This window comes from Oryctolagus cuniculus, chromosome 14 (assembly GCF_964237555.1).
Source record: "Oryctolagus cuniculus chromosome 14, mOryCun1.1, whole genome shotgun sequence".
Lineage (NCBI taxonomy): Eukaryota > Metazoa > Chordata > Mammalia > Lagomorpha > Leporidae > Oryctolagus > Oryctolagus cuniculus.
The window spans coordinates 62099380-62387737 of NC_091445.1; the positions used below are offsets into that span (position 1 = coordinate 62099380).

The window sequence follows — 288358 nt, forward strand, 5'->3', positions numbered from 1 at the left end:
CCTGCGAGGGACGGAGGTGCTCCACTGAAGAATAGGTGCCTCTTAGTTATTCCTTGCTCTGTCCACATTTTGATCCCCAAAGAACTTACCTACCACATAATCCTAGCAGATTAATCTTGACAGATTTTTTAAATGGGACAGCATTGTGTGTTTCCTGGTAGTTTCCATTCTGGGAGACCAGCATTAATAAGATTCTCTGTTCCCACTTTAAGTGAAACACAGTCTACAGAGGTTAGTCCATAATTTATGGATCTTTCATTTGCGTAGTGTTTCTATAAAGGAAGGAAAACTTTTAGAGCCCCAACGGTCTTACCTATAAAGCAGGGTAGAACTATGTGTTGAGTAAACCCAGGTTGCCCCCTGGGGCATTATTGCCATAACTTTGCAAAAGGAGAAAATGGGGCTTAAAAGAAGTAATTCCCAATTATTTCCCCCAGACTAAAACTTGTAATTCAGATGAACTCTGAACTGAGACTCTTTGCATCTCATTTTCTCGTTAGGTTTTATTACACCACCAAAACTTTGAGTAGTGAATGGCTTCCTGTCTCAAGCAGCACCAGACTTCCATAATGTCTGATGAACCAAAATAATGACATGCTTTTTAACCAAGCTTTAGAGATTTGAAAAAAGAAAAAGTGCACCGAGTCTTCTCATGCCTCTGCTAACCAAGAGTGTGGCTTTCCAACCCTTTTTCTTGTCTCTGGACAAACAACAACAGAATAGGCCACAGGACTTGAAATTCCACTTTAAGTCATTGGATCCCCCCCCCCCTCCTTGAAATAGAAGTAATTTCAACCAGAAATGTGAATAAATTAGTCCTAAGTCCATGGCTCAGGTAGGACCTGGTATAGCGAATGAATGTTTTTAAAAGTAGTCTCTGTTGAAAAATGAGATCTGCTCTGTACACCTAGGCCAGAGGCACCAATGTAAAAGCAATTAGTTATTTTTTTTTTTTAACCCAGAAGGTTGAAAAGCATCTTATCCCACGCCCCTATATTATGCCTTTGGTTTGTTAATAGTTACTATGCACTGGGTACAGGACAGGTTCTTGGACCCAGAGAAATTGCAATTTAGTTGAGAAGCCAAAACTTAACATAGTATTAAAAAAGAGGGATGGTATAGTATAAGCCCAGTGTGATTAAGTGTTAAATAATGTGAGACAGATGCCGAGTGACCTAGGGGATCACGGGAAAGGAAAGATGGATCGCCAAAGACTTGCACTGTCCAGTGTCTATTTTCAACAAACACTTAAAATGATGCCAGATTAAGAAGTGGTTATAATGGCTGCTAATTTTTAAAGCATTTACATGATTCATCATTGCTTTCCAATCAGTAGCTATTCAAAATTACATACATGGAATAGTTGAAGCTGGTGAGACATTTCCTTATAACCTATCTGGATTTGCTAATGAGGGGAAAAGAACACACTTCAGGGTTAGGTAACAGGCATCAGAATTGGGCAGATTCTGCATGAGGAGTATGCAGTTTGGAGAACAAGACTACAGAACTGATTTGGGGTATGAGTTTTGGTTTCTAATGGACTTTTGTTTCTGATAAAAAGTTTTACGTTGTAGGGATGGGTTAGACTTTTAATTTTTTTTTTACAATCTAGATTTCTTTCTGAAACAGACTAAAGTTACATTCTCAAGGCAATGATAATTTTTAATTGCTAAAAATCATGGGATGGGAGAGGGGAACTAGGGGATTTTTAGCATCCTTTAAAATTGAGGCATCTGATAGTAACCTGGCCTTTGAAATTATGAGACTTCAAATATGCATTTGCACTCTCGGTCTTAAAATACACTTTTTTAGTTTGTAGTTTGGCAAAGTTCCTGGTCTCTTTGCGTCTCTTACCTTTTCAGTCTTTGCAAGGCATGCAGTTGGAGCTAACCTAGACTTGTTAGAATAGAGTTTAAACTGCTAAAAGAGAGGCAGGTCTTGTGCTTTGAGTAACTTTAGGCGAGTTTAGAGAACTGCACTGGGCATTTTTTCCCTTCTGTATCTGATCACATTCGGAGTCTTCCCAAGAAATGCCAGTTATTCTAACCCAATTCAAAATCGAAGAACGTACTTTGCTAACAGTGGTACAACCAGGCGAAAGAGCACACTCGTGTTCCCTTCAAGGCAGGAAACCTGCAATAAAGTGAAGTGATTAAATGTAGCCGTAGAAAAGCCTTTGAAATGTTCTAATCAAGACTTCCAGCTTTCCCGAGTGTGTTTGCACTTTATTTTGCAATTCTTCCCGGTCCCGATTTTGCATTTCTAATGAAAGTGAGCTGACAAAGCGTAAAAGCAGTCTAAGGGGTCAAACAAAGCCAGCAAGCCTGCCTCTGCTGTGCCAAGATTCATCAATATTCCAGAAACCTCGGGGTTCCCCCTCCTTCCTCTGTGCTGTTTTCATTTCTCCACTCCCCCTTTCCCGGGCACAGGCTCCTCCCCTTTTCTTAAGTTGCCTGATAGTAACTTGCAGTTCCAGAGCACATGCCTGTTGTCAGGGCTAGCCTGCGCGGCTCCCTGTGCTCTGGGGCTCCCTTGTACCTGCTGGGGTTGTCACCTTGCCATTGCCTGGGGTGTCTCCCACCCGTCGCTAAGTCAGAAAAGGTAAGTGGAGCGTCCTGTTTCCGTGCGGAGCTTGATTTTTCTCCTTGCATATCCCTGCCAGTGTTTCCCAAGCGGGGGAGTAGCAGGAGTAAAAGCTAGCCATTTTGGTAAAGTCCGGGTTAGTAATTTAAACGTAGTGAGCGTGTGGTGTCTGTTTATACCGGGTCCTCTCGTAATTTGGCGTGGAGTCATTCGGAGTAGATTGCGGTGAGCGATCTAGAAAAGAACCCAGGCTGAGCCCGCCTGCTGGAAAGTGGCTGGGAAGGGAATCGGAGCTATCGGGAAAAATCTGGTCTCCCCCTTCACTTCTGCACTTCTCTCTAAGCTTTTAATCTGGTGTGAAGTCTTAAACAAGTTGTAGGTCTTATTATCACTGACCCCCAACCTGCAATTTTATTTAAATGTCAAGCTATTAAGACGTCTTTTTCTTCCACCCTTGGATTTGCCAAAAGCTTGCGAGGAGTCCCTTGGTTTCCAATTACCTCCCCCACAGCCGCACACGCTGGCTGCCTGCGTTGCCAGATAGGGCCACATGCGCGCTTGGTTTCCACCCCGACTAATCATGGCAAAGACTACGGATTGAGAACACTTGTAAAGCAGCAGAAAGAATCCCTTGAATTTTCAGAACAGCTGATCTCCACCCAGGGAAGGTTTACTTAATTGTATTTGAATAACCTAAGATGCATTGAAGTAACCAAAAACCACAGGCTGTAATGTTTGGAATGAAAATTGGATTCATCTCCTCTTCTGTTCTAGAAATCCCAAGTTTAAAGATACTTAGAAGTCAATGATCGTTCCTCAGGAGACTCCACTATGTTTGCCACAAGAGACAGATACTACTTTGTACTTACACTTGTAAAAAAAAAAAAGTGAAAATGAATTAGAATGACATGTAATTTACAGATGTGCCTAGAGCACCTTCTTTCATGGAAAAGTTACCCTATAAAATGGCCAAATGTATTTCCCTTGTCCTATGGGCACTTGTGCCTTTTTGTGACTATATTTACTAGCTGGCTTTATCACTTTTTTTTTCTTAATGAAGAAAACAGCCAGTTACTTAACTACATATAACAAAGACTCAACCGACACATATCAATATCTTAATCCTGTCTGTTGACCCGGTTATGCTTTCAACCATGTGTACAATTTAAGTTATCAAGCAATTCTCGGGTACTTCCTGTGCATTCAAGTGCCGCCTTCATGCACAGCACTTGGCTGGGTTCTGGGCGGGAGTGTGGTGTTGGGTGCTCCGAGGAATCATTTTGTAGCCTCAAGGGAGGGAGGACACTTCTTCTCAAAGTGAACACACATCTCTGCTCCTATTTTCTGAGCTGAAGCTTGGCACTGCAGCTCTCCAGTCCTTAATTCCTACCGCGATTATGCAGTCTGCCAAGAGCTTCCCCTGGGGTGCAGGACAGCACTGACTGACCCGTGGAGGCTATAACGCTCATCTCTTTCTCTCACTTTTCTCATTCTAGTTGCGGTCTAGCCCACCAAAAAGGAGGCTGGGCTTTCCGGGAGTGATTGCCAGACACTGAAGTGCAGAGAAGTCGCTCCTAGAAAAGTAAACTATGACGAAAGGCAATGGTGAAGAGCCCCGGGTCGGGGGCAGGATGGAGAGGTTCCAGCAAGGCGTCCGCAAACGCACCCTTCTGGCCAAGAAGAAAGTTCAGAACATCACAAAGGAGGACGTAAAGAGTTACCTGTTTCGGAATGCTTTTGTGCTGCTCACCGTCACTGCTGTCATTGTGGGTGAGTCATTGAGTAGAACATCTGGGACATCTGGCTGCCGGGAACATTATCAGATGGACTGATTGTAGGTATTCAGAATGATAGCCCAGGCTTTCCTCTAAATGTGAAGGTTCCTTTTCACGAGAAAATAACAGTTTGTTGGCATGTTTGGAGCAATGTATGGTAAACACACGAGAATCTGAAAGAAGTAGTATTAAACACTATGTAAATCAGTTGATTGTGAGGAGAAAGGTCATAAGTCAAGTTTTCCATTTTGGGTAAAGCTGAAAGTGATAATTTAATCGTTAGGCATGAGCAGTTAAAGAATCAAACATAAACCAACATGCTCTAGATTTGGCCAAAACAGGATTATTGTAAAATGTCATTTTCATTTTATACGATTAGTACACCTCAAGTGAGATAGGTGTACCTGATAGAAATTCTATTCTAATGGTGAGGACAGGAAGCTGCGTAACAACACTTGGACAGAAGGCCAAATTTCTTACGTGATTGCACTCTCGCCCAGCAATGGGGAAAGATAAATTGGGGAAAATGTTAACACAGATCTCTCATTTGTTGCCTCGCAGAGCCTGCCGTAACAAGCTATACTCTTTTTGAAACATTTCAGTTTCTTATCAACAGCGTGGTTATACTAATAAAACGTCATTTGGTTAATTGGTATCTGAATTATAGTTTATCACTTATGGGTGGCATGGATGCTACCAAAAAGCCACTTATTTGGAATTCTTTGACCAAACCAATCTAGAAATCCTTAGATTGGCAAGCATATAAGCCAATGGTATATTGTAAAAATGCTCTTACTTAATTCTATATCAATTAACCACCAAAAAAGTCAAGTACAGTTTTAATCTGTTCCTCAGTTCTCCAGCATCTCCACTAACTGTATAGTTAATTTTCTTAATTTTTATTAAATCATCATGTAGCATATAAATATAACTTTGTCCAAGAACACAGGATTCTTAAATTGTAGATAAATAGAAACATAGGAGAGTATAGATTGACACAAGACATCAGATGTATTCCATCTGAATATCTTTGGCTCCTATAGTAATTGGTATTTCAGTGGATTTTAGAGATGCTCAAAGGCAATCTGTCCTGATTGACCCAGAGAGGTAAAGACTCTGTGTAGGTCCCCAGGTTTGAAGATCTTTCTGGGAGGCGGACTTCAGTACCATGTAATTTTCCTGCAAGTCAACACAGACTGCAGTATGCTCAGCTCCTTTTTTATTCAGAATCAGACGTTGTCAAGCCAAGGAAAAGTAATAAAAGCAAGCATCTATATAGGACTACTCTGCTATTTTCTGGGTGACTTGCTCATTGAATCCTCAAATAACCCCATAAAATGAGTGGGGAGGTGTGATTACTATGATCTCTCGTTTCGTTGATGAAACTGATGGAACGATCAAAGGCATTTCCATAGTCAAAAACTAGTAATTCTAGAGCAGGAAGTCAAACTGTGTCTGGGGCCGGAGGCTAGTTTATTAACCACTAGGCCATCCTGTCTCTGCACTGCTGACTAGTTGGAATCTTGTGAGAGATGCCAAGGAGAGAGATGATGTCAGGTGTTGGTAGAAGCCAATTAGCTAGTAGTACTGTCATCTTACCACATGATTTAGCCAGTTACACTTAGCAAAAAGCTTATAATTCTACAAATTAAGCCACGTCTCCTTCATTCATTTGACAAATATCCATTTATTTATAATCCTTATGTATATAGTCAGAAAGTTCAGTAATATCAGTGTGTGTTTGGAAAAGATGTAGGAATACCTGTTCAAAGTGATGTTTTAAACACCAGAAGCATTCTGTTTCTTCTTTTAAAAGATGAATTAATTTGCAAAGCCAAGTGACAGGGAGAGACGGATCTTCCACCTGCTGGTTCAGTCCCCAAATGACTGCAAATGTCAGGGATAGGCAGGCTGAAGACAGGACCCCAGAACCCTATGAGGGTCTCCCACATGGGTGCCAGGGGACCCAAGTATTTGGGCCATCCTCTGCTGCTCTCCCAGGTGCATTAGCAGGGAGCTGTATTGGATGACTCAAACTGACATTCCAATATGGGATGCCAGTGTCACAAGTTGGAAGCATAACCTGCTGTGCCATGATGCTGGTCCCCAGAAGAGTTCTGTTTCTAAGATAGAAATGTTTCCATTGGCCGGCGCTGCGGCTCAATAGGCTAAATCCTCCACCTGCGACACTGGCACCCCCGGGTTCTAGTCCCGGTCAGGGCGCCAGATTCTGTCCCGGTTGCCCCTCTTCCAGGCCAGCTCTCTGCTGTGGCCAGGGAGTGCAGTGGAGGATGGCCCAAGTGCTTGGGCCCTGCACCCCATGGGAGACCGGGAGAAGCACCTGGCTCCTGCCTTCAGATCAGCGTGGTGCGCCAGCCGCAGGGCGCTGGCCGCAGTGGCCATTGGAGGGTGAACCAACGGCAAAGGAAGACCTTTCTCTCTGTCTCTCTCTCTCACTGTCCACTCTGCCTGTCCAAAAAAAAAGAAAAGAAAGAAAGAAATGTTTCCATTAAAGAATAGAGGAATTGAAAAGACATAAAAAAAGTTGGAAGCCAGATTGATGGAGAAGAAAATTCCTAATTGATTGGTACAAAGAAATCTCATCTCTAATTAATGGAAGATAATGCCAGGATTAAGAATCCATTTTCTCTAGGAGTTCTGGGATCACTTCCTAGCCCAGTGAGTCCTTCCTTAGGATTTTTTTTAAAGATTTATTTACTTATTTGAAAGGCAGAGATAGAGATACACGGTGTGGAGGCATGGAGCAGAAAGACAGATCTTCCATCAGCCAGCTCACTCCCCAAATGGCCGCAACTAACTCCCTTCCTCAAAATTTGAGAATTGCAATAAGAGTTGGCTGAGCTGAGGTCGATGAGTTGGCTGAGCTGAGGTCGATAAGTTGGCTGTATGCCCTTGCAGTTAGCTTTACTAATGGAAACTGAAGAGGCAGAAGCAACTAGAAAGAACTGACAAAGAAATGCAGGAAGAGAACTCAGTGACAGACCACTGAGTCTACACCAAAGACTTGGGGTAGCAAATAGACAACTTAGCGGCCAACAGACTGAGGAGAGAAGGAAGAGGCCTTCAGTTATGTGTTGGTGCACCTTCCAGTGAGGGCCCAGCGAAAACAAGGGCTTCATTTAGAATGTTGCTGGCTTCCACGTCTATGTCAACCCTAGATGAAATAAAAGGAAAAGAATATATCTGGACACCAGCTCTTTAATTTGCTACACCATTGGAAAAAATGGGCAAAATAGGTGCCAGTGCTGTGGTGTAGCAGGTTAAGCCACTATCTGTAATGCCAGCATCCCATATGGGTGCTGGTTCAAGGCCTGGCTGCTCCACTTCCAGTCCATCTCCCTGCTAATGTGTCTGGGAAAGGAGCAGAAAATGGTTCAAGTACTTGGGCCCCTTTACCCACATAGGAGACCCAGAAGAAACTCTGGGCTCCTGGTTTTGGCCTGCCCCAGCCCTCGCCATTGTGGCCATTTGGGTAGCAAACCAGCAGAGGGAAAATTCATTCTCTCTCTTGCTCTCTCTCTCTGTCTTTCCCTCTCTTTCAAATGAATTAAAAAAAAAAAAAATACCCTGGGCAAAACACTAACAGAGAAGAAAGAAAGAGTTATTTTTCCAAAGATGAATTTTGAAGAGCTAACTATTACTTGGCTTCCAAATTCTTAGATTTGATTGTTTTTAGTAAACACCAGGAAAATCCATATTAGGATAAGTGTTTTTATTAAGTATGTTCTAACTTTGAAATGAAATGAATGTGCATTTAACGTGTAGAAGTAGAAACTAGGAAGTATGGTGGAGGAGGGTAGAGATATATGAATCCACATCTTTAAAAAGTGTGTAGCAAATGCATATTGTGGAAAAAGACATAGGTTTCAAATTTTTGTACCAAAATATACTTTGAATTCCATTTTCCATGAATATTTGAAGCACCCTTGTATATTCAGAATCAAAAGAGTTATCTCTTTCACTACTAATCTACAAACATCAGCATAGAGCCACTTGTGCAATTGGATGTCATTTTAAACAATGTTGAAGTCTGGTTGTGCCATTGCTATAACAAGCCCGTGACTGGAGCAGGTTAACCACCTGAGGGAAAGCAGTGCCATGCTTCAGGCCTCTTTAAGAGGGTTCTTTCCAACGGGATAGATCTGTGTCTTCCAGGACATCTGTCTAACAGCAACGACCATGAAACCACTGAGGAGAGTGATTATTGTCTTTCTCCAGAAAACCCTTTCTCATTTCAGGATGTGGTAGCTGTATTGGGGTGACCTTGGACATCTTGCTAAAGCAAAGGGGCAGTCCTTTGCCATGGTCTAGTCGCAGAATAGCACAATTAAAAGGAACTCTCAGGCCAAAGAATTATGAAGAAGTGAATCATAAGACCAGCTGCAGGGGACGGGAGCCTGTAAATAGGATGAGACGATCGATGGCGTTGCACCTGAGGCGTGCCACCGGCTCGCATCTTTCTCTGATACTGTGCTTGCCACGTGCACGCTCGGGCAGAGTTTGCATTTGAGTTGGCCTTTATGTCGGTTTGAGGGAAAGTGATGACTTCTCAGGAAAGAGAACACGCCTATGTTTTTCTGAAACGTTTTCCCGCATTCTCTAATACTTTGTCAGGGCACTTAAATTGCATTAAAATGCAGCACAACTCCAGAACAATATCTGAGGAATTGGTTGTTGTGGTTGCTCCTTGAAATAGAAACTGGGTTTCTGGGGAATGCAGTAAAAGGAATATCATTTCTTTCTGAATACATTATTGTATAGTTTGGACTTTCTTTGTGTCTTTCATATTGCCTACTATTTAGCTATGCTCTAAATGCATAAGTTATGCACTTTTTAAAAACATTCAATGCTATTCACAAATTTAACAAATACTGAATGTCGTGTATCTGACCACCACCCGTTAAGCAATAGGGATTTCCTGCTCTCAGGTAGGTTAGTGGGAGAGATGGGTGACAAATCAGATGACAAAGGAATATCCAAGATTCAGAGGCAGTGATAGAGAAGTTTGCAGTTAACTCTAAGCATTTACAATGAGATCATAGAGGGCTGGTGCCATGGCTCACTTGGTTAATCCTTCACCTGCAGAGCCGGCATCCCACGTGGGTGCTGGTTCTAGTCCCAGGTGCTCCTCTTCCAGTCCAGCTCTCTGCTGTGACCCGGGAAGGCAGTGGAGGATGGCCCAAGTGCCTGGGCCCCTGTGGGAGACCAGGAAGAAGCACCTGGCTCCTAGCTTTGGATCTGTGCAGTGCCAGCCTTAGCAGCCATTTGGGAAGTGAACCAACGGAAGGAAGACCTTTGTCTCTCTCTCTCACTGTCTAACTCTACCTGTCAAATAAAAAAAGAGATCATAGGATGCTGTTCTATATAATACCAGTGTAGGACATCTTTCTGCGTTGGTATTTTGGAAGTTTCACTTTCTCATTCACAGCTGCTTACCGGGGCCTAGATACGCCATTTGGGGTAAAAAGAGGGTACGGCTTTCATTGAAGGTCAGACCTGCACTTGCCCGCCAGCTGGGACTATCCAGTTGCCATGTGATCCTAAAGAAGGCATTGAAGTCCTCTGAGCCTCAGTCTCCTGTCTTGACACCTATAATGTATATTGGTAACTGTATCCACTAATGCTCTTTGTGCCAAGCAATGTTGTGTTCAAGTATACTAATGCTATTTCATCTTCTCAACAGTTCAGGGAGGGAGGCAGTTTTATTACTTTCACTTTCAGATGAGGAAACTAAACATAAGATACTAATCCCACAGCTGGGATGTGTGTGTGTGTGTGTATAATTATTTAACACTCTCGTCTCCCACACTGCTCTGGGTGCTGGTCCTTGCTCTCAGAAATGGTCCATTCTCATTGTATCATAGCTATTAGCTAACAGTCTTCACTGAACAGATACTCAACAAATCACTAGAGAAGATCACTCTTGAGGGTTGGTGATTCAGTGGGGTAGGGCGGACTGCAGGCTGCTGGCCTATTTTCTCTTTTTTTTTTAAGGTTTGTTTATTTTGAAAGAGCAAGAGAGAACTTCCATCCATTGGTTCATTTCCCAAATTGCCACAGCAACCAGGGCTGGACCAGGCTGAAGCAAGGAGCCAGGAACTCCATCCAAGCCTCTGAGTAGGAAGGGCCCAAACACTTGGGCCAGTTTCCGCCTGTCTTCCTGGGTGCATTGGCAGGAAGCTGGATTGGAAGCAGAGTAGCCAAGACTTGAGCTGGTGCTGTAATATGGGATGACTGCATAGTGGGTGGGGAATTAACCTGCTGCACCACTGGTTTCTGACATGGGTGACCAAGGGGTGGATAGTGGCACCCGTAAAGGTAGAGGGTGCCTGTAGAGAATGAGCTCAGTCCAGGAGCTGTTGAATTGGAGAGGTGGGGTGCAGTGAACGAGGCTCATTGTACCTGGGGAACCGGGAGGTATTCATTCTTGTGTCTCCAGGTTGAAGGAGGAGGATGCTGTCTTTGGATAAGTGAATCCCGATCTGTGAATCGGGTTATCCTACTGGATTAGCTACTCTGAAAGCAAGTCTATTCTCAGAACAATGTTAATGCTCACGCCTGTTCATGCTGACAGCAGTCCTCTTTGTTTCAGAAATGCTATAGAGGTATTCAGCGCCTCAGACACAGTCTCTACCTGGTCAGTTAAGCCAGGAAAGGTTAACTGGTGTGTCTTACTATCAGCTGCTGGGCTGAACCAGTTGGTAGTAGGGCCACTGTAGGCACAGATGGAGTTAGTGCTGGAGGACAGTCCTGGGACCTATCCTGGCATTGTCTCAGCTTTCTGAAGCCCCTTATGTATGGGACACACCCAACCAGATCCAACCACAAGAACCCAAAGAATAAAGGACAGATCTCCAGGATCTGATTTATGGACTCTTTAACACTTTTTGGAAGTGAGAGGGAGGGGAGTTTGAGGCGGCTGGGGTAAAGGGAGGGCCCCCAAGCCATGCTCTCCCATGGTGTCACCAGAGCTCTGTATTCTGTTGCTCAGCAGAGACTCCCAGGCAGAGAACTGGGCGGGAGGGAAGCTGTGCATTTGCTATGCCTTGCTCTGGAGAACGACACAGGGATATGGGATAAAGGTGAGGGCTTTGATAGCCTCGAATTCATCTTCTCACCCAGGAAGCAGAAATGCAGAAAGATTACCAGAGCTGGCAATGGCAAGTACCCAACACGTAGGCCCACGTCACACATGGATCCCAGCCCTCCCCTCCATCTTCTCAGAAGCATGCCAGTGGTGAGCTGTAGTGGAGAACAGAGCCCTGCTTTGAGTTGGAGAGTTTGGGACCTGTTTTTTACATGTGCAAAATAGAATGGGTATAAATACTCTCAAGACTTCTATCCCTGGTGAACCCTTTACTCAGTAAGGGTTAATCTTATGAGTATAAAGTAAACAAAGTAGATCATTGTAAATATTAAGAGGAAGGAGGAGGATGGGTGGGAGCGTGGTGGACAGGAGGGAGGGTAGGGTGTGAAGTATCACTGTTCCTAGATCTGTATATATGAAATACATGAAATTCGTTTACCTTAAAACTTTTTTTTAACTAAAAAACTTATATCCAAAAGTAGGTATTGTGGTACAAGAGGTTAAGCCACCACTTGGGATGCCCACTCCTATGTCAGAGTGCTGGGTTCAAGTCCTGCCTCCACTTTAGATCTAACTTCCCGCTAATGTGCCTGGGAGGCAGCAGATGAGGGCTCAAGTTCTTGGTCCCCATCCACTCATATGGGAGACCCAGATGGTGCTTCTGGCTTCAGCCTGGCCTCACCCCAGCTGCTGCCGGTATTTGGGGAATGAACGTGTCCAAGCCACGCAGCCTTCAATGATTTCCTTACATGCTTGGCAAGTAAAGTATTTATATAAACTAAGTCCTTCATCTTTCACTTACATGGCATGGCATTGGGCTGGAATATGCTCCAACTGGATGATGCAGATCGACCAGAAAACAAGGCCTGGGGATCTGGAGAGAATGATGGTCAGGAGTGGAGAAGACAATCAGTTGGAGTGTGGCTTGTATTTCCTTGTCTACAGAAAAGGGCCAAGCCAGTTGTTGGAAGAGAGTTAATAGTTGTAAAGGACTTTGAAAGGCAGAAATGAAAGCCTCAGAGTAAGTGATACCATCATTATTTGTCCCTTTCCTATCTGGCCAGAACCAGAAAGCGGTCCCCAGGCGGCTGTTCTCACAATACAGACTGCTCAATGGAGGGAGTGCCCGAGAGGAGAAGCCAGTTTCGGGAAAATAAGGAGTATTTTCACATAAGTACAAATAAGCACTATTGTAATACACTCAATGGTGCAGGTTTTGTGCGTTCCACCTGGGACCAGTCTGAGGGGTCACCACTTCTTTGGTTTCTCCTTTGCTCCCCTGTCCTGTGTCTGCTGCTCATTTACTGCCGCCCCAGCAGAGTGGGCACAGGTGCAATGAAGCCTGCAGGGACCTTGGGAGAAATGCTTGTTTACGAGAGCGTTGGTTAAGCCGGGGGTAGGAGGCTTGAAGTTGTGCTAAGATTATCACTGGCTTTTATTTTGCTTTGCTTTTCTTCTTGTTAATTAAGATAGCAATAAAACTGAGCAGACAGCTTCAAATTTCTTTCTGTAGCTAATCAAATAAGCAAGATAATTATCTGCAATAACAATCCCTCCCATTTTTGCAATGTTACAGTTTACGGAGTGCTTTCCCGTTGCACTCTCTGTAGCAACGTAAATCCAGGGTCAGTCCACCACCCTGATTCTCTTCTGGAATGCGGCTGAGAAAGCTTTGTGAGTCCAAATGTCCTGGTTATAGGCTCGCCTCTGCCATCAACTAACTTGCTTTATGATTTAAGGGAAACCTCTGAACCTCTTATTTCCTTGTCTATAAAGTTTGGACTAATGTCTGCTTCCAACTCCAAAATTCTATAATTTGCCGCCTTCTGCAGTCTCAGAATATGTTACCTATGATACCCAAGTCTTTGCTTTATAATCTCTGACACTGTATCATTGTGAGAACCAGATTTTTCTGACTAATAACTCCCAAGTCTTTGCAGCTGATCTCTCCATTCTAACAAGCCTTCCCTCCCCTTGTCTACCCAAGGGTTGTCAAGTCGCCAGCTCTGGGTCTGATGACCAATGTTTCCTAACCAGTGTTTGAGGACCCACATGGACTGTGTTTCCGCAGAAGCCACTTCTGCCCATCTTTCATAGATCAGAGAAGGAAAACACGTTCTGCTCCAGAGTGAACAAGACTGGGAAGAGCCTACGCTGTTTAGAGCTACCTGAACAGAGTTCATGCACCTTCTTTTCCAAGATGTACATTTTAGGTGTTAGAGTCCTTGATGTTTTGGGGACATTGAGATCCTGTTTATCAGGTGTTTGGTCTGGCAAACAAATGCTCTTTCTCATTATTGTGAGGTGGGAAACACAGAACACTTTGGGACACCAAGTTTAGCCATTGAACTCGTGGGTATGATAATGAGTTTTATGTATGCTTCAGTGTTGTGAAAATCACCTAGAGTATATTCCCTAAGCCAAGAATACTCACATCATTGTGCCCAAAGAGAGATGCCTAAGGAGCTTGGCATTTGGCCTTGTGGTTAAGATGCCCACTTCAGTGAACCTGGGTTAGATTCTTGGCTCCAACTTCCTGTTAATGCAGTCTTGGGGAGGTAGCAGGTGATGGCTCCATTAACTGGCCTTCTGCCACCTACATGGAAGACCTAGATTGAATTCCCAGCTCCCAGGTTTGGCTCCAGCCAAGTCCTGGCTGTTGTGGGTATTTGAGAAATGCACTAGCAGATAGGAGCTTTCTCTGTGTGTCTTTCTCTGCCTCTCAGATAATTTTTATTTTAAAAAGAGAGATACTTACGAGGCTTGGAAACCAAGAAGGGAAAGAAAAGTCCCAAAAGGCTCAGAGAAAGCAACATGGGTCCTGAAAGAGAGAAGGGCGGGCACTCCCTTTTATCCTTGTGCCAAAGATTTGAAGGCCAATTTAGGAGCAATGAGTTGAAAGGCACCATCGGGGTTTGAATTTCAAGGCTGAATTCCAGCCTCCACAGAGGGCAACTCCATTCTTCTGGTCCCAAAGAGACTTCTCCAGTTTTCCAACAATAGTTCCAGGCCACACACTGCTACTTCTTCCCAGAGAGATGACAACAGACTGTTAGCCAGAGACTCTTCATTCAGAACTTTGTAACGCGAGGGTCATTCATTCCAAATCAGAGTGCAGATGGACAGTGACTACCCTTCCCACCCTGAGAAGGTGGCCCCTGATTTTAGAAACATTGGTTTGCTTGAAGTTCCACCTTTAAAGCAAGACAACCACAGGGGCTTGGCTTGAAACGTGCTGACATCTTTGTTGATGCATGGGGAGATAAAGGCGTCAGGGAGGAATTGAGTCTCTTAAGGGACTGCCTATGACCAAAGTCGTCTTTCTGGTTCTTTGTGTGCCCTTAGATATCCTTTAAGGCAAATGAAGTGGTATTGATAGCAAAGCTGAGATTCAGTAAGCTTCCCAGGGCTTTGTTCTGGTATTGTAGTGCTTTGCCCAGGATGGTGGGTGAGCGAAGAGAAGGCACTTTTGCCAAGTGGCTTACAGTGTGGGTTTTGGGTTTTGGTATACTTGGAATTCCAAGGCCTCATTGGTTGGAGCAGTTCAGAAGCCTATAATAATGGAATTTAGAGTTTTTCAGATTCACTTCCTTATCTGCAAAAACCAGGAGCCCTGTGATCAGAAAGGGATCCAGTCTCTGTAAATCCAGGCACAGCAAGCCAGTTTCCTGTCCAAATGGAAGTACACTTGCTGTTGAAGCAAACTAAAGCAGGATTGAGAAGCCAACCCAGACCTGAAATGACTTTTCAGGAAGATCCAGGCATCTGGCAGACATGGTACCTAATAGAATTCAGTCAGATTTAAAAAAAAGAACCTCATGGATCTTCTTCTGATTGTTTTATTTATGCAATAAATAATTCGCATAGTTCAAAATTAAAAAGTTCGGAAGAAGCAAAAGGAAAGTATCCCACCTGTCTTTGTCCCCCAGATGTCAGTTTACCTCGCCATCCTTGTCTTAAGTGACTTTATATATTTATTTTTACACTCATAAATTAATCTTTCTGTCTTTTTCTTACACAAATAGCACAATGCATAGTCTGCTTCCCACGCTGCTTTCTTCCTTCTGTTACAATATGCCTTTTAAGCATATAAAGGAGTTTCTCAGTCTCTTGTGGCTGCATTATATAAGGCTACCATGATTTATTTAATTTAAGGAATTGCCAATTGATAGACACTGAGGCTATTTCCAATTTTTAAATATTATTTCAGAAACAGTATAATGAATAATCTTGTATAAAGTTACCTCACCCAGGTAACGCATACAACCCTAGTTGTAACATTTGAGGTTGGACTTGGGTCTGTATCTGCACTCTACTTGGTTACCAGTCACCAGGGCCATTCAGGGCTCCGCTGGTGGAGCAAGCCAGGAGTAGGTATTTCCCACCTCCAGCAGCAGGAAATACCAGTGGACAAAAGGGTGAAGCAGGCCAGAGCCCAAATCTCTGAAGGCTGTTGGAGCAGGGAGTGGGGGAGAGTTGGGAGAGTACCTGCAAACCCGATAGCTTCTCACCAGAAAATGCCCGGAAGTTTGGGCTGAAAGAAAAGACCAGGGGCTGGCAGGACTCTGGAGCAGGTAAATTCACCGTTATGCCCTTTCCCTCTTCGAAAACTAACCTAAAGGAACACGTTGTCCACTAGCTTTGCCAGACGGCTGTGATACAAACCCATGACTTCTCCAAATTGGGCCAGACCTGAAATAGAAACCTTCATTCTATCCCTTTATGATTATTTATTGCACACCTTCCATAAAAGTGCTAATGAACAAAATTGATAGTTTCTCACTCATTGAATGCTTTCTTGTACATTTTTAAGGAGTCTAAACTTTATTGGAAGAAACGATGAACGTAGGAAGCAGCTAAGATGTATAATGCTTTTGGTTTGCTTGGTTTTTTAAATTTATTTTCATTTTATTTGAAAGGTAGAGACACAGGAGTGAGACCTCAGTCCTACATCTGCTGGTTTACTTCCCAAGTGCCCACAACAGCCAGAGGTGGGCCAGGCTGAAGCCAGAAGCCTGCACTCTGGTTCTCCTAGATGGGTGACAGGGACCTAAGGACCTGAGTCCTCATTTGCTGCTCCCCAGAGTTTGCATTACAGGAGGAGGCAGGGCTTGAAACAGGCACACGGGCACTCCAGTATGGGATGCTGACATCCCAAGTATAACCACTGCAACAAATGCCCAGCCCTACCTGGTTCTCTTAAACTCGGCACATTTTACTGAGACTTAAAATTCAAGATGATTTTATATGCTGCCTATTCTGATCTCTCCCATCTTGCCTCTGACAAAGACAAAAGAGGCCGGAAGAGATGACATGATTTCAAGATAAGGGAATAGGCAGAAACCCCATTCTGCTATGGAACTGACTAAAATATAACCTTGGCCAGTTGGCTGATTCTTTCTAAACTGTAATTTTTTAAGATTTATTTTATTTATTTGAAGGGCAGAGTTAGAGGGAGCGAGAGAGGTGTCTTCCATCTGCTTGTTCAGCCCGCAAATGGGCACAACAGTCAAAACCAGGAGCCAGTAGCTTCATCCAGGTCTCCCATGTGGTTACAAGTCCTTAGGTCATCTTCTGGTCCTTCCCCAGGCAGCCAGGACAAAAAATAGTGCCCATATGGGAATCTCCTAGACTGTAATCTCTTGATTAATGAGAACGTGATATTAAATCCTATGGGTTTGATGTGAAAAATCATTTACATAAAGAATATTTTAGCCTAATTTACTGACAGATTCGGGACCAGAGCCCTCGTCTCTCTCATGATCTTTATATACCATCACGCTTACACTCTCACTCAAAAAAACCTACCTGGTGAGAATTGGGGATCAGGAGCTATCTTTCTTTTTGTGAATCTAGAAACGCATTACATGAAAAATGGTGCAGTCAAGATCCAGTTGCCCAGATCATGAGAGAGAAGTCATAAAATGAGTAAGAGGAGATGTCCCCTGGGGTAGGCGCCTGAGTTAACAGAGTAGACTGGGGAATGAGACTAACTGGGAAGCACAGAGTGAAGAGGCATCTGCATTCAGGATGTGTGTTCAACACCAGCTGGGGCCAGGCTCTAGTAGATACTGGCTGTCTAACAGGGAATGAGTTGTGCTGTTTGTTCCATATATCTAGTACCTACTGCGCGCCAGGAACTGTTTCAGGGCAGATACATCACTGAACAAAATTGCTTTAAAAAAATCCTGATCATGTAGAGTGTATGTTTTTGTAAAAGGAGACAATAAACAAGTATAATACAGTGGAAAATTGTGTTTTGGAAGGTGATAAGAGCTGTTGAAACAAAGCTGGCTAAGGCAGAAGAAAGTTCAGGGTAGGCCTTATTAAGAAGGTGATCTGGATTAGCTTCCTGCCAATGTGTTTAGGAAGGCACAGCAGGATGGCCCAAGTACTTTGATCCCTGTACCCATGTGTGAGACCCAGAAAAAGCTCCTGGCTCCTTGCTTCAGTCTGGTCCGGCCCCGGCTGTTGTGGCCATTTGGGGAGTGAACCAGCGGATAGATGATCTCTAACTCTGCCTTTCAAATAAAAATCTTAAAAAATATATAGAAAAAACAGTTGAAGCACAGGAGACAAAGCACTTATCCAGGGTCACAAGAAGACTTAAACAGGGCCAGGACTAGAATTGCGCATCATTCATTCACCAAATACCTATAGAGCATCTTCACTGTGAGTGTATTTACACCACACCAGAAGCAGCTTTGCATGTGCAATAGACTCCTGACTTCCACATGTATCTCATTTGTCAAGTTGAGTGCAGCTTGGGATTGCTTCTAACCAGTAGTCTGGCAAAGTTGATGGGACGGCGCTCCTGTGAGGATGTTACCTTGTACCTCTCTGATTGTTGTTTCTTAGAGGCGAATTAGTATGATTTTTCTTGGTTTGTTTCCCTACATAAATGAAAAGATCCTCATTGGGAAACAGTAGCATTTTGTTACATAAAACCAACGGTGTGCTATCAACAACCCTTTTTAGAGCTATTATTTTCCTTGTGCTGGCTCTCGTACAAGTGGTCTGCTGGCTGGAGCTCTTGAGACCCAGCTCTTTCTGGGTAGGAGTTGGAATGGCCTCTGGCTGCTTTGACTACAGATGCTCGTTGGCTCACCTTGGTGGGTACTTGGTGGTTTCCTTATGTTTGGCTTCACAGTGTGAGGCTGTCCTCTTGAGATATGCCTCTGTTACGTGTAGATTTTCTTCCAGCATCTGCACTCCTGTGGAATACTGCCTCATTTTTAGAGGATCCTGGATGGTGAGTGATAATTCTAGGAGGCTTTGATCTACCAACATGGTTATAACAGATTTTGTAGATAAAGAGGAATGACAGCTAAATTTTACTATTTCAAATTCCAACATTTGCAAATGTTAAGTTGGATGACTTGGTCTAAATTTTACTTCAAATTATGCCACATACTTTCGCTTTTGACTATTTTCTGGCATCTTAATGTTTTCATTAATTTTTATCAGGTTAAATATGAACCAAATACCTAAAATAGGTCTTTAGCTTTTAACTTGTGTTTTTGGCCTTACAAAGCAAGCCAGAGATATATTCTTTCTGAGGCTCTGTGTACAGTACACTGTGTCTTGGTTTAGAAAGCGAGATGATATTTAATCTTCCAAAGAAGTGTTTGTTGGAGTCCCCAGGGGAACCAACCCCTGCGTGACTCCCTTCTTGAGCCCTTTTCACACTGGAAGAGAGCAAGTATTTAAACAAAAACGCATCTTTGTTCAAAGCATTCGACCAGCAGTTAATTTTGATCACCTGGAGACATCTTAACAGAAATGTCCCTAGATGCTGAAACTTGGCTAAAACACTAAAGCAGGAATGCTGTAAGATTATGGACTGAGAGAGAACCATCTGAATATCACTCATGACATTCACCTGTCACCAAGATGCCAACTCTGGTAAAATAATAAATCCTGCTGGGAGGGTTTTCTGATTTTTAGTGTTTTGCAGAGCTCTCAATATTAGATGATCAGCAGATCTTTGGCACTGAAGATCTCGGGGCCAGAAAGCTTTTGATGAGCTCTGGGGCCGTCAGTCAGTGTACTTCCAATAAGTGCCCGCTCGTAGGTGGGAAGGGCAGAGAGGGCTCGCGGAAGTCTGAGAATGTATTTTGGGGAAGGCTGTTTCCAGGCTGGGCTAGAATGCCATCAGCAACCTGAACTGCTTACCCAAAAAGCAGTTTTTGCATTAGAGCTTTTGCCCTCGATTCGATGCTGGTAGCTGGCTGACCCCATCGCTGACCTCACCTCCAACACTGCTGGTCAGAGCAGAAAGCTGAAGAAAAATGTTTTTTGTTGATTCATTCAGCACATGGGTTGGAAAAAGCTAGATTTTGACCTCATTAAGCAAAACCAACAAAACCTTTCCCCAGCTTAAGTTCTAGATTTCGTTAACCTAACTCAAAACAAAATGAAAAGGTAGACAAAATAGTGTGTGCTGCCCGAGGCTCCATGAATTCATAGTGTTTTGACAACCAAGAGGCTGTGAGCTCAGGGGAGGGGGTGAGAAGTCTGGACTCTGCTGCGCAGCCCGGGTGTTAGGTCCACCTCAGCCACTCACCATGGCCCAGGGCAAGCAGCTGGCTCCTTTCAAAGCCTCCTGGGGCCCCCCTCCGCGCCGGCTCTACGGTTTCGGAAATTTACTTACCCACAGAATGACTCTAATTCTTCATCTATGAGGTGTGGATAACTACAGCCCAAGTAGATCTGAGGACTTGTCAACTACCATGCACTCCATGGCTGTATTGAGAACCCTGAACCATGTGCTCATTCAATGCTCTTCCCACATCTGTCACTGGTGATTTTCAATGATTAAACTGTGCAGCAGAGGGAAAATACAGGCTATTTAAAATAAACTGTGTACGTTTAGTTAAATCATTCCATAAATGTGGAATTGGTGTAGCCATTTTAAACAGTGACCTAATGATAATATTTTGACTTCAACAAGTAAGAAGACCTGTGAAGGGTTCCAAGATGTTCTGGGTGCCTCCAAGGCTTCTCTAAGAGCTCCAAGGTTATTACACAAGGATATGTACAAGGTAGGAGTTAGTGATGCTGAAGACGCGGGACCTAAGCTCATGTGAGAACCTTCCTTGGACCCAGGCTACAAGGATGTGTTTGTGTTTGAGACATTAAAAGTATGATAGAAAGATCACTGGGTTTTGTTCATAATTGCCCACATCAGCCACTAATTATCTCTGACACAATATTGGCAGGTACAGTGGTTAGTCGCTGCTTAAGATACCTGCATTCCATTTCAGAGTGCCAGGTTTGAGGCGTGGCTACTCTGCTTCTGATCCAGCTTCCTGCCAATGCACTTGGGAGGCAGAAGATGATGTCTCACGTACTATAGTTTCTGTCACCCATGTGGGAGACCTGGATAGAGTTTCTGGATTCTGGTTTAGGCCTGACCCAGCTCTGGCTATTCTGGGCATTTGGGGAATGAACCAGAGGATAGAATCTCTCTCTCTCATATTTTACCTTTCAAGTAGATAAAAATAAGTAAACATTTAAAAAGAGAAGAAATCACTGCCTCTTAAGACTGCCTCGCTTGACCACCCAGCTGTTAACAACAGTTGGGTTAGATAACTAGGGGATTCCAATTCAATCCCATCAAGGTGGCATGTGCCAATGCCATCTCACTATTCCAAGTGATCAATTTCAGTTCACAATTGATCATAATGAAAGGACTAAGAGTCAAAGGGAGCACATAAACAAGTCTAGTACCTGCTAACACTAACCGATAGAATAAATAAAGGGGAGAGTGATCCAACATGGGAAGTGAGATACTCAGCAGACTCATAGAATGGCAGATGTCCTAAATAGCACTCTGGCCTCAGAATCAGCCCTAAAGGCACTTGGATCTGGCTGAAAAGCCCATGAGAGTATTTCAGGCATGGAAAGCCAAGACACTCTGGCAAAAAGATCTCTGTGAGTGAGATCCCAGTGGAAAGAACAGGTCTTCAAAGAGGGAGGTGCCTTTCTCTGAAGGGAGGAGAGAACCTCCACTTTGACTATGACCGTGTCTAAACAAGATAAGAGTCGGAGAACTCAAGGGGCTTCCATAGCCTTGGAAACTCATGACTGGAGCATAGGGAGATTACTGATGCCATAAACAGGAGTGTCAATTTGTAAAGTCAACAACAGGAGTCACTGTGCACTTACTCCTCATGTAGGATCTCTGTCCTTAATGTGCTGTACACTGAGGCTTAATGCTATAACGAGTACTCAAACAGTATATTTCACTTTGTGTTTCTATGGGGGTGCAAACGATTGAAATCTTTACTTAATGTACACTAAACTGATCTTCTGTAAAAAAAAAGAAAGAAATTATCAATTCCCAACTTGACTCTCACTGGGATTAAACATGACAATAGGTCTGATCTGATTTCATCATCATTTAAAAAAAATCATCTATTATTTTTCACTTTATGTTTCTGTGTGGGAGCAAACTGTTGAAATCCTTACTTAAGGTATACTAAGCTGATCTTCTGTATATTAAGATAATTGAAAATGAATCTTGATGTGAATGGAAGGGGAGAGGGAGTGGGAAAGGGGAGGGTTGTGGGTGGGAGGGATGGTATGGGGGGGGAAGCCATTGTAACCCATGAGTCGTACTTTGGAAATTTATATTCATTAAATAAAAGATAAAAATAAAAATAAAAAAAAATAAAAAAAAACAGTTGGGTTAGATAACTATTTGGCGGTTGGAGCATTTACAGACTATTTTTCACACATTGCCCAGAATCCATTTACTAAGTTGGCTTACTTTCCCCTCTTAACTGAAATGAAAATTGTTCACAATAAGTAAATGCAGATTTAATGGACAAGAGGAGAGAAGGCAGTAGACACCCAAGAAGAAAGAGTTAGTGTAGCTGTACAGAGGAGTAGAATCAGCGTTGGCACAAGCAGACTTTGGGAGATGAGAGACCAAGTGCATTAGGTAATTTCTTCCTTTATCCACACTAGTTTATCTCTTGTTCTAGGACCTATGTCATTAGTAGAAAAGCCAATTCTATCAGTCATTTGTAAGTCATATAGTAAATAGATATTTTGGACTAACCAGCATTCTACATACTCTCAGTGTTGTTTGCAAGTAAATGCATTTTTAAATGTCTATTTTCATTTATTTGAATGGCAGAGAAAGATCTACCATCTACAGGTTCATTCCCTAAATGCCTACAACAGCTGGGGCTAGCCCAGTCCAAAGCCAGCAACTCAATCCTGGTCTCCTACATGGATGACAGAAACTCAAGTACGTCTGCTGCCTCCCATTGTGCACATTAGCAGGGAGCTGAATTGGAAGCAGAGACGAACTTGAAGTCAGGTACTCTAAAAATGCGGTGGCTTAACCTGCTGCACCACAATGCCTGCCCCAGTAAACACATCACATTCTTAATAACAAACAGCCAATTGAGAATAAACTTGTAAAAGCAACACTAGTTTTAAATTGCTATTTGGGAATACCTAACAACTTGATATGTTCAGGTTCCAGATAGCGAAAATGAACTTCCTGTGTTTACTGTGCACATTTTTGTAGTAAATTTAATAATGGGAAATGTTTAAATGTATCTAAGTAAAATCCAAAAACACGTACTTTCAGTAAAATTGCATTTGATTGGAAGTAAAGTACATTATTTATCAAACATTTAACTTGTTATCAATTCCTGTGTTATGGATGCTGCTGTGTTGAATCACTCATGTTGAAAATCAGTATTAAATATAAGCCTTATCCAAAGTAAGGAAAATTCAAGGTTGGGTATTTTTAGAGAAAGCAAGCAAAGACTCAAGAAAAAGGAATTAGGCCTGCGCCGTGGCTCACTAGGCTAATCCTCCGCCTTGCGGCGCTGGCACACTGGGTTCTAGTCCCGGTCGGGGCACTGGATTCTGTCCTGGTTGCCCCTCTTCCAGGCCAGCTCTCTGCTATGGCCCGGGAGTGCAGTGGAGGATGGCCCAAGTGCTTGGGCCCTGCACCCCATGGGAGACGAGAAGCACCTGGCTCCTGCCATCAGATCAGCGCGGTGCGCCGGCCAAGGCATTAGAGAGTGAACCAACGGCAAAGGAAGACCTTTCTCTCTGTCTTTCTCTCTCTCACTGTCCACTCTGCCTGTCAAAAAAAAAAAAAAAAAAAAAAGTCAGTGAGCAGTAGCTATTTGCTATGTATTTAAGTGGTAAAGCCATTATGGGCAAAATTTTTGCCTCCCATTCTTTCTTTTCCAGATCTACTTTTCTCTCTTGAGCATATTACTTCTACCTTGAGGGGAAAAAAATCAGTATTTCCCTGAAGGCTCTGAGGTCTTGACCAGTTGGACTTTCTAGTTAGAGACTCAGATTCACTTTAGAGTGTCACAGTATGCAGGTACTTCCAAAACATTATGGATAAAATGGAATTAATAAAAATAAAATAAATATAAATTTAAAAGTTAAGGTTTTTTGGTGCAGAAAAATGGAAATCCATGCATGGTTTTTCATAATACTCATTATCCATGAACTTCTTGAAGACCCCACATTTATAGTCCCAAAACACAAAAACCCTTCATGGATTTCTGAGACCCAAGAATTGAAATTTAAGCTGTAGTGGCAATGAAATTAGCTTTGTGTCCTATTTCATAAAAGGAAAAAGCCCATTTCATAAGAAGTTATTTCAATTTCTACAAAGGGTGGCTTGTTTTCTCTGGAAAAATATGTCTACCTTCTGTACTTCCCTCCTCCATCTCTAGCTCTAGTTACCTGAGTACTGGGCATTTTCTCTGTACCTTCCATGGGATATTTTTTTTTTCTTTTCATGAAATCACATTTTAGAAATAATAGGGCAAACTTTTGAAAATATTGACACAATCGGAATAAGTAAACTTGGAACTAGGAAAATTTAGAGGAGAGGGAATCCAGTCAATAACCTTTTTTAATATCAGGTGCCAAGCACAATTAGATTGACATATAAAATTATTCTGAATATATATTTCAAAGTTTCAGGAACAGAGGGAAAATTAAGGAGAAAATTGTTTTCTCTTTCCTCTATTTCCCCCAGGTTTTCAGGGGAAGCTTTTGGGAGAAAAATCTCTGCTCATTTTGGAGTCTTCTCTTGCCAGCAACTAACAAGTCTGTACAATATGTTGCCAAGGCAATGTCAAGACCGTGTAGACGGGGTGAGAAAATGTGGTGTGCAGACAGGGAGATGATGAAAATGGATTAACAATGTGAACAAGAGGGTTTTTTTTTTTCTAATTGGAATGAGACTAACATCACGCTAGCCTTTATAATGGTATGCTAGCAGTTCTAACATCAGCTGTTATGAGGGAATTTATTATAATAAGGCCTTCCTCCCTCCCACATCACCTTGTTCATGAGTGATTTGTTTAATTTTGTCCAGTTCTTGGCAACTCTGTGTACTGAGCCATATCAAAATGAGTATCCCTACATTCAAGTTGCACGAAGAAGTTTTTCATTTGCTCCAACCAGAAACGTTTTTCTATGAGTTTGAATTGGAACTGTGGACTCAGCCAGGTCTTTCCAGATAATGACTGCAGAGATAAATGCACCCCTTGAGCCCAAAGCTATACAAATATTTGCTGCTTGAATAAATTTGCTCTTGTCAGACATGAACAGCCACCAGCTAAACACTTATTTATCTAAGACTGTTGCTTCGATTTCTAAAAAAAAAAAAAAAAAACTGAATTTATCTTCCTTCCTTCTTCTCACACCTTCAGGTACAATCCTTGGATTTACCCTCCGACCGTACAAAATGAGCTATCGGGAGGTGAAGTACTTCTCCTTTCCCGGGGAGCTTCTGATGCGGATGTTGCAGATGCTGGTCTTGCCGCTTATCATCTCCAGTCTTGTCACAGGTACCCCATGCGGTTGTTTGGACAGTGTGCTTATTGCAAAAGATTGCTTAGAAAAGTTGAATGCTTTACTTTTTCTGCTGGATGCATGCTCTGTTCTAGACAAAAAAAATTAATGTCCCTTGAAAATGACGGAAAGGAGGCTTTAGTAATGCATGAATGATTATAACGCTCGTGTTTTACCAATCACAAGAGGAAATGGATTTAAACAGCCATATAATCTGGTCTGCCTCACCATGAAAGAGGTGCCCCGCTAAACACCACACAACCAGCCTTCTCTGACCACAGCGATATAGTTGACAATAGCGTACAACAGGTCTGTTTTCTCACCCTCTTATCCCACCCAGATAACATCTGGTTGGACAGCCTATTAGCTATTGATGCAAGAATGCTTGTTCTCAGAGCCACCAGGACTTGAGCGGGAGCCTTCCTGGAAGCCTCATCAAGAGGTAATGCCCACAACACACTCACCAACTCTGCTGCCACCAACACTGAGCTTTTCCGGGTGCACCCGCATGATTCCGTTTCCTTCTCCAGTTGCCCCCCAACCCTGTTGCCTCTTATGCTGGTGGGAGAAGGGGGAGGGGCGGGGGATTTTCCAATCTGGATATTTTGTCAATCGACACTTAGATGTTTAACAAGCAGAAGCTTGGCAGGTCAGGATTCTACTTTCTATGTCAGTAAGATGTCCATTTATCCCTGCATGGCAAAAAAAAAAAAAAAAAAAAAAAAGTGATTTGCATTTGCATATGTGATTGGTGAACACCAATGGAGCCAAGAAGTTGCAGAAAAATGTTCCCATACTTTCCTTTCTGCCTACTCTTCTGTTTTCCCACAGCACATCTCTGACTTGGAGAAGGACTTTCCATAGACAGTGCCCCAGAAGGATGGTTTCTGGGTTTGTAGCTAAAGCCCAGAACTCAGGTACTACTGACCCTGCTCCCTTCTGTGTTGGCTCACCCACATCCGCTGCGGCAGACCATTCTGCCTCCAAGTGAGCTGGCTCTGAGCATCTCTCTGTCTTCCAGGGAGTTCTCAAGGATCTTGATAATCTTTCAAAATCTCTGTGGAATGAGAATTTCATAGTACAACTTAGAAGTCATGGGGTAACGTTCTGGCTACTACTTGCCTCGGAGGGCTGGCCGTTACTTGGATAAGAACTGTGTCAGCTTTTTCCTCAGTGCCTTGTAGATTCCTGCTGGCTCTCACTTGTCCAGGGCCTGAAACAAGTGGTTGCATGTACGTGTGCTCCCTTTGGAGAACGAACTGCCCATAAAACACTCACGTGGACCTGTTGATTTGGATTACTTGTTTGTGCATCTAGGCTGTTCTATTGCTGACTAGGAGTAGGCACAGTAGCCACAGTTCTTACTACAGAAGTTGTATTAAATACTGACATGAGGGTACATTCTCATTTTCTTATTCATTTTTCTGGGAAACCAGGTCTTTGCAGGAAGCACTTCTAGGATAAAACTGATATCCACCATTTATTTGGGGTAAGGCATTTCAAATAAAAACCTACTATCTTCCTGAATACAGTCAGAGAGGTCCTGGACCCATGTACATGGTCTCTTCACAAGTAGAACTAATGTTTAGAGGATTTACTTCCTTGTACTTGTGCTGAACCTAATATGTTATTCTTTAGAAGAGGAAAGAAAAAGTGTTACTTCCCCTTAATAGAGTACCAGTGGACAGCTAGTTCCTTGAAGTAGAATTTCTTCATGTTTTTAATACTTAATCATCAACTTTATTGAAGGAATAAGAGCTTTGGTTGGAAACTTTGCAGAAAAAATGACTATGATACAATCTCCTTACATAGTTAAAAAGGGATTTTGGAGCAAACCTTAGAGAAATGCTCAGCATTCCTAATATTGTTAAAACAAAAGGAATTATAAGCTTCAGACAATCAATATAAAATGAACTATTAAAATGCAACTTAATTGCAAGTTGGAGTGCTGCCAGGTGGGACCATTAAGAAATCTCAGCTCTTGTCCAGGACTATGTTAAGACAAGGAGCCCGAGGGGCATAGTTTAGTCTGCCAAGAATCTTTTTAAGGTGTTAGCCTCTACAGTGTAATTTCCAAGCTACATAGTAATTTAGATACTTAGGATCAGTTAGAGTGAATGATTGATTCAAGAAGAATTTCCTTCCTGGTTTTCAATACAGTGATCTTAAACCAAAGGGCAGGGGATGCAACCCAGGGGGAATGGGGGGTGGGGGGGGCTTCTGAAAATTACCCTGGAGGATTCCCAGGTGTGTTGGGCCATGTCATTGGACAATATGTTGCTTAGGTGGGGAAGAAACTCGGACTCCCTTATTTTAGAAGAGAAAAGCAATTTCAGATGTGTCCAGTGGTCAAGCACATGATGTGTGAATATTCATAAAGCTGTCCTTCCTGGTAATTTTTGTCTTTCTACTTTGATGGAGTCATGGCTACAGAGAACTATTTCTTTTCAACAAGAGAAGTAACGGGGACAAGTGGGATGATAAATGGAGATTAATCCTCGACTGCAAAATAATGGGGGAAGAGGGAAGGCAAGGAGACAACTGGGGCCCGGAGAGTGTGAGGTTCTTCAGCTCCAGCCAGTTGTTGCCGTGTGTCAACAGGGCCAGGTCTTCCTGTTTGCCAAGAGAATCCAGGAATCCGAATTTTTCAAAGAACCTTTAGATTTTTAAATGTTGATCCAATTCACAAAATACCACAAGCCAAGCCAAGCGCGTCTGCAGGTCTGATCCTCTCCTTGAGCCACCAATATCAGAATTCGGGTTTTAATGTCAATGCTAGCAATAATAAGCAATGCACTGCTAAACTCATGCACCCAGCCTGCTCTCACTGGATTTCAGTTGTTGCTTAACTCAACCATAGGCTGTCCCATGCCAAAGCTAATAACATAATAGTGTCGTGTTTATTACTAGCTAATAACATAATGGTGTCATGTTTATTACTAGCTAAAAAATAGCTATTGGAACGCCTCTCCTCTCCATCTTCTGGGTTATAACTACATTGTCCAGTAGCTGCCCTGATCTTTTCAGCACCTGACTGGGACACCAGACTAAGAATTCAGAGGTCATGCTTACATGGAAAGCATTCCCAGTGGGACAATGCTCCCAAGACTCAGTACTCCAATGTTCAAAATCCCCAGGCTCTGTGTAGATAGAAATTGAAATGCACTATATAATTCGCATTTCGTAGTCCAGGCACTTTGTCTTGAAAGATTCTAGGAAATATTCTATATATTTAATTGTACTAAAGGTACATTTTATACTTGAAATATGTGTGTTTGTGAGTTGTCAATCTAATGTCCCCATAAGCCACAGTCTCCTTCTCCTGAATCTGAAATTCCAATCTTTTCAAACATCTTTGATGTGTACTAACATTCCAGAAACTGCCTGAGAGAAGCTGGGAGAAAGCCCACTGGCTAGATTTTTTACTCAGGTACCTACTTTTTTGAACAAGAAGAATATGTCTGTGCCAACATACCACACAATAAAATAGAGTTGGCAACGATTTCTATTGACTTGGTCAAGAGAGGCCGCCAAAGTAGATATTTCATGCCAGAAGTATGAGTTGGTTTGGCTGGCTCACCCTGACTAAAATCACTGGTAATAATTAAGTGCCATATCTAGTTGTGCTGTGTGGGCATACCTACCAGCTCCTCCCTGCACATCTTCTTGGCCACCTAGAACTTTCTTCTATTCTCATTCTAAGTGTGCATTCCCTCAATCCCTCACCTGGAAAGACATGTCTGGTGTCACCCCCGTTCTCTGGAGGTGGGGAGCTTCTGACAGACAACTGTGGAGTTGGGCAAATCGCAAGTGGAAGAGGTGAGTCTGGGGTAGCAACAGCAGCGGCAAAAGCTGCAGCAGTGTTTGGGGCCCCTGGTCCAGCTCACGGAGGGAGGATTAGGAAATGAATGAAGTTTATCTTTCACATTCACTCAACTTAGTCATAGCTATTTATTGAGCTCTTTCAATGTCAGACACTGAACCCTAGACACTGGGAATACTTAAATGCAAAGCTACAGCCCCCCCTCCCCCCAGGAAGTTGTATGGGGACTACAGAGGAGAGAAATTCCCCACATCCCTCACCTTGTACAATATTTGGAAGTAAAGTCCCTTCCAGTTCCAACTAAAAGGGAAATAAGCCTGATTCTCTGCTGTCCCAACAAGAAAGAGAATTTCATGTTTAAGAACATTTTATCACAAATCTGATTTTTGGAGAGCCAGGACTGTTTATTCCAAAGAATTTTCTAACTTGGGTCCCATCCGTATTTTCATCTATGTAAAATTTTCTTTAAATCACTTTTCTTTCAATGCCTCAAGTCATTACTAAAAATGGAAATCTGCTTGTCTTGTGAAGAAAATAAACTTGTGCCGGAAATTTGAAATTGATACAATTGCCTAATAAAGGCTGAAAGCCTGAGACCAACACCCTACCCCTCACTTTCATGTTTTTTTTTTTTTTTTTTTTAAAGAGGGAAAATTAGCCAATATTAACACGGCTTTAAATGTATGTTTTCAAAATGAGACTTTGTCTTCCTTTAATCCAAAGAATTGAAAGAGAATTGAAGAGTGACACATGCTTTCATATGGTAACGTGGGGGAGCTCCGTAGGAGTTAGGAATAAATGAAGCTGGAAGAAGTTTTTTTGTAATTTCTGTGTAGCACTGCAGTAGAACTTCACCCCCTTACATGTCAATCCAGTATGCCCACTTTCCCATGATGCACCTGTGTCTCTCCTGGGACCAGGACAGAGGAGACACTATTATGGCCACGTGGGAGCTAAGCTCCATGTGGAGGTGCCACGAGCTTCCCACAGAGCCTTACACACACTAAACTCCACCATGTTTGTATATTCAAGTAGAGCATGACCCTGTATCTCATAAAAGGGGCTGACACACATGGGAACAGCCTTCCCTTTTGCTTTCTGGCTTCTGGACCTCGCTTATGAGCCCGTTCCTGGCTTCCTCCCATGGTCTCTCCTCATGGCCAACTCTCTCATGATGAGAATCCCTCTGTTTGGGGGTGCCCACACTCATGTGTGAATGGATATTCACTCCCTTTTAAGTAAATCCTACTCTCTATGCACTGTATTTATGCCTCCTCTTTGAATTCTTGGCTTTGTGAAGGCTAGAACTAGGAATCTAAATCAAGATCCATATGCCCGTAACAATGGAAGTAGTTTCATAGCACCAGAACCCTTGGACTTAGGTCGCCGTGGGAACCCATCCCTGTAGTGTCCCTTCCAAGTGATCCACCAGCTTCCTCCTGAACGTCACCAAGGACAGGAGATCCTTAGAACCCACCTGTCCTTGAAAAACTCTACCAAGTTTCTCTTCTACCCAAAATAATTTGAAAACAGAAATGGTTGTCTTACCTGATAACAAAAGTAAAAGCAGTAAATGTTACATCTCAAAATATGTCCTCTTTGGCATCTGAAAAATGACAGTTGCAAAAACAGCAAACTAAGTTTGTGTTGTAGTTGCATTTCCCACAAGAGAACAACAACAACAACAAAAAGACAATTCTTGGGCATGTGAAGAGTTGGTTACGGTCTTCCAGAAATGAGAACCAAATTCACTTAAGAGAAATTTAATATTTTAAGTTATTCATTGTCATGGCTCTGGGTCATAGCTGAGGCTTGTCTGAATACTCTGGGCACTTCAGGGTAAGAAAAGAGTTGTGGATTTCTCCTCTTCCTACTCCCTCACCGCACTGCATTGAAATTAGAAAGTATTTTGGGAGAGGAGGAGTTTGAACTTGCTTGAACTTCATTCTCAGCAAAAGGGAGGTGATAAGACTATCTGTATCATGGTGTGGTTGTGAGGATTTCTGCATGGCACAGAGTAGGTGCTCAGTTCGTGGTGGCTTTTGGGTGCAAGAGCAGCAGCAGGAGGCGCTGTCCTCTGGCAGTTTGCATTGTGCCAATGGAAGTTTTAGAGTAAGAAGATGGACTAGGGAAGGCTCCAGCTTCCGCAAGTCTCGTTTGTCTGTGATCCCTGCAGTGACTGCTTCTCTATGAAAGTCAATTGAAGAAACACTGAAGTTAATAGGAGCCGAGGAGGGTTCCTCCCTCACCACTGGAGGAGATTAGTTTCTGCCCTGCAGCATGGGATTCGATTACCGCATCACAGCTGCATAGTTCTAAATATTATCGTTGGTTATACAACTGCCCCGTCTTCCCTGAGGAACTCGGCCCCAGGTGTGGCACCCTGGAGTCCACAGGGCGGTGAATTCCACACGCCACTCACATGCTGTGAGCGGATACTTTGTGGCCGGCCATGACTTGAGGCCAACTGAACCTGTCTCGGCACTCAAACAGCCTCAGAACAAAGCAGCCATGAAGAAGCTCTGGCGCAGACCCTCTGCAGCCAATGGGCTGCTCACAGACAGGTGGGGAGGGGGCCTGAGCTGTGTGCCTTTCTGCACAGGGGGCTGGAGGGTATAGTGGGAGGAACCACTCGGTGGGGGGTGGGGGGCAGCTAAAGCTGTCACCTGGCTTTTTAGCATTATGTAGAAAGGAAATCAAAGAAATCGATTGCCACTTTGTTTTTCATGGATTTAGGTTTTGGTGAGATATGGGCAAAGTCACGTAAGCATAGCCATCCTGGAAAACGTCTTCCATTAACGACAACTTGTTGAGGTTGTGATGTGTCAGCTACATTTCAGGGATCTGAGGATAGCAAAATGGGGAAGACAAGGTTCTTGGCATGGGCACTTGGATGCCTGTATCCTGTATCCGAGTCCCTGGGTTTCAGTCCTGGCTCCTCTGCTGCCCATCCAGCTTCCTGCTAATGCACACCCTGGGAAGCAGCAGGAGACACCTCAAGAACTTGGTCTTTCCACGCATGTGGCCCTGTCCCACTGTTGCTCGTATCTGGGGGAGTGAACCAGGAGATGGAATCTCTTGCTAACTCTCTCAATCTCTCTCTCATATATGTGCTCTCTCTGTCACTCTGCCTTTCAAATAAGTGCAAATAAAATTCTAAAAAGATGAGGACCCTACTTGGGAAATACCCATGATTGCAATATCCAGGGTAATGGGATCACAGGTGGTAGGAGCCTCGTGGGGCACAAATTAGGCAAGGCACTATGGGACTGGTTCTTTCCCCTGCCTCTCCAGCATCCATGCTCTCCTGCCGGGAAGGCACCCACTAAGCCTGGAAGTAGAGGCCTTCTTCCTTCTGTACTGCCTTATTTTCCTCACATCTGAGTCTCACCATTAAATGCAATAAGAGCCGGAGATGAGGCCCTGTGAGTTTCCCAGCAAAGGTAACCCTAAGGAACATGGCTTCATGGATAGGAAGGCAGGAGAAAGGTGCTTGGTAGGAGTTCAACCACAGAAGCCATTCCTTTCAGAGGGTGGCCTGGGAGACTCCAGCCTGTCCAGGCTGTCACCATCTTGGACCCTAACAGGAATCTTCCCCACCAGCACCCCAGGAGGGGGCCATGAATTCCCGCCTGAACCTTGTGTTCTTGGCGTCTCCTGCCGAGCTGGGCGTCTACCTCCTAGAGGGTCCCCTTTGGTCCTCCCTGTGCCCTGTGGAGCCACGGAGGACGGCAGTTTTTCAGCTGGTATCAGGAGTGCACCTGGTAGTCTCGGGCACCTGAGCACAGCTAGGTTTCCGGGTTCCTCCCGTCCTGCGCCCCTCAGCCTTCCTCACCCTGGCTGCCTCCGCATGCCCCACTGTCTTCCTAAAACTGGTCCTGGTGCTCCGGGTATCCCGTAGCTGGGGAGGGAGGGACGGTGGCCTTTTGACATAGGCTGAGGTTGTGTCGGGCTATTTTACCAGCAGCAACAAACCATTGGCTTAGAGGAGTGAAGCTTGTGGTCAATGAAATTCCGCAGAATTCGGTGTTTGGGGAAAGATTTTTGTGGTGGAAATGGAACAGTTCTTCAGTGGAAAGATCGGAGGCCCCAGCGTGGGAGGCTACTTTGCAGAGGCCTTAGGCTGGGGCAGTTGGAGACTCTTAGCTGTTCACTTCAGCAGCCTCCAGCTAGCAGGTGGTGGTGGTGGTTGTGTTGCTTTATTGTTATTTAGCGGAGGGACAGAATGAGAAAGACAGAGAGCTCCCATCCACTGGTTCACTCCCCAAATGCCTACAATGGCCAGGGCTGGGAAGGACTAAAGCCAGGAGCTGGCAATGCAAACCAGGTCTCCTGTATGGGTGGCAGGGACCCAATTGTTTGAGTCATGATCACTGCCTCCCAGGATCTGCAATGGCAGGAAGCTGGAGTGAGGACAGAAGTGGGTGTCAAACCAGGTACTCCAGTGTGAGATGTGGCTGTCTTACTGCTAAGCCAACCTCCCACTCCCAGCCCACCGTTTTCATCAGTTCTTGCTTAGAGGATTTTTTTTTAAGTTAAAATGGAAAAATTATAGGTTTCTTTAACTTCTAAGGAAAATACGATTTTTTTCCTTCTTAAAGGATCAATTTGATAATGACCTTGGGTCTCTGGGAGGTGCTGGGAACCAGTGCCTTTCTTTGATAGGATGATGGTTTCTGGGAGGGCGAGTTGCCAATTCTGTCCTGGCCATTTGCACTTGAGGACTGGGGGTGCTGGTAGGGTAGGGGTGGGCCTTTCTGAAGAGAGGCACCACCTTCTGCACTTCTCACGTCTAGAGCTCAGGTTCTATGAAGACATGCCAGGGATCCTCAGAAAATCCATAGAAAATGCACATTAAAAAAAATCAATGCATGAATTGCAAATTTTTTGCACCAAAATTTACATTTTAATTCTATTTTAAACTTTTTGAAGTGTCATCATATTATGCCACTCAGATTAATTTCGCTACGTGGAGGTACTGCCCAGAATTCAACCCCTTTTCCTTCCAAGAGTTCTGAAATTACTTGGGAATGGGAGTTAACATTTCTTTATAGTTCTGCAGCTGATTCTGCTGTCCACCTCGGGGGAAAGCTGCCACTTTACAGTTTTTCTAGAGTTGGTCTTTGTTTTCTGGTGCCACGGTCCTTACTTAGATACCCCCTCTTCCAGGGAACCTTCCCTGGCTGTCCGATGGTCCCTACCAATACGTGCTGTCAGAGGGGTGTGTTCATTGTCTTCTCGTCACAGTCACGGCACCACAGTGTGAATTGCTCAGAGTCCCAGGACTGGGCAGAACTAGGTTGAGGTCAGGAGCTAGAAACTAAGTTCTGGTCTCCATGTGCATGACAGGAACACGATTATTGAGCCATCATTGCTGCCTCCCAGGGTCCTCATTAGCATGGAGCTGGGCTCAAGAGCTAGAGCCAGACATTGAACCCAGGTACTCTGATGGACATGGGAGTCTTAACCAATGTCTTAACTGCTAGACTCAAATGGTTATTTTTAGTTATAAAAGCAGTACAGAGCGTGTTTGAAATGACACATAAACATTGCCGTGCATATAATGAAGAGTGAAATGCTGCCTTGCAGAGGGGACTGCAGTAACCTGTTAAGGAAGTAGTACATGGTAACGGGTGGAGTGTTTGGGCCAGACTGAGTTCAAACCCAGCTTGACCGCTTCCATGGTCAATGACCTTGGATAAACTACCTTAATCTCTCTCTGCTTCAGTCTTCTCATCTACAAAATGTGGATAATGGGAAAGCCTACCTCACTGGATGGTTGTGAATATGCAAATTAATACCTATAGATCATTAAGAACTTTGCCTGATATTCAATAACAACTAAAAAATGTTAATCTTTCACATCCTTTTTAAAAGCTTACACACAAATATGTCATTTTGTCAACAAAGAGTCATATCTATTCCACAGTATACTTTATTTGATCAAAAGTGTCTCACAAATATTCTCCTGTATTAGTATATGCAGATATGCCTCATCACTGGTTAGATATCTGTAATAGTTTGCTACTTCAAATAAATCTGCAGGTAACATATCTTCATGTTCTGTTTCTGACTGATCAGTTACTAAAGGTAGTCATTAGAGCACCAGGTGCATGCATTTAAAATCCAGAGAGATGCAGCTAAATTACCTTCCAAAAAGGCTACATTTTCTCATACTCCCCAAAAATGCTTTTCTCCTACTCTCAAAAATGCAGGATATTGCCCATTGTAGATTACATATGGTTTCATTTAAAGTTATTTTTGTTACTCAAGTGGTGCATTAATGCTTCCTATTTGTATGTGTATATGGAAGTATATAGACCAAAATGTGACAGCGATGTGTGTACACACACACGCACATACACGTTCACACCACAGAGACAACCGCGCAGTCTATGGACTCTGGTTTGAATGGACTTCGGAACTGCTTACGCTGGAATTGTCTGCTGACCTGCATTCCATTATAAAAGACTTCTACTTCTCTGTGTCCCATAAAGCCAAAGAAAAAGATGCAGGAGTTTTTGTGAGCGAGAGACAAAAAGAGCTAGAGATGGAGTTAGAGACCAAGACAGAGAGGTGGTCCCGCAGTCAGTTTCCGTGGCAGTGTCATGGGCAGTATCCTGTCTCCCGTGTGTTCAGTGTTGAGTGGTCATTTCATGATAGGTAGAAAGCAAGCTTTGAGGTTGTAATATTCTCTGTTGTTGGACTGATTTGCCTGATTGAAACATCTAATGTTGACTGGGTGGAGTCTGGGTTCCCAAGTCTATGTTTCTGCAAATACTTTGACCAGGCAAGATGAACTGCTTCTAGCTTCTTGGTGAAGAAGATCCTGCGACAATCTCAAGTGCCCCGTCTGCAAGCCAGTGCACTCCCCCATCCTTACGCTTGTTCACGAACCCATCAACATAGACAGCACCAGCGAGCACTGTTCTCAAAGGGACTTCCTCACATGGGGACGTGGGTTTCACCATCTTTGTGTTTCTTTTCCTTGAGTTTCCATCTGGGTTTCTTCAAAGGGAAGAAACTTCCCCTAAGTTAACCAAGGGAGTTTCCTCTAGTAGGGCATTGGATTAAAGGCGGCCGGTACCAAGCTCTGTGATCCTTTGGGGGCAAGTAAACAAGTCAGAAGGAGGCGTTGGCTGGTCTTTTAGGAAGCCGGGGCAGGCATTTGGCGTAGTGATTAAGACCTTGCTTGAGTCTTACTAATCTCATCCCACATTGGAGTGCTGGAGTTTGTCTCAGCTCTGCTTCTGTGTTTAACTTCTGCTACTGCACACCCTGGGAAGGCAGCAGGTGATGGCTCACAAAGTTGGGTCCCTGCCACCCATGTGGGAGACCAGATTGAGATCTGAGTTCCTGGCTTTAGTCTGGCCCAGTCCCTGTTATGGCATTTGGATAGTGAACCAGCAGGTGGGAGATCTTTGTCCCTGTGTCTCTCAGTCGGTCTCTGTCTGCCTTTCAAGTGGATAAATAGAATTTTTTAAGAAGTGAGAAGAGCAAGATGATTGTAAGCTTTGTAGGTTCAGCCTGTTAAAATGACCTCCATGTTACCAGGATTTGTCAGTACCGTGGGAGAGGGGAAAGATATGTAAGCACACAATTTTATTTCAACTGCAATACCCCTGGAACTCCTCCCAACTACATCCCTTTCTCACCTGTACCCCTTCCTACCACTGGATTATTTTGAAGCAAATATCAGATAGTTCATTATATTTCTAAAAACAAAGGTAACATAAGAGAAGTATAATAATTTAAGATGATGTAAACATATCTCATGGTTTTTTGAATGCCCCGTCACACACACATACACATATACCAAGAGCTGCCAGTCACTTGAAATAGTTGCTAACCAAGCTCTTGACTTGCTCCTCACTTACTGTACAAGTTTTTGCACCAGTGCTTTGTGTTAATCACCAAAATCCTCCTGCAGCCAGACCATGATACAGCGTTAGCAGGAGACGATGTGATAACATATTTATGCTATGAAATTTGGGGACACACTTTTTTTTACTATAGCACGATGTGTGTCTATGTGCACACCTAACTTTATATGTTTGCTCTTTTTTCCCCAAAGTCCTTCCTACTCCAAAAAGTACAGTAATCTGATTGTGATTTTTTTATTCTTATACAATTTTTAATTATTTATTCGAAAGAGTTAGAGAAGCAGAAGGGGGGGGGGGGTCTTTCATCCGCTGGTTCACTACACAAGTGGCCACAATAGCCAGAGCTGCGCCAATCTGAAGCCAGGAGCCAGGAGCTTCTTCCAGGTCTCCCACACGGGTGCAGGGGCCCAAGGACTTGGGCCATCTTCTACTGCTTTCGCAGACCATCGCAGGAAGCTGGATTGGAAGCGGAGCATCCGGGACTTGAACTGGCACCCATATGCTATGCCATAGTGCCAGCCCCAGTTTGACTGTGTTTCTAATGTTGGTAACCCTTTCTTTTTTTTTTTTTTTTTTTTTTTTTTGACAGGCAGAGTGGACAGTGAGAGAGAGACAGAGAGAGAAAGGTCTTCCTTTGCCGTTGGTTCACCCTCCAATGGCCGCCGCTGCAGCCGGCGCACCGCGCTGATCCAATGGCAGGAGCCAGGAGCCAGGTGCTTTTCCTGGTCTCCCATGGGGTGCAGGGCCCAAGCACCTGGGCCATCCTCCACTGCACTCCCTGGCCATAGCAGAGAGCTGGCCTGGAAGAGGGGCAACCAGGACAGAATCCAGCGCCCCGACCGGGACTAGAACCCGGTGTGCCGGCGCCGCAAGGTGGAGGATTAGCCTATCGAGCCACGGCGCCGGCCGGTAACCCTTTCTTAATTTGAAAAATTTCCATGATTTGTTTCTGTATTTCAATGTTTCTGAACTAGATTAGCTGTAATTGAGCTACAATTTGAATGTAGTGTTCTCTAAGGTGTTTGTGCTAGGAGCTGATGTTAATTTTAAAGCTAACTTTCTGAAATTATATCAATTTTCCAAATTATAATGATTTATAGAAATAATCCTTATGCTGATATTATTTAACTACATGCTAGGTATTTAAGGGAAATGGAAATATTAATAACTACTGGAATCTTACCATTTTCTTTTTCACGTTGGAATAGAATTTGGTAGTCTTGTCTTGACACCTCATCTTTAACAACATACCTGAAAGCATTCCTTTAGCATAGACTCCAAGGATAATTTTAGAGCCAGATAACAATGCAGTAGTTCTCAAAATTCATAACACTTATGGATACAAAAACTTTTGCCTCTCAAATTCTGTAATGTGAAATAAGAACACATTTACTCTGAGAAAATATGGCTCTTGTGCCGTATAAAAGTAAAACTATAGGCATGTTTCCCTAAGCAGTATGGACTATTGGATCTAAGCATGACTGACCATTTCACATATCATTTAGGTATAATACTTCATAGCTTTCAAGCCCTTTTTCCATTAGCATTCAGACAAGTAGAAAGTAAGGGTAAAAAAAAATGTGAAGTTTTCAAATGGAGAGAATTCAAGCTATTAACTTTAATCTATTATTTTTTTTCTCTGAATTTGGCACACAATGTCATTATTTGATTTTAGAGAACATTTTGGGTTTAGCGTATGGAATGCAGATGTCCTATGGGAATCTGATTTGAAGTCACTGTATAAAATGCCATTAAATAGACATCTGAACTTTAGCATAACAACCCCCACATGAGGTCAAGGGCCTGAAAAATGCTGCATACACCATGCAAGCATTTTTTTCTTATGTGAAAGATGCATTTGTAGCAATGAATAGGCTTTCTACTGCTAGAAACAAACTTGTTATCAAGCTCTGCCTTCCACACCACCAACCTCCCCTTGTTCCTTAAAAAGATAGGAACTGGGGATGAGTGTTAGCCTAGCACTGGGGAGATGCTGGCTAGGACACTGAGTCCACATCGGAGTTCCTGAGCTTGATACCTGCTCCAGCTCCTAACTCCAGTTTCCTGCCAGTGCAAACTGTGGGAGGCAACAGGTAATGGCTCAAGTAATTGGGTTCCTAGGGGATCTAGGTTGGATTCCTGGATCCCAGGTTCAGTCCTGGCTATTGCAAGCGTTGAAGGAGGAGGCGTGAACCAGCAGATGGGAGAGTCCTCTCCTTCCTCTCTTCCCTCTTCTTCCTCCCCTCCTCTCTCTCTCCCTCTCCATCTTTCAAATAAAATAACTAAAATGGTAAAACATTTTACAATAGAGAGATTCTTTTATTTGTATATATTCCCTAAAATTATTTCTTGATAGACCTAGATTTATCTAGGTCTATCTTATTCTTTAACAGACTTACCGAGATATACTCAAAATTCATGTACATAAAATTTACCTTCTTAAAGTATACAATTTAATAACTTTCAGTAAACTTAAGTATACACCCATCATGATTTTAGAAGAATTTCTATTTTTTTTAAGATTTATTTATTTATTTGAGAGGCAGAGTTACAGACAGAAAGAAGGAGAGAGATTTTCCATCCACTGGTTCACTCTCCAGATGGCCACAATGGCCAGAGCTGAGCCAATCCCAGCACTTTGTCATAGGCGTGGGAGGAACTCTTGTTTTTGTTTGCAGATATTTATGTTTTAGCTAAAACTTAGAAGTCATGAGATACATAATCTGGGCATTATAATTGTGCATTTTACATTTCAAAAATGGTGAACCTTATACATCAAGACTATCAGCCGGCGCTGCGGCTCACTTGGCTAATTCTCCGCCTGTGGCGCCGGCACACTGGGTTTTAGTCCCCATCAGGGCGCCGGATTCTGTCCCGGTTGCCCCTCTTCCAGGCCAGCTCTCTGCTGTGGCCCGGGAGTGCAGTGTCCTTGGGCCCTGCACCCACATGGGAGACCAGGAGGAAGCACCTGGCTCCTGGCTTCGGATCAGCACAGCGTGCTGGCCATAGCGGCCATTTGTGGGGTAAACCAATGGAAGGAGGACCTTTCTCTCTGTCTCTGTCTCTCTCTCACTGTCTAACTCTTCCTGTCAAAATAAATAAATAAATAAAAAAGACTTTATCTACACTAATTGTTGGAAATCCTTTAAAGTGTAGATAGTAAAGTTATCAATTATAATTTTGTTCTATTAAAATATGTTAATTACTTCAGTTAGAATGACTAAAATTTAAAAATTAGGTAGATAACACAACAGTTTGATTATACTTAACACTATTGAACTATACACTTAAAAATGGTTAAAGTAGCAAGTTTTGTTATTTTTTTTAAAACCTCAGATTTTTTTAAAGGTAGGTGTAATACGTTCCATCAATTCTTTTGAACATAGCATTCCAAATGGTATTTGCTTATCAGTGAAGCCTTTGAAGGTTATAATTTCTAGGCAGAGTTTTAAAGTGCAGTATATACTCTGTGACTCAAATTGCTTTCTCCCTGTCCTGGATTCTCTTAAAGGGATGAGTCATACAGCTATTTGAACTGTCCAGTATCTTGGGGCAGTTATCAGATATCTCTCTAAGTGGAGACATTCCTCAACCACCCCTGCGGTTGTGCCAAGGAGGTGGCTGGGCTGGGGTGAGGTGGGGGTGGGGAGAAATTCAGACTGCAGGAAGAAGACCTCTGAATCACACACTGGGCTCCCTCCAAGGAATGTGGATACAAAGACTGGAGTGCTGAGACAGATCTCACTGGAGTGAGATGGATTTTACCAGTTGTTTCCATCTCCCAAGTATAGCTCAATTCACAGAATGGCTTTTTTTTTTTCCTCCAAAGAAACCTTTTATTTAAGGAGTACAAACTTTATACAATTCATAAGTACAACTTTAGGAATTTAGTGATTCTTCTCACCGTACCCACCCTCCCAACCACACTCTCACCCCTCTTCCTCCTCCCTCTCCTATTCCCAGTCTTATTTTATACTAAGATCTATTTTCAATTAACTTTATTTCACAGAAGATTAAGTCTATAGTAAGTAAAGAGTTCAACAATTTGTATCTAAAAAAATTCTTTATCAGTCAAGACAAGGGTTGTTCAAAGTCATTGCATCTTGAAGTTAATTTCACTTTGAGAAACTTAATTAACTTTAAAGAAGCATCCAAGAATACATCTTTTGTGAGCACTTAGACATAAATGTAGCTTATGAGACATAAGAATTTCCTCTGCTTAGTACATTAAAATAAAGTTAAGTCTTTGAGGACAAGTTTTATCATTAATTAAAGAAGCACCTAAGAAAACAAGCAGTGGAGTTGGGCACTGACATAACTAGAACTTATGAGACATAGGAACATTCTCCACTTAATACACTAAAATGAAATCTTTTGGAACAAGTTTTACTGTTAAATCTCATAATACAACTCTCTGAGGGCAGAGATCCTGAGTGGGAAGTTAGTGCAGTGACTCCTGTTGTTAATTTAACAATTAACACTCTTATGTATGACATCAGTGATCACCCGAGGCTCTTGACACGAGCTGCCTAGGCTTTGGAAGTCTTTTGAATTCACAAACCCCTTCAATATTTAGACAAGGCCATAAGCAAAGTGGAAGTTCTCTCCTCCCTTCAAAGAAAAGTACATCCTTCTTTAATGACCACTTCTTTCCACTGGAGTCTTACCCTGGGTTCTTCAAGTAGGACATTTTTTGCCACAGTTTCTTGGCTTTCCACGCCTAAAATGTTCTTGTGGGCCTTTCAGCCAGACCAGAATGCCTTAAGGGCTGATTCTGAGGTCAGAGTGCTACTTAAAGCAATTGTCACAGAATGGCCTTTTGCTGAAAGTTATCTTTAAGTCTTTTACCATAGTTTTGTATGTATTCACTGTAATGCTTTTACCAATGCATTATAATTGCAATTCAGTTCTTTTCAGTTCACAAACAAAGTCAATGCCTGCTTTCCAAAAGTGTCTGCAATTGGAGGCTGGCGCAGTGGCTCACTTGGTTAATCCTCCACCTGCGGTGCTGGCATCCCATATGAGCACCAGTTCTAGTCCCAGTTGCTCCTCTTCCAGTCCAGCTCTCTGCTGTGGCCTGGGAAGGCAGTGGAGGATGGCCCAAGTGCTTGGGCCCCTGTGCCCACATGAGAGACCAGGAGGAAGCACCTGGCTCCTGGCTTCAGATCGGCACAGCACCGGCCATAGCGGCCATTTGGGGAGTGAACCAACAGAAGGAAGACTTTTCTTTCTGTGTCTGTCTGTCTGTCTGTCTCTCTCTGTCTCTCAGTGTCTATAACTCTACCTGTCAAATTAAGAAAAAAAAAATCTTTCCAAAGGTGTCTGCAATTGAATGACTGTAAGAAAGCCCCTACAATCATGTTTTTTAGTGTTCTTTAGGATACTTCCTCCACTTCTGAACACATGTGAAACCCCTCCAACCTCAATCTTGAACCTTGCATATTTGAGGAATGAGTTCCCCTGTCTTGGCCCTTCAGTAGGAAAAGGGAAAAGTGAAGTTTGTTGGAAAGGTTAACCTGACAGCTCTCAGTCATTCTGAGGTTTCTTTCAGCTTCCATCACATGTCATGAATTCCTGGCAGGAGCTACAGACCTTTTTCTTTTATTTAATGAGCTAGTTTTTCATGGCATCTATTGTTACTAATTTTTATTCCTGAATATACCTACAACCCAAGCATGTTCCTGTGTGGATTATTGACATTGTCTTTCTGATTTGTAAGGAATGCACAAGGGTACTGCAAAATGTTTGTGGAAAAATAGAATTTAAAAATTTAATGCAAAAATGTTAAAATCCATTCATGGTTTTTTTTTCATGATTTTTCATAAACTTTTTGAAAGCCCTTTGTATGCACAAAACATTTTTGCACCAAAGTAAGCTGAACCTTTTATTCCATTTCCACAGCCTTTTTGAAGTACCCTTATATATGCTGATTAAAATTCATTCTTTTGTGTTCATTAAAGAACCCCCCCTCCCAAAAAAAAAAAAAAAAACACCCTCTGGTGTAAACTAAATTTCAGCCACGTAATGCTTTGTGGAGAAAAGTATGTAGTAAAGGGAAAACTAGAGGTGACTGAATCTTTCAAAGTTGATGTCAAGAGAGGCAGCATTATCTTCCTTCAAAACCTCAGAGCAACTGCTGGAGACAGGCTGGATTATTGGTCAGTCTAAGGATATGCTGGAATTTCAAAGAATGCTGATAGAGGATTGAGTGGACTCTCCTGAATAACAAGGACTGGCTTTTTTCACTAGCAGTTGGTGGTTGGTTTCCTCTGTTTATTTTTTTGCTTTTTCAGATTATCTCTTCTGTGTTGAAATCCACACAAGGGGCATAAAATTAAAAACCCTCAAAATAATAAACAAAATATCCTAACTTTTTGGAAATCTAAATGCTCAGTACTGTCTGGCTGCTGTGGTTGGACAAAAACACACTCTAGTCTGTGTGTGCCCTTTGTTCTCCAGCCCTGGGATTTGCTTTTGGTGGCTCGGGACCAGGGTTTCTCTCCAAGTGCAAGCTGCATGAAGGCAGACAGCCTGGCTCTGTTTTGATTAAGTTTTGCCGTTAGTGCTTCTATGTGAGCCACCCAAGGGTTTACAGCTGCTCTGGGAGAGTTTGTTCATGTTGATAAAGATGATTTCCACCTCCCCCCGTAGAAAGATAGATTTTCCCCAAGAAAAACATTTTGTGGTATCATATTTGTGGTCTCTCTAAGGAGAAAATTTCACCAAGTGGTTCCTAAATCTTGGAAAACTTGGTTTCCATAGTATGCACAAATAACATTCAAAAGGATCCTTCTGAGAAAAAGATCCTTTGAAATGTTGCAGGTCCGAGCCATCCCTGTCTCGGTGGAGGACACACAGTGCAATGTGAGGGAAGCAGAGCTGTCGGCATGGATTTACAAGTACGCTGCGTTCGCCCATGTGAGTGGTGCTGCTGGGGTATAAAGGCCAGGGATAGAACTGCCCCCTTAGCTGTTCCTCCTGAAATCACCTCTATTCCAAACGCTGATAGCACTAGCCAAGAGGCGTCTCTTCCAGTAAAATAAAGCCCCATAAGACAATACATTGTAAAGTAGATGTTTTCAGTTGTTTTTCTTTGATTACATTGTTAGAAATGTGTTGGTCTTTTGTAGTTTCAAATAAGAATCTGCTTAGATCATTTTCCTCTTAAAATATTCTTCAAGCACTGTGAGTACTCAACCAGCACTCACTGCTGACCAGTCTCTATTTTCAGCCACAAGCCAGTCATAATGCAAAGAATACTTGAATGAAATCATTTAATTGTTTGCAGTGCAAAAAAAAAAAAAAAAAAAAAAAAAAAGGGCAAAATTAGCCTCCATGAGTTTCCCTGGAGCAAAGCATCCTCAATCCTTCCAAATAAATATTTTCATTTCTGACATTCAATCAAGATACACTCAATTTCAAATATATTTTTGTTAGGGAGAATATTTCCTTTGGCATTCAGAATGATTCCAGACATTGCTCAGATGGAGGAGGAAGAGGACCCAAATGTGTAAAACCAAATTGAGTCAGTTTTGCTTTGGCACATTATATAATGCTAACATTTTCCCTTTCAGTGTACTCACACTGAAGAGCAAGTATGAAAATTAAGATAGAATCAGTGATTCTTCCGTGGATGAATATTTTTGTCAGCATCAAAAAAAGACAAATTTTGCTGAAAGGCATTCCCTTAGCAAACCATCCAGGCTCCAAGGATACACTTTATTTCATGTTTACAACTGAAATCAGTTTTTGAGATGAAGCAGCAGTTACTGTAATTATTAGAGTAAAAGGGAGCAGTTTATTTTGTCACAGTTTGTTCAGTAACTTGTTGGGTTTTCTCATTCTCATTGGTTTTTCTTTGAAAAGCAGACAGAGATCTTTGATCCACTGGTTTATTCCCCAACTACCTCCAACGACTAAGACTAGGCAAGTCTGAACCTAGGAGCCAAGAACTCCATCCCAGTCTCCCACATGCTGTCAGGGGCCCAAGCACTTGAGCCAGCATCTACTGTCTCCCAGGCATGTTAGCAGGAAGCTAGGTCAGAAGTGAAGGCGGACTTAAACCAGGCAGTCTGATATGGGATCCAGGTATCCCAAGGGGCACCTTAACCCAGTGTACCATAACACCCACCCTGGTTTTCATTTCTTGCTTTATTTGGATGATTGGGGCGTTTTGGAGTTCTGTTATTTTAATCACCATTATTTTCTATAAAATGAGAGAATACGAGTTAATGTAGATTTCTCTGCCTATCTCTGTGATCACTTAGATTTTTCTTTTAATTAAGGCTTTAATTAGTAAGCTTACCATTTGATTTGTACTTGTCACTCTTTTGAGGACCAAACACATTGATAGACATACATTTTCTTCAAATACCTTTCCGTTTTTAAGTTTTAATGAATGAGTGCACTGCCTTTGTGTTGAGGGAATGAAAACAGGTCCTGTGTTCCATTACTTTAGCTAAAGGCAGAACCATGCCACTCGGAGCAACAAACTAAAATTTCAAAACTTAAACTTTTGTACTAATATAACTTAAATTGTTCTTCTGTGAATTCAAATCTGCAAAATCAGCCATTTTTGCCCACAGAATTAGACTTTCGTGCAAACTCCAAATGCATCTTGTTATGCATATTGTCTTCTCAGAATATCTTGAATTTGGCATTTACAACCTTTGGTTGCCCCAGAAGGTATTTATGGATTGAATGGGTTTTGTTCGTAGTCACAGTGTTCTTGTAACCTTTCTGGCCTACTTGTGACACTGAGCCACTGATATCAACCCCCTACGTGTGTAGATGGTCCAAATCACAGTAAAAAGTGCAGCTTCATCAAGAGAGAGACTTTTGAAAAGGACTTTTTGAAGGCAAGAAGCTTTCAGAATCTGGTTGACAGAGATAGCATTTCTCACCATTTTTCCCTTTAGCCACAGGCATTGTGTACAGAGTCAGTGAGGGAAAATATAGGACTTCAATCTTTCATGATTTTAACCATGTTAATGACCCATGATTCCAGGGTTACTAAGATTCCGATGGAGGCAAAAAATAAGGACACAAAACCCACCAAAGACACACTTCTATGCTACATACAATGATCATTGCTGATTGTATAATAGTTATTTTATTCTTAACATTTAACAGTGAAAGTCACAAATTTAGCCTAGCTGAATTATCTGATTGGATCACTGGTAAGCATTCTCTGAGAATTTCATTATCTCTATCACAAAACAAAAAGAAACAAAGCCAGACAATTGGTGTAAATTCCTACTTTTAAGCTTCCCCAGTGAAAATACAATACTATCTTCTGTTGGTTGACAAGGCAGATTGAAAAGTGACATAAAGAGCAGGGCTGTACCCTTTCTGTAGCTTGTTATTAGTTAAAAAGAAAGATATTTCTTTCTCTTTCAGGAACTTAATTCTAACAGATTTGTTCTAAAACAATGTCTATGTAGAAAGGACAAGGTATAGCTCTCTTTCAGAAAATATCCTAAAATAAAATCCAGATCTATGGTTCTTCAAATTTTTCCAATCTCAATATACTTGAACCATTAAATAAAAAGAAAGAAAAAAACCCTTCTCAGTCATGAACAGTACTTAATGTAATCTCTTGTTTTAATTTTTACTGTTCATGGGGAGAGAGCAGGGGGAACTATCTAAACTTGTAGTTTGTAGTTTTTAAGGGACTCCAAAGATTATTCTGATACTCATTTCCCATTCCCCAGTCCTTGTGAGTTGTGCCTTCTAAACTAATGAATCAGAAAATGCTCCATCAAGTATTGTTTGAGTGCCTTTAAACTTTTATTCAAGGTTTTTAGAACATTGATTTCACTTTTCTTTTAAACTTTTATTTGGTAAATATAAATTTCCAAAGTACAGTTTATGGATTACAATGGCTTCCCCCCTCTCATAACTTCCCTTCCACCCGCACCCCTCCCATCTCCTGCTCCCTCTTCCATTCCATTCACATCAAAATTCATTTTCAATTATCTTTTTTGTTTGTTTGTTTTGTTTTTGACAGGCAGAGTGGACAGTGAGAGAGAGAGACAGAGAGAAAGGTCTCCCTTTGCCATTGGTTCACCCTCCAATGGCCGCCGTGGCCGGCGCGCTGCGGCCGGCGCACCGTGCTGATCCAAAGGCAGGAGCCAGGTGCTTCTCCTGGTCTCCCATGGGGTGCAGGGCCCAAGCACTTGGGCCATCCTCCACTGCACTCCCGGGTCACAGCAGAGAGCTGGCCTGGAAGAGAGGCAACCGGGACAGAATCCGGCGCCCCCACCAGGACTAGAACCCAGTGTGCCAGCACCGCTAGGCGGAGGATTAGCCTATTGAGCCGTGGTGCCGGCCCAATTATCTTTATATACAGAAGATCAATTTAGTATATATTAAGTAAAGATTTCATCAGTTTGCACCCACACAGAACATAAAGTGTAAAATACTGTTTGAGTACTAATTATAGCATTAATTCACAGAGATCCCACGTGAGGAGTAAGTACACAGTGACTCCTGTTGTTGACAACAGTATTTCAGGCATGAAAAGCCAAGACACTCTGTTTAAAAAAAAAAAAAAATGACCTAAATGAAAGATGTCCGCGAGTGAGATCCCAGTGGAAAGAACAGGTCATCAAAGAAGGAGGTACCTTTCTCTGAAGGGAGGAGAGAACTTCCACTTTGACTATGACCTTGTCTAAATAAGATCGAAGTGGGCGAACTCAAAAGTCTTCCATAGCCTTGGCAAGTCATGACTAGAGCCTAGGGAAATTACTGACGCCAAAAACAAGAGTGTCAAATTGATTTCACTTTTAGGAAGACATTTCTGGGAAAATAGGGAAGTTGAGTTAGTGAATGTTGGTCTGCCCTTCCACCTCTTAATACAGAGGCAGGTGGGGGAACTGGATTAAATGTTGAGTGAATATGTCCAGTGCTATTTCCTTGACCTCTAACTCTGGGACAAGAGCAAAAGCCTTCCCTCCTGAACAGAGGGTAGGGACTTCCTGTAGTCTTAGAGAAAGACTTGTTTCTGTTGGAGTCATTTATCTGCCTCTTAGGATTCTTTTCCCCAAACATAACATCATGCCCATTATCACTTATTTTAAAATTAATAATAATCCCTTAATAATATCATCCAGTCCATTTTCAGAAATTCCCATTTGTTTTCTTTTTCTTTATACAGTTTATTAGTTTGAATCAATCCACATTCATACATTAAATTTGTTTCACCAAGTCTTTTAATTTGTAGTCTGCCTTTTTTGCCCTCATTTTTCTAACACTTTCCTTTTTGTCAGTTTTTGTTCCCCATTTTATTTGAAAGGCATAGAGACAGATGGAGAGAGATCGCTGTCTGCTGGTTCACTCCTCAAATGCCCTCAAGAGCTGGAGCTTGGGCAGGCCAAAGCCAGGAGTCTGGAACTCAATCTGGGTCTCACCATGAGTGGCAAGGATCCATATTCTTGAGCCATCACCACTGTCTACCAAGGTGTGCGTTAGCAGGAAGCTGGAGTCAGAAGCAAAGTAGTTAGGATGCAAACCACGCTCTCCAATAAGAGTTGTGGCTATCCCAAGTGGTGATTCAGCCTCTGTGCCAAATGTACGCCCCCTCATGAGATTTCTTGACATCTTCCTCTGTTCCCCAGACCATTGTTTTTCAGTTGTGAGACTGACAGATTCAAGAAGTAGAATTCTATAGTTGAAAGGCCCCTTGAAGAGCCTCAGTAACTATGTAGGAGCCACTGTAAGTTAACTGGCCAAAGAATATTGAGTTAGGTAGGACCATCCTTTTACAATGCAATTGCTACTTCCTTATATCTACAATGAGAAAGAGAAAAAGAGGTAATTATCAGTTGTATATATAACTAAAATTGTCTGTAAAATAAACTTGTAGACAAAGGCTTCATAATTCTAAGCCCATCTCCCTGCCAAAAAGGACCCATTGGTCCCTTTCAAGTTACTAAGAGTTAACAGAGCTGGTTCATTATAATGAAGATAGTGGGGGCATGTCGAATAAATATTCTTGGTTAAATAATGGAAATGAATTCAGCTATTTTAGATTTAGAAAAAGTACAAAAACTATTAGAAAGGATTGGTTGGCCAGTTGATTGGATGATTTTTTTTAATCAAAGTAAATGTTAAACTAGGGGCTTGGCCAGTGCCACGGCTCACTTGGTTAATCCTCCACCTTGCGGCGCCGGCACCCCGGGTTCTGGTCCCGGTTGGGGTGCCAGATTCTGTCCCAGTTGCTCCTCTTCCAGTCCAGCTCTCTGCTATGGCCTGGGAGTACAGTGGAGGATGGCCCAGGTGCTTCGGTCCTGCACCTGCATGGGAGACCAGGAGGAAGTACCTGGCTCCTGGCTTCAGATCTGTGTGGCGTGCTGGCCACAGTGGCCATTTTGGAGGTGAACCAACGGAAGGGAGACCTTTCTCTCTGTCTCTTTCTCTCTCACTGTCTAACTCTACCTGTCAAAAATAAAAGAAAAAAGAAACCAGGGGCTAAACCAGAAATTCAGTCCTCCACTTAGACTGCTCCCCCACCCCACAGGTGTGCTGATTCTTCCCCCTTAACCCCCTTTACTTCTTTTTAAGATTTATTTTTTATTTATTTGAAAGCCAGAGTTAGGAGGAGAGGAAGAAAGAAGGATCTTCCGTCCACTGATTCACTCCCCAAATAGCCACCTACAGGCTGAACACCTGAGCCTGCTTTGCAAAGCTCCTGTGTGTGTCCTGGTTTATTTCCCACTCCTGCCCCAGTGCCTGCCTGGACTGTTTTTCCCAGCCTCTCCAGAACCCCTCCTTACCCTCAGTCTTGTATGTCACCTCCTCTAGGAAACCTTCCCAATGTAGTGTACTTACGTTGTCCTAACGTCAAACTCCATCTTCTCTAGCCAACCACAAATGTGTCTGTGAAATAGGGACCATTTTGGTCAGTGCTCCATTACAGGGGCTGGCAACAACCATAATTTTTTGAGATTCCAGAGAGTCTTAAGTTATTTTATAAAGTGTTATAAAGTCACCAGTTGCATTTTAAAGAGTTTTGGAAATTTAAACTGTATAACACTTTTCCATAGAGCTTATTGTTTTTATTGATATTTCTTTTTAACTTGAGAGACAGCAGTCTTACCCACTGGTTCACTCCCTGGATACCCACAACAGCCAGGGCTGGACTTGGCCTGGACCAGGGCCAAATACAAGGAGCCAGAAACACAATCTAAGTCTCATGTGGGTGGCAGGAACCCAGATACCTGAACCATTTCCTCCAAGGGTCTGCGTTAGCCGCAAACTGGAGTCAGGACCTAGAGTTGGGAATTGAACCCAGGCACTCTGATATGGGATTCAAGTATTTAATCACTAGGCCATACACTGCATCTCAGGAAAATTCTTACAGGAGGGAGGAAGGAAGCAAGTTCCAAGATCCTGAAACGATTATACTGATGCCTTGGGCCATATCAGACCAGAAAAATCAACATTTAGACTCTTAGAGAAATATTGCACCCCGCTGCCAGTTTATGTGGTTCGAATTTTTAAAAAATAAACAAAGAAAACTTTGCCATGCTTTTCCTGGAAAGATTGACTGATTCAATCTTTCAGTGAGTATTTGGTGGAATGCCTCCTAAAGCCATGGCATGCAATTCTGCCCAAGGACATTGTGTGTATGTGTGTGTCTGTGTACACACACACACACACACACACACACGCCTGCCACTGAGAGCAGTAAGCATTGCATGGGAGTTTTCTGATTGCCAGCTAGTTAGCTTCCCTGACAGGCATTTCCGGATGTGAGGAAAGATTTATTTTGGCAGCATTAGCTTCAACTGGTGTGGGCGCGCACACGCATACACATACACACCAACGCACTCCGGGCACTCCCCCTCAGTACTCAGGATCACCTGTCTTCAAAGTTTGGAAGTTGGGTTTGAGCTCTAGCAGAATAGCTGGCTGTTGGTAAATTCAGAGGGAGAAAGGGCATCTTCCCTCCCCTGGAGCTGAGTCCAATAGCTTAAAAATAGAACAATGTGTGTTTGGCGTGTTCTTTTCATCCTCTGCCTCAATAACAGGTGTATAGTTACAGACACAAAGAGCTAGATTCATTTCTTCTACAGACCTCTAGAGAATTCCCAGAGTTACTCACGGAGCAAGAACCAGGCCAAAAATATTTAGTAAAAAGAAAGTAACCCAATATAGCTGTGTATTACTAATACCGCTGTTATCACGTGGCTTCCTATTCTCCCATGGTGACTCTAGGGGACAAATGCACAGTGGAAAAAAAATTTCTCCAAGAACAATTCTTAGGAACCTTGCATACCTTTTCCAGAAAACAAGTTAAAATGAATGCCTCTAAAAGATGAATTTGAAAAATTGGCCTGGCTCCTACAAGCCACAAGCTTTGAAATGGTTTGGAGGCCAGCACTGGAAATTGAAACCCTGGGAAGCCCAGGTACAGCTTTGCAAAACCCAGGTGAGAAGTCAGACGGACTTGCCAGTTTGTTTTTTAATGCATTTCCCAGGCGGGACCTCCTACGTTGTGCCATGGCCTTTTAAAGGACTTGACCTCACATTTGTTTGGTGATTGAATTCCTCCCCCCATTTTGCCGCACGTTGGTGATGGGTGATGCTGTTACCTAGTCAGTATGTTTGGCGCATCGACTGGCGGTGTGGAAGCAGACTCCCTCGCGGACACACTTCTCAGCAGCTGCTTCCAATCCTTTCACATTCCCTCCTTGAGGAAATGGTTCGTACGGATCTGAACAGATGCTAGGTGCTGGGCAGCGCTGTGAGAAACGCTGCTTCTCAAAATGTGGGCTGCTTGCTGGCTGGTAATTAGAACTCGCTCAGCCTTCAGACCTTCCGTGGGTTCCCATGCTCATGTAAGCACTTGACCTTGCTTCCCCACTAACCCCTTCACGAGTTCTCCTAACCTCTTTATTGGTTCTGACACCACCACCACTAAATCCTTGGCTCTCAGGGTTGCATCTGGTAAACATGCACGGGCAGATCTGATTTGGCACTGGAGCTGCTCCTCCTTTTGAGATGAGCTTTTCCAGTTGTCCCGACGCGGGTGCCAGAACTGCAGCTTACAGGTTGTTACAGTTGTCCCCGCCCACTTCCCCAGGGCCCCCCCCACTCCTCATCCACACAAACATCCCGCGCACTGTTCTCAGGGAATGCTGGGTTCCCTGGGGCTTGTGAGCTCTCAGTGCAAGCGCTAAGGTGTGTCTCCGTGGTTCCTGGGTCTGACATATGGTAGGTCCTCAGTGTATATATCTCAGATGAGCCAAGGGTGGCTAGCGAAGAATTAGGAAAATGTCACTGTTTTCTTCTTAATCAGATTTAATGTCAGAAGGCCCAAAATCCACTTCTGAGGAGGTGCTGGTGCCCTCCAGGGGCCATGGGGGAGCAGACCAGGAGGTGCCCGGACATACAGAAAATGCACTATGCATGCGATGAGCCAGTGGGAGTGTTCTTATGCTTCAACATGAGGGGTCATTTGTGTAGCCTGCATCCAGAGTCCCCTGTTCATGGATATCCCATTCACCTAGTCCTTTACAAATATTTCTCCCTGCATGAAACATTTTCCATTTCTATGCATTTGGAAGTTATTCCCTAAGCATTCCCATGGCGTCGAACATATGCTGTGGCCTCCTAAGACTTCCCAGAAGCCCAGGCTGCACCACCGCCTTTATTTACCCTGTCAAACCTTGTACAGCTCTGCCTCTTCTCTTGACTTGCAGCAAACAGTCCTGACAGCGTCCGCCATGTGTTTTCATGCTTCATTCCTTTCTGTGTCCTCCTCGAATTTGTGCTGTGGGTCACGCGCAGCAGTATCGTCTGGCTGAGGTTGTTAATTCATTCCTGATTGCGCTCCTCGGGTTAGCTGTGCAAGGTGCTGCTAAAGCAGGATGTCACAGAGCTCTGGAATCTGGACACCGGACAGAGACACTGCGCAGAGACAAAACGTTTACATCTGAAAAGCTGAACAGGGGCCTGCTGAGTGGTACATGGATCTGTGGCACTTGCTCACTCACCACGGTAATTTCTGTTTGAGTCTTAAGAACATCAGCTTTGGAACTCCAGGGCTACATTCTAAGCCAGTTGCAGCCCTGACTAGCTGTAGGAGACATCTCTTTGGCATTCAGGGCTCATTTATGGAGTGGAAATAATAGCAATGGTGATTAAAATATCTGTTGTACGTGCCTCCTGCGGACCAGAGAGCAGATCATGGCTGGGAGCGTGTTTGACCTGAACACGTCCGTGGTCACTGGACTGAGTAGTGATTGCTACCAGTCAGATACCACCCCAGTCCCTTAAACATGGACTTCAAAGGTCCTCAGGGCTTCCCCGCTGGAGAGGATCAGGTGTGAGGCCCTTCGTGGCACTTACATCTAGGGTCTGCTCAGAGAGGATCGTTTCCTCAGTCTTGGCCTGGCTCATCCGATGGCATTCGCATTGGCCCCACTTGGCTCTGTCGCTGAAACCATAGCCAGTTTCAGAGATTGTGTTGCGTGTTCCCTCACCCCCTTTCAGCTCACTTGCTGCCCTCCTTATCCCCCTCACTGCAGCTCCTACGTGTTTCTGAATGAGAAAGCTACCCTGCGGGACCTCAAGTAAACAGGTGAAATCGCTGTATTTCCTAGGGTGGGATGAACAGCCCATGTCGGGTGTATGGCCCAGCAGGTAAGACACCTGCATCCTATGTTGGAGTACCGAGGCTCTAGTCCTCATTGCCTCCGGATTCCAGCTTTCTGCTAAAATGTGCCTCATGGGACAGGTGGTGATGGCTCAAGTAGTTGGGTCCCTGCCACCCACATAGGAGACCTGGATTGAATTCCCAGCTCCTGGCTTTGGACTGCTCCAGCCCCAGCTGACGCAGGCATGTGGAGAGTGAACTATAGATGGAAGTGCACGCTCGCTCTCCTCTTCTGCTTCTCCCTTTCCTTCTCATACATACATTCATACATACGTACATACTTTTTAAGAAGAAGAAAATCCCACTGGACCAAGAATGCTTGTGACCCTCCCAGATGGGGAAAACTTCATTTGCCTTAAACGTAACTGGTTTCAGGTTGGAAGCTAAGGCAAAGCTTTAAACCACAGACCATGAAGCTTTCATTGTATCCCAGCCTCGCCACTCACTCACAGTCTCTTTTGTACATCACTGAGTCTCTTGGCTTCCTCGCTTTTGCTCACCAAACCTGAATGGCTTCAGTCATGACTTAACCTCAGTTTTAGGCATTTAATTTTGGCTTTTTGATGACAGCCTTGGTTTCCAGGGGTTTGCAGGTTCCCTGTGGGATTACGTTCTCTGCAATTGAGTTGCACTAAGCTGAGTGTCCTTTAGAGGCAATGGTGCAGAGTTTGCTTTGTGACCGAGCCTGGCGCAGGGTTGCTCCTCGGAAGCTGGCTGAGCAACGTGTGATTTCCAGCGGAAGTGCAACTCCTGCAGAGCGTTAGTGTGGCAGTTCCAACCGTGCGCGTCCTCTTCCTCAAAGTGAGAAAATGATGAGCTTGACCGCATCTTCATTCTCTGATTGGTCTAGAGCCTCTTCATTTTACCTGCCATAGTTTCTAGCAGCTATTGAGTATAAAAGACATGCTGGTTATTAAACACACATACTTGTTATTCCTTTTCCAAGGTCACTATTGTCATCCACACTGGGCAGATGAGGAAACTAGATCTCAGACAAGTTATCAAACTTCCCAAGGTCTCTCTACTAGCACGTGACTGAGCCTGGATTTGAACTCAAACCTCTATGTCACCAAAGTCCCCTGTGTAGTATCAAGCAATCTCTAATGTCCTGTTTCCTCCAAAGTTGTGTTGGATCAGCTTATAATGATAAATTACATTTGCTGACTTAATTTTTCTGCCTATAAAAGTTTTTTTTTTAATTTGTTATTTATTTATCTGGCAGAGAGAGAAAAATCTTCCATATGCTGGTTCACTCCTCAAATGCCTGCAAGTTGGGCCAGGCTGAAACTAGGAGCCTAGAACTCAATCCAGGTCTTTCACATGGATTACAGGGGTATACGTATTTGAGCCATCACCTGCTGTGTCCCAGCGCATGCACTGACAGGAAACTAGATTGGAACCAGAGCCAGAATTTGAACCCAGGCATGTCAATGTGAAATATTGGCATCCCAAGTAGCATCTTAACCACCATGCCAAATGTCTGCCCCAACAATGTCTTTGACATGAAAATATTTAGCTCACTATGATATTGTCAAATTTCTAATATCAGACACTTTTAAAGATTTTATTTGAGAGGTAGAGTTACAGACAGAGAGTGGTCTTCCATCCACTGGCTCACTCCCTAGATGGCCACAACGGCTGGAGCTGAGCTGATCGAAAGCCAGGAGCTGCTTCTGGGTCTCCCACATGGATGCAGGGGCCCAAGCACTTGGGCCATCTTCCTCTGCTTTGCCAGACCATAGCAGAGAGCTGGGTTGGAAGAAGAGCAGCCAGGACATGAAGCAGCACCCCTATGGAATTCCAGCACCACAGGCGGAGGCTTAGTCCTTACATAGTGCCGACCCCAGACACAATTTTTTTTTTTTTTAAATAAAGCCTATTAATTTTTTTAAAGATTTATTTATTTTTTGAAAGGTGGACTTAGATCTTCCATCTGCTGGTTCACTCCCCAAATGGCTGTAATAGGTGGAGCTGGGCTGATTGTAAGCCAGGAGCCAGGAACTTCTTTCAGGTCTCCCACGCGGATGCAGGGGCCCAAGGACTTGGGCATCTTCCACTGCTTTCCCAGGCCACAGCAGAGAGCTGGGTCAGAAGTAGAACAGCTGGGCCTCGAACCAATGCTCATATGGGATGCAAGCACTGCAGGTGACAGCTTTACCCACTATGCCACAGTGCCAGCCCCAGACACTTAACTTTTAACATTATGTATGGTTGAACAATTATTTGATGAGAATATGACTTACCTATGTTGTAAAAAAATACCTTTTTTTTCTTAAAGATTTATTTTGAAAATGAAAGTTAGAGAGAGGGAGAGACAGAGAGTTCTTCCACTCTTTCACTCCCCAGATGGCTGCAACATTGAGCACTGGGCCAGGTCAAAGCCAGGAGCTCCGTCCTGGTCTCTTATGTGAGTGGCAGGGGTCCAAACACTTGGCTTTTCCCAACCATTAGCAGGAAGCTGGGACGTGAACCAGTGCCCATAGGAGATGCCAGCATTGCAGGCAGCAGCTTTACTTCCTACTATTCCACAATGCCAACACCACAAATAAAAAAAATACTTGAGAGTAGGAACTACTGTTTGTACATTTGCATCCTATTCCTAGTTACGGTAATGAGATCCTGTTACAGTAGATGCTACATAAATAACTCGGTCATCTGTGGGTTGAGTACAGTTTAAATATTCTCACCTGCTGAGTTTGCAGGCTCTGTGGTTCACTGTTCATATAACAAAGATATAGTGAATCTCTACAGCATTAGCCACTGGGCATATACTGATAAATATAGACCATTGTGTATTTCTATAATTGAAGGGCTATGACATACAAAATCACAAGCTGATATGTAATAGTAAGAGGAGTAAAAGCAAAGATGAGTTAAATGCATATGCTTTTAAATAATGGATTTTTAATAATGTAGCATATACAGAATTTTTTGATGATGAATTATCCAATGAAACTTTCTGAAGCTTAAAATAATCACAATGCTAGTCCCTCCCCATGTGAATAATTTAATGTTTATAGCAATCCTGATGCCTCTCCCTCTCTGCCAAATGAAATAACGTCCCTACTTCATAAGACAGCTTACACCTTTAAGATTGATATGTTACTCATTCTTTTAGGGAATGAGGCTTATTTCCTAAAATTACAGAGTTGGGTCTACAGAATTTTCACAAAATATGTTGTAATAGCTCCATCTACTAAAAGAAATCTCTCTATTTTTTAAAAATACTCCCTTTTCATAATAGTTATCTGGCTTCAGATACGCTTTGTTTTGGTTATCCTGAAAATTTTGGAGTCTTTCCTAATACCTGTAGCAGCAAAACAGGGCTGGAATAAGACAGTTAAGGGGGAGTTGAAATTGGCTGAACATTTAAACCTAAAGAATGGCTAAAGGGGCCAGCATTGTGACGCAGTGGGTTAAGCTGGCGCCTGCAACACCAACATCCCATATGTGTGCTGGTTCAAGTCCTGGCTTTTCTACTTCTGGCCCATCTCCCTGCTAATGCACCTGGGAAAGCAGCAGAAGATGGCCCAAGTGCTTGGGCCCCTGCTACCCACGTGGGAGATTCGGATGCAGTTCCAGGCTCCTGGCTTTGGCCTGGCTGAGCCCCAGCTGTTGCAAACATTTGGGGAATGAATCAGCAGATAGAAGATTTCACTCTCTTTGTCTCTCCCTCTCTCTGTAATTCTGACTTTTAAATAAATTCTTAAGTAAAAGAAGAGTGTCTAAGGTCCGTTTCAACCTGAAGAGGTACCCCGTGAAGTACCCTAGTACACTTTTCAGAAGGCCCTGGCGTGTTCCATATTTTATCAGTGACTCAGATGTGGAAGACACCTACATTGTGTTTTCAGATGACATAAGCCCCAAAAGAATGGCTCCTGCTACATATGCCTGTGACCATGAATCAGAATGACTTCAATGGGCTGCAATGCTGGGTGGAAGCCAACAAGATGAAGCTGAGCAGGGGATAAATGTACATTTCTGCTTTTAGATTCAAAAGGCGGTTGTGCAATTACAGGATGGGAGCAACTGAGCTTGGCAGCGGTTCATGTGACTAAAAGCTTAATATGAACCAACAGTAGGAAGTAGTGGTGAAAAAAGAACGAAAATAGCCGCGAGCTTCCTCGGTGGAAATATTAATAGTTCTCTGTTCCCCACACTGGACACAGTGCATTGGGAATTATTTGTTTAGTTCTGAGCACATTCAGAAGGGACCTTGACAAAGTAGAGTAGCTACTGAGAGTGTTGGAGCCAATCCAAGGTACATTTATTGGTCTCCTGTTGTGTTAACTGGTGCAGGCAATAAAGACACGAAGAGTCATCGCCAGTCTCTAGCCTCAAGGAGTTGAAATTTTTAATGGCAAGCCTGACAGGTACGCACATGACTGTAAAACAAAGCTGACTTCGATGCCAAGAGGCACAAAGAAAATGCTGTGGGAATTCAGGGGCTGGCTTCGCCGTCAGTTTTCCACAGGAAATGAGGACGAAGGAAACCTTAAAAGCAAAGATGCAAAGATAGGAGAACTCCAGGCACAGCTAGGGAATACTGAGTGGTCTGCGCTGCCTGGGAGAATCTGGGCTGCCTGAGTGGGAAACAAAGCTGAGAAAAGCTTTGGGTCAGAGTACGAGACAGCGGGAGCCCTTGCAAACAGTGGTACCTGAGGCTCAGTTGGAGAAGCAGCACGCACTTATTCCGGAGAAAAGAGCAAAATCTCCCTGATCAATGTAGACCAGCCTTGCTCTGGGTTCCTCCAGAAAGCAGGAATTTTTCACAAGGGCGAAGGGTGACAGGAACCAGATTTCAGGTTTATTTCTAAGCACAGGCTTATGAAAATCAAAGAGCCACTCTGGAGGATGGTGAGCACCACCACTGTGGTGGAACTCGGAAAGTTGGATGACTGGCGCTCTGCACAGTTACATGAAGGAGAACGCTGCAGCTTCTACACCAGGTGGCCTGGGCTTTCTAGGAATGGCCCAAGGCCTTTGCAATGTAGAACTATCTGTGGGTGAGTTTTCTTTCTTCTTTGATGTAGGCTTAGCCATTAGCACAGCATCTTCTGAGTTAAACCAGCAGGTTATGACTCTCCATGTCCATGGGAGAGGCCACACTGACTCCAGGGCAGGGTCCCTGTGCTGTGACAGCCACCATTCATCACCGCCAGTTACTGTGCAATATACGAATCAGTGTGCTATATGGCATCTTTTTAAATATGAATCTAAACAGATTCTTGTTACAGTTCCCCATTAAATGAACCCAATGCAATAATTCATACAAGTCTGATGCAAAGACCAGTGAATTTTACAAAGAATCTCCAGGCCAGTGGTATAGTGATCAAGTAGTGAGTTCTGGAGTCTAGAAAGAACTAAGTTCAGCTGCCAGCAATGCCACTTGCTAGTTGTGTGGTGGTGAGCAAGCCGTTTAACCTCTCTGTTTCCTAATCTGTAAATGGAGACTGATCACTGCTAGTCCCCAGCTTGGAGGGTTGTCTGGGAGATAAAGCACTTAGCACAGTGCTGGGCAGCACAGGCTCGCTTTTCACCGAGTTCTCACCTTCTAAGGGGCCCTTCATAGGATCCCTTCAGGATGAAAAATATTTTTAAAGCATAAAAACAAAAACATCATAGTCATTGTGTGTCAGATACTGTTCTAAGGCACCACACAGGTTGATTTATTTGGTTCTCGGAACAACCCTATTAACCAAGGTGCTGAAAAGTTACAAGTAAGTAGGGGAGCCTGCCTTCAAAGCAAACACTCTCTAGAGTTTGCTGCGATTACAACTATTTCTTTCCAAGACATGTCAACAGATTTCCCTGTTTTCTTCCCAATTCTGTTCCTAAGCACTCTGCAAGGTAATTTTATGTGCCTTATTTATCTAGGGCAGTTTCATAGTAATATTTTTGAGTCTTATTGTAATAAGTACCTCTGGGGTCTCATTACTATGTCTTTGATCAATATTTCAAGAATGTCCTGGGAGGGTGTTTGGTCCATTAGATAGGATGTCCTTATCTTGGGATGCCCAGATCAGAGTGCCCAGGTTCAAGTCCCAGCTCCTCTCTTTCCAATCTAGCTTCCTGCTAATCTATACCCTGAGAGGCAGCAGATAATGACCCAAACAGTTGGGTCCCTGCCCCCCATGTGGGAGACCTGGATTAGGTTCTCTGCTCTTGGCTTCAGGAACCATTGCAGGTTTTTAGGGGATGAACCAGTGAGTGGGGGACACTGTCTCTGCCTCTCACAAGAAAAGAAAATGCGGTTTTTGTTTTTTTTTTTAAAGATGTCCTTAGGAGACGTTGAATGAATGCATGAGTAAGTGAGACATTTAATTGTAGAAGTAATTAATAGTCACTTTCAGAAAAAGCAACATAGTCTTAGTATAATTCAACTACCTTACCAACTTATTCCATTATTTGTGATGGGGCATTTAGAGCCTTTTGAATTATACATTTGAGATCAGTGTTTTGCACTCTACTTCCCTTTACCTTGAGTCTGGTTTTTTTTTTTTTTTTTTTTTTTTAGATTTATTTATTTATTTGAAAGAGTTACACAGAGAGAGGAGAGGCAGAGAGAGAGGGGTCTTCCATCTGCTGGTTCACTCCCCAGATGGCTGCAATGGTTGGAGCTGTGCCAATCCGGAGTCAGGAGCTTCTTCCGGGTCTCCCACGTGGGTGCAGGGGCCCAAGGATTTGGGCCGTCTTCTACTGCTATCCCAGGCCATAGCAGAGAGCTGGATCGGAAGTGGAGCAACCGTGACTAGAACCGGCGCTCATATAGGATGCCGGCGCTTCAGGCCAGGGTGTTAACCTGCTGTGCCACAGCCCCAGCCCCTACCTTAAGTCTTCTCTCTCTCAGGCACACATACACTCTTTACACACACACACATGCATACATGTATATGTATATCACTCTTTGTAAACTATTTAGTGACCATATTTTGCTAGAGTGAACCCATCCACTAGTTGTATTTACTCCAAACAGTGAAGACTACATCATCACCCACCCTATACCTAAATTCTAGGGGAAACATTTTGCCAACCCTTTCCACGCAACATCAGTCTCAACTCAACCATATGTCACTGCCACATCCTTTCTTTGTACATCCTCCTGGATCTCTGTTCAGGATAAGTGAAGTTGAATGTAAGGGACTATCCTAAGTACTTAAAAAATGAAGCTGAGAAGCAAACTATGCACATAGGTATTACAAAACTAAGGTGTAATATGCAAACAACTGCCCTCCGTGGGAGGAAGAAAGTGTTAGCTACTGCTTGTAGAATATATCAGGAATAATTAAATTCCACTGGCACCCATGGAGCAAGGGGCAGAAATGCAGCTTTTCCTGTTCTAAGGGGAGAATGGTCTTACTATGAGTAAGGCAGAGATGGGGGAAGCTGACCAGTTCCAGAGCTTACAAGAGGGCCTTTTTTTTTTTCTTATTTTACAAAGTGATATTGCTTTATTGTTTGGCTCAGGTAGCTGCAAGAATAATCTCCCACTCCCTGGGTGTGACCATTCCTTTATAGATTAGATAAGAACAATCGATGAGCTTTTAAATGCTGAGAAAATCAACCAAAATTAAAATGGGGTGGTGTTGGCCACAGCCCAAGAAATGCACTGTGTAAAAAGCACCTACTGAAATCTCTCTGTTAAATGTTCCTCTACTCTTTGGTCTCCCTTTATTTTTCTACTTTTTCTCTCTTCTCTCTCCTCCTAGTGTTCTTTCAACTCTCTTCTCATTCTCCTCTCCTCTACCTCCACCCCTATCACCAAAGACTTAATTTTGTACATTCTTTTAACTGGCCAAAATGTGAATCTGAATTTTAACAAATATTTTTATGCATACATTAAGTATAATTATCCTTTTAGATAGTATAATTCACACATAGACTTCAGGTAGAAAATAGACAAGGTGAATACATTTTATCCTCTGGTTATTTTTTTAGTAAGAAATGTATCATTTTGGAAAATCTTAATTTTAGTTTCTAGAACAAACTTAATTCAGAGTGCTCATGTTGGGTTCTGATTCCAGAATCTTTTGATGCCAAAGAATGGGGAAAGTGGCAGGGGGCAGACAGGGTTCACGTGTGGGGATCCCTTGACCTTGGGAACCTGCTGGAAGGTCTGGAGTCACACTCTTGCTCTAGCTGTTCTTTTTGGAAGCAGGGCCAGGTTGAATTGGTTTTTAGCATCCATAGATTGCTTTCATTTTCAATTCTTTTACTTCTGTGAGGGCCAGGCCTTCCGTGGGAAGAAAGGGCACCCTGTGAGTTGGGCACGTTCTGTTGTCAACTTGAGACACGCTTTGGTTAACTTTGGACAAGTTGAGCCCCATTGTGGAATTCAGTTCACAGCCATTCAGCATTCTGCCAGCTAGGAAATGGGCTCCTTGATCATCTTCCTAAGAAAGTCATGGCGAGAAACTCTTTTCCACGGCAAGAAATGCAATCCAAAGGAACAAGAGCATTTTGGGAAAGCACAAACTACTCTTGCAGGGGTTGTTTGTAAGTCATGATTCTTTTCAGGAAAAAAAGGCAGAAGGAGTTGGGGTTCTGACCCTCAAAGAACTCCCTCTCATTAAACCAGAGCAAAGTGTGGCTCCACCATAGGCCTTCTGCTGAATTCACCTCCTTTGCTCACGAATGCTGATGCGCCGGATGGCCCACCCCACTCCCCGTGGCTGGCGGGGATTTCTTTCCAAGGCCAGGCCCAACAGGTACAACCAAGAGTTGCTTTGGTCAACCCACTGCCTGCTCTGCCCAACACTTTCCTTTTCGTTGCTATTTTCTCTGGCCCTCGGTTTCTAAATCTTGGCAAGAGGACAGTCATTCCTTTGTGCTCTGCTGTTACAATGAGGTAACCAAAGAAAGGGTCTTGGTCTGAGGCTGTCAGCTGTTACTAATCACTCCTCCCCAGCCCGCCGTGGGTCCCGCGCGTCTCTCCCTCTTGCTCTGCTTAGCACACATAAAGAAGATGAATTACTCTCTGGTTCCTCTTCAGCCCAGCATATTGTGCGGCACATTCCAATACCGTGAGCGCAGGATGGTCTCATGTGAAGGCGGAACGGGTATCTGAATCACCGCACTGCGGCTCTCGCGCCGGCAGCCGTGGGCCTTGAGAAGCGAATTTCGAATTTCGGAGCGTTTCCCGTGACCTTGCTGAGAGTGAGAGGAAGTCCCTGGGATGGGCAGTCTGGGAAACCGCATGGCGGGGCTGTGTTAGCCTGTAATGAGCGTCAGACGGTCAAGACCGCTGTAGAGACAGACAGGCAAACCTTGACCAAGCACCCCGAAGTCCCTGGGATGGGCAGTCTGGGAAACCGCACAGCGGGATGCATGGCGGGGCTGTTAGGCTGTAATGAGCGTCAGACGGTCAAGACCGCTGTAGAGACAGGCAAACCTTGACCAAGCACCCCACCAGCTGGCTCTCCTGCAGAGGCAGTGGGGACCCCAAAGGTTAAGTCAGACGGTGCCAGGAGCTCTGATAATCGAGGTGGTGGTGGTGGTGGGTGTGGGGCCTCAGTTTCCCCTAGACGTTTCCTCCTATGAAAGTTTATTCCCAAAGGACAAACTGTAGCCAGAGAAATGGAATTGTCTGCCTAGCCCTACTGGGCTGAGGGCGAAAGTGATTTATTTGACTTTTTCTGCCACTAATAATATTGTCTCCTTCACTGATTTTTTCCATTTAACAATTTTTCAAAAGAGAACGTCTCTTTTTTGCTTTTCCGCACCTCATTTTCTTAGGGAACGCTCGAGTTAGAAGAAAAAAAAAAACTTGTTGACAAGTTTTAAGAGTCAAATTAAAAAAATCAGTTTGCCTGACAAACTATTTGCCGTCCCAAGCGACGACAAGTTTGTTAAGGAAGCCTCACTTGCCGTTCTTGGGCAATATAACTTGAGAACGCTCAGTAGTGTTTTGCGCTAATGAAATGTCAAGTTGTGTGATCTTATGAATAGTCCACAATAGGAAGGAAACTTTGGCGGGGGTGAAAACCCATGTGAAAATACTTGTGATTTAATTGACTGTGAATTCCACAAAATTGCTCTCAGCCCTTGGTGGAGATGGTTTAACTCTCTTCACCAGGAATCACGGAGAAAAGTAAGTTGCTTATGCTTGCAAACTTATTTTTGTCAGCACCCACAATAATAACTGTACTTTGCACTGGGACCTGGCACACACATGTGTGCACACAGAGACTTGAAAGGAATTTTCACAAAACAGCAATTTACCTTTGCCACATGTGATGCACACTGGTATTTTCTATCCTATCCTCTTTTGTTAACTGATTAAAAAAAAAAGCTCATGACATGACCCCCTCAATTGATTCCATGATCTGCACAGTCAGCACTCATTCAGACCCAACCCTTCTCTTCCACCCTCTTCTCTGCATTGTTTATTGTTTTCAATGGACTCACTCATTCTTCTAATACATGAATACACAGAATATAACACTGACTTCTAGGGGCTCATGGGCAAGAGTGAAATAAGCTAGTGAAAGAGGGAATACGATGTAGGCATCGGGGGAGGCGGGCAAAGGACAGGGACCAGGACCAAGGTAGGTGGTGGATGTGTGCCAGCCTCCCAGCCTGTGGGGGAACACCTTGCTGGGAATGACCGACCCCCTGGCCCACCCCCCCCTCACCCCCCCCCCCCCCCCCCCCCGTCCCCAGCTCTGGGAATGAAGTTCAGAGTGATGCTGGAGGTGCCGGCACTGCTTCCCCACCAGGTCTGCCTCTCATTGTTCCAGACAAAATGAACTTCACTATTTTGGATTAATTAGAGGAAGAATGCACAAAATTGGTGAGTCAGAATTTCAGAATAAGTAAAACAAAAGAAACTTTAGTGCCTGAAAGTCATATAGTAACTCTACCTAAGTGTTAATGCCTGTGGCTTCTAACCCAGCTGAACAACAGTAACAGTAATAAGGATGGATTATTCAACAAATACTTAGTGGGTACCTTATGTGTTCTAGACACTGAGGCCACACAATGAATGAAATGGACAGTCTAGTAGAGGGAGGCAGAGTGATTGTCATTGCCATTTTCAAGGGCCTGCTGGGTAGACTCTAGCAATGTAAATATTATTATTCACATATCATAGATGAGGAAACCGAGGCTTAGAAGGGCCACGTAGTACCCATGCCAGAAATGAAATCCAAGCAGTCTAACTTTAAAGCCTGAGCCCTTAAGCCCTGTGCCCTAAGATTGTCATCCATTGGCCTTGCTTGGGTAGTCTTCCTTTTAAGTTCAGATTCTATCATCTGCTTACACCCTGTAATTCAAAACTGTGATGCAATCATCCTTTAACAATTTGGAACCTAATATTTAAAGATTTGCCTTCAGTTCCAAAAGCCATAGAATCAAATAACTCCACAGGTGGTTTTTTTTTGTTTTTTTTTTTGTTTTTGTTTTTTTAAAGAAAACGCTGTGGCACAGCAGGTTAAAGCCCTGGCCTGAAGCGCCGGCATCCCATATGGGTGCCAGTTCTAGTCCCAGCTGCTCCTCTTCCAATCCAGCTCTCTGCTATGGCCTGGGATAGCAGTAGAAGATGGCCCAAGTCCTTGGGCCCCTGCACCCATGTAGGAGACCCAGAGGAAGCTCCTGGCTCCTGGCTTCGGATAGGCACAGCTCCGGTCGTTGTGGCCATCTGGGGAGTGAACCAGCGGATGGAAGACCTCTCTTTCTGTCTCTACCTCTCTCTGTAACTCTATCTTTCAAATAAATAAAATAAAAATCTAATCTATAAGGGGCCAAAGAGAAAATACTTTGTGCAGAAAGACTTCATATGGCTTTAGAAATAGATTTAAAGTGATTCACTTGATGTCCATACCTCACCCCCTCACTGCCTTTTCTCTATGAGCTTTTAGTCTCTCACTCCTTTTTGTCTGCAGTGAGCCCTAAGTACTGGCAGCAATGAGCAGCTGTTTGGTACGTAGAAGCTTATTTTTCAACCTGTGGTAAGAAATATATTCTATCGGTAGTGTTTAATGTTTTAAAACCCAGGACCTTGTACTCCCATGAATACGGTACCTATTAGAGCTCATCCTTGATTTCCTTGTTGTAAATGTGCCCATCTTGAAATTCTAGGAGCACGGAGAACAGGCGGCTTTGATTAGACGAGCATTTGAGAGTGCTTTGTGGAGAAGGAGCACATCTACAATAAAACAAAAACCAAAGCAGAGCAATCCCCTGGAATCAGCCCTTGCCATCGCTCTCTCTGCTCTTCCTGGGCCTGGTCCAGGGCCCTGGAAGAACAATGAAACATCCCCGGGATAAGTGGAATGACAGTATGAAACAGAAGGCTGCTTCAGATTCCACGTTTCAAAACCAGGAAGAGGCGTTGTTGGGGGGAGGTGCACTGTGCTACATTAATGTAAGACATAAGTTTTCAGCAGATGGGAGACTAAAATCCATGCAAATGATAGAACTTGGGGAACTTGGCGTTATTTATGTTATCCTTCAATACTTGGCTGAATACATATTTCATTTTTCCAAGAAGTCATCCCAAGTATTATACCCAAAGAAATGTAATTTACAATACAGACTTAAGAGTTCCACATACTTATTTACGAAACATTCTCTCTCTCCCCTCCAAAAATCTCATGAATTTGATGCATATTTGTTGTGTTAAACTGTTTAGCAAAAGGCTGTCTTCATAAATACAGAGGTAATTATCGATGTGCGTCAAGAAATTCCCTCCTCTTCACTTTTTTTCTGAAGTGACTGCTGCTTAAAATAAAATCTGAATGCTCACAGCCAGGAAGTCTCCATGGCCCTCCCCACTCCATTCATTTGAACTTGCTGTGCATTACTGGGCAAGTTGCTTAACTTCTCTGACCTCTTCTTTCTTCACCTATAAAACAGCATCAACATTATTTGCATTATACAGCTGTCCTGGAATTAAATGAATGCTTACCATCGGTCAGAGGCAGGACTTGGTGAGTCGGTGGACCAGCATAAAAGTTAGCTCAGAACATACAAATGTCTCCCTAACTGGAAGAGCCAGTACGGCACTTGTAGCAATGTTACAATAGGAGGATTCCTTTGGGTTTCAAGAGGGACCGGATTCTGATGGCAGATTATGTTCATAATAAAGATGTCAAGATGTCTCAAATGGGGCTGGCTTCACTAAGTCCAGATGAGAAGAAGAAGAAAAGAGAACCAGTTAAGATCCTTATCTTTACTACTCGCTCTGGAATGTGTTTCTCCACCATGTGTTTAGATGAATGCGTGGCCGTTGGAACACATTCCCACCAGTGTCCGTATACCCAAATGATTTCCAGTGCCCTTTTCTCCCGAATGCTTTTGAAGCGACAGGGCTCAATGCAAACGTTGCCCTTCGCAAACATTTAGGGCCTTCCTGCCAGAGTTCCCATTTCTGCACAGTGATTTAGTACATTAACCCTGCCCCGTAACATGCTGACACTTGTGTTTTACTTCCTGGGGTAAAGCCGGTCTCATATTTCAGGAGGCTGGGAAAGGAGATGGCCACAGAGCTCAGGTGAGGGAGAGGACGAATGAGACCCTGCTCATCTGGGGTTTTGTCTTCCAGAGTTCTTCCTCCATGCACCTGGTTCCCCCAGCATCGAGGCCACTGCGGGTGTAGCAGCGTGTGCACATCTGTGCTGCTGTTGCCCTGACGACAGTGTGTGGCCTTGCTTCTGGTGGTCTCTTCAGTTTTACAAGCTGGAGCACCAGGAGCAGAGGTGGGCAAGGCGGGCTTCAGACCTCCGCGAACAACTGGTTAATGAAGATACCCTCCAACCTCTTCCTTGGGGATAGTCGCTGACTATTCTCTTTCATAGGAAAAGGGTCTCTCACTGACTGTTGGTTTTCTGTCTGTGCTCATGGCTAAAAAAAAAAAAAAAAAAAAAAAATCTCGATGTTATCTTCAGCTATGTCAGACTCAGAAAGTATGGGGAAAGACTTTCATATTGATTTTCATAATTGAGAAATCTACCAGCTTCATTCCTGGAGTTGATGGCCCTATCACGAGCACTGGGCTAACTGTCGTTCCTCGTGCCTTGAGGGAGGGGTAGATGTAAATGCTTTCCATTTTGGTTTGTGTGCTCTATCTTGACCACTCGGTGCTCTCTTTGAATAGCTGCTGTTGGGAATGGTAGGGGCAGGAGCATCAGAAAAGAGCTGGCATGAGAACAGAACAGTACCGCAGAACAGACAGCAAGAGGGAAAGAAAGCACCTTGGAGTAGAAAATCCCACTGCCCGGCCCCCCCTGCAGGCATCTCCCAGCCTACTGTGCTCACTCTGCTCCCCTGGTCGGCAGGGAAAGAGTGGAAGAATCGCAGGCTTTCGTGATAAGTTCAGGCAATCGGGAGAGGGAGCCTCTTCAGAGATAAATCATTTTGAGCGTAGGAAAGCCAAGATATTTTGAGATGTGATTCAAACCTGAGAGTGAAATGAGGGGTGGGATACTGGGAGAACAGATTAGCCCATTTGTGATATAGTGGAAGTGTTAAAGTGGCGCCATCTTAATAAATGGATGCTTGCCTTGGGTTTCAAGAAAATGGGCAGGAAGTTCACACACGAAAGCCAAAAAACCAAAGTGAACTTCATTTGTAGGAGCTGTAGTTGGTTTTCTTAGGGGCAAAAACTTGCTTGAACTTAATTACATATAATCTAGGTTTGAGTTTTCTCTCTACTCTACTTGGTGTTAACTAAGACCTTGTTTTTTTAATTTGCCTTATAGATTGTAATTAAAAATAAGTACACACTTATGAAAATGAGAAATGATATGACTCAAATACAAGCAAAATTGTGAATTGATCATGGCTTCAAGTCACACCTAACCTAATTACCTTTGTATTAAGATTTTTGAGAAAACCCATCCATGTGGCAGTCATACACATTATTTTCTTTCCTTGTTTTGTATCCTGTTTTTAACTATCCTAATATACTTATATTAAGAGTCATAACCTAAATATTAAACCATCATTAGGATCTGATACTCTAGATATATAATATAGCCTTTTAATATACTTATGAAGACGCATAATAAATAGTACAGAAAATAGCCCAATAAAGTACAATTGGATTATATTGTAATCCATTTTTAGTGGCTTAGTCAATTGGGGAGGATAAAGAAGAAAACTGAGGAAATGGCTAATGAGAGAGAAGAGTTCCCAATATTATAGATAATTGAATATTTTTTAAATATTTATCTACTTATTTATTTGAAAGAGTTTACAGAGAGGGAGAGACAGAGATCTTCTATCCACTGGTTCACTTTCCAAATGGCTGTGACAGCCAAGGCTAGGCCAGGCTAAAGTCAGCTTCCCCCAGATCTCCCACATGAGTGCAGGGTCCATCTTCCGCTGCTTGCCCAGGCACATTAGCAAGGAGCTGGATTGGAAGTGGAGCAGCTGGGACTCAAACTGGTGCCTGCGTGGGATGATGGCATCACAGGTGGCAGTTTAATCACTACACTACAGTGCTGGCCCCTTCATGTCATTTCTTAACTATTTTCCAGCCCAAGAAGCACTGAGGTATGTTCCATCAGCAAGAGCCACTAGGGAAACCTTCAAGTCACGCTACCGTTTTTAACCTAGGTTAACACCTTCCCAGAGGTGGACTTTGAAGATGGCCTGAAAATGAGGGGAAGAGGGATTTCTGACATGAGATCAGGTATTCTAGACCTGTGTGAACAGCAGAGGAAGACAGGATGGAAGAATTGGAAGAACCCCACCAAAATGTATATATTTTTAAAATTTTTATTACATGAGATATGAAACAGCAGAGGAAATATTTCTGAACTTTGGCCTTTTAATTCAATGTCCACTTTAATGCTGATTGAAAATAAATTAACAGGTAGTCAGAATAGTAGCTTAAATTATGCATTTAAAAATAAGACTCCCACATACATATATAAAATAATTATTTTGAAAGAATTTAATGCCAGCTGATCTGTGTGAATCACTGGTGCCTTGAACTTAGATTATCTGGCCAGAAATTTTTTTAAGTATTTCTTCATATATTCACAACACATACTCACTACTCACACTCATAGTTTCCCCAGCTAATAGATAGCTGAGAAAGAATTTGTACTTTGAAACTACCGGAGAACAGATTATTTTTGTGAAATCAACTCTTGGGACAAAAAACAGTTGATTGTGTGTTCACTGACACAGCTGATTTCTAGCCATCCTATAGCTTTCCTTTTCACCATTTGGTGCAGCCCTGGAAGTCTGGGGCCAGGTTCCAAGATGTACAAAATCCCATTGCCGGGCGGGATGAGGGTAGGGGAGTGTAGACGGAAACGCCGCTCCCACTGTCCTCCACCGGAGAATTCCCTGGACTGCCTGCTGAAAATCTCCTTCTGTTTGCCTTCACCAGGAATGGCGGCCCTAGATAGTAAGGCGTCAGGGAAGATGGGAATGCGAGCTGTAGTCTATTACATGACTACCACCATCGTTGCCGTGGTGATTGGCATAATCATTGTCATCATCATCCATCCTGGGAAGGGCACAAAGGAAAACATGCACAGAGAAGGCAAAATTGTACAAGTGACAGCTGCGGATGCCTTCCTGGACTTGATCAGGTACGTCCTTGCAAGCCCGTCCCTTTGGGTATTTTGACCACCCCGCTCCTCTGACTTTGGGCAGCTAAGCAGACCCTTGGAAGAGTTGTCTGACTCGAGGATACTTGCCAGGCTTACAGGAAGCTCACATTTTTTTGCTGCTTTCTAGCAGAAATTGAAGTAAGGACCTGTTTTCTGGTCTCATGTAAAATAGGTGGGAAGGATGAAGAGAAGAGACAGACTTTTGAAAGCACTGCTTTTAGTAGTTACTCAATTCTCTGTTACAAACTCCACCTTGGAAAATTAATAATTCTTAACCCATTTTTCTTAAGTCCTCATCTTTCAGTTTTTATTCAAATATGGTCTATTCATTGGATTCTCCTAATTAAAATTTGTGATCTAAATCATCACCCATTATACACATCCAAGAATTTCCAGAAGGAACTTAGAGATGATTTGGTCACACTTGTCCAAAGATTTTCCCCTGTTACTATTTATGAAGAAAGGTGTTGGTGGATCAATAATGAAAGAAAATAAACACCTATTACAAGAGTCTTCTCTACTTGAAGTAGCCCTGGTAGTACAGTAAGCCTTACAGAGAACTGTGAAGTGAGCCGAAGTTTTAGAACCTCCCTGCTTTCTCTGTCTCTACACGCCTGCTCTTGTATCACTCAGGTCCCGGTAGGAAGCATAGTGTATTGTCCAATGGAACACTGAAGGTTTGTGAAGGTGTAGGTGGGGCTAAGGGAAGTTAGAATGGATGGGGAGGCACCAGAGGACTAACAACAGTGGGAAGCTATTTTGTTGTTCCTCCTGGCTGTGAAGGGGCAAAGGAAGGGTGCTGTTCCTGGAGCTCGGGGAGCTATGAAGACGGGCCTCAGAGTAGGAGCTACATCTTTATTTGAGGGAAGGGAGCTGCTGCCAAACACATCAGAGTCGAAAGAATATAACAGGGACTTGAGTCCACCCTGTGATCTGTTGGTGTATGCCACTAAGACACACTCAATGAGAAGCAGAAGGCGAGAGAACCCACATGCTACAGTCCACAGGGGTCAGCTTCCCAGGGCATGGAGAATGAAGGATGAGTCTAGAAGGGCAAGCGAAAAACAGCCCAGGACCGGCCTGTAGATGCCCCCATGCAGCCCCACCCAGCCTGTCCTCCCAAAGCCTCGTTCCTTCACTCCCATCTTTACAACTTACCTGCAAAGGGATCGGGTTGTCAGTCACAGACTCTGACCCTAACAGCTTCCCCAGTGACCATCTGAAAGATGCTCCTCCAAGGGACCGAGTTCACATGCCGTCTCAAGGAATCCTGTGGCAGGAAGATCCAGGAGAGATTTGGGGAACAGAGGTCTCCTTTAGCAGTACTTCTCCCCAGGGGTGACTGCAGTGTCTGTGTGTAACCACCAGCCAACCCCATGGGGCCTCTTAAGTTAATTGCAATGACCTGAGGGTAACAAGCCACTCTACAACAATATTGCCTACCAAGCTGGCATCTGATAAGTACGTTTTCTGTAAGCTCAAATAGTGAAAGCTTTTCAGCATTTTTTCATGAACTTTGTCCTCAGGTAGTTTGGATCGAGGAGTATTTTATATTTTCTTTCTCTATAATTTCTACTGTTTGAAGAACCGGGATCTTGTCATCCCGAGTCTGGTTGACTCCTTGGAGCACTGCATGAGTTTCTGCCCTCCCTTGTCCCATTGGCAAATGTGTGGATATCTTGTCCCCACCCAGTCACATGGCTTGAGCATATATCCTGGAAACTCCTGATCTAACATTTCCATCAAGGTTTAGAGAAACACATTTATAAAGCACAGATGGAACAGGAAACAGAATGGTCTAGGTAGTAGGAAGAAAGGAACGAAAGCTCATAATCTTAAGATACAAATGATAACCTACAACGGCAGGAGTCGCCAGCTCAAGATAACTGTCCACATCATGTCTCCTTCTCCCACAGTCTTACTTCCTGGAACCCAAACGATTGTTTAATTCAGTCTCCTCTTTTATAGATGAAATCAGGTGAGACATAATTGGGTAGCATGACTCAAAAAGTATTACACAGCTGGTTGGTAACTCTCACTACCCTAACCCCAGCAACTCAAATGCTGGGTTGACACAGTTTCTGAGGAAGTGACAAACCCTGCCACATAGCCTCAGGTTTGAATTTTGTGGTCCATGTCTCCATTAGCCACCAAAGAGCCTCAGAAGCTCTAGCAATTCAGTGCCACTATCCCATCACCTAGAAGAACTTTGGAGGAAGATTTGTATTTTAGAATACCCACGTTCTCACCATGATTTTAATTTAGAATATGCAGTACAGTATCCAAAAACAGCCACTGTTGAAGAACAGCTCAGTCAGAATACGATAAGTGACATTTCTATTCTCACTCTGATCCTTTGAACAGGGTTTTGATGATATTACAGTTGAATGAAGAATCCCATCAGCCGATATGAGACAATATGAGTTGCGTTTCTTAGTTCCTTAAAAAATAGTACCTACCTGGCCTACCCTTAGGGGTATGTTCAAGTCATAAAACCAAAACCTTTGTCTTCACCCATTTGCTTCCTGGTTCAATGCATTCTTGACCTTAGGTACAATGAAATAGTATTCAGGAAGAAGACTTATTATTTGGGAAATTTTTCAAGTGATTGTTACTTTCTTTGCAGGAACATGTTCCCTCCAAACCTGGTAGAAGCTTGCTTCAAACAGGTAAACACAACCACTAATTCACCTTTCAGATTCCCCTTTGGCATACCAACTCAAGTGGTAGCCTCTTTTTTCCTTTGATTTTCCATCTCTCTACAGTAAGAAATACTTCGTTTGCCACTCAGATGGAAAGCACTAGGGTTTTCTGAGCATCTCTTCTGGGAGAGGGAAGCTTACCTTGCGTTGAAGCCTTATTAGTTGTCAGACACCGTGTGTCTTGCATACAATAGCTCATGGATTCTGTTATTAAGAAGGCTAATCAGGAGACCTCCTTTCTCCCTCTGCGTCCACTTCTCACATGCGAAAGTTCCCCCAACACAATAAGCAAATCCAACATAAAAGACACTTAAAACTTACTTTAAGGAAATTTAGAGACTATTCAGGTTGCTGGGTTTGATTTAAAAACCAGTGGACTGTGTTTTACAAGTCTGCTAAGGGCTTTATGGATCAGGAGAACCCTATCAGGAGAGAATGGCATGATCACTTCCAGAGCGCCTGCTCTGTGCCAGGCATGTTATATTTAGTCCTCACATAACCCTGGGGAGTATCATTCTCTTCATTTCACCATGAGGCAACCCATCTATGAAAACTCGGGGACAGGGGAAGGGGAATGTAAGAGGCACAAGTCCTCACAAGTAGTAAATAGCCCAGCTAGGTAGAATTCAAATCCACTGTGTCGACTCCAACCAAATTCTATCGTCTAACTACTCCATTCTGCTTCCTAGAGAGGGATTTCTAGGGTGCTGAACAACTGGAGGCCATAGTAAGGTCCGGTCCTTCTAGCCTCATATCCAAGCAGTTTTCATCTCTGTGTTGTGGATGCAAATATACTTAGGCAGACTTCGTGGCACAGTGGGTTCAGCCACTGATTGGGGCACCCATATCCCATATTGGAGGGCTGGTTCAGGTCCCAGCCACTCCTCTTCCTCCTACTGCATCCTGGGAGGAAGCAAGCAGCAGCTCTGGTGCTTACGCCCCTGCTGCCCACAAAGGAGACCCAGAAGGAGTTTGGGACCCTTGGCTTCAGCCTGGTGCAGCCCTGAGCCTTAGGGTCATTTAGGGAGTGAACCCAACAAATGGAAGACTTATTCCCTGCCCACCCCCACCCCGCCTTTCAAGTAGAAAATAAACATTTTAAAAATATAGCACTTTAGTACTTGGGGGATAAAATCAGTGATGTTAAAATCAGTGATGTTCACTCTAAACTCACATAATAAAAAAGTTTTATTGCCCAAAATATTAAAAAAGAATCAGTTGGACATTCTGGGTTAAATACTACTTCCCAAGCATTTCTCCAGATGGTGTCAATTCGCTCCAGTTGTATTTCCCCAACCTTTCTGCTTAGAATTTCAGTAAAACAAAACAAAACCATGATCTCATAGAGAACTTTTTTTTTTTAGAACTGGGTTTTTAAATATTTGGTTATTTGAAACGTGAAAAGAAAAAGCACTCTCCACTGGTTCACTCCCCAAATGCCCACAATGGCCAGGTCTGGGCCAAGCTGTAACTGGGGGCCAGGAAGTCAATCTGGGTTCCCCATGTAAGTGGCAAGGGTCCAGTAACTTGAGTCATCACCTACTGCCCCCAGCTGTAGCATTGACAAGTAGCTGGAATGGGGAGAGAGCTTAAACACTGGCCATCCGCTATGGGACACAGGCATCCCAACTGGAGCTTAACCACAGCCCAAACGGCCCACCCTGGTGGCTGGATTTCACATGTACAAGTTCTCCTTTGGCCTTTATTCCCCCTCATTTTAAATATTTTTATGAAGACTTTTTAATAGGTAATATGTGTGCGCATTGCAAATTCAAACAATCTTTTTAAAAAAAGTCTAAGAGGCCAATATCTAACTGTATTTGTTCAAAAACAACTGTAACCCATTTAAATTCAACCAGCCAACCCCAGCACTATGGGCTGACTATTGTCATTAGTCAGCTGGCAGTGGGTAATATAAAAAATGCTGATTTCTAGATCTTTCAGATGGAAAAAGTGCTGACTTATGTAGATTTATTGTATTTGGTTTGGGATTGCATTTAAAAGGTTTTGAAGGGGGAAGAAATATATCTCCCCAAATCTGTTTGGCTTAGACTAGAATGCAAATGAGACCTCAGTTCCTGAGTAGGCTGCAAACTGTGTCTAAGGTGAAGGGAGGCATGGGAAAGGCTAATAAGCAGATTGAAAATCTACACTGTGTAGCCGTACGTTGCATAGGCAACCATTGGAATAGAGATTTGAGAGTTGACTGAAATATAAGACGGACAGGAGTCAGTTTTTTCTTGGTGGTGGTGTTTGAAATTACCAATCAGTACCACTGGTTATTTAGGGATGGTTCACCATATTGACGGCTGGATATATCTTTGTTTGGGAAGGGTGGTTTCCCAATGGACAAGAAAGCCCTCTATTTATTCCTGGTAAAGAAATGGCCGAGCACTTCATGCTGGGCTATGCATTCTTCCCCTAGACTCTAGATGCAGCCGACAGACCTATTCTCACTCTCGCTGATGCTTTATTACCATCACCATAATGCCAGGAACTCTACTCTCATTAAAATCTTAGAGGGATGGGCTTCCTTGTATCTTATGACCACAGTAATATACTCAGCATCTCCCGTCAGAGGCATCTATGCAGCAGCTATGGGGAAAAGACCATCTCTTGGGTTAGAAGAGAAATGCCACTGTGGACTTGGAGAAAGTAAGTTGTTATCCTCAACTATTAAGCACCTATCCTTAAGAACTGATAATATTAGGAATGGCTTGAAGAGTGGTTGTTTTGGAATTTTTAATATCCACTGAACTCTCCAGCTAAGCGTAATCCCTGGAGGACTTTATCATTGGACATCACTAGCCAGCATGAGTACAATACTTTAAAATTTGTAAGATAATCTCCTGTGTTCTGTTTAATTTGGTCACATCAACAACCTCACAGGGTAGAACCAGCATAGTTGTCCTTTGTTCATAGCTGTGGACTATGAAAGGATATAAAGTGATTTATCCATGCTCCCATAGCATGATCCTCACAGAACGTAAAAGGACTATTGTGAATATTTGTATTTATAGCTTTTTAAATATTCCATTACAGTCATTTGGTTCAAAAGATAGCAAAAGCCCACGTGTGTTTAGTACATCTTTAACAAGGTCCCTCTTTTCTATTTTTTTATGTGTTTGAGTGTGTGTTGTGATTTCTATGTATTTAAGTGTGTGTGTGTTTTGAGGAAGGAGTAGGGGTTTGCCACAAGATAGATGGGTGGGTGGGTAGGTGAATAGAAAAGGGGAGGGAGGGAAGGAGGGAGGGAGAAAATTACACTATTCTCTGAACACAAAGTAGCATGTACTATTATAGAAAATTTGGACAACAGAGAAGTGTGAAGAAAAAAATGAAAATCCCCTTTAAACCATGTTGTGCTTTTATTTTAAAGTTTAAGACCAACTATGAGAAGAGAAGCTTTAAAGTGCCCATCCAGGCCAATGAAACGCTCGTGGGTGCTGTGATAAACAATGTGTCAGAAGCCATGGAGGCGCTCACGCGGATCACAGAGGAGCTGGTTCCGGTTCCAGGATCTGTGAATGGGGTCAATGCCCTTGGCCTAGTTGTCTTCTCCATGTGCTTCGGTTTTGTGATTGGAAACATGAAGGAGCAGGGACAAGCCCTGAGAGATTTCTTTGATTCTCTTAACGAAGCCATCATGAGATTAGTGGCAGTGATAATGTGGTATGTATTTCCATTTGCTCTACATCCTATATGCAAGATGCTTATTGCCATCAACATATGTTCTGTCCTGAGGAAGATGCCAGGAGGCGGGATGGCCAAGTGCAGTCATCCCACTCTGGTAAGCACAAGAAAAATGGAACTTCTGAGTCTAGAGAGGCCTTGAACCTACCTGCAAGCCTATCTTAATAAGTTTGCTTCCTTGTCTTGGAAAGGTGTCCTTTTTTTAAGATTTATTTATTTATTTGAAAGAGTTACACAGAGAGAGAGAGAGAGAGAGGTCTTCCATCCACTGGTTCACTCCGGAGTTGTGCCGATCCTAAGCCAGGAGATGCACACAGATGCAGGGGCCCAAGCACTTGGGCCATCTTCTACTGCTTTCCCAGGCCATAGCAGAGAGCTGAATTGGAAATGGAGCAGCCGGGTCTTGAATTGGCACCCATATGGGATGCTGGCACTGCAGGTGGCGGCTTTACCTGCTATGCCACAGTGCCAGCCCCCAGGGTGTCCTCTTTTTTATCCCAGTGCTGATGGAAACTCACTCCTCATTCCTGCATTTTAGATCTATTTAGTGAATAATCCATCTAAGGAGTGTCTACTCTATGCTAAGCATATAATGCCAAGCACTGTGGATATAGCAATGAAAAACCAAATGAGGATGTCTTAAATCTTACATGCTTTTAAGGGAGACAGATAATAAACAAACCCATCAACCATAAGCTGTAGTCATAACACCAAGTGACTGAAGAAAAGGCGCAAAGTTTGCCCTGGATGGTTCAGAGAGGCTAACGCCTGAATGACCAGTTACACAAAGGCCAGTAGAGAGCATTCCCGGTAGAAGGGAGAGTAAATGCGGAAGCCTTTATAAAGAAACGCACATGGCAGTTCTGTTGCAATCCCTATAGGACTGGTGGGAGACATTATGGAAACCCAAGCCACAATCCATAACAAAACTTCCTTTAATAAAGCTGAGAGCAGGAAACAAAGGAAAAGACTAAATGCAAAGCAGAACATTGACCTTGGAGTGTAAACCCTCCTCCCCCTGCCCCCCAGCAGAAGGGAGAAAACCCTTTGCTTGGTTTAGGCCTTGTGTGAGGATTTATGCTTGATGTCTAATCCAGGCTCTTCTTGGCAACTGAGGCAGGAAAGCATCCATTGCTAAGAAAAGCACTTACTCGTCAACGTGACTCAGAATTTCTTTTGTCTTGAATGCCACCAAAGCCCAGAGAAATCCATTTTTTAGAAATTGGTGCAAGGTGGATATGAACCAGGGCACAAAGACCAGAATGTGGTCTCCACAGGAACCCCCAGTTGGAAGGCTCTTTTGAACTCCTGGCAGCACTCAAAGTGGACATTTATCTTCGTATTATTAAAATGCTTCCACCTTTCACCTCTTCTATAAAAGAAGCCCATTCAAGGCCCTGAATGAACCTCACATGCAGCTTTTCTAGCTGTACATCGGCCCACACACTCAAGCCTTGAGTTATTACGTTTCTGCAAACAGGTACCCCTGTGACTTCCTGGCCTGCGTTTTTAAAGAGCTTTTGAAAGAAGCGTTGTGTTGGGTGTTTTTCCAGTTTGAAACAAGTCCTCCACAGTTCCCAGCAGACCCTTCTCCTTAAGGGCAGTCGGTTCCTCTGTTTTCAGTAATGTGCGTTTGGTTGTAGTTTATTGCACACAGTGGACCCGCAGTTGAAAGCTGGGCAGCAAGACCTTTAAGCTACGAGGTTATTACTGTGTTCCTCCTCACAGAGTCCACAGGGAAATGCTCCCTAACGGCAGTAGCAGCCTGTGGGTAGTGTTACGTAAATAGAATGCCTGTTGCCTGATTGTGGGACTCTTTATGTAAACACTGTTAATATTAATAGCTCTAAATTTATTTTATGGTCACCTATTTATGGCAAATGGTACCAGTTTTCCATTTGTACTATAACAAAAAATTTCTTTTTAAAGTAAATTTACCTAAAGAGAGAAGGTGATTTAAAGACGAATGCTAAGTAATATTAGAAGTGATATAGAGGTGTGGGAAAAACAAAAGGGGCCACAGGTTAAGCGAAGTGCCTGCCCATCTGGAATACTGACACAGTATTCTGTGACTCTTGCTTTAACTGGGAATCCAGTTCAGAAACAGAAAATGTTGCCAAAAGTCTGGATGTTGGGGAGGCAGGTTGTGTCAGTCCAGGGTGAGCGAGGGCCTCTGAGGATCAGGCATGGTGAAAAGACAGCTTTCTACAACAGGTGGACAATAAAACCTCTGCATCTGCTTTTGTCACAAGATTAGGAGAAAAAAATCTGTGTCCCAGAGCAGTCCCAAATGAGTCCAGTTCTGTGATAACCAGGGGAACTTTATATTTAAAAAGACCAGAAAGAATTACATAATTTCTACAAGTTCTAACAGTACCCAAGGCAACAATGTTTGGAAACCCACTTCTTTCCCCTTTTTGGACTCCAATTGCATGTATGTTGTTCTCCACAGGTATGCCCCTCTGGGCATTCTCTTCCTGATTGCAGGGAAAATTGTTGAGATGGAAGACATGGGTGTGATTGGGGGGCAGCTGGCCATGTACACGGTGACAGTCATCATTGGCTTGCTCATCCACGCCGTCATTGTCCTACCACTCCTCTATTTCCTGGTGACACGGAAGAACCCTTGGGTTTTCATTGGAGGGTTGCTGCAAGCCCTTATCACAGCTCTGGGGACCTCTTCAAGGTATGTACATGTATGGTTGACTCCTTGGAGTGTTTCTGAAACTCTGCTTTGAACCAGCACCCCTTCAGTTGCAGAGACATTTTGTTTTGGGTTTGAAACTTAAATACTGAATTGGCTTTTTAAGACTGTTGATTGTTTGATTTGGAAGGCAGAGCAACAGAGAAGGGGAGACACCAAGAGCAAAATCTTCACCCATGGGTTCACTGCCCAGTAGGCTGCAACAGCCAGAGTTGGTCCAGGCCAAAGCCAGGAGCCAGAAATTCCATCCAGGTCTCCAATGTGGGTGGCAGTGGGCCAAGTACTTCAGCCATCACCAGATGTTCTCCCAGTTGCATTAGCAGGAAGCTGAATTAGAAGCGGAGCAACTGGAACTCAAACTGGCAATATGATATGGGATTCTAGCATCGCAACCAGCAGCTTAGCTGGCTGTGCCACAACACCACCCCCTGAATTGGCTTTTTCATTTCTGATGCTACTCAGACCTATTTGGGATTCCCAGAATGGCCAGCTATGAATCCTTTTGGGGAAAACAGTGAAATCAAGTCTCCTTCCCTGCCCACTGTCTTCTCCCTCTTCCAGCTGGCCTGGCCTAAGGGAGGAGTAGAGAGGAACTGCACAGGTTGTGGGGATGGGGAAGCAACCACAAGGAACCCAGAAGCAGGAGAGCTGCCAAATGACCCCATGAGGGGGCCACGCTCTTCCCAACCCCGCTCCCTTATTTATACAAGTGCTGACTTAGCTCCCTTTAGGACGTGGGACAGGAAGGAACTGTCTGTCCCAAAGTCCAGACAGGGTCAGGACGGGCAGGCCCTCAGCTGATGTGAACTGTTTCACTGTCCTCAGTTCTGCCACCCTACCCATCACGTTCAAGTGCCTGGAAGAGAATAACGGCGTGGACAAGCGTGTCACCAGATTCGTGCTGCCTGTGGGGGCCACCATTAACATGGACGGGACTGCTCTCTACGAGGCACTGGCTGCCATCTTCATCGCTCAAGTTAACAACTTTGATCTGAACTTTGGACAGATTATTACAATCAGGTACAAGGAAACAGTTACATATATTTTCTTTAAAAATGACTTTAATAGAGAAGAAAGGGATCAGGGTTGGGTGAAGAAACTGGCTGGGAAGGGGATCACACAGACAAAAGGTTGAAGTTTGGAGCAATAGTTCCATTTTTATATTTGGAAATGCTTACTAAAAATTTTGAAATTAGATGTGCACACTCAACATTCAAATAATGTAGTATATAAGGTAAAAAATTTTACCTGCCATCTTATCAGCCCCTCTTTCTATAGGTGACCATGCTTCATGTTTGGTTTAGAAAGACCTTTTCCTGTGAATACACACATACACACTCCTTGTTTATAAATAATGGAATCATACCATTCATAGTTTGCCTGTCAGTACATCAGTTATACCTCTTAATATCTGCAAAATACTCAGTATAGATTTTTCTTTTTCAAATGTTGCATTTCAATTTTAAAAAGCATTAAAACGTGTTAGCTTTTATAGGTAAGATTAGAAAATAAACACGTACTTGAAAAAGTAGATTAACTTTTTCTCTTGGGTTGACTGTTAGGTAGTATAACATAGGTGAGAGACCACACTGACAAGCAGGTTGAGGATTGGATTCTTATGGAGACATTAACTGCTGCGTTTGAGGTACTAAGTGAAAAGCAGTTTTCCTTTCCATACCTTCCCCCAGTCTCTCTTTTCTCCTGTGGAGGCAACTGGCATCACCCACCCAGTTTCTCTGGCATCCCTGCAGAGAGCCATGGACAGCCACATGCAAGCATAATCCCCTGCCCACCCCCACCCCCAGCCCCGGAACTCACCGTGTGCAGCATCCATTAAGCCTAAGGCGACAGAGACTTCACGCCTCATGTCCCAGATCTGCCTTTGCTCTTCATTGCTGGCGGTCGTTTTTCATTGTTATTCACATTGTATTTTGAAGAGCAGAGTAAGTCACTTTTGGGGGGTTTTCCCACAAATTTCTATTTTTTAATTCTGCATAGAGAAAAGTCAGATTAATATTACAAAAAGTATCCTCTTCCTAGATCCAAAAACTCTTCTTTGCCCCCATGTTTCCGGCATGCATCGCCGAGAATACAGACATATCTGCAAACTCAGGGTCTTTACAAGCCTCCACTTAGATAAGGAAATTATTAGAAACAAATGTTACTGCAACTGACATTTTAGACCTTTACAAAATACAGTAAGGAATGTGCAAACGAAGTCTTCATTCAAGAATGGCTGTGTAATACACCCAGCTTCATAAAGTGTGTTGTGATGATCAACTAGATAAGTAAGATAAGTCATACTCAGCATCTCGGATGACACATGATAAGCACATGATGAAGACTAGCACGATGATTAGCTCACTGGATTTTTTGAAACCCCAGCTACGTGTGTTTGAAGCAAGTCCTCTTGTACTAGCGCGGCACATCGCACAGCAGGCATCGGCACCGCGTGCGTTTTTCAGGATTCACTCTCTCCTTGGCAGATCTGTAACAGTGTTTTCGATTTCCATCCTTCCTTTACCAGCATCACGGCCACGGCCGCGAGCATTGGAGCAGCTGGGATTCCTCAGGCAGGCCTGGTCACCATGGTCATCGTGCTGACATCCGTGGGCCTGCCCACTGACGACATCACGCTCATCATTGCCGTGGACTGGTTCCTGTGAGTACTCTGGGACCGCGTGCCAGCTCACACCGTGGGGGCCCCTCTGCCATAAACGACTCCTCAGAGAGGGGCAGTGTGGCCTGTAATTAGAGAGCCCTCGCTACCCGACCCTTGGCCCTTATCTGGAGACCAAGCTTTGGACACCGCGCGTGCGCACTCCCTTATCAACAGGCAGAGCACATCTGGCTGCTGTACTTCTCACTCCATAAAGCCATTCAGAGATTGGGAAACCTGCAGTCTGCGAAGCCAGCATAAATCAGCAAGGCCGTTTCGGCATTGCACAATGCATCCCTACAGCGGCTGGAACAACTACAGGTTCCACAGGCCGGCACAGGCCCTTCCCTCCTTGTGCTTCTGTTCCGATGGCGTAGTGCAGCACAGATGTTCCCATCTGAACCCAACAGAGCGAGGGGTGGCCGTGCTGACAGTGGGAAGAGATCTAGTGTCATCGAGTGTAACGGAGTCTTGGCTCCAGGGAAAGTTCTAAGAACTGTGCCCTCCACTCTCTGAGACCCTAACCTCCAGGGCCCACCCCTCTACCTTCTTCCCTCGCTATTCCAGGCGACATTCTCTGAACTTTTCTCCCCTGAGCTCCCCTCCACTTTTGAGAAAATTTTCCCCAGGATGCCCAAACATCTAGAAGGCAATAGCAGTAGGTGTTGGAGTCAACGTACGTTGACCTGACCCCCAACTACGGAGCATGAAGAGCCTGAGAGCTTGCACAGAGCACGTGGAGGACCCATGAATTCCCCGCTCACCTTGGCTCTGGGTTTGCATCTTAGCCCTGTGTGATCCCGGGCAGGTTACCCAACCACTCCATCCCACCTCTGTAAAACAGGGATGCTCATGCCTACTACTTCCTCGTGGTCCCTTGAGGAGTAAATGTAATGGTGCCTACAAAGCACTATCTGGCCACAGTCTGCACTCAACGTGAGCACTTTCACAGTGCAAAGCAATGGTTCCCAAAGCTTTTGATCTTGACACTTCAAAACGTACTAAGCACCAAAAAAGCATTTTATCTATGCGGATTTGGCCGTAGTGGTTAAGCAGCCACTTAGCATGCCTGGTTCAAGTCCTGGCTACTCCATTTCCCCTCCAGCTTCCTACTAATATGCACCCTAGGAGGCAGCAGATGATGGTTTAAGCACTTGAGTCACTCCCACTCGCCTGGCAGACCCAGATGTAGTTCCAGGCTCGTCCAGCCCTGGCTGTTGCAAGCATTTGGGGAGTGAACCAGTAGATGATCTCTCTCCATGTGTCTATGCCTTTTGAATAAAATGAATATAAATAAAGCTTTTAAAATATATTTGTCATATTAGAGAAATGGAAATTTTTAAAATTTCTAATTCAAAGATTATAAGTTACATATTAACATAAAAAATTATCCAGCTTGGCCGGCGCCGTGGCTCACTAGGCTAATCCTCCGCCTAGCGGCGCCGGCACACCGGGTTCTAGTCCCGGTCGGGGCGCCGGATTCTGTCCCGGTTGCCCCTCTTCCAGGCCAGCCCTCTGCTGTGGCCAGGGAGTGCAGTGGAGGATGGCCCAGGTGCTTGGGCCCTGCACCCCATGGGAGACCAGGAAAAGCACCTGGCTCCTGGCTCCTGCCATCGGATCAGCGCAGCGCGCCGGCCGCAGCGCGCCGGCCGCGGCGGCCATTGGAGGGTGAACCAACGGCTAAAGGAAGACCTTTCTCTCTGTCTCTCTCTCTCACTGTCCACTCTGCCTGTCAAAAAAAAAAAAAAAAATTATCCAGCTTAATACTAAATAGCTGGAGTCTTGTAATCGCTTCTGCATTCAGTGTGCTATTGCACATCATGTAGTCTTTGAGAATTCCACTATAATTCACAAGAAAGTAAGAGTGAAAGGGCTAAGTAACACATGAGGAGGCTAGTTTTGGCTTCTGGGCCACATTCTGAGAACTACTGGTTTAAATGGAAGTGAGCTGGAGGAAACAAATTTTAAATAGACGGAGAAAAGGGAAGGATTTTTTTTTCCTCCCCAGAGTGGGGACTCCAGCTCCAGTCAGACTAACTGAAAATTAATCATCTATATGTGCGCATAACTTTTAACAGCTGTTATAAATGTTGTGTCTGTTATGTAACTATGCATTTGGTGGACACCAAACTGAGTTCCAAGAGCTGCTTCCAAAGACCTCCCTGGTCAGTTCACAATAACTGAAATTGCATGGTGTCCCCCAGGAGCCTCACTGTCCTTCCTCTGCATCCTGCCTGCAGGGATCGCCTCCGAACCACCACCAACGTGCTGGGCGACTCTCTGGGAGCCGGGATTGTTGAGCACTTGTCACGACACGAACTAAAGAACCGCGATGTCGAAATGGGTAACTCGGTGATTGAAGAGAATGAAATGAAGAAACCATATCAACTGATTGCCCAGGACAGTGAAACTGAGAAAACTATTGACAGTGAAACCAAGATGTAAACTAACAAAGAACTGCCTTCTTGAGCACCAGGTGTTGGAAAGCCGTCATGAAATGCGTCCATCTCCTTATAGCCCATTCTCACAGACCCCTTTTCCTCTCTGTTCTGATAGGATTGGAAAATACTTATCCAAGCACAAGGGAGGATTTTGCAGTGGTCAAAATGTGAAGTTTTCACCTCCATTTGAAATGTTTAAGTCATGTTAGTCTTACCTGCTAAGGTACTCAGATCAAAAAATCTTGATCAAATCTTATGAGTTTATGTGGCACTTGACCCCATAAACTTATTTTTTCAGTAAGTTAAAATCAAATTTAAACCAACTTTTGAAATTTAAAAGTCCCTCAGAACTCAAATGCGTTTTAGTCTTAAGACTAAGCAACTGGATGAGCTACAATCAATTATCGGTTGGACAGTAGAAGGGTTTTTTTCCCTTTCTCTTCTGACTGTGTCCTTATTTTGTTAGTAGCACGACAATAGCACAGCTGTGGAGAGGGGCAGAAAATGAGGTTTCTGGGTGGCCTTGCAGTCACATCTCATCTCCAGGCCTCAGTGTCCTCATCTGTAAAATGAGTGACTGCCCCTGATATCCCGTACTCAATCTTCCAGGCCAGACATTCTGTGACACTGAAGAGCCTGCCCCCTATTCTCCCTGCACTGAATACACTTTGTACCAGTACCATTCCATGGACCACGGAGCTCTCAGAGATGACACCTAAGTAGGGACAGGATGGCTGTTCACTGGGCTCATGTCCGAAATAGCATTTATGTAAGTCACTAGGTGCAAGGCCTCCCAGGAGTGGGATTATTCCTGAAATCCTCTGCCCAGTTCTTCCCAATAGGAAAAATAATGTGAGCTTTCCATCCTTCCCAATCTGAATGGATTGACTGCTCTGCGAAAAAACGTCCCCTTTCACTCCTCAACTGACAGAAAATAAAGCAGAAGACTAGCAAGGAAGGGGCCCACAGTCTTACTCTGGAACATGGAAGAAAAAGAATGGATCTCAGCTGACATTAAAACACCAGGAGTGGAGGCCTTAGAAAGATTTAAACAACAGAGTTTAGAGGTTTTTTTTTTTTTTTTTTTAAACCTGAAATACTTCTCAGTTTAAAATCATTTCCCCACAGAAGTCTAGGTACCAAAACATAAGCTCACTTCTATACTTTAAAGAAGTCAAATAACAGAGGTCCATTGGTCTCTTATCTGAAAATGTTTTTTTTACTTTAATTAAAGTTAGTAGGATGAAAGAAGACATCTGTGTTGGAATTCCACTTACTAAATCATTCAAAACGTACAGCTGGAGTGGAGTGTGCTTTTGTTTTGTGTCCCTAAGAGAAATGGAAGAAGATGAATCCGTACAGTGAGTGCAGAGAACAGCAGCAGGGGCACCAGTTTCAGGTGAGGCAGCTATCAGGGTGGGAGGAGATTAATTTTTACCCCCTAAGGAGTATCCAGTCCAAGACACTCCGTGGGAGCTGTCAGACGATGCCAGCTGCATCTGAGTTTGACTGAAAATGGTGAAGAATGGACTTAATTATGCTAACAGAATGAAAATCTAGACAAACGTCCTCTGATATACAATTAGATTTTTATGTAGATCCTGAATGTTATGTGCACAGAAAACCTAACATTAGGCTACAAAATGGAGTAACCATTTAATGTCAAGGCTCTATTTGGGAAATACACTACAAAAGTTAATGTACATGGTTGTCATGACACTAGTAGAGCAAAATTAATGTCAAGTTAATTGTTACATGGTGTGATTTTATATATATATATATATACACTAACCATTTCGTATGGATAGCAGGTCCCCTAGGGTAACTCACCATCCCAGCACAGGCTCTGCATACGTGTGCACCCAGTATGGACTGGGCAGCATTACTTTGTAGAAATATTTCCAATTAAAAAGAAAAATAGTTTTACATCCATAACTTTGCTGCTGTTTATTCTCCCTGAAGGAAAGTAAAATTCCCATTCGTGGAAGCACTCCAAGGAGCTCAGGCATGCTGGGAAAGGATGCCACGTAGCCAGGTCAGAATCTCAGCTAGAACCAGCTGGGGGAGCCAGCCTCGAGAAAAGAAGGCCGCTCTCCCTCTCCCTGCGCAACTCCTGGAACTGGGGCTGAAAACGGGAGGGGGATGCTGGCTGTAACCGTCTCCACTCACTTGTCCCTGTCAGATTCAAGTTTCTCAGATAAATGGAGTCATTCCCATGCTGGGATTAGAACAGTGTAATACCACCACGAGTTCTTCCCCAAAAGTAATTTCCTGTCCGACCTTCAAATAAGGTAGATTTATCTCTGCGATTACTTACTGCCATTGTGGAAAGAGCTGAGTAAGATCTCAGGGCTATTCCAGGAACAGCCATTATGCTCGTGAACCGCTCTATTCATTAAGAACGACTTATGGGCGACTACTTCCCAGCGTGCTTTTCAATAAAGAATTGGCAGGCGAGGTCAAGAAACAGCACAACACAAGTTGTGTCTGGAGACCTCCTGACTGCCGGCGGCCGCCCGGGAGAGGCGCAGCACTTAAAGGAGCTCATGGTAGATACACGAGGCTTCAGGGGCTCACAGCTCTCGAAGTCGTGAGGATGTTTGTTTTCTGCAGGTGCCCGTGTCTGGGGGCGCGAATCCTTCCTTTCCACCAGTTTTTCTAGAAGGGTCTGGGGAACAGACTATCCCAATACTGTGCCTATACACCTCTAGCTGCATAATCCACTTGGGGAAACCAACCTGGCCACACTGAGCAGACTTGGGGGGCGTGCTGGGAAGCGCCCCGGAAGCCAGCTCTCTGCTGGGGCCGCATTCCTCGGCTGGATGTGCAGGCCCGAGCGTTCCCTGCTCAGTCTCCTGTGGAAGACCGGGAAGAGGCCCTTCTGGTTAGTGAAGGGCTAGGGCAGCTCAGGCACGCTGTGACCAGGATGGCTGGACGTGGGCTTAGAGCCTCCGTGTGTCAGTCTCAAATTCGCTCCCAAAAGGGACCGTCGAAGATTTTCAGGGAATGTTTCTGAGGAGTAAATTCACTCTGCGGCGTGTTTTAATCCCATCCTGGGAGTTTAATATGCCTCCCTCCCTTCCTGTACTCATCCTGCCACCACCCCCGGCCCACTGAACCAGGTTCCCCTTCCTAAGGGGAAAGGTCTGGCCTGGCCAGGGAAAGCCTTTTTCCTGCGTCTTCTATCTGCACCCCGTGGAAAACAGAAGTCGCAGTGCTGTTAATTGCGTGGGTCTGGAGCAAGGCCCCGGTTCCCGCCAGAGGGGGCCTTTGTGGGGACGCAGCCGCCGGGCCTGCACACACGCCCTCCTTCCGGGCGGCCCGCTGGGCACTTGACCCCGGGCCGCTGTCAGTCATCCGGCTCTGCGCCCGCCCGGGTGGTCCCAGAACTGGGGCAACAATGCACAGCTCTGTGTGGCCTCGGCCTGGGCCAGAGCAGTCGGTAGGTGTCACGCCGAGGGCAGGCTCCAAATGAATAAGCTGACAGGAAAAGAAGGCAGGAAGAGCGAAGGAGGCTGACGGGCAGCGTCCTGGGAGGCGGAGTGGGAACCGAGAAATTTCTGGGACAAACGAGCAGGGTCTGGGGGGAGCGATACTCACAGCGGCCACCAGAGGGAGCCCGGAGCGCATCCCGGGTTGATTTCGTTCGCAGGTCCACTGGGAGGGGCTGGATAGCGTCCTGTTCCAAGGTCTGCAGTGCAGGGAATGCATCTGTGAAAGCCATCGAGCGGTTCCAAGTTCCTGCTTTTCCAAGGCGCCCCTTTCCTTCTGGGGCCCCTCTGTTCGGTCTCCCCTGGGCCCTTCATATCCTGATGGGATCTCACGTCCCCATCCTGTCTCCTGCCTCCCAGCAGGAACAGGTCTCAGAAGGCGGCGGGATAACCTACTTACACTGCCCACAAACTGCTTCCTTACCCTTCGATTCTGAAGCCTTTGCCTCTTGCTGAATTCTACACACAAAAGTAGGGCTGTCAGATAAATTACCGGTCATCCAGTTACATTTGAATTCCCAATAAGTAACAGATCCTGTTTAAGTATAAACAAAATAACAATGTGTAAAGTATAAGCACTTAAGATGTTGAGCGGGACGTCCTGTATTTTTATTTCTTAACCTGGTAACCCCTCATATAAGTGAAATGCAGAACTCAATTTGTGTTGGTCTCAATATTAGAGGTGGAAGAGTTTCTGCTTGTGTGTGTCAGGGAGTCTTACAAGGAATCATTCCAATTTTCAATTTCTCTCTGAAGCCAAAAACATTTTAAAACATAGTCCAGATCTGACATTCCCTGGTAGTTATTTGTCCTGGGGACATAAGCACACATTATATTAAAATATAAAAAGCCTGATGATCACCTTTAAGACTTCACAGAATTGTGTTGTAGCGTTTCACTGATGCATGTTTGAAAGAGTAAGATTCACATCTGTTTTTCTTTTCTTTGCGTTATTTTCTCCTTTTCTTCTCTCACTCCTTACTCCCACCCTCCCCACAGTCCCACATAAACTATTTCTGTAATCCAATACAGGGCTGAAAAATTTGGCACTCACATATTGTTTTGCAATGATGGACACATTTTTTTCATTTGGGGGCACCTTTTGGGAAAGCACCCTTTTTTCATATTGTGCTACTAAAAGTGATCGTTTTTCAGCTGTTGGAAGGAGGCATTTTTCAGGCTCTTCAGGGAACTCAAGCTTTCATGGATGGGCTTATTTCCCAGGACACCCTTTCTTTAAGCCAATGCTGAACAATATGCAAAGCATGGCCCAAGCTGATACTGCAGAAGGAGAATAAAATAAAATCATAAATTTCCAATAACAGCATTTGCACAGCCACGTTAAAGATGGCAGTGAGGGGTGGGCGTTGTGGTGTGGCTGGTTAAGCCTGCCTCTCACATTCAGGTGCCTGGTTCCAGTCCTGGCTACTCTGTGCTTCCAGTCCAACATGGGCCTGACAGCAGATGACGCCCAAGGACTTGGGTTCCTGCCACCCACGTGGGAGACCAGGATGGAGATCCTGGCTTCTGGCTTCAGCCTAGCCCAGACCTGGTTGTTGCAGGCATTTGTAGAATAAACAAGCAGATAGAGGATACGTGTGTGTGTGTGTGTGTGTGTGTGTCCCTTCTCCGTCTCCCCGCCTTTCAAATAAATAATGGGATGGCAATGAACCTGCCATCAGATGGCAACTCTGTAGGTTCATAAGAAGTCCAGGAAAGCAGCCAGCCAGAACCTTCCAGACTTATCAGCATACTTCAAAAGATTCATGGGAGTTTATTTCTGTGGAAAAAAACTCAAAATCTATGCAGTTTTTCTTAATATGCATTTTCCATGACCTTTTTGAAGACCCATCATATGCATAGTTTCCAAAATCTTTTGCACCAAAATAGACTTTCCTTTTAATTCATTTTTCCAGAAGTCCTCTGCATTGCCTTCTAGTGGTCGCAGAGAAAATCCAGAGCTTTTGAAAGCTCAGCCCAGCACTAACGATGATTGGTCTGCTTTAGGGAGAGCCTTGTCTGCAGAGATGTCAGCAACACGTGTCAAAACCGTCCCCAAATTCCTCTACCTACTACAGTGCCTCAGCCAGCCATTCTTATTCTGAAGCCCAGGAGCAGCCCAGCCAAAGAAGTAAAACACAACCTTGCCCAAGTCAGCACGTAGGTTAGAAAGCTAAGATAACTCAATCAAAAACAGCTTCATGCTTCCTAAAGCCCAGCACTTTAGGAAGAGTGGTGCACAGCGCGGTGAGCTGAATCCACACCCGTCACTCCTGACTCGGGGTCTCTGGGGGTCGCCTCCGTGTGCGTGTGGGCACGGGATGAGCCCTGCTATCTCCAAACCGAGTCTCGTTCCACCTTCCCACGCATCCAGGGCTGTTCAAGTTGCAGCGGCCCCTAATTAAGGGTCCACTAAACGTGGCACAAACGACAGGTGTTTCAACTAATAATACCTTTATCAATACCTTAATGGCGGTGTCAGAGAATTAAATAGCGTGCACACACACACTCACACGAATTCCCGCAAAATGCATGTTCAAACACGATGTGCACCGACATAAACTTTTCATTTTCCACTAACTTGCTGTAGCACCCTCGTGTTTGTATTTTTCCCCCGCACAGCCCCTGGCGCGCAGGAAGGCTCTTTAGCGGTTTAGGACAAAATCTCGCCAGAGGGGGAAGAGGCCCGCGCCGTCACCCCTGGAAACGGCGTCAGCAGGCACTAGCGGCCCCTCCGCGGAGGCCGGGCCTCTGCGCCCGGGCGACCCCGCAGCCCCTGGCCGCCTCCTCCAAGGTCTTTGTCAAGCCCGGTTCCCCAGCAGCCCTGCGCCGGTTTTGTGCAGGGCACAATCCGACGCTGACGGGACCACCCAGCTTCCTCTCCCAGGGAACAAAACGGCCCCTCGGCCTGCCAGCGCCCGCCCTCTCTGCCAGGCCCCGTCCCACGGCCGCAGTCCTCGCCAACGGGAAGCGGAGGGCCCGTCAGACCCGGCTCTGTGGGAACCCCGGGGCAGGCGCGCTGAGGAGCCGCCGGGCGGCCTCTCGGGGCCCGGGACGCTGCTGCCGCCCAGCGGCGGAGCCCGGAAGGCAGCGCCATCCCGGGGGACCGCGCGCGGGCGCCGAGGAAAACCGAGCCTAAGGCAACGTTTGCGCGCCCGCCGCGGTGGTTCCCAAAGGGTGGCCCCGGGACCCCTGGGAACTTCCTGGAAATGCCAATTCTCAGATCCCAACAGAGGAGGCCAGCGCCCGCCAGCTCCTTCCGACACCCACCAAAGCTCCGGAGCCACTGTTCCAGGGTCTACGCAGCAAGGCAGCCTGGAACTGAGAGCCCAGGCCTTCATCCTGGCTTTGCCTAGGAGCTGTGCGCCCCTGGGCAGGGTGCTCATCTCTGTAGGGACCACGATATGTGTTCCTATCCGCTAGGATTGTGGCGGGTTGGAGAAGCGAAGGCGAAGGCTTATACACATGCCCAGTGCGGGGCGCCTGTTTCACAGTACAGCGGGGCGGGAAACCTGCCACGCGCCCCTCCATTTATTTAGCAGGTATTTATCGAGTGCCTAACCTGTCCTGGGCTCAGGGACCTTGTGATGGACCCACAGAAAGAGCCCTCTCTCCGTGGAGCGCCATCTCGTTCCGCGTGTGGTACAGGATGCCCAGGACTGGATTGTGGCCCGCTCTCCCATCACGCCTAGGTGGAAGCTCTCCATTCCAACGGCGCTGTATTCAGGAGGTAATGAAAAAGGCTTCAGGATGGGGCCTCAGCGTCATCCCAGAGGACTGGTGGGTTGCGACAGACGCATCTCTGAGCATGCGCGGAGCCAAGGCCAGGCGAGGACGCCATGAGCAGACCGCTGTCTGCAAGCCAGGAAGCCCTTACCAGAATCACCAGGGGGCGCTGTTTTTGCCCTTCCAGCCCCGGAACTTGGGGAAAATAAAAGTGGCAGTTACCGCAGCCTGCACTGACACGCAGGGTCAACTGTAATCACCGTCATGAAGAATAACAAAACTGGGTCAGGCCTGGAGGGGGACTGGACTGTCAAGGAGGACTTCCTGTGGAGATGCCCTAGAAAGCCCTCAACGATTGGGAGTGAGGACTTTATTCTGGGTGTGATGGGATGCCTCTGCACAGAGCTTAGAGGCGCAGAGACCCCTTATTTTGGTTTCAATGTGTCCCTTTGAAAATTCAGGTGTGGGAGTGCTGTTCGGCTCAGCTGTGAAGTCACCGCTTGGGGACACAGCCACATCCCATCCCAGAGTGCTTGGTTCAAGTCCCAGCTACTCAGCCTCCAATCCAGCTTTTTGCTAAGGCGCACCCTAGGAGGCAGCAAGTACGTGGGTGCTTGTCACCCAAGTGGGAGAACCAGATTGAGTTTCTGGCTCTTGGCTTCAGCCTGACCCAGTCCTGTCTGCTGTGGGCTGGGTCAGGCTGCCTTCCAAATAAAGATAGATTACACATGCTAGATTGATTCAGCTGTTGCCAACGTGAGGGTATTAACAGGTGGGCCTTGTGGTTGTGGATAGGCTGTGAGAGCTGCTCCCCTCAAGAACAGGATCAGGATCCTGATTAAAGAGGCCTCGTGCACCCTGAGGCCCGTGTCCTCCAGCCCTGAGCACCACGTGCGGATGCAACATTTCTCCTCTCCAGGCGACAGAGCCCTCAGCAAACAGCCAAACCTACCAGCACCTTAACCTATGAGAAATAGGTGTCTGTGGCTTAGAAACCACACACTCAAGTGTTTTGTTTAGCAGCACAAGAGGACGAAGAATGCCTCACTCAGCTATTTGTCCTCCAGGCCCATTTAGGTCTCATCAGTAACAGCCTCTTTCTATTGGAATCCTCAGTGTAATTGAAGCCTTCAATGGAATCCTCTAGTCTTCCCGCTGCCTCCCCTCTTCTCTCTGTTCTTCGTCCCTCGCTGGCCTTTGTTCCCTATCAGACACACTGGTCCTCAGCCTGACCCCCCCAACTCACAAGGCTCAAATACAGAAGCCACGTTCCAGTCAGCTCAGGGCACCCAGCACAGTAAGAGTGGGGTCGTGGGGTCCCAGGAGCGGAGGGTTCTCCTTCTCTAACTTCCCTGTCACCCCCTTCTCTCTCCAGCTCCTTCCAGAAGGGCTGGGTTTTCTGCCTCCCACTTCTCTTCCTGCATGAACCTCCTATGGAAACCCTATGGTCGGGCTCACCAGGCCCGGCTCTTGTTAAATAAGGAAGGAAATGGAATGTAGAAAATCTCTACAACACCAGCCCTTGAACCTGGTGCCTTCAAACAAGATCCTGTTTCAAGAACCAAACCTGAGTAGGGTCAGTTTCTCTCTGCCATAATTATCCTAGTTTCTGTGGGGAGCAACTCGGACTAGACTGTTACTGGAATTGAGACTTATTCTATGCACCTGCTCTCCCACAATATGGCGCTGGGAGAGAAGAAAACAGCTTTTACACAGCTGCCTCCAGTTCAACCAATAAACTGTAGGACTTGCTCCTGATTGGAGAGCAGCGTACTCAGCGTGTGGGCAGCCGAGTTGGGATTGGCGGAGGAGGACTATAAAGGAGGAGAGAGACGGCATGCACCAGGAACATCTATGGGGAACATCTAAGGGGAACACCTAAGGGGAACACCTGTGCAGCCCCCGAGAAAGCCGGCTGGCGGTGTGCCGCTCCCCTGCGGAAGTGGGGAAAGCGGCCAGGGGGAACCGCCCTTCCACGGAGGTGGAAGGGATAGTAGCCAACCCGGGAAGAACCAGCAGCAAACCCGGGGAGGGCCGAGCAGACGAAAGAACAGCGCAGGGTCCTGTGTCGTTCCTCCACAAAGAGGGGGAGCGACAGTTTCCACCTTGGTCAAAGTACAGTCTGACAAGTGAGAAAAGTCACGTCAATGCACCCCTCCCAATATAATTATTTTAGGAAAAAGCTGCAGCAGGGAAATTTTCACTGGGGCTCTTTTTCTAAAGATTTTTCAAATGTCTTCAAAGACTAATCTTCTGCTCCCCTGTATCTCCCTTTGAGATTTATTCAGTCATGAAATCCAAATTGCTTCGGCCTTTTATGTCTGGCTAGTCTTTGCCCTGCAATTTTCCCCACTTCTTCCTCCCCTGAGGCGTGGCTCTCCCCAGGTTGGGCCGGGGGCTCCCCATGCCCCATGGCCTCCGGAGCTGGAGGAGAGGGGCCCACCCCGAGCTGCTCAGCCCCTGCAGGGTCACGCCGGAATCATGTCGGGCCTTGTCTTCAGACCAAAGCCCTGCTGAAGAGGAAAGGAGGCTTACAGCAAAAACAGTAGAGGTGTGTTCAAAGCTCTCCCCCATAAAGATCCGGGGAAACCTAGCCATGGTAATGAGGTCACCATTCCCCACCTGCCTCCCGCCCAGAAGGGCACTGAAGACCAAGATGACGCTAACACCTCCTCTCGGGGCCCCTGCTGGACGCAATCACGGCGTTGACCTGAGCAGAACAGAAAAAGGCTCCGACTCCAGGCTGACGCTTCCTCGTCCCTATCTGGTGCGCGAGGGAGCGAGAGGCAGCCACCCCAGGCCGAAGCCTGCGCGCTGGCTCTGTGGCCGGAAGCTTCCGGTTCCAAGCAGACCCCTCCTCTGACGCACTGTCCGTCCAAGACTGTAACCTCAGGTCTCTAAGCCTCCTTTGGGCTCCTGGAGCTTCACGATGGTTTGACTGGGTGGTACTTAGCTGAGGCCCAGCGCGCACGCGATGGATAACCTGTGTTCTCAGGGCTGGTAATCAGGGCACTGGCGGCTGGCTGGCAGCTGGGAAGCGGGTTTCCACTCTCACCTGGCCGTGGTTATTGCTGATGGCACCGTCGCTTCTGCGTACACGCTCTCGCATGTGGCACTGTCGGGAGAGAGGGAGAGATCCTGCCACCGGAGGGAAGCAAATGATCCACGGTGCAGCGTGGGCCTACAGTTTCATGAGTCATTGAAAAATCTCCACAGTTGGAGTCACTCTCCAGTGCCGAATGCTCACATGCGTGGGGAGGCGGAGGAGGGTGGAGGTCTGGGAGGAGCTATCCTAGCAGCTCCTTCCCAGGCCGGCAGGAGTCTGCAGGTGGCCTGTAAAGCCGAGCTCTGTTCTCGCCTCCATCAGGAGATGGCTCCACCTCCTCCTCTCCCTGTGATCCTCTGCCCTCTGTTGATTGCACGAAGTGCTTCCCACCTGTCTCTCCCCCTTGCTGTCTCGGACCCAGGCAGCTGCATCTCCTCTGCAGAGAATAAGACCATAGTGCTGGGTTTACCCACCGACCAAACATCAACATGCGTTCGCTGGGTGCTGCAAACGTGCTGAGCACTGAGCCCGCAGCTGTGGAGGCTGTGGAGACGAGAAGTGCTGCGGGTGCAAGTCCCAACTCTGGCCTCAGACGGGCTGGGTTTGAATCCAGCCTCTGCTGCCTGGTAACTGTGAGCTCAGGGAAGTGTGCCACCCTCCTACAGGCTCAGTTCCTCATCTACCTTGCCACAGACACTTTGAGCCTGGGTGACCATGCACACACAGGGCAGGTGATCATAGACACCGGGCAACACTATCGAAAGACAGGTTCAAGGGACTTACAATCTAATGGGGGGAAAAGGAGATAGAAATACATCACAAGAAACTTCCCTGGATGGCCAAATCTGCCGTGCTCCTTGTGGGAGAAGGCCTCGGGGCGCCCTGACTTATCTCTGAAGCAAAGCCCAGTGGACGAATTCCTTGTTAGCACTGACACCTGGTGGTCATGTAGAGGCCGGCACCCAGTGTCTTCAGCCGAGGGAAAGCTTGGGCGTGGGAATCAGGCACCCGTTCTGACTCCCCTGGAGTTGTTTCTACACCCCTGGAGGATCATCTCCCTTCTCCACGCAGCTGGACTCAGCAAGGTGGAAAACAAGAACAAAGATGTAGAGTCAGACACTCCTGGGGCCATCGCCTGTCACGTGATCCTGAGCAAACGACTTACATTCTGAAAATTAGCCGCAAAAATAGGGAGAAAGAAGCAACAATCTACAGTGGGCATTGAGGTACCTTGTTTTCTCTAACCTTCCAAAGAATGCCTTCAATGATAATGCCTGATACTTATTAAGCATTTAAACAATCTAGCTTCCCTTCCCCCTCTGTCATTGTAAAGCACTCTCTCGTCCTTCGAAGTCTAGAATCCGACTTTCTTCCCATTCGCTTGTCTGGCTTACTCCATTGAAACAATAGCTGATATTTATGAGAGCTTACTTTAAGCCAAGGGCTGTCATGACAGGTTACATGGTTAAAATCAAGTCGTGTCAGCCCTCTAAAAGGCCATCAACTTGCCCTGTTTTATTAACAAGGAAAGCCAGGTGGAGTGAGTCTAAATAGGTTGTCCACTGTCACAAGTCTAAGGGCTACATTTTTAAACTCAACAGTATGGCTCCAGGGGTAATATGCTCAACCTTTGAACTAATGACTCTGAACCATGCTTGGCTCTTTGCTAGAATGATCGCTAATGTTTCTGGAGTACTGGGTTCTTCGTGTGTATTAATTCATCTGATATTTATAACCCCCACCATGAGACAGGCATTAGCATCATCCCACTCCACAGATGAGAAAATTGAGATTCAACAACTCACCTGAGGTCCCAAAGTGAACCAACGGTGAAGTTGGAATTCCAACCCAGATCTAGTCTTTGGTCTTCAGTAGTCTTCTCCTATAGTCAGTCTTTCATGTCATTCCAGTCTCCCAGCTGGTCTGTGATCTCAAAAGCACAGCAAGAGGTCTCTCCTGGCAAGGGCACCTCCTTGCCAGGGGGGTGATGACCGGGGCGGTGATCAGGCCATGCAGGTGACAGAGGCCTTCGTGACCACACAGGAGCAGGACCATCTCACGCAGAGATCCACAGAGAGGGTGGCCCTTGGTGGACTTGTCCAGTGTCTGAAGTGGGTGACAATGATGACTGTAACAAACTCTCAATCCTATCGTACCAGCTCTGCCTTTTTTTTTTTTTTTTTTGTCCTGTGACTCCCTCAGTTGAAGTAGTGAGGCTTCTCAAGGCTCTAGGAAAAAGTCCAAACTCCCACACAGGTTCTCAGGGCCCTGCATTACCACACCCCTGTTTCCCTCTCATCCTCATCCCCAGTCCCCACTCAGGTCAGAACGGAAGTGAGAACAGATCAAGCTCCTTGCATCACCACCAAGGGATGGGGTCCTCTGACCTCCAGGTGTTAATGACAGATGCTCTTCCTCACCTGAAAACCCCACCTTCCTACCCTAACTGCCCTTGCACCCCCAGACCACTGTGCCCACCTTCTCCTTGCCTCCTGGGTTATTACTGTCATGGCTGAATGTGCTCTGTCCCCAGTCAACTATGTGCTTCTTTAGGACAAATATGTTTCTTTATCATCTAATATACCTAATGCCTGGTACATGGTAAATATATGTGTATATATAAAATTATGAATATTTTATATATAATACCTCCCCCTTCCAGTATTTCTCAGTCCAGGTATTATCAGCATTTCTGGTGAGGCAATTCCTTAGGTGGGACTGCCCTGAGGACTGCCAGAATTTAGCATCCCTGACCCCTGGACACCAAATGCTGGTAGGGTCCTTCCCAAACTTCCCCATCACCTCTCCTCACTTCCTACTTTCTCATCCCTGTTGCTGTGACAACTAATGCCCTCATGCATTTTTAAATATCCTCGGGGAAGTACATTCCCAGGTCAAGAGCCACTGTAGCTAAAAGGTAGTTCTAATTCTGATGGACTGTACTTACCTTGAATCAAGCATTCTCTATGTTTATGGAATCTTTATGTTCCATCTCTAACACTATTGCTTCTCAGTTACCTGACACGTGTATGCTCCAGGAGACCTTCTTGGTGACAATGAACTTGAGCTGCCCAGCAGTAGCACTGTCATACTGAATCTTCCCATAAGAAAGATCAAAGTTGAGGGGTCCAGAGAGACAGCAATGTTGGTCACATTTCCAGGGCAAAGATGAGTCACCTTTTTCTATTTGACGAACTTTGCTAAGATAACAAAAAATCTTTTCCTGGTTTCTCCTTTTCCATTATAAATATCAAATACACAAGCAGTTTAGCCATCAGTTCTATGTCAGGAGCACATGGCTAGCCTGACAAAATGCCTTATGTGCTTTGAAGATGGTACTGGGATTTAGAAGGCTTGAAGGTTATGCTGAATATTCCGCACAACTGATACCCACATGTGTTGAGACAGTGATGTCCTTAATTGATTGCTGGTCTCAGTTTCCCTTTCTGAAAAACAGGGATTTTTGAAAAATGTCTCTCTTACTTGGTAGAACAGAGAAGAACCTCAAGAAATCTCGTTAATAAATGTGGCATTCACCTTTCTATTTTGAAGGGTAGTCCTAGCTTAAGTCAGGCCTCCTATCTTCATTAACAGTGTCCACATGTGCAAGGGTTAAATTTAGGACTCTCTTAGGAAAAAGACTTGTGAAACTCCACCGTTTATGCTCATAGGCGCTGATCACTTTAATCAAAGGTTAAACACCTTGCCTAAAATCATTAGCTTTGACAATACAAGCAGCACGTTCAGTTGTAAATGTGTTCATTTTCTTCTGCCCTACCACATATTTTAGATAATAGACTAGAAAAGCAGGTGGAAGATGACTCCAAGTAATTTCAAGGCATTATTACCAATGGAGCCTGGTGAGATTTTTGTCTTTTTGACAAATTGAAGGAAGCCAGCAGAACAAATCTTGTTTCAGGAGTAGGTTCTCACTCAGCTGTCCCCTAAGTGGAAATGCATTACTTCTAGACAGAAAAATCAAAGTTCTTCGAATGCCAAAGATAAAATGACAAATTTGACTTCCAGCGATGCCTTCTTGACAGCTACCAGATTTTCAGGAAAAGAAAACAATAAAATTAAATTTGACAGAAATGAAGGGAGAGAAAATAAGAAGCATTTTTTTTTTCCCAGTGGGCACCTTCATGTCTTCGAAAGGACTTTAGGATGATTCAATAACAGACCACTCAGGCATCTCCCCTGTGCTCCCCTAGAGATGTGAACATTATTGTAAAGGAGCTGCCACCCAGTACTGAATGGGTGGTGTCTATTCGCTAATATGTGGATTGATTGCATGACACTTGCGCAAGACAATTTGAGAATACATGTGAGCCATGACCTGCCTGGAAACGAACTGCACGCCTTTCCATCTGACTTCATTTTTGTAAACTCAAGAATATACTTCCATGGAATTTTTGCACAAGCCAGTTAACCAGTTTTGACTTCAGGTTGAGGAACTTGTTTGTTCCATGTTTGGGTAGCAGAGCTATCCTGATACACTAGTTAGTTCTTTAAATTTAAATTAACTTTAATAATAATTTTTAATCAATGAAATAATTTTATTTAAGAAGAAATTAAAAATTTTTAAAAGATTGTATTTCTTTGAGAGGTAGAGTTACAGACAGAGAAAGGGAGAGACAGAGAGAGAGGCCTTCCATCTGTTGGTTTACTCCCCAGTTGGCCTCAATGGCCACAACTGGATTGATCCGAAGCCGGGAGCCAGGAGCTTCTTCCAGATCTCCCACATGGATGCAGGACCCAAGCAATTGGACCATCTTCTACTGCTTTCCCAGGCCATAACAGAGAGCTGGATCAGAAGAGAAGCAGCCAGGACATGAACCGTTGCCCATATGGGATGCCAGCACAGCAGGCAGAGGCTTAGCCTACTATGCCACAGCACCAGTCCCGATGAAATTACATTTAAAAGTCAGTTATTCTGTCATGTTAGCTGTGTCTCACATGCTCAGTAGCTGCATGTGGCTCGTGGCTACTGTGCTGTACAGCATAATTATAACCTTTGTCACAGTGGCAGAAGTCTTAGTCATCAACTTCCCTCTGAACTTGGGATCTGGTATATGGATAGCAAAGGTGGGAACCAGGGGAGGGTTGGCACTGAAGCCATACAGACTTAGGGAGCAGAGGAGAAGCTGCAGTGGACACTGGTGGACAACCAGAGGGGGATTCAAGTTGAGAAATACTTGCTGATTGCCTGCTCCATGCACACAAACCTGAGAGAAACAAAGATGAAAAGCAGGGATGTGGCTCCTGCCCTCAGGAAATTCAGAGTGGACATGAAAAACAGAAACACCCATTACCACACCACTCTGACACCGATTACAATGTTAGCAAGGAACACATCAGGGGAGAGCAGGAAAGCTCATGAAATCACGGATGGAAATTTAAAATGAGATTACTAAATGGCTGAAGGGTGGGAGGAAAGGGAGACCAGGGGGAGGAAAGGATCCCAGAGGGAGATGACAGGGACCGGGTGGAAAGGTGAGAGTGGAACTGTGACCAACACAAGCCGAAAGTGGAGCCAGGCAGAGGGTGCATATCCCCAGGAACTCCAAGGACCATTTTTAGTAGTCTCCCAACACTATGTCTTGAAAGACTTTATTCCTTATCACCTGAAATCATGGAAGAGGCATGAGCCTTGGAGCCAGAAAGACCTGGGATGGAGTCCTAGCTCTATGGCTATGTACTACCATGTGACCTTAGGTAACTTACCTTGGTAAGTTACCTTGGGTAACTATCCTCTCCGATCCTCCATTTTCTTCCCACCTGCAGAACTAGGGATTATAATAGCTATTTCTAAGTACTGTCATGAAAATTAAATAAAATAATGAGTGTGAAAGTGCTTCCCAGAGTGCTTGATACAAGCAGTTACTTAATAGGGGTGGTTTCCCTTCCCTTTCTTTAGGGCAGTGCCTAAGCCTGCAGACATGCTTGGTTCAACTCCTGACCCTGACTCTCATTGGCATGATATTGGGCACACTGGGACCAATGTTGTGACACAGTGGGTTAAGCCACTGCTTTCTGTGCTGGCATCCCTTAACAAAATGCTGGTTCAAGTCCCGGCTACTCCACTTCTGATCCAGCTTCCTTCCTGCTAATGCACCTGGGATCGCAGCAGAAGATGGCCAAGTACTCGAGAATCTGCCACGTGGGAGACCCAGGTGGAGTTCCTGGCTCCTGTCTTCAGGCTGGGCCAGACCTGACTTACTTTCTCTTCTCTCTCTTTCTCTCTCTCTCTCCCATTCAAATGAATTAATCTATAAAAATAAAACAAAAAGAATATTAGGCAATCTACATTCCAAGAGCTATTCTCAGGAGACAGGTGAGTGTGGACATGTTGTAGCTTAAGTCTGAGCACACACAGTTTGCAGCAGGAATGGGAACTATTGGCAAAATCACTCGGTAGGACTCCATTCACACTTATGTTAGGGATAAACATCTGCCAGTTGATTTCACAGGAACAATTTGAGAATGGTGGGAACTAATACTGAAACAGCCAATCAGAAAAATTGTGGAAGGGAGTAGAGGAGTTGGAAAGAGCTCTGTTTTTATTTACCCTTGGATGTCAGTGCTATTGAAGTCTGCATCCATAGTGACACCCCACAACACATCTTACTGGTTTTTAATCACATACAAATTGGGCTTATGGTGTGATATCATAGAACAGATCATCTGCTTCCTTGGTTTTTGTCTTATTTCCCAAGCCAACTTGTAATTTTCTTAAAAGCAAAAGTTGCGTGTGTGTTCTTTATACCCCACATGCTGCCTAACACAGTCCTACATTTGTTATAGAAGGAAGGCAAAGAGGAAGGAAGAGAAGAAGGAAGGAGCTTGTGTTAGTGTTTAGAAATCTGAAACAACAGCTTAGGCATATGGGCTAAGACTCACACAATTCGCTGTAGTCTGACATTGGCATCTGATCATGAAACCCTGACATCAAGAGCTGGGCTGGGGAACAGTCAATCCCACATATCCAGGACTGCATTCTGGGAGCCCACTAGGAAATCCCACTAAGGCTGTGCAGCCACTCCGTGTTCTAAATTACTTTGGAGATATGTTAAATTATTCTGCTGTAATTTAATATTTTTAAAATAGCACATGAATTCATTCCCTTGTAAAAGACTGGAACAATAGGGAAGTGCACAGAGTAAACCAGAGGGTTTCCTTCACCTCCTTTTCTCACTCCCCCCACCCCCCACTGAAAAGCCCTGGTAACTCTTCTGTCTCCCTGAAGCAATCTAATCACTAGAGTTGAATTAAGTAAGTGCATTGGTTTCCTATGGCTGTGGTAACAAATGACCACAGAATCACTGGCTCCTGTAACAGGAATTTATTCTCTCAATTCTGTAGGCCCAAAGTCTGAACTCACTGGGCCAAAGTCAAGGGGTGAGCAGGGCCATGCTCCCCCCAGAGGCTCCAGGGCAGACAGAGCCTGTTCCTTGTCCCTTCCAGTTTCTGGTGACTGCTGCCTTTCTTTGACTTGTGGCCACTTTGCTCCTGTCTCTGCCTCTGTCATCACAGCCTTCTCTTCTGTGTGTGTCCAATCTCGCTCTGCTTCCCTCTTAAAAGGACTGCCTTCTCATCCCACCAGATGATGCAGGATAACTTCTATCCTGAGAACTCCTACCTTATCACACCTGCAAAGACACTTTTGAAACATGGTAACATTCACAGGTTCCAACAGTTAGAATCAGGGATCTTTGGGGGTCATTCTTCATCCCACTATACTAAGTTGTTATTTAAAAAAAAAAAAAAAAAGGTTTCATTTACAAGTTAATAACAACAAACGTGTTCCAGACTTTGTCCATGTTAATCAAACTAAGAAAGGCTGGGATTCTGATCAATCTCTAACACCCCTCATCGCTTTCCTCTAAATGACTAAATTACGTTCCCTCCGAGGGCATCTTAAAAGATACTGCGGAGTGAACATTTAGCCTAGCAGTCAAGACACGGCATCCCACATCAGAGTGCATGGGTTCAATTTCCAGCTCTGGCTCCTCACTCCAGCTTCCTGCGAATGCAGATCCTGGGGGGCAGCAGTGATGATTCCAGAAACTGGAGTCCTGCCACCTGCATGGGAAGCCTGGATTGAATTCCTGGCTTCTAGCTTTGGCCTGGCCCAGCCCAAGCCATCCTATGCTTTTGGGGAATGAACTAAAGGATGAGAGTTTGCTCTCTCTCTCTCATGCTTGTACACTCGTTCTCTCTCTCTCTCTCTCTCTCTTTCCCTCCCTCCCTCCCTCCCTCCCCCCCATATGTGGGATGTTCTCTAGTAACAAGCAGCTGATAATTTAAATTCGATGCTTCTGGACATTGTTGTTAGTCTTCCTCTCTGCCCTCCCTCTTGCAAGGGTGACTTAACTCCCGGTGCTCCCAGCCCCTTCCGTCCTGTTGCATCAGTTTTCAGCTGTGATTGTTCCAGCCTCATTGTCAGAGCAACATGATGAAAGCCCTTCAGCATCTGATGCAAGACTGTGCTCCCTCAGTGCCCTCCTGCCCGAGTGAGTTGGCTCTGCGTCCCCATGTGAACACAGGGCCACCTGATCATGGAACATTTGCCAGTCCCCAGAGCCCTTGAGAGGCTGACTTTGAAAGCAACCTTCAGGAGTTTACCTGGGAAGCAGAGGAAATTTGGGGAACTCTGCACACATGGGGGTCATGACAGCAGTGAGAAGGTACAGGTAACTTACACTCCAGGAGGAAGAGAAGACAAACACAAAACTCCCCACCTCCATGGGTCTTCTCCCCCCTCCTGATTCACTTGCTCCAACTCAGCTGGGCCTTCCAGAGACAGCCTGGAGGGATTGCCTGGGGGACTGCATATACAACACAGAGCCTTGGTGCTTTCTCTTTCTTGTAGAATTATTAATCATTGAGAACAATGATTAATACTAACCCCATCAGAGGGCCGGCGCTGTGGCATAGTGGGCTAAGTCTTTCCATGCAATCAGCATCCCATATAGATGCCGGTTCGAGTCCTGGCTGCTCCTCTTTCTATCCAGCTCTCTGCTAATGGCCTGGGAAAGCAGGAGATGACCCAAGTGCTTCAGCCTCTGCACCCATCTGGGAGACCCAGAGGAAGCTCCTGGCTCCTGGCTTCAGATTGGCCCAGCTCTGGCCATTGTGGCCATTTGGAGAGTGAACCAGCAGATGGAAGTCCTTTCTCTCTGTATCTCCCTCTCTCTGTCTGTAACTCTACCTCTCAACTAAATAAATGAAATTTTTTTTTTAAGTATGGGCTGAGTGCCTAAGAGGAAGTAGCACGTGGTCAATATGCTGCTTTCTCTCTGTTCCATAAAATAATAAAATAAAATAAAATAAAATACTGAACCTATCAAAAGAAGCTGAACTTTAAACTTAGCTTCTTCCTACCTCTTACACTCTTACTCATCCTGGCTCCATCTCACCAGTTTCTGTTTTGCTGTGGGGAAGGCAGCAGTTAAATTTCAATACGAAACAACAGCTTCCAGGACTTCCATTTGCCACCAGTAATTACTGCATAGGGAAAAGACAAAAAAAAATGATGCTAATAAAGCATAGCTTCAATTCCCTACAGTCTGCTCGCTGGTTCTTTTTGGCAGCCAGCATCATATTGGCCAGCATATTTGAAGTCAACTATTTTAAAAAATTGAGAATACCTGACCAATAACTTTATTATTTGGAGTGCTAGCAAAGGACACAACGGAGCAATTAAACACCTTATCAGACCTGGCTCATCACCCACGCATGCATCTCCTCCTGGTGGGCTGCCGGGAGGAGTGAATGAGGTAACCACCCCAGAGTGCTCCACACAGAGCCTGGCAAGAGAAAGCTGGATCAGTCACACTCACTAGGCTGGTGTTAGTGCCACAGTGGGCCCACGTGGAAACTTCATCTGCTGTTAGGCAAAGGCAGGAGAAGAAGTGAGGAGGAATGCACAGTAAGAGATGAGGAGGAAGACAAAGAGTATCTCCTCCCTCAACCCGCAGGGGCTGGCTTTGTGGCACCGTGGGTTAAGCCACCGCTTGAATCCCATATCAGACCATGGCTTTGAGTCCCGGCAGCTGCTCCACTTCCCTTTCAGCTTCTTGCTAGTGTGGCCTGTATTTAAACCTCCAACCAATAATAATATAACTGTCTTTCACACCAGAAAAAGAAAAACGCACTCATCTCTCCTCAAAAGGAAAGACCCAAAGTCCCCTACATCTCCGTGTCTGTCTCTGGATAACCTCATTCCTTTCTAGTGTAGTCACAACCCCTCCATGAGACTCTCCAGCATAAAAAGGACCATCTGCTATAGACCGCTTGTAAAATTGGGAGGGAAGGCCAGCGCCGTGGCTCACTAGGCTAATCCTCCCCCTGCAGCACCGGCACCCCGGTTCTAGTCCTGGTTAGGGCGCCAGATTCTGTCCTGGTTGCCCCTCTTCCAGGCCAGCTCTCTGCTGTGGCCCAGGAGGGTAGTGGAGGATGGCCCAAGTGCTTGGGCCCTGCACCTGCATGGGAGACCAGGAGGAAGCACCTGGCTCCTGGCTTCAGATCAGCATAGCTCTGGCCATAGCGGCCATTTGGGGGGTGAACCAATGGAAGGAAGATCTTTCTCTCTGTCTCTCTCCCTCACTGTCTAACTCTATCTGTCAAATTAAAAAAAAAAAAGAGAGAGAGAGAAATACATAGCCTTGATTAGGTGGTATTCCTGCCAATAATCCTGGATCTAATTGTGAAGAAACAGTCTTTCAGATGGGATAGAAATATTTACAGACATTCACAAAACAGGTCAAATTTATATGTCCAATTTATTTTTCAGCCACTTCTCCTCACTATATGTCCTATTGTGAACAAACATACGGGTTACACATATATTCGTATTCTTGGCCCACCCTGCAAGTTTCACTCACTTACCTCTTTCCCTGTCCTTCTTGTATTTTTTCTTTCAATCCTGAGCATTGGGCTAATCCAGTGCTCATTATCCTTTACCAATAAATCTGCATTGACCTGGACCTCTGAACATCTTTATTTTCAGGCCACATTGACAAGCTCTGCCTGTAGAGATGTTTTCTTTCCTCCATTGCACTTCAAGGTCAGTGCTGAGTGGGACGATGTTGCTATGTCTGTTGACTTCCATCTGATGCAAGCATATCATGGAGATGCATCCAAAAATCAGGATTGATTTTTTTCTTTCCCAGGTAACCTGTTCATTGCACCCTTCCCAAGAACATACAAGTATTGACTGAGAGGGTGATGTAGCAGTAGGTTATGCCTTGGGAGGGTTAGCCCTCTGCTCATGCAATGCACTATGCTTTTAAACCACTTAACCATGAAGTGTTGAGGAACAAAGATGAAGATCCATTCTTGTACCATGAGTAATCAGATAACACCCAATTCATGAGGGACAGCTCATGAGATGCAAGCCAGGCCTATTTCTTAAGGGAAGGATAATCAACTGACAAATAAGGCATGACTTTGCTTCCCGATCCTATGCAATCTCACTGGAATTCCCCTGTAGAGACTTGCTACAGGTTCCAACCTCATCTGATATCCACACTTCAGCCAACATTGGATCAGCTGAGTTGTTAGAACCAAATGGCAGTGCCACTGGCTCCGCAGCTTGGACCATCTGAAAGATCTTGCCTGGTCGGCGCCGCGGCTCAATAGGCTAATCCTCCGCCTGCAGTGCTGGCACACCAGGTTCTAGTCCCGGCTGGGGCGCCGGATTCTGTCCCGGTTGCCCCTCTTCCAGGCCAGCTCTCTGCTGTGGCCCAGGAGGGCAGTGGAGGATGGCCCAAGTGCTTGGGCCCTGCACCTCATGGGAGACCAGGAGAAGCACCTGGCTCTTGCCATCGGATCAGTGCGGTGCGCCGGCCGCAGCGCGCCGGCCACGGTGGCCATTGGAGGGTGAACCAAAGGCAAAAGGAAGACCTTTCTCTCTGTCTCTCTCTCTCACTGTCCACTCTGCCTGTCAAAAAAGAAAGAAAGAAAAAAAAGACCTTGCCATACTCTGTGCCCTACTCAAACCTAGCAGCCTTACAGGCCACTCAGTCAATGGGTCTGAGCAGTACATCCAAACGTGGTATACACTCTCCAAAAGCCAAGAGAGACCCGCCACGCTTGTGCTATTCCTTAGTGGGATGTACAGCAACTACTTCACTTTGCAAGGACCACCTCAAAAGGCTCCAAAGCATTGACCTTCCATAAACTTTACTAAGGTGACTGATACTTACATTTTTATAGTTTTTAAAATCTCCTCTGTCGTGTATGCTTCTTACCAAGAACACATGTTATTTCTTTCATCAGGCCAAATAGAAAAATGGCATTAATATGGTAGACTAGTCGGGTGTTCTACAGCGTGCTGTGATGATCAATATCCCAGCAACAAAACTACCACTGGGAATCTGAAGCTCACATAGCCCAGATGAGATACCACTACCTCCATGTGGTAAATGATACCAAATTCTGCTGGTCTGTACTAACTAGAACAAGGGGCAGAGTGTGGCAGGTAGGAAAGGAAGTACTTGTCATTTCGTAGCTTCATATCAGGTGTCAGAAGCTATGTTAATTTGATGTGTAGAGCAACAAATACAATTGCAGTCCTTGTCTGATTACCATTACAGTAATATACTGTCAATCTCCAAGACTCATGGTTTTCCTGTAGAGACCAAAGAGGTGAGTTAATTAGATTATGAGAGAAGTCACCATTCCTGCACCTTTTTAAACCTACAATGGCATGAATCTCTGTGAGTTCCTCAAGGTTATACTATTTTGTTGTCTACTATTTGATAGGGAGAGGTAATTCCAGCTTCCCCTTGTGTCTTCATAGTTAACAGTCGTTATTCCACAAATGCATTGTGGCAATTCTCCAAATGCTGAAACATCTATTCCAACAATACATTCAAGAGTTCAGGAAATAATCACAACATGACTTCAGAAACGCACTGGGACCACTGAGGCCCAAATTCCATTTCTCACTTCTAGAGAACCACAGTGTTTTCTGGGTCTTAGGGGATTAATGTTATGAAAGTTAGAATCCAGTAAACCCTCAAAAGTCTTGATTTTTTTTTCCAGTGTAGAATTGAGTTATTAAATAGCTGCAAGTTTCTTTGAGGAAGGTTAAGAGGAAAATTTACACTGCATTCTTGGTAGAATATCAGAGTCCAGCCGGCGCCGTGGCTCAATAGGCTAATCCTCCACCTTGCGGCGCCGGCACACCGGGTTCTAGTCCCGGTCGGGGCACCGGATTCTGTCCCGGTTGCCCCTCTTCCAGGCCAGCTCTCTGCTATGGCCAGGGAGTGCAGTGGAGGATGGCCCAGGTGCTTGGGCCCTGCACCCCATGGGAGACCAGGAAAAAGCACCTGGATCCTGGCTCCTGCCATCGGATCAGCGCGGTGCGCCGGCTGCAGCGGCGGCCATTGGAGGGTGAACCAACGGCAAAAGGAAGACCTTTCTCTCTGTCTCTCTCTCTCACTGTCCACTCTGCCTGTCAAAAATTAAAAAAAAAAAAAAAAAAAAAAAAAAAAAGAATATCAGAGTCCAGGCTTCCTCTTCATTCAGTGGCCCAGGTTAATAAACTCCATAGGTCTGGAAGTTGGATGAAGGTCTATGATTCTCCACCATTACAATTAAAATTATGCCTATATTTTCTGGAATTATATATGATTGAATAGTTGATTTATAGAATCAGACATAGTGATAGATAGACAGATATTGTGGTAGACTTGTCATCTACTCATTCCTAGAAACTCAAATTATCCACCAGTGAAGATGCAGTGACCCTCTGGTCCTGCTTCTGCCTTGCTTCTGGCATTGGTATTGTTATTGGTCCTTTGCTACTCCAGCATCTCAACAGACTCATGTTCTCAACATGACCATTTCAATAGCATCCCCTGCCTTTACCCCAACCTCAGCTGCAATTCATTTTAAGTATGTTTCTCACAATTGTGTTTTCAATTATTTGGGGAACACAGTGTCCTTGGTAGTGACTGGGTCATACGTGAAATTCATATTTCAATAATCCTTTCTCTTAACTTTGATTTCCCCACCATATATTATCCTATAGATTTCTGACACCTCAATTTTCTTCCAAATATGTCAGAGTTATAATAATTCCCAGTTGCACCTACTCAAATAATAAATCCAGAATCTTTTTAAAATATACCCATATCACCAAATCAAGACAGATTTAAAATATTGATTCTTCTTATGTGACCTAGATTCTTGTAATCCATTCTGACATCTACTCCCCAGGTTTTTGCTGATATACATTTGAAACGTCTTACTGTTCTTTTGTTATATAAACCTTTGCCTTGTAAGATAAACATTGTACTTGTGCTTCTGAAGTGTACTCAGGCTTGACTCTATTTGTAAGTCTAGAATAATGAATGGTGGAGTCTCCAGGCAATGCTGGACCAGCCTCATCAAAGAGGGGAGTAGAAGGTATTTCTACTGGCAAGGGATGTTCAATGGAGTTTGAGGAATCTGAATACTCAGGTTCAGTTGAAGCTACCCAAATGGCCCCATTTCAGTTTTGAAGTTCCACTCTTTCCCAGTCAACTCCTAAACTTTCACATAACAGACTTACTGGTGCTATGAGTTTAGATAATATTTTCATTATCAACCCACAGGATCAAATTGCATTTGTATAGAATTCATTTACAGCTTTCTTGAGCTATGTGAAATCAACGATCCCTCTAAAACATCATAAAAGGTCCTTGGTTCTCTGATCATTCCTAAGACCAATAAAATGGACATCCTTAGCACATCATTTTCTTTCTTAAACTTCTCCACTGTACATAAAACAGCCACCTGACTCCACTTTCCTTGTATTCTTCATTCTCACCATAATGATCAGCAGGCATTCAGTCCACCCAAGCCTTGTCTTCCCTAGACACTTCATTCCAAGTGACCAGGGGATGATGTCTTAAGTAATTATTCTGCCACTGCATGTCATCCAATTTTGACTTAATCATTTCTCCTTTCAAAAACCAATCAAGTCAGAAAAAAACAAATCCAGATTTAAAAAAAAAAAAATTAGAGTCCATTGCCTATAACTCTCCTGGCACCAACACCAGACATAGTCAGGATTCAATTGCAGAGAATATAAGCCATTCTAGCCAGTGTAAGTGTGAAGGGAATATTATAAGGCATTAAAAAAGATCATAGAATCATGGAAGAGCCAAGAAAACAGACTAAGGTTGGGATTTCAGAAACAGCTCCCAAAGCCACAGAGCAGAGCTGAGTTAACAAAAGAACTGCTGGATCACCCAAGATTAACCACCAGCCACCTCCTAAACTACAGCACAGCTGTCAAAGTCAGGAAGCCACCACAGTGAGGAAAGCTCACAGGGACAGGAAGCTGGCTCTGTACCCAGCCGGATATCTTTTAATCCTCACCTGCAGAACGAGATCCCTGTGATCATCCCTTGACACCCACAAACTTCTAATGTCACCACAGAAAACACAGGTGTCTCCATGACCAATTACAAAACAAAGCAGAAACAGCAAAAGTATGACATCTACATCATTTTCCCCTTCCCAGCTTTGCTCAAGTGTAGTGTAATGTCTAGATTTAAATCATTTCCAGAAGCCGGAGTGCAGGCGGTCTGGGACATGTGGTATTCGCTTCACCGATCTCTGCAGCGTAGGGGAAAGCAGGTGGAGAGGACATTGTGGGCCCCAAATACTTCTAGTTCTAGTCTTAAGTTCTGACAGAGAACTTGCGTAGATGTAACTATTTGCAACCAATGAGTCCACAACTTACATTTCTTTATTCTCCCAACATCTGCTACCATCCCTTGACAGTTATAGGTAAGTCCACTTGCTTCATTGGCTGGTCTAAAATATATTGCAACAGGGAAAGACTTTTATTTTTTCTGACTCTCCACTAGAAGTCACTGAGAAACAACTCTTCCACCAGCTGCAGCACAAAATACTTACTATTTATATTAACAAGATCCCAGAGGAGCTTCTGAATCATCTAAGTAATAGTACATCATATTCTGTAGCATTGTAGTTTGAAGCACATTGTACAATACACTCATTTCTGGAAACTGATATAGGTAACAAAAACAGCCCTTTTTTCCATCACTTTAGAAAGAAAACAGAGAGTTTACTGTCTTAAGGAAAGACACTTTCGTGGCCTCTTGCCTTGAAGTCAATAATGTGCTGTACAGACAAGTCCCAGAGGGGATGCACAGTCTAACTTCTCCAAGATATCTGCTTTCCTATCTTGCATTCAGTTGTCTTGAAACCCCTGTGGTCTCTGGAGACATGGTTCTGCCTGAAACAGAAAACATCTTTGTGAGTGTTTCTCAGAGGAACAGCTGACCACAGAACCCCTACCCCTTCTTTCAAAGGCCCTTCTTTGCATCAAGGCCGATCTGGGGTGTACACATATCCAATCCACACGGAGTTACAAACATGGGGTAGGACCCACCCCTTAGACAGTCCACCTGCTTCCTCACATTTTGGGAGCTCAAAGGTCATCCTGTTCACCCCCTACCCTCAGTCAGAATGATTCGAAACCACTCCCAATCTGCAGGAATCTATTGTGACTTGGGAATGACATGAGACACTAAGTAGCCATTTTCTCCTCAAAAGAAATTTCCCATGTTGCTCCCTAAGCCATTGATTGAAAGAGAAAAGTGGTGAAAAGCTTCGGTTTCAGAAGTACCAAAGAGATCTTGCCAAGGCCTCCATGTGGCCAGGAAAAACGATATTTCACTGACTATTGTGTTTTACTGAAGAAGTCAAGGATTTAGGAGGCAGCTCTAGCCCAGCAATGTGGCACACATTGACACAAGCAGACCAGATTGTTCTCTACAAACAACAAAGAAAGTAGAGCTAATCATTCTAGTAATTCAATAGCTCCCTCTCCCCCTAGATGACTGGAATAATTGCCTCCACCTTTAGTGGAGGCTGGATTACAGGCTTAGCAGCTGCTCTGAGCTTGGACCCCCAAGGAGTCATATCTTCAGGGCAGTCTTCCATTCCTACATTGCTACCGCAAACTTCATGCTCTTTGACAACGTATTCATAACCCCTCCATCTTCTTTCCTTAAACACTCTCAAATGCAACCTTTCCTGTCTAATCTAAATTCTCAAGTCTTGTCTATCAAGTACAGCCAAGTCTTAGAGGCTATTGGCTAGGATGGAGGTTCATGGCTTTGGAGGGAGATGTTTAATATATGGTACTCTTTTTAGAGGGAACAATCAAAAATCAGAAGCTCTTTCTACTTCTTTTTAAGAAGTCAGGAAGGGAGGGAAAGAAATCTCCTAGGACCCCTTGCTGGAATCCTGGCTGGTGCTCCAGGCAGGCCCAGCTCTCTCTTGCTGCTGCTTTGTGGAGGCAATCATTATCTTCCAACTCCCTCCCCTAACATGCACCAGTGAACATTTACACACATTCTTGTCTATCTGACTTCACTTGTGCCTTGCATTCTCCTTTTTTTTTTTTTTTTTTTTTTGACAAGCAGAGTTAGAATGTGAGAGAGAGAGACAGAGACAGAGAGAAAGGTCTTCCTTTTTGCCATTGGTTCACCCCACAAATGGCTGCTACGGCCGGCGCTCTGTGCCGATCCGAAGCCAGGAGCCAGGTGCTTCCTCCTGGTCTCCCATGCGGGTGCAGGGCCCAAGGACCTGGGCCATCCTGCACTACACTCCCAGACCGCAGCAGAGAGCTGGCCTGGAAGAGGAGCAACCGGGACAGAATCTGACACCCCAACCGGGACTAGAACCCAGGGTACTGGCGCTGCAGGTGGAGGATTAGCCAAGCAAGCTGTGGCGCCGGCCACATTTTCCTTCTTAATACTGTTCTATCCCCAGCACAAACTGTTGGGAAAGTTCTACATCTCAATTTTTCAACCTATAGAATGAGGCCAATAAAATGCCTATCACCCATGTTTGTTTTTGAGGATCAAAACTATGAATGCTAATGAAATGCTTAGGAAACATGTCTGGTACAGGTGATATCCCATACCTAGTAGCTCTTATGTGACATGATTCCCTTCCTGTCCTAATAAGCATTAAAGCACTAGGGACTGGCCATGCCCACAGCTCCCTTAGGAGGAAAGTGGTCTTTTCTTCATTCACTCACCATAGGTGATGATCCTAGTGCCAAACAAGAGTGCCCAAGCCAAAAGCAGCCATGACTATGTAAACCGAACATAAGCAAGTTACCAAGCAAATAACTTTACTTGAAATGCTATCCAATTGGATCGCCCTATATATCGGAGTGGTGACGACCCTGCCTGATCAGTATTTCCTGAAAAAACTGAATGTAAAAGCATCCAGAAAAGAAAATGAGAGATGCCTACTTGAGAGGAGGGGGGAAGATGACCAGGTCACTAACAGGATCATCATACTCTGAATAACAATGATTCACTGAGTTTTCCTGGAAGCCAGCTGTACATTTAAGCCTGGGAAGCAGAGGATCCAAGAATGGTATAAATTCTAAGATTGTTTTTCCCATATTTCTTTCCTTCTGGTGTATCTTCCTCTTAAAGCCCATCTCCCAAGCAGTGATTTTCAAGCTTTAGTGTTAATAGGAATCTGTGAAATTAAAATGTAGGTTCCTGGGCCCCCTTCCATAGAGACTCTGATTCGTTAGAACCTGTGTGTGGCCGCACAGGCTATGCACTGCCCTCGTCCAGGGGCTGGGTTGGTATGGACCACAGTGCGATCTCGCTTGAGAACTGTCCATTACACAGGCTGTGCAACTGCGTCCGGCAGCTGTGGGTATTCGCACGTAAGTGGCTCCAGGGTCACAACAAGAAACACTGAAGGTAACTTGGAGCCCTTCCATTCCAAAGAATCCAACAAGTGCTAGTTCCCTGCTAACCCACCACAGCTCCTAGATACTGCTCACACCTTGACGGCATCCCTAGCTGGCAAGGACTGTGGCGGAGCAGGAAAACATTAGGCAGAGAAAGGACCAGCACATGTGTGTTTCATCACACACAGACCATGTCAATAAAAGGCTGTAGTCTGAGTGCTACTGGCTGTGAAGGAATCAGAATGAAACCAAACACAAAGGGAGCAGAAGAAATTGCTGATGAAAACGTTACAACACCCTGAGCTCCCAGACCCCTGCCCCTCATTAAAAGTGCTGCTTTCCGAGCCCCATTAATTGGTGAGGGTCTCAATACAGTTAGGGAGCAGGGAGACTCTGCAGGCCCCTGAAAAGATAATTGTGCTGGGAAACGATTTATCGTCTACTAAGTGAGCTCCAGTCAACAGATTTCTGCTGAGCGCAGTTAGGTGCTGATCAGATGAAAAGGAATTAGAAGACTCAATCCCAAACGACCTGAGGAGGTTGGTGTTTCTCGTGGGGAAGGGAAATGCGATGAAAACACACAGACATTAAAGGACAAGGAAGAGGGTCTGTCATCGAGTGCCAAATTACTGAGACCATGCATGCAATAAAAGGTCAGAACCCAAGAGAACGGGGAAGCTCCCAGGGCCACCTGGAGGCCATTGAAGACTATACCAGGGGCTGTCACTGTAAAAGGTTTGAAGGCAGAAGCAGACTTGTTCATTTTTTGGCCAGCGGAGCTCTGTATTTGGCTTGGCTGCATCCAGCTTCACATTCTCCGGACCCAACCTTTTATTCTGGCTTTCCTGAGCGTACCTCTTGTCTGCTGCATGCTTATCTGTGGCTTCTTAGACATCTGGCTGGCAACATCTACAGGAATCACCCAGAACTTGTGCAATCTTGGTAGTGTGAGGGACTTAACACCTGGGGTTGATCCTTGACTAGTCAGGAGGACAGCTTGTGAACGTCTGTCCCCAGTGGGTTCCCTGCATGGACAGTTATGAAATGTGTTCTTTTAAAAATTTTTATTTGGGGGCCAGCACTGTGGCTCAGTGGGTTAAACCACGTGGGTCCCTGCACCCACGAGGGAGACCTGGAGGAAGCTCCTGGCTTCAGATCAGCACATCTCTGGCTGTTGTGACCATTTGGGGAGTGAACTAGCACATGGAAGACCTCTCTCTCTCTCTCTCTCTCTCTCTCTCTCTCTCCTTCTACCTTTCTGTAACTCTGCCTTTCAAATAAATAAATAAATCTTTTAAAAAATTTTATTTGTATTTTTGTTTGAGAGACAAAAAGATATATTTCATCCTCCAGTTCACTCCCCAAATTCCTGCATCAGCCAGGGCTGGGGCAGGCCAAAGCCAAGAGCCTGGAACTCCTGGGTCTCCCATGCAGGTGGCAGTGATCCATGTACATGAGCCATCACCTGCTGCCTCCTAGGGCGCACACTGCAGGATGCTGGGATTGGAAGTAGAGATGAGATTCAAACTCAGGCACTCGGATATGGGATGAGGGGGTCTCTGGTGGTGTCTTAAGCCTGTGCCAAATGCCCACCTCATGAGATGCTTCCTTCATGGATCTCAGAGGGTTCCAGGAGGATCATGCTCCAGCTTCCCACAACTGTGAGCAAGTGTGTTTAGCACAATTTGGCAGGTGTTGGCCTCTACTTTTCCCTGTTTTCTCTTTCCTGGCTCCCTGAGATCACTTCCCAAGATAAGCGACTTGCACACAACCCAGTCTCAGGCTTTGCTTTACAGAAAGAACTCAGGGGCTACAACAAGCCCCAAGACAGATGGTGATGTCTGCTTTATAGGATTAAAATATCTTATGTACAGTTTGCAGTAAACTATTATTTTTAAGATTTATTTTACTTATTTGAAAGACAGAGTTACAGAGAGAGGTGGAGACAGAGAGAGAGGTCTTCCATCTGCTGATTCACTCCCTAGATGGCTGCAACAGCCAGAGCTGCGCTGATCCAAATCCAGGAGCCCGGAGCTTCTTCCCAGTCTCCCACGTGGGTGCAGGGGCCCAAGGACTTGGGCCATCTTCTCCTGCTATCCTAGGCCATAGCAGAGAGCTGGATCAGAAGAGGAACAGCTGGGACTAGAACTGGCGCCCATATGGGATGCCGGCGCTTTAGGCCAGGACTTTAACCTACTGCACCATAGCGCTGGCCCCTGCAGTAAACTCTGACAGAGGGTTTCTCTCCAGATAGTTTGCCCTCCTAGGAAAGTGCAAACCAAAATGTACTAGCTGCTTGATCTGGAAGTTTTCCCACACATGAGATTTATATTTCCTGAAGGCCTGGAATATAAGAATAGAGCAGAAGGGAGCATTTTATATTACCTCAGTCCCTGCGATGGGCCTGCCCTGTGCTAGACTCATATGTTTGTGTGTCTTCATAATTGTTACATAAACCTGATGAGATAAGCAGAAGTATCTGTTTTACAGAGGAGAAAACTGGGACTCAGAGAAACAAGTAGCCGAACCTGAAGTCAGGTGTAGGAACCCCAAGGCCTGTATCTTGCACAGCACCTGATGGTCTCTCCAGCACTGTTTAACTCATGGGGACTGAGGCCTCTCTCAACCACACCAGTGTCTTCATGAATTTTTTTTTCAGGTTTTGAACTAGAAATCAGTGATCTGCAGCAATCAGTTGGTGCTTGCAACTCTCCAGGTTGACTATTGAGTTGGCCACATAAAAAGGAATAAAAGTCCAAAACATCAGAAAGCCACTTATGGGGCCAGTGCTGTGACACAGCAGATGAAAGCCATGGCCTGCAGTGTCGGCATCCCATACTGGCACCAGTTCAAATCCCAGCTGCTCCATTTTTTAATCTAGCTCCCTTCTAGTGTGCCTGGGAAAGCAGCAGAGGATGGCCCAAGTGCTTGGGCCCCTGCACCCACATGGGAGACATGGAACAAGCTCCTGTCTCCTGGCTTCGGCCTGGCCCAGCCCTGGTCATTGCAGCCATTAGAGGAATGAACCAGTGGGTAGAAGATCTCACACTTTCTCTCCCTCCTTTTCTCATTGTAACTCTGCCTTTAAAATAAGTCTTTAAGAAAGTAAGCAAGCAAGCTGCTTACATCTGTCTGCTACAACCAGAAATTGAAAGGCAGCTTTAGCTCTAAGAAATTCAAGGCGGCTGTCTGGCTGGCAGTCAACAGAGAACGTGGGTCAGGTCTCTGTGGCCCTACTGAATACACAGTAAGTGCACAAAAAGCATATGCCAAATGACCTGGAAGCCTGAAGATCCATGACTCTTTTCCTCCAACTGCCTGCCAAAGGGAAGCATTGCAGAGCACACAACACATTTCTGTGCTGCCTACCTGTGGTCCACTTGTATCTTTTACTTGTGAGCTCCCTAAAATCATAAGGATCTAGACATATTTACGAAAGCCACACAACAGTGTCTTGGGACTGAGATTCCCATTGTGCTCGCAAAGCCTGTGGAACATTGTAACTCGCTCCTCTGCGTTGTCACTCTTTATCTTGTTCCTACAGGATTAAGGATATCCCCATTGCTGTATGTCATCATCCTCTGTGCTTTCTCTGATTTGTGCTTTATCAGCTAATTCACTGGCTTAGTTGTTTCTTATTGACTCCCAAGTCAATGCAGACAAAGTGATTCAAGAGCAGAGTATTGAAAGCCTGCGTCTACATTCTCACACTACTTTCCTTGGTCCTTGTGACCAGACCACATCTCTGAGAATATCTATCCTTACCTTGTATATCCCAAGTGTGCTGAAGAAGCAATCTGAAGCATTCAAGCCTGCTGGAGAAGATGGGCCACCATCACTCCTTCATTTGTATTTACCAAGACAAAACTACATTATTTCTACTCAAATAGAAGTGGGGACACTACTAGCTAATCAATTTTCTTGAGCATTAACATGTCATGTAGTTAGGCCCCTCTATGCAGGGTTCCTCATGCTGTGGCCCTCTGACCAGCTGCCTGGGAGCTCCCTGGAATGACTGTTGAGAATATAGACTCCTGGACTCCATCCCACATTGCAAGATCAGATTTGTTTTGTGTTTTATGTTTTTTTTTTAGGATTTTTAAAACATTATTTATTTTCATTTTATTTGAAACGAAGGAGGGAGGAAAGATATTCCATCTGCTGCTTCACTCTCCCCCAAATGCCCATAACAACTAGGGCTGAAGTCAGGAGCCAAGAGCTTAATCTGGGTGTTAGCTGTGAGTGGCAAGGACCCCTAAGCACTTGAACTGTCACCAGCTGCAACCTTGGGTGCACATTAGCAGAGCAGGATTGGAAGCAGAGCTGGACTCCAGGCACTCTGATATGGAATGTGGGCTTCCCAAGCTGCATCTTTTTTTTATCCCTTTTTTAAAGATTTATTTTCTACTTATTTGAAAGGCAGAGTTACAGAGAGAAGAGAGGTGGTAGAAAGAGACTGAGAGAGAGGGAGAGACTGAGAGAGAGAGTCTTCTATCTGCTGGTTCACTTAAAATGGCCGCAATGGCCAGATTGGGCTGGGCTAATCCGAAGCCAGGAGCCAGGAGCTTCTTCCAGGTCTATCAAGGGCGTGCAGGGGCCCAAGCACTTGGGCCATCTTCTGCTGCTTTCCCAGCCGCATTACTAGGAAGCTAGAGTGGAAATGGAACAGTAGGGTCTTGAACAGGCACCCATATGGGATGCCAGTGTCACAGGTGGAGGCTTAATCTGCTGTGCCTCAACACTGCCTCCCCCACAAGCAGCATCTTAACTGCTACACCAAATACTGAGTCTTGAGTGCTTGTTTTTATTCTGATTGACTATTAGAGACCCCCTAGACTCCCAGGTCTAGGTGGACCTGCATGGCTGTAAGCAGCTAAGCAAGACTGCATTGGTGCACATCACTTCTGCCTTATCCAGAGCTCTCAGCCCAGATCTGGAACTGTGTCCTCTAATCCTCCAGCATCACATGAAATTGAGTCAATGTATCAATGAAGTCGGAAAGAAACTGAGATGGAAAAAACTCAGGAAATTACAGTCAGAGAAGTCAACCAGTGAGCTATAAGAGGGACATCGACCTCAAAGTAGACCATGTTGGTAAGTCACTGTGATCACCGTGCCTTTCAGTGATTGTCCACATCCGCGTATAGCCCCCAGCAATTTCCCTGAAGGATCCCTGTTTTGGCTCCAAAACCGTGGGTATCAGTCTGTATTCTGGAAGCAGGGAAGAGTTAGCCTCATTGTCTAATTCCCACTGGGAATAAGTTTGGCTTTTCATCGAAGCTCCTATAATACCTTGTTACATTTGCAAAGTAATTTAAGGTTTCAAATAACCTTTAAAGGATAATACCTCAGCTAAAGCTGGCATCGTTGGAGGTGTCAAATATGTAACTTATAGACTATTAAAGAAAACAGCATACCAGTGTTTGGTTATCTCTCCCAAAATCATTCCTTTCAAACACGATAAGGTCTTGAAAATAGGATCAGAAGATATTCTTCAGCTAGGATACGAGAAATATGCAAACTCTGACTCACAGAGTGAGTTTTCCAAGACAACCCTAATTCCACATATACAGTCAGTGGTCAAAAAGGGGGGGGGGGGGATTACAACTTGCCAGAATGAAAATTGGCTCCTTTGAGTCACTGTGTTTGAGTGTATAAATTTTGTTAATAAAAGTACCTGCCATGGTTTAAGTTCTAAGAGACATATCATGTCTTAAATCACTTCTGGGATTTATTCAAATCTGCCTAAGTATGAAAGGTTCTCTCCGACATAATGCCTTTGACCACAAACAAAGTCTTTGCCATCTGGTTTCATACTAGGAAAATGCTATTTGGATTTAGTGATGAAATTAAAAAAAAAAAAAAAACTCTATTCACATAAATCCAGGTTTTATGCTCTTACCCTGGAATACCTCCTGCTGAAATTACAAGAAAAATAACTTTGTTAATTAAAATGATGAAGTGTGAACATACGTTATTCAAAAATATCAATACCTCCACCTCCACTTCCAAGCTATTGATATCCACATGGCCCTTGGTTTTCACTCAATCAGAGCATCAGATTTCATCCTTTTATCAGACACTGAACCATTTGGGGTGGGAGAAAGATGTCTTTTTTCCACAGCACTTTTAGCTCTTCTACCAAACACTTCAAGTTGTATCTTATCAAAACGAGCAAACCAGGCCGGTACCGCGTCTCAATAGGCTAATCCTCTGCCTGCGGCACTGGCACTCCGGGTTCTAGTCCCGGTTGGGGCACCGGATTCTGTCCCGGTTGCTCCTCTTCCAGTCCAGCTCTCTGCTGTGGCCCGGGAGTGCAGTGGAGGATGGCCCAAGTCCTTGGGCCCTGCACGCCATGGGAGACCAGGAGAAGCACCTGGCTCCTGCTTAGGATCAGCGCAGTGCGCCATCCACAGCACTGGCTGCAGCGGCCATTGCGGGGTGAACCAACAGAAAAAGGAAGACCTTTCTCTATGTCTCTCTCTCTCACTGTGCACTCTGCCTGTCAAAAAATAAATAAAAATAAAATAAAATAAAATAAAAAATGGGCAAACATAGGCAGCTAAGGACAGTAAAGTCTGGATAGGCAAAAGAAACATCATTATCACAGTTGTTAAAGGTGGACTCTGAATCCGTAAATCCCACCTGATTGATGACCTCAGCTCTGAGTACGCAGGTGGATGAGGTGGACACGTGCTGCTCAAGGGAAAACACGTAGTGGGGAACACAGGCTACAGTCCTACCACCTAGCCCTGCCCTGGGATGCTGCCTTTTCACCAGCCCTTGAGTAAAGGCAGGTGCAGCACCTGGGACTCAGCTGGCTTCTCCCAGCCTCCACCACCTTCCCAACAGGACGTCTGACCTCCTTCCTTCCAAAGCAGGAAGTCTGAGGATCCGTGAAAATGTGAGCACACCCTCCCCCTTAGCTGCCCTCCACACTTCTAAGGAAGCTGGGGGATCCGCGGGTCACCCTGGACCAGACTTCCCTTCAGGTGGGAAGGGATGCAGGGTGGGTCTCTTTGTAATCTCTTCACATTCTCTGGCCTTGTCACCCTGTTGAGTGTATCTAATCCCCCGCAGCAGTCCCCCTTCTAGGGGTAGAGTGACTGGAGTTGGGGGACACTTTGTCTCTACACCTTTGAAATCTTATCATATCAAGGTCACTTGCTGGTTCCAAGTACTGTCTGCCACTTGGATTTCTAATCATGTCCCTCCCCCCATTGTCTCAAGGGGAACACTCCAGGGTCCCAAGTGAGTTCAAATGTATACTTCACACCATCTCTCACATTCCAGGCTCTCTGTGGTCACTGCCTCCAACCTAATTCCCGTACCAGGATTATTACAAAAGATCCTGTTACTGGATTCCTTGCTTGTCCATTCATCATGCTATCTGTTTCCAAGTGACATTGCCTAAGTTTCACTGTCTTCATATCATGTTTACTTAGCTGCCTTCTATAGCTCCCATAATCTATAGACTATGGCATTGGGAAATATTAAGAATATAGAATCCAGTGCCAGTCTGCCTGGGCTGCAATCCTGATTCTACCATTTTTAAACTTGGCTACTTAGACATTGTCCCTCCTGCTAAATTAGAATAGTAGAGTACAGCCGGCGCCGCGGCTCACTAGGCTAATCCTCCACCTTGCAGCGCTGGCACACCAGGTTCTAGTCCCGGTCGGGGTGCCGGATTCTGTCCCGGTTGTCCCTCTTCCAGGCCAGCTCTCTGCTGTGGCCCAGGAGTGCAGTGGAGGATGGCCCAAGTGCTTGGGCCCTGCACCCCATGGTAGACCAGGAAAAGCACCTGGCTCCTGCCATTGGATCAGCGCGGTGCGCCAGCTGCAGCCTGCCGGCCGCGGCGGCCATTGGAGGGTGAATCAACGGCAAAGGAAGACCTTTCTCTCTGTCTCTCTCTCTCACTGTCCACTCTGCCTGTCAAAAAAAAAAAAAAAAAAAAGAATAGTAGAATACATAGCCTAAAGCCTAAATGGTTGGTCTGAGGGTTAAACTATTTTTAAAGGATTATTTATTTATGTATTTATTTGAAAGGCAGTGAGAGAGATAGAGAGAGAGAGATCTTCCATCTGCTGGTTTATTCATCAAATGGCCACAATGGCCAAGGTTTGGCCAGGCCGAAGACAGTAGCCAGGAGCTTCTTCCAGGTCTCCCACTTGGGTCTGAGGGCCCAAGCACTTGAGCCAACTTCTGCTGCTCTCCCAGGCACATTAGCAGGGAGCTGGATCAGAAGTGGAACAGTTGGTACTCCAACTGCCGCCCATATGGGATGCTGGCGTCACAGGCAGTAGCTTGTCTTGCTATGCTACAACCCTGGCCCCAGGATTAAACAAGTTAATACAGAGCATGCAGAACCTACTAAGCACTCAATGGGTGGTAGCTGTTAGTGCTATGGTTACCAAACAAGGACTATACATCTTAGCCCAGCATCTATTGGCCCATACAGCCTATACCCTGGAACTGTACTCTCAAGATTATAGATGCGACCCTGGGGCTCCCTCATAGCTTCTGAAACAAATTAGATGCCCACTTAAAGTGATAGGCATAGTGGACAATGAGTTATTCTCCACCTTAACAGGGTAAAGATTTAATTGGAGCCATGAACCTAGAAAAAATACAGAAATCTGGGGAGGCGAGGTGGTTTCCTCCCCTCTGCTGCTCCAGACACACAGCTATGCCCTGAGAAGCCAGAAGGAAAGATCTGAGCTGATTATAATCTAATGAGGCTGCCAGATCAGGTTTACTTTCCAGTACAGCATAATGACTGGTGAGTCTCACGGGTCCTGAGCCAAGATTATTCTAACTGGCAGTATTATCAGAGTTAGCTCCCTCAGCCTCTAAGGGGAAGAATTTGGAAACTGTCCCCTTCCTCCCAGAGCAGGAACTGCCTGTGCCACTGTCTACACGGTGCTACTCAAGCAACTTGGAGGGCAAAGCTGATTCCTGTGCTGTAATAGGGGGCAAGAGAACCGGGGAAATGAAAGGGAGGGGAGAGGACAGAAGGACAAGGAAGGGCTGGAATTTGCGGCACAGCAGGTCAAGCCGCTGCTGGTGACAGCCACACCCCACGTCAGAGTGCCCATCTGTATCCTGGCTACTCAGCTTCTGTACCAATGTGCCTGGCAAGCAGCAGATGATGGCTCAAACACTCAAGTCCCTGCCACCCACGTGGAAGACGCAAATGGCATCCCTGGCTCTTGGCTTTGGCCTGGCTCAGCCTTTTTGGAGTGAACCAGTGTATGCAAGATCTCTGTCTTCTTCACACTTTCGCTCTCGCTCTGTCACTGTGCCTTTCAAATAAATAAAATCCCTTCTAAAAGAAGAGCAGAGGCCATAGCCTTGGCGGCTCATGACAAGAGCCTCGGGTGTTTACTGATGTCATAAATAAGAGTATCAATTGTTAAATCAACAACGGGAGTCACTGTGCACTTACTCCCCATGGATGACCTCTGTCCTTAATGTGTTGTACTATGTGAATTAATGGTAAAACTACTACTCAGACAGTACTTTAAATCTTAGTATATACTAAGTTGATCTTCTGTATATAAAGATAATTTAAAATGAATCTTAAGAATGGGATGGGAGAGGGAATGGGAGATGGGATGGTTTGCGGGTGGGAGGGTGGTTATTGGGGGAAAAACTGCTATAATCCAAAAATTGTACTTTTGAAATTTATATTTATTAAATAAAAGTTTATAAAAAAAGAAGGGAAGAGGAACACCATAACTCAGGGAAAATAGAACAATATAAATGGAATGGGAATTAAGGGGAAGCTGAAGATAATTTATTTTTTTAATAACAACAAACAGTAGAAACAAAAAGAATGGAGAAGGCCAGCGCCATGGCTCACTTGGTTAATCCTCCGCCTGCGGTGCCAGTATCCCATATGGGCGCCGGGTTCTAGTCCTGATTGCTCCTCTTCCAGTCCAGCTCTCTGCTGTGGCTCAGGAGGGCAGTGGAAGATGGCCCAAGTCCTTGGACCCTGCACCCGCATGGGAGACCAGGAGGAAGCACCTGGCTCCTGGCTTTGGATCAGCGTAGCTCTGGCCATAGCGGCCATTTGGGGAGTGAACCAATGGAAGGAAGACCTTTCTCTCTGTGTCTCTCTTTCACTGTATATAACTCTACCTGTCAAAAAAAAAAAAAAAAAAAAGAATGGAGTGTTGGGGCACAGAGGCGTGTCTGGAGGAGAAAATTAGAACTGCCCATGGGGGTTGAGTGCCAGGTGGATTCTGAGGCCTTAATCATACACACAAAAGTACCCAAGACAGTAAGGACACCCCTTTGTGCGCCAAGCACTGTCATTTATAAATACCTGTTGACAGCCTTCACGAGGTGCTGCACGTAAGAGTGATCTGGCAGATTGGAACAATGTCCACCAGCCCACTGGATTCCTGAGGCTCGCGCGTCCCCTCCTTCAGCTGAGCAGGCGGCGCAAGGCTAGAGTTACCTGAGACTTCCCCCTGTGCTCTAGTGTCCCCCACTGCTTGGAAATGAGGCCAGTGCAATGTGCTGGACAGCCCCCGAGCAACCCATCGCCCTTGCGCAGAGGAAGTGCAGAGCGGCACTGACTGGCCTCCTGGTTAGCAACAGAAAGGGGACTCGCCCGTCACCACCAGCCTGCACAAATGAAGGGCATCTGGCACACTTTGGGGTAAGGATTGAGCCACCCCAAATGACTGTGCCTCTACAAAATCATTGTGTGGGCCATACTCCATTGAGGAGAGACAGTGAAAGAGCTGGCCTTGAGCTCTTCTTTCCTCCTAATACGTGGGCAGAGCCAGGAAAACCCACGGGGAAGCAGCTCCTCTCCATCCCCTGCAGCATCAGGAGCAGGGATCACGGTCCCCGATCAGACCGTCCCGGAGATCCTCTCCCTCTGCCCCCAAATGGAATCAAAATAATGGAATTATGGGAAATGTCATTGGTGGACATGTGTTTTAGGCAATAGTTTTCAAAAGCCAAGAAAGAAACCCTTCTCTATTTAAAAAGCTCCAAATGTTTGGATTTAAAGTGGACATGTGGGGGCCAGCACTATGGCATAGCAGGTTAAAGCCCTGGCCTAAAGTGCCAGCATCCCATATGGGTGCCGGTTCTAGTCCTGGCTGCTCCTCTTCTGATCCAGCTCTCTGCTGTGGCCTGGGAAAGCAGTGGAGGATGGCCCAGGTCCTTGGGCCCCTGCACCCATGTGGGAGACCTGGAGGAAGCTCCTGGCTCCTGGCTTCGGATCAGTGCAGCTCCGGCTGTTGCGGACATCTGTGAGTGAACCAGCAGATGGAAGACTTCTCTCTCTGTCTCCACCTCTCTGTAACTCTGTCTTTCAAATAAATAAAAATAGATCTTTTAAAAAAATCTTAAAAATAAATAAATAAAATAAAGTGGATGTGTGGAGATGGATGCCTGTGTTGAAAATAAGGGAGAAGGGGAGGGAAGCCAGTGAAGACCGGGACAAAGCTTTAGACTAAACAGCACCACTCAGGTTGTTGTTTGTTTGTTTGTTTTGTTTTTCTGCTCCCCCTGAAATTTCCTAGTGTAGTGATGCAGTGCACTATAGGTTTGCTTGTTTGTTTCAAACCTAGGGCAGGGGCAGGAACTTGGGGAGGATGAGGTCTGAGTACAAAAGCAATGGGTCAGGTCCTCAGGTGGCTCCTGAGTTTTTTCACTTCTCTCCCACTCTAGCACCACGTCATGTCTCAGCAGCTCCCCCATGTGGGTTGCACTCTTGTCCTCTTTACAGCCTACCTTCTACATAACAGCCAGCGAGCCCAGTACTTCCGCCCCATGGCTGCCTCCCACACACTGAGGCTTGCATTCTTCCTCCATAGCACTCTCCACATGTGGAATTCTTTGACTACTCTCTTCCCTTGATTGTCAATGTTGAGGGGCAGGGACAGCGCTCACCCTAGTAGCCTTAGTGCCTGGTACTACGCCTATCCCGTGACACATTGTAACTTCCCTGGCTGTCTAGTCCACAGCTCACACTGGGTGTATAGCACGGAGTAGGGAGTGAAGCAAGAGCTGTCAATCAAAGGCCAGTTGAGTCATGTGACCCTCAGCTAGCCAATCAGAATCCTTTGCTGAGCTGTAGACAACTGAAGCTGTGAGAAGCCAGTTGTGTTAGGTTGGGTTCCCCAAGAATCAGGTCCTAAGTCAATGCATCAGGTGCAGGTGTTTTAATAAAGAAAGGATCTCAGAATAAAGCATTTGGGGGTGGGGTAGGAAGCAGGGTAGAGAGGCAGTCAAGCAATAGAGCAGGCATCTGTTGGGAAGAATGGGAGATTCCGTGAGCCCAGCAGGGCCTCTTCCATGTGGGGAGGTGGGTAGGTTGGTCCAGGTCCCTCCTCCTATCTCCTTGTCTCTACCTCTCCTTGGGCTCTAGATACCAAGCTGCCACAGCCACCTGGCTTCTCAGACTCTTTCTACTTTGGGTTCTCTCCGTTAAACCCACAGAATTTGCATTTTGCTGTTTTCCATCTGCATCGGGTAACCTAGCTCCAGATGTTGGGGCACAGATGCAGAAATTCCAGTACATACCAACCACAAGAACTTTACTCAGCTCTGCACGCCGCGTCTCAGGCATGAGGTGCCTCCCTTTGTGTGGGAGGATGATCAGAGGCTCAAAGACAGTGCCCAGCTCCAGGAGCCTCTGCTTCCCTGGGCTTTTTACTTAATAACTCATTCAAGGAAAAATCTGGAAATCTACCAAAGCCTCCTGATATTTTAAAGTTAGCCAGAAATTTTTAATGCTTTCCTCAATGTTTTCACCTAAGGCAGCTTAAATGACTACAAAGGGGAAATTGCCTTTTTAAAATTCATCACTGCATTCTCCCAGTCATCTTCATCAATGATAGCACAAGCTACCACTTAAATGGCAGTGATATTTCCGACTGCCTGCATTCCCACACACAGCTCATGGTCAGGCTGGAAGAAGATGCTTTCCCCCAAAGTCACACAGCTGGGAAGGGGCAAGGTGCTCATCCGAACCTGAGTGTGGCTACTTCCAACTGTTTCATTCAATGTTTGCCAACAAGGACCCAAATCCATAGATTTGTGGATAATGAGAAAAGATAGAGGACGTTTTCTGGAATGCTTCAGAATAGCTTCTACAGATCTGGGCAGTGTTCCATGACCAAAGGATGCAGAGTCCTTTACCCCTTTAAGCTCAGTCCATTCATTCATTCATTCATTCAACAAACACTTATACAGAGCACTCCTCCTCAGAAGCACTGTTCTGGGCACTGTTGTCAATGCATAAAAGCAGACTAAAGAACTGTACTAGTCTCACAGAGTTTACATTCAGGCATGCAGGAAGGTGGGTGCAACAGGAAGTGAGCAATTGACACAAAGTGTTCAGAAAAATGTTGTGGTATGTTAAGAGATGTTGGTCACTGTGTGAGAAAAATGCAAAGTAAGAAAAATACTTTTTAAAATGTTTGTTTCTGTGAGGGGCAAACAGATCAAGATAGAGCTGGCACTCCCATCTGCTGGTTCACTCCCCCAGATGCCTGCAACCATCAGGGCTGGATCTGGGGCCAGAACCAGAAACAATCTGTTTCCCAGGGTCTGAACTGACAGGAAGCTGGGGTCAGGAGTCAGAGCCCAGAACTGAACCCAGGCACTCTGACGTAGGATGCAGGTGTCTTAACCACTAAGCTACCCTCTAGGAGAGTAGTTTAAAATTGGGTGATAAGGTTAGGACTCTGAGAATGTGACTTCTGAGCAAACTTGAAGGGAGTAAGGGAGAGAGGCATGTAGCTGTCTTGAGGAATCATGGTCCATTCTGCAAGAAGAGCTGGTGCAAAGGCCCTGAGGCACATTGAAATCAACGTGACTAGATGTAAGAATGATAGGAAATGACAGAGAGGAATCAGTAACCATAAAGGCCAGAAGTTAGGGGCATTATTTCATACGGTCATCTCTTGGCAGACCAGTGATGTGGTGGCTTTCCTAACAGCTGCTAAGCTGTCAGTCTCTGTTTTCCCATCATTCTCAGGAATTCAAAGGAAAAGAAAATGTCGGTCCTGCTATAGTGAAGGGACAGCTTCAGCTGTCCATGAAGCTATTCCTGTACCACCACCACCACCCCACCCCCCCGACTCCAACACCCACACTCAATCAGTTTCTCAAGAAGCCGGAGTGATTGAAAACCAGAAGAGACCAAATTCCCCGGCCCTGAGGGCACCTGCAGCTGCCACCTCCGCATGCCCCCTTTTCCTGCAGAGTCCGCACCCCTCGTGCCTTCCGTGCCCACTCAGGGCCAGCACTGGGCCCCAGACCTGGCCAGCGCTGAGCTGCAGGGAGATCTTTGGAAGACTTCAGCGTTGCTTTGGAGACCCATCGCCACCCTATGGATAGCCCAGACGAGGGAACTGTGCTCCTTGTATCTGGATTTTGGCTCCTGACCTGCTCTCCCAGGCCCCGAGTACTAACATCACGAGTCGGTACCATCAGCCTCCAGTTCACACTTGCTCATGTTTCCCTGCGCCCATTGCCAGCCTGCTCAGAACCTACAGGGTGCTGTCTACGTCGGGCACCAGGATTCTAGGGAATGGGGAGCCCGCCTGAGACCTGGGAAACCTTCCAGATGCTTTCTTATTTGTTGAACTGCACTTGAGTCCACTATGCTTACTAACATGACTGCCCTTGGCTGGGCCACACCACATGCCTTCTGCACTATGAATTTCTACGCATGGGCATATTGCTGGGGAGCTGGGGGAAAACCAGGGGGAAGGGATTGAGCATGGCAGAGAGAGGGGTGCTTGCCAACATTCCAGCATCCAGCCGGCCTACACCTTGGTGCTCAGGTCCATCCAACTGAAGCTCCAGCAGTGTTCCCAAGGGAGAGCTGAGACACATGCCTGGAACAGAGAGCTCTGGGAACAGTTGATAAAATGGGCCTGAAATTCTATACATCATCTACATCTTGGACCCAATTCTTCATCAGATATTTTACTGCCATTAATATAGAGAAAACATTAATTTTTCTTTTTTAATTCATACATGTTTATTATTTTTAGAAATTCCAGGCGGGCATCATGGCACAGCAGGCCAACACTTGGGATGCTTGCATCCCACATCTGAGTCCCCGGGATTGAGTCCCACCTCTGCCTCTGACCTGGCTTCCTGATAATGCATCTGAGAGGCAGTGGCTGAAGATCCAGTTGCTTGGGCCCTGCCACCCATAGGGGAGACCCAGATGGAGCTTCTGGCTCCTGGCTTCAATCTAGCCCAGTCACAAAGCATTTGGGGAAAACAAGAAGAGAGAGGAACCTCCCCAAACTCCTCCCCATTGACTTTGCCTTTCAAATAAGTAATTCCATGATGAAGTATAACTAAAAGCTGAGGTCAATGCTGAAAAATGCAAGTAATTCTGAATTTTCTAAGTAAAAATACAAAGTCAGGACCAGCATTATGGCATAGAGAGTAAAGATGCCACCTGTGATCCACATCCCATCTGGGCACCGGTTCATGTCCCAGTTGCTTCACTTCTGATCCAGTTCCCTGCTAATGGCCTGGGAAAGTAGCAGAGGATGGCCCAAGTACTTAGGACCCATGTGGGAGACCAGGATGGTGCTCCTGGTTCCTAGCTTCAGCCTGGCTCAGCCCTGGCTGTTGCAACCACTTGGGGAGTGAACCAGCAGAAAGAAGACCTCTTTCTCTCTGTCTGTCTCTCCTTCTCTGTAACTTTGACTTTCAAATAAATGAATAAATCATTAAAAAAAATAAACAAATAAGTCCCTCCATCCTCCCCATTCATCCTCCTGCCCAATCCCACTGGCCTGGGGTTTTACTAACTGGGGTATCTCATTGTAAACTTTTCCCCCAAGAATATACAGTGTGTATTTTTTTTTACTATATACATCGCCTTACAACTTTGTGTTTTAAATTGAGCAGTGCATTCCAGCACCATTTCCAGCTTCATAGGTGGGAATAGTAACACATCATCCATTTCCTGGTTTTCCAACAGTTGCTCCATTCTAAATTATAAACATACTGTGGTATCAAGCTGCCATGTTTTGTTTCATCAGGGCCCTATTGAAGAATATCAGCAGGTTTTCCCATCCTGGTGCTGTACAAACAATGCTGCCATGAACACTCTCACCCATGCACATAGCTTTTACCATGTGAACAAATAACTATAAAGAATAAATACCTAGAAATGAAAATTACAGGCTAGACACTATAGAATTGCCCTCCAAGGAGTTTATTTCATCCTCGTACCAACAATATCCGAGAGAAAAAAAAATAGCCTTTGTACATTTTTTTTTTACAAAGTACTTATTTCCAGAGTACTTTCTGGGAGCCAGAATTGCCATTGGGAGCCAACGTCATCCATTAAGAAAACACCAAAGTGTGTATCAGATCTGAGAGACTACTTAACTTAATGAGAAACTGGGTGATGGAGCCAGGGGCTCAGAGCAGTACCCGTGAAGGGCAAGTTTAGTTTGGGTCATATAGCTCAAAGGCAGTCCCCATGGGGATATCCAGCCTGTGCCACGGGGAGGGCTGTTGTTACCAGAGGCTGTGCCAGGCTGCCGGGCATGGCTGCACCTGAGTCTCACTGCCATGAGCACCGGCTACTGGTTTTTTCAACCTTAACTTACTGCTAAGGAGCAAAGCAGAGCTTTCCGGCTCCTGTGGCTCTGCAGTGGTGGCACAGCCACAGCCAGCGGGAGACTCTTTACACAAACACTTAGCTCCATCACTACTCTCCTGGGAGGGAAGATAACACAGCCAAGCTCACAGTTTCTGTTTGAGACTTGAGCTGAACATGAACGTGACCCAGCATTTGGAGGCATCCACAGGAAGTGGGCACATCAGGGATGTCAGGTGGAAAGTGTCACTTTACAGCTGGGTGACAAGTTACTTAAGTTTTTAGAATCCTTCTCCTGGAGAAAGTGTGGCTAACATCATAGACCGGCGGCTTGTCATGAAAAGTAAACAGGTTGCAGAACGCTGACACGAGGGCTGGCTCGCGGCACCTGCTCAGGTAACTCTCCGAGACACTCTCACCATGCCAGGTGAGCTCCACCCTTGGCTTCCTGGGCAGCCGAGGAAGGTGCACCCAAGGACTTTTTTTTTTAAAGTGTATTTTACAGAGAAAAAGATATAAACAAATGAAAAGTTTATCCTAACCCACCGTTCTCTAAAAGTCACTGCTGAAAAGGCAGCAAGTGGAAATCTTTAGGCAATATTTATGTTCTCTGACATTAATTCATCTAACATGAAACCACTGGCTAAAAAATATTTTCCACCCTGAACCATTAAAGCTAGCCAACGTTTGTGCAAAAGTCACATCTTTTTTGCAATTTTGGGCCTTTATAAAGATATTTTTGTGAAAAAAATAGCTATTAGCTGGTAAATATTTTTGTAAGAAATGTTAGAAAGATCTTGAATACATTCAGGATCTTTTTTCTTCTTTAATTCGGCTTACCCTCTGTAAGAAATTAATGGTTTCCCAAATCTACCACCAGAGGGCACTAAAGCAAAACATAGTCACAAAATCAAACTTATCTTGCAATGGGAGCATCAAAATGCTCCTTTTTAAAAATTTTTTCCTCAAAGAAACCTTTTATTTAAGGAATAAAAACTTCATGCATTTCATAAGTACAACTTTAGGAATATAGTGATTCTTCCCACCATGCTCACCCTCTACCTCTCCTCCCACCCCCAACCCCAGTCCCATTCTCCACTAAGGTCCATTTTCAATTGACTTTATATACAGAAGACCAATTCTATACTAAGAGTTCAACAATTTGCATGAAAACAACAACAAAAACCTGTTCCTCAACAGTGGAGACAAGGGCTGTTCAAAAAATGCTCTTCTTTAAATATAAGGCCCTCCTCCACTTTATCTGAGCAAAACTTTGAATACGCAAATACCTCGCACTAGCACCAAACGAAGGCAAAACTTTTGATTACATGCAACCACCGACATAAAAGCATGTTCTTCCAGACTAGTTTACATAGGTGCTGTTTTCTTATTAAAAGTGGCAGTGCATTAAAATTAAAAATAGGATCTGCCCAGGGACTTGTTCAGAATAACTATGCCCTCGTCTCTTGGGCTCATGTTTCTGTGTTCCCCAGTTCTTGCTCTTTGTACTGCGTTCCTCTGAGTTTAGTATCCAACAAGGAGGCTGTTCTGCAAAGAGCAGGTTATCTAGACAAGATCTGGACTTGAATCCAGCTTTTCCACACAGTAGTTTTGTAGCTCTGAGTAGGCCTCAGTTTCCTCACCTGTGAAATGGAAGCAGTAAGAGCTGGGACGAAGTGTGGGCTATTACGCTTCTAACATCCCCAGGACACTCTGAGTTCTCCACTTAATGCTGACGTTTAATAGGATTACATGTGGGGACTCATGTCCATGAAGATGCTACGAAAGAAGTGCCATTGTTAACCCATTCTACAGACAGGGACAGTGAGGCTAAGAAATGTGCCAAATGTCACAGAGCTATTAAACAGCAAGGAAGGGTACAAAGTTCATGCTGTGTTGACTTTCCACACTGCTTATCCTTGGGCGTGGAGGATGGGTGGGCAGGGATTGTATACTAAGGCGACAAACGTGGTAGAGATGATAAATATGCGTATGTGGCAGTTCTGGGGAAAAATGAGATAAATATAATGTGCTCTGAAAGATCACAGAGCTGTACCAAGGCCAGGTACTGTAGCCATTATCACTATGGTTAAATGCATCACTGGTTTGGCAGATTGTAGGGCAATGATACACAGAGATTGTAATTCAGTCTAATGGGTGACAGCTGTCCAGGAAAGAGAAAGAAAGGGAAGCTGAGCTGCGGCCCAGGTGCTTCGGAGTTTCTGAGCTGGAGAAAGGCTGGGCCTACGCAGGGAGAAAGACCCAAGTGGGCACTGGGCCACTCACAGGTGAGCTGATGAAGGCTGCAGCAGGTAGCCCAGCTGGGGGAAGAAAGGGAGGCAGAAGCAAGCCACCAGATGCACACCCTGCTAACAGTGGGGCATCCCTGAAGGGCAGTGCCTTGCTCCGGAACCCAGAGAACAGGCAGAACACAAAGTAGCCTCAGTCCGGGGACCGGGGACAGAGGTGTAATCATTGCTCCCCAGCCTCTGTGTGAGCCACCCCCATCACGGTTCCTCGTGATCAGCCTAGCTCTGTTTGCCCACAGCCAGGCCCAGCCAAACAGCTTGGTCGGTAACTCTCCACAACCTGAAACCAAGAAGGCCCCGTGCTCCCCACCACCGGCCTGGGAAGAGGCCTTGTCAGCACCTGTGCTGAAGCCCAGCATCAGGCGCTGCAGCACCCTCAGAGCCTGGGGTCCCGCGATCTCTGGCTGCACAGGCCGTAGCAGGCACAAGCCAGCTGCTGCTACTGCAGCCCAGGCAGAAGCTAATTACCGCAACCAAGCCTGCCACGACTAACGTGCTTAGTTCCTTTCAGATGTTTGTTTGTAGACCTACAGAAATCAAATATAGCGGCCTCCAGGGCCAGGCCACTACTGGGGCCCTGGGAGCGATGTCTGTGTGCAGAGCAATTACGCGGGCCTGCGGACCGGCAGGGCTGGGGTTGCGTGGTGATACCTGGAACGGAATCCACTCTGGAAAGATGTCAATGCTGTGGGGAATGTGGTTCAACTTGGGCAAGAAATGAAAGGCGCGAGGCTGGCCACGGACGGCCCTGGGCCAGCAAGGGTTCTCCAGCACTGAGAGTGACTGTAGCAGGAAGAGCTCTCCTCCCCAGGAACCCACGACGGGTCGCATCCTCTCGGCACACTCTCATGGCCACTCCTCCCATCCTTAGGAGGCAGATATGATTGCTCCAATTTTACAGACGGAAAAGTTGAGCCTCTCAGAGGCTGAGTTGGCCATATTGTAATCGTGACACAGGTGGAGCATTCCAGATAAAAAACTCAAAAGGCACCAAATTCCAAAGCTTTGGGAAGACTAATGTAATGCTGCAAGTGGAAAATTCCACACCTGGCATCCTGTGACAGGTCACTGTCAAGACACAGGTGCCCTGAGTCAAATTTCCTTCAGTCTATGTGTGGAAGGCACATATGAAACATAAAGAAACTGTGTTTAAGCTTGGTTCCCATCCCTAAGATACCTCCTTTTAGATAGGCACATATTCCAAAAACAAAACCAAACCACTTCTGGTCTCAAGCATTTCAGATAAGGGATACTCAACCTGTCACAGTGAATATTTTGGGGTACTTAGTATGATTCTGAGCTGATCACTTAACATCAATATCACTTAACTCTTACTAATCCTGTTATGTAAAGACTGCTATTAACCCCATTTCCAGGGGAGGACACTGAGGTTAAGTAACTGCCCAAGCTCACAAATAGCTCCTGTGTGGCAGAACTGGGTTCCTCTGACCGTAGCAGCTAATACTGACGGCAGGTACATTTCTCCATGCCTCTTTTCATTTCAACAACCTTGCGAGATGGGAATCCATGGTCCCATTTTACAGATGAGGAAGCTGAGGCTCATAGAGATTAAGTAATTTGTTTAAGAATGAAAGATTTTGACCCCAGAACTCAGGCCTGAAACCACCATGTTCCAGGGCTCGACCTTGTCAGATCACAAGTGAGTCTGCCTGGCTCTTAGGCCTGGACTGCTATTTGGCTCAAGGCTATGAGACTGTGCAAGTGAAGTTCTTGGTGAAGAGGCAGCCAGTGTCCTATAAGTCCAAGCAGATCAGCACAGTTTGCTCCGACCCGAGAACCATCAAAGCATACTTAGGAAGCACACAGAGCTGGAAGGGGACTGGAATAAGGAAGAAAGGACTGGAGCCAAAGTGAAAATACCTCGTCCCAGTCAGCAGCCAGGCATCCCTGCCTGGCACAGCGGCAGCGAGATGCCACCCAGGCATGCCAAATGGGAGCAGGGATTACTAATGATGACAGCGTCTGAGCACCAATCAGCGAGCAGACTGTTCAAGGCTTCTGCGTGCCTTCTCTCATCTTTCACGTTCCCACTTTACATACAAGGCAACCGGGGCTCAGGGGCCTGAGAGGAGCTGGCCAGGTGACTCAGGCAGGAGGAGGCAAAGTTAGCACCTGGATCTAGATCTCGCTCTAGAGCCCTGGAGCTGGGCTGTCTCTGCCCACTAGCATCAGCAGGGGCTGCACTAACTTAAGGCCTTGCTTAATGAGGTTTCTTCATCTATAAAATGAGCTCCCAAGTTCCTTTCTTCTTTTAATAGGGAGGGAATATATTAAGGCAGTTCTGTCAAAAGAAAAAAAAACACCTGCCAAAGGCTTTAAAGTTTCCCAAGCTGTCACTAAATAAATCATAGTCCTGTCACAGGAAGGAGGCAGGAACTTTAAAGAAGACAGCCACAACATCAAAAAGCTACATCTCCGATGTTTAGTGTAATCTGTTAAACTCACAAAACATGAAATGGGAGTGTGTCATATCTCATGGAAATATGCTAGACACACACACACACCCCTTCGCTATCCAATAGCTAGTGGAGATTCCTCCCTGCAAGACAGGACTGTGTGGCACGGGGAGGGTGAAGTTCACTTGCAAGGCGCCTACAGCAGGGGTGCGGGATGTCAGATCCGCAGGCCGTAGAAGGCCCACAAAATCATTGCCAAGCCAACTGCAGGTAGAACTCGAAATTCAATAAATCCATAGCAGGATAATTTTTAAGCTGATCACTTTGCATGGCCCTTGAATGATGTTATAAATGTCCACATGCCCCTTGGCGGAAACAAGCTGCCCCCACCCCCTGGGTGGCACTGTCACTCTCTTACCCCCAAGGAACTATTTTTGTCCAGAAGTTTCAGGGGATTCCTGGGGGAACCCCTAAAAGATCTACATGACTGAGGACTTTGGTGGATACTTGCAGCACAGAATCTGGTCGTGAGTCACAGAACACAATGTCCAAGTTATCCCAGAAGGTCCCATGGCCTAAGAGAAGGGGCTCTTATCTCTCAGCAGCCCCCTCCCCAGTCCTAAGAAAACCCCCAAGTGTTCATGCTGACACCTTCCTGTGAGTTAAGCAAAAACGTTTTAACTCAAATTGCCTAGCTCATAGTCTTAATATGAGGGGGGTGCTAGCAAATATTTCTTCCATAAGAATCATTTCTGAATGTTTGCATGTACCACTAGAACCTTACTATGGTTGTAACCATGGTGGCCAACAGCCTACATATTTAGCTGTTCTAGGCGGTGGGTTTATTACTCCAGCCACTGAAATCCCCAGAGACTGTCATGTAATGAAAAGCAGAAGGGTCCTCATGGATAGATTCCTAATTTACCATTTCTGTGCCAAGAGTCTCAGAGGCCTCATTTCCGTTTCTGAAAATGCTACTGGCACAAAAAGAGGGATTAATGAAATTAAGTGACTCCTATCTTTCCTGAAGCTGAGGCCAACTCACTCGTATCTGAACTCTGGATTTAAGAGACAGGTCAAAAGCACTCTGTGTACAATGAAACTATTTTCCTCTACCACCTTGGGTACGCATTTTAAAATTCCTTTGAGATACTGCCAAGCTACTGGAGCTACAGACCTTAAAAACCTTCTGAACACCTTCCCCAGCCCATCCGCCATCTTGAAAGAAACTCTTGCAAAATGGATGGAAACAGTGCCAAGTTCTTGTGAAAACACAAAGGCTGTCATGGTGGTGGACTGTCCTGGTGTGCTAACCTCTGGGGTGCCCTGTTGGGCAGCTGGAAACAGGACAGGAGCCATGGGGCCTGCCTTGCCCACACCTATCCCGTGCCTTGATCACAAGGATTGGAAGACTTAGCTTTTGAAAAGTCATCTTTGGCCAGCACCGCAGCTGAATAGGCTAATCCTCCACCTAACGGTGCCGGCACACCGGGTTCTAGTCCCGGTCAGGGTGCTGGATTCTGTCCCGGTTGCCCCTCTTCCAGGCCAGCTCTCTGCTCTGGCCGGGGAGTGCAGTGGAGGATGGCCCAAGTGCTTGGGCCCTGCACCCACATGGGAGACCGGGAGAAGCACCTGGCTCCTGCCTTCGGATCAGCGCGGTGCACTGGCCGCAGCGCGCCAGCCGTGGCGGCCATTGGAGGGTGAACCAACGGCAAAAGGAAGACCTTTCTCTCTGTCTCTCTCTCTCACTGTCCACTCTGCCTGTCAAAAAAAAAAAAAAAAAAAAAAAAAAAAAAAAAAAAACTTTGAACAATGCCCTGGGCATGTACCAAATATGCAGGAAATAATAGTGGGTGTATCCATGCAGGCAGATAAGATATATTTATTTTGCTTTCAAGAAAATTTGGAAGATTCTTAAATTGGAATATTAATTAACAATGAATTTTAAGACAAAACACAGTGCCAAACATGTTAATAGTATATGATACCATTCTAAATAAAATATTGGTGGCTGGCATAATGGTGCTGCAGGTTAAGCCACCACCTAAGACACTGGCATCCTATATGGGTACCAATACAAGTCCTGGTTGTACTACTTCTGATCCAGCTCCCTGCTAATGCACTTGGAAAAGCAGTAAATAGCCTAAGTAGTTGGGCTCCTGCATCCATGTAGGAGACCAGGATGAAATTCTTAGCTCCTAGCTTTGACCTGGCCCAGCCCTGTCCATTGTGGCCATTTGGAGGGTGAACCATGGAATGTAAGTTATCTCTCTCTCTCTTTCTCCTCTCTCTCTCTTTCTCTCTCCTTCCTCTCTTCTCTAACTGTGGCTTTCAAATGAATAAATAAATAAATTTTGTAAAAAAGATTGAATGAACTGAGTCACCTTGCCCAAAGGGGAACTACATCCTGCACTATAACATTTCAAATGGTTAATAGTATGAATGTAAATACTGCTGTTTAATCTACCCCAACAACCAGAGGCCAGGCTACATCCAGTCTCCAAGTCTCCATATCCAATCCTTTGTCCCTTTCCTCCATGCAGTTTCTTTACACTTCTTAAAAAAAAAAAAAAAAAAAGAAAGAAAGAAAGAAAGAAAAGAAAAAAAGAAAAAGAAACCCTTCAAGTTGGTACTGAATTTTTGGCACTTACAAATCTATCACTTTAAAAAGAGTGCAAAAAGTAATAGGCAGGCCCAGATTTATGTTCAGAGCCCAAAAAAAAAAAGCAATTTCTCCACTTTAATCTGATCCAGCCAAATGGCCAGTCCAATGTGTAACATATGTCCAGCCAACTGGTTGAAGTCCATGCATTTAGTTCTTTCTGTAGATTAATGAGATTATGGCATTGTTAAAAAGAGGCAGAAAATGCTAATTTGACATCTACCATGATATACTTTACAGTTTTGGGGGCTTTCTGCATTTTAAGACATTTTTAATTACTTTGTTCTACTGTGCCAATGAAGACCATATGCCCGTTCTTGTCCCTCCACTGCTGTCTCAGTAGTCACCTGCACATTCCCAGGCAGTACAGGCGGCTGAGACCTTGCTTGCCACAGCCTCTGTCTAGAAGAATCACAAAGCAGCTTTTCCTTGCACTTGGGCATGCACCTTCTGCATAAAGTTGTTTCAGAAGCAAATAAAAATCACCTGCATACCCAGAGCAGTTCATACCCAGTGTGAACTGACCATGGAAAGAAAACACTTCGAAATAATAGCTATTAACCTGGTTTTTCAAAGAAAGCCAGACACATCAGTGCAGACACTCATCAGAGGTGCTTTCCCTGTGATTCAGAAAAAACTAGAGGGGCTGGTGTTATGGCATAGCAAGTAAGGCTACTGCCTGCAATGTCAGCATCCCACATGAGCACCAGTTCACATCCCAGCTGTTCCACTTCCGATCCAGATCCCTGATAATGGCCTGGGAAAGCAACAGAGGATGGCCCAAATGTTTGGGTCCCTGCCACCCCTGTGGGAGATCCAGGTGAAGCTCCTGGCTTTGGCTTAACCCAGTACTGACCATTGCAGCCATCTAGGGAGTGAATCAGCGGATGAAAGATCTCTCTCTCTCGCTCTCGCTCTCCTTCTCCCTCTGTAACACTTTCAAAATAAATAAATGGATCTTTTTAAAAATTGGAATTTTCTCATATGATATATATACATCAGCTACATTTATTTTCTCAAATTTGTTTTAATTCCATTTTTCTATGAATTTTTAATGTATTCTTATTTGTTTGAAAGGCAGAGAGAGAGAGAGAGAAAGACACTGAGACAGACAGAGACAGCTCTTCCATCTGCTGGTTCACTCCTCAAATGCCCACAATGGGGCTTGGTCATGACCAAAAGACTGGACCTCAATCCAGGTTGCCTACATAGGTGAGAGGGACCCAAGTATTTAAACCATCATCTGCTGTCTCTAAGAGTCCATCTTTGAAAGAAGCTGGAATCAGAAATAGAGCTGGGACTTGAACTCCAGGAGGGAGCGTGGGCCTCCCAAGCAGTGTCTTCACCACCACTCCAAATGCCCACCCACATTAACTATGCTTGAAAACACAATCTGTGGTCCTGCAATTTGTCACCTGGGAGATGGTTGGAGGTGATTAATGTGACCCATGCTAACATGCAGATGTTATTCTGTCCTCTGTAAATGCTTCTGAACACCACGAAAACTTCACCTTCTTCCTTGGACCCTGAGGAGCACCTGTCTCATCTCTTGATCATCTCGCTGTGCTGCAAAGGACTATGCACGGAGCCAGGGTCAGGTTAAAGGGCAGCAAAACCTCTCTGAATCTGTTCCAAAAGACTACTGGGAGCTGACAGCTAGAATCTTACATTAAATAAATACTGATGCTGCCCATGAACAAGAGTAGCTTGATATCAATGAAGCACCTACCATGGCCATCATCCTAAATATGCTATCGATATTCATTCATCTCATCCTCAAAATCATACCACGAGATAGAAATTACCATTATCATAATCACCACTTCTTTTCATAGATAAGGAAACCAAAGCACAGAAATTATTCAAGAATTTGCCCAACGTCACCCAGCTAGAAAGTATTAGAGTCAGGATTTGAATTGGGGCAGTCTGACTGCACCTTGACTGTACGAGAAGGAAAAGATGAACAAAGACTAAAAATATAAAGAAGGAGAGAACAAGCGTACTTCTCCAACTTCTCTTGAGCAATTATGGAAAATGCTTTGTTTATGTGAAACCACCTTAACATCTTGGGATTGCAAAATATGAGATAATAGCATATAGATTGAGCTAAACGTTGGCGCCCTGGCAGCCCTCCAGCAAGGAGGCAAATGGGATAACAATGTAAAACAAAGCATAAACATATACACATGGCTTCCATGGTTTCAGGAAGGCAATAAAAGCTCTCAGATGCAGGTGAATCCAGCATCCTTCCACCACCAGGGGCAGCCAGGCGGTTTCTCGGCACTTACCCAAAGTACGCAGAAATGTCACCCAGGAACACCCTGGGCAGTGGCCAGGAAGCAGGTGCAGTGCCATGGAACTGCTCTTGGGTACCTGCATCTCCCATCTGGGCAGAAGTGGAAGGACACATCTTCTGGAGCTGCTGCAGGCCCAAGGAACAGAAAATAGAAAGCCCCAAGGTGAGGAGGGACTGGCAGGAAAACCGCGAATCTGCCTTTTCTTCTCTAGTTCAACCTGGGCCAGTGGCATGGGATGAGCTCTAGAGTCAGATGGAACCTTGGTTCAAATCCTCAGTGTGACACTTGCTGGTTATGAGACCTTAGACAAGTCACTTAACCTGTTCCTACTTTGCTCAGACCCCATGACTTAACCTGTTCCTACTTTGCTCAGACCCCATGACCTTCATCATTCCTGGTTGCCTTGAGATCAAGTCTGCATTTCCTCTGATGACCCATAGGATCTGGCCCCTGCTTACCCCTGTGGCCTCATTTCTCACTCAAAATCCGTATCCCAGCCAGAACTAACTTTTGGGGGCCTTGCTAGTTCTCACCTCTGAGATATTATACCTTCTGTTCCCTCCCCCTGGAATGCTTCCTCCCCTTCTTACCTCTTTTTTAACCCAGCCAACTTTTACTCACCTTTCATATCTAAGGGGGATGTTACCTCCTCCAAGAAGCCTCCCTGTCTCCTGTGTGCTCTTACAGCAACCAGAGGTCATGGAACACTCACAACCCCACAGTGTCACGTGGCTGCAGTGCCTCCCTTAAAAGCAAGCCCATGATAATGGACTGTTTGCTCCTTGCATCTAACCGTCCTGTGAGCTCCTAATGGGGAGAGGCCTACTTGTTGCTGTAAACTTCAACAGTGCCCTGCTAAATCATCTCTCTCATGTCTTTTGTCTCTTTCCTGCTAGACTGTAAGGTCCACAAGGGCAAGGAGTATATATGTCCTAAGAGCCTAGGATGGTATCTAACACATAGCATGAATATGGCTGACTATGTGAAAAAAAAGTCTCTACATCTAAGTTTCCCCGTGTGTAGGATGGGTGAAAGCAAAACTCATTTCAAGAAGCATGTGTGTGAGAATTGCATGAGCATGCATGTACAAAGTGCTTGGCACACAGCAGCAATCAGTAAGTGGCAGCCATGCCGTCCACTCAAGCACACGTGTGTGGTTCCAATCATCATTTGAGTCTTAGAGAAAATCTGCATCCACCCATCTCACATGTGTGACTGTTTCTTTCCTTAAAAATCTCTACAGGGAAAGCCACACCTCTCCTTCTGGCGACTACCTGTTTCCCAGCCCTTTGTTAGTCAATCAGCCAAGAATTATGTCTTAAATCATCAACATATGCTAGATATTCATCTATTCTATTTATACAGTTCTTCGTAATCTAAAATAACAAAATCTTGCATCAGAGAGTCATTTCCAAGACAGTCATTTATTCATGAACTCTCTCTCTCTCTCTCTCTCACACACACACACACACACAGTCTTCAGGATATTAAAAGTTTTCGAGGAACAGTTAGTCAGCTAGTCATTCATCCATCCACTGAGTGCTCACCCAGTACCTCTAGATGCTGAGACAGAGAGCACAGATAAGTGTCCTTTGGGACACAGATAAGTGTTCTTTGGGAGTTCCCATTCTATCCCCACTGGTAGGAAGGAGCATGTAACCTAATAATCCAATACAGTCAAATGGCTCAGCAGCCAAAAATTCATGGTAGTACCACAGATGCCCAGAGGAGGGAGTGAGAGAACAACCTAGTCAGACCTTAAAATGGCCCTAAGGAACCAGCTCTATCTTATCCTAACCAGCAGTCTCTATCTTTTGAGCGGTTGCTCTCATTCCATCCTCTGGGAAGATGCAGAAGAGTTTACCAGTGTCTTCCTCATCATAACTGCCTTCCCCCCATCATAAAGGCCAGCTCTAAGGCACACACAAGTCACCAAGGGCATGGTCCTGGTCTGAATATGTCACTGTCACACAAGTCTACAAGACAGGACTTGGGACCTGCCTAGCCAAGCTAACAGGAATTCTAAGCATCAACTATTCTACCTATGCAATTCCCTCCCTCTTCCCTTTTCTTCTGAGAGCTGCTTAGATGCCAAGTTGGGCTTCAACCCTCAAAGTACTTTATTATTTGTCTTAAAATCAGTGCCTGGCATGCTCACTCGGACTGACCCCTAATGGGTAGAGCTAGAAACATGCCAGGGGATTCCAATTCAATCCCATCAAAGTGGCATATACTAATGCCATCTTACTTGTTAAAGTGATCAGTTTAAGTTCATAATTGATCAAAAAGATAGATTTAAGTGTCAAAGGGATTACGTAAATAAGACCAGTGTCTGCAAATAATAATTGATAGAATTAAAAAGGAGCGAACGATCCAACATGGGAAGCAGGATACACAGCAAACTCATAGAATGGCAAATGCCCTAAACAGCACTCTGGCCTCAGAATCATCCCTTAAGGCATTCAGATCTGGCTAAAAAGCCCATGAGAGTTTTGCAGGCATGGAAAGCCAAGACATTGTGGAAAAAAAAAAATGACCTAAATGAAAGATCTCTGTGAGTGAGATCCCAGTGGAAAGAATGGGCCATCAAAGAAGGAGGTACCTTTCTCTGAAGGGAGGAGAGAACTTCCACTTTGACTATGGCCTTGTCTAAATAAGATCGGAGTTGGTGAACTCAAGAGGCTTCCATAGCCTTGGCAGCTCATGACAAGAGCCTCAGGTGATTACTGACATCATAAGTGAGAGTGTCAATTGTTAAATCAACAATGGGAGTCACTGTGCACCTGCTCCCCATGTAGGACCTCTGTTCTTAATGTGTTATACTATGTGAATTAACGGTAAAACTACAGTACTCTATACTTTGTGTGTCTGTGTGGGTACAGTCTGTTGAAATCTTTACTGAGTATATACTAAGTTGATCTTCTGTATATAAAGATAATTGAAAATGAATCTTGATGGAAAATGGGATGGGAGAGGGAGTGGGAGATGGGATGGTTGCAGATGCGGGGAAAAGCCACTATAATTCAAAAGTTGTACTTTTGAAATTTATATTAATTAAAAGTTGAAAAAAATCAGTGTCTGGGGTGGGCATTTGGCACAGCAGTTAAAACACTGCTTGGGATGCCTGAATTCCATCCTGGAGTGCCTTGTTCCAGTCCGAGCTCCACTCTCAATTCCATCTTCCTGCTGATGCACACTCTGGGAGGTAGCAAGTGATGGCTCAAGTACATGGGTCCCTACCACTCACTTCAGAGACCTGGATTAAGTTTCTGGCTCCTGACTTTGTCCTGACCCAGCCCAGGCCATTACAGGCATTTAGGGGAATGAACCAGTAAAAGGAAGATCAATATTTCTCTCTCTCTGACTTTCACATAAAATAATTTTTAAAACAACAGGGCCCAGGCCCGCGCCGTGGCTCACTTGGTTAATCCTCCGCTTGCGGCGCCAGCATCCCATATGGGCGCCGGGTTCTAGTCCTGGCTGCTCCTCTTCCAGTCTAGCTCTCTGCTGTGGCCCGGGAGGGCAGTGGAGGATGGCCCAAGTACTTGGGCCCCTGCACCCACATGGGAGACCAGGAGGAGGCACCTGGCTCCTGGCTTCAGATCAGCACAGCACTGGCCATAGCGGCCATTTGGGGAGTGAACCAATGAAAGGAAGACCTTTCTCTCCATCTCTCTCTCTCACTGTCTATAACTCTACCTGTCAAAAACAAAACAAAACCAGGGCCCAACTTAGATTCAGAATCATTATTAAATGCAAAAGAAAATCCTGATTTGTAAGTGCAATGAAATCTCATTTTTCTCTCTTGGTAATGAGGAAGAACACATTTCCCTCTGTTCAGAGTATGCTTTCAGAGTAAGGCACGTGCAAGAATCCATTGCCAGAACAGCCTTAAGAACAGGTGGCAAAACAGTCCCCTGACAGCTGTGCGCCTGGCACACAGAAAGGCTTCTTTGACCAGCTCCCTGTCCCACAATCCCAGCTCGGACACCAGAATCTCCTCCATGGGCTGTCTCCTGAGACACATAGCACTGTCAGCAGAGGAGGCTAACCTCATTCTTCAGTTCATAGGGGACAGGTCTGAGAGCCACAAATCACCGCCCAGGACACATCCAGGTAATGAGGGACTGAGATACAGACCTGGCAAAACACAGGCAGTGGACAGATGGGGTGGTGCTCCGAGGGCTGTGGTCCCTGGGGGAGTCCTGGTTCCTAGGACTGCCATAGACCAGGTGGCTTAAGCAACAGAAACTTACTTTTTGATAATTCTGGAGGCTAGAAGTCCAAGACCAAGGAGTCAACGGGGTTGGTTTCTTCGAAGGCCTCTCTCCTGGGCTCACAGGTGGTCCCCTTCTCCCTGTCTTCACAGGGTCTTTCCTCTGTGCCTGTCTCTACCCTCATCTCCTCTTCTTATAACACCAGTAATATTGGACTAGAGCTCCCCTGGGCAACCTCATTTAACATGCTGACCTCTTTAAAGGCTCTGTCTTCAAATAGTGCCACATTCTGAGGTAGTAGGGGATAAGGGTTTACCATCTGCATGTGGAGGGGACACAGTTCACCCTAACAAGGAGTGAAAGGGGACACAGAGAGTGAGGAGAAGAGGGGTGCTGTTGGTAGCCCAGCAGTGTGGGCACTGACATGGGCCAATCACAAAAGGCTGGGGACAGCGGTGAAGTAGCTGCTACCTCCACGCTGATGACTTCCTCGCCTAAGGACCCAGCTGTGATCTCTCTCCCAGGTTCTCGCAGTGTGTCAGCTTTTCCCCTCTCCCTCCAAGTCTTACCCATCACCAAGGCCCTTTGCTCTTGCTTCCCAGACTGACTATCGTCACAGTTCCTCTAGCCAGCTGTAAATATCCCGATTACATCACCTGCCACCAGCCTCTCCATACACACATGCCACTCTGATTAATCTTTCTCAACACTGCTTTCATCACAAACCTACCTCTGCTCTAACACCTTCCCTGTCTCCTCATCATCACTGGGAAAATGCTTAATTATATAATCTAGCATTCCAGGCCTGCCACATTCCTCCCTTCCCCTAAACATCCAGGGGAAAGTGGAAGTGAGCGAATGAATGAACACCACAACACAAACCCTCCATCACATAAGATGTAAGCAGGCCGGCGCTGTGGCTCACTAGGCTAATCCTCCGCCTTGCGGCGCCGGCACACCAGGTTCTAGTCCTGGTCGGGGCGCCGGATTCTGTCCCGGTTGCCCCTCTTCCAGGCCAGCCCTCTGCTGTGGCCAGGGAGTGCAGTGGAGGATGGCCCAGGTGCTTGGGCCCTGCACCCCATGGGAGACCAGGTAAAGCACCTGGCTCCTGGCTCCTGCCATCAGATCAGCGCAGTGCGCCGGCCGCAGGGCGCCAGCCGCGGCGGCCATTGGAGGGTGAACCAACGGCAAAGGAAGACCTTTCTCTCTGTCTCTCTCTCTCACTGTCCACTCTGCCTGTCAAAAAAAAAAAAAAAAAAAAAAAAAAAAAAAAAAAAAAAAAGATGTAAGCAAATGGCTTACTTACTGCCCCTTTGCGGGATGATGAGTACATGCTCACGTGCCCAGCATTTTTCCTCTCCCCTTCTAAGTCCAACCTGTCATCAATGCTGCCTCCTCCATTCCTGACCTTTCCCGATTGTTGAAAACATCTTATCTTACTTCTCTCAACAGCACTTACCCACTTAGCACTTAAGTATGATACTTTCTAATTATGTCTCACTATCTATTTCCTGGATGTTGTCTTATTCCACAACAACATGCTTGGGGTGCCTTAGCCCCCAAATTCCACAAGGGCAGGTACCACGCAAACCCCATGACACATAATAGTAATGACCAGAAACATTCAGTGAGTGTTTACTATTTGCCAGGCAGTGTGCTAAGTGCTTTCCAGCATTATCTTAGTTAATGCCAACAACAATCTAATAAGGGAGGTATATTATTATCCTCATTTTACAGCTGAGGAGATTGACAATTCAGAAGGTTAGGGAATTGGCCCAAAATGATAAAACTAGTCAGACGCACTTCTTGAACCCTGACACAGATCCATTTGACCAAGAAGTCCTTGCTAATTGTATTTTTCACAAAATAAGTGCCTTTTACAGAGTACCCAGCATACGTATATTAAGGCCATGCTTGTTACCAAGGGGTGTGTTGCAGACAGAATAATGGCCCCCAAAGATGCCCACACCCTCATTCTTAGAGCCATGAATATATTACCCTACATTGTAAAGGAGAATTATAGCTGTAAATGGAATTAAGGTTGCTAATCAGAGGACTTTAAAATCAGATGGACACAATATAACCAAGAGCATCACTGACAGTGAGAGAGAGAAGCAGAGGAGGGAATCAGGAGGGATGCAGCACAGAAGAATTTGACATGCCACTGCTGGCTTTCAGGATGGAGGAGAGGCCACAAGCCAAGGAGTACTGGCAGCCTCTAGCAAGGAAATGGATGTGCCCCTAGAGCAACCAGGAGGGTGTACCATTCTGTGACGGACACAATCCTGGGGACACACCTGTGTCAGATTTCTGACCTAAGGAGGTGTAGGATGATACATTTGATTATTTTAGGCTCTTACATTTGTGGTAATTCTTTACAGCAGCAACAGGACACTCAGTCAGGGTGTGGATGTCCAGCTAGCCCTAAAAATCCTGATGGCTGGTGTTGCTCTGATAAAAAACAAGTAGGCTGCTCACCAAAGAACCCAATACCTGCCTTCCACCTCCAAGACAATTCTTCCCAGGCACAGTACACCACTCCCAGCACTGCCCATCTCCTCAGCTGACCCTTTCCCATCCTCTCCCTGCACCATTCCAAAAATGGGACATGATAGTGACAGAATAGGGACATGCTAGTGACAGAAGTCTCTCAGAAAGATGACTGTCACACCCCAAATGTGCATCTTTTAAAAGCAGCATTACCCAGTGCTTTATTCTCAAGCATTATCTTCCTCACCTGTGCTGGTCGTTAGCTTGCATACATGGTACACCATGGTTTTTGGATTGCAGTTTTTGACTTGATTCTAAGAATTGTATCCTTAAGAGGCTTACATAGCAATGTAGAAAAATGTAGTTTTTGGAGCTGTAGGAAAAGTAATAGTTCAGTGCTTTTATAGCCTTGGGCACACACCTCTTCTTGCTGAGCCATCCTGGCCCTGGAGTTTTGCCTAATTCATTTTTTTCTAGGGTCTTTGACCATATCTGGCTATGGACACACCTGGATGGCAAGGTAGTGGTGTGGACACCTTGGCAGAGCTGGAGCCAGGATCCTCATTCTGATTCTCATTTCCTGTCCAGCTGCCTTTCAGGAATTTTCTGTAATCCCTGGGCCCTCACCGCTCTGCCACCTGCTGGTAAGTCAGAAGTGCACAGTGAGTCCACTGCATGCTAGCTGCAATCAAGCTAATGTTTATGTGCCTGTAGTCATGGAAACAACAATAGCTACCACCCTGCTATTTCCCTTCTCTTTTAAATATTTATGTATGAATTTGAGAGGCAGAACAAGACAGAGACGGAAACAGCAGAGAGACAGAGACAGAGAGAGTGCTCCCACCTACCATTCATTCCCCAAAACTTCAACAGCCCACTGATGGAGACTGAAGCCGAGAGGAGGGAACTCAGGTCAGGGCCCTCACGTGAGTGCCAGAGACCAGAGTACTTGAGCCATCATCTGTTGCCTACCAGGGTGTGCATTAGTTGTGCAAAGCTGGAGTCAGGAGCAGAGCCAGGTATTGAACCCAGGTACCTGGATGTGGGACACAAGCATCTTAACTGCAAGCCCTCAGCCTGCCCTTTTCCAGAGACTTTACATGCAAGTTAAGCGATCAGGGTTGTGGTTGGAGCTTGGACTTGGGGCCTCGAGCACCTTGTTTCCAATCCTGGCTCCACCAGCTCATCCATCTTCATTAACGTCTTTAGTAGTCAGTTTTCTCATCTCTGATATGGCAGTTTAAAATCACTTCTTAAAACTTGTGAGAACTGGCCGGCGCCGCGGCTCACTTGGCTAATCCTCTGCCTGCAGAGCCGGCACCCCACGTTCTAGTCCCAGTTGGGGCGCCAGATTCTGTCCCGGTTGTGCCTCTTCCAGTCCAGCTCTCTGCTGTGGCCCAGGAGGGCAGTGGAGGATGGCCCAAGTGCTTGGGCACCTGCACCCGCATGGGAAACCAGGAGGAAGCACCTGGCTCCTGGCTTTGGATCAGCACAGAGCGCTGGCCATAGCGGCCATTTGGGGAGTGAACCAATGGAAGGAAGACCTTTCTCTCTGTCTCTCTCTCTCTCACTGTCTAACTCTGCCTGTCCAAAAAAAAAAAAAAAAAAAAATTGTAAGAACCAAGTAGCTATTAGAGTTTGGCAACATCATGAATGACACCTAAGTGTACTGGCTCTTCAGGACCTTGCAAAGTAAGCAGGAGACTACCAGAGCCCAGAGAAGCAGAATACCTTCCCAAGGTCACATGGTTGATAAGGAGCAGAGAGAGGGCTTGGGGCCAGGGCCCTCTGTCTGCAAGGCCACATACTTCCTACCCCATTGCATACACTTTGTCCCTAATTCCTTCTGAACCACCCAGGCCCCTTCTCCAGACCATCCACAGACCACACAGGCTCTCTCCCGTGCCCTGCCACCACCGTGGGAGCTCCCAGGAGCCGGAAGAAATCGCAGGTCAGTTTGTGGCCGGGCTCCAGGACACAGGGCATGGCCCTCGATGGCTGGGTGGGTCTCACTCTGCAGTGGCGAGGCACAGGCGCTGGGCACCGGCCTGGCAGGTGCAGCATGGTACTCTGGGCACGCACCCAAGCGAGAGCAGACTGGCGCTGGCGGCCGCCCCGTACGCGCCGCGGGATCCCTGCCCAGCTGGGGAGGAGAAAGGCAGTTGTTTTCTTCCTGGTGGAACGTTGAGCTTGAAACGGTTCCACCAGGGCTGTTCTCGCCTCCGACTTCGGGAAGAGCTGTAATTAACACAGCAACAAACGCCCACGACGCTAACTGGCGGAGGGAGTGTAACATGAGCCGCTGCTCCAACCCAACTGGGCCAAGTGCGTTCCCTCCTTGCCTCGCGTTCGTTCTGTTTTGGTTGTGCTGCCATCCAACTGTGGCGTTTCTTCAAACATGTCAGTGGCTGCTGTTTGTGTTTTGGATTGAACAGTTTCACGCTCGTCGCTGGAGACGGTGCCCGACCAGCTGCTTTGCTGGGGACCAGCTTTGCACGGCTTAGGGAGTGTCAGGTGGAAAAACCAGGCGGGTAGGAGGCAGGAGGGTAGGGCACCTGCCGCCTCCGATCATTGTCTGCTGCTGGGTCCGCGGTCCCGCCCCCGGAGTAGGACAGGTAGAACCGGTCTGCCCGGTGCTCCAGCGGCAGCGCTTGGAGACTGCCCACCTCACCTGCAGGCTGAGCCCGGTGCCGGGCTCAGACTGCTGGGCCCGTGGGGAGGAGAAAAGGCACTGAATGGGTCCTCGCTGGTGCTGCAAACAACTCAGAGGCCAGCCAGACACTGCAACAGGCTTGGAGTGCCTTGCTTGGAGTGGAGTTGCTGGGTGGTCAGAGTTCGGGGAGTGACCAGTCTCCTTGCGCACCTTTGTAAAGGTCTAATCTCTGGCGCTGCAGTCACAAAAGCTCCCACAGCCACCAGCCTGAGCATCACGTGGGAATTCCTGCGGTGCAGACTGTCAGGCCCTGCCCCGGACCTAATGATTCAGACACTACCTTGTAACACAATCCTCAGGTGATCTGTAGACGCACCACCGACTTCCTCTAACGTGTTTCCATCGGCGTCCCTCTAATATCTCCATATTACCTTCAAAAACGGGGGAAGGAGGTGTTTGGCACAGGAGTTAATCCTCGCCTTAGGACGTCTGCATCCTCATCTGAGAGTCCCTGCTCTACTCTTGATTCCAGCTTCCTGCTATTGCACACCCTGGGAAGCAGCAGGTAATGGCCCAAGCACTTGAGTTCCTGCCATCCACATGAGAGACCCAGTTGAGTTCTTGGCTCCTGGCAGTGACCTGGCCCAGCCCTGGATGTTGGAGGAATTTGGGGGGTGAGCCAGTGGATGGGAACTCTGTCAAATACATACATTTAAAATGCTGAACAGGCTGTGGCATTTAGAGGAATGTAACCTACTGGCAGCTGTACGGCTGCACTCCTTTGATGCTTCTTGGTAGCTCTCTGCAGATTACCACTAAGGGGTGATGTCTGGCCCTGAAAAGCTCAGAGACTACCTGGGGAGCCAAAATCCAAACAAAATGTGATTTATCACAAATGGCTTCCATATCCTTGGCAGCCCATGGCAAGAGCCTCAGGTGATCACTGACGTCATAAATAAGAGTGTCAATTGTTAAAACACAACAGTAGTCACTGTGCACTTGCTCCTCATGTAGGACCTTTGTCCCTAATGAATTGTAATGTGAGAATCGACTGCAAATTTTCTCCCCAAACTGTACTCTATATTTTGTGTGTGTGTGTGGGTGGGTGGGTGGGTGGGTGCAAATTGTTGAAGTCTATGCTTAGCATGGAGTTGGTCCTCTGTATATAAAGTCACACTAAAAATGAACCATAATGAAGAAGGAGATGGGAGAGGGAGAGGGAGATGGGATGGGAGTTGGGTGTGAGGGAGGAAGTATGGGGAAAAGAACCACTATATTCCTAGATAAAAATGCATTCATTAAATAAAAACTTAAAAAATGTAATTTAACAGTAATTCTGGGATAATAATACCAGCAGTTTCACAAGGCAGAGTGACTATCATATAAGCAGCTCTTAAACATTAGGCACTATGTGTTTAGTAAGTTCACTGTGCTAAATAGCTACCACAAATTTTGTGTTTGTATCTCTATAAGGATTCATATATGTATATATGTATATATGGGTATTCATATATATAAGTATGTATACAGATGTATTTGTATATATATACACATATGTAGATAGGCATCTAGAGAGACAAAGAGGATATATATTTTAACATACAGGTGACTAATATTTACTGCATCAACAGCTGGATCCTGTGACAATACTTGTATATTATCCTGGAAAAAGAATTTTGTATTTTATAACAAACCAGCATGTATCTGTTCCAAAAGTAAAATGTATTACCAAATTATAGGTATATAATCATGAATAGACTCATCAAAACTATGTACAATTTTTGTGTATCAATTATATCCCAATAAAGCTTAAACAAACAAAAAAAGTATTACCAAATCAACAGCCCATTGCTTGTCTTTCAAAATCTCAATTACAAGAGTACTCCAACAAGTTCATGGAAAATAGAATTAAAAGATCATTGTATTTTAGTGCAAAAAGTCTTTTAAAGTAATACATGTGTTTTTTCATGATACACATTTTCCATGAAGTTGTTGAAGACTCCTTATACACCTGTTCATCACAGGTACCTGATCCCTATTTGAGCATGATGGGTTGTAGGAGCCCAGAGGGTCCAACATAGCTACTTCAAGAATCCTGCTAAGTCCTCCCAGTCAAAATAACACAACCTACCTCCTGCACAGCCATTAAGGCGTCCAAGGCCACAATACCCTCACAGATTACAGGTGGTAGCTTTTTCAGAGCCATTTTGTTCTTATGAGTTATTGATCTGCAAGCCAAATGTTTTCAAACTGAGGCTTCACTCAATGTTCTGTAAAAGCCCCAATTTATTCTGTCAAGTACTCAAAGTTCCTTAACCAGGCACTTAATCATGTGAGTTGTACAGAGTGAGCACCACTGAAAAGCAAGAGGAGAGTATCCCTCATCTCTTGGTGCTTAGCAGGATCCTTACAATTTTTAAAATTTTTTCCATCTAAAGGGGAGAATGGCAACAAAACGTTACAGAGAATTTTTCCCCCATTTTATCACTCTGGTATGTTCCCAGTGCCTAGGACAGAGCCTAGAAAACAACAGGTGCTCAATAAATATTTTGATTTGAACAAAATTGAATTGACTTGGAGTTTGCATCCATAGCTAAGGGGAGACTCTTATTTGGGAGCACATCATGACACTAACACAGATATACATCCATATCCAACAATCTTTAATAAATAATTTGAAGTGTTCCTTCATATTACATTCCTTCCTGAGATCATTAAAAATCAGCACTATGGAGACAATGCAATGGGAGGCAAAGAATTATTCTAGAGGGAGCAGGTAGAGAACATACATCCAACAACATGTAGTGGGAGGTGCAGAGAGAAGAGTGACTTTCAAATGTGAACAGAGAAGAGCAGAGAAAATGCCTGAGAACCCAATCTAGAATATCAATCTCTATTTCTAAAGTAAATGTTTCTAAAATGCCAAAACCCCAAATCATCAAATCTTCCCAATCTACTATAATAACCACAGCTAATATTTATTGAGTGCTTGCTGTACGCCAGGCACTGGCCTATCTTTTCCACTGACCAGTCCTTAACACTAATCCTGAAAGGAAGGTACTATTATTACCACCATTATATAGACTTACAAAGGTTCAACAGTTTTCTGAAGATCACAAAGAGCCAACAGGCACAAAGTCAGGATTCAAATCCAGAGAGCTCGACTCCTGAGTCTGTGCTTGGAACCAGTGGGCTGGGGCTGAAAACCACCATGTGAAGTTGGAAAAGAAAATAGCAGAGGACCCTGCCATCCCATCTTTTGTCCTTCTGTAGCACATGCTAATGGTTCACGGCCATAGCTCCCAGCATAGCCTGGAGACCACCAGCAGCCGTGGCGGTCACTTCTATACCCACTCATGCCAATCTATGCTAAGACCCTTTCTACTTGAAGGTTTCCATAGGAGGAGCAAGCCAGAAATGTGAGGGAGCACATGCCCCAGACCCTAGGACAATGAAGTAGGAAGTCAGTAGATAAATTGTCTTTCAGTCTCTCCTCTTGTGACGTTGCAATAAGAAATTCTGAGGGGCACTCAGCAGTCTTTTTTTTTTCCTTATTTGAAAGGCAGAGAGATGGAGACAGAGAGAGCTTCTATCTGCTGGTTCACTTGCCAAATGCCTACAAAACAGCTCAGGCTGGACCACGTCAAATCCTGGAGCTCAATCCAGATCTCCCACATGTGTGCCAAGGACCCAACTACTTGAGCCTTCACCTGCTGCCCCCCAGGTTGCACATTAGCAGGGAGCTCTAATTGGGAGTGAGGACAGAACTTGAACACAAGCCCTTTGACAGGGGACATGGGCATCCTAAAGAGTATGTTAACTGCTGTGCCGAATGCCAACCCCAGTGTTCTGCAGTCTTTCAGTGGGTTCCCAGGACTGGTTCACAATCATCTGCTTTGGTAACCCCTCCCAAATATACCCTTTACTAACTCTCACTCCTTACCTCATTTACCTGCTATGTTTCCTGGAATCACCTTCCAAATAAATTCTTTGTGTCAGGGACAGAGTTGTCTCTACTCCTCAGGGAATCAAATTCAGAATACTTGTGTAATATGGCATTGAGTGGGACTTTTCCTAGTGCAGTAGATTTGGCAACAGAACCTTACACTAAAGAGAAGCACCCCACCTTCTAAAGAGAGGTGACTACAACTAAAGGCAAGATAGAATTTGGTGTCTGTTAACAGGTTAACAGGTGGCTGAAATAGCTGTGCAATTACCACACTCTAGTCTCCACCCTATTCTTCTCCTTTCTCCAAATTCATATTAGCAGAGAATCAGGAGAGGAGAATGTAAAAAATTGTCGAAATCACTAGTAATGAGTTCTGTAACTTTTCTTTTCCCTTGAAGCAGGAGCTTCCTCTACCCAAGTAAGTGAAATTGCACCAACAGTGGACATTTCAAGTCGTGCAATGCACAGAGGCCTCTGTAGGGTCCACCAGAAACCAGACATGCACCCTTCCAGGAGAAATAGCCTTTGGATACTGGCCACATGGAAGCCCTCATCTTCCCTCAGAGAATCCGGGTACCCTGCTTCATACACAGTTATATCTATCCCTTTCTCGCCTTCACCATCTCCAGGACAGCTTGCCTGAAGGAAGAGCAAAGAATGAAAAACCAGATACACTGCTCTCACAACTTCACATCCTTTGGGTCCAAAGGAGGAGAGGAGAGGAATGCTAAATTGGATGGAAAAACTATGGGATTCTCTTGAGACATAGATAAGAGAAGAGAAAGGAAGATTCTGCCTAGTACAGTTAAGGCAGCAACTGGAGAAAAATAATCCTCAATATTTATACCCCAACCAAATCAGTTTTCCATTTTACCAGTTGGACTTGTTTCATGCAGAGAGTTCAACAGAGCCTATCTGGATAGACAGTCTAACTCAAGTAAAGATGAATTGCAAATGCAAAGGAAAATCTTCAGGAAGCAACTGAAAGCTTTCTTTGTTCCTCATCATTAGATTAAGACAAAACCAAAGTAACTTCCCAAATCTTCTCAGGGAGCTGAGTAGTAGATATCTAAACTGGAAGAGAATAATCCAATTCTTAAAAATTTATTTATTTATTTGAAAGGCAGAATCAGAGAAAGAGAGAGAGAGAGAAAGGTATTCCATCTGCTGGTTCACTCCCCAATGGCAACAATGGCTGGAGATGGGCCAATCTGAAGCCAGGAGCCAGGAGCTTCCTCCTGGTCCTCCACACAGGTGCAGGGGCCCAGGGACATAGGCCATCTTCTACTGCTTTCCCAGGCCATAGCGGAGAGCTGAATCAGAAGTGGAGCAGCCAGGACTTGAACTGGTGCCCATATGGGATGCCAACACTGCAGGTGGTGGCTTTACCTGATATGCCACAGCACTGGCCGCTAATCTACTTTTTAATTTTCTAATTTTAAAAAGTTGATATGTTTTTACTGAGTATAACATTATAGTTTGAAGTACATATACCTTGTGAAAGGGTTTGATTTAAAAAATTAATACCTTACATTACAGTTATTATTTGTGTGGTAAGAGCATATAACCTCTATCCTCTTTATATTTTTTAAAAATACAGTATATATCATAATTTATAGTCACTTTGCTGTACAACATCTCTTGGAATGTATTCTTCCTCTCCCAACAGTAATTATGTTTCTTTTGACCCCCATTCTCGTCTCCCCTAACGTTCCTAGTCTCTGGGCAACCACTATTCTGGGAAGAATCAACTTTTTTTAATGGCAGTCTCCTGGCTTTTTCCAATACAGTTATTTTAAACATTAGGAATCTTAACATTGAAAGAACTCAAAATCTGTTTTAAATGAGAGCTCTGGAAACTGAGATTTGAAGAAATTGCCTCAGGGAGCACTGTTGGTAAACTTTACAAACAGCAGTATTGGTTTGCGAACGTCACCAACACATTCTGTACCCAGAAGAAAAAAAAACTTTCCTCATCATCAATGTTAAGAACCAGAAAAATCATCCTCCGCCTAGCGGCGCAGGCACACCGGGTTCTAGTCCCGGTTGGGGCACCAGATTCTGTCCCGGTTGCCCCTCTTCCAGGCCAGCTCTCTGCTGTGGCCCGGGAGTGCAGTGGAGGATGGCCCAGGTGCTTGGGCCCTGCACCCCATGGGAGACCAGGAAAAGCACCTGGCTCCTGGCTCCTGCCATCGGATCAGCACGGTGCGCCGGCCGCAGCGCGCCAGCCGCGGCGGCCATTGGAGGGTGAACCAACGGCAAAAAGGAAGACCTTTCTCTCTGTCTCTCTCTCTCACTGTCCACTCTGCCTGTCAAAATAAATAAATAAATAAATAAATAAAAATAAAAAAATAAAAAAAAGAACCAGAAAAATCAATGATTAGATTTAGAGAAAAAGCCAACGGGAGTAAAACCACAGTGATGTAATAGGCTAATCTGGAGTTGGTTAAAATTCTGGCACAGACTTGGTACCAATTGCTATCTTTTACTCACTCCTCAAATGCCTTGCAACTCAGGCTGGATCAGGCTGAAGACAGGGGATGGGAACTCAATCCGGATTTTCCATGTGGGCGGCAGGGACCCAATTACTTGAGCCATCACCTGCTATCTCCCAGAATCTGCATTAACAGAAGGTAGAATTGGACCCAGAGCCAGGACTCAAACCCAAGCACTCCAATATGGGATGTGGGTGTTCCAAGTGGCATCTTAACTGTTGTGCCAAATGCCTGCCCCTAAGAGGATTTGCTATATTAAAAGGAAATGTTTGGTTAAAAATTTGTAGGAAAACATCCATGAGGACATTCATTAAAGAGCATTAAAACACATCATGGATTTTTTTTTTCTCAAACAGAATATAACTTTTCCAGAAGATAAATCTTTGACCCTGGAAACATCTATATATTCATTACAGGAGGAAGTACAAGGAATCAAGCTCACATTTTTATTATTCTATTATTGTCTAGATGGACAATAATCATTCTTTTTGGCCATCTAGCCTGTAAACTCTCCAATTCTTGACGAACACTCCACCCTAGTTCTTTCCCTGCTCCCACTAGAAAACAGAAAATGTTAGGCTCTGGATTTCTCAGTCTTCCTCTGCTGGGTACTTCAGCAAGCTCCATTCATCAGATGCGTCCCCTCCACATGTTAAATTAAAGAAGGAGAGACTGCCCACATTGATTGTGAAGATGGATGTTGGTGCTGACAGCAGCAGCTTTTGATTTTCAGGGGCACTAGTAATCACAGGTGTGGTGGCAGCCCCTGGTGCACCAGTGTCAGGGCTATAGGCAATGCAGGTTGTAACATCTGTGTCCAGAGGAGGCACTTCTGCTGCATGACTTGGGCATGATTTGGGCATTGTTCTCAGCCTGTAGCTTCCCACAAATTCTGTGAGCTACCTAACATCCTCAAGTAAATGAACTCTTTAGCTACTAAAATCATCTAGGTTTCTTCAACTAACACAATTATTACTTACAATGTATTGGAAAATGCAAAATGATTTGGAGCAATTATGTCCATTATAAAGAAATGAAAATGAAAATTCAGCAAAACCCCTTTGAGAAAAGGATGCTCCAAAGGCAGTCCCTTTTGCCACAAAGAGAATAACCTGGGAGAGGAAGCCCGTACATCCACGAACTTTAGTACAGAAAACGGAAGTGACAACTTTCACTTGTAAGCAAGTCATAATTCTCAATAGTTTTTAAAAGTGGAGATTAATTTTTATGCACTCCTTAAAGTTTGTATAATTGGTATAAAATGGATACAGGAAATTAGAGAAGTTGGGGAATTCCTAATCCATCTCTAAAGATAACATCTTAGACTATAAAAGAAAGGTTTAAGTGAGAATATCCAGGAAGTTGTGAGGTACAGCATGAAACAAAGGTCAGTTTAATTAGAAGTCACTGGGTGAAATACTATACCATAGGTAGTCCATATGTTCTCATAATGAAAAATTATTCAAATTCTATTTGAAAACTAGCCAAACATGACACTCATTAATTGGTAAATTATAACACACACAAAAAAGTCAAAACAAAAATAGCAACAGGAGAATCACCTTTCATTAGAAGATCAAGATTCCAAGCAAACATTCCCTAATTAATTCTTTCAACAGCATCAGGAAGTTTTTATTTATCATAGACAGTACTCAATATTTTCAAAGTGTTTCACCAGCAGTAATTAGATATTCTTCTCATCAACCTTGTAAAGTAGGTCAATATCATCATCCCCATTTTAAAGAAAGGCAAGGCATTGAATGAGTAAATATGTACAGAGTGGAGACCACTAACATAACCCTCATGTTGATCACCCCATTTTTCTACCACTCTCATTTTTAAAGTATATAAAAATACCTTTTTAAAATTGCTTCATTTTAACACCACTCAAAAACTCATGAAGTGATAGAATTGCTTCTAATCTGCATATGAAAAAACTGAGGTTGACTCTGGCTAGGATGCTCACATTCCACATCTGCGTGCCTACGTTCAATGCCTGGCTCCAGTTCCTGACTCCAGCTTTGTGCTAATATGGGCTCAAGGGCTAATATGAGTTCCTGCCATCCATACATCAGTCCTGGATTGGTTCCCGGCTCTGGGCTTGGTTCTCAGGAAGTCACTATTGAGTATTTTCATAGAAAGCACCCAATATTTTCAAAACCCTGGCCATTTGTGGGCATTTGGGGAATGAACCAGCAGAGGGGAGCACTGTGTGTGTGTGTGTCTCTCAATTTTTAAAAAATGATTTAAAAACACTGAAGTTCATATACATATATATACCTCCTTCACATCAGAGAGGCAGCTGCCTATTTTGTCTCTGTATAAAGTCCTAACTCAGCCAAGGTCTTAGGTTCAGGAATGAAGCCATTTAGACAGACGACATCCAACTCCTTAAAAATTCCCTTTGAAAAAGAAAGATGATCCCAAGCATTTGTGCCATACAGTATAATGGTTTTTACAAAATCTTTTCCTCCCGCAAACAATTCTGGATTTATCTTATTAACAGCAGATCCATGGACCACCATCCCCTCAGACAACTCTAAGGACCATTTTGAACAGAAAAAAATGGCACTTGTTACACATGAAAACAAAAACTACCAGATTCCCTGAGGACTTCAGAAAAACCAGCCTCATTGAGAATAATGTGAGCTGATTTGTTGTAGAGAAGAGTAATTCAAAACTGGCCCATCAAATTTAAGAAAATAATTTTGAGCAAAAGAGAATCAAATCTACTTATAAAGGTTTACATCATATATGGTATTTCTTCACATAAAATGCAAAAATTGACCATACAAATGTATGCAATTATACTGGACTTCATATTTTCCTTTTATGAGAAAAATGTCAACGGTGTGTTTTCTTTGTAATTTGGTTGGACTATTTGCTAAATGTTAGCAATTATAGCAAAATATGAAAAAGAAAAGTTGTCAGATCATGGTCTGACCTCCTTTTTTTCTCCACTGCATGAATTTTGACTATATCAAAGCAAAATAAATTGGAACTAGTAACATGCTATTTTCCATTCATCTAACTGACAATTAAGCTAAGTGAAGAAAATTCAGCTTTGAAGTGTATAGAATTATTCAACATTAAACAAAAAAGAGTTCAGTCCTGTCAGTGTATCTTAAGTTGCTACTTTGCAAATGATGTTTTGTTATCTTGGAAAAGCTGTTTTAGGAAACATAAATTTTAATGCAAGCTATTTTTAAAAGCTGTCCTTTCATTACAAGCCCATTATAGTAATTCTGGTCAATGTTTATTTTCCTTAGTTATATCTTACTGAATGCTTCATGTGAGGAAAGCACCAGTTAGAAAAGTCAAACATGAGCTATGACAGATAGAAAATTACTTCAAGGTTTACATTGGGGTAATTCCAAAAGAAAGGACCCACCAAAACTCAACAAACCAATACTATACAAATTTCCCTTTAATATCTTCTGTGAGTTCCTGTTATTTAGCTTCATTTAATAATTAAAGGCAAAAGCCTGCCATGATCCCTTTTTAAAATAATTTATTTTCTTAATTCAAGTACTCCTGTTTTGACCAGAGAGGTATAACTGGCAATTCCTCCCTTTCAGAGCACTGTAAGAGAAATGCCATTCTGTCCTCATGAAATTTCCTTCTGTGGGCATCCCAGGATAGTGGGCACCATTTGGGGACATCACAAAAGAATTGGGAAGAAGTACAAACCTCAGGGAGTAGTGAGCAAGGGGTCAGGAACAAGTCAAAGGTAGCTGGATCCAGCCCCTTTCCACTGCAGTACACAAAGGAACTACTGCATGTACAACCAGTTGCTCATATCCTTAACTGTGCCTAGCTCCTCATTTAGCTGTCTGTACTGCGCAAATCAAGGTTTCTAGAAGCAGGTGCTAAATCAAGTGTCAAGATCCATCTATCTCATTCACAGGGTTGGTAAAGAATGAATCTAATAACACAAGGCCCTCAGAATAAAGTGCTGCTTAAATTAAGCAACACCATCACTATCTTAACATTTGGGGCTATTTACTCTGCTCCAGCTTGGCATGGGTACAAAATAATAATAATAGCTAACAGTTGAATGTGTGACATGTCTGGGACTGTATAATCTCATTGTTAATTGGTAATACTCATAACAACACCCTGAAGTAGGCATTACGAGTTTTTACAGATCATAAAACTAAGGCATAAAGAGGTTAAGTAACTAACTTCCCAAGATTGAAGCCTCAATTCTCTGACCTCAGAACCCACTCATTTAACCATATCTTAATTAAATATGTCTATTGTCTTATCCTGGGTTCTGCATAAAGTAGAGCCTAAGGCAGAAACTTACGTGATCCTATTTTATTAGGAAGTGCAATCCCAGAGAGCAGGACAGGGAAATCAGGAAAACCAATACAAGGATGCATTTGGAACTGGCCACAGCTGACGGCTATTGATTGCTCCTAACGACTGCAGGACTTTGCAGCTAAGGAGTATCAGCTGCATCTCATCAAGGGGAAAAGAGAAGAATTTATCCACTGGCTCCTACCCTCAGCTGGTCCAAATTTCACCTTCTAGGGCATTAACTCCTCCACACCTCTAGGTTTTCCTTAGGTGGACATAAACCCAGAGTTGAGTCCTTTGGTAGAGTCACTTAGGAATCTCAGGTGAGCAGTGTGGGCATGGACAGAGGATGAAGGGCTGTCAGCTCATGCCTGAAATCAGGCAGAGTCCAGGCAGAGAGGATACAAAGGTGGGGTGGGAGTCTCATGCATATATACTCTGCCTTGAGATCGGATTTGCAGAGGCGGCAGAAAATCGGAAATCACTCATTGGAAGCTGTAGAGCCATCCACAAAGTGGAAATCATTGGTTGCTTCTGCAAGAGCCATTCCAACTCTACCACAGGATTTAGAGTGGTTTGGGGTCAATATACTCATGGAACCTGAAATCCTCTCAGAGTGATAATACACACAAAACCTGACTCAATACTGCTTACCTACGATAGCAGCTCAGAAGTCACTCCCCTTTGAGAAGTCTTCCCAAGTCTCTCCCACCCCCTACTGTTAGGTTAGCTCCCCCATTCTGCATTCTAATAATGCCCTTTGCATCTTGATTATAATTACCTGTCTATGTATCAGTCTTTCCACAGTAGACTGTGAACCTTAACAGAAGAGACTGTCTCGCAGGTCTTAGAATCCTGAGCATAGCATTGTACACCCTGCAAGTGTTAGGCACCGAATGTAAGGAAGAAGCTGGAGGTGTGAGGCGAGGAGCCTGAAATAATCGTTACAACGAGTGGGAGATTGAGCAGGTCAGAGAACCAGGAGAAAGTGTTCAGGCAATGGCTTAGGACCCACCTGAGGCTGGTGAGGTTATGATGGAAACCAGCTATTCACCTGTGAATTACTAGCACCTCTCTGAAGAGAGGGCAGCTTTGAGCCAACTATCATGCATTTTAATATGTGCTACAACGAGAACATCAGGAGATGATTAATTTTTTTAGATATTTTTTAGATTTTTTAAAATTTTATTTGAAAGGCAGAGTGGCAGAAAGAGAGAGAGAGAATTTTCATCTGCTGGTTCATTCCCCAATTGAGCGCCGCAGGTGGGGCTAGGCCAGGCTGAAGCTGGGAGCCAGGAAGTCCATCCTGGTCTACAACATGGGTGGCAGAGGCCCAAGTACTTGGTTCAGCATCGGCTGCCTTCCCAGGTGTATTATCCCGGAATTGGATTGGAAGCAGAGCAGTTGCAGGTCAAACCAGCACTCCTATAAGGGATGCCTGTGTCGGTAGCTTAATCTACTTTGCCACCATACAGGCCCCTGGAGATAATAATTTAATGCGATATTAAATGGTATTTCCTGTTTGAGAGTTTCATCTGAGCCCTTGTCTATAGATCATGGGTTATAATCTTTACAGACTCAAAAGAATGATGGTGTCAGATGCTTACATCCAAACTTACTGGGAAGTGGGTTAAAAGCTAATCCTGTAGCCCTCAGCAAGTTGTCTATAAAGTTTCCTGTAAAAGGAAAGATGAAGCATGATACCTACAAATAAAATGGGGTGTCATTACCATGGCCATATGATAGTATGTGACAAAAAGGATTTTTGCCAATGTAATTCAAGTTCCCGTCAGTCGAGTTCATCAAAGGGAAGATTAGGACTTGTAGGCTTGCTCCAGTAAGATGAGTGCAAAGGATGTCTAATGGCCTAAGAAGAACTCTTGCTACTCTGTAAGAAAGCAACCATCATGCTGCAAACCACCTATAAGGGTCATGTGGCCTCCAGAAGCTGAGAGTGGTTCCTACTTGACAGGTAGCAGGGAAACGGGGACCTCAGTCACACAGCTGTGAGGAAGAAATTCTGTCAACAGTGAGCTTTAAAGAGGACTCTAACTCTCAGATAAGAATCACAGCCCCAGGGCAGGTGTTTGGCACAGCCATTAAGTCACTTCTTAGGATGCCTGCATTCCCTATGAGAGTACCTGGGTCCAGTCCCAGCTCTGCTCCGAATTCCAGGTTCCTGCCAATGCGCATCCTGGGAGGCAGCAGTAATTCCTTACATACTTGGGTCCCTGCCACTCACATGGGAAATCCAGATTGAGTTCCAAGCTCCTGGTTCCAGCCTGGCCTACTCCCAACTGTGGAGGGTATTTGGGGAATGAACCAGAAAATTCTTTCTCTCTGCCTTTCAGATGAAGATAAATTAAGTTTTAAAATTTTTAAAAAGAATCATAGCCCCAGCCAACACCTTGATTTGTAATCTGGTGAGAGCCTTAGCAGAACACTCAGCTCACTGCTATCAGCATTCTTGCCCCCATCAAAAACTGTGAGATAATAAGTTTATGTTTTTTTAAATAAACTGCTAAGCTTGTAGTAACTTGTCACTAAAATAGGAAGTGGCCTGTTCCCTCGAGTTGGAACTGACAAAGGCTGGTGCTGGTGATGATCTGGAGCAGGCTCAGGGTTGTTACAGTTGTCTGAAACTGTAATCTGCAACGGCAAGGCTGGAAAGAAACCTGAAGGGTGTGGACTTACAGCTCAAGCTGTCCCTGCAGAAGTCATCAGAAATGAGACCTCTCAAAAAGACCGCCCAAGAAAACTCCCTGCTGGGGGAAGGCAGGGAGAAGGTATCCATCAGAAGTGAGTGTGGAAGAGGGCAGCCAGAGAGGGGGTTCCCTGGCCAGGAAAGTGCAGCAGGAGGTCTGCTGGTGTATGGGGTGGGGGGCGATCCCTGAAGAGCCCACAGAAGCCCTCCCCAAAAGAAACAACCACCAACGAACGCAATAAGACAGAGGACTCTGGTGGCCAAGTGATAGTAGCACCAGCTAAGTAAGAAATTACTCAGCCCCAGGGCCATCTGCAGACAATTTGGTTGTTATAACTGGGAGGAGGGGTGGGGTGGAGCCTGCTAGTGGCACCTGGGGGCTAAAAGCCAGGGTAGCATCTAAACATATAATGCACAGGACAGCCCTCCACCCCTACCCCACCCCCAACAAATCATTAAGGAGCCAGAAATGCCAGAAGTGCTAAAGCTGAGGCTCTTGGATCCCTTCTAGGTGAGCCAGGGGTAACATATAGAGAGAGGGAGGAGGCAAAGTTTCACACCACTTCTGTGCTGCACCTGCAGAATCTTAGGGCCACCCCCACCACAGGAGACAGGAGCAGCTGTGATCTGAGTGAGAGTTCAAAATATTGATGGGACTTTTTTAGTACCCCAAAACGGGACTTCTCCATCAACCACAAGTGACTAGAAAAGTGATGAGTCTGAAATAACCATCAGGAGAAGGGCCGAGAACTAGAACTCAGCCTGTAAAGATGGTGGAGAAGCAATGAAGGGATTTCCCAGGTGCCTCCCAGTGGGGTCTGCTAGTTTCACAAAGTTGTTACGTTAGTAACAGGCGCAGAGAGGAGAACACAGCTGAAGCTCCTGAGACTCAAAGGAACAGTAGAAGTTCCAGAGAGGAATAAGGGAAATTCTCACTGTCTTCTGTTGGGCTCTCTAAAAGCACAGCCCAAGGTAAGGATCCTTGTGCAAGAGGGTCGAGGAGGGAGCCTGAGCAATTGAACCCCCATCTGCTTTATCCCAGAGGTGCTGTAACAAAGTACTTCGATTAGCTGTCTTGATACAAGAGAAACTACACTGACTCACAGCTCTGGAAGCTGCATGTCTGAAATGCAGGTGTCCTGGGATTGGTTCCTCCTGAGGACTCAGAGGGAGAAGCTATTCCTCTATGCCTCTCTCCTTGCTGCTGGTGATCCCCAACGACCCTGGGTATTCCATGACCTGTAGATGCATCACTCCATTATCTGCCTCCATCTCCACTGGCACCCTCCCTGAGAGCCCTGCGTCTTCACCCTTAAGGACACGGATCATATTGGGTTAGTGAACTGCCTTACACCAGGATGACCTCATTTTAACTGACCACATCTGTAAGAACCCTATTTCCAGACAAGGTCCCACACTAAGGTACTGGGGAGTAGGCTTCAACACGTCTTATTTATTTATTTTGGCAAACAATTCAACCTTAGGAGAATGAGGGTGCAACACAGCACAGGAAAGTTAGGCCAAGACATTAGGTTAGCTCAGTTCCAGCCTGATCCTATGAGGAGCTCAGGAGCCTGAATGGCATCACACAGAGGCTCCCTGTCAAGGAATGGGGCTAACATTTTGTATCCTGTGAGTTGGCTGGCCACTGGCTGCAGACAACCCCAGGAGGAAGATTTTTAGGTGTTTTTTTTTTAATGTTTATTTTATTTATTTGAGAGACATAGAGATAGCCAGGCAGAGAGAGAACTGCCATTTGGTGGATTACTCCCCAAATGCCCACAATAGCCAGGGCTAGGCCAGGCCAAGGACAAGAGCCAGTAACTCAAACCAGGTCTCTCATGTAGGTGGGCAGGTATTCAACTGCTTGAGCCATCACCTGCTGCCTCCCAGGGTACACATTACAAGAAACTGGAATTGGAAGTGGAGCCAAGACTCAAAGCCAGGCACCCTAATATGTCCCAAGAGGCATCTTAACCACTAGACCAAACAGCTCCTCCCTCTCTCCCAAGCATTTCCATTTATTCTAAAGCAATAGTTGTCAAACTATATTATACATCAGAAACAAAGATGGGTGGACTCTAACCCCAAGTTTCTGACTTAGTGGTTCTAAGGTAGAGCCTGAGAATTTGCATCTGTAACAAATCATTGGTGCTGCTTTTATTGCTGATCTGGGTATAACTATTGTAAACTACTGACACGGGGAAATTCTCAGAAGTGGGAAGTTGTGAGTAGTCAGCAGTCAACACTTAGAGCAGCCAAGGGATGGCATGGGTACCCAGCGGAGTAAGGGGAATACAGACAAGGCAGCAGCAGTACCATAAAGTATGCTATCCTTTACAAACCTGCAGCACATGGGGAGAGGGAAAACAAACCTGGAAGGGCTGCAGGGCAGTTGGTGTCCTTAGGAGAGAACCAGTTTTCTGTTGCAGCAAAGAGGGGGAGAAATCCCTAAAATGAGGTGGGGTCTGGCGCTGTGGAGGAGCCAGTAAAGCCACCACCTGCAGTGCTGTCATTCCATATGGGCGCTGGTTCGAGACCTGGCTGCTCCACTTCTGATCCAGCTCTCTGCTATGGCCTGGGAATGCAGTAGAAGATGGCCCAAGCCCTTGGGCCCCTGCACCTGCATGGGATATCTGGAAGAAGCTCCTGGCTCCTGGCTTCAGATCAGCCCAGCTCCAGCTGTTTTGGCCATCTGCGAAGTGAACCAGCGGATGGATGACCTCTCTCTCTCTTTCTCTCTCTCCCCCTCTCTGTAACTCTTTCAGATAAATAAATAAATCTTAAAAAAAAAAGAGGTGACAGAAAGAGGGATAAGACCCCTGCAGAGTGTCAGATTGTCTGGATTAAAAGCCATAAAAAGGAGTTAACCATTGTTTAAATAATCAGTGAGAGACAAGTGGGGTACATAGTAATGATGTAGGTGATTTCAAAGCTCTAGAATCTTTCTTGGATCCCCCTCCATGTGCCTTGTGACCAAATGGCCACCACTGCCAATTCACTCCTTTTTTCAATCTCTATGAGTCATTGAGCAGCTGTCAGCTACTCAGCAACACCACTCAGTCATTCAGAGGACCTGAAGAATCCCATCAAGTGTGCTACAGTCTGGTTATTTAACTGGTGGAAACAAAGCTTTACAGCAGCTTTAAGCTGCGGCTGACGCTTAACTATATGGCTCTTCTAGCAAGAGAGTTATCAAAGATTGTATAAAATTGCAGCAATTTTGCTGAACCAAAGAAAATGTTCTGTGGTTAGAAAGGGAAAAGATCTTCAAATGTATTACCTGAAAGACAAATTAAAATAGGCAATTGAAAGAAATGGTAAAAAAAAATAATAAGTAAAAAGATTGGCCTTGGTGTCCACAGAAGTGGCTGGAAGAAACTTAGCAATCAAGTATGTATTAATCTAACAACATCAGATTGAATTATGAAAATAGATACTTAGAAAATAGAATATCTCAAGTTAAAAGCTAAGAAGGTTTTCTAAGAACTTCCTTCCATTTCAAGCTGAAGGGAAAGTCCTCGTGAAACAAGAAAAAAGCTTCCTTGAGGGAAGGTACATGTTTGAAGGATTCACAGATTTTGAAACCAGGACCTACGTCCTTATTAGGTAGTCTCACAAAGATGCCTTATGGCCCAAAAGGCTTAAAAAGTTAGAATTTTCAAATATTTACAATTTTGTATTAGAAAGTTTTTTCTTCATATAAAATAAAAATGCACTCACTGTAGAAATTTTCAAAAGTAAAAAAAAATAAATTTTCAAAAGTAGAGTATTTCTACTTCTAAAAGTATGCATTGTTAATCATAATACTTCTAAATCTATGAAGAATATGACTTGTACCTGTGATCCTACTATGGGAATAAAAACCACAAACTATATGATTTTTCCTCATTGCCAAGAGGTTTGTATTATTTTTTATCACATTGTGTCCCAATTTTTCCACTTAACATCATATCACAAATGTTTTCAATGTTTTACAGTCTCCTTGATTTATGTAAATTAGTTTTATTTGCTTATACACCAGATACCTTATACTAAACTTTGAAGAATGTTATCAAGAAAGTCCAGGCTTCCCACACTGGTATCAAAAGCCAGAGCCAAAGGAGGCTGCTACATTTTGATACTAATGCCAAATGGGACCTGGATGAAAAAGCAACAATTATATCTTCATGTAATCATTCTGTCTTATTCTAATCTGTCCATGTTCTAGAAACATCTTCTCCTACTCTGCACTGTTACCAAACTCAACAATACAATAACTGAAACCTTTGACATATTGTATATGTGTGTGTAGATATGTCTGTGTAAGTAGATAGATATACCTAATGTAGACACAATTTTGAATCCCATTTTTTTCCAAAATTAAAGTTTGTTGAGTTTTGTTTTCAGAAAAAAGCAATTTATTCTCTTTGCTGAAGTTATAGTAATAAAATTAACTGAACCAATGAAATAGAATAGAAAATATTAACATGTTTTAAAACAAAAAATCATCACTAGTATTCCCTACATACAAAGATAAACACTGCTAGCATTTTTCACACAATAAAATAATAGCATCTCTTTAGTTAACTTATTAAGAGAGTATAAAGTGGTGGTTAAGAGAATGATTCTGATGCCAGTAGCCTGGATTCAAATCTCAGCTCTGCCATTTTGCAATCTTAGTCAAGCTACTTAACCCTTCTGCACCTTAACTTAAAAGAAGCATTAAATGAGTTGATATAAATAACTAGAAAACATCTGGCACATGATTAGTCTATAGCTATGATTATTTTGCTTAAACAAACTCAACTTATCATATTGGGAGATTAAAAAAAGACAATCTAAATCACATAGCAATTTTGTGCATTATTCTACTCAGTAGGCATTCACTTCTAGTGAATGTGCGATGGGAAATATGGACCTGCTGTTCTCTCAGAGAGACTTGCTCCCCAAGTCGTTCTGTGGAGGAGCCCAGAGCTTAAAGGTAAATATTTTTGCTACAACATAGCCTCTAAACACAAGCCAGCTACAGTTATCTGCAGTTGGGAATTCTATGTAAATAGATTCAACCAGTTATGAATAGAAAACATTCAAGAAAAAATTGCAACCATACTGAACATGTACAGACTGTTTCTTATCATTATTCCCTGAACAATGCAGTACAGTAGCTATTAATATTGTATTTACACTGTATTAGTTATTATAAGTAATCTAGAAATGATTTAAATTATATGGGGGGATGTGCATAGGTTATATGTGTTACTCAGCATTTTATGTGAGGGACTTAGGCACATGGTGTCCTCAGGAGGTCCTGGAGGCAATTCCCCACAAATACTGAGGGGCCTCTGTACTTCATCTGGTGTCTCAATTGAAGAAACAGAACTCCATTCTAGTGCTGGATCCAAACCTGCTATACTGTTCTGCAGTGTGATATATTAAGTGATTTTTAGTGGTCAATATGTCCATTCTTGCAGGTAATATTTGCCTTAAATTCTGATATCTAAGATACCACTCTACCATGTTTCTGTATTCATTTTCTATACCTGCTGTATGTAACAAATCACAAAAAACTTGATGGCTGAACATAAGGAAATCTACTCTCTCTCAATTCTGGAGACCAGAACTCCAAACTTCACTAGGGGCAAAATCAAGGTGTCCATGGGCTCAGCTCACATCTGCCCCGGGGGCTTGAGGAGAGAATTCATTCCTTGACTCTCCCTGTTTCTGGTGGCTGTTAGTGTTCCTTGGCTTGTGGCTGCATCTCCCCAATCTCTGTCTCCATGGTCACATTGCAGTTTCTTTTTTTTAAGCAAGTAATTATTGGGCGGGGGAGAGAGAGAGAGAATCTCATCCACTGGTTTACTCCCAAATGCTGAGCCAGGGCTGAAGCCAGGAGCTGGCAACCAGGAACTCAATCCAGGTCTCCCAGTTGGATGGCAGGACCCCAAACACTTGAATCATCACCGCTACCTCCCAGGATTTGCACTGGCAGGAAGCTGGAGTCAGGAGCTAGAAACAGGAATTGAACCCATGTAGGTAGGATGTGAAGGTCTTAACCACTGAGATAAACACCACCAGGGCTTTCTTTCCTTTTGTCTGTAAGAACTCTCCTCCTGCCTCCTTCCTAGAAGGACACTTCTGATTTCATGTAGGACTCACCCAGATAATCTGTAATAATTTCCCTACCTCAAGGTCTTTAACTTAATCACATCTGCCAAGTCCCTTTTGCCATGTAAGATAACATTCAAAGGTTTCAGGAATTAGAATTATGAATGTGGCTGGCGCCACAGCTCAATAGGCTAATCCTCCACCTGCGGAGCCGGTACACCAGGTTCTAGTCCCGGTTGGGGCGCCGGATTCTGTCCCGGTTGCCCCTCTTCCAGTCCAGCTCCCTGCTGTGGCCAGGGAGTGCAGTGGAGGATGGCCCAAGTCCTTGGGCCCTGCGCCCACATGGGAAACCAGGAGGAAGCACCTGACTCCTGGCTTCAGATCAGCATGGTGCGCCGGCCGCAGCGTGCCAGCCACAGCGGCCATTGGGGGGTGAACCAACGGAAAAGAAAGACCTTTCTCTCTGTCTCTCTCTCTCACTGTCCACTCTGCCTGTAAAAAAAAAAAAAATTATGAATGTATTGTAGGCCACTATTCAACATACAAAATAATCATTAAAACCATGAGAGAGAGAGAGAGATGAGAGATCTCAAGGATGAAAACCAAACTGTGGTTTGATTGGGTACCAGTAGCCAACACAGCTATGTTCCTAAGAACAGACTAATCTCCAAAGAGAAACTAGTTGCTGTTCAACAGGCTTGTGTAATCTGCTTTGAACATACCAGGTGGGTCTCCAATTACAATATTTCCCAAGCCTTAGCTTAACAAAGCGAGTGCTAGCTCCCCATCTTCCCCATGTGTTGTTTTCAGTAAATACACATTTGGTCTTGTGTGAATGAAGATTTCTCAAACCCTGTTTAAGGATCCATATATCCTATCCCATTTGTCTGATTCCATCATCCCCATGCTACCCTCATGCCTTTTTCAAATGCTTTAAGGAACAATCAGTTCTGCTGACACATGAAATTTCCAAGTTTTCTAACGAGATTAAACCTAGCCAGTCAAAGACAGAAATCATCTTGCATGGAAAGACAAGAAGTGTGCATCTTGAAGCGGCATTGGGCTTAGCAATTAAAACATGGATTGGGATGCCTATATCCCATGACAGACTGCCTGGGCTCAAGTCCTGGCTCTACTCCAGTTTCCAGCTTCTACTAGTTTGTACACTGGAGAGCAGGAGGTGATAGCTCAAGTACTTGGGTCCTTTTTAGCCACATGGGAGATCTGGATTGAGTTTTCAGCTCCTGGATTCAGCGTGGCCTAACCCCAGTTATGTGGTATTTGTTGAATGAACCAGTAAATGGATGAAAGTTTCTCTCTCTCTTTCTTTCTCCCTTCCCCCAAATAAATAAACTTTTAAAACAACAATCATGTGTCTCTGTGGACTTTGTCAAATTTCTCAGAAAGAAAATAGAAAGGTAGAAAACTGTCTCTCAGGGCTGGCTTTGTGGCATAGCAGGTAAAGCCACTGTCTGCAATGCCGGCATCGTTTATGTGTGCCAGTTCGAGTCCCGGCTGCTCCACTTTCAGTCCAGCTTCCTGCTGATGGCCTGGGAAAGCAGCGGAAGATGGCCCAAGTACTTGGGCCTCTGCACTCACAAGGGAGAACTGGATGAAGCTCCTGGATCCTGGTTTTGGCCTGGCCCAGCCCAGGTCGTTTCTGCCATCTAGGGAGGGAACCAATGGGTAGAAGATCTCTCTCGCTCTTGCTCTCGCTCTCGCTCTCACTCTTGCTCTTTCCCTTTTTCTCTGTAACACTGACTTTCAAATAACTAGATAAATCTTTTTGTAAGAAAAAGACTCATGCATTTAATACCCATTTTTTGTTTCCCTCCAAATTAGAAGGCATAGATGCTTAAGAATTAGTGCCAAATAAATAAAAGAATAGCAACAGTGCACTTGAAGGATTATATCCAGATGACGTGCATGGAGATGATCAGAAGGTACTGAAACTTTCTGATGACTACAAGCGATTTATACCAGTTGGAGAAAGTTCAAGTTATAGCCCCATTTTCTTTCACTGATGTGAACAGTGGTGTGAAGGAATACAGATCTTGCAAAACTTGGGATTTGTATGCATTCAGTTGCAGAATTTGGTGCTTTAGAAGAGCCAGATAATATCAAAAGGGCATATAGATACGGAGTACTGGAATAGAGATGGCTGGATACACGTGGCCCTAGTCAGTCTTGAGAAGTCTATTATAATCACTGAAATAACAGCCCAACCAGAAAACAGAAAAGCTCCCACAGAAGGAAAGTGCTGAAGTGCAATGAGGCTAAGGACTAGAAGTCTTGGGCTTGGGTTCAGGTTTTTTCACAACAAAAGCTTAGTTGCCTCAAAATGACATGCAGAAGCTCTAGGACTATTCCATTCAACTTTAGGTAAGAGCCTAGGGAAAAGCTTTGGGAACCAGGGAACCCGGGATGATTCTGGAGAGCTAGATTTATATCACACACACACACACACACACACACACACACACACACACTTCTCATCTCAGAAACAGGAAGCTCCTGGTGAATTAGGCTTACATATTTTTTAATTGCCATCCCAAATACTTTTGTGAGGGCATAACTCAATAAAATAAATTAAATCATAATTAAACATTTTATTTTGACTTCAGTAAATTGCTACTTACTTTGAAAGAATAGGCAATTATCCATTCCCAAGTGTTTTGGTTATCTATTGCTACATAACAGATCACCTAATGGCTTAAAACAACAATTCATTATTTCTCATGATTCTGTGAATTGGCTGGATGGCTTTGCTGCTCTGTGTGGTGTCAACCAGTGTGTTGGGACAGCGGCAAGATACAGAGAGACATCACTCAGATGGCTGGCAGTTGATGGAGGCTGCTGGCTAGGAACTCAGATGAGGCTGTGGGTCAGGGGCCTCAGTTCTCTTCCACGTGGTCCTTTGTAAGTGGCTGTATGGGCTTCCTAGCAGCACGTCTGTGGAGTTCCACAAGTGTACAAAATGAGAAACTGCAGATATCTCAGATATCTTAAATTTTCTTTTTCTTTTTTTTTTTTTTTTTTTTTTTTTTTTTTTTTTTGTGAAAGGCAGAGTTACATAGAGAGAGAGAGATCTTCCATCTGCTGGTTCACTCTCCAAATGGCCACAATGGCCAGAGCTGGGCCAGGCCAAAGCCAGGAACCAGCAGGTTCATCTGGGTCTCCTACATGGGTGCAGGGTCCAAGCACCTGGGCCATCATCCTCTGCTGCTTTCCCAGGCGCATTAGCAAGGAGCTGGATCAGAGGTGGAGCAGCCAGGACTCGAATTGGCACCCAAATGGGATCCCAGCACTGCAGAGAGTGGTTTAACCTGCTGCACCACAGCATGGGCCCTGAAGCTGCAGGCATCTTAAGGCCCAGCTTCTGCATTTACAGTTTCACTCCTGCCACATTCTATTTGTCAAAACAAACCACAGAGGCATCCCAGATTCAAGAAAAAGAGGAGGAAATGACCATATTTCTTGATGGTAAGAGTGGCAAAAAATTTGTGGCCACCCAGCACACCAAAGCCAGTGAATTGGTGGGACCGGATACCCTCAGGATGTAAAAAAACTGAGCTACAGATAACTACTGAGACAGTTTCCCACTTAGAAGTGCTTTCCTCTGGACTTTCAGTTACATAATAAAATTGAGAGTGTTCACTGTTGAAGATACTGCTAGGTGGGTGTTCTGTTACTTGCAGTCAAATGTATGCTAAATAATAAAGCACTTCACTCTCATCACTGAGAACAACAGCAGCAGAGGCTGTGCTGGAATAACTCAGCCAGCAGACCAGAATAAAAGGAGTGGATTTTTACTGAAAAAAAATGAGACAATTTTCTGGAGTCTCTCAGAAGCATGATCAAGTTCTCATGCAGATAGTTGAGACTCAAAGTTGTTACAGTTTGGGCCTAACATAAATATGATTTTAATTAGACTTTCGGGTGAGTTGCAGAGGCAGGCATTCTCAATTGGGTGTTCCACAACTGGATGATTGAACCTAATCAATTTGTCCATCTTAGCACTATGCCAAGTGCCAATCTGCAATTGCCCAAGAATATAAACCAACATACTGCTCCCTCCATTGAGAAATCTTGCCACACACAAAAAAATTGAAGCTGTGCTTAGTGATAATAGCTGGTTTACATCTAGGAACAAGTTCCTTATCTCCCATCTCTTTGTTAACTGGTAACAGTGTGCAGACCTATAGGTAGTCCACGGAGCACACAGGCTAATGGGTTACAGAGGTCAGACACTAGGGTGGCCTGCATATGGTAACTTGCAAGGGAAGAAATCCTATGATTTTACTCTGAACTGCACTCCAGTGATTCAAAGTGGAGGACTTCTTTATATATGAATGTACTGATGACCAAATTATGGCTCCTTTGAATGTTTCTTGAATAATATTGAAGCTGTGTATTTGCAAATATCATTGCCCACATTTTTTAAAGTCTTTATTTATCTAATTTAACTATTAAACTAATTGGAAATTTGCTCACAAATGAGAAAACAGTAACTGTATCCCCAACCAGATGGTTGAAAGTAAAGAAATTTTCTGTTCCATGTGGCTTCCAATTAGATTTTTCAACTCATCCCAATATAGCACAGTTCTCATTTTCAGGAAGTTTTGAAAAATCACTAAATATCTAGGTTATCTTTAGGAACTGCATTCTATTCAGAAGTAGAAATCTGAAAGAGTAAAGAAACTAAAGGTTTTGCTTTCCCAACATAAAAGTAGTCTAGAGTTAGATGATTCCAGGTTGGTATAGAGGCTCTACAATGTCACTGGATGCACTTGACCATCACTGGATGTTGCTTCCTTGGTGAGCAGCATGTTCCTATTCCAGGCAAGAAGAAAGGGAACAGCGAAGACCAAAAAGCACGTGGCAGCTAATTCTGACCTACTCTAGAGCATGTTATTAAACAGCCCATAGCAACTTCCAATTTTATATCTCTTTGGCCAGAATGCTGAGATGTGGCTATGCCTGTTACAAGGAAAGTTGGGGGCAGGGACTTCTTAGTATATTCCTTGCACTGGCTTGCCAAGGCTGCAAGCAAAGCAACACAGACTGGATGCTTTAAGCAACAGAAATTTATTTTCTCACAATTTGGAGGCCAGGAGTTCAAGTGTAGGAGGGTGGGTTTATTCCATGGCCCTGCTCTGTGGATTAGGGATGACTATGTTCTCTGTGATCTTCAGACATTCTTTCTTCTGTCTGTGTCTGGGTCCCATTTTTCTCTTCTTAAAAGAACACCAGTCATATTGGATTGGGGCCATCCTAGTGGTCTTATTAAACCCTAATTAATTGTTTTGAAGACCTGGGTTAGAACTTCAACCCATGGATTTTACAGAGACACATCTCAGCCCCCAATACCTTGCCAATAATCATCATGGTTCTGCTGGCAGCAGAGAAGAGAAAATGGATAAAGGGTAGATGCTGCAATATCTGCCTAACTTATCATATGGCCTGATTTTCTCTTGCACCCAATCCTACTTAAATATTTATAAGCACGATGCAGAATGAGAACTAGGTAACCATAAGAAAAGTCCTGCTTGTTTACTTAAGATGTTTAATTTTTCATATATATACACATACATATATATGCATAAAATGAAAGCCTTCTCTTAACTGCCAGGAGCTATGTTACTAATTTTCTAAAAGATGCCAGCAGGTATCCACTATGTTGAATTGCAATTATAAATAAAGGAGAGACCAGCGCTATGGTGTACTGGGTAAAGCCGCCACCTGCAATGCTGGCATCCCATATGGGCACCGGTTCAAGTCCCAGCTGCTTCACTTCCGATGCATCTCTCTGCTATGGTCTGGGAAAACAGTAGAAGATGGCCCAAGTCCTTGGGCCCCTGCACCCGCGTGGGAGGCCCGGAGAAGTTCCTGGCTCCTGGCTTTGGATCAGCCCAGCTTTGGCTATTCAGTCATTTGTGGAGTGAACCAACAGATGGAAGATATCTCTCTCTCTCTCTCCCTCCCTCCCTCCCTCACTCCCTCTCTATAACTCTGCCTTTTAAACAAATAAATATTTAAAAAGAGGGAGGATGGCACTGTGGTATAGTAGGCTAAGTGTCTGTCTGCAGTGCCATATCCCATAAAGGCGTGGGTTCTAGTCCCAGCTGCTCCTCTTTCAATCCTGCTTTCTACTGTGGCCTAGGAAAGCAGTAGATAGCTCAAGTACTTGGGCCCCTGCACCTGCATGGGAGACCCAGAAGAAGCTCCTGGCTGCTGGCTTCGGATTGGCCCAGTTCCAGCAGTTGCAGCTATTTGGGAAGTAAACCAGCAGATGGAAGATCTTTCTCTCTTTCTCTCCTTCTCTCTGTCTGTAACTCTACCTCTCAAATAAATAAATAAAATATTTAAAGAATAATAAAATAAAGGAAAAGGCAAGTGTTTGGCCAGATGATGAAGATATCGCATCCTATATTAAGGTACCTGTGTTCAATGTCTGGCTCTGGCTCTTGATTCCATCTTCCTGCTAGTGCAGACTCTGTGAGGCAGCAGTAATGTCCCTAATGATTAGGTTCCTGACATCTGCACATGTGGGACACCAGGACAGAGTTCCTAGCTCCTGGCTTTAGCCAGACCCGGTCCCAGCTGTTGCAGGCGTTTGAGGAATGAACCAGTGTATGGCAGCTCTCTGTTTCCTACCTCTCAAATTATTTAATAATTAATTGAAAACTGTACTTTATTATTTTTTTGAAAGCTGTACTTAAAAGGGGGGAGGGGATTTGCTTCCTTGAGGATCACTATTCCTAATATTTATTGAGGACTTTATAATTCAATTTAATTAAGCAGGGCCAGCTGTTTCTCCCTAATTCTCTTTTTATCTCTCTTGATCACTAAACCAATTAAGGACAAATCCTTGATTTTGTTGGTGACATCTTTCCTTTTATTTTTGTTAGATTAGCCATCATATTAATTAAATGAATATGATAAGAAGCTAGTGATAGTGTTACTACCTATGTCTCTTTCAAAAGCTTAGGGAAATTACACATCTTATTAAAAGTTTGAGAAATGATTCATTAGGAAAACCTCTTTTGATTTTTTGCTTTGATTTTTTAATATAACAGTTCTGTTGAAATATTTCATGACATAAAATTCACCCTTCTAAAGTGTAAATTCAATGGGTTTTAGTCTTTTCAGGGTTGTGCAACCATCACCACTATCTAATTCTAATTCTAGAATATTTTCATCACCCCAAAGAGAAACCTCATTCTCATTAGTAGTTACTTTTCATTGCCTTCTCCAGTCTTGGCAAACTCTAATCTACTTTCTGTCCCTATGGAATTTGTCTATTCTGAACACTTCTCACAAATGAAATCACATAATATGCTGTCTTTTGTGTTTAGATTCTTTCACTCAATGTTTTCAAGGTTGATCATGTTGTTGCACATGTTAGTACTTCATTCTTTTTTTTTTTTAGGCTGGATAATATTCCATTGTACAAATTTTGCTTTTATCTAAAAGTATCATTATTATCAAAAAGTTTTGTATTAATTCTCTCTCTGGAGAGGCAAAGAAAACTGTCTTGGAATTCCAGTCCCAGCTATAAAGTCCTTATGAACTTTGTACTAGCTACAAGATGAAAAACAGTCCCTAGACCTTTTAAGGCCTCGCTTCTAAAAGTCTCTATCGAACCTTGGTATTTTTCTATTCAATAAAGGAAAATCTACAGACACATGCTTTGATTTTATCTAAACCTAACATATATTCCTACAAGATGTAGAAACTGTATTGAATATTTTTATATTTTTCAAAGAGTTAAGCTTACAGAGGGACCTGAATTCATATATGGATAGGATTGTAAATAACCAGGCTTGGGGACAAATAATAAATAACTGTGGAAATATTTAGTTGCCCTAGAAACTATACATTGGGGCTGGCACTGTGGTATAGTGGGTGAAGCTGCTGAATGCAACACTGCATCTCATGTGGGCGCCAGTTCAAGTGCCAGCTGCTCCACTTCTAATCCAGCTCCTGCTAATGTGCCTAGGAAAGCAACAGAGGATGGTGGTCCAAGTGATTGGGCCCCTGCACCCACGTGAGAGATCCTGATGAAGCTCCTGTCTCCTGTTTTTGGCCTGGCTCAGTCGGAGCCATTGTTGCCATTTGGGGAATAAACCAGCAGATGGAAGGGCTGTCTGTCTGTCTGTCTCTCTCTCTCTCTGTGTCTCTCCCTCTCTCTCTGTAACTTCACCTTTCAAATAATAAAATAAATATTAGAAAAAGAAATTATACATTAAAGGATAAATATATCACTTAGTACTGCCTATGAAATGAAGAAAGTGGATCCTGCTTTGAGTGTTCCAATCCTTGGTTTTTATGAAGGACGAATTTATTCATGCAAAATATACACACAAATAATGTGTGCCACTTGTGTTTGTGAACACATCTGGCTCAAATATAGAAGAATCTGATAGTCAGACCCACCTGCAAATTCCCCAATCTACACACAAAAAAACACAAGTCACACTCATCATGCTTAATATCAAATTCTTTTTGCATCTGGTTTAACCAAGCTTGAAAAAGGATGCCTATTATCGGCATATTGTGTGTTCTCACTCCAGAATATCTCTCTTTCATCCAATTCACAGGGGACTCTGTGGGTGGGAGTTGAGAGTGTAGATGTCAGAATTGATTAACCCATCATTGTATATTTTATTGTGAGAAAAAAAAAGATGAAGAGCAGCTGGGTGAGAACTAAAAATTGCAGAATATCTGTGTAGATGCAAATGAAAAGAAAAAGGCGCTAAAGAAAATGTCACAAATGGTTAATAGGACTGCAGTGCCTTAATAGGCATATAGAACAGATATATTCATGGATCTACTACTTGAGTGATGTTTCTGGGAGTCCAGTAGACCATATAATCTCCTCTAAAAGGTACAGTACTTTGCACCCCTTCCCACTGTGAAAGAACACAATGCTTCATGGACCTCTTGGCATTGAAGATAACATCCCCCATTAAGTGTGTGGTTCCTGCCGGCTCAGTGACCCTCAAGGCAGCCTGTTTCGGATGGAGCCAAGAGAGGGAGAAGTTCTCCAGCTGGCTTTAGCTTACAAGTGTCTCTGATGACTTAGCATGCCCAATAAAGTTTGAAAAGCTGCTCTGGAAAACTACATACAAGGAATCGCTGCTCTGTCTCCTAGAGTTTCATAGGAAAGCCATGCTTGCCCTAAAAAGTGCAATTGATTTTTCTTCTGAGAAACAACTTTTGGTTTACTGCTCTTCCCTGGAGGACAAGAAAGAGCTTTCCTGAGCTAAAGTAAGGTGTTGGCATTTCCTTGCCTTTTTTTCAGCTTCCAGTGGCTGTGGCACATGGCTTCTGGCCCCCTCTTCTGTCTTCAAAATGCATCATGTGAATCACTGCTTCATTATCACATCACTTTTTCCTCCTGCTCTCATCCTTCTAGTGTCCTTCTTATAAGGAATGTTGTGATTCTATTGGGTCCTAACCATCATATTTCAAACGAGGTGCAACCTGAACTTCCCATCATGAGCTGAGATGTTGTCTGATCCCGTAAACCTTAAAGTCATGAGGAGCTGCTTTCCATATGCAAGGAAAAAGATTAGGCTCAAGAAAAGTCTGAAGACACCAATATTTCTAGTAAACACATGGCTTATGCTCTCAGTATTCTTAGTCCTGATGCAAGACCACACCCTCTTCATCTCACAAATAATCACCTATGACAATTTCCTGGGCAATAAAATAATTCGTGAAAAGTTTTCAGATCAGGCTGCATGTTCTGTAAGTGAACTGGCATTATGGTTCTATTACGTAGGCAATGAAGGGCAACAAGGCAGATAAACTCTCTCAGTGAGCAGCATGTTAAGCATTACATATGCTTATCTTCTCTTCTTGGAAATGGAAAATCCCAAAAGTATAAATAAACATAAATTCATAGGCAAGAGCTATCAATATGGCCAGATGTTCTTGGATGAAGCAAGAACAGAGGGTTAGTGATGAGGGCATTTGAGGAAGAGCTGTGTGATAGTAGAGCAGATTATATTTTCCAAAGATGGCCACACACCATATCCCATTCCATGTATGCTCTTTACAATGTAACATTGACACTCCTCCACTGAGAGGTGAGGTTTCCTTGAGACTGGACAGGCCTGGGGGCAGAAGTAATGTCATGTGACTTCCAAGGCTAAGTCACAAAAGGCAATACAGCTTTCTTCTGGTCCTCTTGGGATGTTCACCTTTGGAAGCCAGTAACTATGCTGCAAGGAAGCCAAGCAGTCACATGGAAAAGTCACACATAGATGTTCCAATCCACTCCAGCCTGTATCAGCATCAACATCCACATACATGAGTGAGCAAGACTTCAGAATAATCTAGCCCCCAGTTTTCAAGTCACAAGTGATGCTATGTACTACAAAGATATGCTATTCGAGACTTATGGGCAAAAAAAATGTCTTATTTCATTAAGTTGGGGATGACTTGTTAAGCAACAAGCAGTAATAGACAACCTCCCAAATTGGCCCAAAGTATAAAACATTTTGTGTCTGGTGTGAACACTAACCAAAAATCAACCACTACAGTGAAGGCTCTCAAAAACCTGGTGGTTAAATAAAACTATTCTAGGAATATCAGTCAGGCTCTTTTCCTAGTCACCCCACTACTTCCTCAGTGGGTACAGGAACGGGAAGGAGAGTGGGTAGGGAAAAGGAGATGGACGTTCTCTCACCAAGGCTGATATGGCCACTTCCTTTGTTGAGTGCTCAATCTGTCAACAGCAGAAACCAGTAATAAGTTAATGATATTGTTCTGTTATCAAGCATCTGATGATCAATTGACTGCATTGAAAACTTCCCACCACAGAGACAGAAGTTGTCCCAATAGACTACAGATGTATTCTGAACACCGATTTCTTTCCTACCTATCATGTGTCTGCCAGTAATACCATGAATAAACTTACTAAATGCTTGGTTTACTCAACTACTGATCAAGAAACTAACTGTACAGAAAAATAAAGTATGTGTTGAATTTATTGATGCCTATGGCAGTCACTGGCATTCCATGTATCCCATCACCCAGGAGCAGTCAGCCTTATAAGACAGAAGAATGGCTATTGGTGTCATCTAGGAAATAATACTTCATTAGGCTGAAATGCTTTCCCATAGGATGTGACATAGACTCTGATAAAAAATCTAATAAGGGGACAACATAGAATAATATAAACCAGATTGATTCTCCCATGTGTAACAACCAAAAAAAGTACACAACTTAGTACTGTATTGGAAGACACTAGACATCAGGCAATGAAGGACAGTGACACTGAGAAACAAGAAACAAATAAGGTAAACCCTATGATTGCCTGTGCCTTCTAGCTTCAGAGAGTTTGCAGGCTGCAATGCAGGGAGAGGAAACCCAGGTGGAACCAGGTGGACTCCCTGAATTAAGGAAATGAAACTCAGAGTCCATAGAGACCAAAGTCACAAAATTCACATAAAACTATACCAGAGAGGAGAGATCTGAACATAGAAAAAAACTCCCAAGGAGCCACAGAGGTTCCCCTCATGTATTTAACAGAGTAATGATCATCCCATGTGTATAAGGAAAGCACTCCTCCAGGCCAGAAAGAACCAGGTGAAATAATTAGTGGGAACAATGCCTGGTGTTTTCACAGGGTTTGGAATAGTGCCCACCAACCACAATGGAAAATGTCATAATCTATAGGGCATTGGGTAGAGTAGTTGGAAGACTCTTGCTACAGTAGAGGGAAATAGCCAGCCTTACTCTAAACATTGCTCAATTTATCCTAAAAGTAAGACCTAAAAGAATCAAACTATGTCTGAGAAATTTACCTGTGTTGAAAAGCAAAGCTCAACAACACAGAAATACAAAAACACACAGTGCCCAACCAGGTATGTCTTCCAGTACTGAAGAGGCTAAGAAGCTACACACAACACTTCCCAAGCTCCCTCACAAATAGGTCCTGGAGGCAGGTCTTTCATTGTTTTATTTGTTTAGTTATTTGTTTTTATTTTTTATTTGTTTATTTGGTTTTTGCCAAATAGGTATATTTTCACATGACTGGGAAGGCAGAACATTTCTCTTGGTGCCTTAGTTAATTCAAAAACACGTATGCTTGCTTTATTCTGCAGCAACATTTCTGTATCAGGTAGGGACTTTGTGGGATTTTTAGAGGCAGTAATAGTGGCAGAGGCTTCTTGACTCATTTAGCAGAGTTAATTTAAGTCAGAAGTTACAGGGGAGCTTCCCAACTTTTCCCTTTACTGACAGATTAGACAGAGGTAACAGGTTCCATTGCACACATGTATTGTGTTATTCTGTAAGTATGACCTAAATACCATTCCTCTAGTTCTTCCAACCCCTGATATGATATCTTTTTTAGATTAAAGTAGCTGGAATTATTTGTTTCCTGAAAACAAATCCTATTATAGTAGTTTGTATTATCTACTATTATGTAACAAATTGCCACCAAAAATTTAGTGGTCTAACATAACAAACATGTATTATCTAGTAGGTTCTGTGGTTAAGAATTTTGGAGCAGACTATCTTGGTGGTTCTAGTCTGGAGCTTCTTGTGCGGGACTATAGTTACCTGGAGGCTTAACTGGGGCTGGAGGGTCCACCTCCAAGACAGCTCACAGACAAGGCTATTGAGAGGGTGCCTCCATTCCTCACTTGCTGTTGGCAGGAGGCCTCAGTTCCTCACTGCATGGATCTCTCAACAGGGTTGCCTAAATGTCCTAATAGCACAACAGCTGGCTTCTCCCCTGCCATCCCCCAACACCGACACCAACAAGCAATCCAAAGGAGAGAATGGAGAGGAAGTTTTAGTGCCTTTTATGACCTTGTCTCCTACGCTGCATGCTTTATTCTATTAATTAGGAACAAATCAGGAAGTCCTGCACACACTCAACAAGAGGGAATTTAGGCTCTATATCTTGAAGGGAGGAATGTCAAGGAGCTTGAGGACACATTTAAACTACAGCATAATTCTCTACAGATGTAAAAGTATACTGTTTTGTATATTATCTATGCAGTTTGCATGCTATATCTAAATATAGCTTTCCATCAGAGTAACAACTCCAACAACCTCAAATCAGGTTATGTCTTCTCTCCTGGAAATTGGTCACATTTCTTTAATCTTTCTTCTATCATCCTAATTTTTCTTCTTCAGAGGCAAGGTTTTATGAAGGTTAATTTGCCCTTCCTTTCTGTAAATAATATAAAGGTGAGATTTGTTTCCATGTTAACTAGAGTTGTCATAGTTTTCTATACTTAATAATTATCAATAACCACAGATTTATATGAGCAAAATATTGAAATCATGCAATTGTTTCATGGTAGGAGTCCCCAAGAGTAATTAAAATTAAGGTAGATCACTTTAGAAGTGTCAGGGTAAGGGAGAAAAAGGGCTTAAATTATTTTACTGACTCATTGAACAAGTGAATCAGAGCATTTAAGAATGATTTCAATTCATTATATATTTTTAACAAGGCAATGAAAATATTTTAAAGAATTTTCACCCAAAAATGTGGTTGTCCTCATATAGTAATAATATTTAGCAAGAAATCTCATGTAATTCAAGCTATTTCAGAACTATTGCAGCAATGCCAAAAGTAAGTTCCTAATGAAAGCAGAGTTATGTTACAAAAGTAGAGATTGTATTAACCATCTACTATCCAAATCATAATTTGAAAGTTTTAAAATAGTATGCATTTTTCATAAACTCATTCCCCAGGTTCTCATATCAGAAAAGGTGGCAGCACTTAGTACAGTGTCCAGAAACTAACCTAGTGATTGATATAATGTAAGTATCCACTAAAGCTCCTTGTATTAATTTATTGATGTAGATAATTAGAATGATTACTGTTACCTGAAGAAAAGAAATCTCCTAAAAGGGAGGATTTTATTGGAAAACAAAAACCAATCTAGGTTTCAATAATATCCCAGAAAAGCCTGCAGCCCCTCCAACATACATAACATTTAAAAAAGACACATGCAAATGAAGCATCCTAAAGCTGAAGCTTCATTAGTTTTACAATAAATTAATCCACTGGTTGCATCTGAAACAGCCATTTTTTTTTTTTTTGACAGGCAGAGTGGACAGTGAGAGAGAGAGAGAGAGAGAGAGAGACAGAGAGAAAGGTCTTCCTTTGCCGTTGGTTCACCCTCCAGTGGCCGCCGCGGCTGGCGCGCTGCAGCCGGCGCACCGCACTGATCCGAAGGCAGGAGCCAGGTGCTTCTCCTGGTCTCCCATGGGCTGAAACAGCCATTTTCAACCAAGAGATAAGAACTTGGGTGTTGATAATGCCTGGGTAACAACATAGGGCTGCTGACATCAAAGGAAGGTCACATTATTACTAGATCTTACCAACTACAATAACCCAGAACTTAACACAATGCACAGACTCCCAACAAGCAGCAGCCTGGGAAGAATAACTCATTCATTATTATTTTCCTTCGTAGTATTTGATCTCCTATATATAAATATTCAAGTGAAAAGTTGTCCTCCTATCAACAATAAATGCAACAAAAGGCAACTCTAAATTTTAAAAGCTTTTCCATCAAAACTATGAAAAGGGTCTCCAACTTTTGTTTAGAAAAGTAATATAATTAAGTCCCTACTCAAAACTCTCCAAAATCTTCATGTTACAGGAACACTTAAGATGAGGCCAAGAAGTAAAAAAAAATTATGAGTTTTTTTTTTTTTAGATGAAAAGTCAGGGCCTGAATTCATACCTTGTCCAAACTTGTTTGATAGCTGCTTTTGAAATCTGAACTCTAGGCATTCTCTCTCCCTAATTAAAAAGCAATATACTCATCAAATGGCTTTGTATTTGTGCTTTTACCCTCATGAATGCTTCCTCCAGGTGTTACTTTCAAATTATGTCACCTATCCATTAAAGTTCTCAATTTGTAAGAAATAGATGTCAAGAAGTTATATATCAGCAATAATTTCTCAAAGATGAGTTAAATTTAAATTTTTTTCCAAATGGATTTTCTTTCCCCAGCAGCTGCCAAGGAACTCATTAGGAGTCTTTTCAAGTTCCTAACCAGCCTTATGAGATTTACGAGCCTAAAAATAAATATTCCAAGAATCACAACTAGAGTAGACATGGTGGTTCTTAGATAGGATAGAAGCAAAAGTCCCTATGGATCTGACAGGTATCCATCTCCAACCACAGTTCACTCCACCCAGCTCCAAACCAATGAGGAGCAAGGAGCATTCACAGCCTAACCACAAAAAACTACCTGTTACTCCCTTAGGGATTCCCCCAGCCCACACACGTGCCCAGAATAGCCCAATATGACTGAAATGTGACTTTCCTGGGGAGGCAATGTGGGCAACACCACCATTTTGAGCACGTCATGTGCAAAAGAAGGAACTGCACCTATGCAGAACACCAAGCTATGTGCAAACCAGAGGGCTGTGTGCCGAGGGAGATGAGCCATAACTCCTGGCCAGGTGTGATCAAAGTGCTGGGTGCTAAGGGGAAACTGCCACCCCTCCCCACCCCACCAGCCCATCTCATTGAGCCAGTTGGTAGAACCTCTTCCCACCATGCTGTTTCCCTTGTGCTAGAGGGTAAGCCCACTATAAAATATGTCTGGGTTGCACCTGGCCCTTTGGCAATTTTTATTGCAAGAGTCATAAAACCTCAAGTTGATATCAGTCCCCCTTGAAATATCCTTGCTACACTTCTGAGCTTGAAGATCTTATCTTTGTTTTTCAGGAACTTTCCTCCATCTTCAATGCCTGTAGGTAGAATTTGCCGTTTTGTTGTCTTCGGTATTTCTACAACACTTTTTATTTTTATTTATTTATTTTTTTTGACAGGCAGAGTTAGATAGTGAGAGAGAGAGAGAGAGACAGAGAGAAAGGTACTCCTTTCCGTTGGTTCACCCCCAAAATGGCCGCTACGGCCGGCATGCTGCAGCCGGCGTGCTGCGCCAATCCAAAGCCAGGAGCCAGGCACTTCCTCCCAGTCTCCCATGCGAGTGCAGGGCCCAAGCACTTTGGCCATCCTCCACTGCCTTCCCAGGCCACAGCAGAGAGCTGGACCAGAGTAGGAGCAACCAGGACAGAATCCAGCACCCCAACCGGGACTAGAACCCGAGGTGCCGGCGCTGCAGGTGGAGGATTAGCCAAGTGAGCCGCGGCATTGGCCTCTACAACACTTTTTAACAGTTACTATCTCCCATCTCCTCAACTGTGAGTTGATAAACTGAGATGAGCTTGGGGTAGCTGGTGAAAGCAGAGAACAAATGTGGTTTTGGAGAAGCCAAGAAAAAATGTTGGAGACTAGGGCTAGAAGAGAAACATGAGACCTACCTTTTCCTTTTATTGAGTGCTTGTGTCGGTTACACATGGTCATCCTGAATTAAAGGCCCAGTTGGAGATAAACTCTAAATCACCTTGGTTTTCTTATGAGAAAATTATCTTGTAAGATATGAATTCCTCAAAGTTTGGCCCAGAACTATCTGTTCTCACGAAGATGCAGAGATCATCAAAGACAGAAACCAAGGAGAACAAATTTGATGGGGCGAGTGGGAGGTAGAACCCAGGGTCACTCCTCATGCCAGCCTTCCCTACAGTGCCTTTGTCCTTTTAATGCAGTCAGTTTTAATGTGGGAGGAGGAAGAAGTAGGGTTCAGGACCAAAACGAAATGTTACCAACTATAGTGAGATAATTTTCTCGTAAGAAACCTAAGGTGATTTAGAGTTTATCTCCAGCTGGGCCTTTGATTCAGGATGACCATGTGTAACCAGCACAAGCACTCAATAAAAGGAAAAGGTAGTCTCATATTTTCCCTTCTAGCCCTTGTCTTCCACCTTTTTGCTTGGCTTCTCCAAAACCACATTTGTTCTCTGCTCTCACCAGCTACCCCATGCCTGTCTCAGTTTATCACACAAAAATGTTTTGACTGTGTAGTGTGTGCTTTCTACGTGAGGTTTCCTGCTTTCTTAGGTCGCTAATGAAGAAATCACCCACTGTGCTCATGGATGAGAGCCTCAAATGGACTCAGAAGCCTTATAGTTCACATACCATTCTGTCCTCTTCAAAGTTAAAGCCAGGGCAGATAGCAGAGCATCTATCAGCATCTAGGCGAAACCCGAGCCCTGAGATTTGTCCAACAGAGTAAGTGCTGGAAGGCTCTGAACTGGTCCTGCTGGTAGGGAGGAATAATGAACACCAGCAGAGTCTTTCAAAGGGGCTGTGAAAAGAGGGCCAAGGATCTGAGTCAGATGAGAGAGTGGGAATGAAGGAGAGCTTGGAGGAGAGGGCACGTTCCTGTGTGATCCCCTCCCTCTGCAGGCTCAAGACTGGGAGACCTCCAGCACAGTGATTTAAAAGGAAAAGAAAGTTTTCAAGTCGCTGTTCCTGGCTCTCCTACCCCATTCTTTTCTGGGAGGATTGCCTATGTCTTGACCAACATACTGCCCATATCCACCTGGGCAAGACTAGCAAGGCAGGAGCTACTCAGGAAAAGGCTTTGTTAACAGTTTCCTGATTGTCTCGCGGGGTGCGTATGGGTCAGGGTTCATCCAGTGAAGCAGGATCAGCAGGAGGGATATGTACACAGGAATGGGTGAGCCAAACATGTCCAAAGTCTACAGTAGCTAAAGCATTCAAGAAGGAAAGATCACAAATGAGCTGGGGCCCTAAGGGCAAAGGCTGCAAATTGTTCACAGGTGGTCAGGAAGGGAAGGGCATACTATAACCCTTGGGCTCACACCCTCTCCCTCCCTCCCTCCCTCTCTCCCTCTCTCCCTCTCTCCCTCTCTCCCTCTCTCCCTCTCTCCCTCTCTCCCTCTCTCCCTCTCTCCCTCTCTCCTGTCTCTCTCTCCCTCCCTCTCTCCCTCTCTCCCTCTCTCCCTTCCTTCCCTCTCTCCCTCCCTCTCTCCCTCTCTCCTCTCTCTCTCCCTCCCTCTCCCTCCCTCTCCCTCTCTCTCTCCCTCCCTCTCTCCTGTCTCTCCCTCCCTCCCTCCCTCTCTCCTGTCTCTCTCTCCCTCCCTCTCTCCCTCTCTCCTCTCCCTCTCTCCCTCCCTTCCTAAGGAAGCTGTATGCACTCTTTTAATGGCTTCTGCCTAGTTAGGTACCTATCAACAACCAAGGATAATCTTCCTAACTTTAGGGTAAGTGCTTAGGAACTTTAATCACATCTTAAAAGGCATTAACAGCAGCACCTAAATTTGTGTTTGATTAAATAACTGGGAGAAGGTGTGTTTATGCTATAAAATGGCCATTGCTTCCCCTTATCCTTCAACTCTCAGGAGAGACTATCTCTTGTAGCCCATTCTATCAGATACCATACCAGAAGGGAGTTCTGGGAAATGTAGTTGAATCTAGGTAAGCTGAAACACCACAGACCCATGACACATGGGCAGCAAGTGGTGTTAGTCATCCCTGTGAGTTATCAAGTAGACTTACTAGTAGGTATCACCCACCAAAGACAGACCTACTAAGGAAAGCAAACATGGAAATGAGAGACTGTAAGAATTTGTTCTTTAATTTCTATTCTTCACTCAGAATAAGAAGAAATACATCTTTATAAAAACAATTTTTAAAAAAACAAGGTCTAGGGCCGGCGCCGTGGCTCACTAGGCTAATCCTCCGCCTTGCGGCGCCGGCACACTGGGTTCTAGTCCCGGTCAGGGCGCCGGATTCTGTCCCGGTTGCACCTCTTCCAGGCCAGCTCTCTGCTGTGGCCAGGGAGTGCAGTGGAGGATGGCCCAAGTGCTTGGGCCCTGCACCCTATGGGAGATCAGGAGAAGCACCTGGCTCCTGCCATCGGATCAGCACAGTGCGCCGGCCGCGGCGGCCATTGGAGGGTGAACCAATGGCAAAGGAAGACCTTTCTCTCTGTCTCTCTCTCTCACTGTCCACTCTGCCTGTCAAAAAAAAAAAAAAAACAAACAAAAACAAAACAACAAGGTCTACCACAACCTGAATTAGGCATCCTCTGCTGAGTTAGGGAGTGCAGTGTTGTTCATGAGATCAAATGAGGGCCCCAGTGAGGGACTCTTTCTGAATGAAGGATATAGGCCTTCTCGGAAATCTTTACTCTCACCTGGCAAAGCATTCAGATTTTAATGCAGAAAGCCAAAACTTCCATTTTTAAAAAATTATTTTAAGAGTATTAAAATACAAATAACATAAAATTTATCATCTTAACCATTTTTAAGTGTACAGTTCAGTGGCATTAAGTGTATTCACATTGTTATACAACCATCGCCATCATCCATCTGCAGAATTCTTACATTGTGCAAAACTGAAACTCACTAAATAATAATTCCAATCATCCTTTCTCCCAGTACCTGACAACCACTTTTATACTCTGTCTTCATGATTGGATTACTCTGGATACCTCATATAAGCAGAATCAAAAACAGAATTTGTTCTTTTCTGTCTTATTCCACATAGCATAATGGCCTCAAGATCCATTCACATTATAGTATATGTCAGAATTTCCTTCCTTCTTCAGGCTGAATAATATTCCGTTGTATATATGTACCACACTTTGTTTAGCCATTCATCTGTTGGTAGACACTTAGGTTTTTCCACCCTTTGGCTCTTGTGAATAACACCGCTATGAACATGGGTGTACAAACATCTCTTCAAATCTCTTCTTTCAATTTCTTTTGGTATAAACCCAGAAGTGGAATTGCTGGATCATATGATATTTCTATTTTTAATTTTTTGGGAAACTGCCATACTGTTTTCAACAGCAGCTGAAACATTTTACATTCCCACAACAGTGCACAAGGTTTCCAATTTCTCTATGTCCTCGCCAACACTTGGTTACTATTTTCTGGTGTTAAGGTTTTTTTCCTTCTATAGTGGCCATCCTAATAGATGGCCATGTGCATCTCATCCACCTCCTGGGACTAGCAGGTTTACTGCGGTATATTCATTTCCTAATGATGTCAGAAGGGAGAGTAGAAATACAAGGCCTCCCAAGTGTTAGGCTCAAACTTGGTGTACCACACTTCCACCTTACACTTAGGCCATATCGCTCTCAGTCGATTGCAAGGTAAAAGGTAGGCGCACAGGGAGGTATGGGAAACACTAGAATCAAGAAGCTCCTGCCACTGCCCCTCAATATTCTCTAGCAGATAAAAAGACATTGGAACTTGTGGTTGTCACTCTTTGCCCTGCAGTTGCTTTTCAACACCCACAAAACTGGAGAGCAGATTCTGGAATGCTGCTGGAGAAAAAAAAATAACTATTTTTGCCTGCAGAAAATAGCAAAAACAGTATAAAGTAGTCTCCACTTTATATCTTGTCTCCAGTACTCACACAAATGCATCTCACCAGCAGCCCTTAATATACCAAGACCCCTAGCTGCAAATGAGTCTGAGAAAGCACCCTCTGCAGGACAAGCCATCATGTTAGGAAAACAGGAATGAAGTCCAAGTGCTCACTGACCATATCCAGCACGTCTGGGTAGACATAACATTGTGATCTCCTGAGCCAGGTAGATACTAGGTTTCACTGCATCTTACCCACCCCAAGGGTGCCTTTGAGTTGCAGCATCCCCCTGCCAAGCTCCTCACTACTGGGATTCTAAAATAAATAGCTACTAGTAACTTTTCAAGTAAGATCCAAGGAATCACCCCACAACAAAATTACCACCATGCCAGACACAGAGGATCATTTATAGATGAAATTTATATTAAACTTGAATTTGAGAAACTCATCCTTTAAAATTTTAGTTTTCATTTGAATTTTAAATATTGAAGCAGAAAAGTAGTTCCAAAAAAAGATTTCTCCCAGAAGCAGATAATTTTTCATTTCATAGTTAAGATAAAATAAAACATATAGATTTTTTTAAATTGTTGACAGGGAGAGGGACAGAGACCTAGAGAGATATGAGAGACAGAGAGAATGGGTTCCTATGCTGGTTCAATCCTCAAATGCCTACAATGAACCCAGCCCAACAGGACTGGGTCAGGTCTGGATCCAGGAACACAATTCAGGTCTCCAACATAGGCTGCAGGAACCTAATTATTGGAGCTATCCCCACAGCCTCTCAGGATCTGCATTATCAGGAAAGCGGAATCAGGAGTTGGATCTGGGAATTAAACTCAGGTACTGTGATGTGGGATGTGGACAACTTAACTGATGTCTTAACCATTAGGCCAAATGCCTGCTCCCAAACACATTGATAATTTAGACATTTTGTGGCTAGTTTCCTGAAACATTGTTGTGTCTCAAAAAATAACTTTGAAATTTATGTGAAGATGTCACCCTGCCTTGTATTTACTGCCAAAGACTTTGATGAATTGTTGATATTATCTCTATTTTTGATGGCTTGTTATAGCCTGTCACGCTAGAACTTTAAGTACAGATGGATTAAGGAGACAGAACTAGAGAAAGCTGTAATTCAGCAACTGGACATGTAGTCAAAAACTGTCAAATTCCTGTTGGTATTTTTGGAATTTGTGTGGCTGGAGTGGAACTACAGCAGGAAGCAAAGCCAGTTAGCAAAGAAGGCGAGCAGAGAGCTAGCAGATACAATGGACATTGAGCAATCCTGGATGCACCACACTCCTGGTTTAAGAGCAGTAGAGAGTAAATTAAGGAGAAGGAACTCAACACATTGCCCTGGAGAGAAAGGCATTCCCATGGGCAGGAGGCAAAACTAGAGTTAGCACTTTAGTCTGTTGTTTATGAAAGAAGTGAAGCCGGGGTGATGTCAAGAACTCATGTTCAAGTTGATAAGACTGACATTCAAAAGACACAAAGTGAATGTGAGCCAAATTGGCTTTAGGAAAAGCAGGGAATCAAGATGCTGAGGGTTAGAGGACAGCAATGGATAGCAGCAATGCAAAGAATTAGAGTCTAACCCAATCAGAATATACAATGCAATAGGCTAGGGATGGGGTAGAGAAGAACACCACGACATGAGCAGACTCCTCCTTCTTGGTTTTGCCTCAACCAATCTCAAGACGATCCAGTACGGAGTTTGGCAGGACCAGGGAACACAGGGGTTCTGTGGTTCAAGGCAGGTCAGAGAAGCCAGGCAGCCAGGACAGAGAAATAAAGGACAGAGTTGACCAGGAGATCTTCAGAGTCCTGCAGCTGCTACAGAGGCTCACATACTTCTAGCTGAAAGAAGAGCCAGCTCCCAAAATACAGAATGGCCAGGGCATCCAAAGCAGTGAAAATAACCTTGCTAGAGTCACAGAACATAAAAGACAGATCCTGACAACAATGACTGTGTAGCAATAAATATTAGTACAGTTCCTGTTATGGTGACCACATCCAAGAGGCCCAATTTTTTTAAATTATTTTTTATTTTAAAATACTTAACTATAAAATACAAAACATCTGCATCTTTAAAAACTTTGTTTTCTGGAGCTGATTTTACATTGTATTACTTAAACTTTCCTTGGAAAGGAATTAATTTATCAAAATCAAATTTAATAGATGCTACTTTTATAAATAACCTTTTATAGAAGTACAGAGTCTTTTAAAATGTCACAAAGCAAGTATATATTATGAAAAAAACTAGATTTGTGCACAAAAATAAATATCTTTTAATTCCATTTTTCTGCAAACTTTCTGATTATATAAGAGATAAACAGGTCTAGAAGTCTGGAATGAGTCTTGTCTCTACTAATGACCACTAATTGTTTCTGATAATATATGTGATAATATCCTAGCGGTGGACATGGCCCAGTGGTTAAGACACCAGTTAGGACGCCTGTGTCCTGTTTCAACTCCTGATTCCAGCTTCCTGCTGATGTAGACCATGGGAAGCCACAGGTGATAGTTCATGTGGTTGGATTCCTACTACCCAGTGGAAAAGCTGGATTGAGTGTTAGGCCCCTGACTTTTGGCCTGGTCCAGCCCTGGATGTTGAGGGCATTTAGGGAGAGAACCAGTGGGTAGATCGATTTTCCTTTCTCTCTCTGTAGTTCTACCTATCTCCATCTCTTTCTGTTTCCCTACCTCCCTAATAATAATAATAATAATAATAATAATAAAATGATAACATTCTATACCTCAGTTTGAATATCCAGCCATTTCACCAAAGAAGTGAAATATGCTAAACGTATAAATGATTACTGAGTATCATTAATATCACCTAGTATTTGGAATAGGGAGAAAGTTGTGCTTTCTCGTGTGGGATGTATGATCTCTAAGGTCAATGCCATCATAAATTATATAGTTGAAGATATTAAGAACACAAATATAGTGTGATTGAAAAGTTCGTCAAGGGGCCAGCGCCATGGCTCACTTGGTTAATCCTTCGCCTGCAGCGCCGGCATCCCATATGGGTATCAGGTTCTAGTCCTAGTTGCTCCTCTTCCAGTCCAGCTCTCTGCTATGGCCCGGGAAGGCAGTGGAGGATGGCCCAAGTGCTTGGGCCCCTGCACCCACATGGGAGACCAGGAGGAGGCACCTGGCTCCTGGCTTCGGATCAGCGCAGTGCGCCTGCCGTAGCGGCCATTTGGGAGTAAACCAACAGAAGGAAGACCTTTCTCTCTGTCTCTCTCACTGTCTATAACTCTACTTGTCAAAAAAAGTTCATCAAGTGAGTTAAAGCTCCGGCCTGCAGTGCTGGCATCCCATATGGGCACTGGTTCGAGTCCCAGCTGCTCCAACTTCCAATCCAGCTGTCTGCTTTTGCCTGGGAAAGCAGTTCAAGACAGCCCAAGTCCTTGAACCCCTGCACCCACATGGAAGACCTGGAAGAAGCTCCTGGCTCCTGGCTTCAGATCAGCTCAGCTCTGGGCATTGTGGTCATTTGAGGAGTGAACCAGAAGATGAAGACCTTTCTCTCACTCTGGCTCTACCTATCTCTGTAACTGTATCTTTCAAATAAATATAAATAAATCTCTTTTTTAAAAAAAAGTTCATCAAAATGCATGCTGTCCTCTAATAACAAATGGATTTGTGTAATCAGCTAAAATCCACTATAGTGCACAATAATTTGTCCAAAAATGTCTGTTTCTAAAAGAAACAATACTTCCAAATTCCAGATAGTGCAGCTGACCAACTTTGAAATTGCAAATTGCAAATTTCTTCTGACAGTTCCTTTCTCATTTCTATCCAGGCTGCTTCTCTGTTATATTTCACAGTGAAACAGCAAAATGGATTCCAGCCTGTTTTAGAATGCACCCAGTTACTCAGCACAAGAGTGATTTTCCAAGATTCTTCTGGGTTAATAATTAATAACAGCGGCCAGCACCGTGGCTCACTAGGCTAATCCTCTGCCTTGCGGCTCCGGCACACCGGGTTCTAGTCCCGGTCGGGGCGCCGGATTCTGTCCCGGTTGCCCCTCTTCCAGGCCAGCTCTCTGCTCTGGCCGGAGAGTGCAGTGGAGTATGGCCCAAGTGCTTGGGCCCTGCACCCCATGGGAGACCAGGAGAAGCACCTGGCTCCTGCCATCGGATCAGCGCGATGTGCCGGCCACAGCACGCCGGCCTTGGCGGCCATTGGGAGGTGAACCAACGGCAAAAGGAAGACCTTTCTCTCTGTCTCTCTCTCTCTCACTGTCCACTCTGCCTGTCAAAAAAAAATAATTAATAACAGCAAAATATCTACTAGTAAGACACACTGGGACACAAACACTGTTGTGTATGGTTATTATGATCCATAAGTTCTTGGGATACTGAAAGTTTATCTTCAGAAATTGTAAATAAAATAATCTCCAAAGAGATTATTTATTTTATTTGCCATGTTTTCTTCCTGACCTGATTTTGCAGAAAACTGGTGGCATGGCCTCCAGGGCATGGAGGAAAGATGCTTCTTATAAAGTTACTTTTTTTTTTTTAACAGATAGAGATAGACAGTGAGAGAGGGAGACAGAGAGAAAGGTCTTCCTTCCGTTGGTTCACCCCCCAAATGGCCACTACAGTCAGTGCTGCTCAGATCCGAATCCAGGAGCCAGGTGCTTCCTCCTGGTCTCCCATGCGGGTACAGGGCCCAAGGACCTGGGCCATCCTCCACTGCCCTCCTGGGCCACAGCAGAGAGCTGAACTGGAAGCGGGGCAACCAGGACTAGAACCTGGAGCCCATATGGGATGCTGGCACTGCAGGCGGAGGATTAGCCAAGTGAGCCATGTGCCTGCCGGCCCCTAAAGTTACTTTTTAATACATTGTAATGCAAAGATCATTGCTGCTTTGTTTTCAATGTTATAATCAAATTTCGTTAGAGTAGGTTCAGGGAACACTAACATTATCAACTAACTATATAGAATAAAATCCCGACTGTATTTAACTTAAAACAATTTTGCCTAAACCTTTAAGTCATACTGATAAATTCTCAGAACAAGCAGAGCAGTCAATGAGTTTCATTTCTTTTATCTGTGAACTATTGTTCATGTCATTCATTCCAAACACAATTCCACATAACTTTCTTTGCCAAAGCTACATATTTTTAAGTGTAGCCCAAGTCAGAAGAGGAATGTGTGTGTGTGTGTGTGTGTGTGTTGTGTGTATACATATAGAGTCCTAACTAGAAAGAATAGGTTTAGGAGAGAATGGTACAGGATATGGGGTATACTTTGATAGAAGGAATAACTTCTAGTGTTCTATAGCACAACAGTGTAACTATGATTTATAATTACTTATATATTTCAAATAGCTAGTGGAGAGGATTTTGAGTGCTCCCAACACAAAGAAATGATAACTGGTTGAGGTGATGAATGTACCAACTACCCTGATTTGATCATTATACATTTACACAAATATTGCAACGTCAGACTCCATAAATATGTACAATTATTACATCATTCAAGGTTTCTTCAAACTATAAAAAGCACACAGATATTCCACCTAGGTGACATTTATGAATAGGATATAAAGAACCTCATGAAATACAAGAGTAGGAACAGCAAGCCTTATGCAAACTGGTACTGAAGAATTCAAAGATTTATGAAACTGAAACCACTTATGCTGCTTCTCAGAAGCCACGTGACCCAGTCCATGGTCCTCTCCCTCTTGAATCCTCTTCTACTTATCAGAATACGGTCATCAGCCATGACTTCACTGCTAGGCTTCTGCTAGTGAACACTACCAGCTAAAATGTCCTTTGTGTCTCTTAGTTCATGTTTCTGAAAGAGTGAGTCAGGGCTGTGACCTGTGATGGGCCCTCCAGTTGTTACTTGTATTGTACATTATAGTTTCACAATGTTATATTTTAAGTGTTACTCTTTGTCATGGTCAAGATTCATCCAGGCCGGCACCGTGGTTCACTTGGCTAATCCTCCGCCTGCGACGCCTGCACCCTGGGTTCTAGTCCTGGTTAGGGCGCCGGGTACTAGTCCCGGTTGCTCCTTTTCCAGTCCAGCTCTCTGCTGTGGCCCAGGAAGGCAGTGGAGGATGGCCCAAGTGCTTGGGCCCTGCACCCACATGGGACACCAGGAGGAAGCACCTGGCTCCTGACTTCAGATTGGCGCAACGCCGGCCTTAGCAGCCATTTTGGGGGGTGAACCAATGGAAGGAAGACCTTTCTCTCTGTCTCTCTTTCTCTCTCTCACTGTCTAACACTGCCTGTCAAATAAAAAAAAAGGCTTAACTGCTACTGGAGATGCTGCTGAGGCCATAGAGAAGGGGAGAAATACTCTCTTCTCAGTCTCCTGTACCTGCCATGTGCCTGAGACTGAGTGTCTTAGTTTATTCCACAATAACAAGAATACCATAGAGTGGGTAGCTTAAACAATAGATGTCTTTCTCACAGTTCTAGAGGCTGAGAACAAGAGACAGAGGGTTAATGCCCTGGCCTGAGGCGCCAGCATCCCATATGGCCACTAGTTCAAGTTCTGGCTGTACCACTTCTGTTCCAGCTCCCTGCTGATGTACCTGGGAAACAAGTAGAGAATGGTCCAAGTCCTTGAGCCTCCTACCCACTTGGGAGACCTGGAGGAGGCTCCTGGCTCCTGGCTTCAGATTTGCACAGCTCTGGCTGTTGTGGCCAATTGGGGAGTAAACCATCGGATGGAAGACATCTCTCTCTCTCTCTTTGCCTCTCCTTCTCTCTGTGTGTAACTCTGCCTTTCAAATAAATAAATAAATCTTAAAAAAAAAAAAAAAGAAACTGGAGCAGCCAGAACTTGAACCAGTGCTCATATGGGATGTGGACACCACAGGCAGTGGCTTAGTCCGCTGTGCCCCAACGCTGGCCCCCACCTACTCTGTTTCTAATCCAGCTTCCTGCTAATGTGCATTCTGTAAGGCAGCAGGTGATGGCTTAATTAGTTGGGTCCCTGTGCCCCATGTGGGAGACCTGGACTGAGTTCTGGACTCCTGGCTTTAGACTGGCCCAGCCCTAACTGTTCTAAGCATTTAGGTTAGTGAACCAGTGGATGGAAGATTCTTTCTTTCTCTCTCTCTCCTTCTCTCTCCCTTTCAAGTATGTGAAAATAAGTGAATAAAAATATTTTTAAAAATCACATAATTGGGTCCAGTGCTTGTGGCATAGCAGGTTGAGCCGCCGCCTCCAATGTCAGCATCCCATATAGGCACCAGTTGGATTCCCGGCTGCTCCACTTCTGATCCAGTTCCCTGCTAGTGCACCTGGGAAAGCAGTGGAAAATGGCCCAAGTGCTTGGGCTCCTGCACCCATGTGAGAGAACCAGAAGAAGTTACTGGCTCTTGGCCTGGCCCAGCCCTAGCTGTTGCGGCCATTTGGTGAGTGAACTAGTGGATGGAAGATCAACCCTTTCCCTTCTCCCTGTCTCTCCCTTCCTCTCTCTGTAACTCTGCCTTTCAAATAAATTAATCTTAAAAAAAAAAAAAAAAGTTCTTCATGTATTAAAAAAAAAAAACACATAGTTGGCTCCAGCACCTATCAAATACACATAGGTATTTTGCACATCAAAGCACAAGTTTATGTCATGTAAATTCCTGTCACGGAAATTCATAGACCATAAAGTGTTTACATGTTAAATTCCATCAGCTATTCCCAGAAGTACTAGACACATTTTGTGGATTCTTTCAAATTCTCTCTGCTTGCAGGCAACCAGTTCCTTGCAAGCATCTACAAACTCCATGCAGATGTGATCTGACAGCACCTTTTCTTGGCATTCTCAGCAATGCTCCATAAGAAACCCAGAAGCACAGGAAAGCTTAATGTCCATGGAGCCACCCTTGATCAATGGAAGACAAATGATAAACGCTGACTTTTTTCCCCAGCTGGAAGCTTTTATAATGTATTCCCTAAGGCTCCTGAGAAGCTCTCGCAGAATTGAGCATCAGTCTCCCAAACCAGTGGTCAATTGGATCTTTGTTTTCTTTCCTTTTTTTTCACTCCCCTGTCCTTCACTTTTGTTCCCTGGAATCACTTACTAAATACCATACCTGCAGCAAAGCATTTGTCTTGACTTTGCGTTCGGAGGAACCTAAAATGTAGTGAATACATAGTGCACCAACAAGATCTCGCAGGTCCATCACGCTCCTTACCTCAGTTACTGGGAATGTTACCTGCCAATTGCTCACCTCTGAGTCCTTTTCAGGGCATTGCCCTACCAATGGGAGCTGCTCTACCCAAGCTGACCACTCCTTCCTTTAGCCTAACCCAATGACTATTAGCTGTGGGGGTAATAGATCCTAGTCCCCTTGCTTCTGCTTGGCACATCTCTGAAGAGCATGCTTAGTTCCAGAGATCGCCATGAGATCCCCTAAGCCTTCTATTGCAACAGTAAAGCTTCTCCCTCTGCTTGATCTTGCTAGCCTCACTCCCAGATGGGTACCTTTTTGAAAAATAAACTGATAGATTGATGCTCCTGCTAAATCTCCTGCATGTAAATATCTACCTCGGAGTCTGTTTCCTAGGAAACATCATCTCAGACACTAAATAAAGACAATTAGTACCAGCAGTGGCCCTTAGGGTGGGAGTTTGGAGCTAAAGCACTCACAGAGGGCAATAAAACCCCACCCATCACAATTCCTGAGAGTCTCAATTATAGGAGATTAAGATGAGATACAGGTGGAAAGTGAAGTGTAGAGTTAAGCAGTAGTTAGGATGGTAATATTAATTATAAGGACTATAGTGGCCTGCCATGCTTTTGATCTGAAAGGTTTCAATGGGTATAAATAGGTGTGGTAAGCAAGGGTGAGATAGGGGTCTCTACCTCTGATTTTTTTTTAACTGTTTGTTTCCTTTTTTTGTTTGTTTACTTGAAAGGGAGAGAGAGAGAGAGAGTAGGAGAGAGATCTTCCATCTACTGGTTCACTTCAACCCAAGCCTGGAGCCTGAAACTCTATTTGGGTCTCCAACATAGATAGCAGGGTCCCAAACATTTGAGCCATCGTCTGCTGCCTACCAGGGCACATTAGCAGGAAACTGTATCAGAAGGAGAGCAGCTGGGACTTGAACTGGTATGGGACGTGGGCATCCCAAGTAGCAGCTTAACCCACTACACCACAGTGCCCTCCCCTTCCCCCTGATTTTTTTTAAAGTACTATATTGGAAGAACCATTGTTCACTGCATATTCTCTCAGCTGTGGTATTTCTTTTGATTTACCACCTAGACTGAGGAGCAGGAGCATAGTTTCAGAATGCCTAATCTGTCAGCACAGCAACTGACACACATTGTCTCAAAAGAAGGACACATTACATGGCAAAGGTGAGGTGTCAGTGAGCCTATAAACACAAGGTATACTAACTTTATGACATACTTTTTGTCCCAAGACACCCAGCTTCTTAGATAGCTAAAGACCTTTGATAGGCTCAGGTGATCCTTCAAAGAAAGGCTGGTACTTCTGGAAGGAGAGTCCCAATCCCAAGAATATGGTGAAAACTTTGAATTAGTGACCTTTAAATGGTGTTATGTCCTGAAAGGCTCACAGGTCATGAAAATGAGGTACCAGTGACATATTCTCAGGTTTTGTGCTTCCCTTACCTGCAACTTTTGGCTTTGCCATATTAGATCCTCATGACTTAGAGAACACTTTTACTAGGGAACACAATCAGAATTCAACTGTACTTACAGTTGCCTCTATCATCTTCTCCCTTTAGAATCCTTGTGCCAATAAACCAGCCATTTTAAAAAAAATGAATTACTGAACTATTAGAGAAAGCAGACCCTGATAGACATGAGAACATAGGCAAGTCTCTCTTGGAACTCAAAGGTTTGACTTGGGCAACTCTTAATACTTCCCTGCCTGGTGATAACTGGGATCAAGCAATTGCAGACTCAGCCAGAAGTTTGAACTAGCAGAAGTATTGGCCAAAGGTGAGAGAAATACAGAATGACTAGGAGGGAAGAAAGATGATGAATATCAGTTGTGGCCACAGGACCAGCTATTACAATAAGAACTATAGCTTATTCCTGCTGTGGTCGGGAGTTTTATATCCTCCCAAAATTCATTCATTGAAATCCTAACTCCCAAGGTGAGAGTATTAGGAGGTAAGGGTCTTTGGGAGGTGATTGGACACAACAGTAGAGCCCTCATGAAGGGGATTAGTGCCCTTATAAAAGAGACTCGAGACAGTTCATTTGACCCTTCCATCATGTAAAGATGTAGCATAAAGGAACCATCTGTGAATCAGGAAGTGGGCCTCCATTAGAAATTGATTCTTCTAGGATCCCACTATTAGACTTCCTAGCATCCAGAACTGTGAGGAATAAATTTCTGTTGTTTTAATCCATCCAGTTTACAGTATTTTTATAGCAGCTGAATAAACTAAGACAATCCCACCAACTCTCATATTGAACCCCACAGAGACTGCAGTGGACCATTCTGTTGAAGAAGATTTCGGGGGAAAATGGACTTAATGGGAGGCATGAGCAGATCTGAACATTTTAAGGAGTGAACTATATTGGACATCTCTGTGCCCATTTTAAATCTTTTCAGCCCTACCTCTTATGCTGTCAGCTGTATCAAACAGTTCCACACAATGTTTTGACCAGCTGCTCATAGTTGAACTTCCAGGCCTCACCCTAGGCTACACTCCTTGTCTCTCATCCTGCCCCAGGGTCACTGACATGACAGCACAAGAGGAGACAACCTCTGGACATTCATAAATGCAAAACCTGGAAGTTCAAGGGATTAAACACTGTGGAACCATCCTTGACCAAAAGGAGCTAGGTACCAATGACTAAATGTTTTCCTCTTTTATCCCCCCGGAAGAAAGTTCAGAAGTGTATTTCCTAATCTCTTCAGAAGGTCCTGTGGCCCAGGAAACCAGATTCCCTGGGGGTAATCAACTTGATAAAACATTCTTGCCAGCTTTTTCCTTTTTCTCTGTTCACTCTCTCTGTCCCTCACTCCTTCTCCCTGAGGTCATCTCCCAAATAAGCCAATTGCCACCAACCCCTTTATGCAGCACTGCAGACAAGAGACCCAAACCAACACACTAATTAATCTCCCCAAAATGGTTGTACCAATTTATATTCTAACAATGTGTGAGAGTTTTTGCTTCACCCCCACCCATCCTCACCATCATAAATATATCACCCCAGTGATATATTATATATATACTTTTATTAAGTATTAAAAATTTATATATTGTATTAATATATATTATTAAATATTAAAATATATAAATTTGTATTAAAAAATCTCTGAGCATCTAAGATGCAAGTATAGTAATTTGCATTCCTTTTAATTGTTTTTTTATTAAGAATGAGTTTTAGCACTTCTTTTCGAATGATTGAAAACTTGTTGTGTGAACTGTTTTGACTGTTACTGCATAATAAAACATCCATGAAATGTAAATGTTTGAAATAAAAAGTTATTATTCTCTTGGTTCTCTGGATTGACTGAACTCAGATGGGCAGCTTTCATATAGGGTCTCTCACAGAGTTGTGGTCACTTAAACCATGATGGGACAGGACATCCAAACTGGCTTCTTCACTTACTTGTATGGTAACTTAACTGGGATGATGGAACTAGCTAGGGGCTGGCTGGACATCTCTCTTCACACTACCTTTACACAGATAACTTGGGCTTCCTTGCAACGTGGCAAGCATAGATTTTTTTTTTTTACATGGCAGGCAAATTCCTTAGGAAGGGGAGATAGGTAGAATCCCTAGAGGACTCTGTAGTTCTCATTGTATTTTTTTTTAACAGTGGTATCTTTGTTTTATTATATTTAATTCTACAATTTGGTTCTGGTTAAGGTACATGATTTCTATTTTCCATTTAGGGTCACAATACATTATTTCCTCTTAACATATATTTATTTCTTAGAGTATGGAAGTGAGTCTGTTTGAAGAAAGATATTTAGTAAATAACAGCTTAGAATAAACATGAGCATGGGAAAAATAGTAAAAGCGCTTATGAAAATGACTGAAATTTGGAAGACCCTGTACAAGGGAATTTTAAGTGGTTCTAAGGCTTTTTTTTTTAAAAAAGATTTATTTGAAAGGCAGAGTAATAGAGAGAGAGAGGGAGAGACAGAGAGAAATCTTTCATCCAGTGGTTCACTCCCCAAGTGGCCAGAATAACCAGGGTTAGGCCAAGCCAAAGCCAGGAGCCTGGAACTCCATCCAGGTCTCCCACTTGGGTGGCAGGGAACCAAGCATGTGGGCCATCTTCCACTACTTTCCAAGGCAGATGGATTGGAAGTCGAGTAGCCAGTACTCAGACCAGCATTCTGACATGGGATGCTGGTATCACAAGTAATGGCTTAACCTGCTACACCATAAAGCCAGTTCTGGTCCTAAGGCATTTAAATATTAAATATTAAATACTCCATATATTATCTCTATATTCTGATAATCAAATAGTATAATTGAATACTCTCTCTATATTCTGATAACTCCCAGATGAATAGTTTAGCTCTATCTTGGGTCTGTCCCTTGAGCTTCAGGTTCATGTACTCAAGAGCCTGTGAGTGAGCACCACTTGGACATGTAAGAATCTCAAACAACTCATTCAAAAATAAATCTGTGTCCTGCCTCCCTCACTAATGTTTCTGCTCCCTACCTTCCTGATATCAGTAAGTACCATCTCCACTTATTCAGGCAAAGACTGAGGCATCAACACTGATTGTGCTCTTCCCCCTAGCACCTCTTCTCACCTTGGTCCCTTTCTACACAACCACAACCTAGCCAGGCTCTGTTCCCAAGTGGGTCTTGAATCCATCCACCATCTGGCTCAGGCCTTTTGTGATCTCTGACTTGGATTATTGTCAGATTCTCTTAACAGGATGCCCTGTTCCCCCAGATCACTTTCTAGGGTGACATGCTTAATTAAAACATAGATCAGCTCGTGTTCTTCCCCCTGCCTCAAACACTCAGAGCTTTCCATTGCTTTGAAAGTAAAATTCAGGCCAGCACCGCGGCTCACTTGGCTAGTCCTCTGCCTACAGCGCTGGCACCCTGGGTTCTAGTCCCAGTTGGGGTGCCGGATTCTGTCCCAGTTGCTCCTCTTCCAGTCCAGCTCTCTGCTGTGGCCTGGGAAGGCAGTGGAGGATGGCCCAAGTGCTTGGGCCCTGCACCTGGCTCCTGGCTTCGGATTGGCTCAACATGCTGGCTGCAACGTGCCGGCCATAGCGGCCATTTGTGGGGTGAACCAACAGAAGGAAAATCTTTCTCTCTCTCTCTCTCTCACTGTTTAACTCTGCCTGTCCAAAAAAAAAAAAAAAAAAAAAAGTAAAATTCAAACCTCTGACTAGGACACACTCAGAGTGTGTATGACCTGGGTCCAAATCTCCTCGATGAACGTGTGTGTTTCATGCCACTCTCTGCCTTCCTTTTGAGGTTCCATTCATGTGCTGAAACGCATGAGTTGTTCCAGCAGCAATGCATTGTCCTTGCTGAGCCTCTTCTACAACTCTTTAGATGGCGGCCCCTTTTCAAATGTCACTTCCCCAGAGAGACCTTCAGTGCCCCCTACCAGAGTAGGCCCGACCAGCTATTCTCTGTTGCTCGACCAGCAATTATCTCAATCTCAAATGTTTATTTGTTTTCTTACTACTTTTCATCCCCCATTGCATGTAACTCCAAGAATATCTATTATTGGTCATTTTATTCCCAGTGTCTAAAATAATATCAGCTTGGAAAAGGGAAACTGGGTAAAGGCATGTGACAGGTACTCAAATATTTGAATAACACTTTTTATAACACATCTTATAATAATTTATAATAAATTTTATGTTTTATAATTTGAATAACAAATTTTGGTTTAGAAATAGCTTTCCTGAGAGTCACATAGTAAGTAAAAAAAAAAGATGTGAATTGGTATCTGTCTGGCTTCAAAGCTCTTGTTCTTTCTTCCAGAACAGGCAAACCTCTCTTTATACCATGTTCTCAAGTTAATTATTCTTTTATAAAATTAGTGTTAATAGAGAAACAAATGATGCTAGATCTTAATCCTTCTAAGGCTATAACATGAGGATGAAAGTCTCACTTTGAAAGTATTGGTAAAAATCTATCTGCATGTTCAATTGAATTCACTGAAACGGTTTCTTTCCTCTGGGGCTTCAATTTCTGATTTATGCTTTCCTGTGGGTAAGGTGATACAGAACACACTTAAAATTCTGATTTTACCGGAATTCACACTAGAATTGAAAAATCAGAGTCCCTTTTCTGTTGCAAAACTATCCACCTTAGCGATGCTTTGCATGCCAGAAGACGTGGAGCAGGAAGACTGGGTCAAAGAGTGTGGTGGCTGAGAACAGTACTTGTCCTAAAATTCCTACACAAGCCCAGAAGCATTAAAAGAAAAACAGAACCAAAATCTGTACAATGTGGGCAGAGTCTGAGATGTTCAGTGTAGATCTCACTCACGGCTTATCTTTGTTTTTATTGAGATGAAAAGGTAGTGATTCTATACTTTCACAGAACAAACAGAACATTATTTGTCTTTCACCATTTATGTAATTGGTTTCATGTATTACCACACATGTCTATCATGTTGTTGAAAACTGTTTTCTTTTTTCATCTGAATTGTGTGATATTATATAGTCAGGAGACACTGTGGGAGGCATCTTTATAAAGTAGAAGCAGGCTGCTGGGTAAACCAAAGGCCAGGGATTGAACAGTGTCCCTTAAACTGCGCTCCATAGACAACACTAGATTTAAAATTACAAGAAAAGGGCTGGCGCCACGACTCACTAGGCTAATCCTCCACCTAGCGGCGCCAGTACACCGGGTTCTAGTCCCGGTCGGGGCGCCGGAGTCTGTCCCGGTTGCCCCTCTTCCAGGCCAGCTCTCTGCTCTGGCCCAGGAGTGCAGTGGAGGATGGCCCAAGTGCTTGGGCCCTGCACCCCATGGGAGCCCAGGAGAAGCACCTGGCTCCTGGCTTTGGATCAGCGCAGTGCACTGGCTGCAGTGGCCATTGGAGGGTGAACCAACGGCAAAGGAAGACCTTTCTCTCTGTTTCTCTCTCATTGTCCACTCTGCCTGTCAGAAAAAAAAAAAAAAAAAAAGAATTACAAGAAAACTCCTGTGCCCTCCCCAGATCTCTCCTAAATCTCTGAGGAATGGGCCAGGGAAACTGCTTTTTAGCTCCCCCAGTGACTGTTACATACACTGAGGTTATGTAGTCTCTAGCATAAAGTGTTCACAACTCAGCTCTGAGGACTTCTTTCTGAGACACTGAACTTCAGGAACCATCTGAAGCAAAGCTTAGCTTGGGGAAGGATAGAAGAGCAGGTGTCCTGTCAGGTAAGTGTTGCTGTTAACATCGCAACCTCTTTTTTTTTTTTTTTTTTTTTTTTTTTTTTTGCGCGTTCCTGCATTATTATTGATTTACTGTTCTATGATGTTTCTTAGTTGAATTTTTGAAAAAGCTATATAAAGGTAAATAATAAATACTCTGAGCCTGATTTTACCTGCAAACTCACTCTCTGAAAATACAGAGGGCATTTCCAAAGGCTGTATGAACCCTTTCAGGTCATAGGGCTATTGTCTTCTTTTTAAAAAAAACAAATTAATTATTTATTTATTTGAAAGGCAGAGTTACAGAGGTGGAGAGAGAGAGAGAGAGAGAGAGAGAGAGAGAGAGTCCTCCACCTACCAGTTCACACCCTAGATGGCTGCAATGGCTGGAGCTGTGCCAATCCAAAGCCAGGAGCCAGGAACTTCTTCTGGGTCTCCCACACAGGTGCAGGGGCCCAAGAACTTGGCCATGCTCCACTGCTTTCCCAGGTGACAGCAGAGAGCTAGATCAGAAATGGAACAGCTGGGACTCGAACCCTCACCCATATGGGATGCCTGCACTGCAGGCGGCGGCTCCACCCTCTGCGCCACAGCACTGGCCCCCTGTAGTCTTAATGATTGCTTCAGTGTATTAACCCTCATGATCTAAAGGATTTATGCACCTTCTAAAACTAAATTTTCTAACTTAATGGGGTTTTTTTACATATAGAGCCTGGGGTAATTTTAAACATAATTTATCACATGCTTGATGTTAATTATTGGCTCTCTTTTTGTAACACCAACCATCTGTATAAAAAGTAACACATCTATATACACTATTGATTGTAAAGAGTGGTTAAGATGCCTACATCCTTTATCAGGATGTCTGGGTTCAATTCTGGGCTCCAGTTCCTGATTCAAGCTTCCTGTCATTGCAAATCTTGGGAGGCAACAGTTGATGGCTAAAGTAGTTGAGTCTTCGATGCATGTGGGAGATCTGCATAAAGTTCTCAGTTCCCGGCTTTGAAAGCCCCTAGTCCTGGCTCTTGACGATATCTGGGGAATGAACCAGCAGATGGGACCACTGTGTCTCTCTCTCTATCTCTCTGACTCTTGAATTAAAAATATTTTTAAAAACAGTGAAAATATAGTCCTCAGAATGGGAGAAAATATTTGCAAATCATAAATCTGATAAGAGATTAATACCCATAATATGTAAAGAACTCCTATATATTAGCAACAACAAACAGCTCAGCCCTGACTGTTGATGAACAACTTAAAACGTTATCCCTCTTAGTTTTTTTTGTTTGTTTGTTCTACTTAATACTATTGGTTGAATACTGTAATCAATACACAATTATTCTTAAGTGTTTAAACTTAACTGAAAAGTGATCCCTGTTAAATATAAGAGTGGGAATAAGAGAGGGAAGAGATGTACAATTTGGGACATGCTCAAGCTGACTTGCCCCAAACAGTAGAGTTAGAAACATACCAGGGGATTCCAATTCAATCCCATCAAGGTGGCATGTACCAGTGCCATCTCACTAGTCCAAGTGATCAATTTCTGTTCACAATTGATCATAATGATAGGACTAAGAGCCAAAGGGATCACATAAACAAGACTAGTGTCTGCAAATACTAACTGATAGAATCAAAAAGGGAGAGAACGATCCAACATGGGAAGCGAGATACACAGCAGACCCATAGAATGGCAGATGTCCTAAACAGCACTCTGGCCTCAGAATCAGCCCTTAAGGCATGGGAATCTGGCTGAAAAGCCCCTGAGAGTATTTCAGGCATGGAAAGCCAAGACACTCTGGGAAAAAAAAAAAAAAAAAAAAAACCTAAATGAAAGATCTCCGCAAGTGAGATCCCAGTGGAAAGAACAGGTCATCAGAGAAGGAGGTACCTTTTTCTGAAGAGAGGAGAGAACTTCCACTTTGACTATGACCTTGTCTAAATATGATCAGAGTCGGTGAACTCAAAAGGCTTCGCAACTCATGACAAGAGCCTAGGGAGATTACTGACACCATAAACAAGAGTGTCAATTTGTTAAGTCAACAACAGGAGTCACTGTGCACTTACTCCTCATGTAGGATCTCTGTCCTTAATGTGCTGTACATTGTGATTTAATGCTATAACTAGTACTCAAACAGTATTTTTCACTTTGTGTTTCTATGTGGGTACAAACTGTTGAAATCTTTACTTAATATATGCTAAACTGATCTTCTGTATATAAAGAGAATTGAAAATGAATCTTGATGTGAATGGAAGGAGAAAGGGAGCGGGAAAGGGGAGGGTTGCGGGTGGGAGGGAAGTTATGGGGGGGAAGCCATTGTAATCCATAAGCTGTACTTTGGAAATTTATATTCATTAAATAAAAGTTTAAAAAATAAAATAAAATAAAACAAAAAAAGTGAAAAGATAGTCCTCAGAATGGGAGAAAATATTTGCAAATCATAAATCTGATAAGAGATTAATACCCATAATATATAAAGAACTCCTATATATTAACAACAACAAACAGCTCAGTTCAGAATAGGCAAAAGACTTAGACATCACACCAAAGAAGATATACAAATGGCCAATAAACACATAAAAATATGTTCAACATCAATAACCATTAGAGACATTAAAATCAAAAAACACAGTGACAGATTACTCCATACCCTTCAGGATGACAAGCATTTAAAAGATGGAAAATGGTAAGGGTCGGCAAGTATGTTGAGGAGTTGGAACAATCATGCATTGCTGGTTGGAATGTAAAAATGGTACAGTCATGGTGAAAAACTGTACGGTCATTCCTCAAAAATTATGGAGAGTTATCATTGATTCAATAATTCCATTCCTAGTTGTATATGTATAACATCAAAAGCAGGGACTCAGATACTTGTACACTAATAGTCATAGTGATATTATTCTCAATGGTTAAGAGGTATAATTAGCACAAATGTCCACAAATAAACAAAATGTGGTATATACATATAATCGAATATTATTCAGTCTTTTTTTTTTTTTTTTTGACAGGTAGACTTATAGACAGTGAGAGGGAGAGACAGAGAGAAAGGTCTTCCCTCCATTGGTTCACTCCCCAGATGGCTGCTACGGCCGGCACTGTGCCAATCCGAAGCCAGGAGCCAGGTGCTTCTTCTTGGTCTCCCCTGCTGGTGCAGGGCCCCAAGTATCCACTCCTTCCCGGGCCACAGCAGAGAACTGGACTGGAAGAGGGGCAGCCGGGACTAGAACTCAGCACCCATATGTGATGCTGGCACTGCAGGCAGAGGATTAACCAAGTGAGCTACAACGCCAGCCCTATTATTCAGTCTTTTAAAAGACTGAAATTATGATACTTGGCACAACATGGTTAAACTGAGAAAGTATGATGATAAAGGAAATAAGCCAGGCACAAAAGGACAAAATACTGTATGATTCTAACTATGTGAAGTACCTAGAACTGGAAAAGTCATGGAGACAGAACTAGGGACCCTGGGACAGGAGGGAATGTTTATTGAGTACAGAGTTTCTGTTTGCGATAATGAAAAAGTTCTGGAAATGGATACTGATGATGACTGCATAACATTGTAAATGCACTGAATGCCACTGAATTATATGAGGATATGTCAAAAAGTTCATATTTTACCACAGTAAAAAAATAACAAAGTATTTTTTAGAAAGTGATACATCTAAAGCATAAAAATTCCACTGCGGGGCAGTTGTTTGGCCTGGCATTAAGACACTGCTTGGGATGTCCACATCCCATATTGGAATGCCTGGATTTGAGTCCTGGCTCTGCTCCCAATTCTAGTTTCCTACTTATAAGACTCTTAGACACAGCAGGTGATGTCTCAAGTACTTGAATCACTGCCAGCTCTGTTGGAGACCCATACTGAATTCCGCCTGGCCTTGCCCTGGGCATTGATGGTATTTGGGGTATAAACCAGCTGATGGGAGATCAATGTAAATCTCTCTCTCTGTCAGCCTTTCAAAGAAATAAAATAAATTTTAAAATTATAAAATCTCCATTATACTGATGTTTTATCTAGTTATCAAGAATACAATTAGATAGAAACTTAGATACAGAATAAAGACAGTTTACTAAAGTTCTTCCTTTTTTCTTAATGTCTTCTAGAATTTCAATTAGCATATGGGTAAAACGATTTTACTTACTTTCCTTTATCTCTTTATATGAACATACTCCATACTATTAGAATAAATAATCATACAATTAAGTTGGAGAATGCTAGCAATGCCATTCACAAAGCCAGTGTCTATTTTATAACTCACTAATCCAGCTATGGAAACCAAATACGCCAGATAAATATGTACTTTACCAGTTTTGTACTCCTTAGGGGACAGGTAATCTACCAAGAACTCTCCATGGGTTTTTAGATCCCTTCTGTATTCATATGTAATACTTAGTCTAAGTGAATTGTTTTATTTCCTGGGACTCTTTTCAGCAATTGATAAAGATGATAAATTAGCTGTTGCTAAAGATTTATTATTTTTCATTTAAGTAATTTAACATAAAATGTTAAAGATAAAATTGCCATATAATCTGTAATAGCAGAAAATACCCAAACACACCCATAAATTGATACAGAGGGTCTATAACAAGACAAACAGGAAGAATTGGTAAACAATATAAAAAGCACATCTTCGTTTTTTATTACTTCACTGAAATATTCAGTGACACAATCATTGCTTTTACAATGCAGTGAAATCATTGTTTCTGTATAAATTTAGAACTAGTACTATAAAGTCTACAATATTGATTATTATTTCCCCTGGGATCATCTAAATAACTTTAGTATGCTAATGTGGTTAATTTTTCACTACAGTAATACGTATTTCTTACACAATTATAACTCAAATAAATCACCCTAAGAAGCATGCTACTTTGTCTCATTATTTTGTGCAATGCAACTTTAAAATTACTGCTGAGTTAGGTGTTCAGCTTAGCAGTTACACATCCTACCTAGTAGCACCTGGTTTCAACACTCAGCTCTGGCTCCCAATTCCAGTTTCCCACTAATGTAGACCCTGAGAGGAAGTGGCAATGGCTCAAGCAATCAGATTCCTGCCACCTACATGGGAAACCGGTGATTGTGGGCTTTCGGGGAGTGAATCAGCAGATGGGAGTGAGCTCGTGCTCGCGCTCTCTCTCTCTCTTTCTCACTAACCTCATCTCAGATAAATAAGTAAATAATTTTAGCCTAGTGAGCCTCGGCGCCGGGTTCTAGTCCCGGTCGGGGCGCCGGATTCTGTCCCGGTTGCCCCTCTTCCAGGCCAGCTCTCTGCTGTGGCCAGGGAGTGCAGTGGAGGATGGCCCAGGGGCTTGGGCCCTGCACCCCATGGGAGACCAGAAAAAGCACCTGGCTCCTGGCTCCTGCCATCAGATCAGCGCGGTGCGCTGGCCGCAGCGCGCCAGCCGCGGCGGCCATTGGAGGGTGAACCAACGGCAAAAGAAGACCTTTCTCTCTGTCTCTCTCTCTCACTGTCCACTCTGCCTGTCAAAAAAATTAAAAAAAAATAATAAGTAAATAATTTTAAACAAAAAATTTTAAATTACTGCTATCCTTTGTTTTTCCTGGGATTACACTGCCTTTCTTTTTACTTTACTTTTTTACAAAAAAATGCATAGAGTAGAAAATTAAAGTACTACAAATGAATTATCTAAACAGTAGTTTATGAGATTTCCTGCTTCTTGTTGACAGTTGAAAATCAGCCCAAAACACAGCACAGATAAACAGATGGAAAATATGAAAGAAGTTAAGAGATGTAGGTGGATGAATTGAAATTGTCCTTCATACATTAATAGGAGCTCTAGAGATACAGACTAGAGAAAGTGACAGAGAATTTTCCAGAATCGAAATAAACAAAAAGTATGAATCTTTATATTGCATTTTTAAATGGCTGTAATAAAATTTATCAGTCTTTATGTGTCTTCAAACCACCAAGAAGTGGATTCTATAGTCTCTCGCCTTGAAACTAGATGAACCTTTGTGACATCTTTGACCCAAAGTATACAGTAGAAGTAGCGCTATGTGACTTGTGAGGCCAGGTCAGAAAAGGCAATCATTTGCCACCTCATTCTCTCTTGAGACGTTTGCCTTTGGAACACAGATACTATTTTGGGTTGCCATGAAGAGGCCAGTATACAGAGGAACCCAGCCCCCAGGTTTCAACCCTACCTGAGCTCCCAGCTAAGGACATCAACCGGCCAGTCACATGAGTGAACCATGTTAGACACAATCCTTTCATCACTCAGTTAAGCTTTGCCAGCTGACACCAGGTGGAGCAGAGACAAACCCTCCCCACTAAGCCCTACCCAAATTGCAGCCTTGCAAACAAAATGATTATTGTTGTTCCAAGCTCCTAAGTATGGGAGTTTTATTATGCAACAATAGATAACTAGAACCCACACAAACCCTGAGAGTTTGGTATACATAGACCTTCACTGAGAAAAGTTATTGAAGGATACATTAAGAAAGAAATTGATCAAAAAGAAAGAAGTGAATGCAAGAAGATATGGTCAGCAAAAAGTTGGTATCATTTTTTTGTAAAGCCAACTGTTGACTAAAACATTCAATGACGTGTGTTTAAGTTCAGAAGCAAAAAGATTAAACTGTAAAGAATATAAATTTATGAGTAGAGTGCTGAGGGTTTTTTTTATTAAATATTTTAGCTATTTTTAAGCAAAAAGGAGACTATGAATCAACAGGATCACTTATCCATTGCTGGTAGGAATGCAAGTCAGCATTACCACTTGGAAAACAATTTGACATTATTTTATAAAACTGTAGAAACACTTAGAAAACAATTTGACATAATCTTTTTGAGTTAGCCATGCTTATTTTACAACATTGCACTAATATTAGCAAGTACATTCCATAGAAAATTCTTCTATCTCTGCTTCAGGAGAGATGTATTAGAATGTTCACAGCAGCTGTGTCCATGATAGCAAAATTCTGGAAACAACCCAGAGGTAATGGAAAAAATGATGATTTATTTTCATATTAATATTATACAAGATGGATTAATATTAGCAATGTAATGTTGAATGGAAAAAAGGTCCTTTTAATATCCTCTTTAAAAATGTTATCTTTATATGCTTCCCTTTCTATAATTAAAATAGATAATATTTAGGTATGCATATGTTTGAGATAAAATGATTTTAAATGTAATAATAAAATATACTTTTATATTTAAAAAAGCAAAGGAATGATAAATATAGAATTCAGGGTGGTGGTTACCTAGGGGCTTGGGTAGAGGGGAAGCAGGTAGGAAGATGGAATAAGAGAAGAATTCATATAAATTATTGGTCATATTTTATTCTTGGTTTGGATATATATTCATCATACCTTTGGAGTGGTAAGTAAAAATAAATTTTAAAAATAAAGAAAATACTGAAAGGTCATTTATGTATCAGTGATGACAATGTATTATGATTAATTCAGTTTTGTTTACCTATGATTCACAAGAAAAAGTTAAAGTTTAGAAAGAGAAAACTCCTTACCCCTCAAAAAATCCATTATTTTGTTTGATATATTTCTCTTTCCATTGCAGACTAGAGAAAATTGCTTCATGCACCAGTTGTTGGAAAGCAGTAACCTAGACTGAGCCCCTGCCTACAGTCCCAAAAGGGTTTCAATCTCATTACCCAACTTCACACATTATCTTTGGAATTGAGGCAAGGGATTTGATTTGTCCTATCTGAGTCTGTAGTCCCAAAAATGAACATTTCAGTGACCATAAGTATCAATGCTATTGCACCTTAGAAGCACATGGTTTAAGATCATGTTAGCAGAAACCAGTCTGAAGATGTCACTCAACAAAAACATTTCCAGAAGCTTAGCACTTAATTGGCCTTATTAGCACCATCTGCTCATCAGTCTTGCTTGTGGAAAAGTGTTTTCATCAGATAGCAACAAGTTGAAAACAAGGCAGATCACCACACTTTGCTTTGAATTTGACACCACATTTTGCCTGCCTCTTATCACAGTTTTAAATCATCACACTAAGTAAGTTGAAAAATAGCACTCACATTGCACTTGGACCCTGATTTGCTCAGTGATCCCTTGTGTATGTGGGTATGGCCAGAAGTCTTTTTCTCCCCAAAACTGCCTCTGTCAGATTGCATAGCTAGACACTGGGAGAAATTCTCCATAGTGACAGTATTCGAGTAAACCCTGATCACATACTCCAGTTTTTTTTTTCATCCTCCAAATCTGATTGCACTGACACGTACAGCAGAGAACTGTTATCAAATGAGGAAAATGCAGAAATCAAAGTCAGATGCTGGGTGATGATTTAAACTAAAAATTATTCTTACTGTATTTATAAGCATTCTCCAGCGAGCAGTTTGACAACTAAACACCAACACTGAAAAAGTTTGCTGTATGCAGAGGGTACCTTAAATATCTATTTTAATATTATGAATTTACCATTGTTTATTGTAAAGACATTTATATAATAAACCAAAGAAATATTACAGTTAGTAATTGTAACATTCATTTCAGAATTTTTTTTTAAGATTTATTTATTTACTTGAAAGAGTCACACAGAGAAGGAGAGCAGAGAGAGCGAGCGAGAGTGAGAGTGAGAGCGAGAGAGAGAAAGGTCTTTCATCCACTGGTTCACTTCCCAGTTGGTCACAATGGCTAGAGCTGTGCCAGTCCGAAGCCAGGAGCCAAGAGCTTCTTCCGGGTCTCCCACGCAGGTGCAGGGGTCCAAGGACTTGGGCCATCTTCTACTGCTTTCCCAGGCCATAGCAGAGAGCTGAATAGAAAGTGGAACAGCTGGGACTCAAACCAGCACTCATATGGGATGCCGGCACTGCAGGCGGCGGCTTTACCCGCTACACCACAGCACTGGCCCCTCGTTTCAGAATTTGACTTAAAATTCAAGAGAATTTTAAATTAGTTTTTCACTTATTCAGACTTATATTTTCTACTTTGAAAAAACATAACATTAAAAACCAAGGGCCAGCACTGTGCTGTAGTAGGTTAACCTCAGCTTTCAATGCCTGCAGCCCATATGGGTGCCAGTTCGAGTCCCAGCTGTTGCACTTCTGACCCAGCTCCCTGCTAATGGTCTGGGAAAGCAGTGAAAGATGTGCTTAGACCCCTGCACCCATGTGAGAGACCCAGAAGAAGCTCCTGGCTCCCAGCTTCAGATCAGCCCAGCTCTGGCCATTGTGGTTGTGGGGAGCAACTCGGACTAGACTAAGTTACTGGAATTAAGACTTATTCTATGCATCTGCTCTCCCACAATATGACGCTGAGAAGGGAGAAACAGCTTCTACACAGCTGCCTCCAGTTCAACCATTAAACTGTAGGACCTGCTCCTGATTGGAGGAGAGCAGCGTACTCGGCGTGTGGGTAGCAGAGTTGGGATTGCTGGAAGAGGACTATAAAGGAGGAGAGAGACAACATGCACCAGGAACATCTAACAGGAACATCTATCTGAAGGAACACCTGTGCAGCCCCCGAGAGAGCCGGCCGGCGGTGTGCCGCTCCCCCGCGGAAGTGGGGAATGCGGCCAGGGGGAGCTGCCCTTCCACGGAGGTGGAAGGGATAGTAGCCAACCCGGGAAGAACCAGCAGCAAACCCGGGGAGGGCCGAGCAGATGAAAGAACAGCGCAGGGTCCTGTGTCGTTCCTCCACGAAGAGGGGGAGCGACAGTGGTCATTTGGGGAGTGAACCATCGGAAGGAAGACCTCTGTATCTCCTGTCTCTATGTGTAGCTCTGCCTCTCAAAAAAATCTTTAAAAATAAGTAAATAATAAAGATAAAAAATGATAATTTGTCAAAGTGGCAACTTAGCCAAAGCAAATATAATACTTATAAATAAGAGAATATAAACAGCAGCCTCCTTTCTTAGCCATCTTGGCTTTTGATATAATTCTTTATACACAATTAATACTTCTATTAAAAAATAAATAATAAATAATAAACAGGAAAAATGAGACTATCCTCAGGACTCTTCCCAGAATATAAAAGACTCTACCAGGTAAAAATAGCAAAAACTAGTTTTACAAAGATGCGCATTCAAGTTTCTTTTCTTTTTCTGTAAGAAAAGCATACATGCCAACATACACGAACACCTGGAGTTCAGAATACACTGCAGCACCAATCATGACAATAAAATATAACATTTTTGTAGACTGATCAACCAAAAAGATTCAGTATAATGATTAAAAGCTCTTTTGTTTCCAAGCTATTAAGTGTTAGTAATAATACCTTCCTCCTAGAGCTGTCATATTGATTACAGAAGATCCATGTAAATGATCTGGTACACATTCAATAAGCAGGAGCAATTATGATGGTAAAGAATGCATTTAAAATGCATGAATAAATATTACACGCAAGTATTAAGTCTGTTTCAGGAGATTTTTTTCTAATTCCTGTTTATATAACTAGCAATTTTGGCAACTTTCATCAAATGCCTATTACCAGTAATGACTAAGATTTACTGAAAAGGGTTCAAGTTATAAGTTATACAACTTCATTATCACCTAAACAAAAGAAATATAGTGTATTTATTAGCCTTTACCCACAGTATATACACAGTTTATACACAGTGAATGCACAAGGATTTTAAAACAATTATAACCACACATTTTAATTTGTATCATTCTATTTTTAAAAAAAGATTTATTTATTTACTTGAGTTATAGAGAGAGAGAAGGAGAGGCAGAGAGGGAGAGACAGACAGACAGACAGACAGAGAGACAGACAGAGAGAGGTCCTCCGTCCACTGGTTCACTCCCCAATTGGCCACAATGGCCGGAGCTGTGCCAATTCGAAGCCAGGAGCCAGGAGCTTCTTCCGGGTCTTCCACGTGGATGCAGGGGCCCAAGGACTTGGATCATCTTCTACTGCTTTCCCAGGCCATAGCCGAGAGCAATCAGAAGTGGAGCAGCCGGGACTTGAACCGGCACCCATATGGTGCAGGCAGCTTTACCCACAATGCCACAGCGCCAGCCCCTGTATCACTCTTTTAAAAATTATTCATTCATTTACTTATTTTATTTGAAAGGCAAAGAGACAGAGAGAGAGAGAGATCTGTTCACTGTTTCACTCCCCAAATGCCCACAACTGTCAAGGCTTGACCAGGTAGAAGCCAGGAGCCCAAAACTCCATCCAGGTCTCCCACATGGGTGGCAGTGACCCAATTACTTGAGCCTCCCAGAGTGTGCATAGCAGGAAGGTGGAATTGGAAGCAGACTCAGAACTCAAACCCAGGTACTCCAATGTAGGTGGTAGACATCCCAACGTGCTTTTAAACCTCTTGCCCCACATCATTCTTTTTTTGACAGGCAGAGTGGACAGTGAGAGAGAAAGACAGAGAGAAAGGTCTTCCTTTTCCGCTGGTTCACCCCTCAGTGGCCACTACGGCCGGTGCACTGCACTGATCCGAACCCGGAGCCAGGTGCTTCTCCTGGTCTCCCATGTGGGTGCAGGGCCCAAGCACTTGGGCCATCCTCCACTGCCTTCCTGGGCCACAGCAAAGAGCTGGACTGGAAGAGGAGCAACCGGGACAGAATCTGGTGTCCTGACCAGGACTAGAACCCGGTGTGCAGGCACTGCAGGCAGAGGATTAGCCTATTGAGCCATGGCGCCAGCTGCCCCACATCATTCTTAATTTTAAAATTCGGGGCCAATGTTATGTCATAGAGAGTAAAACTACTGCCTGTGATGCCAGCATTCATGTCCTGGCTGCTCCAGTTTGGATCCAGCTCCTTGGGGCCCCTACCATCCACATGGGAGACTCGGATGAAGCTCCAGACTTCTGGCTTTGGCCTGGCCCAGCTCTGGCTGCTGTGACCATCTGGGGAGTGAATCAGCAGATGGAAGACCTCTCTCTCTGTCTTTCCCTCTTTCTCTCTAATTCTGATTTTCAAATAAATAAATAAATCTTTTTTAAAAATTTAAATTTGTTTATGAAAATATGTATTCTTCAAATACATATTTGTAATCTTCAAAGAGTTTCTTACTCATGACAATTGGTGTAGTATAACACATTATTTCACCATTTCATGATTAACAGTTCTTGACAACTGTAGGCTATGTAGAGACGTGGCTAGATCCTGAGTCAGAGAGAAGAAATTATCTTTAAAGGATATTATTGGAACAACTGGGAGAATTTGAAAACAGATTGCTTATTAGATAATAACATTAGATACATGTTAAATTTAAATGTGATAATTACATTGTTGTTACATCAAAGGTCTTTGTTCCTGAAAGACACATGCTGAAGCACCAGAATGTCTACAGCTAACTTATAAAATGGATCAAACCAACAAAAACAATAGAAAGAAAAGTCAATATAGAAAAATATTAACAATTGTTAGATCTTTGTGAACAGTATATGGCTATTCATCACACTATTCTTTCAAATTTTCTAAAGGTGTAAAAAATATAAAATTGGGAGAAAAAAGCTAAAATACCCAATTTTAAAATTATGAGGGTACTTTCAAAGGATAGTGGAAAAATTAAATTTAAAGATAAATTTATTTTCATGGAAACAAAGTTTTAAAATTCATGTGAGAATCTTCACAACTTTTTTGCACCAGGAGCAAGTGTTTAGCCTAGCAGTTAAGACACCTGACCTGGGTTTGATCCCCAGCTCCAGTTCCTGATTCCAGCTTCCTTCCCGTGTAAACTCTGGAAGGCACAGTGCAGTTGGGTTACTTGTGGAGACTTATATTGTGCTACCCAGATACCACGTGGCCTAGCCCCGGTCATTGTGGGCATTTGGGGAGTGAACCAGCAGACGGGAGCTCTCTGTCTCCCTCTCTCTCTTTCTCTGTGTGTGTATGTGTGTGTCTCTCTCTAAAAATAATTAAATAAATTTTAAGAAAACAAATTTCACACCAAAATAAACTTTTAATTCCATTTTCCACAAACTTTTTGGAGTATGCTTTCTCACCCATGCCCTTCTGCCCGTATGTCTCCTAATGGAACGAGCTGTCTGTTGGCTAAACCACCCTGACATTGCTCTGGGTCTCTGGTGTCATGCAGAAACCATTCACATAATAAATTCACCGGAACTGTTGACACATTCTCCTTCATAAGAAGGCATTTATATTCAAGTGCACAAAATATACTTAGTTCAGACCACTCTGCATGCATACAGATTAATCTTTGATTATTCAAACAGAATTTGTTTTTCCATTTAAAACCAAAATTTTACAAAGCCCATGGAGAAGAAGTCTTTATTAAAAATTTAAAAATCTGTGTGTCTCAGTTTTCTGCCTATCATGTAAGGGAATACAACCTGTCTTACAGGATTGCTATGAGGATTAAATGAACAAACTTGTGACAACACTGTGCCCAGGGTCTAGCATTCAAGAAATTTATTGACATTCAGTAAATTGTTGTAATTATTATTACCCTAGCTTTAATTTAAGAAGATTCTTACTTATTTTTTGGTAAGGAAAAGAGTCAAGTTTTGTGCATGAGAATTCACAATTGAGTTCAAATTTATCATTTCTACTGAAAGATGATACTTAGTAAAAAGCTGGTATTATGAAATTCACATATAGGTAACTCATTATACCTACTGTCATTAATCCTAAAAACTTTCTTAGGGTCCTCCTCTGAACTAATTTGCTATGGATAATTTGCTATGATTCTTTTTCATTTTTATGCCTCTACCAATAGTAGATGCAAGTAATAAAGTGATCAAAAATGTTTCCATTATGTCCAATAGTTCCACTTTTTTGCAGTTTTACTTTCCACAATTTTGGTTACCCATGTCACCCGTGCTCCAAAAATAGTAGATGAAAAAGTCCAGAAATAAACTGCTGTAAGTTTTAAATTGGATGCTATCCATCATTTGCCACCTGGGACTTGAATCTTCCCTTTGCTCAGTACTGTACAGGGAAAAAAAATCATAGTTTATACAGGGTTCAATATGTCTGTGGTTTCAGGTATCCACCAGGGGTCTTGGAACATATCTCTCATAGATAAGGGGGACTACTGTATGCTAATGAAAGATCATGGAGAGAGGGAAATTGATAATGTAGGTGTCTTAGCCTGTTTTGTGTTGCTATGACAAAACACCTGATATGGGGTAATTTATAATGAACAGACTTAATTGGAGTACAGTTGTGGAGGTTGAGAAATCCAGTATCTAAGTGCTGGTATCTGGTGATGGTCTTCTTGCTGCATCATCCCATGGTGAAAGTGAGAGAGTAAGAGAGAGAAGAGGGGTGCAAATCTACTCTTTTATAATGGCACCAATCCCACCCTTGTGTATGGAGCCCTCATGGCCTAAGCACCTTTTAAAATCTCATTTCTTAATACTATTACATTGGCAGTTAAATTTCACCATGAGTTTTGGAGGGGACAAACATTTGAATCATAGCAATAGGAAAGAGTTGGAAGAATTGCTAATGGTGTACTTCAGTAAACAAGAAAGGATTGGGGCTGGCACTGTGGCACAGTGGGTAAAGCTGCTGCCTGTAGTGCCGGCATCCCATATGGGCTCCAATTCAAGTCCCAGATGCTCCACTTCCAATTCAGCTCACTGCTAATGTGACTGGGAAAGCAATAAAGAATGGCGCAAAGTCCTTGGGGCCCTGCACTCAAGTGCAGGAGCTCCTGTCTCCTGGCTTCAGATAGTCCCAGCTCCGGCTGTTGTGGACATTTGGGGAGTGAACCAGCAGATGGAAGACCTCTCTTTCTCTGCCTCTCTTCCTCTCTCTGTGTAACTCTGACTTTCAAACAAACAAATAAATCTTAAAAAAAAAAAAAAAGATGGCCAGCACTGTGGCTCAATAAGCTAATCCTCTGCCTGCAGCGCCGGCACACCGGGTTCTAGTCCTGGTCGGGGCGCCGGATTCTGTCCCGGTTGCCCCTCTTCCAGGCCAGCTCTCTGCTGTGGCCCAGGAAGGCAGTGGAGGATGGCCCAAGTGCTTGGGCCCTGCACCCGCATGGGAGACCAGGAGGAAGCACCTGGCTCCTGGTTTCAGATCAGCGCAGTGCGTTGGCCGCAGTGCACCAGCCGCAGCGGCCATTGAGGGGTGAACCAATGGCAAAGGAAGACCTTTCTCTCTGTCTCTCTCTCTCTCACTGTCCACTCTGCCTGTTGAGAGAGAAAGAAAGAGAGAGAGAGAAGAAAGGATGAAAATGATTTTTTAAAGGAGAATAGACTGTTCACTTAACAATAACACATTATTTGAGTGAGGTCCCTCTAGAAGAGATATTTGCAGATTTGAGAAGATAAAAGAAGGTCTCAAATCTTTATCTAAGAGAGTAAAGAAGTGAATGGAATAAGAGAATACAAGACTATTCTCGGAAATAATTAAGGATCCATGTGAGGTTGAGGCGATTGAGACCAATAAGTACAAGGATGTGTTTTTCTTCGGCTATATCTGGTTGTGTAGGTGTAGGCACCTAGGAGGAAACAGCTGAATTAACTAGAGTGTTTGATCAAGGCAACATAATGAGGTAAGAGAGAAGGGCAAAGCACTTGAGGACAAATTAAAGTGAGTAATGATAGACCTGCATTATGGAATTTAAACTGTATAAGAAGAGAAACATGAAAAACAAAGAGATGTGAAACAGTTGAAACATGGTAGGATCAATGGACTGAAGTTCTAGTCAGATCCAAGAATGGAGCTGAGGGGCCAGCGCTGTGGCTTGGCGGGTAAAGCCACCACCTGCAGTGTCGCCATCCCAAATGGTGCCAGTTCAAGTCCCGGCTGCTCCACTTCCAATCCAGCTCTCTGCTGTAGCCTGGGAAAACAGTAGAAAATGGCCCAAGTCTTTGGGCCCCTGAACCCACATGGGAGACCCAAAAAAGAATCCCAGCTCCTGGCTTCAGATTGGCTCAGCTCCAGCTATTGTAGCCATTTGGGGAGTGAATCAACAGATGGAAGAACTCCCCCCACCACTTCTGCCTCTCTGTAACTCTGCCTTTCAAATAAATAAATAAATCTTAAAAAGTGCACACATTTGAAGTTATAAAATGAATGTACTGGTGAACTAGTTATAGTACAAGTGACTACAGTTAATCACAATATATTGTTACCTTGCAATTTGTTAACAGAGTTGTACTCAGCACAATAAAAAAGGTAAATTTGTGAAGTGATGGATATATTGATAACTTGATTATAAAAATTATTTCACAATGTAAATGTATACTTTGAATATATATAATTTTGTCAATTATACCTCCATAAAGCTAAGCAAATTTCAAAAAATAAAATACACATTTAAAAAGATGTAAAGAAAAGAATGGCAATAACCTAGTGGACCAGAAGCAATAGTTGAGGAAGTGGGTAACATAGTCTCATGGCCTTGGATTCTGAGTGGTTTTCAGAGAAGAGAGAGTGAGATTGCTCTGAAAGTGGTGATGAGCAGCATACTCCTTCACTAGCCCCAAGGATACTGGAGAAAAATCATCTCACTGCTTGATGGTGAAGGTATAGGCTCAGGAGAGAGCCAGGTTTCAATTACAGCAAGGAAGTTGGAGGAACTTTTAGGAAAGGTTGAAGATACAGAGTGGTTAATTGGTGGTAGATCATGAGTTCCAATGGACACAGTGGGGAAGATTTCAGAAGTTAGAAATAGGTGGTACAAAGGAGTAAAATAGAGGGTTTAGGGAGTGAGAAATGAGTCTGGTCTGGTGCTACTTGCAATTGTCACATGAGACTTATTTTAGTAGGTTCAAGGCAGGTACTGGCATTAAGATTGTGCATGTTGATAAGCAAGAATCAGTGAGATGAAGGCAAAGGCATCTGCAAAGAGGCAGTTTCACTGCAAGTATAAGGAGCGCCCCCTTGGCCCTGACAACAGACATTAGATCCAATGCCTTTGGATTATTCTTGACCCCTGCCAGTGGAGAAGTCTTTCCTCAAGTGTATGAGTCTCTTGCTTGACTTCTGTTGATGAAGGTAAACTGATAAGTGAAGGACATATCTTCTTCTAGGTGTGTATCAACTCCCTTCTAGCCCCTGCAGTTGGAGTTGAAAAGGCAAAGGAAGTTGACAGTAGAGAAGTCTCTAGGGTAGGAAGTATGTTCAGAGTCAGGAATCAAGCTCCATGAAAAAAATCCTAATGAGATTTTTATTAGAATTTCATTGTATCTGTTTGATGGCTTGAAAAGAATTCTAGGTGCTCAAAAAATGCTCTATGAATGAATGAAACTTGAATGATAGCCCATTTACAACCTCTCAGAAGTGTTAGCGTGTTTCTACCATCAGCTATTTTAGCGCTTTCTCTAAAACCACTCTGTCCTTATTACCTTTGGGTTCCCTTTCTCTCTCTCTGGTGGATTTAGAGAGGTGGGGGTAGGTGAAGATTTTTCTTTAAGTAAATACAACCCTGAGATAAGAGAGAAAAGGAGATTTTGTGATTCCTCACTTTTCACGAGAAAGATACTATCACTGGCCTTTCTGCCTTATGTGTCCATCACTATTCTCAATCAGGACCTGGAAAACCCAAACTGTCTCTCAAATTTCCTCTCATTATGGAAAGCGTGTTATTTGTAATGCCTTTCACATCTTTGCTTTCTGAGTTCTTGGGTTTGATAACAAGCCCATTAGACAGAATTCTGCAGAACCCCAAGTAATGAGCAATCCCAGTAGAAGGTGAAGACACATGACACTCCAGATGTCTGGAGGAGTCTTCCTAATACTGTGGTAGTAGATTCCAGAACTGCTCAATCTCCCCTCACTGACCCCAACCTCCATCCTGTCTACCTAGGTCCCACTTCCTTCCCTATTCACCTCCATTAAGCATAGTCTATTCTAATTCATACATCCATTTTTGTGATCATGTTATAACTGCTGCTTAAAGATCAGGTTGCACAATTGTAGATACCATTTCATACTTTCAGATGGACTTTGTCATGAGATTAATTTGATTATAATACTCAACTTTGTGTATAAGCAGCCTTTGATATATGATTGATTCAATCATATTAAGCATTGTTTGATAGAACAATAATCAAACTGTTATTTCTGTCACAGTGGACAATACCCTCTTCAACCATCTTTCTGTTCCCCAAGTGATTTTCTGCATTTTCTTATAATAGTTATGCCAAATAACTGTAATAAGGTGACTACTCTTCAGTAAGTGACACTGACATTACTACCATTAATAATGTTCAAGATGTTTATTCATGACTTAGTACAAATGAATCTGCATATGGTTGTGGGGCCCCAATGAAACCATATTTATTCATTTATTCCCAATAAATGTTATGAATACCTACTATGTGTCAGTCACAGTGGAATTTTACCCTAGATAATATTTACCTGAGAGTCATGTAAGCATGAAGTTTTCAGTTCTTTTTTTACTCTTTGCAAAAACATAGCTTCTTTTTAAAAAATAGATTTATTTTATTCGTTTGAAAGTCAGAGTTGGGGGGTCATTGGGAGAGAGAGAGGGAGAGAGAGAGAGAGAGATCTTCCATCTGCTGGCTCACTCCCCAAAAGCTTGCAACAGCCAGGGTTGGACCTGGCCAAAGCTAGTAGCTCAATCCAGGTTTCCCACTTGGATGATGGGAACCCAAGTACTCAAGCCACCATCCGTTGCCTCTCAGGGTGTACATTAACAAGCTGGACTCAGAAGCAGAGTTGGGACTTGAACCTAGGCTGTGATAAGGGCTGTGGGCATTCTAGGTGGCATCTTTTTTTAAAAAAAATAGACTTATTTATTTATTTGAAAGAGTTACACAGAGAAGGAGAGGCAGAGAGAGAGAGAGGTCTTCCCTCTGCTGGTTCACTCCCCTATTGGTCACAATGGCTGAAGCTGCGCAAATCCGAAGCCAGGAGCCAGGAGCTTCTTTCGGGTCTCCCAGATGGGTGTAGGGGCCCTAGGACTTGGGCCATCTTCTACTGCTTTCCCACCCCATAGCAGGGAGCTGGATCGGAAGTGGAGCAGCTGGTACTCAAACCGACGCCCATATGGGATGCCAGCACTGCAGGTAGCAGCTTTACCTGCTACACCACAGGTGGCATCTTAACCACTATGCCAAATACCCACTGCTAGAATGCTCCTCTTTAATTCTACCTCTTAACTCTTTATGTGATTTCATTTATGTGGTTTTGCTGCCATTAGCCCAAATAATTTAAAAATTTCTGAACAAATGAAGACTAAATCAGATCATTAATTCACTTCTCACTTTTTAAAAGTCATGCTTCAAGTGACTGTGATAGGTTTCTCCAAACACATGTATAGTCAACACTCGACATCTATCAGGCATTGGCTACAGGATCCCTCTCAGATATCAAAACCCACAGATGCTCAAAACCCTTACATAAAATGGTACATTATTTGCATATAACCTATGCATATCCTCCTGTATACCTCAAATCATCTCTAGATTATTTGTAATACCTAATACAATATAAATGCTACAAAAACAGTTGGTATACTGTATTGTTTGGGGAACAGTGAAAGAAAATGCTTGTACATTTTCAGTGCAGATGCAAATTTGGAGCTGCCAGGCCCTAGCATCCAAAGGGCCAACTGTATACACACAGACATATAATGCATGCTCATATATATATATCTAGATGGCAAGACAACAAAATTACCAATTAGACATAGTGTGTTTTCCATTATAAATTCCTGTACAAAGGATTTGATATTCTATAACAAAATGCTGAAAATTACATTTTGAAGCCATTAACATAGATGGAATGTTGTACATTTTTAAGGGAAAAGGAAATTAAAATATTTGCAGCTTTCTATTTGCTTAATCAAAAAATTCAAGTGAATCACTATTATTGAGCCACTTTTAAGGCTGTAGTTTAAAAAAAATTACACTCTGTTGTCAATTTTTTTTACCAATTTCAAGAAAGGATGACACTGCTAAGAACAGTGTCAAAGAGTATTATTTTGCACTGCTTTGGAACAACAGCATTCCCAATTTACTTAAGCAAAATTTAACTTGCTCATAAAATGTCAACAGATAGCTATCAAGATATTACAATGTCAAATGAACAAATGCCTATTTCTTCAATATTATTCATATTAATGGTTTTTAAATGTTTAAAAAACCAGTATTAAACATAAACTTTACTTAGGAAATAGAATTTCAACTTTTATACAATAAAAATCTAAGTAACTGTTAGGTGTATTGACGTAAATAATGTTTGGCATTTTGAAATTATGTTACACAAGAAACAAATTCCTTTATTTTAAGGAACTTTAATGAGACGATACAGTAGATAACAACAAACATTTCCAATTATAGTAATTTAGATTTTAATTTTGAAATAATAATCCTTAAACATCTTACGTTAGTATAACAGAAAGAATTAAATTCATTTTTCATCATTTTGTGTCATATATAATAAAAACAACATCAAATTGTCCTGTTTAGGTGTAGGCTGGCATTTCCACTTATTGCTATCTGTTTGCATTAGGAGAATTCCTTTAGGTTACCTCAAGTATTTTTGGAACAAAGCAAAACATTAAAACATTGTGTATATGGTTGAAATTTATTTTTCCAGTACATCTAAATATCTTATGTGACCTCCAGGATTGAAGATCAAATCAAAGACTATATTTACTGTAGTCTTTCATGTGAGTGACTTGTAAGAAGGGGAAACCACACTTTGCATTACATTTAAGTACAAGGTGGTAAGATACTAAATTATCAAAATAAACAGTCCTACAGATGGATTCTGCAAATAACCAAAAGGTCATTAGCTTACAGAAGATGTTAGAAGGTTGCTATCACTTTAATTTTATTATTCTTTGTGGCAATTCAAGCTTTACAGAGATGCCTAGTTCTCCAAGTTATCCTCAGCTCAGGTATGACTGACTAAAATATCAAAAATCAGGCCCTCTGTTTTTCAGTTCACCTCACATATACTCACTCCCACTCTACCTTAACCTACCAACATCCCCAGAAGCAATTTGACCATAACTTTTTTTTTTTTTTTTTTTGACAGGCAGAGTGGACAGAGACAGAGAGACAGAGAGAGAGGTCTTCCTTTGCCATTGGTTCACCCTCCAATGGCTGCCGCGGCAGGCCCGCTGCGGCCAGCACACCGCGCTGATCCGATGGCAGGAGCCAGGTGCTTTTCCTGGTCTCCCATGGGGTGCAGGGTCCAAGTACTTGGGCCATCGTCCACTGCACTCCCTGGCCACAGCAGAGAGCTGGCCTGGAAGAGGGGCAACCGGGACAGAATCCGGCGCCCCGACCGGGACTAGAACCCGGTGTGCCGGCGCCGCAAGGTGGAGGATTAGCCCAGTGAGCCGCGGCGCTGGCCGACCATAACCTCTTCTCACACTATTACTCCATTCTCAGTGCATTCCTGGGACTCTGTAACCACTAAAATACAATGGATAATTTCAAAACTGAGGCAGATACATTTGCCTATCATCATGTCCCATACCTTTCTCTGAAGGGAGGAGAGAACCTCCACTTTGACTATGACCTTGTCTAAACAAGATAAGAGTCGGAGAACTCAGAGGGCTTCCATAGCCTTGGAAACTCATGACTGGAGCATAGGGAGATTACTGATACCATAGACAAGAGTGTCAATTGGTAAAGTCAACAACAGGAGTCACTGTGCACTTACTCCTCATGTAGGATCTCTGTCCTTAATGTGCTGTGCATTGAGATTTAATGCTATAACGAGTACTCAAACAATATATTTCACTTTGTGTTTCTATGGGGGTGCAAACTGTTGAAATCTTTACTTAATGCATACTAAACTGATCTTCTGTTAAAAAAAAAAAAGAAATTATCAATTCCCAACTTGACTCTCACTGGGATTAAACATGACAATAGGTCTGATCTGATTTCATCATCATTTAAAAAAAATCATCTATTATTTTTCACTTTATGTTTCTGTGTGGGAGCAAACTGTTGAAATCCTTACTTAATGTATGCTAAGCTGATCTTCTGTATATTAAGATAATCGAAAATGAATCTTGATGTGAATGGAAGGGGAGAGGGAGTGGGAAAGGGGAGGGTTGTGGGTGGGAGGGACGGTATGGGGGGGAAGCCATTGTAATCCATAAGTCGTACTTAGGAAATGTATATTCATTAAATAAAAGTTAAAAAAAAAAACAATTTAAAGAATCTAGAACATTTTCAGAGATAGGCCTTCCTTCCAAACTAGGGTATGAACCATGACTGGTGGTTTAAAACTCATATATTGAATTACCAATTGTAATCTCATCCTTCTTTGTCAATTGTTGGGGTGACCTAGTTTTGGCTAGTATTTTTTAAGATTTATTTATTTATTTGAAAGTCAGAGTTACAGGGAGAGAGGGGGTGAGAGATCTTCCATCTGCTGGTTCACTTCCCAGATGGCCACAATGGCTGAGACTGGGCCAGGCTGAAGCCAGGAGCTAGGAACTTCTTCTAGGTCTCCCATGTGGGTGACTGGAGCACAAGGACTTGGGCCATCTTCGGCTGCTTTTCTTAGGCTGTTAGCAGGTATCTGGGTTAGAAGTGGAACAGCTGGGACTCAAACCAGTGCCCATATGGGATGCTAGCATCACAGGCAGCAGTTTCACCCACTACGCCACAATGCCAGCCCTTAGTTTTGGCAAGTTTTGACAGTGAGTTAGGAGGGGAAGTCATGCTTTTATTTTAATTTTTTAATTGTATGAGAGAGAAAGTGAGCTCCTGTTTTTTGCTTCACTCTCCAAATGCCTGCAATAGCTGGGGCTGGGCCAGGCCAACGCCAAGAGATATGAACTCAATCCAGGTCTCCCACATGAGTGGAAGGGACTCAGTTACTTGAATCATCACTGCTGCTTCCTAGGATATTCATTAGTAGGAAGCACATCTGGGACAAGCATCAGCACTCTGATACAGAGGGAAGCATCTTAACTGGAACTAAACCAAATGCCTATTCCTGCTGGTCGCTTTTTTGCTCAAGCAAAATTCTTTCTGCTTTGAATGTATGAAGATGAAAAATCCTATAACTGTGAGTCATTAAGTCTAGAACAATATAGTCCATCATTCTGAGGTTGGCAGAGAAGAGTGTGCCTGGGTTATTAAGCATCATTTTCTGGAATTCCCCATTTGTAACTTCTCATTCTTTGAAATATTTGATTGCTTTTGTGGATTATGTAATCAATGGTTGGATAATCTGTTACTTACAGCAGAAAATCTCAACTGATTTTCTGAAAATTAAAACATTATGCCTGGGATATGTATCTTTGGAGCCCCCCTCCTGGCTGCTGTGGCAGGTTTCTGGATTAAACGAATCTTCCTTTACTTAAAAAAAAAAAAAAAAAAAAAAAAGCCTGTCCCACTCAACTTCAAGCATTATCTAATCCCTTATAATGTCACCCATTTTGAAGAGAAATGTTTTCCTCTTCCATTACTTTTCCTGTCTTATGCTACACACAAGTCCTCATTTCTGATGATTTTATTACTATAAGGGAAGCTTTAAGAAATTATAAAGAATTAAGTACCCTTTAAGTCCTTTTCCTGTCTTTATGATGTGCCAACTTTAAAACTGCTCAATTTCTTCTCAAGCTCCGCCACTGACATTAGAATGTGTTTTCAGGAAAGGATCTTAGAAACTTATAGCCTTAAAGTGATTTTAAAAATCAAGACAATAGAACAGCCTCCGGCAATGATTTTTCAGTGTATATACACAGATCACTTGTAACAGAGTTACCTGCAGGGCTTGTTAAAAACGCAGAATCCCTCAGTACCACTCCAGTACTGGTGAAACTGTAGTCACTAAAAGTGGGGCCCAGGAGTCTGCTTTGCAATAAGCTCTCTCATTAGAAACAGACAGTCATAGACTTCAGGTGACTTACTTTGCATACAGTTACATTGGAGGTAGAGAATACTTTGCAATGGGGTACCTGAAACCCTTAAACATTTCCTGAAGAAGTGCACCAACTGGGGACTTGCTTGGCCGTCTGCCACATCACAATGTTTCTTTGTTAGTGAATGTGTGTGAGTTTTAAACTTTCATCAGGACATAGCACTGTAATGTTTCCTCTTTCCAATAAAACCATTATTGCAAATAACAAGGAAATAAGATAGTCCATGAACTACTAAGCCTTTGGCTCACATCAAGTCACCTCTGACAGAAAATCTCTGATAAAAGTTGCCTTTCAATGCCCCACATGAGAAAGTAAAATTATTAATCAGAGATCAACTTTGTCCATCACCTTGAGTATTACATAGGGAAATCAGTTCCTCTAAGGGAAGGAAGGACCCAGGTTTTGGATGTGGTGTTTCTCCCAGATAACCCCCTTTTGCTTTCTGTCTCCCCTAAGAAAGTGACTGAAACGAGATAGAGGGCAGGTAGTTTCTGATTCCTCTGTAAATCTTTGAAATAATTCAATGGTTAAAGAAAAACACTTTGCTACCAGAGGATTGAGTAACTAGTATAAGTAATATTTCATTATCACCTATATTACTTTGAATAGAGAACAAGGCTACTTTGCTGAAAAATATTTCTGACTGGCATCTGAAATTCTCATTTACTAGCTTATTAAATGACCTATGGGCCGGCGCCGAAGGCTCACTAGGCTAATCCTCCACCTTGCGGCGCCGGCACACTGGGTTCTAGTCCCGGTCGGGGTGCCGGATTCTGTCCCGGTTGCCCCTCTTCCAGGCCAGCTCTCTGCTGTGGCCAGGGAGTGCAGTGGAGGATGGCCCAAGTACTTGGGCCCTGCACCCCATGGGAGACCAGGATAAGTACCTGGCTCCTGCTTTTGGATCAGCGCAGTGCTCAGGCTGCCGCACGTCGGCCGTGGCAGCCATTGGAGGATGAACCAACGGCAAAGGAAGACCTTTCTCTCTGTCTCTCTCACTGTCCACTCTGCCTATCAAAAATAAATAAATAAATAAATAAATAATAAATAACCTATGATTTCCAGGATTTAGGAAGGAAGAGGAGTTTCCCAGATCACTGGCCAAAAATTCCCTTAAATCTGATGGCCATTAAGGAATTAATCCAGTTTTGCCTGAGAATGACCTGATCAGTTTACCTCTATGGCTCTGTCCCACCTGAATCTTTAGAAGACTCAAGAGCTAAAAACGAGCCTCTCATAAGTGAGACCTCATGGCCTCTTGGGATTGGTGGAAGACAAAGGTCAGAGAGGGAAGATGAGTTGTGAAGGTTGCAAAGCTAAGTGCCCAGATGGGAACAGACATATCTAGTGTAGGAAAGAAACAGGCCAAAGGTATTTGACTATATCAAAATAGAAAGAGCATGACCCCTCTCAAGACCAGCTCAGCCAAAATGTACCAAGTCGGAGGATCACTCAGTGTAGATGAGTCTTATAGTTTTTAAAAGGAAGCTAGAAAGCTGGATGTTTATATGGTCACTCCCAATTTCTAAATGTTGGCTCAAAAAGAGTTTAAACACTGTGTAAGCCAACAAAACACTTCCCCAAGGTTGAATTTGGACTGTGAGTATGTACTTTTCAACCACAGAGTTTTGCCCTCAAAGGTAAAATAGAAACATTAAAAGACTATTAAGGTTTCCAAGTTAACTGAGAGGAGAGTTAAGTAAATTTTGAAAATTATTAATGTGCTTTTCTCCCCTGCTTTTTTGTACACATTACATTAGCCCTAATCTACTTGAAATATCGAATCGACCATTGGCCTGAAATAAAAAAATTAAGGATTTTTCACTGAAAAAATTTAAAGAGAAAGATCAAGGCAATATTTAGCTTCTGATATCCAAAAGTGATTTTATTCTGCCTATATCAATAAGCAATATGTAGACATGAGTAGATGTGGTATCCAGGTAACAATTAAGCTTCCCACAGGTAAATTTAAAGGAGCCAGAGAGAATTCAGCATGTTTTCCCACTCAATAATATTTCTATAAAACAGAATTCTCTTCTAAATGCAGATAAATCTAAATAAGCCCTTCATGTTTTGCCAAATATGTTAGCAGGAAGAAATGTTAGCTAGGCAGAGAACAGGTATTGAGAGACCTAAGCAAAATATTTATTTCTGGAACCAGTAATTCAGGACTGTGGAAACAAGAAGTCAGAATGATGACAAAATACTAGTAGCACAGCCAACACAGAACAAAGTAGATTGGAAAAATAAGGTCTCAGAAGTCAGTGGAGAGGGCCAACGCTCTGGCATAGCGGGTAAAGCCACCACCTGCAGTGCTGGAATCCCATATGGGCGTCGGTTCAATGCTCCACTTCCGATCCAGCTCCCTGCTATGGGGTGGGAAAGCAGTAGAAGATGGCCCAAGTTCTTGGGCCCTTGCACTCTCGTGAGAGACCCAGAAGAAACTCCTGGCTCCTGGCTTCCAATCGGCACAGCTCTGGCCATTGCAGCCAATTGGGGAGTGAACCAGTGGATGGAAGACCTCTCACTCTCTGCTCTCCTTCTCTCTGTGTGTAACTCTAACTTTCAAGTAAATAAATAAATTTAAAAAAAAAAAAGTCAGTGGAGGGGCAGGCATTTGATGCAGTGGTTAAAGTGTTGCCTGGAACACCCACATCACATATTGGGGTGTTGCTGTGTAGATCATGCACTGCATAATCACATCTTAATTAGCTATATGCATACATGGAACACTGCTCTTTAGGTACCTGGCACATGCAGTTATTCAATAAACATTCAGTGAATGAAGGAAAAGCTGTCTTTGTCTTTCAAGTTTTTAATTTCAGTCTCTCTCTCTCTCTCTCTCTCTCTCTCTCTCCTACACACACACACACACACACACACACACACACACATACACACAAAAGTACTGTAACAACCAGGGCTGGGTCAGGGCAGGAACCAGAAGCTGGGCACTCAATTCAGGTCTTCCACGTGGGTGTAGAAACCCAGTTACTACATTGGTGAGAAGCTGGTATCAGGAGTTAGACCAAGGAATGCAACTTAGGCACTCCAATGTGCACTTGATGCTAGACTAAATGCTCACTCCAGAGATTAAAATGTTGATATAGTAAACTGAGTTTTAGTCTGGGTAAAATTTTTTTCCAAGTCTTTTTTTCCTAACATTTATTGATTTGTTAGAAAGAAGAGACAGAGAGAAAAAGAAAAAGAGATCTTCCATCCACTGGTTCACTTCCCAAAAGACTGCAGCACCCAGCGTTGGACCAGGCCAAAGCCTGGCATTCCATCTGCATCTCCCTTATGGGTGGCAGGAATCCAGGTACTTGGGCCACATATCACTGCTTTCCCAGATGCATTAGCAGGGAACTGGATAGAAAGTGGAGCAGCCTTGACTTGAACTGGTGCTCAAACAGGATGCCAGTATCCTAACTACACCACAACACTGACCTCCCAAATCTTTTTCAAATCAACAAATTTGCTGGAACCTATGTTCTAAGTTTGAACGTATTTATTATAATTTAGAAAAGCCTTCTTCTAGACATTACCCCTCACCTGACCTAAGATGTATACACTTCTGATTTTATTATAAAAATTCATCTCTTCATAATTATTCACCACACTAAGAGTTGCAGAGCTGAGTTTGCAAGTTTGAACTCATGTACACATTATTGATAGCATTCCTTTTTATGAGTTATGAAATTTCTCCTACTTTGTATTTATTACTACCTAGCACTTACATCACATCTAATTTTTTTTTATGCTCTTTCCTACTCTTCTATTAAATGTTTAGGAGACAGACTGATTCTTTTAATTCTTTAGACACCTAGCCAAGTGTCCTGCACATAACAGGTCTTCAATATCAAATGTTAAGTTGAAATGATTTGCTTTACATTTTCTTTATTTATTTATGAGACAGAGAGTTCACATCTGAAGGTTTACTTCCCAAATGCCCACAATGACCAGGACTGAAGCCAAGAGCAGGGAACACAATCCAAGTATCCCATGTGGGTGACAGGGATCAAATTGCTTAAGCCATCACCCTGCTACTTTACAGGATCTGCATTGGCAGAAAGCTGGAATCAAGACTCAGAGTCAGGAATCAAACACAGGCACTCTGATACAGGACTTGGGCATCATAACCACCAGGCCAAACACCTGCCCTTATGAGCTTTTCTGATAGCTGAGTTTCTGATTTGCAATGAAATATTTAAAAGGGACCAGGCTTCCTTTCTCAAGAAGTATCAGTGAAAAACACATATGTATACATTCAACTGTTAACATTATTATTTATAGATTATTGGATTATGGTGAATTTTTTCTTCTTTCTAAAGTTCTGAAATTTTCTAATTTTTCTCTCTGAATTACTATTATAATGAAAGTACATTGTATTCTTGAAGTCAATACAATAATTAACTAGCAATACGTGGGTTTTGAAGCCACAAGTCCTGCTCAGTACTTAAGAGGCTCTGTCTTGAGTTCAGGCCTTCCCCAACGTTGTCTGTGAGGGTAGGGTCAGAGCTTAGCAGAGGAAAAAGAATCGCCAGGTGTTCCCAAAAGTCCAAGACCACAAGCAATCACTGTGATTTAGAGCAGAAGTTAGGCAGAGAGACAGTTTGAAATTGGGAACAAGGAAGCAATTTTATATCATTTAATCCATTTTATTTCATTTGACTCATTTTACTGATGATTTACTACATTCAAGGCACTTTTAACTTCATGGTCTCATTTTAAGCCATATACTTCTCAGTGGAAGGTATTTATACAGCAGTTTTCACATGGAGCAAGCAGCTTTCTCAGAAATGTCAATAATTTGCACTAGGTCACACATAGCTAGTAAGTAGCAGAGCATCTCATTGCCTTTGCATTCACTGTTCTGCCTGTGACACTTGTACCCAGGTATCTGCATGGTCCACTCTCCCCAGCTTCATTGAGAGTTCTGCTCCAGTGTTATCTCCTCCAAGGAGCCTTCTTTCCAGACCCTATCTAAAGCAGCACTCCTTTCTCTCCCCCTCCCCCTTCTCCTGATCTGCTCTTTCCTTGTAGCACTTATCACCACCAGACACATATTTATGAGTCTATGGTTTATTCATTTCACTTGTGTCTCTCCCCTGGTATGATATAAGTTCCAGAAGAATAGGGAACTGTAGGCTGGTTCACTCTTCCAGAACCAAGACAGCCTTCTTGCTGTTCATACAACACACAAAGCTCCTACCCAATCGATGTTAACCTTGTTTCCACTATACTTGGTCTTAGCCAAAAAACTGCTCCCTAGACATTCGAATGGCTCTCCCTTTGTTTCATTCAAATGAGATTATTAGAGATTTTCTTATCTTTTAAAAATTTTGTCATGATTAATGTTTAAAATTAGTACAAAATATACACAAAAGAAAATGGCAATCCAACACAAGTGGAAAAATCAAAGAAATACGTATTAAAACCACAATAAACTTCCTTTTTATGCTTCTCAAACTAATAAAAATAATTATTAGTAGCACTTGATATTAATAAGGTTCAAATCAAACAAATGCACAAATATTGTTAGTAGTATTGTCCATTTGGGGAATAGTATGTTACTAGGTAACAAGACTTACATAAGTGCTTATATACTTTGATATCCAGTAATTTTTTAAAGATAACTTAAAAGAAGGAAAATCTTTTTACAAGGCAATGTTCATGGAGGTGTAATCTACATCTGATCTTAGCCAAAAGGGCAAAAAGAATGGAGGTATTATCTTAAACAGTGGTAGTTAAGAGTTACTATTAACATCCTAAGGTAATGAGGCATATGTCTGGTAACATAATATGATATGTCAGAGGAGATTCTAAAGCCTGATATGGCTTTCTGGGGCTGCAGGCCTCAAAGAGGGTTGCCTTCCTTGGACAGTCCAGAATCTGTGTGAAGCTTCTGGGTATCTGGAAATATCAAACAGTGAGAAAATGAATAGTCTCTTATTGGATGTGAGGTAACCCTTAGATTAGGTTTGAATTAGAGTTTACTTTCTGATCAGAATATTATTAGATTGTGACACCGTAATGAAACTTTGATGGGTAGACTTATGTAACACTACTTTTGGGAGGGCGAGGTTAAATAAATCAAATGAGTTACTGTGTCACATCTCAGAAATTGGTGGAGTTGACAATCTGAGGAAAGGTATCTTAATGTATCTTTTTATAGGTATCTTTCATCTTTTTATAATTCTTTGTATTCTTCTACTTTAAAATACAATTCTGAAATAGTAAGAATTTTTTATAATTCTTTGTATTCTTCTACTTTAAAATTCAATTCTGAAGTAGTAAGAATTAAAAAAGTTAAAGGTTACAAAAACTTGAAATTTTAAATAAAATGTCTAAATAAGAAAAGTAAAAGGTAAATAACAATCGGGAAAACACATTTATATTTCTTGATATAAATGAGGTCAATACTCATAATATTGTTATGACAAATAAATGATAAATGGCTGCCACAATAGACAAATATGTAAATGACATGAACAATCTCCAAAAATAAAATGCAAATGGAGAATAAATGTAAGAAAAGCTATTTAACAGAATATTAAAAGAAGTGCAAAATATGAAAACCTTTTTGGTTTGTCAAAGCTGAAAGGAATTTATAACAGTGATGTTGTTTGTTAAAAAATCCACATTCTCAGGGCTGGCGCTGTGGTGCAGCAGGTTAACGCTGAAGCACCAGCATCCCATATGGGCGCTGGTTCTAGATCCAGCTGCTGCTCTTCCGATACAGCTCTCTGTTATGGCCTGGGAAAGCAATAGAAGATGGCCCAAGTCCTTGGGCCCCTGCACCCATGAGGGAGACCCAGAGGAGGCTCCTGGCTCCTGGCTCCTGGCTCCTGGCTCCTGGCTCCTGGCTCCTGGCTTCGGATTGGCGCAGCTCCGGCTGTTGCGGCCATCTGGGGAGTGAACCAGCTGATGGAGGACCTCTCTCTCTGTCTCTACCTCTCTCTCTAACTCTTTCAAATAAATAAAATAAATCTTTTTTAAAAAATCTACATTCTCTTGTACTTGGTGGGACTGTAAATTGATAACTATGTTTCTGGAGGGCAATTAGAAAATATGTACCAATTTTTTTTAAAGCGATGTATGTTCTCAATCAAGCAATTACACTTTTAGAAACTTATCCTTAACAGATAGCCCTACAAATACTCAAAGATGTATGCCTAAGGTTATTCTCTATAGTACTATTTATATGCTATTTAAAAATAATCTATACTTTAAATAACATATCGTTAAATCATACTATATGGCCATGTGAAAAATAATTAGATCTACATTTAATTACATAAGAATATGTATACAACATATTATGTGATTAGAAAGCATACAAAAAATATGCATATAGAATGATTCAGTTATGCAAAATTATATTTATGCGTGTATATAATTATAGGTTGCTAGAAAATTATTTATCAAAAATTTAGTAGTGGTGACATCTTGAGTGATGAAACTTCAGATTTTACTTTTTTCTTTTATTCCTTTTTGTATAGTTGATTTTGTAATTGTATTACAATTTAATTCAGAAAAATTAAAAGCTATTCTCAGTTGAAACATACTTTACATTTTTCTTTACAATTTATATATTTAATGCTTTACATTTCATCCCAACTCCCTTACATTCTTCAATTACGTAGGAAGTAAAATAAAACTGGTTCGTTGTAGCTTGAGTGCCTTAATGCTCATACGACTTTTAAAAATTTTCCTTTTTTCATTATCTACATTTTAAAGAAATTAGGATGAGCTGTCTTTAAATAAGAAAACTGTCTTCGCCTTACCATAATTTACAGATCCTCCTTCCCCTCACTCACACAGAGGGCGGCGCAGGGCGCGGAGCCACCGGTTGAGCGCATCCTAGACCGCAAGGACCGCCAGTGGGCTGTTCCATTTTCCCGGAGAGGCGGGGGGATTTTCCTCGAAGTACAGCTTATTTAGTCCCATACTAACGAAAACAACTTCACCCTCACCAGTGCAATCAACAGAAAAAATTATAGCACAGGCATGTGTGCGGTGATTTACAGGAATCTGAGGTAAAGTTTTGAAGTTGAAATCCTCTCGCGCTCTCAATTGAGAACTCGCTGGGAAGAATGGTTTAACCCGAAGCGTCCCGCTCAGGTAAGAGGCTTCAGGTTTTTTCCTCCTCAGTCGTTAAGTAATTCAGCTAATAACACTAAGTCCCTGTTAGTGTGTCTCCTTCTGGAAATACAAGCACTCGTTCTGTCCCTCTCCATGAATCTCCCCCCAATCTGTAATCACTAGAAATGCTTCGATTTGAACTGCATCCCTCAGGTCAGGGCGGGGAGGGCACGGGGGAGGCGCTCCAAGGGAGTTCTAGAAATAGAATCTCGTTTAGTATCCTTGAATCTCGGCTGGAGGAAAACTGGACGTTTACCCACACGGCGCTGGTGTCGTGTCAATGTACTAGCTTACATACTAGAGGTGTGTTTCAATGAAATATAGTTCGATTTGTGTACCTTTCAGTGTTTAAGAAAAAAAAAATTCCACGTGCCCAGATTTTCGGACCCTGAGGTTGAAGCCCTTCCACACAGAGACGAGGTTTCGGAACCAGAGATGTGGGTTTGACGGGAAGAGATGGACTCTTACTCAGCACCTACCTGTGTGCCGGGGACTTTCTAGCCCTTAATCTCATTTACTTTTCGCTGGAAAGCCGAATGAAGCTTCATCTGGGGACATTAACTTGCTCAAAGTTAGAGAACTAGAAGTTAGAGGCTAAGGACCGGTCAGATCAAAGGTGACTCCCAACTCCATGCTTTTTCCACAGTGCTGCCTCCAAGAACCTTAGCAGTTAGTTGCCCCCGCCCTCGTTTGCAGTTGAAACGATTGAACCAGAAAGGTTAATTTCAAATGGTCACTGTTACCCACTTCTGGTAGAACCAAAAAGAAAAGGTGGATATTGGCGTTCAGGCTACTCTATCATTTTCATCCTTTGCTTTTAACCAATGTAGAATTGAAGATGTGAAAAAAAATTTAATTTTTAAATTGTTTTAAACCAACCAAGTTCTTAAGAATATTCTCTTTTTTTTATTCTAGCATGTAAGATAAGCAATAACCCATAATGTTATACTATATGTATCATTTCTGTCGGTAACTTGGATGTAAGGAGTCATTGTAGCCTGAGACTTATTTAGTGAGAGTAAATTGAATATAAGGACTTGCACAGCCTATTCCTTGCTCATAAATCCTCAATGACTTGGGCCAATCATTTTCAGTAATTTATTCATCAATTAAATAAGTTTAAACTTGCAACACCTTAGTTACAGCACGTTCATTAATTCCCAATTAACGCTAAGGACATTTCTTGGTTTTTAATTTCAGGAACAGGGGAAGTTTCAGAAAAATCTGTGAAAGGGTAATCTTTACTTTTTGGAGGAGACAGAAATTAAAGAGGGAAAACAGTTTTTAAATTCCCAAGCAGTATCTAAGGGTATTTTTTTTAAAGATTTATTTATTTACTTGAAAGTCAGAGTCACACAAAGAAAGAAGGAGATGCAGAGAGAGAGAGAGAGAGAGAGAGAGAGAGAGAGGTCTTCCATCCACTGGTTCACTCCCCAATTGGCTGCAATGGCCAGGGCTGCGCCAATCCGAAGCCAGGAGCCAGGAGCTTCTTCCTGGTCTCCCACACTGGTGCAGGGGCCCAAGCACTTGGGCCATCTTCTACTGCTTTCCCAGGCCATAGCAGAGAGCTGGATTGGAAGTGGAACAGCTGGGATTTGAACTGGTGCCCAAATGGGATGCTGGCACTGCAGGGCATCGGCTTTACCCGTTACACCACAGCGCCGGCCCCTTTGCCCAGACTGTGAGTGCTACAGTCAGATTCTTAACCAATTGTATGCTGCCTCCATGTATCTCTGAGTAGGTGAAAAGGCAAAAATTTTAGGTCCTCCTTTCAATTCCCTCATCTGATATTTTCCAATAGACCACTAGTATAAGTGATTGTTGGTGGCCGGCGCCGCAGCTCACTAGGCTAATCCTCCGCCTTGCGGCGCCGGCACACTGGGTTCTAGTCCCGGTCAGGGCACCGGATTCTGTCCGGGTTGCCCCTCTTCCAAGCCAGCTCTCTGCTGTGGCCAGGGAGTGCAGTGGAGGATGGCCCAAGTACTTGGGCCCTGCACCCCGTGGAAGACCAGGAGAAGCACCTGGCTCCTGCCTTCGGATCAGCGTGGTGTGCCGGCCGTGGCAGCCATTGGAGGGTGAACCAACGGCAAAGGAAGACCTTTCTTTCTGTCTCTCTCACTGTCCACTCTGCTGGTCAAAAAAAAAAAAAAAAAGTGATTGTTGGGGCCGGCACTGTGGCGCAGTAGGTTAAAGCCCTGGCCTGCAGTTCCAGCATCCCGTATGGGCGCCGGTTCATGTCCCTGCTGCTCCACTTCTGATCCAGCTCTCTGCTGTGGCCTGGGAAAGCAGTAGAAGATGGCCCAAGTGCTTGGGCCCCTGTACCCATTTGGGAGACCTGGAAGAAGCTCCTGGCTTTGGATCACCTAAGCTCTGGCTGTTGCAGTCATTTGGGAAGTGAACCAGCGGAATGGAAGACCTCTCTGTAACTCTGTCTTTCAAAGAAATAAAATAATTATTTTTGTTAAAAGTGATTGTCTATCCATAAGTATTGGTTTTAGAGAAGATAACATATACAAAGAAGAAAGACCTATGCATATATCTTTGTGAGTTGCCTTCCATGGGGATCACAATCTTTAGATTTATCATGTCTTTAACAGTGCCTGATAGGGTTCTTTTAACTTGGACCTTTGTAATAAAATATTGACTTAATTGAGAAGGATTAAACTCCATAGTAAACTGTGTGATAAAAAGAGTTAATATATGTATATATTGGGGCTGATGTTGTGGCACAGGAGGTTAAACAACTGCCTGCAACGCCGACTCCCATATGGGTGCTAGTTCATGACCTAGCTGCTCCGCTTCCAATCCAGCTCCCTGCTGATGGCCTGGGAAAGCAACAGAGGATGGCCCAAGCCCTGCACTAATGTAGGAGATCCAGAGGAAGCTCCTGACTTCTGGCTTCAGCCTGACTCAGCCCCAGCTGTTACAGCCATTTGGGAAGTGAACCAATGGATGGTAGCTTCTGGATGCAAGCCTCTTAATTTGCGTCCTAACTGCCCATGAAGTGTGATTTCAATTTTACTCCTATTTACTTCTCAATGGGGAACTGGTGAAACTTCATCAAAGGTGATTAAGAGCAATGATGTATTCTCTAGTTTGGTTTAGATCTTTTCTTTCCTTTCATCCAGATGACTGTGTGTGGTCTGATAATTTTTTTCTTTTTTGGTTTATGATCTATATTTCTCTCCAGCCTGTATTGATTTCCTATATGGAATAATAAACTAATTGGAAAAAAGTTTATTTCTGCTTTAATTAGTCAAAGTACATTTATAATTTAGGGGAGTGTCAAATTGGGAAAGATAACGCTGAATGTTTTACTCTCAAGGGACCAAACTAAGGCAGTGAAAACAGGAGAAAGGACTGATTAGTTAACTGGGTTAAACATGAAAACATGGAGTACCTGGAGGAAGAAAGAATGAATAAGATGAAGAAAGAGAGAATGCTAAAGATAAACTGCCATTTTCACAATTTGGTCTTCTTGCCTCAAATATTTGCTCCTTTTCTATTTTTTCTATTTCTATTTTGCTGTCTCTATAAAAGGTTTTTTTAAATGAAAACTTGTATTTTCCCTTATTATCAATGTGATTCATATTTATTATAGAAAATGTAAGAAATGCAATTAGGCAAAAAGGGGAAGAAATAAAAAACACAAAAGGGGCTTCAAAAACTTCATGAAAATGCATATCATAAAAAATATGTGTAGGCTTCAAATTTGTTTATACCCAAAAGCTTATCTTTTTTTTTTTAATTTGAGAGAATAGTTTCTCATTTGCTGGATTAGTCTCTAAATGCCTACAACAGCTGACTTTGGGTCAGGGCAAAGCCAGGAGTTGGGAACTCAGTCTGGGGACAGGGACTCAAGTACCTGAGCCATTACCTGCTGCTTCTCAGGATGCATATTAGCAGAAAGCAGGAATCCAGAATTGAGCCAGAACAAGAAAGCCAGGCACTCTGGTAGGAGATAGAGGTGTCCTAAGCAGCATCTTAACTGCTAAGCCACATGCCTGTCCACCCACCCCACCAACAAAATGTATCTTACTTCTCCCCAAGTTCTATTATTTATTTAAATCTAAATTCTCAAGGTTTGTATTTGAAATTTTACATTTCACATAGAAATGAAATTTCACTTGATCAGCCCTTGCCCTGACTGTTGATGAACAACTTAATACTTTACCCCTCCTAGTATTTTGTTTGTTTGTTCTACTTAATACTATTGGTTGAATTCTGTAATTAATACACAGTTTTCTTAAGCGTTGAAACTTAACTGAAAAGTGATCCCTGTTAAATATAAGAGTGGGAATAAGAGAGGGAAGAGATGTACAATTTGGGACATGCTCAAGCTGGCTTGCCCCAAACAGTAGAGTTAGAAACATACCAGCGGATTCCAAGTCAATCCCATCAAGGTGGCATGTACCAGTGCCATCTCACTAGTCCAAGTGATCAATTTCTGTTCACAATTGATCATAATGATAGGACTAAGAGCCAAAGGGATCACATAAACAAGACTAGTGTCTGCAAATACTAACTGATAGAATCAAAAAGGGAGAGAATGATCCAACATGTGAAGCGAGATACACAGCAGACCCATAGAATGGCAGATGTCCTAAACAGCACTCTGGCCTCAGAATCAGCCCTTAAGGCATTCAGATCTGGCCAAAAAGCCCATGAGAGTATTTCAGGCATGGAAAGCCAAAACACTCTGGCAAAAAAAAAAAAAATGACCTAAATGAAAGATCTCCATGAGTGAGATCCCAGAGGAAAGAATAGGTCATCAAAGAAGGAGGTACCTTTCTCTGAAGGGAGGAGAGAACTTCCACTTTGACTATGACCTTGTCTAAATATGATCAGAGTCGGTGAACTCAAAAGGCTTGGCAACTCATGACAAGAGCCTAGGGAGATTACTGACGCCATAAACAAGAGTGTCAATTTGTTAAGTCAACAACAGGAGTCACTGTGCGCTTACTCCTCATGTAGGATCTCTGTCCTTAATGTGCTGTACATTGTGATTTAATGCTATAACTAGTACTCAAACAGTATTTTTCACTTTGTGTTACTATGTGGGTGCAAACTGTTGAAATCTTTACTTCATATATACTGTATATAAAGATCATTGAAAATGAATCTTGATGTGAATGGAAGGGGAAAGGGAGCAGGAAAGGGGAGGGTTGCGGGTGGGAGGGAAGTTATGGGGCGAGAAAGCGATTGTAATCCATAAGCTGTACTTTGGAAATTTATATTCATTAAATAAAAGTTAAAAAAAGAAATGAAATTTCAAATTAATGATAGCAAAGGCTAAACATAAAAATAATACACCATTTTAGAGTATAAAATTTGTATCTAGGCTATAGATTGACCAACACCTGCAATATTGTATTTCTTCTCCATGTAAATCCTGGCACTTAATATTTTTTAAAAATCTTTTTGATTTTATCTGAACAAATTACTTATATTTGCAATAGTTACTTTTAAAACCTAAAGGGTTTAAAATGTTAGAAGTGTTGAAAAGAAAAAGCCTTTGTAGATATGTAAATGTTAAATATGTTGACTTATTAGGACGGGTGTTGTGGCACAGTGGGTTAAGCTGCCATGTCCCATATTAAAGAGCCTGGGTTTGAGTCCCTCCTCTGCTTCCCATCCAGCTTCCTGCTAATGTGCATTGTGGAAGGTAGCTAAAGTACTTGGGTTCCTGCCACCCATGTGGGAGACCTGGATGAAGTTTCTGGCTTTTGGTTTTGGCCTGGCATAGCCCTGGTTGTTGCAGGAATCTGGGGGAGTGAACCAGCAGAAAAAAAGATTCTCAATGTCTCTCTCACTGTAACTCTGCCTCTACCCCCCCTAAATTGCCTTGTAAAACATAACTTATAAAAAAAGAAGAAAAATCTCAAAGAATATGTAATTAAGAGAGTGTGGGCTTGTTTTAACCATGTTGGCCTATTTGGGTTTGTTAGAAAACAAAATTTGAACAAAGTCTGTTTACTTCATTGTACAATTTTAAATTCAATTTGAAATTGGGTAATAAGATTTTTCACAGAAAAGCACTTTCATGGGGGGTATTAATAGAGATTATATGAGAAAAGTTTATTTCATGATAAAAATTTGGGATTAAACAAAATTTAACAGGTTTCTTTACTGAGGAACTTTTCAGAGTCTTTAATATAGTGACATGCATGATAAATCTTCAGAAGGGAAATATGGCCAAATAATCTATTTTTAGAAAAAAAGATTATTTGAGAGGCAGAGTTAAAGAGAGAGAGAGAGAGAGAGAGAGAGAGAGAGAGAGAAAGGTCTTCCATCCTCTGGTTTACTCCTCAAATGGCCACAATGGCTGGAGCTGAGTCAGTCTGAAGCCAGGAGCCAGGAGCCTCCTCCGGGTCTCCCACGTGGGTGCAGGGGCCCAAGCACTTGGGCCATCTTCTTGCGGCTTCCCCAGGCCATTAGTTGGATGTGAAATGGAGTGGCCGGAACTCAAATCAGCACCATATGGCTTGCCAGTGCTGCAGGCAGAGGCTTAATCTACTATGACACAGCACCGGCACCCAAATAATTCTTTTTTTCTGGAATACATTGCATGATTAATATTCTGTGAAATAATTTGAGAAACAGTGGTGTAGTAACTCAGTCTAGTTAACTCATATTAACATTGATTTGGTAGGGGCCGGTGCCACAGCTCACTAGGCTAATCCTCCGCCTTGCGGTGCTGGCACACTGGGTTCTATTCCCGGTCGGGGCGCCGGATTCTGTCCGGGTTGCCCCTCTTCCAGGCCAGCTCTCTGCTGTGGCCAGGGAGTGCAGTGGAGGATGGCCCAAGTACTTGGGCCCTGCACCCCATGGGAGACCAGGATAAGTACCTGGCTCCTGCCTTCGGATCAGCATGGTGCGCCGGCCACAGCGGCCATTGGAGGGCAAAGGAAGACCTTTCTCTGTCTCTCTCTCTCACTGTCCACTCTGCCGGCAAAGGAAGACCTTTCTCTGTCTCTCTCTCTCACTGTCCACTCTGCCTGTCAAAAAATAAAAAATAAATAAAAAAAACATTGATTTGGTAGGCAAAATATCATATTGTCAATTTGTTAGAGATTAGCCAAAATATGTAATATTGAGGCAGATAGTTGGCCTAATAGTTAAGATTGCCTAATAGTTGAGTTGCCTAAATCTCACAGTAGAATGCCTGGTTCAAGTCTTGGCTCCACTCCTGATTCCAAATTCCTACTAATGTACATCCTGGGAAACAGCAGGTGCTGGCTCAAGTAGCTGGGTTCCTGACACACATGTTGGTCCACTGTTGCAGGCATTTGGGAAGTGAGCCAGAGAATGGGCTTTTTCTCGCTCACTCATTCTCTCTGCCTCTCAAATTTAAAAAAAATACAAATTTTGAAAAAAAATGTATAAGGAGTAAATCATATCTCAATTTATAGTCCATGGGTTGCATCTGTAGATTTTATTCCAAGTTATAGATTTTTTTCTTGCCCTGATAATACGTGCATGTGAAAGGAAAATTAAAGCCAGAAACCTTTAATTTTTAATTGAAATATGAACATTTGGTAAGCCAGTCATTCAGCAGAGTGCCTAGCCAAGTACTGTGTTGCCATTGTTACTACAAGAGGAGTTAGGGGAACAGATACTTTTTCTTAAAAAAATTATATTAATATAGTCATGCATCACAAAACAATAGGAATATGTTTAAAGAAATGTGTTGTTAAGTAACTTCATTTTTGTGCAAACATAGTAAAATTCTGCTTACACAAACCTAAATTGTGTATTCTACCACATATATCTATGCTATGTGGTATAACCTATGCATCTAGGCTGCAAATCTGTACATGTTACTGTACTGAATCCTGTAGGCAGTTGTAACACATTAGTATTTGTGTTTCTAAACATATCTGAAAATAGAAAAGGCACAGTAAGAATACTAGATTATGAGAGTTTTTATGCTGCATTACAATCTTACAGGACCACAGTTGAATATGCAGTCCATTATTAACTGACATGTCCTTACACACACACGCACACACACACACACACAAAGACCTATACAGACTATAAGGAACAATTGAAGAAAGCCCAATTTATCACTTGAGACTAAAGATATCAAATCTAAGAGCCATTTTCAGTAATGTAAACCTGAAGTCAAAATTGAGACGCACCCTGTATTTTTAATAATTCCCTGTTTTTTCTTTAACAGATTTATTGAGGTAGAATTCACATTTATGCATTTCCTGCAATTAAAGGGTAGAGGTCTTTAATATAGTCACAGATACATGCAAAATCACTACAATAAGTTTTAGAGCATTTTCATCACCTCAAAAGGAAAATCTGTACCTTTTAGCCATTCCCTCATCCACCCTCCATTTTCTCATCACTAGCTTTAAACAACCCCTATAAGTCTATAGACTTCCCTATTCTTACAGGTAGAATCAGTATATGAGATGATTTCAAATAGTTCATGGAAAAATGGAATTAATTCATAAGTTTATTTTGATACAAAAATGTTTTTAAATCTACACATAGTTCTTTCAGAATACATATTTTACCACAAACTGAAGATCCCTAATACACTCTTTTGTGACTGGCTTCTTTCACTTAACAATGATTTCAGGATTCATTCATGTTGCAGCAAGTATCAGTACGTCATTCCTTTTTATGGCCAAATATTATATACCACTGTACAGATATATCATATTTTGTTTATGCATTTGTCAGCTGAAGGACATTTGGGTTGTTTCCACCTTTTGGTGATTCTGAATAATGCTGTCAGGAGCATTTGTGTAGAAGTTTCTCTGTAGACATATGTTTTCATTTCTCCTGAGTATATACCTAAGAGTAGAGCTGCTGGGTACCATGGTGATGTTCAATCATTTGAGGAACTGCCAAACTGTTTCCAGTGTGGCTTGCTATTTTACATTCCTATCAGCATTGTATAATAATTGCAATTTCTCCACATCTTTGCCCATATTTGTTATTATCTGACGCCTTTATTCTAGCTATGTTAGTGAGTAGGAACTAGTTATTTATTGTGGTTTTGACTTGCATTTCCCTGGTAAGTAATGATGTCAAATACCTTTTCATGTGCTTATTAGCAATTTGTATTTCTTTTTTTGGAGAAAAAGAAATTCAGATTCTCTATCCATTATTAAATTGGGTTATTTGTTATTTTGTTGGAGGTTTCTTTAGATATTCTAGATACAGATCCTTTATTAGATACATGATTTGCAGAATTTTTTTCTTATTTTGTTGTTTTTTCACTTTCTTCATGTCTTTTGAAGCACAGAAGTTTTAAATTTTGATAAAATTGAATTTACGTGTTGTGTATGGCTGATGCTTTTGACGTCATATCTAAGAAGTCTTTGCGAAACACAGTCATACAAGTTTACCCTCAGGTTTTCTTCTGAGAATTTTATAGCTTTTCTCTTACATTTAAGTAACTGATTCATTTTGCAAATAGTGTGAAGTAATGGTCTTAACATTTTGCATGTGGCTGTCCACTTATCCCAGCTCTATCTGTTGAACAATAGCCCTTGGTTCTTAAGCAAAGGTTAATATTATATACATGTATTCTCTTGACTTAAAAATTAATTGAAAACTTGTACTTGTTCTATAATTTACATCTTTATATTAATAAAACTAATTAAGCTATTTGGACATTGCTTTGTAAACCTTTAAAACTAAACACTTTAAAAAAGACTTATTTATTTTATTTGAGAGGCAGAGTTAGAGAGAGAGAAAGGAAGAGACAGAGAGAGAGAGAGACAGAGAGCTTCCATCCACTGGTTCACTTCCCAGATGACCGCAGCTGCCGGAGCTGGGCCAGACCAAAGCCAGGAGCTAGGAACTTCTGGATCTCCCACGTGAATGCAGGAACCTAAGCACTTGGGCCATCTTCTTTCTGCTGCTTTCACAGGAGCATTAGCATGAAGTTGGATCAGAAGTGGAGCATCCCATATGGGATGCCGGCACTGTGGCGTAGCAGGTTAAGCTACCACCTGCAGTGCCAGCATCCCATATGGGCAGCAGTTTGAGTCCCAGCTGCTCCACTTCCAATACAGCTCCCTGGTAACATGCCTGGGAAAGCAACAAAAGATGGCCCAAATGTTTGGGCCCCTGCATCCACGTGGAGACTCGGATGAAGCTCCTAGCTCCTCGCTTCGGCCTGGCCCAGACCTGGCCGTTGCTGCCATTTGGGAATGAACCAGTAGATGGAAGACCTCTCTCTCTGTCTCTGACTTTCAAACAAATAAATACATCTTTTTGAAAACTGGCTAACAGACTATATTTCCATTTTGTTATGACTTAATATGTTGTAGACAGATTTTTTATTATTGTGGTTCACTACTGAAAAACATGGCAATCTCTAAAATATAGCATAATCTTCATTTCCATCCTGTCATGCTAGTGTCTTTCTTACCCCTAGTGGACAGGAACCATCAAAACTAATACTGCTGCTGGTTTAAAGGAAACCAGTAGTAACTGGGTAATCATTAGGAGACAGCTGGCGGTAAAAGAAATGGGTTAAGAGTGACGTAAGCTGCAAGAATAGTCAGGTGGAGGTGTGGTTTGGATTGAAGTATCACTTTGGGGCTAAAACAGACAGAACCTACTTGGAAAAACTCATATCCCTAGATATGAGTTGAAAGTATTATTGAATATTAGGAATAATTTACAGCTTTTAAAGGTTACCTTCTATTCTCTTAGGAAATCAATTTCTGTTTTCTTTTTTTGATAATTATTTTTTATTTGAAAGGCAGAGAGAAACAGAGGGAGAGACAGATCTTCCATCTGCTGGTTCACTCCCCAAATGTCGCAATGGCTGGGACTGGGCCAGGCTGAGGTCAGGAGCCTGTCGTTTCTTCCAGGTCTCCGACATGGTGCAGGGGCCCAAGCACTTGGGCCATCCTCTGCTGCTTTCCCAGGTCATTAGCAGGGAGCTGGATTTGAAGTGGAGCAGCCAGGACGGGAACAGGCACCTATATGGGATGCTGGTGTCACAGGCAATGGCTTTACCTACTACACCACAGCGCTGGCCTCAATTTCTGATATCTTAGTCCCTCATTTTCAAGTAAAACATTAAAGAAAGACATAGTAACTGAGTAACTTCCAAGATCAGATAACATAAAGTTTTATGGGTTATTGAGAGTCTAGTAACTTTTATTTGACTAAATATGTCATAAATAAAAAGTTTCTCCAATGTTTTAGGAAGAATAATCCTTTGGCTCTTTCTTATTTTATAAATTCTCCCTTGTTCAAATCTTTGGTTTCAATTATTATCTATATGAAGATAACTCTCTTATTTCTATATCTAGCTCTCATTTCTGAGTAACCTCACATATTTTCATGTGCCTAACTGGACATCTCTAACTGGGAATCTTTAAAATTTAATTTATCTAAAACTAAATTTATTCTTACTCCTCTCTGCTCAGCCCAGGTTTTTCCCTTTATCTCTCTCATTTAACAGCACCAGTGTAATTGAAAGTAATCCTGAATTGTCAAATACTTCACTCCCCCAACTCATTCTTACCTTACATAGTCATTGGTTTAACAAATCCTTAATTCTACCTTAGCTTTCAAATCTACCCCCCTCTTCAGCCCTGTTCCCAAAACCCAGCCCTCCTTGAACTTGAACTATTATATTAACCTTATTATTGATTCACTATTTTCTAGCCTCTCTCATATACCAGCCTTCCTTCATTCAGTTGCCTAACCTTCTTTCTGTTTTAATTGAAATCATTAAAGCAATATAGTAACATCAACAGTCCAGATGAGAAAGTACTATGTCAAAGAGTATGAATATTTTTATGGCTAGATACATATTTCTACATTGAATGAAATTTTCAAGTTCATTACAACTTCATTATTTGGGGGTGGGGCAGTATTATAATACATTTCTTTCTTTTTTCTTTTTTTTCTTTTTTTTTTTTTTTTGACAGGCAGAGTGGACAGTGAGAGAGAGAGACAGAGAAAGGTCTTCCTTTGCCGTTGGTTCACCCTCCAATGGCTGCCGCAGCCAGCGCGCTGCGGCCAGCGCACCGCGCTGATCTGGCAGGAGCCAGGTGCTTCTCCTGGTCTCTCATGGGGTGCAGGGCCAAGCACTTGGGCCATCCTCCACTGCACTCCCTGGCCACAGCAGAGAGCTGGCCTGGAAGAGGGGCAACCGGGACAGAATCCGGCGCCCCAACCGGGACTAGAACCTGAGGTGCCGGCGCTGAAGGCGGAGGATTAGCCTAGTGAGCCGCGGCGCCGGCCAATACATTTCTTTTTAATGTTAATCTGCATTTACTCTAAAATGCAATTTTCATCATATTATAAGTAAAATTCTTTCATATTTACCTGTTGAGTGTGGGCTGAAATCCAAACTTTTTAGACTGGAGTACCAGATCCCAAGACTCCTTACCTAATGTTGCATTCTATGTAAACCAATTTTCAGATTATAAAATACAATTAACTTATCCATACACTTATACCTTTTTATATGCTCTTTTTCCCCTGCCCCTGTTCCTTCCCCTTACACCTCCTCCAAATCAGGATGGCTTTCTTTCCTTCCTTTCTCCCTCTTACCTGCTTGGAAAATTATTTATCCATTACAAATAATCAAAATTTATCTTGCCTGTTAAGTTTTAAAAACTTTCAAGTATCTTTGGTAGTTTCATACCATTTTCGATGCAGCTTATTGTCATTTATTTATCTCACTGCTTTATTTTGTATTTTTTCAAATGATTTCAGGCAGCGGCCTAACCTGTTATGCCACAATGTCGGCCCCTAATTCTTTTCATGTCATATACTGTCAGAATGGTTTTCAAACCAGTTTTCTGGTGAGCATCTTTTAAAGAGCAGATTTCAGGACTATGATGTTTTTATGGCAAAACTGAGATAGAATTAAGACCTAAAAGATTTAATGTAAACACAAGATTAAACACAGAACATTATCAATTTTAAATTCCTAGTCAAAATGGACATTCAAAATTTTTACAGGAAGTCTATAAGATGTGCAGTAAGTTCTTAAGTTAGAAATATTTTTGCACGTAAAGTATTGTCAAGTCCAGGATTTAGCTCCCCTAAATCTGTAACATAAGCCATTTCCTCTTGCCTAGATATAATTATGAGGAGTCACCTGAATATTTTGGAGAAAGCTAATGAATGTTGATTTTAGACTTAAGACAATATTGAGAAAGCTACCTCGGGGGAGGTGCTTTAGAAGCAGTACAGAATTCCATAGTGTAATAAAGAAGCTGATAAATCAGAAACATGAATACTAAAAAAATTGGGTTTTGGTGCTATCTTATCAAAGGGAATATATTTCAAATGTCTAAAGAACATTACAAATAGTACTCAAGTGTAGGTGTAAATTATTGACTAAACTTTTGTTTTGAACTTTTAGAAATTCTTTACTCAGACCTCCTCATTTTGTTCACTGGAAGTCACTTTATTGATGCTTTTCCTAATGTCACCTTTCCTTACTTTGGAATAAGACAAGGTATGAGCTATTTTTTCTTCCCTTCATTTGGTTTTGAGGTTATAATCAGTCTTATATTACTAAGTAAAAAATCAGTAAAAAATACTTTAATAAATACTTTACTATATATTTTAGATTCTGAAATGTTGACCTTGGTGACAAATAGTTTTTGTTTAATACATTATGATTATCAGTAAGAGAATGGTTCACAGTAAAGCTACTGCCACTTTATTAATGTAATTTTTAAGAGGCGATTATAGCTATTTTTCCATGACTGGAAACATTAACAGATTTTAAAATGTAACTTAAAAGGCCAGGCTATTCACACAATTCTTTTTTAGAATTTTTTTTTTTAGTTTTTAACATATTCAATATAGTTCATAGATGCAATTCAAAGAATACATTTATACAATTCTAAGAGCTCATATTCACCACAACTTGTGTGTAAAGAAAACACATAAATTACATAAATACAAGTAGGAATACTGGAGGCATCACTTTTTAAGACATTAAAATGCTTCAAGGATTAATATCAGATGAATTTTATGTCCTGAAATCACTACTGTGATTAACTGACTTGACATCAGATGCCAATATATAAAATAATGTCAGTACATTATGTTGTAGCATTTTTAGACAACTGACCTTTAAGAGGTTTAGTTTGCCTTCTAGTGCTCATTATTAAATGATTTGGCTTTAAGTACCATTTTCTTGGAGTCAGTGGTTGCATATTTTATTTGTATGACCATTCACTTACCAATAAAATTAAATCTTCACATTAGAGTTAAAAATTTTGGCTAGCTAATATTGAAGGCATGTTCCATGTTCCATGGAGATAATAAGTGCTCCAGAAGTACATTTTTTGAAATGAATAAAGACATGAATAAATATATATGGATAAAACTTTCCTGAATAGATTGTCCTTCTGTGATCTGGACAGCATGTTTCACAAATCTTACAATAAGTGGCTAGATTATCATAACTTTTGTTATTTAGCTGAAAATGTTAATTTTTGAATTTTTAATTTTGACATAGTTAGCTAACACTCAGCTCTTATAGTTTTACTTCAAATAACAGCAAGTAGATCCTATCTGTTAATTCAATGTGCACTCATTTTATCAGGCATTATAAGGTTTGTTATAATTTAGCTGTTATTTCTCCAAATATCTAAAAAAGATACTTCTTTTGCTGTATCTTTAAAGAGTAGTAGAAACAGTTCTATGTTTTATTTTTATGTCACCTCTATATATTACTGTCAAAATTTTCTGTTAAAATATATCCCTTATTTGTAGGTTAAGTGCATATAAATTTAATGTATGGTATCAAGTTTATTTTAAATGTGCCTATTTAGAACCTAATTTCAGTCTTAAATAAACATGGAATTACTAAGGAATGTTCACTATCATACCTGGGTAGCAATTCATAATGACTCTAAGGCATTGTTTTCTGTGTTTTTCTATGTTAGGCTATAATACTGAAACATTTCTACTTTTACTTGAACTTACCCTGCTCAATGCTTTGTTCCGATTCATGTTTCACCACTCACAGCACAAAAAATATTAGTACCTTAATGTTTGCATGTTTTATTTGCTCAATTTTTAACATCTAGCTTTAAGAGACTTCTATTATATTAATTATGCTTCTCTCAGCTGTGCTTAAATAGAAATATATATTTGAATTTGCTACTTGCAAGGCAATTCTGACAGTGAAATTATAATCCTCTCCACCTTGGATATGTTGGTAGCATTTTTCTCCTTTTGCTTGGCTTTCTGGTAGACAACTTAAAAAGAGAATAGCTGCCACAACAGTTAAATTCAAAACAGGAAGTCATGTGGTCTTTCTTTATTCAAACCTTTCAAAATTGACTTAGCTCCCTCTGCTGGTTGGTAATATAATCCCTTACATATCCATAAATGAAAGGGAGCTGGCATTACATATCTGAAAAAGTTTTTATTAGTGTTCTCTTAGACTTGGCAACATTACAATACTGAAATCTATACAAGGCAAATAAGGTGAAACAATAAAGAAATGTTGAATAATATTTTTTGTTAGATATTTTTCATTCCATATTTACAACATAATGCCCCCTTTTAAAATTCTATACACAATTTTAAGTACATTTAAATACATGAGTAGATGGCAAATGAGTTAGTTAATTTAAGAAATTATTTTTTCTATACAGAAAAACTTTATTGAAAATTTGTTGTTTTTCAGGAGGCAAGGAGTTACTATCATTTTTAAGGAATAACTTTTTTTTTTTTTTAAGATTTCTTTATTTGAAAGAGTTACAAAGAGACGGAGGCAGAGAGATATCTTCCATCTGCTGGTTCACTCCCCAAATTGTTCCAACAGCAAGGACTAGGGCCAGGCTGAAGCCAGGAGCTTCATCCAGGTCTCCCACGTGGGTGGCAGGGGCCCAAGCACTTGAACCATATCCCACTGTTTTTCCCAGGGCATTACCAGGGAGCATCCAGGACACAAACCAGCACCTGTATGGGATGCAGTAGCTTACTAGCTACAACACAGGCCCCTGTAACAATTTGTTCTTAAATCTTTGTGAAAGATGGCAATTTGTTTTGGTCTCCTATAATTAATAAACACTTGTTTAAAATTTGAAGGGAAAGAGGAAAGAAACAGAACCAATCGCATTTGCCTCACTTTATTCTTTTGCTTATTAGACATTTTGAATTAGAAAATGTGCTAAGACAGATCAATAATGACCATAGATCTAAACACACCAAATGTATATCCATTAGGAAAATAATTCTCACAATTTGTTCAACATTTCTTTTTTTTTTATTTGAAATTCAGAGTTACACAGAGAGAGGAGAGGTCTTCCATCCAATGGTTCACTCCCCAGATGGCTGCAATAGCCGGAGCTGTGCTGATTCAAAGCCAGGAGCCAGCAGCCAGGATTCTTCCCGGTCTCCCACGTGGGTGCAGGGGCTCAAGGACTTGGGCCATCTTCTACTGCTTTCCTAGGCCATAGCAGAGAGCTGGATAGGAAGTGGGGCAGCCGGGTCTCAAACCGGCGCCCATATGGGATGCCGGCACTGCAGGCTAAGGCGTTAACCCACTGCGCCACAGCACCAGCCCCTCAACATTCCTATCAACATACTTTATTTCCTACCCTTTTCCTTAACATTACCTTGCTAAAGCCAGCATCAGATCTCTAAGGGGTTAGTTTAGGTCTATAGCCCATAGTAAGAACATTTCTTACATGGGAACCCAGCATATAAACAACAGGAATGATTATTTTAATTCACATACATTTACATCTATGATGAACTCTTAGGTTTTCTATTCTTTTCTACATTTTAAATAAAAAATGCTCACCATAATTCTTTCATTTCATGACCTACCATGGTAATGACCCACAGTTTAAGATGCTGTTCTAGAGCAGATGATTTGAATATAAGCTAAACCAACACCAAAAAGCAGTTAAAATAACCATCATAAGCTTCCTTTCTTTACACTTTGATTTATTAAAAATAAGTTGTGTGGTCCTCATATATTTTAATGTTTTTCTAGATTACCTTGATTTAGGAACATAAGGCATAGATACACAATAATATAAACAATCTAGCTAAATTACAGGATTGTAAATGAACAGCATGAATAAAATCTACAAATTGAGAGAATATTTGTAATTACACATGAGAAGGATTAATAAAGGACAAAGCTTATTTATTTTTAAAATTTACTTGAAAGGTAGAATGATAGAGAAAGAGATGTTTCATCTGCTGGTTCACTCCCCCAAATGCTGGCAATAGCTAGCTCTGGGCCAGTCTGAAGCCAAGAGCCAGGTTTTCCATGTGTTTCCCACAAGGGTGGCAGGAACCCAAGTACCTGGGTCATCATTGGCTGCCTCTCAGGCACAATATAATAGGAAGCTGGATCTGAAACACAGGCAGGACTGAGTCCTAGGCACTCTGATATGGAATGTGGGCATCCAAACTGCTGCTTAACCTGCTGAACCACAGTGCCTACACCTAAAGCTATTTCTTAAAGGACCAGAATAAGCCACGTACCTAGGTTTAAAAAATTCTTCTATAACCTTAACAGAAATAAACAAAATACTTTCAATAAGTTTCATAAATATTATCACAAATTTACTTTGATAACTTGAAATATGACTTACAAAATGTCATTTTATAATTTTGTCACTGTACCTTCAAAATCAACATCCTTAACAACCTAAAAATAATTATCCTAAGTATGAAATATTTTGGTAGAGTCTAAAATAATCAATAAAACATACATATACTGCCCGTACCTGTCTTTTACTTCTTGTTTTCTTTTAAAAATTTGTTACTAGGAGCAGGCATTTAGCCTAGCAGTTTAAGAGACTGGGTAAGATGCTTGCATTCCACACTGCAATACCTGGGTTTGATCCTCAGATCTGGCTTCTGACTCGTTTCCTACTAATGCAGATTCCTGGGAGGCAATGGTGATGGCTTAAGTTATTGGGCTCCTGTCACCCATATGGGAAACCGAGATTGAGTTCCTGGTTCCTGACTTTGGCCCAGCCCAGACACAGTTGATGTGGGTATTTAGGAAGTAAACCTGGGGATAGGAACATTCTCTCTCAAGTGGATAAAACAATTAAGCAAAACTTGTTCCTATCATTTTATCACCAACAAACCATAATGGGCAGGCATTAAACAATGAGGAGCACACTATTTTCTAAAATTTTTTATTTTAATCATTTTATAGCAAATTGTGTTTATCTTGAAGATATTCTTTAGTGAAACAATTAATAATCTGTCAGTTGTACCAATTCCTGCTAATAACATTCAATATAATTAATATTTAAAGCCCATTTAAAATTTTTTATTAAATCTTCTGCAACTTATTAAGAATATGTAAAGGAATATCTCTGGCAAATAAAACTGAGACATGCAACTTGGTCCTTAAAGCAAGGAGGTGAAATAAGTTCAGATTAAAGGTTTCTTGAGAGGCAGGGGTGTTTGGCACAGAGGTTAAGACACTGGGACACTTGCATCCACTATTAGGGTGCCTGGGTTTGAGACCCAGCTCAACTTTCAATTCCAGCTTCCTGCTAATGCATATCCTGGGAGGCAGCAAGTGATGGCAAAGTTGTTGGGTCCCTGCTGCCCAGATAGGAGACAGAATCAAGTTCTAGACCCCTGGCCCAGACCTGGCTGTTGGGCATTTGGGGAGTGAACTGGCAGGTAGAAGATCTGTCTCTGTTTCTACTTTTAACTAAGTCATAAATACAATTTTTAAAAATAAAGTTCACTGAGCTACTCTCTAGATTAAAATAGAGAAGACAAGGATATAATAATGAAATACAAGTATAAGGCCACCAAAAAGTCAACTGATTTGGGCAAAACAAATGGTTGGTATTGGGAAAACAATAAAAAAAAACAAAAAATACACAATGAAATCAAGAAAACCCTAGATTAATAGAATCTATATAAGATCTCAACTTGGATAAATTTAGGTGAGCAAAATCTAATTGACTTAATGGGGGAAATATTTGGGTACACATTGAAATAATTTAATTCTATAATCTGAAAAAAAATTGGTATAAACTATATATGTTAAAATCTTCAAAGGCAGTTAACTTATTTTCATACACTACTGTATGCTTGCGAGGTGCCTAGCATAAAGCTGACACCTAAATAAGTACTCAATAAATGTTTGAGATGAGAAACTTCAAGACTATTTAAATTTTAAATTAAATGCTGCAATTATGCCAAAACTTTCAACCATAGATTCTATCACTGTAATTATTTGGACATATTAAATTGCTAGTTTAGCAATAACACTTAAGGAAGTATATAGGAGAATAATTGTGCTTCCATAAACCAACTGAAATATTGGTATTTTGAAACTGAGTGAAAAACACATTCTGAGCCATTTGTATATTAGCTAAAGCTGTTCTTAAGATCAATGTTTAATTAATTACATTAAAGGTTATAAAAATACCTATCAAGACTGTCTTGTTCAAAAAGCCAAAGCTTGTAACATAGGAAAAGGCTTATACATAGCTTCTAGCTTAGTGGTCTATTTACTTACTTTTCCAGCATAAGGTATAAAAGTTCTCACAATTCTAGTTTTCAATTTTTAGTTTGTGGGTATACTTAGTGCTATCATAAGGTAAGGCAATGTAAATAAATAGCAAACTAAATGGTGAATTAAAACATCCACACTAAGCCTGACTTCAGCTTTCACTGAACCTTTTCTTCACAAGAAAACTAAAAATACATCTCACTAGCATTTGTTTTGCTTGACAGCATAATTGAGTAGTAACCAAAGTAGCCATATGTGGCCTTTTTATAAAGGCCTCATAGTCTCAGAAAAAAAGTACCTTTTGAATCACTGTGCCTGGCACACATTTTGTGTTAAGTACTTGCTGAATGAATTATTCTAGTAGTGCTGGATTTGGGTCGAGTCAATCTCATAGATTTTAATCTACGGAAGTAGCATATATTAATACGTGAATAGAGAGAATGAAGAATGCAGTTTGAGAGACTCAGATGAGCAAAGCTAATTGGCCCAGTCTTTCTACGTTCAGACGATCCATTAATCCACTCTCCTGCATGCCCATTTACAAAACCTAACAAGTCATTAGCACCAGTTTGTGGGCTGCTGGTGTTGTGGTGGGCTTTCAAAAGTCTGGAGACCATCTCTTTTACCAGAGCTCTATAATAAACGTGCATCTTCCCACTAGATATTTTCCCACAGTTTTCGCCATCTTTCATAAAAGTCCTGTGTAGTGTATAAATATATATTAAGTATATATTAAAAGGTAGCATTCAGAAATGGGGGGATGTCAAGGACTTCAGAATTCTCTCTCACGTATTAACCAAGTATTAAGAGCTGGTCATTAACAGCAGTGGAGAAAAACTAATCTGGAGGGTACGTTCCAATAGGGAAAGAGGAAATAAGAAAAACCAGTAAGATAGGTAGAACGTCCGAAGAATAAAATGAGAAAGGGGCCAGAGAACTTGGGAGTTCACAAAGAGCGGCCACCGGAAGCACTGACAGGGCATTTGAACAGCACGCCGAAGGTGAAGAGGCAAGCCCCGTGGTGAACTGGGGGAAGAGCCCGGCCGAGGGGAGAACTCCACCTCCGCCCCACCGCTCCGCGTTCGAGGGGCCTTTCCCTCCTCTCGAGATGCCGGCGACAAGACCTGAGTCCCCGAGTGCTTTTTAGATAAAAGGAATGACCTCCAGGCAAATCTTCCCATTTGTTTTCTTTCTTAGCGCACTGTACATACACAAATACACGATACCGTTAACGTTGACTTAGTGAGCTCATTAGGACAAAACAATTCCACTCCATTTGAGTAAAATTCGCTTACCTACCGCACCTTTTACCTGAAGAATAGCCCCCTTTTGATTTACACAACAAACTTTACAGAGAACTGGGCAACGATGACGTTAGTTCGTTCTACAGTGAAAGACTACAGAAAGCACGATACTTGTACGTATAATCACATTGGGTACTCCAGCCTTGTCCGGTGCCTCAGTGTTTCCAACACAAGGAAGAAACCGACGTCGGAACTCTGTCGCCCACCGTGCGCCCGGGGCCGGGGTCGCCGCCGCGGCGGTCGGCGCGCTCGGCTCCACCCACACCTACGGGGGGCGCCGGGAGCCGGCCGGGCCGCCCGGCAGCGCCTCGCTCGCCACAGCGTCGCCTACAGGCCTTTATCCCGACTGGTAGGGAAGAGCCCAGACCACCGCCAGCAAAAAGCACGATCAGCAGAGAACGCCTAATTTCCACAAATTAAATGCATCCCAAGCACGATTCCAAGTCAATCCAGCTGGGAGTCTTCATGACTTGCGAGGATTGCGTTCGTCCTCCGCAGGAATGACTCACAGACGGGCGTAAGGTCCGGCCTCTCAAAAGGAGAAGGTGTAGGATACATCCATCCACCCGGCTGCAGGGACACACCATTTTTAAAAAGGCACCGCCGCCGTCGCGTCGCGGGCGTCCTCTACGCCGCCTTGCCTGGAGTTCGGCCCCGCAAAGCTAACGACGACGAGCCGGGACGGCGAGCGTGGCCTCCAGCCGCCGCCCTCCGCGGCCTGCGAGCCTGTCCGGGCCTGAGCGCCCCCCACGCACACGACCACCACCGAACTCGGGCCCGGCGCCGGGCGGCCTCCAGGAATATACAGCCCAGAGCGAGCCGCCCCGGCCGTGCCGCAGCCCAAACGCCGCTCCGCAGGGTCGACAACGCCCGCAACATCCACAGCCGCCCCGAGGAGGAGGGCGTCGAGGTGAGCCGCCGCCGTCGCCCGACTGCCACCGCGGCCGGGCCCGGGTGCGGCGCGGAGCGGCGCGGCCGAGGACGCGAGCCCAAGTGGCGGCGGCAGCAGCGGCAGCGGCGGCGGCGGCGGCGGTGGCGGAAGTGGAGTGGGGAAGAGGGGGTGGTTGTTAGTGTTTGGCGCCGGCGGAGGGAGTCATTCCTGCAGCTGCACTTCCGGTCGGCATTTTGTTCTGAGAGGGAGAGACGGAACGAGAGAGAGAGACACACAGGGCTCCTTCCCCCCGCCTCCCCCCCCTCCCTCCGTCGGTACCGACTCACCCGACACCACCAAGCCGCAGGGAGGGACGCCCCCGCCGACAGGAGGATTGGTTCCCGGGCCCGCGGCGATGCCCCCCCGGTAGCTCGGGCCCCTGGTCGGGTGTTTGTGAGTGTTTCTATGTGGGAGAAGGAGGAGGAGGAGGAAGAAGAAGCAGCGATTTGTCTTCTCGGCTGGTCTCCCCCCGGCTCTACATGTTCCCCGCACTGAGGAGACGGAAGAGGAGCCGTAGCCACCCCCCCTCCCGGCCCGGATTATAGTCTCTCGCCACAGCGGCCTCGGCCTCCCCTTGGATTCAGACGCCGATTCGCCCAGGTAAATTCCTGCTCTTTATTTCGGCGGCGGCGGCGGCGGCGGCGGCGACGGCGCCAGGTCCTCAGCGTCTCTCCTCCTCGCTCCCCTCCCCGCCGTTTCCTTAGCGGCCCCAGGTCTCTTCCACGGGCGAGTCTGGAGTTCGCTCCTCTCCGGTGGCAGCCGCCCTGGGTGGCGGTGGTTTTGTACCCGCTCCCGGCCGGCTCCGGCGGCGGGGACTGGGCTCCTGCCGGGCGGCCGGGGAGGCGTAGGCCCGGCGGAGAGTGCAGGCCGCGGGCCAGCGGAATCTACTTGAGCTCGGGGATTAGGAGAGCTCCGGGCTGAGCGGAGCGACTGCTGGTCGGTGACAGGCCTCGCCCGGGAGAGGAGCCGTAGCTAGCGAGGAGGCGGAAACAATACAACTAACAGCAAATGTGCCCGATCGTCCCCATATTTACAACTTTCCCAGTCTGGGAGTGGGGAACGTCCCGGTGAAACAAACAACCCCCCTCCTTCCCCCTGTGACCCTATGAAGGGAGGAAGTAGTTTCAGTTAGTGAGACAAATGTAAATACTCAGACACGGATCCAGTGGTGATTCTTTTCTCTTTGTAAAACTTGTTTGGACGTTGGAAAGTTCATGAAGACTCGTTTTCTTTTTGAGAGAATTAACGAATTAAATCGTCCACATGAATATTTGATAGAGAAAACCATAGTGTGGTACAGTGCACACCCCCCCACCCCAGAGCTTTTATGTTGTTTGACAGTGTGTATGTTGCACATGGACTTTTTATTCAAAGACGAGTGTAAAGTACTTGACAGGTTTACTCTGCCACTTTATATTTTGTATGCGTTATGTAAGGACAGTTTTAAACGGCTGTACGTAAAACACTCATGTGCTTCCTGACCTAAACGTGTACAAGCATATAAAGAATTTTAAATGTTCTGAGAATTGTGCTGAGATAGGGCAAAACCAGTTTTCTTTAAAAGGATAGAAAATATGTTACACTCAAACCCCTTAGGAAGTTAAAAACCATATATATGTAGAAGGTGCCATCCTTTCATGTCAGGGCAGATCTTCTTGAGGTCCCAGGATTGTCATTGGCTGTTTGTGCCATGATGTTTGACTGTGTAATGAGAGAGGTGTCATTTTAATAGGTCAAATGTATCTGTAAATGCTGGAGAAAAATATCAGTTCTACCTTAACAAGTTCTAGTTCACAACTATGTCAAGTGTCTAAAGCGTGTTTGTGGAGGCGTTGGTAATGTAGATTGGTGTAAGGGGGGAAACACCGATTTAAAAGTCCTCAGTCATACAAATTACCTAGAAAAAAAATAAGTGTACCTGGGTTAGACTGTTTTGATACTTTGTTTTCGTATTCACTGAAGGAAAACTTTCATTGGTTAAAATGAAGCAACACTGCTCAACAAAGTCCCTGTTTTACTAGACAGTGTTACATTGGTTCAAATTTTTTGTGTCCTTATTAAATTATTGTCAGTGTACAATAAGTAACTTTTCTGGAGATTATTTTTGAGTTTAGCATCCTGTTTACAATAAATTGGCCCACATTTCCTTCAAACATACGGATAAATGTTTAAAAGAGTGAAGTTAATATAGCTGTCACGTACTAGGCATGTTTTTAATGCTATAAATCCGTGTAGTAGTCAGTAGCGTGTCCGTGATTTGTATTGGTCAGGGAGCAGTTTGAATTTTAAAAAGCCTGAAGCTCCTGCTGAGCCCCAATCCCGGCCTCCCTCCCTCCCACTAATCTCCCATTCCTGTCTTTGTGCTGCCTGCTCCTGTTAGACACTGTTTGCTATGGGGCCTCAGGCCTGCAGCGGGTGGGGGGGCATGCCAGGGAGGGAGTGCTGAAGGGAGCGAACACCTCATGTTTTAAGAAAGCAGAGGGTTGGTTTTTGGCAAATGGGGTGGGGTAAGGTCTTCATTATGAATGTTTAAAAGGTGCTCATGTTCCTGTGATTGTCTTTATGACTTTTATTTAATTAAAATACTGAGACGTGTGTCAGGGGATAGACATAGTTCTACAAAAGGTAACGGAAAGAAAAGTTTTTCTTGCTGAGTTTTCATCAACAGAAGCAACTTATTTTTTGAGTTTTATAGTTACAGGCTCTTTCTTATGCAGTTTGAATCAATATGTTAGATACTGGTTTGCATGATTGATTTCTTGAGACTTTGGAAGTAGATTACAGCTCATTAGTTCTTCTCATCTTATTTCCCCAATTCTGTATATTTAGTAATCTGTAAGTGATGTAGATTGTTTGATGTCTTTCATTAGGATAGCATAAATGTTTCTTTAAGGTACCTTTGGAAAAAAAATTTTTTTTGTCTGATTTAGGCCAGTTATAAAGAAGTCACTTTAAAAGGAGAAAACATTGTGTAAAACACAAATAAAACCAGAACTTGGACTTTAAATTTCTGACAACTTAGCTGAACACAATAATTTGTATTTCTCTAAAGATTATAACTTGTTCTACCTTCCGTCTATTGATTGAGATATTAATCTATCAGTGGCTATTTTTGTATTCCCATCTTAAAAAAAAATTAGTAAAAAGAGAAAGCCATTAATTGTCCCTGTAATCTTATAATTCTAGTTATGTCATTTGGAGGAATATTTTCCTAACATACCTAAACAAAATTTCAACAGTGTAATAGTGTAGTTTATTGTTTCTCTTGAGTTTGCAGAGGTGGCAATAACTTATACTATTTGAAGTTTTAAAGTAAATAATTAAACTCTAGTAAATCAAAGTTGATTATTAAATAGTTAATTCTTTTTAGTGTTTTGAAAAGTATGTATAGGATGCTTTCTCCTCAGAGTCTTCAAAATTTGTTAAAGTTGTTTGAGAGCATTTTTGAACCTGTGTGTGACAGATCATTATACAGCTGTGCACCTTTAAGAACAAAAAGGTTGTATTTGAGGAAAGGAAGATTGTCTATTTGAGAGTCTCTTTAGAAATGAAAAGTGGAAGTTCTTACTATGATAATAAACAGTTTTGGTTCTGCATAATGCTGATTATTAAATTTTAAAAATCTCATGAGCCAAGCTATTACCAAAATTTTCTTTATTTAGAGCTGAACCACTCAGCTCCAACATTTAGTTCCTAAGGCTTCTTAACTAATTTCATTTTTAATTTTTTTGGTACCTATATATCATCAAACTGTCATGGAAACATTTGAACTGTCTGTTAGATTCGAACATACCCTATGGTGATATTTTTACTTTCTCAAAATAAGATGCAATAATTCATAATTCAAGAGTGAATAAAACCTGAGTTTGAGTTTCATATAATTTCATCTAACTCTGTTTATTGGAAAAACTATAATTTGTAAGTAATTAAAAAATTTTAAATATCATTTTTACATGAAGTGATTGAGAGGTCTAGGATAAATAAAAATTCCTTTTGCAATTTGAATTCTGTTTATTATATTTGTTTTTCATAAAATAGGAAACTACTGACTAGGAACCTTTATTAGAAGGCTGATAACTGTTTAGTTGAAGATACTGCAGTATCTTGGGCATACTAAGTTGACTTTGGTGGAAATTTATGACCATATACAACCTTTTAAAAATGCACTTTTCAAACAGTTTTTGCTATTTTCAGCAGTTGTCATTTATAATAATTCTTTGTATGTTAAATTGGTCCTCTTTAAAGGTGACATGAGCCCATGTATAAACATTCTCATATTTCTGTGAGAGAAGTAACCAGGATAATTTTCATTTTTTGATGAAAAGGTTGAAATAGGTCACATGATTTGTGTAGATTTATACAGTGAGTCATTTGAAGAGTAAGGGATTCCCTAACACTTACTAGTTTTTTATTAGATTGTTGTTTTAAGAAATGTCTGAGCTCTGGTCTTATTTTTTTATTTTCTATTTTTTTTAAATTTTTGACAGGCAGAGTGGACAGAGAGAGAGAGAGACAGAGAGAAAGGTCTTCCTTTGCCGTTGGTTCACCCTCCAATGGCCGCTGCGGCCGGCACACCGCGCTGATCTGAAGGCAAGAGCCAGGTGCTTCTCCTGGTCTCCCATGGGGTGCAGGACCCAAGCACTTGGGCCATCCTCCACTGCCTTCCCGGGCCACAGCAAAGAGCTGGCATGGAAGGGGGGCAACCGGGACAGAATCCAGCACCCTGACTGGGACTAGAACCTGGTGTGTCGGCGCCGCAAGGCGGAGGATTAGCCTATTGAGCCTCGGCGCCGGCCTGAGCTCTGGTCTCAAAACTAAGTATTGCTCAGTGCTGACACTAATACCATTTGTGATTTTGTTTTTTCAATTATCTAAGTTCAAGGTGGTTTTTCCCTTTTTCTCCTTCTTCCAAAGAGAGGTGATACCTGTTTCTTGGTTGTATTTTGCTGGAATGAAAATAGTAATTTTACATTAGAAATCTTGTGCATATGTGGTGTTTGAATGATATTCATATGTGCCTACTAAGGAATGTAAGGGAATTAACTATATTTGTAGTGAAGAATGTAACGCCTCCTGAAGTGTTTGGGTTTTTTTAATTTTTTTTTAAGAGTATTAGAGGTACTGGTATTGTGATGAGGAGGATTAAGCCCCTGCTTGTGATGCCAGCATCCTGCCTGTGTCAGAGTAGCCGGGCTACTCTGCTTCCTAGCCAGCTTCCTGCTGATGTGCCTGGGAAAGCAGCACTTGATGACCAAGATGATGCTTGGTTTCCTGCCACTCGTGTGGAATATCCTGCTGGAGTTTTTGGCTCTGGCTGTTACCATCATTTGGGGAGTGAACAAGCAGATAGATGATTATTATCTGTGATTGTTATCTGTCTGTCTCTCTTTGTCACTCTGCTTTTCAAATAAATCTCTTAAAAATGAATTATTAGAAGGCCCGCGCCGTGGCTCACTAGGCTAATCCTCCGCCTAGCGGCGCCGGCACACCGGGTTCTAGTCCCGGTCAGGGCGCCCAATTCTATCCCGGTTGCCCCTCTTCCAGGCCAGCTCTCTGCTATGGCCAGGGAGTGCAGTGGAGGATGGCCCAAGTCCTTGGGCCCTGCACCCGCATGGGAGATCAGGAGAAGTACCTGGCTCCTGGCTTCGGATCAGCGCGATGTGCCGGCCGCAGCGCGCCGGCCGCGGCGGCCATTGGAGGGTGAACCAACGGCAAAGGAAGACCTTTCTCTCTGTCTCTTTCTCTCTCACTGTCCACTCTGCCTGTCAAAAAAAAAAAAAAAAAAAATTATTAGAGTGGAACTTTAGTGTTTCTAGTTGATATAAAAGCAGTTTCAAAAACCATAACTCCTAAGGCCATCATTTTAATTTAAATGGCATTTTGTGACTGGCACCGTGGCTTATTAGACTAATCCTCCGCCTGTGGCGTCGGTACCCTGGGTTCTAGTCCCAGTTGGGGCGCCGGATTCTGTCCCGGTTGCTCCTCTTCCAGTCCAGCTCTCTGCTGTGGCCCGGGAAGGCAGTGGAGGATGGCCCAAGCTCCCATATGGGAGACCCATATGCACCCATATAGGAGACCAGGAGGAAGCACCTGGCTCCTGGCTTTGGATCGTCGCAGCGCGCTGGCTGTAGCAGCCATTTAGGGGGTGAACCAACAGGAGGAAGACCTTTGTCTCTCTCTCTTTCTCACTAACTCTGCCTGTCCAAAAAAAAAATTGGCATTTTATGTGCTTAGAATATTATGTGCTCAGTAAATTAAGTGACAAAATGATTTTAGGTGTTTTTCTTGTCTGTAATTTTGTTTTTATGTAAATCTGGAGTCAATTTTAATGAATTGAGTTTTGTCAGATTGAGTTAAGTTTTAAGGAATATTTCTATTCTTAAAATGTATTATTAGAAGACATCGTTTCTTAATAAAGCAGTGCCAGCTAATGTTTTGCTCCATACAACTTAGAGATCTTACTATTAGCCAGGAGTTGTGCTAAGTATGTCCTCATAGTATTATATCATTTCCTTCTTTCTAACAAGCCTGTGAATTAGAAACAATTATTTTCAGAACTTAATATATGGAGAAATTGAAGCTGGAAAGGTTTAGAAAATTGCCCATGGTCTTATAATAAGTAAATGATTAATCTGATATAACTTTGTTCTTAAAGATTTAGGGTTCTACATTTTTAGTTTTAATATAATCAGATTTTTTCATTGCTTCATCAGTTCAAAACTTACAAGTCACGTGGTCAAAGAAATTGTGTACCTCAGGCATAGAAGCTAGAATAGAATTCATGCCATACATTAGAATAGAATTCATGCTATACATTCATGCTGTAAACTTCAAAAAGTTTGTAGGAAATGCATATTATGAAAAACTTGCATGGATTTCAAAATTTTTGCACAACAGTAAATTTATCTTTTAATTTCACTTTTCCACATACTTTTTTATTTAGCCTGTATATGTAACATTTTTAATGCAGCAGTAAACTATTGTATTGTGAACTATTGTATTTTAATTTTGTTAAGCTGTTAATTTTTTACTTCTCAAGTTTTTTTATATTGCGTTGAGATTGTCAAAGCATCTTTTAAAAAATGATTTATTTGTTAATTTGAAAGGCAGAAATAAAGGGAGACTCAGAGATCTTTCATCTGCAGGTTCACTTTCCAAATGACTGCAACAGCCCGGTCTGGGCAAGGCTGAAGCCAGGAGCTAGAGTCTCCATCCTGGTCTCTCAAATGGGTAGCAGCAGGCCATGAAGTACATGGGCCATCTATATTCTGCCTTCCCCAGGTGCATTAGCAGGAAACTAGATCGAAAGCAGAGCAACTGGGACTTGAACCTGAGCAGCTGGGACTCCAATATAGGATGCCAGTGTTAAAGCAATGGCTTAACTCACTGTACCACATTTTTGCCCCAAAGCATCTATTTTTAGAAAGGGGAGATTCAGCTTTGGAACGTGATTTCATTCTTAGAAATACATGTGACCAATTGTAGTATAATTAGATGAATCTGTAAATTAATGTGACTGATAGTTTTCTTTTAACTCCAGCACTTATTGCCACAGAATGTTGGTATTTTCAGGGTCATCTACTTGGGAGGTTGTGCCTTAATACCCTAGTTGTTGTTGCCATTGCATAAACTATATGAGAATTCTTGTTGTGAATACCTTAAGAGAGTTTGAGATAGTCTTTTTTTCTTATCTTTCATTGCAAATCTTTATATTCAGGTGAGTTTTCATTTTAGATACAGTTAAAAAGTCATTTGAAACAGGTTAGAAAAAGATATATTTTTGTACCAGGCATTGTGGCCATTGCTTTATGTTTACGATATATGTTACTGAGTGGTTTGTAAATGCCAGATACCATGCCGACAACTTTATATGAATTTTCTCAGTTCCTCAGGGTATAGTTTGAGATTGATTATATGAATAACTAAGGTGTAGAATGACTGAATGACTAGCCCAGCCTCACACAGTTAAATGCAAGAAAGTGGAGAAAGAACTCCAGAGTTGATGCCTAACCACTATGCAGTGTATCATGATTTGAACGTCCCAACTACCCATCTAATTCAATGGTAATGAACTTATTTTACCAATGAAAATGGATTGATGTTCATCATATATAAGAAACTTGCCCTGGCAAATCTAGCAAGTGTAGGATTCCAACCTAAATTTGTTACATTCTGAATTCTCTATTTTCATTCTTACCACTCTTCCTCCTCAAACTGTATAACACAATTTTTGATGGAAAAGATAGACTAGGTTATAAAGTAGTCATTTAGTTTATCTTATGTAGATCATAAAGATACTATCGAGATTATTTATTTACTTGTTTTATTTGAGAGACCACATATCTACCCAAGAGACAGGAACTCAATCCAGCCCTCCCACCTGGATGTCAGGGACACAACTATTTGAGCCATTATTGCTGGGTCTGTGTTAAGCTGGAAGCCAAAATCAAGAGCCAGGAATCAAATCCAGACATTTCTATATGGGATACAAGTGTCCTAAGTGGTGGTGTTTTAACACTTGTACCAAATGCCTGCCCTCTCGAGAATTTATGAAGAGGAATCCTAAAATGTTTTGGTCAGTCCCAGTGGATTTATTATTTGATTATAATCTGTTAAGGTGCTGGCACTGTGGTGTAGTGGGTACAGCTGCCATACTGATATACCACATGGGCACTGATTCTAGTTCCAGCTGCTCACTTCTGACCCAACTCTCTGGTTGTATCTGGGCCCTTGTACCCACGTGAGAGCCCCCGATGAAGCTCCTGGTCCAGACTTTGGCTTGGCCCAGCCCTGGCCATTGTAGCCATTTGGGGAGCAAATCAGCAGATGGAAGACCTCTGTCTGTCTGTCTCTCTGTAGCTCTGCCTTTCAAATAAATTAAATAAATAAATAAATAAATATATAAATAAAATTTTAAGTATATATATAGATACGCTATTCTTTTACATCACTATAATACATAAAATGTACAAACATGCATTTAAATAGGATATTGATTTTTAAAAAATATATGGGTTGTGAATTTTATTAAGTAGGGTTACCTGTAGAATAGCTAGTTTTAGAAAAATCTGGCATAGCATTTTATTTTCTGGACTTTGTTGTGATTGAATTACTTTTAAAAATATTAAGTTTTGGCCTGCGGCGCCGGCACCCCAGGTTCTAGTCCCGGTCAGGGCGCCAGATTCTGTGCCTGTTGCTCCTCTTCCAGTCCAGCTCTCTGCTGTGGCCCAGGAGTGCAGTGGAGGATGGCCCAGGTCCTTGGACCCTGCACCTGCATGGGAGACCAGGAGGAAGCACCTGGCTCCTGCCTTCCGATCAGTGCAGTGCGCCGGCCACAGCACACTGGCTGCAGCGGCCACTGGGGGGGTGAACCAACGGAAAAGGAAGACCTTTCTCTCTGTCTCTTTCTCTCTCACTGTCCACTCTGCCTGTCAAACAAAAATTAAGTTTTTTAAATCTTTTAAGAATATGTTAAATTTCTGAAATAATTCATGTCAGTAAATTGCTATGCCACCTTATATATATAGCAAATCATTTAAACACATAAACCAAGCTTCTTTTAAGTTTTATTTTGGCATATTATTTGCCCTTTTGCAAAAAGGAAAACTTTTTTAGCATGAACACTCATGAGGTTACCAATATTATTTAATTTTTAAAATGATTTTCTATATATTCACCTGTCTGAGAAATCTCGAAGGTGTGCTGTACTTACAATTTTGAAATGCTAGATTCCCTTTTTGTTAAGGATTTACATACTTAGGTCACATTGTTTATTTACTTTTTAAAACGTTTGTTGAAGGCTGGCGCTGCGGCTCACTAGGCTAATCCTCCGCCTTGCGGCGCCGGCACACCGGGTTCTAGTCCTGGTCGGGGCGCCGGATTCTGTCCCGATTGCCCCTCTTCCAGGCCAGCTCTCTGCTGTGGCCAGGGAGTGCAGTGGAGGATGGCCCAAGTGCTTGGGCCCTGCACCCCATGGGAGACCAGGAGAAGTACCTGGCTCCTGCCATCGGATCAGCGCGGTGCGCCGGCCACAGTGCGCTGGCCTCAGCGGCCACTGGAGGGTGAACCAACGGCAAAGGAAGACCTTTCTCTCTGTCTCTTTCTCTCTCACTGTCCACTCTGCCTGTCAAAAAAAAAAAAAAAAAAAAAGTTTGTTGAAATACAGAATGGCAGAGAAAGAGGGGAGAATTCTTCTTTCTACTGGTTCACTCCCCAGATGTTCAAAAAAGTCAGGGTTGGGTTAGGCCAGGAGACAAGAACTCCATCCCTAGTCTCTCATATGGTTGTCAGGGACTCAAGTAGTACTTTGCCATTATTTACTGCTTCCTGGGAACACTAGCAGGGAGCTGGGTTGGAAGTGAAGGAACCAGTATTCGAACCAGCACTGTAATATGGGGATGTGGGTGTCCAAAGCTGCAGCTTAATCTGCTGTACAACAGTGCCCTAGCACTAATTTTTTTAGTCTTTAAAACTAACAGTGCCTAAAATACTGATAAATTATTAAAGTTCAGACTATGGTTTACTTAAAAATACTTTTCTTTATGTTGATGTTTACCATAATTAATTTGTTATTTGTAAAACAATGTCCTTGAAATTAATGCTAGCCAGGAAATACATCACTGAGTTTTCTAAATATTGCTATTTGCTAACCCTTTTAGTATTTTTAAATCTATTTTTAGTTATCTTTATCCAATTGGATTGTGGGGTTGCCAATTTTCAGCTAAAGAAACTGATCATCAGGGTCGGGCTTTGTGGCACAGTACAGAGGGCTGAGCAGCTGCTTGAGATGTCCATATCTCATATCAGGGTGCCTACTCACCTGCTACTCTACTTCTTTTCCAGCTCCCTAGTAATAATGTGTCTAGGAAGCAGCAGATGATGGCTCAGATGCTTCCTGCTACTCATATGGAGTTCAGGCTCCTGGCTTTGGCCTGGCTAAGCCAAGGCTGTTGTGGCCTTTTTGGGGAGTGAACCAGTGGATGGAGGATCTCTCTCTATCTTTCTGTTATTCTGCCTTACGAAATACATAACTTTTTTTTTTTTTAAAAAAGGAAATTGTTCATCTGAGTGTAGTTTATATGTAATTTAGCTTTTCTTGATAATGGGCAAGTTACAGTTTCACATGGGCTTAAAGTACACATAGCTCCTTTTATTATTATTAATGCTATTCTTAAGTTGTACATAAAAAACTATTTCTCCCCTAGAGTTCTACTTATGCTTCAGAATATTCTCAGATTGAAAGTTGAAATGCAATGGCCATGGCCGGCGCCGTGGCTCAATAGGCTAATCCTCCGCCTTGCGGCGCCGGCACACCAGGTTCTAGTCCTGGCCGGGGCACCGGATTCTGTCCCGGTTGCCCCTCTTCCAGGCCAGCTCTCTGCTGTAGCCAGGGCGTGCAGTGGAGGATGGCCCAAATGCTTGGGCCCTGCACCCCATGGGAGACCAGGAGAAGCACCTGGCTCCTGCCTTCAGATCAGCGCTGTGCGCCGGCTGCAGCGCACCAGCCGTGGTGGCCATTAGAGGGTGAACCAACGGGAAAGGAAGACCTTTCTCTCTGCTTTCTCTCTGTCTCTCTCTCTCTCTCACCTCTCTCACTGTCCACTCTGCCTGTAAAAAATAAATAAAAAAGATATATCTCTAAATCCAAAATTAGTGAGTGGTGAGTATATCTGTTTATTTTAAATTGTAATTTTCTTGGATATAGCCATATTCTTGAGGCTTCTTGCTTTTGGGATAAGAACATTTTACTTACTTATATGTGTCAGTAATAGTACATAAATAGCTTATGTACAAAAATAAAGAAAAGACAAAAGCAATTCCTTTTTCAGCTGTAAATGAAAAATAGAAAGGGATTTTTGTTCCTTGAATAATATAATGGGGAGCATCATAGTGGGATTTGTTACAAAAGGGTAAATATCTAAATACTTTCCTGTTTTAATCTTTTTTTTTTTTTTTTTTTTGTTTTTTTTTTTTTTTTGTTTTTGACAGGCAGAGTGGATAGTGAGAGAGAGAGACAGAGAGAAAGGTCTTCCTTTGCCGTGGGTTCACCTTCCAATGGCCGCCGCGGCGCGCGCGCTGCGGCTGGCGCACCGCGCTGATCTGATGGCAGGAGCCAGGAGCCAGGTGCTTTTCCTGGTCTCCCATGGGGTGCAGGGCCCAAGCACCTGGGCCATCCTCCACTGCACTCCCTGGCCACAGCAGAGAGCTGGCCTGGAAGAGGGGCAACTGGGACAGAATCCAGCGCCCCAACCGGGACTAGAACCCAGTGTGCCGGCGCCGCTAGGCGGAGGATTAGCCTAGTGAGCCGCGGCGCCGGCCCTGTTTTAATCTTCAAATAGATTTATTATAGTATTAATTTGCTGTGCTGATTTTTATTTTCTTTGTGTAGATAAATTAACTATAATCATAAATATATTACAGCACATTAAAAATACTCTTCAGCTAAAGTAGTGATCTGACAACTGAATTATCTAAAAAAATTAAGTCTTTTTTTTTTAAGGCATAAGTTACATAGCAAAATTCACTCTTTTACTTGTATGGTTTGATGAGTTTTGACAAACACAGTCTTGCAACCACTACCACCACAATCAACAATAGTTTCATTGCCCCAAAAAGTGTTCCTTTGTGTCTTTTTGTAATCAGTTCCCTACCCCTAGTCTAGCCCATAGCAACAAAATCTTATTCTTGTCCTTATTAATTTTACATTTTCTGGAATGTCATATAAACATACAAGATAAAAGCATAACCCCTTGTCTATGGTTTCTTCACTTAAAAGACTTTTGAGACTCATATAATGTTGCATGTATCAGTAGTTTGTTGGTAACTGGGTTTTGAAATTACATTTAATGTACTATTTGATATTATTCTTATGATAGGACAAAAGTGGTCTTCAAAGTGTTCATGGAAAAATGCATATTGTAAAGACACTGCATGGATTTCTAAATTGTTTTGAATCAAAATTAAGCTTTTAATTACATTTTCCATAAACTTTTTGAAGTGACTTATATTATCAAAAATACTACTTGAACAGCCTTAGATGTATCTCACATCTTGACAGCTGTGTAAATATATTACTTGTCCATTTTTACCCCTCATTCCCCAAGCTGAGTACAAATGGTACTATTATTAAGTGATATTTATTTGTATTAGTAAATGCTGTTAGCTTAAATGCTCTACTAAAGAGGTGAAACAGACCTTGCCCTCTTTTTTTTTTATTTTTATTGTAATTAATGGTAGCATTCTATAATTTGAGCATATAGCACATAAAGCCTGGAATAAGAAATAAAGGATAGAATAATGACTCACCAAAAATTGGGTTCACAAATTTAAATTTTTATGAATTTATGATAAAAATAGAGCATAGGTTACTGTGAGAAGTAGTCATAGCCCTTTTTTCTGCTATTTGCAAAGCTGTACTGTTTATTGGGGCAGATAATAAGAAAAGTACCCATTTTCTGATCATTTTCTCTCCCACTCTTTTTGAAACAACATTCTTGGTTTCAAAATACTATCTTCTTGTCACTTCCCTATGTCTTTGACCTTTTTGCTAAAAAGGAAAAGACTCTTCCTCCTCTTCATACCCCTTTAAATATTTGTATCTCTAGGTAGTTCTTTAACTTCAGTTCTCTTTTCTCTTCTGGTTCTCATATTTTCACATAATTTGTTACATACTACCTGGATAGGTATACATATGACTCAGAAATCTGTCTCCAAAATCTATTTCTTTGCCAAGCTAGATCCTGTTTTCTCCCCGGCACCTCCTGATGGTTCCACAAATAGTAGATATTTGGATGTATTTATCTCTGAACTCATCTCTCAGTCTTTACATACCCTCATCCACCTGTGCCACCCAAAAGGAAAGAGAGCCATTCTTCTCAGGTTGGGTTAATGTTTCTACCACTAACTCAGTTGCCCAAACTACAGACTATAAGTGAGATAATCCACTACCCTTCTCTTTATTGTACATCAAATTCAGTTGATCACCCAGTTCTGACATTTGTAGTACTTACCTGGATATCTCTTAGATCTGTTTTCTCCAGTGTTTTTTATTCTGAGAGTGGGCCTCAATTTATAACTTGTCAAACTGAATAACTGCTGGCATTTTCAAGAAAGATGTAGAGGCAATTAATTGTAGAAGTATGTTTTTAGTATTTGGTTACTTGTTGCTTCTCTGCTTAGGCTCTGGTTTTTAAAATTAAGATCTAATCTTCAGTAATATTCACAGTATATAACCTTAAATGTAACTGTCTTCTGTACACATTTTCATTATATCTACAATCTAAGTCTTTTGACTTATCGCTCTATGTCAGCTAGAACAGTTAGACTCAACCTTGTTTTTCTTTGCTTTCCTTTTAGAGTATTGCATTTCATGGTAGAGTTCATTTATTTCAGTACAGTATGTTTATATGTTCAGGAGCTAGATTTTGAGTAGGAAAGAGATGGGGAATTTAGGAAGAAAATTGTTGCAGACATCAGAAAAACTGAAGAAATAGATGCAATAGGATATGATACCATTTCAGTTGGTAGACACGCAAACTTTTTTTTTTTTTTTAAGATTTATTTATTTATTTGAAAAACAGAGTTTCAGAGAGGCAGAGGCAGAGAAAGAGAGAGGTCTACCATCCTCTGGTTCACTCCCCTAAATGGTCGCAATGGTTGGAGCTGAGCCAATCTGAAGCCAGGAGCCAGGAGCTTCTTCTGGGTCTCCCACGCAGGTGCAGGGGCTCAAGGTCTTGGGCCATCTTTCACTGCTTTCCCAGGCCATGGCAGAGAGCTGGATTGAACCAGCACCCATAAGGAATGCCAGCACTGCAGGCAGCGATTTTACCTGTTATGCCACAACACCAGCCCCGCAAACATTTTTAGTAGTATGAATCAGATATGTTGTGACTATATTATTTGTGAATTTGGAAATAATTGCTCCTGGTTTTGTATAACCTGATGATGTTTCTTCCTTAGAAGTTAACCACTCATATCCCAGTTTGCTTAGAGCTGTAGTTTAAATAATCCTGATTAGATAATCAGGATTTTTGTGAATGGCATCTAATAATGTTGTCTTGAAAAACCAAGTAAGCATTTTCTTCATTATATTTAGAGTTTATAACAAAGAAATAATATGTGCTATTTTTTGGACTGGTGCTACTTAGCATATTTTGGAGTAAGTGGTTTCAGTCCAAACGCAGTTTACAAAGGCTGAAGGGAGTCTGACAGTCATTGGATCCTTGTAGTGGCTCACTAAAACAAATAATTGCTGAATAAATGAACTTAAATATATTTCAGTTTTGGGATGCAGGACTACTTGGGAGTGAGGGAAGGATGAGTGGGGCTATAAATGTCGTGTAAGTTTCATGTAGGAAAGGAATCATGAAGCCCCAAAAAGGTACAGCAGCATTGATGATAAAGAATTAGTGTAATTTAGTTAATTATTTCTATTTGGATAAATAGGCTTGCTTAGTTAGATAAGAGAAAGATCTGTATACAGGAATGTTTTGAGTTCCTTCTACTCTTCTTCTGACTCCAACTCTAATTCTGGACATTTGGATTTGCTACCAAGCAACAAACTGATAGGTTTTAGGCTAAAATGATCTGCATAATCTAGATATGTGGGATAGGAATTGGGAAGTGTCAACAGCAAAGGTAGAAAGATAGTTCTCATAGTTCTTCAGTCTTTTCCAGTTTCTCATTGTTCCCAGTGTATGCCAGAGGGATATTGCATTGTCCTTGGTATTTAGATGAGGGGGTCAAAGCAAGGGAGTTTAAAATGATTTATTATTTATGGTAAACTTGTGGCTGACCTAGGATGTTCAAAATCAGAATCTCTAATGTTACCTAAGCATGTTACCACCTAATTATCAGATGGTTTTAATGATTCAGATATTTGTTTTTAATTATTTTTATTTTTTTGAGATTTATTTATTCATGTGGAAGATAAAGTGACAGAGAGAAGAGACAGAAAGAGATCTTCCATCTGCTAGTTCACTCCCCTAAAGGCTGGAACAGCCAGGACTGAGCAATCTAAAGCTGAAAGCTGGGAACTCCACCCAGGTCTCCCACGTGGGCGACAGAGTCCCAAACACTTGGGCCATCTTCCCCTGCCTTCCTAGGCACATTATCAGGAACCTGGATCAGAGTGGAGTAGCTGAGACTTGAACTGATGCTCTGATATGGGATGCTGGATGCTTAAGGAATTTTCTACAGAAAAATGGTAAAAAGATTCTAGATAGGAATGTTCTAAAAAAGAAAGATAATCTCTAGGTTTGACTTGTTACTTAGTTTTACTATATGAAATACAAAATATCCAGTGTGACATGGCCATGATCTCATATTCGTTTTCTGTTCATGAAACACTGACCATTTCCTGTGTCTTCTCTCGAGAACTGCTAGGCATTAGAAATGGTGAAACAAAAAGATTAAAAGCTACCTAATCAAGGATCTTATGGTTTAATAAAGGTAATGGGTAAACAGAAATCATAATTTCTAAATACTGTGATCAAGATAAACAAAGAAGGTGCTTAGAAGCACTGTGGGGGTAGGGTGGTGGTCACCCAGTTTAAACTAGTGTGGCAAAGAAATAAGTCAGAAAAGTCTGCTCAGAAAATGGTGGTATATAAACTAAATTTTGAAAGCTGTTAGTTAAACTTGGGAGTCTAGGGCAACAGTTTTGATTTTGGAAGCTAAAGATGGCTTAGATTATTATAGCATAGGCTTGAGAAAGAATGAATCAAAAAGATTTGAAACTATAGAAACTTATCACAGTATAGAAGATGGAGGAATATATATGCTATTGAGAATTCTGTATTTTAAAAGCAGTGGGAAACCAGGAAGCTGTTTAGTAATGAAGTATATTTTATGTTTTAAAAAATATTGAATAGGGGCCAATGCTGTGGTATAGCTGGTAAAGCCACCCCCTTCAGTGCTGGCATTCCCATATGGGCACCCGTTTGAGACCCCGCTGTTCCACTTCCAATCCAGCTCCCTGGTAAAGTGCCTGGGAAAGCAGCAGAAGGTGGCCCAAGTCTTTGGGCCCCTTTACGCGCATGGGAGACCCAGAAGAAGCTCCTGGCTCCTGGCTTTGAATCTGCCCAGCTCTAGCTGTTGCAGCCATTTGGAGAGTGAACAAGAGATTCTTTTTCTCTCTCTGCCTCTCTGTATGTAACTCTGCCTTTCAAATAAATTTTTAAAAATATATATTGGATAGTAGGCAGAAAAAAAGAGGCTGGGGAGATGTAGGGATTGATTAGGTCCTCAGTAGGACAGAATGTGGAGTAGGAAATCCATAAAAAATATTAAGGAGTTAACCTGGTTATAATTTAGTGATTACATGTAGATTGGTGCCTCCTAGATTCCCATTTTTCTTAATTGTGGCCATTGGAGGATAGAATATAAAATAAATCAATTTTGACTGCCTGTGAATAAAAATACATTCTGTATCACTTTTCATGTTTTGGAAGGAATGGAAATTAAAGTCTTTAATGGTCAGATTGTTGAGTATCCTATTGTTGGTGCTGTGGCTCAGTGGGTTAAAGTCCCGGCCTGCAGTGCTGGCATCCAATATCGACACTGGTTTGAGTCCCAGTTGCTCCACTTTCCATCCAGCTCCCTGCTAATGGCACCTGGGAAAGCAATGGAGGATGGACTTGGTAGAGACAGAGAGAGAGGTCTTCCATCTGCTGGTTCACTCCCCAGATGGCCACAACAGCCGGAGCCGCGCCAATCCGAAGCCAGGAGCCAGGAGCTTCTTCTAGGTCTCCCACATGGTGCAGAGGCGCAAGGACTTGGGCCATCTTCTACTGCTTTCCCAGGTCATAGCAGAGAGCTGAATCAGAAGAGGAGCAGCCAGGACTAGAATCGGCGCTCATGTGGAATGCTGGCGCTTCAGACCAGGGCTTTAACCTGCTGCGTCACAGTGTCGACCCCAAAATTTGAGTTTTTTAAGAAAACTTACTTTCTAGGCTGACCTACAAGAGCTTTTCATTCTTAAGTCAGGGTTAAAAGTAGAATGGTAGATCCCAAGTTAGTTGTTTGTTTTCAATAATCCATATTTTCTTAATGGTTTGTTTTCTGTTATATTGGCTGTATTCCTATGAAATTAGAATAACAAAATGATGTTCTTTTAGGATTTTTTTTAATTGGACAGGGCCCTATACACCTTCTTAATATATGTGTTTGCTTATCTAGTTTAATCTCTACTTCTTCAGTTAGTTTTATACTAAATCACAGATATAATGAGATCTTATCATGAGAACTGTTTTACTTTTTTTCATGAGGGACATTATCTTTACAAATATAATTAAAGATATACTTTAAAATTAAGTTAAAATTGCAGGAATGTTTCAAAAGTGTTATGGGCAGCTGTTGTGGCATGATGAGTTCAACAAACTGCTTGGGATTCCCGTGTACCATATCAGAGTCTCTGGGATCAATTCCCCCTCCAGCTTCCTGCTAATGTGCTTGAGAGAAGGCAGAAGATGGCCCAAGTACTTGGATTCCTGCCACCTATGTGGGAGACCTGGATGGTGTTCTTGCCTCTGGCTTCTGCCTGGCCCATTCCCTGGCTATTGCAGCATTTGGGGAGTGAACCAGCAGGTGGAAGATTCTTTGAGTGCACTCTCTCTGCCTTTGAATAAATATATAAGTAAATAATTTTTTAAAACATGTTGTATGCATGAGTAATTTTAAAGCATTCAAACTAATTTATCAAAAAATTGACGAAGTGACACTGTCAAAATGAAAATTAATACTTTCCTAAGATTTGTTTTACTTTTGGCTGGATAGGTGGCACATCAGAGTCATCTGGTATGTTTTCAAACTTTAACTCCTTTTCTGGAGATGCAAGATAAGTCTGTAAATTTTCTCTTTAGCAATTCTCTTAGGCTTTTCAATCATTCATCAAGAATTAATTGAATATCTGCTTTATGCTCAGCAGTGAATACTGGGCATTTGGTGCCAGGACTTTGTTTTCAGCTTCCCCCCTGAATTTTACATGGCTGCGTAAATTAATCCTCTGTTTATCCTATTATATAAAAACAATTTGAGTTATAAAGGAGCAAGGAATGAGTTAAGCAGTTTTAGTGAATTAGAATTAAAAGTAAAGATAGAATGGAGAGATGTATTTAGTTCTGAAGAATGGAGAGAGAGTTACTGGATACTAAAGAAGACAGTAGAATTGAGGAAAGAAGTTAAGGTAGCAGATACTGTAAATTAATTTGCAAAATAGAAATTGGTAGAAAAATAGAAGTAAAAAAAAAAAACACCAAAAAAACCTAAATACAACTTAGCCAGCAGTATATGGAATAAAATCAGAAATTATAAACTGATATGTTCCTAAAGGTGTCTTGCATTTAAAAAGTTCACTCAAAAGTCCAGTTGAATGTTGCATTTTGCTAATAAAAAGTAACATGTAGAGGCTGGTATCCTAGTGCAGAGATTTGGGTTGCTGCCTGTGATGCTGACATCCCATATTAGTGCTAGTTCAAATACCAGCTTCCAATCCTACTCCCTGCTAATGCACTTGGCAAAGCAACAGAAGATAACCAAATACTTGAATCCTGCCATCCCTATGAGCCACCCAGATGGCTTCTAGGCTCCTGCCTTTGGCCTGTCCCAATCCTGGCCATTGTGGCCATATTTGGAATAACCCAGTGGATTAAGATCTCTTTCTGTCTCTTCTGCCTCTCTCTTTCTCCCTATTACTCTGCCTTTCAAATAAGTAAAATAAATCTTTTTTAAAAAAAGAAAAGCAAAATGCTTAGAACCATAGCATACACATACAGTGAATCTTCATCAAGTATTTGTTTTTAGTTGATAGATAACCTTCTGGTTGTGGTTGTCCTTGAAATCTGCTGATTTGCGACATTTGTAATGCATTATTAAGAATAAAGGAATTTGATAAATAAAAAATTATCAGCTCAATTTTGGTATTGAAATATTTTAAGTATACTTTTATAACACAATTTAGCTATATGCTCCAGATCAAGTGACCCAAATAATAACTTCTTGATTTCACTCACATCTAGTATCTTAATTATACCTCATAGGTGTGTGTACTATGTTACACTGTCTTGATTACATATATATCAAATATGCAAATGTATCCACTATATATGTTGACTTTTTTTTTTATTTTCCTGCCTAATACCTTTTTGTTTTTATTTTTTAAATACTTACTTAGAGGGAGAGCTTCTAGCCATTCACTGGTTCGCTCCAGTGAACAGCCACCACTGTGCTATGGCCAAAGCTAGGAGCTGGGAATGCAATTCAGGTTTCCCAGGTAGATGGCAGGAACTCACTTACTTGAACCATCAAAGCTGCCCTCTAGGATCTGCATTGGCAAGAAGCTGGAACAAGGAGCCAGATCCAGGAATTGAACCTAAGTACTCCACTGTGGGATGCAGATGTCTTAACTTCTAGGCCTGTTCCCTGCCTCACACCTTTTAATCAATACATTATCTCCTTTTTTCTCAATACTTGCAAGATGTCTTTCTATCACAGTCTTCAGGTTGTTTGATTGGGAGGAAGTAGCATATCAGAATTACCTCTAATATTTTTTAAAGATTTATTTTTATTTATTTCAAAGAGAGAGGTGAAGACAAAGAGAGAGATCTTCTATCTGCTGGTTGACTCCCCAGATGGCCACATCGGCTGGAGCTGCGCTGATCGGAAACCAGGAGCCAGGAGCTTCTTCTGGGTTTCCCATGTGGGTGCATGGGCCCAAGGACCTGGACCATCTTCTGCTTTCCCAGGCCATAGCAGAAAGCTAGATTGCAAGAGGAGCACCGGTACCCACATGGGATGCTGGTGCTTCAGGCTTAAAACATTCAAGCTTAAAAAATTTTCCCTCTTTTCTCCTGCCTCAGTTCATAGCATCTTTTTATCTTCTGTAAGTATTTGTGTGTAGGAGCTAGTTACATAAGTTATGTGTTGTCAGATTTTCTCATTATATATCAAACTAAGATTCATTTTGCTTCATTTTTGCCCTATTTGCCCAGTCTTTATCAGATTATAAACTTTTTGCCTGTGGTGGTTCGTGAAAATGTTTGGCCTGGAGCAGACTCTTAGCAAATGTTTGCTAATAACTGATGGAGCTCACTAATTTGAAGAGGTTTCAGAAATATCTTAAATTCAGATGAATCATAAGATTCCCTCTTTTAAAGTGTACAATCAAATGGCTTTTAGTATACAATAGTCACCCTTTTCCAGGGGGAATGTATTTCAGTACTCTTGAGGATTCCTAAGATACCCGGTACCAAACCCTGGATATACTGTGTCCCCTTTGCCCTTCCTCTATACATATATATACATCTATGACAAGTTTAATTTGGAAATAGGCACACCAAGAAATTAACAACAAAAGAAAGACGTAACAGTCATTGACTATACTGTAATGAAAGTTAGATGAATGTAGTCTCTCAGAATATCGTACTGTATTCACCCTTCTTGAGATGATATGAGACACAGAAAGGAAACACCTACAGCTTCTCTTTGGCATATCTGAATTGCCAGCATTGCTACTCTTGTGCTTAGGAGGAATTATTAGATAAAAGAAGGGATACTTAAACACAGGCACTGCTATACCTGACAGTGTATCTGATCACAGAAATGACTGCTAAGTAACTATGATGATTTCAGAATGCTATGCAGACACGCTACTAAAAATGGTATGCAATTTAAAACTTGGGAATTGCTTATTTTTGGGATTTCCCACTTAAAAGTTCCAGACTTGAGTTGGCTGAGGGTAACTGAAGCTGTGTAAAGTGAAACTATGGATAAGGTGGGACTACTATATTAATAGCTTGTGCACCCATAATCACTGTCTAGTTCCAGAGCATTTTCATCACCTGTAAAATAACCACATACCCATCACCAGTCTTTCCCTATTCTCCTCTCACTCTGGCCCTTGGCAACCACTAATATATCTTCTATTGAAGTGAATTTCCTCATTTATGTAAGTAGAATCCTATGAGTGGCCTTTTTTATGTCTGGCTTCTTTTACTTGGTCACCTAATGATTGTGTGTATCAGTATTTCATTCCTTCTTAAGAGTAGGTAATAGTCCATTGAATGGCTGTATATACCAAATTTTATTTATGCTTTATCATTTAGTGGATGTTTGGGTTGTTTTCACCTTGTAGTTATTATGAATAATGCTGCTATAAACATTCATGTGCCAGTTTCTGTGTGGACATGTTTTCAGTTCTAGGTGTGTATACACAGTAGAATTTCTCAGTAGTATGGTAACTATGTTGAACTCTGGTGGTTATACCATTTTACATTCTTGTAACAGTGTGCAGGGGTTCCACATCTTTGTCATTACTTGTAATCTGACTTGATGCATTTTTGAATTGAGTTACATGGTTTTTTTACTGTTGCTTTATAAGTATTTCTTATATTATGGACACAAGTTCCTTGTCAGGTGATTTGCATATATGTCCTCCCATTTTATGGGGCCTTTCCTCTTTCTTGATAGTTCCCTGCAAAGCATTTAAGTTTCTTATTTTAATTTTGTCTAATTTATCATTTTCTTCCTTTGGTTGCTGTGCTTTGGATTGTCTTATCTAAGAAACCACTGTAATCCAAGGTCCTGCACAGTTTCATCTGTGTTTAGTTCCAGCTCTTACATTAAGTTTCTCATTCATTTCAAGTTAATATTTTGCATGTTATGAGGTAGGGATCCAGCTTTGTTGTTCTATCTGTGCCTCTTTGGTTGTCCATTACCATACATTGAAAAATTTTTTCTTTCCCTTTTGAATTCTCTTGGTATGCCCATCAAGAATCAGTTGAGAGGCCAGCATTGTGGCATAGCAGGTAAAGCTGCTGCCTGCAACACCATCATCCAGTATGGGGGCCAGTTTGTGTCCTAACTACTCCTCTTCAATCCAGTTCTCTGCTTATGCTCCTGGGAAAGCAGAGGAAGAGGCCCAAGTACTTGGGCACCTGCACATACATGGGAGACCTGGAAGAAGCTCATGACTTTGGGTTTCAGCCTGGCCCAGTACTGGCCATTGCAGAATAATTGATGGAGCATAAATTTAAGAGTTTATTACTGGACACTTAGTCCATCTATACTGGTGTCTTTCCTTATGCCCCTATTACATTGTCTTGATTACTGTGACTTTGTTGTAAGGTTTGAAAATGGGAAGTCCTCTTGCCTTGGTCTTTTTCAAGATTGCTTTGACTATTCTGGATCACTTTCATTTTTACAAGAGTTTTAGAATCAATTTGTCAACTTCTGCAAAATAGCATTTGTAATTTTGATAGGGGTTGTGTTGAATCTGTAGATCAGATTGGGGAGTGTTAACATCATAACAGTGTTAAATCTTCCAATCCATGAGCATGGAATGCCTTTCCCCTTTCTAGACCTTTATTTCTTTCAGTGTATGACTTGTATTTTTTTTTTTGTTAAATTTGTTCCTAAGCATTTTATTCCTTTTAATGCTTTTATAAATGCAATTGTTTTCTTAATTTCATTTATAGATTGTTCACTGCTGGTGTGTGGAAGTACAATTGATTTTATATATTGACCATGTATCCTGCAACCTTGCTGAACTTGTGTATTAGTTTTAATTCATACCCTGATTTTTCTAGAGACAGTTTTTGTTCTTTAGTTAGTTTCATTCTGCCCTTCAACCTTTAAAGTACTACATTCCAACAGTAGTTACAAGATAGAATTTTCCTATTTGCCCAGTGCTGCTCCTTTGTGACTTGAACAAACTTGAGCTCATATGAAAAGTAAGGTTAGCTCAGAAGGAAATGTTACAGCCACTTAATTCTGTTAACTTTTTTTTATATAGTGCTATCTGATTGTGGCATAGAATTAAAAATAGGATTGTGGTCCAGAAATTAAAGCAATGTGCTTTACCTGTAGTAAGGTATCTCATATGTTTGTTGCAGAAATAAGTGTCTGTGTCAGTAATGCTTTTTGGTTAGTAGGATTTTCCTAAGTCTTCCATTAGTTAATATATGAGTCATATAGGAAAGAAAAAAAAGAATAAATTGATGAAGGGGGGGAGGAGTAGAAAAAGAGGGAAGAGAAGCAAGGAAGTAAGGTTAATGGCTTGAATTTTGTCAATTCAGACAATATTGTGATTTAAATAGATACTTAGGGTTCCTCAAGAAGGATATAGAAAAAAATTATTAAAAAATATGTTGAAATTCATTAATAATTTTTTTGTAATATGCATTTTTACTCATTTTTGAAGTCCTCTTGTTTGCATAGGTTTCAGTTCTTTCTGTACCAAAATACATTTATCTTTTTAATTCCATTTTGTACAAATTTTTTGAAATATCCTTGTTTCTCTGTTGATTGGAAACCTCATATCTAATAAGCAGTGATAATTAATTATTACTCCCAAGTTTAAACTTCTGTTTTTTAATTAGTAGAATTGAACCTAAAATGGCAAATACATGTATTAAAAAGGATGTTAATCGCTTTAAATAGCATTCTGACCTCAGAATCAGCCCTTAAGGCATTCTGGTCTGACTAAAAAGTCCATGAGAGCATTTTAGGCATGGAAAGCCAAGACACAGGGCAAAAAATTGTCCTACATGAAGGATCTCTTGAGAGAGACCCCATTGAAAAGAGGTGGCCATCAAAGAAGGATGTACTTTTCTCTGAAGGGGGAAGAGAACTTCTACTTTGCTTATGGCCTTGTCTAAAAACTGCCAGAGACTGTGGATTCAAAAGGCTTCCATAACCTTGGTGGCTCATGTCAAGAACCTCGGGTGATCACTGACGTCATATATAAGAGTGGTAATTGTTATATTAACAACAGGAGACACTGTGCACTTACTTCCCATGTGGAACTTCTGTCTTCAACGAGTTGTATTATGAGAATTAACTGTAAAACTTGTTCTCAAGCAGTGTGTGTGTGTGTGTGCACACATGCAAATTGTTGAAATCTTTACTTAGTATAGAGTTGGTCTTCTGTGTATAAAGTTAATTGAAAATGAATCTTAATGGAGAATGGGACAGGGAATGGGAGAGGGAGGAAGAGGTGGGGTGGGAATGGGGATGGGAGGGGGATATGGTGAGAAGAATCACTATATTCCTAAAGTTGTGCTTATGAAATTTGTACTCATTAAGTAAAAGGTTTCTTTGGGAGGAAGTCAAACCTCACAGGGAGATAAAGAATAAAACTGTACTTAGTTTATGCTGTGTGCTCTTGATCCACATGGATTAAATAAGATGAAGTGCTTGAAGTACTATGAAAAGTGTGCTTATTTAGTAAGTGTTACTTCCATTCTCATTCATAGTGTGTTGATCTTATCACTGATCTTTGGGTGGCTTTGTAGAAACAGAGATTGGGTAGGATGTAGTTCCTTTCCCCTTTCTACTCCCCATCCCTCCCTTTTTTATCGGACAGACAGACTCTTCTCATCTCCTGGTTTATGTCCCAAATGCCCATGGTGGCTGTGACTGACTGGGCTAGGGTGAAAGTGGGGAGTCTGAAATGCAATCTATATCTCCACAATATGAGAGGCAGGAAACTGGAGTCAGCGGCCATAGCCTAGAATTGATTCCAGGGACTCCAGTGTGGGGTGTGGGATAATCTTAACTGATAGGCTGAGTTTGCCCCTGCCCTTTTTTTTTTTTTTAAAGAAAATATCAGGTGCTTTTTTATGCATTATTCACTGTCATAGTTAATACTCTTGTAAAGACCTTAGGAGGTAGATATGTTTAATTCATTGAGGAGGTTGAGTCTTAGGAAGTTAATTTGCTCAAGGTTGTACAACTTGAAACAGGAGAAAGGAGAATTTGAACCTGTTTTTTTCTGATTCTAAAATGTATTAAACTCTTGTGGTACTATACTGTTTTACCACTAACTTCAAAGAACCTACATGCTGATTATACTACACATAATATAGCTCATTAATCTATATTAAATGAAAATTAAAGCAGAATTTTATAATTAAATTTTGTTTTTACTTCAGAAAACTCTTACCTTTGTCTTTGGAATTCAGATAAAGGATTTCCTCATTGTTAGAATGTTACTAAATTACTCCGTTATCTCAGTTTCAGAAATTTTCTTGATTCTAACTTTAGGAAGGTGGGCTCTTGAAACCCAGAGTCAGAGGTTGCATCAGGAAACAAAAGACTGTGAAAGAACTAGTCCTGGAGGAGTCCTCTTAAGAGTTTTAGGGCAAGAAGCTTACAGCTTGGAGCCAGCCCTGTGTCACAGTGTGTTAATCTGCTACCTACAGTGCCAGCATTCCATGTGGGCACCAGTTTGAGTCCCGGCTGCTCCACTGCTTACCCAGCTCTCTGATACTGCATCTGGGAAAGCAACAAAAGATGACCCAAGTCCTTGGGCCATCTTCCACTGCTTTCCCAGGCCATAGCAGAGAGCTAGATCAGAAGTGGAGCAGCTGGGACTTGAACCAGTGCCCATATGGGATGTTGGCATTGCAGGCAGTGGCTTTACCTGCTACGCCACAGTGTTGGCCTCCTGTTGCCATTTTAAAAGTGCGTTTTTAGCAGCTTACTGCCAGTGCAGACCGTGGGAGACAGTTGTGATGTCTCAAATAGTTGGGTTTCTGCCACATATATGGAAGACTTGGATTGTGTTCGTGGTTGCTGGCTTCTGGCCCGGCCCAGCCCAGCCTCAGCTGTTGCATATGTTTAGGTAGTGAACCAGCAGAAGAGTGGTGAAGGAGCATTCTCGCCCTCACATTGTCTGTGCCTCTCAGATAAATAATTCTTGAAATAATGATTTCTAAATAGTTTAAAATAACCAATAGTGGACTGCCTCCAAAAGATTGCTCCCTAAATCTTGTGTTAGAGACATGTTTGGCTTTTGATTTTGTGAACTGTTTTAGTTTTAGACCTCAGTTACTCTTTCCATGATAACTTGTTCATTTCAGGCCACTTTTTATTTTCCTTTCCTCTTCTTTAATCAATAACTAAACTCCATTTCTTTTTGCCCTTTGAAACATCCCTTCTAGTGTATAACAACTTCTTATTTTTAATTTTTTTTATATTTTAGTCCCAAAGTAAATTCAGTGTTTCAGCCTGAGTTGTTGAATATTACTTCTTTATTTTCTTTTTTTTTTTTTTTCAGGATTTATTTATTTATTTAAAAGGCAGAGTTAGAGAAAGAGATGATCTTCCTATGCACTGGTTTACTCCCTGAATGGCCACAACTGCCAGGACGGGGCCAGGCCAAAGCCAGGAACCAGGAGCTTCATCCAGGTCTCCCACATGGATATAGGAGCCAAAATGCTTGGGCCATCTTCTGCTGCTTTTCTGGCACATTAGTACAGAGCTGAATGAACATTGGAGCAGCTAGGACTAGAACCAGTGCCCATTTGGGATGCCAACACTGAAGGCCATGGCTTTACCCACTGTGTCACTATGCTGGCCCCGAGTATTACTTCTTTAGTACACATGTACACAGAGCTGAGAATCTGTTACTAAACAAGTCAAATTAATTGCAGATTGTATCATCAGAGATTATGCCAGCTTTTGTTTTCAGTACCCTTTTTTGGAGGAGTTGGGAACTTTATGACAGTCTAGAGCTACTTAATGCCTTAGTTGATAGTTGAACTAAGTTAGTTGAAGGAGCTAAACAGCAAAGAGTTTTTCTGCTCCTTCTTTATGATTTAGAGCATACTAAAATCTTTGTCTCATTCTTTAGCACAGATAATGATAATGGTAATAGTAGTAATGACCAGTTTTATCAAGAGCTTACTGTTGTGAATATTTTACTTGCCTTATTTCATCATTACTATACTCCTTTGAGGTATAAGTATAATATTATCTCCACTTTACAAATTAGGGAACTGAAGCTTACAAAGAATATGACTAACCCAGGGGATGAAAGCGTGAAGTCCCATAAGCATTTCAAAGTCAGCATAATTACAATGAATGCATATACTCCTTCTATGTTCAGTTAAATTCTAAGTTTGTTGAGGTCAGGAACTTAATGTTCTGTTTAGTGCTTTATTTCTGGTACCTAGCCCAGTACTAGGCATATAGTGTATGTTCAGAGTTTTGTTTTGTTGAATGAACACATGAATGAGTAAGGTTGTAAGAGGCTGGTTCTTCAGCCTTAGCTTTAAGTCTTCTGGAAAGAATCCATATTAATTTAGTTTTCATTGCATGAATTTTTCCCTTCGTCTTGGAATTCTGTTTTCCCTTTGTTTGGCAGAGAATCTAGCAAGTTTGTATTTATTCAAGTTCTAACACAATTGCATCTTTGTGATACCTTCCTTGTCTGTTTGAGGCAAAATTTGTCAGTGCCTCTTCTATCTTCTCTCCTGGGTTTTTGTTTGTTCGTTTGTTTTGGTTTAAGCCTTTCTTACCTATTATATCATAATTATTTTTTCTCCCTAGTTTGGAAGTTAATGTTAATATCAGCATGAATGTTTGAACTGAATGAATTCATATAAACAAATTTAAAATAGACTTATAGATAAGGGTTGAGGCATTTATTTAGATGCTTTCTCTGAATGTCTTTTGCTTTGCAATTAGGCTACCCCTTAGTTTACTATGCCTTTTTCATACTTCTATTGGAAGTAAACACTAGATCCAGCCCACTTTCTAAGGGAATTACACAAGGAAATGATTATCAGGTGGGTGGCATCATAAGAGGCCATTTTAGAGGCTGCCTACCACAGTGCCCTATGGGATGTATGAGAATTCCATTGTTGTACAAGTGAAAAAATTCCACAAAAATAAGCACAAGGAGAAAATTGAGGTTTTCATATGCTTTATTTATTTTTTAACATTTATTTATTTGTAAGAGTTACGGGGGATTGGGGGAGAGAGAGAGAGAGAAAGACAAGGTATCTACAGGTTTCACTCCCCAGATGCCCATAACAGTCAGTGCTGGGCCAATCCAAAGCCAGGAGCCAGAAATTTCTCCCAGGTCTCCCACATGAGTGGCAGGGGCCCAAACACTTGGGCCATTGTAATGGAGCTGGAGCAGAAGTAGAACAGCTGAGACGTGAACCATTGCCCATATGGGATGCTGGCACTACAGGTAGTGACTTTACCTGCTATGCCACACCACCAGCTCCTTTCATATGCTTTTACTGCATGGAGGATAAATTGGCCAAAAATTTCTTAGTCAAGAACAGAAATATGTAGTTTGTGAGGAGTTAGTTGCAAAGGTAATAAGGAATGAATTTGAATAACTTAATGTTTAAGAGACAATCTAACTGTAGTGTGTATCCTTGGGATCACTTCCCCTCTTGCTACATATTTCTCATTTTTGTATTAGTTGTGATGTGGAAATCTTTTCCTGTTGGAGCAAGATCCACTAATAAAGATTTTTAGTTGAAGATTTAGGACTTTATAATAGGTAATTGAGCAGAGAATCATACAGTTTGTTTATGAGGTTGGAATTGGACTTTGAATATGGGCTACCTTCTTAAATTTAGTTTTCATGTGTGAGTGGGGCAGCTTCTCCTGTGCTTTTCTCTTTTCTAAATCAATCTTAATGAGAATATTAACAACAACAACAAAACCCTTAAAACGTAAAGACATAGAGAAAATATTTTTAAGATACCTGTTTCTAAATTATTTACTGGTTTAATATTTTTTCAATAAAAGTTTCATTGAGATATTAGGGAGACTTGAAGTAATGCTAATGACATCTAAAAGATAAGAAAAAGCAATTTCTAAAAATACAGTATGAAATACATTTATGTAAAAATAAAAAGGAATTTTGTATTTTTAGGTCCCCCCCTAAATTATCAATAGTGACAGTGTTATTAATAATGTTATGATTATTTTGGGATTCTTTAAGATATTTTAACAAGAATGTACTTCAAATATAATTCTTTCATCTTATTAAAATCATTATAGTGCCTTCATTAGTCTTTCAATTAAGGGTGGTATGTTTTTTCTTTCAAACTACAAGTGCAGTAGCCTTTCAAAATTATTTCTGCTACGAGAATAGTTTTTTCATTGTTAGTAATTTAAAGGTGGTTAATATACAGAAGGAAATGAGTTAAATTTATAATTTATAATTTGACCAAATATATAGACTATCTTCTTATCCCAAGTTTTCTCTAAATTGACTATTTACCTTGATCACATAAAATTGTTTACCTGATTGTGTTGCAGTTTGAGTTTTTATTTTGTCAAAGTCTAGTTATCTTTCTCAGTCTTCCGGAGAAAGTATGGCTGACTAGTCCTCAGTGATTTCTAAATCTGAATATTTGAGAAAAGGGCACCAAATTGAAGACAGTTAAATTTTTAACATTTTCTAGAACTTTAGCCTTTATGTTCTTTGAGAGAATGGTTATTTTTAAGGACTGTCTTGGTGTGGGAGAATAGATCCATGAGAAATATGAATGTGTTTCTTAGTCACAACCCCCAAAGATACACTTTAGTGTAAACTTTAGTTTTGTCGATATTTTTCAGTATAGTGCTAAAAATACTGTGGTATGTTTCTTTGCATGGGTGGTAACAAGTAGAATGCGGATCTCACTTAGGATTCCACAATATTTTTTAGTTTTTCCGCGTGATTCAGGTATATAGCCACCAATCTTAGATTAAAAAGCATTGATCTTAGACTCTCACTCA

General features: G+C 42.9%; 1 protein-coding gene and 3 long non-coding RNA genes across 7 annotated transcripts; 1 reads left to right on the forward strand and 3 right to left on the reverse strand.

The window, feature by feature from the left end:
* The first annotated feature begins 2435 nt into the window (after positions 1-2435).
* Positions 2436-86391, forward strand: SLC1A3 (solute carrier family 1 member 3). Its single transcript, XM_002713973.5, has 10 exons — positions 2436-2601; positions 4080-4353; positions 25179-25316; positions 70032-70236; positions 72884-72926; positions 76339-76631; positions 79105-79338; positions 80182-80376; positions 81884-82018; positions 84256-86391. The coding sequence occupies exons 2-10, from the start codon at positions 4173-4175 to the stop codon at positions 84458-84460; spliced, it is 1629 nt and encodes a 542-aa protein (XP_002714019.2). The 5' UTR covers positions 2436-2601; positions 4080-4172; the 3' UTR covers positions 84461-86391.
* LOC103349606 (uncharacterized) lies at positions 79134-88178 on the reverse strand. 2 transcript variants are annotated; one of them, XR_011382008.1, is made up of 4 exons: positions 88057-88178; positions 81175-81346; positions 80605-80672; positions 79134-79400 (listed from the first exon to the last, which is right to left on the reverse strand). It is a non-coding gene; the product is annotated as an uncharacterized lncRNA (long non-coding RNA). The 2 variants fall into 2 exon arrangements; XR_517770.4 differs by lacking the exon at positions 88057-88178 and having other exon boundaries at positions 81175-81461.
* Positions 88179-102246: 14068 nt separating this feature from the next.
* Positions 102247-110777, reverse strand: LOC138845181 (uncharacterized). Its single transcript, XR_011382012.1, has 4 exons — positions 110638-110777; positions 110462-110535; positions 104104-104226; positions 102247-102379 (listed from the first exon to the last, which is right to left on the reverse strand). It is a non-coding gene; the product is annotated as an uncharacterized lncRNA (long non-coding RNA).
* A 65-nt stretch (positions 110778-110842) lies between these two features.
* LOC103349607 (uncharacterized) lies at positions 110843-144160 on the reverse strand. 3 transcript variants are annotated; one of them, XR_007922626.2, is made up of 3 exons: positions 144021-144160; positions 117239-117288; positions 110843-110980 (listed from the first exon to the last, which is right to left on the reverse strand). It is a non-coding gene; the product is annotated as an uncharacterized lncRNA (long non-coding RNA). The 3 variants fall into 3 exon arrangements; XR_011382011.1 differs by lacking the exon at positions 144021-144160 and adding an exon at positions 139756-139891 and having other exon boundaries at positions 117239-117285; XR_011382010.1 differs by lacking the exon at positions 144021-144160 and adding an exon at positions 139756-139889.
* Between the last annotated feature and the right edge of the window lie 144198 nt (positions 144161-288358).

Coding starts and splice junctions, on each gene's coding strand:
- SLC1A3 (XM_002713973.5), top strand. CDS start 4,173: ATGACGAAAGGCAATGGTGAAGAGCCCCGGGTCGGGGGCAGGATGGAG. Junction 4,354..25,178: donor CGTCACTGCTGTCATTGTGG/GTGAGTCATTGA, acceptor TCACACCTTCAG/GTACAATCCTTGGATTTACC. Junction 80,377..81,883: donor GGACAGATTATTACAATCAG/GTACAAGGAAAC, acceptor TTCCTTTACCAG/CATCACGGCCACGGCCGCGA.